This window comes from Athene noctua, chromosome 1 (genome assembly GCF_965140245.1).
Source record: "Athene noctua chromosome 1, bAthNoc1.hap1.1, whole genome shotgun sequence".
Classification (NCBI taxonomy): domain Eukaryota; kingdom Metazoa; phylum Chordata; class Aves; order Strigiformes; family Strigidae; genus Athene; species Athene noctua.
This window is the reverse complement of record NC_134037.1, coordinates 220345190-220633547: the sequence shown is the minus strand read 5'-3', so window position 1 is coordinate 220633547 and position 288358 is coordinate 220345190. Positions and strand designations below refer to the sequence as shown.

The 288358-nt window shown below is 37.5% G+C and overlaps 5 protein-coding genes across 8 annotated transcripts; 3 read left to right on the top strand and 2 right to left on the bottom strand.

Annotated features, from left to right (window-relative positions):
- Positions 1 to 57267: 57267 nt before the first annotated feature.
- MZT1 (mitotic spindle organizing protein 1) lies at positions 57268 to 63001 on the bottom strand. Its single transcript, XM_074931113.1, has 3 exons — positions 62904 to 63001; positions 59281 to 59426; positions 57268 to 57811 (listed from the first exon to the last, which is right to left on the bottom strand). The coding sequence occupies exons 1-3, from the start codon at positions 62950 to 62952 to the stop codon at positions 57788 to 57790; spliced, it is 219 nt and encodes a 72-aa protein (XP_074787214.1). The 5' UTR covers positions 62953 to 63001; the 3' UTR covers positions 57268 to 57787.
- A 691-nt stretch (positions 63002 to 63692) lies between these two features.
- BORA (BORA aurora kinase A activator) lies at positions 63693 to 80884 on the top strand. Its single transcript, XM_074901174.1, has 11 exons — positions 63693 to 64407; positions 65515 to 65621; positions 69163 to 69208; positions 70727 to 70808; positions 72036 to 72101; positions 72852 to 72908; positions 75071 to 75288; positions 76535 to 76688; positions 78081 to 78682; positions 79086 to 79217; positions 80699 to 80884. Exons 1-11 carry the CDS (start codon positions 64252 to 64254, stop codon positions 80882 to 80884), a joined length of 1806 nt encoding a protein of 601 aa, XP_074757275.1. The 5' UTR covers positions 63693 to 64251.
- A 4398-nt stretch (positions 80885 to 85282) lies between these two features.
- On the bottom strand, positions 85283 to 107380 carry DIS3 (DIS3 homolog, exosome endoribonuclease and 3'-5' exoribonuclease). The gene is made up of 21 exons (XM_074912101.1): positions 107123 to 107380; positions 105275 to 105432; positions 104327 to 104520; positions 104146 to 104219; positions 102816 to 102983; positions 101744 to 101908; positions 100707 to 100820; positions 100477 to 100614; positions 99246 to 99392; positions 97911 to 98027; positions 96980 to 97081; positions 96261 to 96325; positions 96084 to 96168; positions 95347 to 95474; positions 94801 to 94887; positions 93697 to 93853; positions 91616 to 91830; positions 90360 to 90528; positions 89780 to 89938; positions 89262 to 89384; positions 85283 to 85597 (listed from the first exon to the last, which is right to left on the bottom strand). The coding sequence occupies exons 1-21, from the start codon at positions 107354 to 107356 to the stop codon at positions 85514 to 85516; spliced, it is 2883 nt and encodes a 960-aa protein (XP_074768202.1). The 5' UTR covers positions 107357 to 107380; the 3' UTR covers positions 85283 to 85513.
- A 105-nt stretch (positions 107381 to 107485) lies between these two features.
- Positions 107486 to 221090, top strand: PIBF1 (progesterone immunomodulatory binding factor 1). Of its 3 annotated transcripts, none has more exons than XM_074912113.1 (18): positions 107486 to 107601; positions 108457 to 108772; positions 109619 to 109719; positions 111505 to 111703; positions 116921 to 117040; positions 126173 to 126306; positions 128323 to 128431; positions 132786 to 132967; positions 135800 to 135925; positions 139868 to 139966; positions 174800 to 174965; positions 178295 to 178445; positions 182459 to 182549; positions 188450 to 188552; positions 192009 to 192139; positions 201676 to 201760; positions 217832 to 218011; positions 220259 to 221090. In XM_074912113.1, the coding sequence occupies exons 2-18, from the start codon at positions 108521 to 108523 to the stop codon at positions 220313 to 220315; spliced, it is 2286 nt and encodes a 761-aa protein (XP_074768214.1). In that variant the 5' UTR covers positions 107486 to 107601; positions 108457 to 108520; the 3' UTR covers positions 220316 to 221090. The 3 variants fall into 3 exon arrangements, with proteins under 3 accessions (XP_074768214.1, XP_074768229.1, XP_074768218.1); XM_074912117.1 differs by lacking the exon at positions 107486 to 107601 and adding an exon at positions 107915 to 107981; XM_074912128.1 differs by lacking the exons at positions 126173 to 126306; positions 128323 to 128431.
- A 19323-nt stretch (positions 221091 to 240413) lies between these two features.
- On the top strand, positions 240414 to 259336 carry KLF5 (KLF transcription factor 5). 2 transcript variants are annotated; one of them, XM_074912079.1, is made up of 4 exons: positions 240414 to 240853; positions 242807 to 243677; positions 244796 to 244855; positions 257382 to 259336. In XM_074912079.1, exons 1-4 carry the CDS (start codon positions 240614 to 240616, stop codon positions 257558 to 257560), a joined length of 1350 nt encoding a protein of 449 aa, XP_074768180.1. In that variant the 5' UTR covers positions 240414 to 240613; the 3' UTR covers positions 257561 to 259336. The 2 variants fall into 2 exon arrangements, with proteins under 2 accessions (XP_074768180.1, XP_074768189.1); XM_074912088.1 differs by lacking the exon at positions 240414 to 240853 and adding an exon at positions 241008 to 241103.
- Positions 259337 to 288358: the final 29022 nt, after the last annotated feature.

The following is a 288358-nucleotide window of genomic DNA, read 5'->3' as shown; positions in this document are numbered from 1 at the left end:
AAAAGCAGTCTTCTGACTTAAATATAAAATCAGTGGCTTACACAGTGAATCATTATAAATCTCTTGCAAGCTTTTAAATCAATCAGTCAAGCTTAGAAAGCAGTGATTTGGAGAATCATAGCTCTGAGGCTTTGGGGCCTTTTTGTGCAGGGGTAATAAAAGCAAACAATTTTGTAGCTTTTAGGAATAGTGGTTAGTCTGCTTTTTACCTCCCAAGGAGTACCCAGGTTTGACTAAGCAGGTTTACCACAATATTTGAAAAAAATACATTACTTAATATTATTTCAAACTCTAAAAGAGAGAATAACATACAATAAAAGCACATTTAATCTGCATGACCATAAAGCTCGGTCTAAAATGATCCTTTACTCAGAAAATAAATTATTTTCTGGCTAATAGTGAAGATTGAAAATTGTGAATGCTTTTCAGTGCAAGGGTAGTTAGAGAATTGCTGCACTGGTGGCAAAAGTAGTGCCACCTAGAATTAAAGATGCTTAGCATTTTCCATAAATACAATACTGTTTTCAGCTGCTCATAACTTTGGCACAGCTGAATCATGAAGCTGTAATTTTCTGTGCCTCTTCCTGTAGTTTGTTTTCTGGAGAAGAAGCAGCAATTCAGCAAAGGACTTTGGAAGTTTGTCAGAACAAGATTAGAGAGAAATTTTTATGCCTGAAAACTGTACTTAACTCCATACATCTTCCACAAATTTTCCCATTTGTGTAGGGACTGGTGTTTTTTAGTTACCTACATAACCCCTAGTGCTAGATGAAAAATGCATCTTCATGAGAAGCGGTATAGTGTTTTATTCACTTTGTCTCCCCATACTTTTGTGTTTTTATATGTACATAAGTATGTGCATACATTATTTACATATGTGTGTATAAGTATATGTGCATACATATACAAAGAATATATTCTTTTTTTTTTTTTTTTCTTTTTTTTTAGGCACAAAAGGTGTGCCTACAGCAGAAAGGAAAGCTGATTTTTTCTGGCATCTCCACTCTGGCAGAGGTGACACTTCTAGAGAGGTCTGCACCTTTCCTGAGAATGAGATTTCTTTCCTGGGGAAGTTTTTGAAGAAAATGAAGATGGAAAGACATAGGTACACATAGTGTCATTATGTGGGCTGGGAGGAAGGTGCAGCCAAGCCTTACGGGTGACAGAAAGCAAGAGATTTTTCCAGTGACTAGAGGGGTTGCATGGAGTTTGTTTAGCTTTATGAGGAAATGAATTTTGCCACTCTGGAAAGCCAGGATAGGGAAAAACAAGAATCAGCCCATAAAGACACAATATGGAGAGAGGTATTTATTTTCAGATCTTTTGCTTTAAGCAGTGCCACTGAATATACTCTCTAAGGACAGAGTTACTTTTTTCAGGTGATTATTATCTATTTTATCCAAACCGAGAGTTACCGACTGGAAGCCCTGAGGTGGATCTTTGCACGCTCACTACACTGCAGCCCCATCGCAAGGATCCAGCTGAACCCAGGTCCTGCTGCCCTCCACATGGAAGGGTGGTTGAGTCCTTACTCTGGTCTGGGATCTGCATCTGTCCCTCAGCTGCTGACAGAGCTACCGGCTCTGCTGCAGTCTCCTTAATCTAGGTGCCCAGCTGGCTCACTGTAATACAAAAGAAGGAAGAGAGAGAATTTAGGGACCCGTGAGTCATTTTCCTCCTCTCAGCAACACAAAGCGCCTCTGGCTATGGACCTGGAGGACTATGCTTTGTGCCACAATCCTAACTCACTGTGGTGTTTCGAAAGGGAAAGAGGCACCAAGAACAAAAATTGACAAATAATTGCTTGACATTTGTAGTTAATTTTCCTGATACAGTGTTTGTGACCGTGTGAGGAAGCCAGGGAGCAGCCCATCATTACAGTGCATGAGAAGCCACATGCAATCAGCACTATATTCCATCTGTTTGAGTCATCTGCCTTTGATAGCATCTACTGCTGGTTAAATCAAGACATAAACTCACTAACGGACAGTTACAAAATTTCCTCTGGAAAGCAAGTTTTTCTGCCACCTCTGATGACTTGTACTTTAAACTATAAAATGTATAGGGACAGACACTCTAAAATTATTTTATCAAACACCACAGTGCACACAGTCATTTCATGCAACTACGCTTTTAAGTTATATTCTTGCATGAATACCAGGCCCTTGGCCCCTGTCATCTCTTACGATAATGAGTTTCACATATTAATTACACAGTGTGTAAAAGAACACTTCCTTTGATCCATTTTAAATGCTGCTCTCTGACTGCATGGAGAGTTCCTCTGTCCTTGTGCAGTGCGAGGCAGGGGTAGCAGCCAGACCCTCTGCACTTCTATTGCCTTCAGTGAGACTGGGAAGTGCCTAGCCCCCCTGAGAAAAAAGGCTAATTGTGTGACTTCTTGTGGATTTAGGAGCCCAAACGTACATATTCTATGTTAAAACAACTTTGCAATTAAGCATAACCAATGATTTTTTTCTTGCAATGACTGTGCCCCTCCTGCTTTCACATTAGAGTCAGAGGCTATTCTTAATCTTATTTCTATATTGCTTAAATTATGCATGAAATTTTACATGTAAGCAATGCAAAACCTAATTTTTATGCAGCAGGCCTGAGATAAACCCTATGTAGCTGATGGAAAGAATGTCTCTATGTTTGGTCATCTTCAGATCAGACCTAAGGTTCATTTTTTTCCTAACATACACTTTGCTCCAGCAAATTTTGCTTGTAATTACCTGAGTTTTGTGCCTTTCTGTCTATGGCACTGCATTAACATACTTTTATTGAAATATATTTCTCATTCATGTTAAACTGAAAAAAATTAAGAGCTTGCAGCAAACTAAATTCAGGTAGATATAACATCATAGGAGTAGTGTTTGAATAGAAACATGAATCAGGTAATAAATAGCTCTCTTTGATCATTGTTTTTAAAATCTCTTGAACCATACTTTGATTAGTTCTATTTAATATTTAACATCTGGTTAGTCAATTTCAATCTGCAACGAGCACTGCTGGAAAAATTCTATGCTGACTAAATACATTTATAATACTACAAAGCTGACATGTAATTGATTTTAGTTCCCATAAAAGGATTACTTTAACTTTTCTTAATCCATATATTAGAGGTTTGTGAAGTCCAGTGAATTCACACCAGGGATACTAAGTGTTTCTTCCTTATCAATATTTTATGCAAAACCGATAGGATTATATATTAGTCTAAGTATTGCTTGCTAGTTTTTCCACTGGAAAACAGCTAAAAAGCAGAAAATATCACAGTGCTTCTGTAGCATTGGGACAGTGAAGAACTAATTGGTGTTTTCTGGTTTTATATTAGCCAAATAAAATCATACTGCACTGAAATTTGGTATGGCTGTAAACTACAAAAGTTGTTTCTCCTTCTGCTAAAAGGGTATGACTGATGTACATTTTTAAATTTTTGTAACTGAACAAAAAGTATCAGACTATAACCTAGTTACAGGCTTGGTTTAGCAAACATAGTATTTCAGACCAATGTGAGTTTAGGAAGTCATGAAAATTGCCAGTAGCCACTGAAACTGGCAGTTCCCAGTTGCCCAAGGTTAACCCAGGCAATATGGTAATCCTGTTTATCTCCAGCCTAACAGAATAAGTACCATATTAATTGTATGTATAAAGCCCTTATGTGTCTTAAACAAATGCAGAATTAATAAAAGACAAAACTGAAGGTCTTTGACTATCTGCGAAGAGTTTATTTTATGAAAATTTCCCTGCTTAATTGATCAAGGCCACATGCAGAGCTGTACACAAGGACTAGATCTCCCCTTTTGCCACAGTAAACCCATTCCTTATCTATAATAGTAAATCAAAAAGGGTTTGACGCAAACATTAGCCCTAAAGTGAGGAATGAAATAGTATCTATCCCTACATAATACTACATAATACTGGGTCAGGAACCAATGCTTTGCACCAACCCTGAGTGCCATGGACCACTTAGACTACACCCCTTCACAAGAAATTATCTTAGAGAGAGGTAGTTGATGGGGTCTAACCTAGAGCAAGGGACAGTAGTATGTTTACAACAGTCACATGGATATCATTTTCAGGACTGATGCTAATTTATTATTCTGTTACATGAAATTCACATTATTCTTGTTTCCATTGTAATACTAAATGAATCATAGCATCTTTAAATTACCTGATCAAAATCATAAACACTGCTGCCATTTCCAGGAACAAGTGGAACTACAGTGTTTTTTCTCCTTACACCAGGTGTACTGCAGTGAACTTGGATTTCCATTGTTCATAAAGTATCCCCTTATATTTTCCTTCAGATTAAGATTAGCTCAAAGAAGTGGTTTAGATCATTAGGGATTTGGTGAAGACAAACCTGGAAATATTAACTATGAACCCCTCAGTTATGAACCAGGATTTCCATTCAGGCAAGGTGGTAGTACCTTTGGGTCTTATGAAGCAACGATGCCTAGATTACTTTATCAGCATGTGCTTGGTTTTACATGGACTGTAAAGCACTAGATAGTGATCTTGTGCCTCCTTTTCTTGGATTTAGATACCTGCTTTCCACTAGAGCCCTTCAAAAGGCAATTGATGTGTTTTTTTCATCTTGCCCTATATATTCCTCAGAACCAGGCCTCTACTTGCAATCAAGAAATGAATTTCCGAGGTAGAAAATTACTAAGTAATAAGGACAATCCAAAAATTAGTGTCTCCAACAATCATATATCCTATTTTATGTTTCCATAAATTATTTTGTTCTGCTCTTTTATCTTCACTAGAATGCAGATTTACAGCATAATAGTAATATTTACATGAACTAGTAGGCAGCTGCACTTTAAACCACTTGTTGATGTAAATCCTCCCTCTCCCTCAAACTACTCACACTAATAAAAAAAGAAAGTCTTTCACTGTGGTTTGTCCAGAGCATCCAGAAGACCCCTCTGCTTAACACATAAGCAATAATTTACACACTTGGGCCACAGACAAATAAGTGTTTTGCAGGGAAAAGACCAAAATGTCAATTGCATTGTGCAACTGTGATACACAAAATCTACATTATTCGCAGTATTAGAAACACTTGAGAAACATTGAGGCATTTGTTTTGGAACCAGGAGCCTGCAGCCCTGGAAACAGTGTATAATAACAGAAAGAGTTTATTCGTTAGCAGCAATGCTACATTGCTTGTTCTGAACATTTATTTTTCAACATTAGCATGTGGCATATAAATGATACATGGCTCTGGGATAGATTTCCACGAAAAACCTATTCCATCTTCTGTTCTATGAAAGATCATTCTGTTATATTTAGACAATTGAAATACAAGTATATGATTACATGTCCCTGAGCATTGTTCACCTACTAATATTATCCTCCTCGTAAGTCTGTAGGACAAATTTCTGTCGGTTTTACAGAATTCCTCCAAATAGTCCAATGTTGTTGCTGTGTAAGGTCAGAAACGGTAGCCAAGCTCACAGCGTTAAGTCCTCACCAGCTAGTGAGGTAAAACGGACCCTGAACTGACAGAAAACCCTTAGGTGGGATATTTAAATCTTAAGTAAGTGGTCAGTTAAGTGCCTGGAGAAGCAAAAGGACAGATAGCATATTTGGTATGCTAATAGAAACCTATTTACTAGAGGAAGTGACAAAAACATCAATCAAATCAGAAAGGGCTATTAAGAACTGTTAACTCCCTTTCAGATGAGCAATGATTTCCATTGGGAAGTAAATAAATATTCATGACAGAGAGCAGTGACAGAAATTTCACCAAAATTACACTCTGGCAAGGCTTCTGCACCAGACAAATCTTTAAGAAGGGCAATTGGCCTGTGTTTTGGAAAGGGATAGAATATTTAAAGAGCTCTACACAAGTCCCAGAAAAATCTATTTCTGTATTTTTTTTTCATTCCTCGGAAATCTGCTGTAGACCTTGTATTTCAATATTTTCCAGCAAGTAATCAAAACCGGAGATTTTTAAGGATTTAAAGATCACCTTGATATTAGAAACCCCTAATTCCTCACATTTGTTTTAGTATCTTGTCAAAAATATATCTCTTTTTTTCTCAATATAAAAATTCTTGCAAAAATTAGTAGTGGATCCTGATATTCCACATCATTTGAAAATGATAGTTTGAGCTTTTTCGTGCAGATAATTGTACCTACAGAGTTCTAAATTTATCAATACTACAAAGTTAAAAGGGTCATTATACATTTACAATGTCCTAGAATCAGATTTGAAAACAAATACTTGCTGGCTTTTCCTTTATTTCTGTATGAAATAAATAAATCTTTACTTCTTATTCCCTCCTTTAGGCTGACGCACAAGGAAGGCAAATTCTAGCTTCATCTATCCCTTTTCCACCTGTTCAGGAAAATGATATTTTTGTCCTTTTTAAGAAAAAGAAAATCAATACAGATTAATAAATATAACAGCTCACAATGCATTAGAGTATTAGTAATGTAACCTAAAATTAAATAACCTACTTACAAATATGGCAGCCTTCCATGCCAAGTTACAGCCTGGAGCAAATTTTAATGGTTAAGTTATGAACCTCTAAAATAATGACATGTCCTTAATACACTATCTTAAATGTCTCCATCTTTACCATTTGCTTTTTTTTTTTTTTTTTTTTATACCAATTAAGGGATATTTTTCAGGTAGCTTTGCAGATTGGTTACTTGTGTGGAGTTAGTTGGTAAGAATAAATGCTTATGCCTTATCTCAGTGCATGGAAGAGGAGATTTTTGCATAGAGAAGCAGAATATTTTTCCTGAGATCTTCAGTGGAAAGAGAAAAAGGATACCCTGGCTCATTTCCTTAAAAGCTTTCTCCTTTATCAAGATTGTATGTCAAAATCACAGGAGGAAGAAATTCCTCCAATTCTCTCTGTTGAGCAGATTAGCAATTTGAGGAAAGAGGAATTTTTTTTTTTTTTCTGTGAAGATTCACTGATCTTGTAAAGGATTTAGGGGATAATTTATTTTTAATTTTCCCTTCCTAGATGAATCATAGTGGTCCAGATGTAGATCACTAAGACTAGGACCTAAAAAGAGAAAATATCTGTAAAATTTATCTGTAAAATTCCATTTCATTTTGTTGCTGGTATATAGCGAGGGTAAGAGACTCAAAAAGGATAAATGTAAGATTAAGAAAAAAGCTGGTGATTTTTATACACTGAAGGAAAAAGGAGATTCAACACCAAGAGTTCAACATCATTCAGTCACTCAGGTTAGGCACCAAGAGTCACCTGAGATGCCCTGAGGTATTTAAGAAAGTTTAGAGGGCTGACAGGTATGACACACAGTGTATGGGAAGCCCAGGCTGGACTGGCAGCTGCAGACTAAGCAGTAAACCCAGGTTGCCTCAAATGACAGCACTCTTACGCTCGGGCAGCTAAATTTTGCTCGTAGAGTGGGATTCAGTTTGAGATCAGATCTTCTATATGTCAGTGTCTATGTGTAGGTACCTCTCCCTAAGCTAGGAAGTTAATTCAGCTCAGTCTAAATATGAATGTCTGGTGCCATTTGAACTGACTCCGGACTGGAAGAACCAGCTGCTGTTCCAGAGGTGCTCAGGTCTCCCATGGGTCCTATGTCACTTCTGCCAGCCCTGTGCACACACCAAGGGTGTCTCAAATGACACGGGGGATCTCTTTTCAGACAATTGGCTCCTGTTCTAGGTGTCTGAGATCTCTTTACAGTCAGTACAGGTATAGTCTATAGAAATTAAAGAGCTATTTGTCTTACTCTAAGTTAGACATGGTAGGTGAAATTCAGTTGCCTAAAGAAAGGCACCTGTGGCCATTTCAGATGTCCTCATGAATCTGAGACATCCCACAGGGTTGGTAGATATGACAAATAACTTTTGGGAGACCTCTGCCCTTCTGGGGCAGCAACTTGAATTAGATTAAATCCCTCACCATATCTAAAATGGTAGTATAAACCTATTTTTAGGCATGAATCTCACCACAAACCTTCTTTGAGTACAGTGGTAGAGTAGACGCCAGGACCTGTTGACACCATAGGCATGGCTCAGCTGATCACTCATAGGCATCTAGTACATTTTGAGGCGTCCTAGATATATTGAAAATCAACATCGGGCTGACAGAAATGACACAGGACCTATGAGACCCAGATCCTTCTGGCACAGCTGCTAGAGTCCAAATGCTGGGATATCTCTAGTAAATGCACACCTGTGTGGGGGCAGATGAGCCTGGTCTTAAATATCTGCAGACTGTCTAGCTTTTCTGTCTTTTTTTTCTTTTTCTTTGTTATTTTTTTTTAATGCCTGCAAGAATAAAGGGAAGGTAACAGTAAGCAAGTGAATCTCAGAGACAAGAATCACCCTGAATACTGATTATATGGTAGGGAGGCTAGGTAATGGAAGTTCAAGAAAATCTGTGCCTCTCAGATGTGGAGGTGAAGAGGTATTAACTGCAGTGCTTTCAGTGAAGTTGAAAATTACTGGTAAGTGCATCTACCCATTTTAAAACTTCAACCTCAAGTGTGTGTTTTATTTTTTGTGTGCATCCTAGCCAGCAACTGGTATGTGTATGGGGATACATGTGTATGGTGATATATGTTCAAGCTCAGCTGTGGCAACTGCACAAAACACTGCAAATCTAATTTGGATGACAACCTAACCCAAATTTTGCTCTTAGTTCAAAGTATCATCACACCTCAGTGAAAAGCTACAGCATCTATGCAAGTCCTTAAAGGTACGACCCAAAGAGCATGTATTTGCATACAGTGGTATGATCAGCTCTGCCCCTAAAACTGTCATTCTTTTCATATTGACCCACAATTTGCCAGTTATTAGCAACATTTCAGCCTCAGTATGGTTACCAAATATATAATGTATCTGTATGAAATTACATCACTGCAGTACATCTTATCATAATGAACAAACAGGCAGATTCATGTAGTACCATCTGATCTCCTTTGCATCCATTTCTGTTTTGTTAAAGTATGTTGTATCAAACAGTGTGTAACTGCTAAATCACTGCTTGGAGGAAGGCACCTAGTCTCACGTCTGTTTACTGTCCTTATTAACATTCACTTTCAGGCAAGAGGTAGAGTTATTTGATGTAGCCGAACATCAATACCACGTCACAAAACAGTGTTTCTAATTGCAGTGCTGCATTAGACTAGTATAAAAAGTTCCATGCATTTCTTTGAATAATATATCATGAAAGCTCTCAAAAATAAAGTGGTATTTTATGAGATCACCAGCCATCTACAATTTCTTCATTCTAAAACCAGTAATGTGTGGGCTTCAGGGAATGAGATCCAATGTTGCCTCATGGCTCTGAAGGTTACGTCTAATGATTGTGGTTGCTAAGTATCTCTGTTCTTTCCACATTGACAGTCTACATCAAGACAAGAGCTGACTCACTGGTCAAAGTCAGTCACATTTGCCCTTTGACCACTCTACAGTTCATCAGCCTTTTTTTGTTATGGAAGCTGTGAGATGTGATTAGAGCAGTTGCTTCTCATAACATAAATAAAAAATGTACAGCTATCAAAACCCTTCATCTTCATTCAAAGGTCTGAATAATATTATAGTTAGTGTCAGGTTTTAATGACATAGATTCCCAGACCCTTTCTTTGTAAATATCTACCTTTGAAAATAGAACTATTGAAAAAATAAAGAAATGTAGACCAGCCTATTAAGGTTGAAGTTTATCTCGGTTTTTACAGACATCACAATAGATTTATGAATTGTAGGTGCTTTTAAAGATGAGTATTTTCAGGACCATTGTAAATAAAAGAAAGTGCTTGGAATAAAACTGTGACAAGCAGCTGTCAGAGCTAGATACAAAATTAAGTCTACAATCTTGTAACAAGATCAAAAGGGACCAACCTGGTCAGCAAATATAACAACAAAGATTCAGTAATACTTACGTATCTGATAATATTCAAATATAGCTACAAATCAGTGTGGAGAAATTTACTTGCATAGGTGAGTCAATAACTATTTCTTGCATCCCTGAGTGTTACCTGACAATACTATTCATGTAAAGACCACTCAGGTACCCACCAGGTGTGAATACATGACCAGATTACATGTCTGGAATCTGTTTGGTTTTACAACCAGAGGTATTATTCCCTGTCTGGATTTAGTCCAATCAGGACAACTCTACTCTTTTTAATGGTTTGATTATCAGAAATTATACTCCAAATGTAACTTCAAATGCCACTTCAAAATCTTTCTTGATGTTGGTTTAGAAGAATTTTCTATGCAAGGGTCCGCTCACCAATTTTAATAACTGAAAAATTATTTATGTATTAGTCAAAACACAAGGTGAATATCATTTCTGTAAATTCATTGTACCTATCTGTCCAGACTGTAGTGACTATAGCACTTTTATGAGCTTCTTTAGGAAACTAGTTGTACGTTCTGGTGGCTTGGATCAATGGGTGCACTTGTAATTATTCTTGTCCCCTCTGAGCTGCAGACCCAAGCCTCAGCCACATGTTTCTGAGCAGGAATGTGTGGATGCCACTGGGGTTCAGCTTTCCCACCTGTCTCAACATCTCTGCCCCTGCCACAAGATAAATCCAGGCTGGAGAAGAGCAGAAATATCCTACAGAAGGGACTGGGTGACCTTCAGTGCTGGAATACAAGAAAAGGGCTGAAATGGATTACTGTAAAAAATGGAAGGTCACACAATCAAGGACTAGTAACAAGAATTTGGATTATGAGCTGGGAGCTTATAAATTGGAAATGACAGAAGAGAAAGAACAGGCTGTGTCAGTCAATCACAGAATACTTATGTGTGTTTTAGCTGAAAAAAACTCCAATGCCTAGAGCATATCGGGGAAGATATACCCATCAGAGACAGGAAAATACTAATGTCATCATGTGCAATTCACATTTCATCTGGAATACTGCGTGCAGTTCTGTTTATTTAGGAAGGATGAATCATATGGGAAAAGGTCTAGAGAAAGGCTAATAAAATAGTCAGGGGAATGAGGAGGAGAGAGGAGAAAGGAGACTAAAGCTGTGGTTGCACATTCACACATCACTTCTGACAGCAGCAGCCCAGCCATGTGCTGCTCCTGACTATGTATCACTGCTCACTGCTGTCAGGGAACATGGACCCCCAGACCTGCCAGCTTCACTCACTGGGAATTCACCCAGGGGAAAGAACAGGGTTGGGAAAACTAATGTGGATGTAAACGCTATATGGTCCTAAATCAGGGGGGGGAAGTTGAATGATCTCTCCTATCCTTCTGAGTGCTGAGCTTTTGGAGTTGCCTTCTTATAGAAGGAGTGAGGGCAAAATGTTTTACTAGTTTCCAAGGGGAGCATGATAGGTTCACAGCTAACATTACACAGCACGGTACCCTTAAAAGCAAAGGGATGGACAGAGGACTGCCAGTATGCTGTCTGGTTGCATGTTCTTTTACCAGTCCAGTACTTATTTCTATGTCTATGAAAGACTTCAGAAATTTATGTCATTTTTTATCTTTACTGCATTAAAAAAATATGTAATAGCACAGATCTGGAAGAGAAATATTCCTCCAAAGGAAGAAGAATGGATTCATAAAGCTTGGCAAATTACAGTCATTGACAAATTAACTCTCTCTCTGAGAGATCAATATCAAGATTGTGCTGCAACTTGGGCTCTGTTCCATGTGTCCCACAAAAGGGTAAAAACCCTGCTAAACCATTCCTTTTTATTGTCATTTTAAATAAATGAATGACAATTTTATCATTCAGAGGACCTAGGAGTGGCTAATTGTGGTGGGTTGACCCTGGCTGGACTCCAGGTGCCCATCAAAGCCACGCTATACTCAGCTGGACAGGGGATAGAGAATATAACAAAAGGCTAGTGAGTCAAGATAAGGACAGGGAGAGATCACTCAGCAATTACACAGGCAAAACGGACTCAACTTGAGGAAATATGTTTCACTTATTACCAATCAGAATAGGGTAATGAGAAATAAAACCAAATCTCTAAAACGCCTTCCCCTTACCCCTCCATTCTTCCTAGGCTTAGCTTCACTCCCAACTTTCTACCTCCTCCCTTCCAGCAGCGCAGGCAGATGGGGAATGGGGGTTGTGGTCAGTTCATTACACAGTGTTTCTGCTGCTCCTTCCTCCTCAGGGGGAGAACTCCTCACACTCTTCTCCTGCTCCAGCGTGGGGTCCCTCCCACAGGAAAGTCCTCCACAAACTTCTCCAACACCAGTCCTTCCCACAGGCTGCAGCTCTTCACGAACTGCTCCAGCGTGTGTCCCTCCACGAGGTGCAGCCCTTCAGGAACAGGCTGCTCCAGCACGGGTCCCCCGTGGGGTCACAAGTCCTGCCGCCAAACCTGCTCCAGCGTGGGCTCCTCTCTCCACAGGTCCTGCCAGGAGCCTGCTCCAGTGTGGGCTTCCCAGAGGGTCACAGCCTCCTTCAGGCATCCACCTGCTCTGGTGTGGGCTCCTCCCCGGGCTGCAGGTGGAGATCTGCTCCCCCGTTACCCTCCATGGCTGCAGGGGCACAGCTGCCTCACCATGGGCTGCACCGCGGGCTGCAGGGGAATCTCTGCTCCCGTGCCTGGAGCACCTCCTGCCCCTCCTTCTTCACTGACCTTGGTGTCCACAGGGTTGTTGCTCTCACATATTCTCACTCCTCTCCTCCAGCTGCTGTTGCACAGTAACGTTTTCCCCTTCCTAAATATGTTATCCCAGAGGCGCTACCACCATTGCTGATGGGTTCGGCCTTGGCCAACAGTGGGTCTATCATGGAGCCGGCTGGCATTGGCTCTGTCGGACATGGGGGAAGCTTCTAAGAGTTTCTCACAGAAGCCGCCCATGTACCAAACCTTGCCATGCAAACCCAATACACTAATTGACATTTAGGGCTCTCCTTTTGTATCTCAAACTGAACATGTAAATGTGTGCACACACATGTGTTTGTGTGTGTGAATATACATCTATAGAGTTGAATTACTATTATTTTAATGAGAATAATCCCCACAGTGAACAACTGCTGTTCCACTGAAATGGCAACTGCTCTACACTAGTTTATTTAAGAAATCTCAGCAACCATATTTATGAAGGCAATGTAGAAAAAAAACATTTCAAGGAAAAATTAGAAAGAGATTAAATAATAATTGTGCATTTAACTTAGCAGAGTTTGTACCGGTGGGCCTCCACTGCTTTTTCAGGCCAATCCCAGGTTGGCAAAAGATGTCGCATACTTGTCTGTATCAGAGTTTCAGTCTAGTTAACCTTTAGATGCTACCTAGCATATACACAGGGGAGTCATTTTTGCATCAATGTCATTCCTGTGTTTCAATTTGCCAGAATATTCTACCACTATTGTAATAATGTCCATCCTTAAACAAGCAAAATTCCCCACAGATCCCACTCCTCCAAAGAAAAAAAGTCAGTAGCCATCATTTTAGCAAATGGATAGAAAAAGAAGAGCCATATTTGATAACAGACTTCAGATGCTTTGCATGGCTGGGATTATAAACCAGTCATAAACTCAGCCTCACTGGCCTGTTAAAGAGGGATATGGCTGCTTTGCAACACCAAAGCAGTGCAAAATGGATAGAGCACATCAGTAAAAATGGTCCCAGATGTCTTAAATAATAAAATAATATACTAAATGCTTTGCAGTGCTAATGTGCCTTGTGCACACAGATCTCAAGACACCTCACAGACATTAATGAATTAAGCCCTGTAAAGTGGGTAAGTATTATCCATATTATGCCCAAGGGGAAACTGAGAAACAAAGATGTAAGATGATGGTCCAGGAAGTCTGTGACAGACGTGGGAATAGAACCCAGGTCTCCTGGTCCCCACTCCAGGGCTGGAGCAACAAAACGCTCTCTAAATTCATCTGTCAAATATTTTTTTAAGTAAATTTAGTCCTTATGAAATTGACAGCCCCAAAGACTGAATTGCTCTAATAAACCACAGTACAGGTACGTCACCAGCACTGGCTGCACAGATTTTTCCCACACTGTCTCAATAATAAGCTTCAAATGCACTTGTTTGGAGACTGTGGGCTGCTCTTTTTGCCTCCTGCCCATTTAGCTCTGAAATGTCTCAGTAGAGATTATTGAACTATGTACCAAGATTGTTCTAATGTGAGCAGGTAATAATAACCAGTGACATATTCGAACTAAGTGATCCTTTGTCATGTCCAACCCACATTTACCAGGGTAGTTTTTTTCTCAGAACTACAAAAATCATGTAAAAAGTCTCAGAACTCACCAACATTGTTAAGAAACTGGACTGTGGGTTTTTTTTCTATCTTCAAAGCTTTGAATTCTATCATAACAGACAATTCAAGTAATGCCAGTTTTACTGGCACTATCACAGAACCATTCAGGCATGAAAGGACCTCGGGAGGTCTCTGGTCCAACCTCCTGCTCAGAGCAGAACCAGCTCTGAGGTCAGCCCAGGTTGCTCAGGGCTTTATCCAGTCAAGTCTCAAAAAGCTCCGAGGCTGGAGACTACATGGCTTCTCAAGGCAACCTGCTCAAATTCTTGAGTCTCCTCAGAGTGAAATTTCTTTCTACACACGTAGCTGGAACTTCCTCTGCTGCAATTTATATCCTTTTCCCACCATACCACTCTTTGAAGGGTCTGGCTCCGTTCCCTCCAAAACCTCCCCATAGGCATTTGGTGAGTTGTCAGGTGCCCCTGCAGCTGTCTCTTATTCGGGCTGAACAAGACCTGGTCCATCAGGCTCTCCTCACAAGGTTACAGCTCCAGCAGTCTTGATGGCCCTCCACTGAACTTGCCTCAGCTCATCAGTGTCTTTCCTGCACTGGGAGGCCCAAACCTAGCTTCAGCACTCCAGATACAGGTTAACAGTTGCTGAAAAATCATAGAATAATAATTTCCCTTGATCAGCTGTCTATGCTCCTGCTGCTAAAACCCACGATACTGTTAGCCTCCATCACTTCCAGGGCACAATACTGACTCAAGTCTATCCCCCTTGTTCACTAGGAACCTCAGCAGCAGGGTAGGTGATGACAGAAGCTCTACTTGTTGCTGTCAAAGTCTTTTGCCAGTTTGAAATCCACGATGTTTCTGTACAACATTTCTGTGTTCTTATTTGCACCCTATCCTCACTAACATCACCTGTTTTACTGGCTTTTGCAACTGGAATTCAGTCACGAGTTCCAGGTTCAGCCAAGCCAGTCTCCTGATGTGTTCACCAATTTACCTGAGCATCTGGGTGGACCATTCTTGAGCTTGAAGGTGGTTGCCCTTAAAGACCTACCATCTTTCCTAAGCTCCTTTGCCCTTTAAAGATGCCTCCCACAAGATCTCACCTATCACTTTCCTGTGTAAGCCAAAGTCTGTTCACCTTAACCTCGGGGTCTGTATTCTGCTACTTGCTTTCCTCATGCCCTTTAGGATGTTGAAATGCATTGCTTAATGGTAGCTACATGCAAGACTACCACTGACTGTCACATCTCCAACCAGTTCTTCCACCAGGGCATCACCTTACCCAGCATCTGTGTTGTCTCCAACACTCTCCAGCAATATCATGGATTGCTTGTTTCCTACTTGTAAGTTTCTACAGGTTAAGTGATTAGGGTTCCCGATACAGGGTTTTTCACTAGGCATTTTATAGACACATTGGAGATGAGACAACCAGTGTCCCAACCTAACAGCATAGACCAAAGACAGGAGGTGAGTTTGTGACTTGGGACTTGAACTTATAACCCTCCTTCTCACAACCAATTCTAATTAGAAATACAGTATTTTTAAAAATTAGATTAATTAACTAATGGCACCATTCCTTCAGAGATGTTGTTGACACGCTATCACTTGAAAGCTTTACATTTAAATTAGATACTCTCTGAAAAAATCATTAACTGTCCAAAAGGTTTGACGTAGAAGCAACTTGAAAAATTTTTAAAGCATCTATTATGCAAGACAAGCATGCTTCAGATTAGAAGTTTATATGTTTATAAGTATGTCTCACTATCTGGAAAACCCACTCAACTTACACATAAGCCACAAGGCATTCATAAGAAAAATTAGTCTTTGCTGAGCTGGGTTGGATTAAAATCAGTGACCTATAGGTAGAAAGCTTTGTACATCATTAGTGATTCCCTAGGGCAGCCTGGTAAGCACTAATGTTATGCCTTCTAGAATGGAGCTTGTTTTCTAGAAAGATAAGCTTATTAATTCAGTTTTTGACCTTTATTGAGCACTCAGGCAAGGTTGTCCACCCCCCTGGACATAAAGGTAATATCTCCTGCATACATTGCTCTCAATCCCAGACACATTCTACAATTAAATATTTCAACCTCTTCCTAAAGGATCTACTCCCATTAAGTAGTAAACAAGCACTGCAAAAAATATGAGCCTAGATTGCTTCCTAAGTGTGTATTGCAAGTTAAAAGTTCAGACAATTTTGCAAGGACTTTGTATTAACTTCTGGGGGTTTTTGCACACAGGCACACAAAAACATTTTTGTAGTCATGGAAGATTTTATGGTTTCAGTCTTGAGAGGCACTGTAACTGCATGGAGAGCTAGGAGGGAGAGCAGAAGTCCGCTGTGCTTTCTCAGTAGCCATCACTGCCTAGAAATATTCCCAGGCTCTGGATCTTCGTTCTTCACGTTGCTGAACCATCAGAAAAGATTTTGCTGTAGTTTTGACCCAGACCAAAAAACTTCTTCCAGCCATTCCCAGGCATAATTTAGGATATAGCAAGTGCCAAGGACCATGATTAAGTGGTAGCAATTTACATGTGGCTCCCCTGTTTTGGAAGGTAAGGATTTTACCAGCATAGATACCGGCCATTCTATGTCAACTAGCCTTGGTGCCAGAGAGCAGTCCTAAAAATATTTAAAATTTACCATTTTAGATCTGGCCTTGGAAAGACACAACACAGACTTCTATTTTAAGATTGCAAGAGTATTTAAAAGGAAGCAGAATGAGTATGGGACATTTGGGGGTTTTTTGAAAGCAAATTGAGGACTAAGGATTGCAGCCATCGTAGTAAAGCTTGACCTTCTTCAAGGATAAAACCTGAAGTTTTGGATTTAAAATTTTAAGCGTTCATGGTGCTTTTTTGCTAGGCATCATGATCCACTGTGTTAACAAAAACCTATGCAAACAATATGTGCTACAGAATCACATCATTTGGTTTATTCCTTTTGATTTTAATTGCAGTACAGTAAATGTCATTCGGGTCTGCTATACTATAAGAAACATTCTGCTTAGAGATGTAATTCAGTGACATTGTCAAGCTCTTATTTTTCTTGTTTGGCAAATGGGAGATCTATAGTTACCTAGAGAGATATTTAATAATAAGGATTATGAGGACATAGAATTGAGTAAAAAATCTCTTAGCTTGGAGCTCAGTGCAAGTCTTAACCTTGGGTGCAAGTTAAGGGATGAGAAAGAGGCATTTTCATCCAGAATCAATTATCACAAATGCTCCCACAGTCATGGCCAAAATCACATTACTTGTAATAAATTAACAGTACCTGGCAATTCTTTTTAAGTGCCTATGGTTTAAGATTTAGAAAAAAAAAAAAAAAAAGGAAGAATTAAAGTTCAATGCAAGGAAGGAAGATTCTATCTTACTACCTCCTCTGCTATGCCTACTCTCTCTTGGTCAGAGGCTCAGTCTCCTGTGCCCACGATCCATGTCCCATATCACCTTCCATGCCTATTTTGGTGCCTCTGCTCCTTACTCGTTTCTTTCCTTCACTCTTCAGCACTCTTGTGTTCCCTTGCCATTCCTCTACATGGTAACTTTTTCATTATCCCTCCTCATCCTTACATCCAAGATTCAAGAACAGATCTTCACCATCTTTCTTCTTTTACCTTGAAACAACATATGTTGATTTATACCAGCTAAGATACTAGCCTCAGAAAGTGAAAATTATTCCTGTAATTTTTTTTTTTCTCTGAAATCATGCATAACACAAGGCATGCGAAATTCCAATGAGGCCAGAAGGTACTGGTCAAGATGAGGTGTAGGCCGTGAAACTGGTCTTGGACAGGAGGATAATTTCTGATGTAGTTACTCCTATTGATTGCAGTTGCATAATACATAGCTGGCTCCAGAAGCAAACATTAGAAAAATTATTCTGTGACCATTTGAAAAATTATATATAGCATGATTTTACTTCATATAGACACATACTTCTTATATGTTCATGGTAAGTGAGCATGAGTTAACAAGACTAATTCAGATTTGCCTGTGCTAATGGTTGAGGAAGAAGTTTAAGCTAATATTAAGGATGCAAACATCTAAAGCACACAGAACATTCTCTACAGTTATTATGTGTCAGGAGCCATAGACTGGCAAATGCAGAATTAGTAAACTGTTAAATGGAATACATTGATTGCTTTTACATAACATAATACAACTTAAAACAAATGCTCAGTGTCCCCATAAATCTTTACTAGTGCTTTTCCACAATGATAATTAAATAATATAACAGCACCCTTCACTGCTATAAGCATGCATTCACAAGCAACGACTTTGTGATGAAAGAACATCACATTTTCATTCTTCAGACAGACACTAATTTTTAGTGGTCTACTTTCTTGTAAGAATGACACTTTGAGCAAGATAGTAGCAAGACCAAAAATGGAAAGTTTTCTGAAGTTTTTAATCTTGTATACTTGATGACAGATTCAAAATCCTAACGTTTTTTTCAAGCCATCCTTCTGTTTCTAGGACACAGCAGCCAACAGAGGGAAATAATGCCATATGAACTACTTGGCCAGTCTGTGCAATAAAACACAATTTGGTTTTTAGGTATAAACTCACCAAAAACCTTTCCCAATTGATTCACTGAGACCTTTCAAATCACCAAGAATATTAAGCAAGTTGAAGAAAGTATTTTTGGAGAAACTGCAATGCAAATACCCCATAAGGAGAAAATGATGCAATGTTCACAAATAAAATAAGTTGCTGAAAATAATTTGCTTAATTCTAGTTAAGACTGTTTCTGTTAGTTCATATACAACTGGGTATGTTGTATAGGAATGATATTGATGCAGACAGCATTCCTGCTTTCAGTAAGAAAGTATTCCTCTACATCTTGCTTAGCTAAAAATAAAAGAGACTTCCTTTATTCAGATTTTGTTATTTCTCTATCACAAGTACACTGGAATAACGAAAGTTGCTTTTAGCATAGCACTGAGGCAGACAGAACAGGAAAATGTAAAGCAACTGTTCTCTGATCTTCATGTACATCAATTACATGCAATAAATTCCCTGCTGTTTGAGCACAGACAGAATCTCAAATGCACATATACTTTGGCTATTAGAAAGTATAAACCAAATAGTGATAAACAGTGACTATTTGTTGTTTAGATTTATTTTCTGAGTAATATAACTGCGTGGAAAAAAACCCAACCTAGTATTGAAGGATGTATCATTTTTAATCTCAGTGCTTTGGCTACTGCCAACATCAGATAGAGTGTCATATTGCAATAATTCAAAGATCTCTCTATTAGTTTCTCTAAGCCTTTAAAGTAAATGAAGCTGTTACAACAGGAAATGTTAGGCACATTCTCTAATTCTCTTCAGGTCTGCAACCTAAATTTATTTTCAGAAGAAATTCAAGCTAAGCTGTATTTTACTTAAATGCATTCATCTTTTTAACCATTATTGTCTGATACACTCTCCAGGTATCTTTTTCTTTTCAATGCCTGCAATAAAAATTGCTGTTGCTCCCTTTTGCAGCTCAGACGTATTAGCAGCAGCATAGTAAGGCTGCAAGCAACTACCCAATGTTACCAACTTTGGGAAGTGATATTCTCTAATTGCTCACATCCAGCACTTAAATATACACCGTAGTCAGAAAGGGTTAACCATCTGAATCCGCTGGAACAGTGCTTCCTACAGAACAATAGAAAAATCATTAGTGTGTTAACTGAAACAATACCATACTTTTCTCTCTATTGTTTAACCTTTTGTCCACATTACAAATATCTCAGTGTAGTTCTTATCTTTGACCTTGAGGGACTGTAGATTATCAGTGCTTCCGTTTAGATCACAGATGACCTTCAGCTGATATCATTGAGCCCTGACCTGCCTCAGTGATCTGCTCGCACAGAATACATATGCTGAACAGTGCTGGTGTGTGCAGTAGGGGTAAGTGAATTATTTACAAAAATTTGAGTTGACACCTTTTATCAAATGTGGAAAGATGAAGACAAAACAGCTGCTATTGCTGTCGTAAGCAATCTGCTGGTGATTGAATAAAAGTGTCAAGAAAATGGCTGCTTGATGGCCTTTTGTTCTCTCTCATCCAGCTTGATGTTAGTTTGAGCTGTCAGTTAGGAATCACGGCACAGTGATTTATCAATAGGCTGAGTGACCTTCTCGTTCAGCCGGTGCTAGCGTGAGAAGACAGCACCCTCTACTGAGGGCTGGCCGCCGGCACAGCCACGACTCCCAGCAGCCAGTTACACTTTCCAGCACGAACAGGAATCTAAAATAATATTCGCCTTTTTTTTTTTCTTTTTTTTTTTTTTTTTTTCTGCCTTTGTTTTATTTTTATCAAGTCTTGAATGCTTAGCTGGGAACGCTCGGAATAAAAAAAAAGAAAAAAAAGGCTACAAACTGCAATACAGATACACAGGTTTTCTAACAAAAGATAAAATAGTAAGTGAATCAATCACTTGAACTCGGTCAAAACAAACTTGCTGTAATTAGACAATGGGACGTGGAAACACAGCGGCTGCAAGACAAGGCCAGTTTGTGACGCGGGTTTGAAACGTGGTGGTTATCTCGCACCCAGACAATGCCAGCATTATTCACATTTATTCTATAGCTCTCATTTTTACGGCTGTATTTTCTCTCGGATATTCTCACGGAATAAAGTACTGACTCCCACGAAGTCATACTGTTTTGCTGAACTTCTGGGACTAAACAAGTGCTCGGGGTGTTTCAGGCAATGCACTTGTCCTCTGCAAGAAGCTGGTCCTCTTCCCACCCAGCGCACCAGCTAGGAGCACCGCTCCCCTCTCCGCGCTCACCGACTTCCCAGTGCCAGCTGAGGTTTTGAACTTTCAGCATGTCGGTCTGTGCTGGGTCTTTCCCCATGTGGGATCTTTCTGCCGCCCCCTTCGCAGGGCTGCCCTGCACCCCACAAAGCAGAGGGCAGCCTCAGCGGCGCTGCAGATCCAGGCAAGGGCAGCCCATGAGCAGCCGGACCCAACTCCGTCTCTTCCCTGTCGCTTCTGCAGTGTCCCCCGCTTTTGTTAACAGACCCCCAAGATACCTACAGCTGGAGTATGCTTCACACCTCCTTATTAGCAGCTTTCAAAGACATTCTCATCAAAAACCGCTTTCTGGACCAATTCTCTCCAGCTTCCTTTCACAGGCTTCTGTTAAATCTAAATTTTACTCAGTTTTTCTTTCCTCTCTAATAACAATTTCTCACAGTTTGTGAGACCAATATTCTTGTACTGTACAGGACAGAGCAAGTCCCTTCTTTCATTTCTGGAAAAGAGATCTTTACTGCAATTATCAGCTGTAACAGTCATTGTTGATACTTTTAACACTTTTTTGTACTAAGGCTAAAGTAATGAGTGATTTTTTTTCTTCAGGGCTCCACTTTTCATATGCGCATGCATGCGCACACAACACCCAAATTGCCTTTGTTTTTTCCTAGTAGTGGAGAAAAAAAGGAACTGGTGACTCAGAAGGGCTAGTATTATTTCCTCTGTACATGCAGAGTTTAAAAGTAATTCTGTGAAAGAAGTTTTCCTTAAAAACTGCTGTGATAAAACAATGATTAAAAATCTCAGCAGCTGCCCCTGCTGAGACACAACTTTTTAATTTTTCTCTTTTTTGTTAATTTTGCACAGCAGGGCCCTTTTTGTGTATTTATTTAATCATTTCCTTTTAGGACCCACGAGTTAAACCTGTTCATAACCAAGGAGTATGGTTCGGCACTTAGCTGAAGTTTAGCAAAGTTTTGTGCACAGATGGCCAGATCCTGTGGTTAGATCCATGCAGCAAGAAACTTTCACTACCACAAAGACCCAGATTCCAGGGCCAGCACCGAAGTGTCATTCAGTCGAGGAGACAGATCCTCTCGTGGCACACAGATAAACAGCAGGTTGATTGAGGAGAATCCAGGTCAAATGATATCCTTGGAAATCCATGTAGTATCTCAAGGTGATGGAGTACTAGAATTAACAAGAAGTATTCTCGTTACTTACAAAGGGACACAAATTTCTAGGTCTCTGTCCTAGGCAAGTGTAGTCAGTGGCTGAATAAGGGGTTCAAGTTCACGTCATTTCATCAATCCTTTTCTCAAAAAATATATTTCTCTTTCTATTTATTTTCCCTGCCTTAGTTTCATGGGCATGATTTTTTCTTTTTTCTTTTTTTTTTTAACATTCCTATCCAGTCAGAGCCAATGTTCTGAAATAGTACAGTTACCCTGGTGCTAATCTGACAGAAGTGAAATCAGAGTAATGGCCAGCATTTTCTAGGGAGACAAAGTGTCTTGGCTGACCCTTCTTTGTGCTCACAACATGGCTACCAGCTCAGTGAGGAGAAACACCTTCCTGGCTCAGATGAAGGTTACCGAATTGCAAGTTGTATGTAGGTCTTAAAAGCAAAGTTCTTTAGATCATGAGAGTCTGTAATAGGATATAAATGGACATTTCATCTATAAAATGCCTGCTCAGTACACTGTCCTCACACCACAGCTAATGCATCAAAACCTGAAATGGGTTCTGTGTGACAATTTATTCCCCTGGTTACAGAAAATAATGTCTTGTATCATTGGTAGATTTTCTATAGTACTTATATGTTCTACTAAGATATCTTGCAAACTTGTACTGTGAAATTCATTATCAGTTTATATTATTTCAATAAAAACTGTTATAATATTTTATATTTTCTTGTGTTTAAATGGTAATTCATTTAATTTCCTTGTTGTTTAGGTGGTCACTATTTCTCTCAAACTTAAAAAAACTATAATAGCTGGGAAAAAAAAAGTGTATTGAATGCTCTTGTTGCAGAGATCAGCAAAAGTATAGAGGGCACATATCTTTGCTGTTTGGGATAATTTTCATAGGGTTATTGTTCATATTTTTAAACAAATATATTGATCATTTACATAAAACATACTTAGCATCTTTAAGGATATGAAATAATTTTTAAAGTATTGATTATGAGCACAACTTCTTGAGGAGATGATGATTGTGAGGTGGCATGGTGGTGCTGTTAAGAAGGCTACCCAGAACTTCTCCATTCATGACACTGTTTTGCTTGTAAGAACAAAAGTAATATTTTAGGATGAAATGTTTTGTGCTAAGCCTTTACTTCTGGCCCTTGCTGTGCTTTATCCCTCTCAGTTCATATCCTCCACATGCAAAAGCACAACTCGGGGGGGGGGGGGGGGGCTGTGAGGAAACTCACTGTCTTCATCATGAGACAAATGTTCTTAAAGAACATCAGAAATCCATGCCTGTACTGGACAGGAGGAGTATGTGGGACTTAGATGTCACCAGGGCCCTTCTCATTGCCTGGCAGAGGCTGGGGAAGTTGTTGGAGACTGTAAGACACAGCCGGCTGGAACATGGCATGTCAATTTTGCAGTGGAGTGGAGGGAGGACTGTTTCTAGCCCAAATCCAAACAGACATTTCAGGGGACATTTACAGATGCAGGGGCATTTAATTAAAATTAAACTCCAGTTTATTGCTGGAGCAGGACTTTCACCCCTAGTAAGCCTACATCAAATTTGAGTAAATTACAAATTTCTGAAACTATGCCAAAAATGCTTGTAAAACAGTAAGATTTGTCAAATTAATTTCTGAGAGATTCTATCCATGCCAGACATGCTCCATCACAACTGAAAAGGGCTTTCCTTGCCACTGAAATTAGAATTCAGGTTATCTAGATAGAGGTGCTTACACTTCAGCTCTACCTGTGTTAAGTCTTTTGGAAGGAAACAAGGAGAGAAATGGGATAACTACTATATGAAAAGATATTGGGAGGGGGAGTGAGTGGAGCTGGAGATAGGTGTGCAGGCAGTTTGGGGCAAGTGTTCAGACAAGAAACTGGGAGGTGGGAAAATGGGATTCACTCAACTTGCTGAAAAGTTTTGGGGGAAGAGACTGAGCATGATTTGGTGAGAAAATGGGGAGCTGGATGTGGAGGAGGTGTTAAAATTACATAGAAAAGTGCATCTTGGAGGAAGAGGGTAAAGTAAATCCAGACTAGGGGTAAAGACATGCAGAGTTTGTGCCCAGAAGTACAGTCCTCCTAGAGAGTGGAAGGAAACCCAATACTCCTAGGTCTGCTGAGAGCCAATATATATGAAATTCACTACACTGCACCCACAAGACATCTGCATTGTGAAACTATCTTTATTTGTACGCCCCACATAACTCTTGATGTATTCAGTGAACAGAATGAACCTGCTGAGCTACAAGACAAACACACTAGTCTAGTATTTCTACCCATTAACTCAAGTGGCTAATGTTTTTGTGATTGACGTTCACCATCCAGAAAGCTGCTCATCTGACAGAAACTTACATTTCTGTGTAGGATTTTTTTTCAGTTTATTGTCTTAGAAGTAAAGCAAAATGGGTAAAAGAACTTTACACAAGTCTGCCACTCAAAGACTGTGAAACATCAAAATTAAGGTTACCTCCGAGAACTCTAATTTGCCCCTGTGCCTATATTTTAAGAAGTCTTTAAATTGGTATCATCACAGTCTATTTTTTTTGCTTGCTTCATTCAATTCAAATTAAGGCTGATGCTCAGTTAACAAACAGATATTCAATATTGTTGCCTCCTCACTGTACACTGTATGGCCAAAGAATTTACTGCATACCATACAAATCCTGCTCTGAATACAGAATTATTAATTTCCCCAAGGGCTTCTTTGTAAAACTTTCTGAAATATTTCATAGACAGTAGTGAGTTCACTGTCACAACACCTCTGGGAGATAAGTGTCATTATTCCCATTTTACAGTTGGGAATAATAGTACAAAGAATGTACCGTTATTCCCATTTTACAGTTGGGAATAATGGCACAAAGAATGTGAGGCCCAAAGTATTCACTAGTTTGGGATGTTCAGTTTAAGAACAGGACAAAGTATTTATGAGCATGTAACATTCTACAATAAAATTACAATTTACTTCAATTTCAGTTGTGAGTGCTTATTGCTTCTGTAAATCAGACTCCAGACACCCATAACACAAGAAACACACAATTATTGACCACCTGTTCAGTGACTTGCTGAGCATCCCACAGGAATTCCCTGACAGATGCACAGATAGAGTAAAATTCCCTATGGTTGCATTCAGCTCCCTTAACCATGACACCTTTTCTTTTCTTTCAGTCTCTTTTCTCAGCCACTGTGCATGGGATTATTTCATCAAACTTGAACCACCTAGAAGTTAGCCCTGAGCTGTTCATCATGCCTCTTTGTTGAAAATAAGGAGATTGGCTGAATCACTAAACCTCTGTAAGGATAAATGGGATGGGAGAGCAGGTGCCCATCTTTTCCCACTGACTACAGAGACATCCCAGACTAGCTTAGTTACACTCAGCATTTAGAAGGCTAAATCACAGTAAAATAAATCCTTCCCAGTATAACTTCCTTTTCTGTAAGAAAATAAATAGAAAGCAGCATCCTTCACAAAAATCTGATAAACACCTAGTGTCCAGGTTCACTTTCTTAACTAAATACATCAAGAGTTAAATATATGGAGCATATAAATATAAATAGTCTCATAATATTTATGTCCAGTGGAGGTAAATTAAACCATAATCCCAGCTTTTTATCAGTCTGCATAGGTTGTGAAAGTAGTTTAGTCACATTCTTTCAACATTGGTTTTTCAAGTAAAACCCTGCTTAACTCAGGCAGGGCATGTCCTTGTCTCAGCTGTCCTTGTCATCTCTTATGCACATTATTGCCTGTATTGTCACATTCTGTGATAACAATAAAGGAACCCATTTTCCATATTGTAACAGAGGGTGGAGTTTTCCGTCCACAGAGGATCAGTCCAAATTCAAAGCCCAGGTCCAGCTCTTTACTAAAGGCTATATGATCAGTGACCTTTAGATAGGACAGATCACATCATGGCTAGATCACCAAACTTGATTCTAAATTTTGGAGGGTCTAGTAAAACAGTCCTTTCATAAGTGCCTATGTTTTCTGTCTAACTAATAGAGAGAAGGAGATGGTTTTAAAGAGCTCCAGAAGGCAACTCTGTCTACCTAAGCATCTGGATCTTACTCTACACTTGGAATCCGACCCTTAGAATAACCAAAAGCAAAGGGCTTGAGCCATCCTTCTCCAAGTGAAAATCATGTTGAACATATGATATTGACACAACACTGAAATATGTCAGTAAATTCTGGTGCTTTGGAAAAGGCTGCCTCAAATGCATACAAATATGCATTTATGCAAATATGCTGCCTTAAATGCCAACAAAGTCACAAAAATCAGTAGGAAAACCAACACAGCCTTGAGAAGAGATTACACCTAAATGTTTGGAATGAAAGAGCTATCCAACTTCTAACAAAAATAAATGTGTACATCTTATTTGTCATTACCACTCCTCTACATGGATTTTGCAGCTTGGACAGTTTACAGTTGCTGTATCAAGTGTCTTAGCCAACTCCATATGTTGCCTTTGTGCTTTTACAGGTCTAAAAAGAGGGTGCTCTCCAACAGCAAGATCTTGGAGCACTGGCACAGATGTACCATAAAAGCAAGCTCAGTTAAGCTGATCTGAACACCTGGTACATCTCCAGATATCCGCAACTGAGTGCACAACAGCTAGGTGCACAATGTCAGCTACACACCTGAGGTGGATCAGCTATAGACAGTGGTACACTGCAGCTGCTTCTATCTCCCGTGGCAAAGAATGTGTGTTCATACCACCAAAATCAGAATAATAGAGCAGAGCACAAAAGGTAGGAATGCTGGTATAGTGTTCAGAGTGGGTTCCAGCTGAGTATGTGCAAACACAATGCACCGAAAAACTCATCAATTTCTCACTGATGAAATCCCCCAGGCTGACTCTTCATATATCAGATCAGTGGAAAACTTCATCAAACGCAGGAACAGAGACAGGTAGGTCTTGTCAGGATTTACAAAAGACACAGGAATACAGCTCATATCCAATACAGCATTGCCTCTGTGTGCTCCATTTATTTTTCCTAAGACTTTGTAGAGAAAGGTGCAGCCAGAGCAATCCATTTCATGGGTTAAAAAAGTGAATCTTTTCCAATCTACAATATGTTTTATTTCACATTGTCTTCAATCTCTATGCCGTCAATGTGCAGGGATAGTTGTCTGCCTTAAATCTCATGTATGTATGCATCATGACTTCTTCATAAAAGGACTGTAGAATGTTGAATAATATGTAAATTTTATGTTGTAATGAATTGGGTCCTAAGATCTTTAAAGGTCAGACACCTGATATAATACATCATGTTCTTTAATATCAACTACAAAATAACCGTAATAAATTTTGCCACTACCATATCCTCACACGCTGTTACCCACAAAGAAGCACCAAAGGGAATGTGTCATTTGTCAAAACATGTAGGGAAGCTGACGTGTGTACAAGTAATTTTGAAAGTATTGCTAAGGTTAGGCATAGTTATACAAGTTACAAGGTTGGCTTTTGAGGGAAGTAGCACATTGACAATGAGCCTGTTGCTTAAATTCCCTAGAAGATTCATAAAGCCACAAGGCCATTTCTTTTAAAGTCAACTCACATCTAATGAAATGCCCATGAATTAAAACTAGCTAGCAGAAGCTAAACACATGGCAAATTTAAATTATTGCTATTGATGTGGAGTAAACAAAACAAGAAGCTGTAACTAGCAAAACAGTTCATTTAAGCACAAATTCAGTAAAGCTTTTAAGAGCATTCTTTAGGCCCACAAGTTAAACATGTGTTAAATACCTAACTCAACAGGAAAAGCATAGACATATGTTTCAATTTAAGCACATGCTTCAATGTTTAATATAAGAGGTACTGAGTGATTAAGTTCAATAGGCATTTCCTTAGCAGAAATAACTCCTAGCAATATTAATGCGAACGGGAGGAGAGGTGGATAAAAATGTGAAATATACACCAGACTTCACATGCTGTGATGACTGAAGCCAAGACTCCTTGGGCACACTGCAATATCAAAAAAGATAGGACTAACACAAAAAAAGTGTGTGGCTCCCTGGTGGAGTTTGCCAAAGATAATATGTGAGCTAATTTACTGCTTCTTCACAGCCTGCACAGGTAGACAGCAAAGCCAAGGACAAGCAGTACATATACTCACTGCTTTCTTCTCTCAACCAATTTGTGCTTACCATTCCTGTCTTCGAAATGTGAAGGCAGTCAACCATCTACAAGCTATGTGAGTGGCAAAATCACTAAACTGTACTTTATAGAAATAATAAAAAATAGGAAGGGCCCCCGACCTTCTCAAAGATAGCAAAAGGAAACTCAGGAATTGGGCAGATCATGTCAGCACAAGAAAAGATGTGTCCAACCACAGGTGACACCACCACCAAGGTTTTGACAGTTAACTAAAGGGAACTTCTTAAGTAAATAAAAGGCTTGTTGTTATGCCTATGATCACCGTCATGCAATCCTAACAATATGGCACATGTTCCTGGTTTTCTAGTATGGTCCTCTTTTTATGGCTGATCTTTACCCCACTGACACAGGGTAGGATCGAGTAATATTTTGCTTCAAATTCACTCACTCAAATTTAGCCACTTCAAATGCAGGTATTTACTTGAGAGCAAGGTGTCCAAGTTCCAATTACAGACAACAGAAAGATCCAGGGCACAATTCAATTGCATATGTGGCAGTTTCTGGTGCTGCCTGAGTCACTCTGGAGCATCCTAGCGAACGTCACTCTGCTACTTCAGAAGGTCTCACCTGAAACGCAACTGGGCATGTATGCATGGGACATGAATGGGTCAGCTGACTATACTGTGAGCTTAAACACCTGGCTCAGGTATGGATGTCTGCAGTATAGACATATACACTTAGATCACAGAGTCTCATGGTGACTCCCACACTTCCTATTTCTTTGGTAAGACCTAGTTAACCAAGACCAAACTGTCCATCACTTATAAATAACGGCCTACAAATAGACTGTCTGCTACTGGGAATATCCAGAACTCCCCACCCCAGGCAGGAATGGTGAATGAACAGCTCAATTGCAGCCCTAATGAACAACTGCTTCCTCATTAACCATGAATGAAGTCCCGAAGACTAGTTGTTGAACAGCCAAAGCTAGGAGGAATGAATGTGATGCTCAATTTTATGCACTTATTTACTGTCACACATTATGTATTGATATAGTTTGTATTACCGGTCTGGTTCTATGGTGTTATAGTCATGGTCAATGCAGAAAAAAAGTCCCACAAGACAAAGCATAGAAGAGAGGTCCCCTCTGGTCCAGTTGCAGCAGGAACAGATAGGCCTGAAGAGAAACAGCATGAGAAACACAGAAAATCAATGAGATACCACAGTCTGTATATTGGGCAGATTATACTTATATACCTTGCAAAGGTCTTTGGAAAATTACTGTTTAAGTCTGTGCAGCATTTTACAGGGGGTGAAATGTGCAAATTGTTACTTTTACATATTTCCTATGATACCTTCTTCCTTTGATACCATCAAGTATATAACCATCATGTATTAAAGAAGAGATTCCCCATTACTGTAAAACAGATGTATAATATAGGATTAGCACCTGAAGAATATAATTTTAATTTTGCCATTTCATAAAGAAGCCTTAATTCATAAATGTTAATGACACTGGGGAGTAACAGACTTCTCCCTGGAGAAAGATTAGACCTTACAGCACACTGTATATTCTTGGACACAGTTTCAATCTGGTTTTTATTATCATGTACATTTGATGATTTTTTTAAAATTGAATCCATTCTACTTATGGAAAACATTTGCATTCACATGAAAAACTGTGATTTTAATATACATGACAAATATACTTTTTAAACTACTAATATTTCTGTTATTTTAAGTCATTGCAGTTCCCCATCAAAGAGTGTGTGTATACAATTTTTTTTTACTCACTAGTGTTGTTTACCACGATGTGTGACGCACAGTCTTCTAACACAGTTTCCAACATTTTAAATTAATTCTAATATAGGTTTATCAGTTCCTTGTTATGGTGCAGAACTTATATTAAATTCCGTGATCCATAAAACCTTTTTTTGAATGACACATAGTTTAGTTTTTCATTTAGAGGCTATAAAAGTGTTCACAAAAGTTATGTTGGAAAAAAAATGATTGAAAGTGCTAAAACACTGTACAGAATATAAAATCCTTTCATAGACTTTTTATGACACATGAAACATGAGTCTTAAAGGTTTAATGTTACTGACTTTTATACAAGGCTTTTTCATTCTTGATTCCAGTTATGGTTCTGCAAATGAACTGTGACATTAAAAAGAATCAGGCTGGAACTGCCTTAGCTCTCTCTCTAGATGAGTTTCTCCTGGCCATGAAGGGTTCACATAATCTGCCCCACCCTGCCCACGTCTGGTTAGCACTAACTTGCTTTAGCAGCAGCCAAGTGTAAATCCTGCACTGCATTAAATCTGCCTAACACAACGCATCCTACTCAAATTCGTCATTAAGGTTAGGTGGACTTATAAATTATTAAGAAGGGTGAAGTGTTACTTAATTTCCCTTTCTCTTACTATTTAATAGTGTGCTACAACAATTGGGCACGTTATTTAATTGACTGATTACAGAATCAGCACTGATACCTACTCCAAATAAAAAGAGACAAAAACAGTTATTCCATTATTTACATAGAGCAAAGTAGCTCATGCTGTTTGGACCAGTGGAGAAACAGGTTCTTACAGCTAAAGCCAAGTATTCATGCATGGATCACTCTCCCAGCTCAGCAGATTTTCCTCACTCTCCAAAGGCATAGTGTCACACATTTTCTGGGCCCTTCTGTGGGTGGATCCGTCACTAGATCACAGTATGTTCCGAGACAAATGCAGTGGGTTTCCCAGTACACCAAGTGACCTGTCGTACATATACCACATTAGGCACTACTGACGGGGGAAGGAACTGCAGTCTTAGCCTCCTTGAATCCATCTCTTCACAGATGCTTTGGATAATCACATTTTGCTTGAAAAGCTGTTCAGCTCCATGGGCCCGAGGACTTAGGGCACCATGAGGTGCCTGAACCTAGGTTTCAACTGACATGGACATTTGTGGCTGCCTGCTTCAACAGCTGTATCTGAGCAAGTTGTCTACACAATCAACAGAGAGAAAAAGGGTATGACTAACCCCATCCTAAATAAGCATCTTACACCATTAGAAATGCCTGTTTTTCTCCACTGAATACAAAAGCAGCTAGGGCAACTAGGGCAGGTGTAGATGTATATATTTGTACATAAGAGGGATCTTGGCCTTTGAGTCACTTCAATGTGACAGCAGCCAGTCAAGAGATCAGTGCAGTAGCAGACTGTGCCCATGCAAGAGCTGCATCTTTCAATTACTCCCCTTCTGCTATCAGTAGTCAAGATAAACACCTGTGATTGCACCCATAAAAGTAAATAACATAGGATAGGACCAATTATATTATTAATGGCCCTGTAGGCAAGAGGCGTGCTGTTGTTTGCATCTATACAGCTAAAACCCCTTTGCCTCTAAACAAAATAGCCTTGTCTACTTCTTATGGAGAAGAGCCCTTGGCTCATGCAGAACTCTTCCCAGCAGTCATTAGAGATAGAGATAGAGAGCTAGTTGGTATGGTTTCTTGTTTGCATAAGTGGACAAGATGGGTGATTCTGGAACATGCTTAAGCTCAGGCCCCAAACCTGTTTAGTTTACTTGTGCAGATACAGTCAAAGGTTGTAGGTGAAGAGAGAGATAAGAATATTCTAGGTTCTACCTTCATTAATGTGTACATAATTCTCAATACCATTCCACACAGAAGATTGCTTAAGACTGAATTTTTAAGGACAGGGAGACCTATTTTATTAAGTAATGCTGCATACCCAGAAAACAGGCCATCACTGAATTGTAATGATTTCTATTACTACAATACATAGAAATTCTGTTCATAGTGCAGGTTCATGTAGTCTATGTACTAGGCTATTTACAAAAAAAGAATAAAAAAGGGTGACTTTGATTCAGATAAAGCACTGTTACACAATACCTTTTACAAGATTACATTCAAAATCCTGTTGTTTGGTTACTAAGACTTAGAAAATACAAAAATAATACAAACTTTTCATTTTTTCATATGTTTGTCAGAGAAATAAACCTTGACTGCTGTTATTCAGTAGGAAACCTGGATTAAATTACAGGTGCTTGTGGTATTTTAACCTAATACTGCAACCACTACTCTGTATTGCCTTTCCCACATTTTACAAACCTAGTCAAAAAAACAAGAGTAGGAAAATGCACAAATATTTCACTGAAATGTTTCCTTTTTTTGTCTAAAATTCCTTTTTATGTGTTCACCTATTTCTGCTATCCATGATTGTACAGTAAAATCTATTTCAATGTCTTCTGCAAAAATCAGTTGGCAAACAGATTTTTACAATAATGTTATTGATTTCTATTAAATATATATATATCATGTTAATTATCTCTCAACAGAACAAAGTGTATACACATCCAAAAATTACCAACATCCTGCTGGTCCTTTCCCATGTATTGTGCCTTTAGCTTGCTAGTTGGTGCAATGTAGATGGCATGATTGGCTGGTACTCAGTACCAGTTTACTTTGGGGCATGATGGATTCAAAATAACTGTTGTAGAGTCTTATGCTTGCTTTATACCTCATTACAAAACTGTTATAGCTGTAGTTATGCATACAACCAATTTCAGTGTATGCCATACTATAAGTTAGTGGAAGGGAATCTCACTATTCTCTACAGGGTTCAAAAACCTCAATAAAGGTTTTCTGTCTTTCTTTTTAATCCAATTACCAAGTGGCAAAAACACATTTACAGCAAAAGTTAATAGTGCATGATTGTGAAGCAGCAATCTAGTTCATGAGCACTATGTCCAGCAAATGCTATAAGCAATGTGATTCAACTGCTGATGAAGAAAAATCCACTGCTGTTACAACAACATTGATCTATTCTGAACTAATTTCATAATTCCAAGGTTTGCATTGGTTGCTCCCAAAGATTTGGCAAGCCCGTTACAGGCTGATAGAAAAAATTTGTACATTGTATATCAACATTAGCAACCAAACTTTATTTTCATTTTGCTTTTTAAGGTTTTTAATTTAGCTTTTGTCTAAAGAACAAGCTTGAGTTTTGTTTGTAGGAAGAAATATTATTTTTACAGTGTGAAGGATAAGAAAAGAAAAATAAAGCTGTAAAGTGCCATGAAAACCTGTCTGCTACAAGGGCAATATTTCTCTTCTGACAGAAAAGCTCCATGTACTTTTTCCAAAACCCCTCACTAAACTCAGAAACATTGATCCAGACATTTCTATTGCTTCCTTGCTCCACAGGTTGATTACATACTTCATGAAAACTCAGAGCTGTTGTAAATTTTCAAACAAGAGAAAGCATACTGCTTATCCACACTGCAGCAGAATGGCATTTCAACTTGCCTTATAGCTTTATCACCCAGCATTTCCATTCACAGTCTAAGGACATATCTAAATATTGAGTAACGTCAAGCTGTAATGTAATGTAAATGCAAATTAAAAGTATTGCCTTGCTCTCAAATGTGTGTAAAACCAACCTATTATTTTAGTAATTAGAAGAGACTTTTTTCCACGAAATGCCACAAAAAGTTACAAAAATATGCTGAAAGAACAAAGCAAAAATCCGGATTTTCTGTTGATGTTGCTTGAATATCAGTTCCCTTTAAAAAGTGTCAGACTAAGTTTAGTCCCTGGTGTAACTCTTGAACTTCATCACTTTCAGCTGCTCAGCCTGTGCCCAGTTTCAAGTGCAAGTATACTGGGGAGGGGGGTATCTTCTTACAGCAGGTCATCTCACTATCTCAGGTCTCTCCTTGCTCTTTCTCCAGGACTTCCCCACTTCAACACAGCCTTTTGGAGCTTCTTTTTATAAACTGTTCATTTAGGCACAACGAGCCCCAACTGAAAGCTGGGTTTGTTTTTTTGTTTGTTTTTTTTTTTTTTAAGTGCTGTTTTGCGAGATAACTGCACAGGTGAAAAAATTATATTTTCTCAAGTATTTTGAGGAACGGACGGTTAGGAAAAAAAGTAGCATTCAGAGAGCGTAATCTTCTGGGCAATGTGTTTTATAAAAGAGGCAAGGGATTTTTGATCCAAAAATTCAAACCACCAGAATCAAAGTAGTTGTTAACTACACTAAGAACCTGGAAAGCAATTGCGACCAACAGAATTGCCTGAGACACTGAAGTGGGATAAAAGAAGAGGACATTTTTTTAAGTTATTGAATTAAGGTAGTGACAAAGGATAGGACGAAGAATTAAAAGATGCAGAACTACAACATAGCAAATAAATTAGGTTGGATTGAAAGAAAAAAAATTAGGTTGGATTGAAAGAAAAAAGTTAACTCCTTGACAAAATTCAGTAGAGGTGCATAACCTGAATGAGTGTTAAAAATACGCAACACAGAAGGAGTGCCAAGAAATAAAGGAGAGAAACAGCATTAGACAAAAGTGGGAATAACAGTAAGGAAAACAGAACTAGAAGGAATGACATGAGTCATAAAGTCCAGCTTTCTGCTATCCCAGGTGTTGCTACTGGGATATGGCTCCTATGCTTTTAGAATTCACTTTAATTCTGCGCTTCTTTCCTTGAAATTTTCTTTCACCTCTCACTTACATTTTCTGCTTGCTCCTAAAATTATTTTCAAGAGATCTAATCTTTCCTGTCAGATGGGGATATTTTCCTACGCCTCTCCATGTTCTTTCTGTAGAAACTCCCATTTCTGTATTTTTAACTAAAGGAAAGTCCAAGTCTCCTGTAGATTTGACTGTCTGAATCCACATGTAGCTGGTTTTATTATCTTACTTGAAATTATTAATCTTTTTTTAAATTAAGATACACAGCTACAGATAAAATTCAGCTTTTCCTTCCATTGAACTCACTTTGAATCAAATTGTGATTGCTTGATCTGAGGCCAGCTCTTCTATGATGTTTTTATTTTTCACTGAAAGAAAGTCTAAACTAGCACCATCTCTTTAATTTGGGAACAGTTGGTTAAAAAAATGTTAGTATAGCAGTAAGTATTCAGTATTACAGATATGAAAACATTATCTCATGCTCAGATAAATATATGTTAGAATAGCACTGTTGTGGTCATGATCTGGTTCTGTACACAGAGATAATAAAATTATTCGTCTAACTAGTACAGCTGGAAAAAATGGATAAGCTTCCGGACTCATGAGTAGTAGAATGGAACAAATAAAATTGAAATATTGCTAAGACACTGAGGGATGCATATCCGAAATAGTACATGTAGTTCTGGAACACAGTGTCAAAAAGCATACAGTAGCACTAAAAAACAGAGAAGAATGACAAAGAGAAGGTATAGAAAAGTTCCCATGCAAAGAACAGCTAAATAAACTAGGATCCTTCAGCACTAGAAAAGATATGCAACAGGGTCTATAAATCCTGAGTGACATGGAGAAATAAAGCAGGCCCACACTGTTCTTCTTAATAAAAGACAGAAAGAGCCTTACATGAAATTAGCAGATCACGCTGTCAAGCAAAGGACATTTTTTTCTCATAACTCATAGTTAAACTGCAGAACGCTTAACCACAAGGATTTGGTGGATGTTTAATTGTTACATGGGTTCAGAAAGCAAATGGACAAATTAATTAAGAAAAAGTCAAAGTCTAGTAAGTACAAAAATATGACTGTTACGTCCAGAAGTCCCCGAGCTTCAAATCAGTGAAAGGTGTACTAGGCACATATCACCGCATGTACTTCTCTAGGTACTTGCTGCTGGCTGTGTTGGAACTGAGCTAATGGGATTTCTACTGCAGCATAATACAGCCATTCTTTTATTGCTATTAGCACCACTCAATTTTAGTACAACTTGGCTTCAGTGTATATTGCGGAACAGAAGTAACTCATAATGACTGAACTTCTGATAGTTTCTTTCTCTCTTGCTGCAATAGAGGACTGCACACAATTCAGAATGGAAGAAACATGTTTATAGATTACTCCTAGCCCTACACCAGAACTTCCCTTATCTTTCTTATTTATGATTCCGGATCAGACTCTCTATTTCCCTGGAAGCCCTCTCTCTCGGGATCTGTGAAGACATAAGCTTCATGTGGGAGGCTGAACCAGAAGGATCGCAGCTGTAGAAGCCATCTAATAGAGGCAAAGAATTTCCTTCCCTTAACTGCACATTTACTACATATTCCTCCTCAATATTAATCTTTTTCTGTATGGTATTTTAACTTACATGTATTATTATAAATGCTGAAAAAAATCCCACAAAAATATTATTAAATATGGCATCTATGAAAAGATGCTATTGACTGGTAGGATTTGAATCTTGTCCATGGTGTTGATATAGTCTGCCTGCAAAAGGAATTAAATTAATGTCAAAGTCTCCTGGCCAATACATATCTACATCCACAAAATGGAAAGCACCTTGATTCTTGCAATAGTAGCACTGAGCTGACTAAAATAATATCCTTTTCACTGCCATTATACTAACACAATATAATTGGGGAATTGCTAGAGTCCCTATATTTAATTTTAGTGCCTCAGCAAATGATCCTAATAGCCTAATGGCTAGATGCTGCTGTTGCTAATGCTGTTCAATTGACTAGGTTTCAAAGTGTATCAATGAGTCTTTTAAGTATCCACTAGAGCTGTAAGGTTTCAGATTACAGCTCTTAAACTATATGTGATCTCTAATGAAAAAAGGGGGAAAAAAAGGAATTGATAAAGCAAGCTAAGGCAGCAAAGTCAGCAAAAATTGTGCAGACAATCTAACTTCACTCTATAACCGGGTGAGCACATAAATTACATTTGGTCAGTAAATAATACACCTGGGAAAGTAAGCAACAGTGCAAATAATAATCCATTTTTTAATAATTAAATCTTAGCTAGGCCCTCATTTGGTCACAATGATAATTTTTTTATAGAACTATAGGTATAATCATGGGGTTTGTAAAAAAAAAATTGCCTTGTAGCTTTTTATTAAAATTAACGCATATCCAGTATTGATCCTGATTTGTGCATGTTAAAACAAATCTCCTTGGGTAAAATATTCTTAAAGTCAATAATGTGCTGTAATCTCATGTGACACTAATAAAATAACACAAATGACAATTCATTTTTGTTTACTTGTCTCCTCTTTAATGGATTGATAAATTTTGTTAAAAAAAAGGAAAACTAGATCTTGGTGCATAGTAGGCATATTTCTAAAACAGTTCTGATTGATTTTTGGAGTCATTTTTGAAGAAACAATCAATCTCTAGAATTCTTTCCTGAAACATATTTTAATGGCTGTTGATATATGTTGTGCATATTGCATATTGCAAACACCCAAAACGCAGCGCTGAAGGTCTTAAGCCAGCAAACACTTTACACTTGCTTCCCCCAAGCATTTGTCTCCTCCAAATGTACAAGTAGCTCCAGCAAGGCACAGCTGATTTCACAGATTTTAAGTTAAGCATATGTGTTTGCAGATTCTAGCCTAAAAGAAGCTGAGATATTAGAGAAAACAATTGTGTCATAATCAGAGTTTATATGTCTGCAAGCCAGTTGTATTTATTTCAAAATGCCCCAAATTAAGACCGCAGCTCCTCAAGTACCTGTATTTTGCAACCTCTTGGAAAGAGAATAGGAAATGGTGAAAGTGCTGTCACAATAGTTTTAAGAACTACATGTATTTACTAAGACAAACAGAACAACCCTGAAACTATTCTTCTGTCAAAGGCAGTATTGCATCTCCTCAGTTATGTGAGAGGGAGAGAGAAAAATAAGTTAATTTTCTCCACCTATACAAACTGCTAAGAGGAAGCAGGGATTCAAGGTGTTGAAATGCTTTTGAATTTTGTTGGTTAGGTCAGGTATTTTCACAAGAGCAATCTCAGTGGTCTCAGTTGATATTTTGGTGTTCACAATAGCAGAGCTAAGAGCTCAAGTCAGTGATAGAAAAAACAAAGTCTGAACGGAGAAACAGGACCAATCTTTTCTGAGCAGAGGTGGATTTGGAACAACATTCAGCAGCTGTGAAAGAGTTCTGCAAGCAGCAGAACCAAAGTTCTGTATTTGGGCTAAAAGGTAAAGCTCTGTGGCAGCAGTCTGATTTCTAATAGGGAAAAATCCACACTGAAACTGAAGAGTTCAGCTTTCGTTATCTGGATTTAAATGTTTCTTGAACAGGGGACAAACAGTCTCCAAACATAATTATAATGATGCAATTCTGATTTTTTTAGAGAAAAACAACTAAAAAGGCATTTAGTGGACAAGACTGTAGATTGCTGTTGAGTTCAGTAGAAGTGTTTGCAGACCCAATGTATAGATAAACTTGTGACCCTTTTGCACTGATTACTGTCCAGACACCCAGTTTCCTATGACCTTGTATCTGGGCTGTCTTTATCCCATAGTTCCTGAGATGTGGAAGTGACCAAGAAGTACTACAGAGAAAACAAGCAAAACAAAGCAAAGCTATTTCCTCTTCTAAACAGAACCTCCTATTTTTCTTTTTTTTTTTTTTCTTTAAATATTTAATTTGTAAGAAAAATCCCTGCCTTCATAGGTTTTCTACAGCAGAAGGAATATCATTAATGCCTGGCATTTTTTTAAATAAAAAGTAGTGATTGCTGCAAATAAACAAATTCATAACAAACTCATAGTTATGCCATTTTTTTTAGTTTACTGCTTCTGAAATAATCTAAGAAATTAATTTTAATTAACAAAAGCGAAGAAAAATGTTTTATATGTAAACCATATCAATTTAACAAATTTCACACCCTCAGAATTCCAGTTTAAACCAGTTAAATTCCCTGGCTAAATAAATTTTCAATTTTGCTTTTCTGTTGTGAAAAGATCTATTCCAGAGACAGATTAACCCATATGCTTTCTGATATCCGTAGGTATGCGTTGGCTGAGATACCTTCCTACCTCTTCCCGATTCAATTTAAGGAAACAGATTAGTTGAATTAACATTAGCTATTAAGTCCTTTGCTTTGTTTTTGCCTTAAACAGCCCCGCTTCCAATCTTAAGCTCCTAGAAATTCCATCCAGCCCTCCACCGTTCATTACAACAAACACTGCCTATTTTATTATTTGCAGTCCTGCCATCTATCCACTGAAACAAAAGGGTAGATTGTCTGCTGCAGGAGACACCTGGAAGGTGCACAAAGTACAAAGGCCAGAATTCAAAGGAGTTCCCAGTGTATTCAACAAGCAATTACTTCTGCTTATGATGGGAGACTGTCAGCTTCAAACACAAGGCATTCTTTGGAAAGATTAGTCCAAATTACATTTTATTACATTGGCCTGCTTGGATGGCCTAAACTTCATCTCGTTCTTATTCTAATGGAATTCAATCAAAGGTATTAATATATTGTTTATGACATGTTTGGAGTTCTTGTGTTATCAGCATACATTCATGAGAGGAGCTTCAAACAGTATCAGATAACAGTGAGCTGGATGTTGGATGTTGTACAGCACAGGGGATTTTATCATCTTGTTGAACCAGTGGCAGTGATTAAATTAAACTGTCTGAACAAAGCTTTTGCATGTCAGGCTGTTGAATGGCAAAATGAAAGAGTGACACACTTCAAAGATCAAGGAGAGAGAGAGCTGGAAAACCATACTTATGTAACTTCTTATTTAATATATCGAATAACTGAACCATTGGCTGCCTGGGCTTTTACTAGCAAATAATCAGAACAAAACATTTTACGCACTCTAGCATTAATTCACTACATGTGAGTTAATACATACAAAGCATACAAAGTTCCCATATCGTCGTTACTTCTTTTATCTCAGTGAGCACCACACTGAATCTTACTAGTTTTTCCCTGCCGTACTTTTGAAAAACTTCCAGAAAATCTGATTTATACCAATTTCCCTTACAGCTTAGTTTTAATATTTGCGAGGTCCAAAGGCACAATTCTTACGTATTTTCTAAAATGAGCAATACCAAATTCATAATTTCATAGACACCAGGAGGCCTGTTTGTGGGAATAAAAAGTGTTCAATAAACGTAAGGGCTAAAATATCCACACTCCAAACTCTTGAAATGCAAGGTGGTTAATAACTTATATTACCTTATAATATCAAATTTTTAAAAAAAAATTAAAAAGTGCTAATATGGAAAGACCGGTTGAAAGAAAATAAAACACAAATTGATGACCTACATGCTATCTTCACAGAGCATCTGTTTTCTGAAAATAACTACTTTAGACGAATTTCATTTGGATACGTGATAGCTTTTAATATGTACAGCATGATTTACAGTATAACATACAGCTTGCTGATATTTTTCATATGAACTCAGATATCTTCCTTCTACCAAATCTTATGTAAACAAATGCAGCTACCATTTCATCTGTTACACTGCAATCTCAATAAAAAATAGCTTTCTTCTAAAATCCCAAATAAGAGAGTTCTAGATTTAAAATAAATAGGCTCAACCAAAAAGCAATTTCTGTTACAAGGTTTAGCTGAATCTTCACTGAGGATGGATTATTGGCTAGGTATTAAATTTTTTATATTCATTACTAGTATAAGTCAAATTTTAAGAAACACCAGAATGATTTTCTTTCATTCTATGCAGACCCCAGAATAGGTCTTGACCTTGTTCAGGGTGTTAACATAACATGAATTATCATTTCTTATCAATAATAATTTCATCCTATTATTTTACTTTGCATACTTAAACAAGCTTTAGTATCCTTTCTGCATAAATAATAAATAAATTTCCTTTATTTATACAGGAAGATTAATTTTTTTATGTGAAAAAAATTAAAGCATCCTTACTTTTATTAGTTGTGACTTAAAAAACATCTTCTTCAAAACTTGTAGTGTTTTTATTTGATAGTAATATTCTTTCTTCTTGTAGAGCCATAGTGCAGTGACATCCATTAACATTCAAAACCAGAGAACGCTTTCAAATTCAAATCCACTTGAGATGGTACAGTAGCAGAAATGGAGCCTGAGGGAAAGAATTTTGAGAATAAACAGAGGACCAACCCATTAGAATATTCCACTGTGTATATCAGTTTTTATAATTGGTGGTACATATGTGTGCATACATGTTTGTATTTCATTGCAGCTGTATGAATAAATCAAGATTTAATATTTATGGCATACAGGCTAAATATTAAATGTTTCAGTGCACTACTTTCTTTATGCACTAGTACAAAGACATCTCAATATCTGGTGTATATTTAAGCATATATACCTGTGTATGCTTATTTAAGGAAAAATACACAATAACTTTTCAGGGATACTTGTTTATGCTAGACATTTGAGGAATTTCAACCTATGGTTTACTATATATATAATTCTTACTTTTTTCATCATCCTCTGTTTTAATCATTAAATATCACTGTATATAAGAAATGTACATGAAACGTACTTGCTTAGAAAACACAATTGCTTAATTTTCTTTGTAAAAAGTAAATGTTACATATTCACTACTTATGAGGCATGGACAGTCTAACCAAAATAATGTAACTATTTTACTAAATAACAAGCCTATTTTACTATTTTTCCAAGCTATATTTCGATTTAATTTTTCAAATATACCTAAAGTAAGTATAAAAATGCAGACTTTAGTATCATGCAAGCTTCTAAAGTTTGCTGAGATAAACAGCATTATAGTGGAAGAAATATAAGAAGCTCTTGTCTTTAATTTCAGTTCTGCTACTAGAGAAAGCAAAAAAATAGGTCTCATTATTCATGCACATATTCATGTACAACAAGGAGAATATGACCCAGGTTGTATACCAAGTTACCACTTCCCTGTGTTGCAGTTTTTTCAATCTATAGACTAGAATAAAAAATGCATAACACTATGTACATAGCCAACATGTATTTTTTATTGTGTGTAAGCATAAGCCCCACTGTGCTTTGGGGCTTTGTGTTTTTGCTTGCCTAATATAGGTGTAATTCACTAGTAAGCACAGTGAAAGCATTGAATAGCCATCAGATTATAGTAATAGCTGAGAATTTCCTCTGGTGTCTTTTAGTTACTATGTGATTTACTGTCACTTTCCAAATTGGATAACTTTCAGATATTTGCAGAATAAGGTCCTCAGCCTGTGAACATTTATATGTACGACCAGTTCCACTGCACTCAGCAAAAATACCACATGAATAACAGTAGTTGTGTGTCTCAGACTGAAATTCATCTGATCAATAATAAAAGGCTATGTCTAATTTAATCTAGATAATTAGAAGATTAATATAATTTGATTTATCCATAACAGTAGTCTAAAACAGGTCAGACTGTGCCCCAAAATTGCATCTCTCCACAAACAAACATGCCTAAGGCACCTAACTCAATAGTAGACCTCATTATGGGAACTGTGAAGCTATACAAGATGAATCTCCAAGCTAAATATCTGCAAAGTCAGGTTCTAGCATAAGGGAAACAGGTCTCCACCCTGAACTATTCAACTGCACGGGAATTATTCTGTAACTCATAGGGGGAAAATACATATATTCAAGACAGGATTTCAACCCAAAGCAGGAACAAGATTAATGTTTTCATGGGCTATATAGATATGAAAAAATCCACTAACACTCTTTGAGCCATTCGTTCCTTGTCATCAACCTTTCTTAAAAAGGTTCACTTCAAATAATAGTGGTTTATTAATTATATTCTCATCAGTGAAATTCATATTGTTTTCTGGTAGATATAAAATAGAAACAGTGTTGTGCTTCAGTCGTATTATTCACCATGGAAATGTTTCAGTTTCAGGGAAAATGACATTTGGACTTCATTCCCTATATTGCTAAAGACTTCCAAACCCTGCATAGAGTCTGGGGAAAGCTGCTTGTGAATTCCTTTCCTTACCATGCAATTCCATAGAAAGTCATGCAGACACAGGCTTAAATACTTCCATATTCCACATTGAAAGTGGAAACAACAAACAGCAGCATCTTGTTTGTCTGCTAAATGCCTCATTTAGAAGAGCACTTTACAACATGATTTTCTGCAGCTAGAGGACACATTACTTCAACTAGAATGCCTGAGGAGCCTGTTCCCATTCCTAATATCTAGGTATGTATTAATTATTCTTAAACATGGCTATTAGAAGTGTTAGCACATCAATATAAAGCAAAGAAAAAGGCAATTTAAAGTGTGTAAAAGGAGCAAGGCAATATTTTATTGTCTAAACTGTAATGCTTGTGTTAATACTTGTGGTCGGAATCCATCATCATGCATCAATGCATGCCAGGTCGTATAGGAAGGAAGCACTACTCTAACTGGCAACCATAGCATGGATCAAAAGACCAGAGTGATATGCTAATTTGGTTTAAGATGAATAAGCATGTCAGCCGCAGCATTTTATGTAAAACAGAACTTGTGAAGTTTTACAATCAGGTAGACACCAGAAAGGAATTACAATAATCCACCTTGGAGGTGACAGAAGTACTACATGGATTAGCATTTCAGCTGTGTCCTGAGAAAATATTATCCTCAACCCAGCAACAGCAAGCACATAAATGAGTAAAAAGTGTAGTGAGGATGGCATGTAAACGACCACTAAAGAACACAAAGAGTAAGATGACTATGATTATCTCTGGCAAGGGATACAGGGCAAAATGCAGCTACAGACAAACAACACGAGGAATCCACTGAAGTACTTACATGTGCCTTTTATCTTCATAGTATCTGAAACACCTTTGTACCTTTATCTGAAGGCTCTTATTCATCAATGCATTTAAACTGGCAATTTGAGATACTTCCAGGAGAGACAGAAAACTCTAGTCAGTGTCTAGTATGAGAGAGGGTGAGTTCTACTACTTGCAGCACAGGGCTGCAAGAGATACTGGCTCCCAAAAAGCTCCTGAATGCCCAGGTAGTTGCTGTGGCCCCAAAAGGAGTTATTCCCCCTACCTTTGCTCCTTACATGAACAATGAGGGATTTTTATTTTACATATATAGTTCAACACTGTGTTCTAATAACAGTTCATTCTTCTTTGCATAAAGATTACCATCTACAAAAGGAGATGTAGCGAAATAACTGGTATATAACATGGCTGCCTACTTAAAAATGGAAAGTCAGACTGAGAGCATAGTAAGCCAGTGAACTTGGATTTGAAGTGGCTATGAATAAGCTTACAGAAGCAATTAAAATATTTGTTTAACATTCCATCTTAAACATTTGCACTCTAGGAAACACTTGTACAAGTCTGGCAGCATTGGTTAGGCCTCCGTCTTCTAGTGAGAGAAATGGTACTCAGCTGCTTACAGGGCAATTATTCTGGACATGACTTTAAAACCTGAAGCTTATGTTAAATGTATATACTAACGTTCCTGTGCCTCATTTTGTATGAACAAGGATTTGCTGAGTGCCAATGTACCAAATAATATTTCCTCAGGGAATTATACTAGACATGATGTGCGTCTAATTTAAAACCTTATAGGAATATAACTTATAAAATACAAAGATCATGCATTTTGATAAATATGGATATAATTTCTATTTGCTTCACTGGGATAGGTTACACCTGGACAGGTGTTTTATGGGGACATTCCCCATGAAACTGATTATCCTTATTCTATTGAGTTCGAACAGGCATTTTAATTGAGAAAATTTTATCACACATTCAGTGTCAAGTAGTTTAATGATGTTTAACCAGGTGCTAAATAAGTGTCAAATACTAAGCTCCACACTTCTAGTATGTATGTTGCAAAATAAAGATTAAGCACATGTATTTCACATGTACATAACCAGGCATAATTCTTGTACTGAGTGGTGAATAGATAGATAAATAAATAAGTGTACAGGACCTAAACAAGTGGAGCTAAATTCACAGTTTTACCAACACATGAAAATAATTTTAAAGGAAATATGCAGCGCAACCCCCACCAAAGTAGCATGTATAGTTGCAATGGTATTCCATATATTCCTACAAATTTTATGCTTTATATTAATTTACAACAATGAACAGTTTGATAAGTAAGCCAGAGCTCTATGAGCTTCATTACACAGCCACATACTTTTACTGTCACTGTCTTTGTCAGTATTCTTGCTACTCTGCTCTGTGTCAGATTTCAAATCAGCTTGTGAACTTTTTCAGAACTTCATCAGAAGCTGCATTACATTAAAACAACTTTATCCCTGCCACTTCTGCTTGATTTAGATAAGAAAACATGATAGATGTCCCTACCTTCTTGTCTGACCCAGAGCCGCAAATAACATGTTTTCCCTATTATTTTTGGAGTTCAGGATGCTTTAAATGTTGCTAGGCTGTGTAGGAACTGCTTAAACTTCTCACCCTCCAGAGGATGACTCTTACTTTCCAAAAACATTTTGGACAATTGAAGAACGTCATAGTCTTGGCCACCACTTAGGCTGCCTGGTTCTTGTGAGGTTTGTAGTCTGAGCATATGTTTAGCTTGTTCATAAGCAAAACCTTTGGACTGCTACAATGCCTGTGAAAAAATATTTAGCTTGCGATAGATTTGGGCTATGCTACCGTAAGGGAGAAAAAAAACCAAAACAAAACAAAAAAAAACCAAAAGCAAATAACAACTAAGTATATCTTTCAAGGCCTATTTTTATATAGCCTTCTCAAGACAAAAGAATCAACAAGACACTTACAACACTGCCATCTGGTGACTCCCAAACAGTCAGCCCTAGTAACAGGATTCATTTTCAACAGTTGTGAGTTTGTCGCCCAAAAGATACCCATCATAATTAGGAATGTCTTAATTTTAACCAGTAAAAGACAAATGAGTTTTCATACTTGGATAACGTATGGGGTTAGGAAAGTGCTCTGATTACTTTCCATATTTATAAACAGCAGCCAAAAAGATAAGAAATACAAAATTAAAATATTACATCATATGTTAATATACACATACTTGGGACTACAAAGAAGCCAGTTATGTATAGTTAAAGAAAACAGTGGGATGAAGGAAAACTTAAGTAAAAGATCTTGAGTCTAGTGCTATATATTTAAAAATCTGAAGAAATAAAATAAATCCTGAATTAGCACTAATGTTATACCAGTGTTTTGAAAGGGCAAGTATGATGACTCAGGTAACTTAAGGCCTGTAAGTGTCAAAAAAACCCAGGGAAAATTAATGGAAAAGCTAATAAGCTGATTCAGTTAATACAAAATTAAAGGAATGAATGTAATTCATGATGGTCATATGGTTTTGTAAAAAATAGGTCTCGTTAAATGAAATTTACTTCATTATTTGATGGGATTATTAATTTGGTTTATAATCAAGTCACCACTCTATCTGTAACTGCATACTTCTGGACTTTTGTAAAGAGCGTTCTGTCTTTTGAAAGCTTGACAGATTTTTATTTTTTAACGGCCTAAACAACCTCAGTAAAAACTCCTTTCACAGGATTCAGAAATGTCTAAATCTTCCAAATTTCGTTTTCCAAAAGTGAAGACATTGTTGAGACTTGATTTAAATAAGGACAGGACTTATACATAAGAACACACTATGGCCATATTATATAATACAAGTGCACACAGAAGCAGGACCACCCATCCTGATTTTAGCAGGGTGCTGCAAGTTTCAGTAGCTGAGCTGATACTTTGAAATTGATAACCTGGGACTAAATGAAAAAAATGTTACTGATACAGTTGTAGACTGCATAAAAGCTGGCAGTGGTAAATGTAAAAAGAAGACAGACAGAGGGATTTTGAACTGTTCAGTAGGGTGGACTAATTCAAAATTAAATCCATTTTAATGCAGGCACATCAAAAGCTAAACAATTAGGAACAAGTTGGGCCAGACTTGAAAAGTGGAGTTCTGTGTTCTGGAAAACAGTAATTCCAGAAAGGACTTAAGTGATCTCTAAGAAAGCATAATTCAAAGGGAACCGTGAGTCTGATACTGGAGCAAAACAGTGAATAAGGTAGACTGATCTTATCTCCACACACAGCACAGGTGAGATTGCTATCAGAAAGAAAGGCAGGCAAAAAAACCACAGGCTGCAGAGAAGACCAGAATGAGCACTGGAGAGAAGAAAAATGCTTTACAGAAGGGAAAATCCTTTCAGTTTATCAAAAAGAAGATAGAGTGGTGACTTGATTATAATAGCTCCCTCAGGAGAAAATCCCACAGACTAAAGGGTTCTTCAGTTAAGAAGGAAAAACCATAACAAGCAGCTGTGTACTGAGCTCAAGCCAGACAAATTTTAAAAAGAAATAAAGCACACAAAGTTTAATAGTGGAGATGATTAACTATGGAACAAACCAACAAAGGAAGCAGTGGATACACTATCTCTGTTAATGTCTTCAACTCAAGAATAAATGTCTTTTTGGATATGCTTTATCTAAACACAAGTTATTGAACTCAATAGAGAGGCTGTTGGGTGAAATTCAAAGGCTTGTGAAATACAGGAAATCAGAGTAGATGATCTAATGGGAATATTTGCAAAGACTAATCTTAGCCTCAGGATACTAGTCTCCTTGGGTTACCTCCTCAATAGCAAGTTTTCTTTAGAGAGCAATTCAGGACGAAGAATAACTTTAGTGCTCCCATTTGCCCCTCTCCACCGAGAGCTTGCCTCTCTCCACTGACCACAAAGAAAAACAGAGGTTTAAGGATAGTTGATTTAATCAGGCTCTTTCACTAAAATACCACCGTCTCAAAGTATAACATTACAATATTATTAAATATTTGGGGAAGGGCTTAGTGGGTGAACTGTGAGGAGGATTGGGACAGGGAAGGGGACAGCTCTCTTTTCACTAATTAACCCTTGATAACCTAATCTGATTAAACTGGGAGCTACAGTTTGTCCCTGAGAGATTATAATTCACGGCAAGAGGTTGAAGATTAACATGGCACTTCTTTCCTACCCCCTTAAATATCCTGCTTTAGGAAATCTCCATCCTTCCTCCATTCACCTCTCATTTTGAAGACCACAGACAAGAAACAGAATCATATTTGGTGGACAGAAATGAGCTTCTGGCCAGTGGCCTGATGGGAGAATTCATCTTGCCTCTACTTTCTCTTTTCACTACTGGAAATGGTAGGAGATGTCTTAGTTCTTACCTAATCGACCATATGTAACAACTGTGGCTATTTATTTGCTATTTATCTTAAACTGTGATGCTATTATGGTATTGGTACATCCGTTGGTATATCCTCACCAGGGAGGCATATCTTCCTACACTACAGTAAGTGTATGTGCCACCCTTATCTCAATTGTGCTTTCTTGTCTTGAACGTTGTAGATTGCTGACTAACTGCTAGAAAGTACATAAACACTGAAAGGGAAAAGCTAAAGTGACTATGAACTACAGAGGGTTACAGAACTTCCTTCTGACAGTTTCTGACACAGTTTGTGTACCTTTTATTACCCTGAATGAAAGGAAAAAGATGCCACTACAGATTTGCTATACTGAGAACTCTCTGTTGTGGCTATTTTACTACTGGTGTATCCTGTTTGAGTAAAAGTTAAATGCATAAAATATAAAATGTGAAGTGCTAAACCTCAGTTCTGTCTTTTGTGAGGCAAAGTCAGGCAATCAATAACATGCTTTTTTATTCTTCCTTCTAGTTTTAAAATGTTTTTAGCAATAAATCAAAAGGTTAAATTGCACCAATCCATCATTAAACTGGAAATTGATCCTAAAATAGTATTTATTAGAATCCATGCAAAACTAAGAGGGGTATTTTACAAAGCAATGACAGTGGTTGCAAATGTTTGTCTGCCATCTAGTGGAATATACAACAGTTTTCAGTAATATTTATACTCCTGCTTTGTACTTTTAAATATTTGAAGTTCTTTAAAAAAAAAAAATTCAGAAGTAAGCATGAAGAGCATGAAGGATAATGGTACCCTCCTCATAAAATTCTTAAACAACAAAATTTAATTGCTTTAAAGACAAAACAGTCACCTTTGTAGATGCAAAGGTTGGTAACACAAATCAAGTTGTCAGCTGATTATCACAGAAGCTGGAATAGAAAAGGAGAAATATGTTGAAAACAGGGAAAAATCTCTGGTTTTTATTCAGCCTGAGATTGTTTTCCTAGCAGTTTTTTTTGTCAAACCTATAAAGAGATACCAAATGTGACTCGGATACCTAGTATTTGACATAGCACAGGACAACAATACTAAAAAGCAAATAAAACTTGCAGTCTAAAATGAGGGATCTTTTAGAATGAAGGATATCCCTGATGTTTATGTGATATCTCTACACACAAGGTTGACATACATATGCCAATGCACTGGATACCTACACTGCACACTGTAACACTCTAAAGGTATTTTGAGGATTCATAAATAGAGAAGTTTGTGCACCAGAACACAGAGCAGATTTGGCCATGAAGAATATTGTGCAGCTCCAGTCTCTGATGATTGTGCACACATTAGGACAAAACAAAAGAATTCTATTAAAACTGTTTCCAGAAAAAGGAGATGCCAAGAAAACTCTTCATTGAATAGTGCCTGGTTATCTTGAGGAAATTTTTTAGAAATGACTGCTGAAAAATGGGAAGACATTGAAGCTTGACCCCCTCTAATAAGAGAATTAAATTTGAGAGGAGGGGAGATGGGAAAATGGTGAATTGTGGCAGATGTTGGCAGAAAACCCAGCTCACAGAAGAGAAATGGGAGCATAAGAAATAGAACAACAAATTATGATAATGCTGTACTGAACGAAAATCTCTGGAGCTTTAGTAAAATTTTTTTTTTCCTTATTATTTTGATGAAGGCAAACAACCTTTTAACTACAGTGACCTCCCACGGGGAAACTAAAGGATCTGCCCAAACAAAATCATGTCTTTATGTCCTCCATTTGGTCACAGTTAAGATGAACAATACCCATATCCACAGTTGGTTTATGTCTTGCATTGCTATTTCACTAACCTCAATAAAACTTCACGGGTTACAAGTCAATGGTGAATTTGGCCCAACACATCTAAAAATGGAACAGCTGCTGCAAAGCCATCTAACCAGAACATGCAGACAACGACTGATTGACTGGCAGCTTTATTACTGATGTCATTCTTAACAGTGAAATGATAACCCAAGATACCATGCTAAAAATATAGGCCAGATTATCAGTGTGTGTATGTGCCATAGATATTTTTCTGCCTTCAATGCGAGTGCAGTCGTCACAACACATAGGAATAAATAGATGTGCATGTACCTTGCTGAATTGTTCCTATGCCTGAGATGATTGATTTCACCTAAACAGTGAGGCTAAACAAAACATTCATTTTTGAATTAGAAAAGCACTTGATCTGAAAAGAGCCTGAGTTTTACTTCAGTCTGTATCCCTGTATATACAATATCCTACACAATTCAGACTGTATCTTGAATTTTCCCTAAGAGAATAGTGAGGCTTCTTTTTGTATGTCCTAGGAAATGTTTGTTCAGATATTTTTGTTTGTATCTTCACTTCAAAAATGTGTAAAACCAGTGTATGATTTTTTTAAATTCCTCATTAAATCTTATGTATGCCAGAGTACCGTATTTGCAGGTGATTAATAATTTTTCCTTTAATGTTGCTCTTGCAGCCTTTATATCTCAAAAAGTCTTGACCTCTACATGTAAGGTACGCATTATTGAAACATCTTGGGTTTTTCACAGCTGTAAATCACAAACAGTAAATAACCACCTGCTGCTCATGATAGGCTTTGAATCAAATAGAAGTTCATTGATCACAGGAATGAGACTACTTCTCCATCTTTGATTCGCTCTCCCCTCCCAGAATTGTAATTCATCCTGTTCACAATCCTCTGCTCCTATAAACTGCCTTGGGAACAAAACCAGAGAGTGTACCAAGTAGCTTTCTGAGAAGGCAAGAAGAAATGTCACAAGGAGCTTTTCTGTGAGCCTAGGGAAGTGAGATGGAGCAATAGCTGACAACTCGGCTCCTTCAAGTAGTGTCCTCACAAGCTGTGCCAAGAGGCAGTGACAGCAGAGGGGATCGACTGTCTCACTGTCTTACTATTGCCAGGTTCAAGGCCAAAAAAACACTGGAACAGTCCAAAATGTTTTAGCATGGCCACCCCAGGCTTGCCTCTGACTCCAGTTGCCCTCACTGGGCCTGGCCACATCTCTCTGGCTGGGGTGGTGCGTTGGGCTGAGGCTGCCAGGCCCTGCCCTGATGGAGCGCGGGGGGCCCCACCACCCTCAAGTAGCCCCCAGGCTGTGCAGTACTCTGGCACAGCATCAGCATTGCTGAAAGCATTTCATAAACAATCCTACCTGATTCAGAAAAGTCTGTTGTTAAAGGAACTGAACCTGTGAGTGGAGAGCAAGGCAATATTACACCTATTAACCTTAGTCTCTCTTTCCTGTATCTCCTGCCCATTAAATAAGCAGATAACGCTTACCTGTTGGTATCTTCAAACACAGCAATCTTGGATCTAGTGTAAAAAGCAAATAATCAACTAAAATCAAAATGGGATGTCCCTCAGCCTCCTCACCCTCCCGTGGCCTTCTTCCCCGCTCAGGGGTCGTCCCAGCTCCTCCCTTGGGGAACCTCAGCATACCCAAGTGCTGCTCCCTCCACTACCCCATTTTCCATCTCTCTCACTGAAAGTTACATTTGAGCATTAAACATCCTCCCGCTCACATGATGAGGCTGTGGATGTTATTTACCTTGACTTCAGTAAGGGCTTTGACACCATTTCCTAAAGCATTCCCCTGGCAAAACTGACTGCTCACGGCTTGGATGGGCACACACTTTGCTGGGTAAAAAACTGTCTGGATGGCCGGGCCCAGAGAGTTGTGGTGAACGGAGTTAAATCCAGCTGGCGGTTGGTCACGAGTGGTGTCCCCCAGGGCTCGGTTTTGGGGCCACTCCTGTTTACCATCTTTATTGATGATCTAGATGAGGGGATCGAGTGCACCCTCAGTCAGTTTGCAGGTGACCCCAAGTTGGGTGGGAGTGTTGATGTGCTCGAGGGTAGGGAGGCTCTGCAGAGAGACCTGGACAGGCTGGAGCCATGGGCTGAGGCCAACTGGAGGAGTTTCCATAAGGCCAAATGCCGGGGGCTGCCCTTGGGCCACAACCCCCAGCAGCGCTACAGGCTTGGGGAGGAGTGGCTGGAGAGCTGCCAGTCAGAGAGGGACCTGGGGGTGTTGACTGACAGCCGGCTGAACAGGAGCCAGCAGTGTGCTCAGGGGGCCAAGAAGGCCAATGGCATCCTGGCTTGTGTCAGCAATCGCGTGGCCAGCAGGGACAGGGAAGGGATCTTACCCCTGTCCTCGGCACTGGTGAGGCCGCCCCTCGATTCCTGTGTTCAGTTTTGGGCCCCTCACTACAAAAAGGACATTGAATGACTCAAGCGTGTCCAGAGAAGGGCAACGAAGCTGGTGCAGGGTCTGGAGCACAGGTCGTACGAGGAGCGGCTGAGGGAACTGGGGGTGTTTAGTCTGGAGGAGACCTCATCACCCTCTACAGCTACCTGAAAAGAGGGTGCAGAGAGATGGGCATAAGTCTCTTTAACCAAGTAATAAGTGATAGAACAAGGGGGAAGGGCCTCTAGTTGCACCAGGGAAGGTTTAGACTAGATATTAGGAAGCATTTCTTTACAGAACGGGTTGTTAGGTGTTGGAATGGGCTGCCCAGGGAGGTGGTGGATTCCCCATCCCTGGAGGTGTTTAAGAGTTGTGTTGACATAGCCCTGAGGTATATGGTGTAGTTGGGAACTGTCAGTGTTAGGTTAATGGTTGGACTGGATGATCTTCAAGGTCTTTTCCAACCTAGACGATTCTGTGATGACACCACTGAGCTCTTTGATATCCATTTTCATGAGCTAGTCTCTCCTTACATGTAAGAATCAGAGGTGAGAAAACAGGAATATTTATAAAGTGATAATAAAAGTGCCTAGACTCAATATATTCCAGATAGCCAGTTCTGATAATTAGCAGTTGTGTTGTTTGGCTTTTTTTATCAGGTAACATTTAAATGATTCAGAAACCAGGCTTCCATTTATCTTACTGACAGAAACATCACTGATATTCATCCTAAATATTCCTAATAATTCCTCTGCAGTCAGAAGGAACTGCTACAGCAGCATGTCTGACACCCTGCAGAGAGGTAGTACAGACTTTTCACCAGAAACTGGTGAAAACCATGAAAACCATGTCTTTCAGAAGTATTCTTAATTTCATTTTAACAACATCAAGCAGTAGCTAGTTTGCCATTTCCTTAGTATGCAATGTCGAAGTTTACTTCCTTTACTCCTGGCAAATTGCACCTTATGCTTAAGGTATGATTTGTCTAATATCATCTACTAGATCTGGTACATTTTCTCCATCAGGTTAAAAAGATGTAGCCACAAGACTTCCTTCTATGTTCAAAGGCATAGCTGTGGTCATTATGTTTCTTCTCAACTTCTCTTTGAAAACCTGCACGCTCCCAAGTTGTTTCAGACCTCATGAGGCCTGTCGACCAGTCCCAAAACAGTTTTATGGCTTTCATTTAAATTATCTTTGTGTCTCTACCACTATCTTGAAGTATAAACAGTGGGTCTGGAAGCAGTAATCAGACAGCACTATGGATTTACTTCACTAGTTCTACCTCATAAATCTATTATCTGCATCTAAAGGAACTCTTCCTACAACTTCACAAAACCCTCACAGTAAGGTTTGTGATGCTTCAAAAATACTTCTCAATTTACCATTTTTTAAGAACTGAGATTCTGTTTTTTATATTTTTAAAGTTGGTTTTGGTTTGTTTCTTTTTTTTTCAAATCTCACTGCCAAGGTAGCAAGACAGCAAACCAGGTAACAACACAGTACATTTGTGTTTTTATTGAATGATGCCAATGGTGTGTTTTAAGTTAAGATTGTCCTGCATAAATTGAGGTATACTACATCAACATCTCACATCTTATCCCATAATAAAAAAATTAGCCCACTGACCACCAAAACAATGTTCAAGTGGAACTCGGTACTTTTTTTTTTTCCTTCACTTTTTGCTGATAAAATCCCAAGTTCACTGTTTGATAATCCTGATGCTAGGTGACTGGTCTTCAATTCTGTTACCACCCTCTCTCTTGGAAAAGGAAACAAAAATTCACTAATGTTAAAATGGATGGAGACTTCATGATCTTACATTTGTCTTTTCTAATACTCTACAATCTCCTGTAAAGTTATTTTCTTACTTAAGTTTATATTTCTAAAATGTAATTATAGAATTACAAATGTCAGGAATGCTGATCGTTATCTAGAATGCTGTGCTCTCTGCAGGACTGGATTCATGATTGTGCTTAGCTCTCACAGGTGTGCTGAGTGTGACACTGAAGATACTCAGTATAAGAATGAGAAACTAAATGGTAGGCAGGACTGCTTTTTATTCACAATCACTGAGAAGGAATGGGAATAAACAGTCAGTTGCTGCCATAGGTCACCTGTGGTACTCTGCAGTCTTTGCTAGGTCATATGCTGCTTGACCTATTCAAGATTTAACTCAAGAAAGGGACAAAGCAACAAAATTTGCCAATGATAAAGGTAGCGAGGGTAGTAAGACTTCCAGCAAACTCTGAAGAACTGCAGAAAGACATGTAAGACTAATTAGAAAATAAGATGGCAAATGCAATTCAGCATAGATAAAAAATTATACACCTGGAGATAAACAACCATAGTTTCACATGAAACAATAGCCTATGAGCTTATCATTACAACTCAAGTGAGATCCGTGGTTATAATAATGCCATGAAAACAGCTCAGCGTTCAGTTGAAATTAAAAATTCAAGTATTAGGAATTACTAGGAAAGGAATAAAGAACAAGGTAAACAAACAGGCTGGTACATAACTGTATGTCTAATGCTGCATGCAGTTTTGGTTATCTTCTCAGAAAATAATTAAACCCAGAAAAGTTTCACAGGACAATAAATACAAAAGCTATTCCATGTCTTTGGTCAGCCAAGGAAAATGGTAATGTATTTCAGTTCAGAAAAGGATATATAAAGGTAAATGTTATGTATCTGGAGAACCACTACTGGCACAAACATGGTAGGTAAAAGTTTACCGTGCAGGGAACATTAAGTTAATAAAAACCAGGTTCAAAATACACAAGAAGTGGCAATTCTTTATGCAACAGATATCAATTGATAAAAACTGCTGTTATTCAGGAAGCATATATAGTCCAAGGGAAACTGGACAAGTACTGGAAAAAGAAGTATTAGTGATTACTAAATAGACAAAGCATATGATGTTCAGGAAAGCCTAGAATAGAAGACACTTGGAAGCTAGAACACAGAAGGAAAAGAAACAAATGTGCTTACATTGTTCTTATCCTTCCTCAGACATCTGCTTTTGACTACAAAAGATGCTATTATGTTAGAAAAACCTTTGGTCAGGACCTGTACAGCTATTCCTATGTTTATCTTTTCATGAGTTCCAAGAACATGCAAGTAAGGAGCCCAGTGGAACAGCACATGCTGTTTGCTTGGCTTCTTAGTTAAATGGAGTTAGTGGTGGTTTGTGTTACAAATGCAGCCAAGGCTTCTCAGCCATCAGTGTTAAGCCTGAGCATTCACGTTCACATAGTGGAGATGCTAATAAAGTGATAGACTTATTTTACAGCACAAATGTTTTCAGTATGAAACTTCTTGCTAGAGGGATTTTTTTTCTTTTTCTTATCAGGAGGAAGAAAAAATATTTCTTGTATTTGTTCTGGATGGTACCCCAAATCAATTGGAGCTGTTATACCAATTCCTAAGCACATTTGTTCCATGCAGTACTTTGAAAGAAACATTGCCAAGTACACTGACAAAAAGTATGGAGACTTTCTAGGTAACCACATATCTGCCAGTTTTAAGAAACATGTCCTCTCTGCTTTCACCCCAAATGTTAAATATTCAACCTTAAGGTTTGCATTTCATTTTGTAAATATGAACTAGTAAGTATAATCAATGCTACCATTTAGTTCCCTATAATAATGAAAGTGATGCATTTGCAGTTTTATATACATGAAATCAGGGTTTTGAATGTCAAAAACATGCCCTGCTTCTATAATTCTGCATAACAAATGGTCTACCAGCAAAAGCCTATGCATAAAACCGGTAAGCTTATTGATGGTAAAATGGTAGGTGCAACTTACTGAACAGATCAAGAATTACATATAAATTGTTCTTATATTGAGTTTGCCAGCTGGTTTTAAGCATTTAAGAGCTAATTGCTAATTTGTGTGGATCTGACCTGGTATTTTCATGATATTTCACTGACTTTTTAGATTTCCTACAACAAATTTCATTAAGGTATCCCTAGTATGAAAGGATATCAGCAATATTTTCAAAAAACCATGACATCCAGTATTGAAAAGTTATAAATCTGAAGTTACAACACCAATTTACAAAGGATTTTAAGTGTTCCTGAGTGAGCAAAATGATACCACTTAAAAGTCTTCCAGTTTGGTTATCCAGAAGTTTTCACAGCATCCTCCTGGAATGATTTTTCTTCTGGCCAGGCTAACTAAAAATAACAGTCTGATGTAATATAAATATTTTTCTATTTTCTCTGCCAGAAATATAATGTATTTAGTCTCCTTGATCGCTTTTTGTAGAGCTATGACCTAGAATACATATGGTATAAACTCTTAAAAGTAGAAAAAACCTTTTTTCTCTGCACAAATATAATGTTTGGCTTAACTAGGATTCCAGGTTCATTTCCAGATGTGCTCCACCCTATTAACCTTGAAGGTTACTTTAGGTCCCATTAACACTACACCTTGAAACCATGCTAACAAAAAAACAAAAAAACAAAAAAAAAAATCAAGAAAGCTTAACAGCAGCAGCTGAAGAACACACAAGAAAACATTTTTTTATGAAGTAGAATTCTTGGATGCAAGCATATTTACACTAACATAAGCAGTTTACTGTATATACTACAAACACTTGTTTTGGCATCAGTGAAGATTCCTAGTGCTGAATGAGAAGACATTCCTATACCAAATGACTGTTCGAGACTCACTGATTCCCATCAACCACATCTGATGCTTCTCCTGTATGCTTTCACTAGGCAGTAACAATACAGCCTTAATATTTTTAGGTCTAGCAGTCAGAACAAATGTAACAAACGTAGCATCTGAATTCTGTAAAATATTCCATGTAAACTAGAATTTACATTTATATACATTTCTGCATGAATAACTGAAGTTCCTTTGTTATCCAAGTTAAAAAAAAACACTTTTTCCAGTAATTTGAATCAAACACACAATTCATTACCTACATTATCAAAAATGCTTTATTCCTTACTTTCAGATTAAGACTTAAATCACTACCCTTAATCTAATTAAAATCAGGATGGGCTTCATTCCTATCTGGTCCATAAAGCAAAACTAAAATTGTACATGTAGTTTTTTTTCATCAAAGCAAGAGATAAAAACCAGGATATATTAGCACTTCAAAAGGATGTATTAACAAGTGATACTCATTATAACAATATTCATTGCCACACACTAGTAAGTTCAGCAAGTGTGCAGTACCTGATGTGGTTTAAAAAATACTGGAAGCCGAAGAAGAGCAATTGCACTGTATTCACAAATAGTGCACAAAAATACCAAGTAATGAGATTATTGGTGCATTCATCTTATTAAAAAACTTTTCAAAACTATCCTATACATCATCCTTTACAAAAGCTTACAGAAATACTCTGAAAGCTTTGCACACACACTTTTTTTCTGAATAGTGGCAATCTTCCGTTCACTTTAACTGGCATTCTTCTCACACAGACATCTTCTCCCTTATCAGCCTGTCATATTTTCAGCAGCCTAGAAACAGAAAAAACATGTATTCAAGTCACCAAAAAGTAGACACCATGAAGATTAAATTTAATCTTCTTGTATTTTAATTTACCTAGAGAACTTAAGTCTAAAAATAAGCTACTTATGAAAATTATAAGATGTGTAATGTTCTTCTTTAATGAATACTTCTAATTTTTAAAAAAAGAATGCTTTCAACTGCCATTAGCCTTTATTAACAAAGCCATTACTGTTTGCTTATGTTAAACTGTATATCCTGTGTCTTGAGCAGCTTGTATCCTATACATTTTACCCTAATGTTTTCAAGAAATGCTCAAATGTATTATTTTTTTTTCCTTTGGAGTTTAGTTCTTTATACAATTTATAGTAATTATTGCTTCCACTCATACAGATAAATTATTTACACTAGTCATATCTGCATAAATCACACTGCTAATTATTCAATTAAGGTCATCAGCAACTATTTTTATTACTGAGTAACTCAGCCAACAAGGTACAGTTGTTGGAGACCTACCTTGGTAGATTTTAAACAAATTATGGGACAGTCAAAGGATAGCAATAGGTATAAGCCAGTAAAAGCAAAGGAAGTAGTAAAATAGCCCTCGGTTACTTTACATCCACATAAACATATACGTATGTACACATTTAAGCATGTATACAAATATAAAATATGCATGAGCATAGAAAATAGTTTAAATGAAGTTTGAAAACCAGTGAAAAGCAGCCCTACCTAGCACCCATCTAGTCAAAAGTCTATATGTTGAGGTTTTTTTAAGAATCAGAGCGCAGTCTTCCAAAACAGAGATAGGCAGGCTAGATACAGGTTTCCCTTCTACCTCCCCAGAAATAAACAAGTAAGATACAACAAAAAGAAATCATGATATTTAGACAGACAGTAATGAATGAAAATCTTTTAAAAGTAAGGATTTTTTTAAAACCATAGTTGCCCTCTACTAGCTAAACCAGTAAATGCTAAATTATGAAAAAGCGTATATACATAAAGACACCATTAAATCCCCTCTTGTCTTTGGAGAGATTCAAAGCAGAGGCTAATGTCTTGAAAGCAATATGTGAAGATTATATTAGCAAGCTTCATGTACCTGTTTACTGCTGCATTCTATTAGGCTTGAAGTTGTAGAAATGAAGTGATATGGATTAAAGGAAAAAGTAACAATCTATTTGTGATACAATGCAGATAAGGGGCAAATAGTGACTACAAATGCCCAGAACAAAAATCTGTGGGTTTGGTTGTTGGTTTTTTTCCTTCAAAAGAGTTAATCTAATTATTTCTGAAAAGCATTTCTTGCTTCATGTTCCATTCAGCTGTATTTGTTGCCTTTTATATGGAACAATTCATTTCCTTGATTTAAAAGTGAGTCATATCTTAAAAGTACAATTTACAAATCGAAGTATAGCAAGTTGAACATATATTTGATTCTTAAAAACAAATTTGTAAGCTCTTAAAGCAAAAGCATTACCTTTAGAGCTTCTGTAGCCTTACGCAGTTCTTTAATAACAGATGATAATGCTTCTGGATTTATCCCCTGTTCACAAAGCCGCACACAAATAGACAATGTCTCCATATCCAAGCCAGTGTTTAATATTCTTGAAATCTCAAACAGAACTGCGAGAGAAAAAAATAACGTACTTTAGTCCCTACAGGCTATGAAATTTCAATGATCAAAAATGTTATTCAACAACATTTGATTTCTACAGCAGAGTCTGTGAACACGGCAGTTGCGGAAAGCTCTTGCAGTCTGCCCCTCAACACCAGCATTCATGTTCAGCTTTCCAGCATAAGCTAGAAGTTGCAGCTTCTAACACAAATACCACGCTTTTCTGTTTCAGTAGACTTAATACTGGATAATGGGTTTTGAAAAATAAAATAAGTGAAGAACGCAATAATTAATGTTTGCCAATTATGTAAAAGGTAGCCTATAAGAATAATCCATGCTTCTGAACTGCAGATACTGACAAAGTCCTACTAAAATGGACTGGAAGAACACTCTTAAAAGCTTTTACAGAGAATGTCAGGAGTTTTCTAGCCACCTCATTCCACAACTAAACCTGACTTTAGGTGTAATATTAACACTGGTTTAAGCATAAGCAATACCATTTGGTTTTACATGACCCTAATCAAGAGCAGTGCCAGATGTCAGCATGAAAGATTCCTGTCATCTTTGTATAGAAACAAAGACCAATCTTTCTTCCCTTCCAAACCTTCCCTGGAAGGCCCCTCTTTGATTCTCATGAACAGTTTCTTTATCTATAACAGAACAACTCACTGAGATTTTATTTCTGGTCGCTACAGTAATCTCCAGCCTGAAGATGAACCTTTAACACAGAGAATGATTTTGAACAGATGTTCACACTGTTTCTGTAATCAAACCTCACTCAAACTAAGAGAAAGTGTAAAAGAAGGTCTTTCTTACCATGTAAAACCATCATGGCAAGTGACTACAGTCCACTTGGCACACCAAAGTAGAATATTTTTATAGCTGCCAAAGAAAAACTGCAGTACACCCTCAAATTCACACTTACACAGGCCAAGACATTAAAAAGACCAAATGTATCCAGTCAATTCCACTGAAGTCACAGGCAAATATCAGATTCCATGAAAAAAACCTCTAGATGTGATAATACTCTCAGTCCACACAAGTAGATTGGATTAAGAGTATGCACAAGTTTAAGACATAAAAGCAATTCATCAGACCAAAGCTCTAGCTACAAGCCGCAAGGGGAACTGTCTTCTTCACAACAAGGTTTTCTGTTCCCACTGGCTTGAATGCAAACTGTTCCAAAAGCATTACACATGCACACCCTGGCTACACAAAAGCATCTTCAACAGACAAAGCAACAACAAATAGATGCATTTGCCATAAAATGCCACTAAGAGCTACAAAACTAAGAAAGACCGACAACTTCCCAGAAATAAACAATTTTTACTTTCTTTAACCATTTAAGGTTATCACAAAATTTAGTAGGCATGTGACATATTTGAAGGCAGAGCAGTAAATCTAACTTCCAATTCTCCATGTCAGTAAGAGTTGCAGTCACTAGTTTCTAATATAAAATACCTTTAAAAGGTGTTGAGGCAGCATTTTTGGCAGAGATAGGTAGCAGTTTCTCCACAAAAAAACCCTGAGTGCTTAACAACAACTCTACAGAGAACAGCTGCTAATTATTTATATCTGACATTCTAGATTAAGCATTTTACTTTTCTAAACTACTAAAGATAGAAAAGAACAATTTTTTTAATACCAATCCATTTACTTCCATTAGGTGTCTATTTCTTAGTTAAAAGGCAACACTGACTTCATATTCTATTTTAAAATAAGTCTGAAAAAATATTCTACAAATATTTTTTCTACTCATTATGACAGGCCCGCATGAAGAAAAATCTTATTACATGGACACAGCTATCAGCGCTTTACCTTTTCAATCACTTCACCAAAGCACTTTAAATAAATATTCTTATAATGAAAATTTCAAAAGATTAATGTTATTCTGAACAGTAAAAAAACCCAAACTTTTTATTTATTAAGGGCAGTAAAAGTTCAAACATGAGATTATTTCTCAGATTCTGTTTAAATAAATCTTTAAAGATCAAGTGTATGTTAATGGAAATTTTTTTTATTTTAAAAACACCTGACCTCAGGAAGAGATTAAATTATAAATGTCTATCCTAAATAAATATACACATTATTGCACAGGAAGCCTGGGCTCCTAAATCTGAAAGCTAGTACACTTTCCATAGCAGTTCCCAAAAGCCTTGTCTTTAAATCCACATACTGTCCCTCCCATCTAAAACCTTCCTACAGAAGTGGAGAGAAGGTAGGTGTCAAGTACAGTTACAAGAACTTAGACTCACTGTCCTTCCCAAACAAATCTCTCATCTGCACAGAATGGTTTTACTCTTGAAACATCAGAGCGGCCATAATAATCCTGCTAGTCCTGCCTCACCTCCAGCAGCAAGTCAGAGTGTGGAGATCAGCAGCTAAACCACTAATTTTTACACTAGTTCAACTCATGAAGAGCTTTGCTAAGGGATCCTTGTGTAACAGTAGCCATAACTATAATGCAAAGGAAGACCATGAGAAAATAACAAACACAACGCAATACGACCCCAAACACTCTCCCTAGCCTCTAGGCCTTCCACAGGGCATTTCCAGAGAAGGTCTTCATATTTCCCAACCCTCTACGGATTTCCAGGCAGCTTTCCACTCTGCCTGAAATCCATATAAACTTTCAGCATAAGCATTCCACAGAATTCCCAAATTTCACACTACACAGCGCGAAGAAACACCTCCTGAATTTGAAAGGTTTCATTCCTCATAGTCGGTCTGGAAGAGATCCTTACTTCCTCTGCTCACCTTTCTCATGACTTAATAAACCTCCAAAATATTTCCCACTACTCCCAGCACTGCTTCTCTCACATTCCCCATCCCACAACAGCACCAGATTATTTTTTTTTGTATCAGAAACTATTCTAATTCTCTAACACTGGCTGCCCTTCTCAAAACTTTTTCACTATGTTTTTGATTTTGAGGGGGTTTTTTTTAGTAATTTACTTTGGTTTTCTGACATGAACCACTCACAGGAACAAAACATGCGGGTTCAGATCAGTTCAGGTGCTGCCACTTGCAGCACCACAGGGTTGGTCCTTCGCCCTCAGTTTAAACCCACCATGCACTGAGCCAGTTCTTGCATTAACCCTTCTAAATAATGAAAACCAGCAAACACATGTATTTATAAACATTTAAAAATAACGTTCTAGTTTTATTACTTCACAGCTAATTAAAAACACAAGAAAAGTCACACGAGGTCCAAAGATCCTACCACTACATGAATACCTGAAGTGTTTCAGACGTTTCGTGTAAGATGAAATAAAAAGAATCTGCTATGCACTAAATCCTGAGGCACCTGCAAGGCCTAACCCTCTTTAAAGGAGAAGCGTGTGGTAATTTAAGAGCCGGCTCAAGGCCCCGCGTCCTGCGGAGAGGAGCGAGGGCAGGAACGCTGAGACGGCTCCTGCTGGGAGAGTCAAGAGGCCGACCCGCGGGTGCCGGCGGTCTCCCCCGCCCCCGCCGCTGCCACCCACCGTCCATCGTCTCCCGCACCGCGTTGAGGCTGGCGGCGTTGCTCGCCATGGCGACCCCGCGCCGCCCCTCGCCTCCCACCCGGAAGCAGAGCGGGACTCTCCCCTTCCCCCCCAGTCGCCGCCGTCATTCAAACACCCGCCCCGCCCCAAGCGGAAGCCGCTCCCCTAACAGCAGGAAGGGAAGGGGCGGGCTTTCTTTCGAATTTGTGCTGCGGCTCTCCTGGCGATTGGTCCGTTCGAGATCCTGGGAAGCTCTGCTATTGGCCTGGAAGCGGAGGCTGCGTGTCGTGACTGGGTAGATCCCGGGAGGGGGCGGGGCTAGTTAAAGAGCCTCCCGGCGCGGCGGAGGCGGGAGCTGTGATCCGGCGCTAGCATGAGCGGGTGCAGCGGCGTCCCCGTAACGGCGGCAGGTACCTGCTGCTGGGGGCTGCGGAGAGCGGCGAGGCCTGGGGGCGCTGTGCCGGCGGCGCTGCCCGGAGCGGGCTGAGTGGGGGCATCTCCCCGGGCCTCCCGTCCCCTTTGCCGCCGTAGGCGAGGGAGCGGCTGGGGCACGGCCCGGGGGGGATGCGTAGGGGCTGCAGACCCGCCGGCACTTCTTCCCTTCCGTGCGGGAGGTGCTGCTGGGGGGCTGAGGCCGGCCTCGGCCCGGGAGCGGTTTTAGCGCCCGAGCGAAGCGGGACCTTCCTGAGGGTGGTGTTGGCCGGCACGGCTGCTTCCCGCCGCCCAGGGTTAGCTGCCTGCAGCCAGAAGTTTCTGGGGCAGTCCGGTGTGGACGGCGGCAGCCTTGCCAGCAGCCCCCGCTCGCCGCTGTGGCGGTGGCTCTCTCTTTCTGTGCTTGCTCCTCAGCTGGTGGGTAACGCAGGGCTGGCTGGCACTGAGGGTCCCGGGGAGGTCGGCCATGTGCTGCCCACATTCTAGTAATGCCGCTTTATTCCTGAGGCTCTGGAGTGCCGGCGTTTGGTATGTGAGCTGTCCTCCAGGAATATAGTGGCTGCATCGCTGATTTGTTCTGGTGGTGGTGTTTGTTGTTTTTTTTTTCTCTTTTGGGTGTTTGTTGTTTGTGAATTTTGTTTTTAAATTGCCTTGTCCGTTTCCTTTCTTGTCTCGTTTTCACAGTTTTTATTTATTTTTAGTTGTTTGTATCCGACTTATTTATCAGCTGTTCACATACCAGTAGGTCTAAGCCAAAACTACCTGACTTTGTTAGTCTTTTAAATGTTTATGGCTTCTTAAAAATAATTGGTCATCTCTTCCCAAAACCTTCAGTATAACTCTAAAAGTCAAAATTATAATGTTCGTGGTTTTTTTTTTTTCTTCTTCCTCTCTTTTCCAGGTATAGCTTAGTATTATGGGTGATACAAAAGAGTCTAAAATGCAGATAACACCAGAAACTCCAGGACGAGTCACGGTCCTGAATCCTTTTGAAAGTCCTAGTGATTATTATACTCTTCAGGAGCAGATTGTCTCCAGTCCTTCAGTCTTTAAATCAACAACTTCCTCATCTGTAAGATCTAGTCTTCAGTTGTGTAACTATATAGATGTAGTGCTAATATTCTGAAATGCATTAAGTGTATATAGTGTACTTCAAGCTGAAGAATTTTGGTGGCATTTGGTAGTTCTGATTACTGGAGTATGCTGCTTTTAACACTATCACTTAGTCTTCCTACTCTCCTGATGATTTTTTTTTCTTTAGATATTAGGTGTATCAGTAGATGAGCATATACCTGGTAAGTGCCAAAACCGGCTGAAAGTATATAAAGGACAGTTGTTGGATGTGGTGTTCTTGACCCACTTAAAAGTGGAAAAATCCCAGTTCCTGCTTACATGCTAAGCAGGCTGGATGCAAGTAGAACTTAATTGCACTTACATTATGAGCTGTTTACATATTCACAGAATCAAGCTAATGATTTTGCGTATATACAACATTTTTTAGTTGCAAATTGCATTCTGGATTGCAGTTGGAATTATCTGATTAACAGAGATGATGCTTTGGTAATGAAACTAAAAAGACTCATTTGGTAGATAATTTTTCAAACAGATGTTTGAACAGTAGTTTATAATTAATTGTTAAATAAAGGGGGTGAAGCTGATTTACATCTGAATTGGGTTTTGTTGTGAACTATGGGTAGTGTTATGGAAGGACTACGTGGGATGTGTAGGGTTGCAGCTCTTCTTGGAAATGTGAGGTCAAAGGAAGGCTGCTCCATTATTTGGATAACTTGGGTTAGATACGGATGTTGGGTTTTCGCAGAAGCACAATTTTTATTATGGCAATCTAGAAGCAACTAAATTTTATCCCAAGTTCTGTATCTTTAGTAGATCTGTCCTCAAATTTAGAAGAAATTGATACCTGAATTTGTAAATATTAGCTGTAACCTTCCATTTTATATTACCTTGTAAATTGTTGTAATATCACTGCCAGGATAAAGAAGCCTGATTGACTTGCTCATTTTTTAAAGTAGGTTATTTAAATAGAATCTCTTTTGATTGTCTTTGGCAGAAACTATATGGAAGCTATGATTGCACTGCTCCACTGAGATTTGTCCTGTGATTTTATTTTTATCTTTTTAGACTAGTAAGCATTAAGATGTCCATTTCTTTTTTTTTTTAGACACCAGGAAAATTTAGATGGTCTATTGATCAACTTGCTCTAATAAATCCTGTGGAAATTGACTCAGAAGATGTTCGACGCCAAGCAATGTATTTGAGTCATGCTAGGTAACTTACCATCTGTTTTTATGCACTTAACTTGGCTTGAATGTTAGAACACTGTTCTTTTGCTTTATTGATGTTTCAACATGGCATTAAAGACTTATTATTCAAATCTTTTAATGTAGAATTTTATGTGTCCCTGATGTGGATATAATATTTAGATGAGGCTGCCTCTGTGTTGCTTTTTTAATGTTAAGAACTGCTGATCCACTCTGACTGCAGTTTGGAAGACAGCCAGGTAAAAGCATTCAACAGAAACAAGAAAATGTCTTGCTAGTGATTGTTACCAAACTACTTCTCCTAGTCCTTGTCACAGCACAATTTATCTTCTCAGTGTTCCATAATGAGATCTGTGAAGTGTAGGCTTCTTTGGTCTTTGGGACTCCTGCAGAAGGGTAGAGCTGGGAAAGCTAGCAAGGTAAGCCAGTACCCTTTGTGGAAGGTATAGATTTGACCTAATGTGAAGGAGGGAAGACCAGTAAGCTTTCTGTCTTGGAGGAGGAGGAGATTGATAGTTACTTCAAATAATTTGGGTATCTTGATTTCAACGTTTTCCTTTCTCTGAAAGTAACCCATGGGGAAAATAAGTAAAACAGGCTTGGTATTCACAGCTCATCTTGAGGGGTACTTACTCACTAGTAGTACAGAGCAGTGTCTCAAGAGAAGGTCACAGTGGTGGATCCTGTAGACGCTCCCATACGTTTCTCAGGTGTGAACTTGCACAAAGAATTGCACCTCATGACATGAAGCACCACGGTAATAAAAAACCAATCTTCCATCCTGTTTATGCTTATAGGACTTTGAAGTCCTGTTAGTGAAATGAAGCACAGACAGAGGGGCTGTTAGGGCAAGGGTGTTCTGAATATTCATAGAATTATAGAATAGTTTGGGTTGGAAGGGGTGTTTAAAGGTCATCTTGTCCAACCCCCCTGCAAAGAGCAGGGATAGCTTCAAGTAGATCGAGTTGCTCAGAGCCTCATCCAACCTGACCTTGGAATGTTTTCAGAAACGGGCCCTTTCTGGGCAACCTGTTCGAGTGTTTCACCACCCTCATCCTAAAAAATACCATGAATTAGACCTATTCTTAGTGTCTGACTGAACTGGAGATCTTTCTTTTTTAAGAGGAAGAGGTGAATGAAGGAATAAAAATTTCTTGCTAGAGATGTAGAAAGAATATAATTGTCCTTAGCTGTATCTGTGAATCACCATGTCTTAATATTGATACCATTTTTCTTAATCTCTGTTTCCTGGCCTTTAGCAGCCAGTGGGTTGCAGACTGATGTGTTTTATGTGTTATAAAGCCTTGAGCCTTACGTTTTTAGAAAGTTGATTACATTGGTTCTGAAAGCCTGCTAGGACACACACCAACTAGCTTTAATTTAGATGGCTTGGGTGAAAATTCCAATTAGTGATTAGTCGCATGGCCTGTAGATACAAACATGCATTGTCTCAGTGGATCCTTCAGCCTGTCCCACTTTTTCATACCCAGTGTGATTTATTTTTTTTAATCATCAGATATGACTAGAAAAAGGCTAGTTTGTCTATGTGTAGATTTTCTGTGATCATGCTTGCATGTTTCAGTTGTAGTAAAGATTGAGGAGGTTGTTTCTGGTGGCTGCAAACTGTACATGGTAAAATGCATATATGCCTATATGTGTGTGTATGTAAGATTTTTGTATGCCAACTGATTTTAATTTACAATTCATAAATACTGCTTTGTGACACCTAACATGTCATAAATACAGCTCTTGACATTAAAAGTTCCTGATAAAAGAATTGAGTTTTCTAAACACATTCATAATGTTACACAAAGTGTATACTCCATTTTAATAACTCTTGTTAACAAGTCATGTTTCTTAGGTAGTTGCAAAGAACCACAAGCATAAGAAATTTGGTGTATAATATTTCAAATACTGTGAAAACGATTTAGGTAGCAGCACAGTGTAAAAGCTCATGAACACTTTTCAAAGTTTTAAGTGTGTAGCGCATGTAGACTTAATGTTGTGCAATATTACTGTTTCCATAAACCAGGCGTCATCTTATGTGTGTGTTTATTGCACTGCTTATGAAATTATTAGGAGAACTTTTCTGGCAGACTGTGTTAGTGAAAAATAGTAATTGAGCAGACAGTGACAGTCTTGTCCACAAACTTTCCTCTTTCTCTTATTTGTACCGGCAGAAACTGACTGTTTCTAAATTGGATGCTATCCTATTATATGTTAAGTATTAAAGAAATCTGTACTGTACCTTGCATGCTGTGTGTCACAGCTGCAAGTGCTCAACTTGAAGTTGCATACAAGACTGGCTTCTTTTTATTCTTGTTAAATACATAGGACATCTTCACTTTGTTATTTTCCTGAAGTCGTGCACTGAAGAAAAAACATCCTCTTCTGCGCTAACCAGCACTTTTAGTGGGAGCTGTTTTCCCAGTTCCCCTGTTTCCCCTTCAGAATCTGTCTTCTAAAGATGCTTATTACTCGTGATCCATTATGCATACTCAGTGATTGTATGCTTATTTTTTGGTACAGCACAATTTTGTGCAAGTGTCTTCATGTCACTTTAGCATCATCTAGGCAGATATAACTGAAGATGGCATGTCCAAATATTGCAGATCTGTTCAAACTCTGATTAGCATGAAAGCAAAGAGATCTGTGAGGGAAAGCTTATGTATGTATTAGGCACATTGACATGTGTTTATATAGAGAGTTATATCCATTATCTGACATTTTAAAAATTATTCAAGGGTAATTAAGGTATACTAACTGTATGAAAGTGTTGTGTGAATCAGCTAAGACAATGAATATTCATTGTAAAATTTTTTGAAGCATATAAATTACACAGTAGTAACTGAAAGTGAGACTTGGCGGTCACTGTTAAAGGAAGTATAATTGAATAATCTCACATATCACTTGAAGATGACTGAAGTAACTACAATGTGGGTTGTTTGTTTTTTTAAAAAGTCAAAAGCTGCATAAGGGAATGTATTAATTGATTCAAACTGAAATATAGTATTGTATCCTGAACTGAAGAAAATACATCAGACTAGCTATTTGAAAAGTGGGCTCTGTCAGGAATTCAATTATGTAGACATTCTTATGAGTATCTTCTGTTGTCCTTTCATTCCTTACAGCTCAGTTTTTTTTACTCTGCTTGATTTTGTATTGACATTCTTTATAAGCCTAATAATGTCATGCAACTTGAATAGTAAAACCTATTCATATGACAAGTTCAACATAACTAAAGGGATTATTTTGGAGGATCAGTTATGATTGAGTTTTTGTATTGATAAAAAAGACTTATTGATACAAAGAGCAAATAGGAGATTTACAAATATCTAGCTATAAATGGTACTGATCTTTTTCAAATGAACTGAACTGAGAAGTGCATTTATATTTCTAAATTTATAGTATGAAGCTACTGCACATAACAGTAAAAACAAGATTTAGGGTTTAGTATAATTTCATTTATGATGTTTTTCTTAAGCATATGTAAAAGATTACAATTGTGATGGTTTTGGTAATTGAGTTGTTTTTCATTTGTTACTTAGAATTGATAAAGAGACAGAAGACAGAAGGCAAAAAGCCATTGAGGAGGTAGGTAATAACTGTCTGTGCTATCAAGTATTGATTTGTTTTTAGCTATATATATATATATGTACAAAAAAGATCCATGTCTATTATAGGATTTGAAAACCCAGAAGCCTATTTACTGGTTATTAAGAAAATAATTTTGTGTCCTCATCCCTTGCAGTTGTAGTTGGAATCCACATGGTCTTTTTCTTCCCATCTTCTTTCACATACCTAGATGTCAAAATAGCAGACTGTTTCTTTTGTGTTGCTGAGCCAGTGGGAATGTAGCTGTACAATAACTATTAAATAGTTAATTTAAGGCTAAAAATAATTAGGGTTTTACAGGAACTGTTAGGTAGCTTAGGTTCTTATATCGTGTTTTTAAGAATATAGCAGAACCTTGGTTATTTTTTATTTCAAAGTTTGCTTAGTTGGAGGCAAGACCTTTTGGTAGCTTGTAATTCTGTTAATATTTCATTTTTTACTATCTGTTTGTCTAGGAGAGAAAGAAAAGTGAAATCTTCACTATAGAAATCTTTAATGTTATTTCAATTAAAAAAATAAACTAAGGCTCTGTTAGAAAAGTTTTCCTTAGTGTTACTGATCTTTTTATATTGTATCACGCTGTTATCAGTTTCTGTCTCTATAAACAAAAACCCAGGTTTTATGATTCCATAAAGGTGCTCTGTAGTAGACCTGCAGCTAAGATACTCTGTTGTTCTAAATCTGCATTAAAAGGATATTTCTTCTTTGTGAGGCACAAGATAATGGATTATGCAACTCACCAGTTTGAAACCGTGTCTCTGACAAAGATTATGCCTTTAATGGTTGGATGTTTCAATCCGAGTTCTCTTTCATTTGCTCTGAGTCTTGCTTTTATTGTGAGAACAGGATTTACCATGTATTTCTTGAAGCTATATAATAGTGTTCATGTCCTTAGCATCAGGGTGTTCTAGAGTGCAACTGTGACAGCCAGACAGTTTCTGGTTCAGAGAAAAAGACTGAAATGCCATGTTTTGCTGCTAACCAGTTTAGCCAAATACATCAATATTGCCAAAAAGCCTTGGTTGTCCACTTCTTATTCTGTTACTGCAGTGTTTCTTTAGTGCTTCAAACCAAATACAATTGTCAAAATACAACAAACAACATTTGAAAAGACTTATGTTAAACTACTCTGCAATAACTATGGTTGAGACAGTTCAAATTTTTACATGAGTAATTAGGGTTACATAAAAACTTTGTACAATTTTTCACTCTTCATACTTGAAAGATCTGATGTGGTATGTGTCATGAACATGGGAGTCTTTTTCAAATCATCGTTTTTTCTTTAACATCTCTGGGCCTGAAATAATGTATTTTGGGTGTAAGGGATAACTGTAGGTTTTGGGGAAGGAAATTTTAGTAAAGTTACAATTCTTAAAATATAGAACTGAATAGCAAAAGTTATGACTTAATTTTTTCTTGTTCCAGGGTACTAATCTAAATTTTGAGAGTCTCCAGTTTTTAAAAGTGCTAAGATGGTTTGTTTCTATTCTGCTCTAGTTTTTCACAAAAAGACTCATAGTTCCTTCTCCATGGACTGAACATGAAGGCAAGCAAGTTTCTCAGTTTAATTCAACTAAATGTAAGTTGCTTTTGTGTGTCCACCCAAAATTATCTAGCTTTTGGAGAAACCATCAAGCATAAGGTTTTTTTCTACCTTAAATCTTAAGAACCAATGATAAAAGGTGGCACAACTGATAAATTTGTAGCTGTTGTCTCAAGGTGCTCTCTTTGTTTAAAAAAACCCTTACTAATCCAGAATTCTATTTAATATTTCCTTTTTGTTATTTTTGGTTCCTTTTCTTAAATCTTTTTCCTTTCATAACCTGTCTTCAACCAGTTTAATTTACACATACAACTTTGCTGTGTGAATACTGGTAATAGCCAGATCTTCTACTTCTCTCTTTTTCTTCTGATACCTGCATGTCTGACTCTGACTGCTCTCCTGCCAATATAAGTATAGGGGAAACTGAGTTTCCTATGTTTCTGCCTGTTACTTGCTACATAAATTGCTGTTGTCCATTAAGTGTCCTGCTAGCTCACTGTCACTGTAGGGTTGTGGAGTATATTTTGTTTACACTATTATTAGATTTTATTATTAATGCTGTTATTAAAGTTTATATATAACCAACTGAATACATAGTAAATGGATTACAAGATGGACAAATATCAGCCATAAAGTATTGTTTGCATTCAGTATCATTTCTTAGGAAATTCTTAAATAAGCGTTTGAAGATTTTTTTGCAAGATTTGGAAGAGGCTAAACTGTTAAATTTTTTTTATCGGGGAGATGCAGATTGTGGATAGTGTATTTTTAATTGTCAGTTGTAAGATCATCACTTCTAGGGCAGAGAACATAAGCCACAATCCTAGACTTGGGAAAGTGAATGGTGAAAGAAAATGGTCTGGTGTGTTGCTTAGCTGTGTAAAAAAGGTGCAGTAGCAGATTCTTCATTGTTGTCTTTAAGTCCAGACTGCATGATTTTCTGCAAATGTGTTTTACTTGAACGAAGACTGTTTGACTAAGAATGAACTGAGTTTGGTTTAAATCTCTGTAATGTAGAGGAGGCTGTAGGAGGCAAAGATTTGTGCAAAGTTGATGCTACTTCACGATGCATTTTTTTAATAGAAAGGTGCTGAAATTACCAGCTATAATAGTAACCTTTCTTCAATACACTGTTCTAATCTCTTACATACTTCAATGCAAAAATTTTGTTTAGAAGCAGTAAATATTCTAACTTACTGCTGCTAGGTTTCAAAACTCTATATGTAATGCATGCTTAAATTTAAGTTCTTACCTGTTTTACAGCCATAGATCTAAATAACATTTCTCCGATTGGAAGACAGCTAACTTTGCAGCCTGGGAAAAGCAATGGTGGGTAAAAGGCAATGTCTGAAAATACAGGCGCTCTCCAAAGCAAAATAACCTCTTTCTTAATGGCTATTTAGTTTCAAAAAGGAGTGATTTTTTGTTAATATTCCTGTTGAATTAATTTTTCTTGAACTGTATGGTACTATTAATTTTAATATCCATTTCTCCTAGTAATTTAATTGTTATACTCTTTCAAATTTTTTCTGAAGTAAAAACAGAAGTCCTCTGTAGACAGTGGAGTGCATTTTTTCCAACTCAATGTATGCACTTTTTCTGAATTAAAAAGTGAATATAAGCTTGAGGTTTACAGGTAAACTACAGTTTCAAGAAACCTTTAATGTGTTGGATTGTTTGGGTTAGAGAATCTTGATTCTCTGCCAAATAAACAGTAGAAATCTTAAGGCATCTTTTAAACTGTTTTGTTTTAGATAAATAGGTAGTGTTTTTCCCCAGTGTATTTTGATGATCTTTTTCCCATTTCCTTTTGAATCCTTTCTTCAGAGACCTCTCTCCTCAGTTAAGAATGCCTCTCTAAAGGCTTTTATGTTACAATCCTTGTTTTTTTAATCTCTAAGCCTGTGTGTGCTCCATACAGTGTTGTCAGATCAGAATCCTAGCTTTAATTAACAATTTCCCTTATTGCAACTGTAACTTAAATAGCTCAATTGCAATGCAATTTCAAAGTCAATTTTTGTTTCTACAGTTTTAGCAAAAGGTCACTGTAAGCTAATTTTGTTGTTTCATTCATTGCAGCTGCTTGTCAGACAGTATTGTCTTTGCCCGTGGATTTTAATTTAGAGAAAATACTAGGTATGTTGTGTAATATCTAAATTTTAGTTATGAGTGTCTAAATAGAACAATTGTTTTTCTATTGCTGAGGTTCTTTTGTCTTACGAAATAATGAAAACCTGATGTATGAATGAAAGTTAATTACGTGTTCTAAATAGTGTGTTGCATGGGACATCTGACTTAAATGATATGATTTGTGTGTAAACATAAAGGGGAAAGAGGAGGGGTATGGAGGACAACTGGAAATTGATTGGCAATTTTGAATGCATAAAAGATAGTGTCATGACCTGGACTGGGAGCCCAGAGTATTGTAATAGTTCTGTGATCCCCATCCCTCAGGCTATATTAAGGTGAAATGACACCAAATGACTGGTTAAAATATTTTACTTGTGGTAGAAACAGCTTAAACTTGGAAAAGGGTAATAAATAATGTGGTCTCTTTGAAATCTGTAAGAAAAAGAAAGGAAAGGAAAGAAAAGAAAAAGAAGGAAGAGTCAAAGAAATCCTGATCACCACCCAACGATCTAGCATTGTTTCAGGTCTGGTGATCTTGGGTGGTGAGTGCACACACAGCAAAGTTTTCTGTAGCCTTTAAAAGTTCATTTTACCGGCTCATCACCATACTAGATAGAGAGGCAGGTATTCCATGAACTTATTTTCATGAGAGGGGCAGAAGGAAGAGCATGGGTTCTGTGGGTGCACTGGGGGGATGGGGTACATTAACCCTTTTGTCCAGTTGAGTGAGTGATCATGATCTCCCCCTACCACCTTTACGTTTTCCTCAGCTTTTGTTTCTTGGGCAATTATCCAGTCATTAGCTCCATCTGGTGTCAGTTGTTCATCTCTTATCAATCTTTTAGTTGTTCTTCGAGGCTATTGTCATAAATCAAAGTGTAGGCCTTAACATGTGGTTTTACTCAGTCTATGTCTCCTCCCCTCAAGGCTTATCTAAGGAGTTTGGTTATACAACTGCAAGGGAGCAGAGCCATGCACCCTTCAATACACCCTGTCCTTCCCTAGGCAGATAATTAACTCCTTAGACTAATCACAAAGGCCACAATTTGTCCTTGAGTTTTTCTGTGTCAATGTTTGAGGCTTTACTTCCTTCAGTTTCTTACAGGTAGTAAGCAGAAGACACTCCCTGCCTCTCCCAAACAGAGCAGTTCTTTAACTTAGCAGAGCTGTTTGACTTCTTTTGCTGGCCATGAGGCTCATCGCCCAACCTTACATTGAGCAGAGCTATGCTATAATTCTGTGTCTTTAATTTAAATGAAGTCATGATGATGACTAGAAGTTGTGTGGTGGCAAAAAAGTCATGATGGCTGAGTGGGGAGACAAATTAATTGTCTGATTATAACTGCTATATCAAGCAATTGCTGCCATCTTCTCAGGCAAGGGGGCTGGAAAGGCCTGTTCTTACAGCTCATATGTGGGAATAGTGGGTATAGCCAGCTCAGAGGTTTTGGACTGCATGCTCCTATCCCAGTATTGAAGTTCATGACCATGACTGTGGGCCCTCAGAATTAAAACAGAAAAACAACCATATCTATTGCTTTCATGTTTTGTCTTAACAAATGTTTCCATCAATACATAATTTGTGAATTAATGAAAAATGTCTTCTGCAAGGAGTATCCAGTTAGAATAGAGCAAGAGCAAAAAACTAAAATAATCTGTTAAGTCAGCATATTTTAATAGGTCTTTGTTAACATCTCTACGCTCTTCTACTGTAAGCTGCTAACTGCTTTGACTCTCTTCAAGTTGAATCTGTGTTCTCTTTGGATGTATCACAATGACCATTGGTGCATATGGGAGACCTGAAAAAGGGTCTACATTTGCTTGGGTATTATTATAACCCCTTTTTCACAACTCAGATATGAAGAATAATGGAATTTTGGGAAAATCCCAGCAAGTAGATGCTAGCCAATATTTATATCTTTTTTTAAGATGCAGACTTTAATGTTAAAGGATGATAGGCAAAAGTAGAACCATAGTGGACAAAGTGGACTTACTGTAATGGTAACAAGTGATCATTTGGGATAGGTACCTAATTAGATTATTTACTTGCTGTGTTGGTAAATTGGATTAAATGTTTTAATTTAGTTACGTATGTCTCTGTAGTGGAAGATTTTTTTTTTTTCTTGCATTCTTATTGGGAATGACTTCTCCGCCCCCCCCATTTCTAGGTGAATATTTTAAAACAGATGAATTTGCAGATCAGTCTCAGGAAAATCTGAGCTCTTCATCACTCAGAAGAAAGCTGTTTTTAGAAGAAAACGGAAGTGTATCTGGGTGTTTGTCCCCTTCTCTGCATAGTCCATGTGGTAGTCAGCCACTTGGAGTGCTTTGTTCAATAGACATATCTCCAGTCCGGTGCAGAAGCCCTCTGGAAACATCTAGTTCAGTAAGTAGCCTGTTCTTGGGGCTGAGTGAGGTGTGACTTACCTGGCACAAGAGTAGTTCTTAAGAGCACGCTGTACAAATTCTGTGTTCTAACAGACTTCACCAGATGAACAACCATATTTTTAATAAGCTCCAACTGCTTTATGACAGAGTAGGTGTTAGACCAAAGGGTCAAATTGAAAAAAATACATCATGAAAACATGACAAAAAAAGTCTTGAAAGAATATATTACTGACTTTTTAGTATATCAAATTATTATCTTGTGCTGCTATTCTTTTGTATAGAAGGAATTATGCGTCAATTTTATGTTATGAAAAGGAAGTAGGAGTTGCTCATACACAAGACTTGCTGAAAGCATGTTGAAACCATTTTTTTTGTAAAACGTGTATACAAAAAAAGGTGTGCTTAAATCCATGAACAGCTGTCTAAAATACTAGTTATAGCTCAGACTCATTTATGGTGGAAGAAATGACTTGTGGATCTTTGAATGCAAGGCTAAACATGCTTTTTTCCATTTCAGATGAATAGACATGCATTAGAACACAAAACATAATGTCTGTATTTTAAATTAAACAAGATGAATTTTATTCCCAGGTGGATATAGCAAAGCTAAACTGGTTTAGGTGGTATGGCTTCATCTGTTTGGCGGCTGAAGTGCATGGAAAAAAAACTACCCCAGCAAGAGTGTGGCTTAAAAAAAAAAGTCTTGATTATGGTAACCTAGTAAAGAATTCCTGCAACATAATTAATACTGCTAGAAGTGACCTTGCTTTTTGCACCATACTCTTAGGCAAGATCACAACCACTATTCTCTTTCCTTAAGGAAGAGTATTTTGTCTACTGCTGAGTTAAGTAATTCAGGTAATACAGATTCCATTAAAATACAGATAGTGGCTGGCTTTCATCTGCATTGCTATGAGTAAGAAACTGAGATTAAATACTTGATTATATACACAGATAGCATTAATTCTCTGTTTAGGCTTTTCATAGTTCTTAGATCTAACAGATACTCTAGTCTCAGTTGGTGTTATGTGACAGTCTGGGTTCTATATGGAGGCATAAAGTCCAAGATGTGAAGACCTGCAACTAGAATATTTAAGCTAAACTAGTGATAGAGATTGTCATTGTGCACAGTTTTTCTCAGTGCTGCCGTAGTTAGAACACTTTTTAATGTACGTATTAGTACATTATTAGTCAAAGTTTACATTATGAAAATAAGCATGTGTTCTTTTTTTTTTTATCTGAAGGGTCAGTTTTCGTCAAGCCCTATTCAGGGAGGAGCAAGGGCTTATAGTCTGGGAAGTATAACCAGTCCCACATTTCCAGAGGGATCTCCTGCGCATAATGGTTCTCCTACTTTTTCACCAATTGCTTTTCACATAAGACAGACACCACTATCAGGTATAATTTATTTGTATATGTATTCTTTCTTGATTTTATGTATTTGTTATAAAAACTCCTGCATTCTCACTGAAACTCATTTCTGTTCAGAGTCAAGTTACCGTGCTTGGCAGACCAGCAATGTCTGGTCAATGTGACCTATATAACACATTTACTGTTTAGCAGTGAAATATCTTTATGATGTGAAACAGAGAAATGTACCTGCATGAAAAAAAAACAACTAGGGAAAATATTTTAGAAGAAGAAATTGAGATGTAGCAGGAATGAAAAAAATTATTAAAGAATTAATCTAGTGTGAGAAGGGGGTTATAAAGCAATATGCCTAAACTAAGTTGGATCACAAATCTGATTTGGCCCAACCTGAAGCATATTAATTGGACAAAAATGTTTAGTGTAAGCTGTCAAATCATGTGAAAGCCAAGATTATTTGAAATGAAGCTGACTAGTGAAGAAATCACAAACATTTTGTGTACTTGCTGCTCTAGAAAATGTCAGTGTTTCATGTTTCATCCATTACCTGGTAAGAATGCAGTTTTTACATGATTTTGCTCTCATAAGCCTTGTGGTATTTCAACACCACTCCATGTGCAGATGGCATAGGTGTTTTCTCATGTTTGATTTTCTTGAAGACTTTTTTGCTGCTCCAAATTTGTTAAATGCCTATAGAATATGTGTATTGATATTTGTTTGGAAAAAAGCCACAGAACCAGCCTTCACATATTTTCCTTTAAACACTACCTGAAAGGAGGTTGCAGAGAGCTGGGGATGAGCCTCGTTAACCAAGTAATAAGCGATAGGACAAGAGGGAATGGCCTCAAGTTGTGCCAGGGAAGGTTTAGACTGGATATTAGGAAGTATTTCTTTACAGAACGGGTTGTTGGGTGTTGGAATGGGCTGCCCAGGGAGGTGCTGGAGTCCCCATCCCTGGAGGTGTTTAAGAGTTGGGTCGACATAGTGCTGAGGGATCTGGTGTAGTTGGGAACTGTCAGTGTGAGGTTAATGGTTGGACTGGATGATCTTCAAGGTCTTTTCCAACCTAGACGATTCTGTGACTGTAGTATTGACACTTGGAAATGCAAGGCCTCCAATACAGCAAACCATGTCATAAGAAACAAATTTGGTGGTGCAAATGGGATAAAAAGTTGCCTTTATGATGGTAGTTCAAATGTGTCAGTGTTTTTTGGTTGGTTGGTTTTGTTTTGGGGGTTTTTTGGGGGGGTGGGTGGGGTGAGTGGAAGGGTGGGTTTTTGTTTTTTTTAGGAGGGCCATGATGCTGAGAGACTCTGGTCAGTGAAATACTATGCAGTTGGCTATAATTCTTGAAAGGACTGTAGGGCTTTGAGTATGATAACTTTACCTGATATCTGATAGAATACTTGTGGTTTTTTACAGACCAAAGAAAATTTACATTTCATTCTCCAGATATTCCTCCTTCCTCAAATAGAATGACACCCCCAAGGACAAGAAGTCCTTACATAGATGGTTGTTCTCCAGTTAAAAACTGTTCTCCTTTGAGGCTTGGAGCATGTAGAGGAACTGCCCAGTATCAGACTTCTGTCATTAGAATACCTATTGCAGTTGAGAATCATGTTGAGGATGAGGAAGACAAGGAAGATGCTTCTCCAACAGAAACTCGTTTCCCAGAAATGGATAATGGAATAAACTTACGTCAGCAAGATGGCGATACTTTTGCACATGGTACACATCTTGTGGTAGCAACTGTGTCTATTGCACCAGCTCACTCAGAAGCTTGTCACCAAAGGTTGTCATCATTTCAGGATGTAGAAGGCTCAAAGGAGAATAATACCGTAGATATGGTTGATGCAGCTGAAGTGTTGGAAGAAAACACTTGGATAAAAGAAACAGTTGGCAGTAGCAATGCACCAATGACCAGTTTTATGACAGGGATAACTTTCAGTATTGAAAACTCTCGCATGTGCATGTCACCTCTTGCAGAAAGCAGTGCAATTCCTTGTGACAACAGTAGTATTCAGGTAAAAATGAAAGTATTTTTACTTCTCTGTAAAGCTGAGCTCAACATACTAACTTTTAATAGGTGTACCATTCTGGAACTAATTGTCTATTTTCTCTTACTGGATGTGGCATGCAGGTAGTATAGTGACTTACTAGTTTCCCACATCCCCTTTCTCCTCTCTCAGTGGAGTTAGCATAGCAATAAATCATTTTTATGTTACTGTGTACAGTAATACATTTAACTTAATCTAAACTAATTCTGAGAGACCTATTTCCAATTTGCTTTTGTTATTAATTGATGGTAGTTGGTTTGTTGGATTAAGTTCTGTTAATCATATGTAAGTCATATTAGGTATGAGAATCTGAAGGGTTCATTCGTGTTAAATTGCAGTACATTTTTAAAGCCCCACTTCTTGATTTCAGGTGGACAGTGGTTATAATACACAGACTTGTGGAAACAGTATTATGGATACTGTGGGGGCTGAAAACAGTTGCAGAGAAAATGATGTGAATACGAACGTGCTTCAGAATAAATCTCAGCTGCTTAGAACAAAGGTAGGAGTTAAATTGTGATACAAAAGTGATAGATTTCCCATCTAAAGCATCCATTCCCTATTTTATTCAGTTTCAGGGAGCCCAAGGGGAGAGACTGACAGATGGTAACAGAGCATGTCAATGTAGTATCACTTCAAATATCATGTTGAAGACAAGAAATATAGAGGACAAATATTATAAGCTGACAATAAAATTGTTGTGTTCTGTGACAAAAGGCAGAGGTAGTTTCAGAGGAAACAGATATATGCATGAAGGACAGTTGTGAGGCTGCTCATGGTTTCTGATGTAGCCTGTCTCTTATTTCTGTTCTTGCTGCTTTTTTTTTTTTGCTAAGTTTTTAAATGTGTGCCTGTAGAGAAGTACATTTTTTGGGGAAAAATTTTTTGCTACTACTTTTCATAAACTAGCCTTAGGTTTGTTAGACCATACCTGGCATGCTGACTTGGTGGGGAACTTTTTGCTTGGGTACAATCTTTTGATTACAAAGCCTTTGACCTATCTTAAAAGTGAAACAAATGACAGAAGACAATACATATCTAGCAAGACTCCCAAGCTCTTAATCTTGTGACTGATGGGAAGGAGTTCTGCTCCTTCCAGAGAATGGGAAGCAAGGTTAATTAGTTTCTTTGGAGAAGAGAGCCAAGATCATCTCCTCTCACTAATTATGGTTTTATAAATTTGTAGTTCATGGTCTAATATTACTGTTTACAATCCTTGAAGGGGAGACAGTAATGACCAGTAGTACCAGATTATTAAAAAAAGCCCATTCAGCCCTGACTTCACTTCTGCATCTGATATGCTAATGGCCACCTCTGGTCCAAGGTAAAATACCAGATTGATGCTGTCTTATAGACCATTGACATCAAATTTTGAACTCTTCTCATTTTAGATTAGGATAATTGTGCCCTCACAGGAAGAATAGATGGATGTTTTATCTTCTGAAACCACCCATCTCCTCTGATGTCTTGCCTCAGTCACCCTGTTGGGCATGGATTATACATGTGAATGTACTCATCAGGATCAAATGTTTAATATCCAGCCTGTTCTAGAGGCTCACCAGTATCATGCAGCTGTCTTCTCCCACTGCTAGTCTTACAGTTGCTAGATCCTGACTAAGCCCAATTTTGTATTTTGGATTAGGATTTAAGTGTGGAGGCATTCAATACTTCATTCAACTCTCACAACGGAGAATCCATTCAACTTTCTGAAAAGAAAAAAGCACGGATATTGTTGGCTGAAAGAATACAGTCTGGCTCATTCCGAGCATGTCTGCTCTGAAAGGAGGTTCTCACTGACAGCATGGCACAAAGATTTGTGCAGAGAAAACATCACCTTTCATTTTTTTAATTTCAGAAGGGGAGAGATGGGAGGCTAAGGTACTAATTGTAACTTGAAGTTTTCAGACAGTAGGTTTCGATCTTGTTTCTTTGGGGAATTTTTGTGAAAATGGTTTTAAAATTAACTTTTCCTTATTAACCTAGGAGTGTTCCCTTTTAAACCATAAGGACAATCAGTTGCTGAGAGCAAAATCTCCAGAGAAGCAATCCTGTTCCCAAAAAGCAAAACCACATACTGCAGTATTTGGTCAAAATGCAACTTGCAACGTTTCTGCCTGGAAACATAAAAATGAAAATCAAGTTCAGGGATTTCACAAAAATGGTATGTAGTTTTCTTACAGAGAACTTAAATTTTGTTGTCTAATAAATTTTTATATATATGACCTCAATTACCTGGATTATACATACTATTTTGCCTTTTTAATGCAAATGTAATAAATTGGTATATATTAGGGGAGATTTTTAATAATGTGGGGTTTTTCAGGTCTTACTCAGAAATTCATTGTTATCTTAAGTGATCCTTTTAAAAATTAAGGCAGCTAGACTTGGTACAAAGAAACCATACTGTTTTTTCAGAACTGTGTTCCTTCTGTGATTAGGGTAGATTCTGTGAGAAGCCTTGTTTTGAAAGTTTGGACATAACTTCAGCTTCAAGAGAAGTGTTTCAGTTAGACTGAGCAAACCTAGGGTAACTTGCATAGGAGCCAATGTAACTCCAAAAACACCTACATTTTAAGACACAACTCCTAAAGCCACAAGGGAAACTTTTCTTTGGGGGACAGAAAAAGGAAAGTAGTATTAGTTTTGATTAGGATGACTTTTCCCTGATCAGATTTATTGTGTGACTTCAGGAATACTGGCACCAAGAAAGAGACTGGACAGAAATGCATTGCTGGGGGTCTGATCAGAGCAGGGCTGGAGTAACAGGAGAGGGGTGAGTGTCAGTATCAGACTAAAGTAACAGTGGTAAAACTCAGCTGTGACTTTCATGAGGAAAGGATAAAACTAGTGTTCCAGAAATGTGTCCCTGGAATACGTGTATGTTTTATAGTGGACCGCAAACTGTTAAAAATGGCTACTTTGATTTTTAGTACCAGGCTAGTCCTTTTCACAAGGGAAACTCAATTAACAGCTGCCTGAAAACTCCACTCTAGTTACAGAAATTACATACTTTTCCACAATTTCAAAAAAGTCTCATTGTCATAATAAAACAAGCTTTATGTCAAAATAAGCCTTTTAGCTATTTTTTGGTAAAGTTTTTTCCTTGATTTGACTGAAAACTGCATATCCATCAGTTAGTTTTACCATGTACTTAAGTAAAATGTACTATTGGTTACTTTAAAATTAAATTCCAGTGTTGTTTACTTCAGTAGTTTTATTAGTACTTATCTTGATCACCTGACAGTGACACTGTCAGGTGTCAGACACTGACCTGACAGTGTCTCCTGAGAACATTTGTGTCCAAATTGATGCTCCAGTACACTTTCAAAGGAACATAAGAAGGTGCAATAAGGTTAATTGGTCTCAGTACATCATTACGAGAATGGTGCAGCCTTTCTTCTACTACAGTAAACCATTACATTTTATTTTGCTCTTATCTTAATTCCCAGTACTATGTGGCTTACAGAAATTACCAAAATACTTAGATAAACATTTAGAAATTAACTTTTGCATGCCACTTACTGCAAAAGGTATTAATATAAACAAAAACCTCTGTTTTCAAGAAAACCATCAATGAACAAAAGTAATGGAACAGGGCAGGTCTGTAAGCCTAGAATTCCCTTTGCCTAATCAAATCAGATGTGGTTAAATTTGAACCTCATGGAATTTATAAATGTGAACGGGGAAAAAAAAATCCAGTAATTTTCTAGCCCCAGTGACCAAGAGGGAAGAAGAGATTAGGGAAATTCTCACATTTCAGGGCTCTGTGTTTGTAGAGCTCTGAAGTAAGATTTGTTGGATTCATCAAAAAGAAAAATCCATATCCGTATAGGATATCCAGTGGTAGGATATGGGATGCAAGTTCTGCTTCCTTCCTATTCTATTCTACAGCCCATAGAAAAGCTCATACCAAAGTGATAAACTGTGGCTGATGAGTAGCTATTGTTACACTAAGCCTGAAATGGTTGGTCAGACCTAAATTTGAAGGCAATGGACAATATTTTTTAAAAAATCTCAAAAGGGTTTGGTATGAACAGAATGGCATGGCATTAAAAAGCAATGTGCTAGACCTGAGACTTGTGTGCAAGCCTTGTATGGATAGAAACAGTCCTTGAAATATTTTCATTAGTAATTCACCCGTGAAGGCTTTCTGAAAAATATACTTAAAAAGGGAAACTTCTATACCATCAATAAAGCATAATTTGGTTTTAGTTTTCACATTGCAGAAATAATTTTTAAAAATTACTTCAGATTTCTAACCAGAAAGGTGACAACATGCATGATTTTTACTTCCATAACAATTTAATCAGTATTTCTGTAACACTTTGGATGGACAGTAATTGAATCTAACGTCCTCAATTATGTACTTCATGATCTTGAAACAGTGCTGTATTAAAAGCTGGAAATACACTGAATTGGTAACTTTGGGGATGAATTTTGCTAAAGTAGAGAATGAACAGATTTCTGGAAAATGAGTTTATGGAATATGGCATTCAAAATGTTCTTATCTTTAGCTTGTTAAGGTTTGCAGCTCAAAAGCAAGACAATTTGTCTGAGATTTAAAAGTTACAACCTTGCATCGTTCTGTTTCTCATGATAATTCTCTTTAACAATAATCAATTGAAAGTGTGAATTTCAGATTTCTGGTTTATACAAAGGATTTATTTTTGCAAGTGTGATTACTAAAATAGTAGTAATGTTAATGTAAAGGTGAATATGAGAAGCAGGGTGGTCCAAATTAGGATCTGTTTCTGAACTGTTTGACATGATATGTATAATTAAGATTGGGGGGGGTGGGGTGGTGTTAATAAAATTTTTTATTATTCATGATAGGTTCAGTGACCAGAGACTTTCATAGTATTTTCAAATAAAAAACAATCACTAATATTTAATTGCACCCTGTATAGGTATTTCCTTAAATGTAAGGGAAAAGTAACAGCAGAATGAGTGAATGTGAGAATTAATGATCACCCCAGATGGATTGCCTGTATTTTCTGTCCTGTCTTATAGTCTTCAATTTAGATGGAAATTATTTATTTTATGATAAAATGCCTATTTTTATTATGTTTGTGAAATTGTTTTGTAGAAGAAACATACTGTGCAAATTATTGTGGAAATCATTTGACCATTCGGCTTCTCTGGCTGTACTTGCATTGGTTGGCACACATTGCACAAAATGGTCATTGTTTACATTAATTTAGGTAGCTTTAATGAGAGTCTTTTTAACATGTGTTGCTGTAAACTGAGTAGTGAAACAGAATAAAAAATTTTTTATACCTAAAATGTTTGAAATTTTTTTTGCTAGTTCATAGCATCTCTCATGGGAGTGCTGCCAGAGGCACGTGTATGTCTATTGTTTAGGTGGGGGGCTGTGGGGAACAGGGAAGGAGAGCAGGCAAGGAGCTTGGCAGGCTTTTGTGCTCTCAGATATAGTGAAAAAAATGGGTTCAGTTACTATAATATAGTGCTGAATTAGAAGTGCTAGAATTTTCTATTAGAGAATAGTTCCAGTGCTCTGAACACTTTTACTGAAACAAAATTGTATTGTTAAAAGTTTCCAAAGCCTTTTAGAGTAGTGATGACAGGATTCAAATGTCTGAGGTGGAGTTTTCTATTACAGTTGGTTAAACATGTCTCCCTTTGATGCTTTTTATTTTAAGTATGTACTTTATAAATCTGATCAAATCCTTTACATTAACAGCAGACAGGGACCTGAGTCAATATGACTTAAGTGACAACCATGTGTTGATCAACTGTGTCCTACTCATTACCTAAGGAAACCACTGATAAGTGACTAGTGTGGAACTTTGTGAGCTGTAACTCTTCAAAGAAGGATCTGAGACACACCTCTAGTATGTGGGATTGCAGTTTCTTGGCTTCAAGAGCTAGAAATTGGCACCAATGGAACTGGTCTCTAGAAACTACTCTAAGCCCCAGCACTTGAGAAGATAGTTTTACTGAAGTGAACTTGACAGAATTGAGTAGCAACCACCTCCAAGTCCCTGTGGTGGGAGTTCAGCACTGAGTCTAGGAGCACACTTAAAATTACTTCAGTCCTCACAGCACTTAAACCATGTTTTATGGCAACAGAGGCAGGTGATGGAGCTTGACTGTAACAATGCAGTTCAATGCACAAAACACTTGAGGCTTTTTTAAGAATTCCAACTCAGCAGCATCCTGGCACTACAAGCTGGAATGATCACTGCAAAACTTCTTGCTACTTGTGAATTTTTATATGTGTAATTAATACAAATAAAACTGATGGTTTCCATTAATTTTTAAGGCAGTTGATCAGAGGTTAAGCAATGATTTTAAATTGCCTAAACAGCCAAGACAAATGCACTTCTGTGGTATGGTTTCTCTCTCCACCTCTAATAATGTGTGCATATATACACAGCTAATCTGGTCTGAAAGAGAATTTTCCCAGAAGAAAGTTTGGGTCTGTGGAATTTAGGTTTCAAGAGTAAATTGTTAGCACTTAAGACCACTAACTAGCACAACTACTTCTTTCAGTTCTGCAGTACTGAAGGGACTGACTTTATGCAAGAGCTGGGCAAGACTTAAAGCTGTTCAAAAAAACCCCAAACTATTTATTTTCACCCACAAGATGAAACTGTAGACATACTTTATTTTAAAACTTTTCTTCTGCATACATATATTTTTTTAAAAAAGCCAGTTTTACAAATTATTAAAATGTGTATTAAAGTAAAAAAAAAAACACTGTAGCATTTTGCCCCTAGGGAAAAAAATACCTAAACACAAATAATTCATGTGTGACTTCCTATTATTCAGCTATTTTTATAGCTTCTTTTTCTTCTTCTGTGGTTCGTTCTTGCTGCTTATCTCTGTAGACAGGTTTGCAGGCACATCATTTTCCAGTATCTACAGTAAGAAAAGAATTAGGAGTCAATGCTTAATTTTAGCTTATACTATCCTGATAAAACTTCTGTTTACTTGTATGGACCTTTTACAAACACTATGTCAACATTAGAAAATTGTTAGTCATCTAACAGTGTCTACCATCATGTAACAATCACAATTGAATGCTCAAGTAAAAGCTGGAAAAAGCTAAGGGTAATCCAAGCAAAAGCCCTTCAAACTTGCCAGCAGGTTTTTTGCAACAGTCAATGCTGGCTTTTCAGCTGTCTGCCATGCTGAAGCAAATGGGAAGGCACGGAGTATGAATGAGAGGTGAAAAGAGGTCTTAACCTAATGATTTTCAGTTTGGCTTTGGAACAATCACCACTGCAGTGTTTGCTGAAGTGCTGCTCCTGTCAAGCAGAGGCCCTGTCAGGGGGGGACATAGCATAGCAAAATGCATTGAGCTTTGTTAGAAACTGGAAAAACTTTGAAATAAGTGGAAAACAGACTTCTAAAGCAAGGAACAAGAAGAATGGAGAAAAGCCTGTATGCTTACAGAGAATGACTTGTCCCAAAGGAAAGGTCATCAAGAAGTATGCTCCACTTTCTTTGGGAATATGGAAATGAGTGGCATTCAAGCAGAGAAGAGTGAAGCAGGCTACAATGAAATACAGCTCATTTAAGTAGGGTTCATAGGACAACTGGACCAAGATCAGACCCATGAATACTCCTCTACAGTTGAAATCTATGTGCAAATGGTTATGGCTCATTATGGAAAGTAACAGGCACTGTGGAAGCTTGATGGCAAGGAAGCTGATCACAAGGCCTTTCAGACCAGGTTACGAATTATGTGAAAGCAACAACAGCATACACCAGTAGAAGAGTCATTTAGTTGTATTAGAGTAACACAGGCAGGTATGCTGTAATTAAACCCACTGCTGTTAAGTGGAAGGCTGTGTTTTTGGTCAGCTAATTAGGATGGCAATGATGATGACATACTAAAGGAGTAGTGGAGAGGCTGTGAGAACAGGTAACACATTAACAATAAATTATCTTCAATGAGTAAATGTCACAAGAAGGCTCAAGACAGAGAGGTTTCTAGGTGTCAGTTTCTTGGAGCAAGTAGGCATGGGGTTCTCTAACCAAAAAGGGAGAAGCAACTCTTGCCCAAGAACCCTGCTCAAGAGGTTACCCACAGAACCATCCCTGTAATAATGATTTTAGCATACTCACTCAAAATGTAGCACCATGGCAGAATTAAAAACACCAAACCTTAAAATGCATTACATCGCCAATAAGGAATTTAACAAAGATTTTATTAAAGGGCATTGCAAAAAGGTAAAATGCTTTCAGGAGCAAGATAGGAGTTTAAAAAGACTTAGGAGTAAGAGTATGCCATTTATCAATAGAATTTCAAGAGAACAGTTAAAGTCAGTATTACAAGTCAACAGACATCCTTTAAGTGAAAACCTTGTCCAAATGAAGAAATAAGTGCAAAATTAAGATAAACAGACAAGCCCAAAAGACTGAAGAACAATAATAAAAATTCTCAAAGTGAGAGGCAGGGAATTCTTCCTTACCTCTCCATCAATGGATGGCTTGACAATAGTAAAAGCCTAAAGCAGGCATGAAAAACAGGTAATCAGAGTATATTTGAAGCACTCAAGAAAATTAAGACCAACATCAAGAAAACTGCTATGAATGATAATAATGAAAAAAAAGTTTAGAACAAACTGGTAAGAACACTGTTCTGTTCTAAAAGCAACTGTAAAACCGTCAGCTAGCAACTGTTGGTGTGTATAAACTCACTGCTTAAAACCAGTCTTGATACTAGAAGGAAAGAAAGATGATGCGAATTGTTTCCACAGAACACAACACAGAAAATCTGGTATGGATCTTTATGTGTGTGATCCTGTATGGATCTATGGCACACTCACAGTCATGCATGTGCTTCTGTTCCAGCTCAAAGAAATCATACAACAGCTACAAAAACATGAACGTGATGAGGAAGATCAAAGATATGAAATAGTTTCCAGAAAAGCAAGAACCAACATAGTGGATAACAGAAGTATATGGAGTTGAGTGGCAGGGGAATGGTGAACAGGAATAAAAGACTATTTTTCACAGTGTAGGAAATATAGTATGTCATTAAGTGGTAGTACTAGGCATCATGCTTCAAACAAGTGGAAGGTTAAGTACTTTTTTTATACATGGTGAACAGTGGAGCTCACTGGTAGAAGATACTATGGGAGTCAAAAGTGTAAGCTGGGAAAAGAAGTGATTAAACAAATTCACAGAACAAAACTCTATCTACTGAACACAAAGATATGTACCTCTGGGTGAGACAGTATTTTAAGCTGTAAATTGCTGGAAGCTTGGAATGGACACAAAGGGAATGATCACTGTATGTAAATCTTACTCCTATATACTAATTCCTTACCAGGATGGAGGACTAACTAGTAACATGTTTAGGATGACAAAGTATTTCTGATTAACCAGTATGGCTGTTCCTGTACCAAGGGATAAGCTAAAATTATAGTATTGGCTTCACTGCAGAACAAGGACCTTCACAGAAATTTAAGTACAAGAAGGGAAGGGGAAGGGAAAAGAAGAAAAAAAAAAAATCAGCTTGTATTAGCCTTACTTTGTGACTATTTTCAATGAACAAAGCATGTCTGTTGGGGACTGGTGTCACTGCAACAGGAGTGTCCCTGAGTTATGCCCACGACAGCAGCTCTGACAAACACTAGCTGGTGAGTGCAAGCAGTGGGCAGCTCAGCATGTGAATGCACAGCAGGATGCAAGGTTACTTTCTACGACAAATTTTATTATCCCATTTTTTAAAATCATGAGGATTGCCTTCAACTCAAGCTTGCAGGTTCTGCTCAAAGATCAGAATGGTTACATGTGTTTGGAAACAGATGGTTTCTCAGAAAAAAGAAATAAGTGTTTGACTGTATAAACAAGGAACTCTTGCTTATTTTGGGTTTTCTTTTTCCTCAATAATTATGGATACTGAATTACTGCAATCATCTGTTTACCACAAAAGTCAAACGTAACTTAATGAAAGTACACAACCTTGTAACAGCATGCAAAATACTCAGCAGGCCTGATGTGCAAGACCATGTGAAAATCCCAGCGTCCCAGATGCACTAAGCAGGTAGAATTGAAGTCTTAAGACCAGAGAAACAGTTATTAGGACATTACAGTTCTTACAACATTATCCAGAGAGAATTTTTATATTGTGGAAGTTGTAAGAAAGGACTGCCATTAACAGCCAGCAATTATACAGAGTTTCCTTCTGAGCTACCCATCACAGTTACACTGTAATTTACTGGAGCAAAAAGAAGATCCTACTGAGTTTTGGCAGATTTTCAAAAGGGAGATTTGATTACAGAACCGTGAAATTCAAAAGATATTACTTCAGCAAATCATCACCTTTCCCATCAGTGGAAATATCCCTGATGGGCCCAGAAGGAAAATTTAATTTAGAACTCTCTTGTTCTTTTCAACAGCCAGTGAAAGCAGACCTGTGTTTTATTGAGAGCAGATATGGAGCAATCACTACCATCTGCTGCTAAATATTTTTTTTCTTCTGCCTTAAATTTCCATTTTACCATATGCTGATTTTTTAGGATTACTGAAGGATAATATGATTCTGTGAGTCACAAACCTTGTAGCTTACCTTTGGTTCTACCAATACCATCCGAATTTTCTGATGTTGGATGTTGGAAGCATCTAACATAATGTTCACTTTAACTTTATCAAATACATGTAATGTTGTGTCTTCCACAGTAAGTGATGGTACCTGAAAGTTCAAATTTTGTATAAATACTCACTGTATTTTGTATAAAAACTCACTGCTTACAATGGTTTTATAAAAATATTTTTGTAGGAAATTATTAATGTGTCAGTAAAAATGAACACAAATTACTGTCCCTAGTGTTCAGAATGTGGTATATACATTTTTGTGGTATTTACTCTGATAATTAGATAGTAGTAGTATCTATTACAGAAACCAATTTCTGTCAGAACCTGTTTATTTGGACTTAAAAAACCCACAGTATACTACAGATTAATAAACTTGCATTTAGAAAAGCCTCTCCTACCCTTCTAAATCCAACTACAATAGATTACAGTCATTCTGCTCATTTACCAAATAAAAAAATAAAGGCATTTAAGAACAAACCTTATAAAACATACCTCATTGTTGTAATCCAGTCTTGGTGTTGGTTTACCTTTTTCTTCGAAGAAGACTGTTCCTTCTAACCCATACTTGGGAATTAGAACCACAACTGCATTTTTTCTTACAAATAATATATATGCATCTTCATTCACTACTCCTTTGTTTTTGAAGAACAGCTGTAACAAAAGTAAAATACATGGATAAGAAAAAAAAAAGGCACAAGAATGTTCTCTTTTGGATTGCAAGTATACTGGCTTAAAAAAATAAAAACATTTAAATACAAATCTATGCTTAGTGACAATTACACACCATGTAACAAAAGAAGATTAAAAAAAATCCCATGAATGGTTTATAACATACTATACTATTAAGCATTCATCGCATTTATAAAAAAGTAGTAAAAAGAATCCTCAAAATGCCATTATTCTAATGTTTTCAGAACCAGCTATGCAATGCTGACACCTTTCCTCACAGGAGCAGCCTTTATTCTTAATCATTCCTGCAGACTTGCTTGGTTTTGCCCTAAATGTTCCCTCCCTTCCTTCAAAATCAACATGAATTGTCCATAGTTAATCCTCATATTTCAAAACTACTTACCTGTGTATGGAATGCAACAGATGCTCTTTGTGCGTACTGAGCCATTTTATGTCGGTAATTGAGATTTTTACACATATCCGCTAGTTTATGTTTATCTGTAAGTTCTGGGTAAGTACTGTCTGCTCCGATGGCCACTGCCAAAAGTCGATGTACTATAATGTCAGCATACCTGAAAAGATAAGATTTTATGACATACCAAAACATACTTTTTTTTTTTAATTCTAAATATAATTTTGTTTTTATGAATCTTATAGATCAAAAAGATTTTGTAATAATGATGGTAACTCACTGTATGAATTCAGAATCGCTTTCTTTGCTGATCAAAAATTCATTCTGGCTCTGCAGAATGTATTATGCTATTTTCTATTATAAATTCTTTACTAAATTCTACCAAGAGAGCCTGTATTGTTGAATGTTTACAAAGAAGAAACTAAATTTTATTTTTCTATTGAAGAATGATATTTTGCCATGGCAGCTTAAGCCACTCCTCTTCTCCTTCTGATGAACTAGACAAATTTAGCATAGAATGGTATTTCAGTGCCATTGATCTGCAAAGCATCATCGCACTTGAACTTATTGTTACATAACTTTTATTAGAATTTCAGCCAGGAACTTTGTCACACATCTGTTAGCAAACTAAAATTTACTGTTGGGACTCCTAGAAGCTCCACAAGTTATCCACACAAATGCAGAGGAATTTTAATACACCTGTAAGACATTTCACTTAAAAAGTTTCTAAGGAACAAAATATGATGAATTATTTTCCTCAAAATTTATATCTTGGTTAAAAGAAAAACACCCCCTCATTTTCCAAGAGTTACAATTTCATTACAGTGCAAGAGCTACAGTAGCAAGTTTCAAATTTAGCAATGTTTTTATATGCTCAAAACTTTTTAACACAGCTTCCACCTGAAAAATGACTGGCCAAACTACCTCAGTCTCTGGTTGACTTCTATAATGCTAACTGATCCCAAAGTACATTTCTATGCCAGAGATACGCATTAGGGATGCATTTCTCTTAATTTTATCAGTCATTTTAAAACATTTTATTAGACCTTAGAAGTCATAGAGAATTAACCTGGGAGCTTACATGAAGACAGATCACCATCTAAAGCCACTGCTGTTTCAATTGAAATCTAAAGCTGAACAGAAACAGTATTTTGTTTTAAATGGACAACACCACAATTAAAAATGGAATTTCTTCACAAATAAATCACATATTGTTGTTATCTGAAACTTTCATAAAATAAAAATACCTTCTAATAGGTGAGGTAAAGTGGGTATAAATAGGTGAGGCTAAACCATAGTGATGAAAATCATTATCCATTCCAGAGCAGAAATAAACAGCTTGCATCATGCAGCGAGTGGCCAAAATTCGCAACAGTGTATTTAGATAGGGAAACGTAGAACAGCCGGCTTTGTCTAATGAGTCAGCTAAAGCCTTTGCTGAATCTGTCTTAATTTCCAAATTCTGACAGGAGGGAAGAAAGAAATAAAAAAAGTCAGGTATTACTAGCAAATATTAACAGAGTATAAGAAATTTAACAGCTAATCTTAGCAACTGGAACAGATGTCACACCTAATAACCTAACGGAATGCAACTGTTACAAAACAAAAAATCCATCCATGCACAGGTCCCTCATTATTACTAGTGCTCTATTCAAAAAATGAAAAGCCAAGTCAGTAGCCTAGGAATTCAAAAAAGACATCCACTCAGAACTAAGAAACATTTTATGCTAACAAGTTGTTTATTTCCTTTTATGCAAACGAAGGATGGAAAAATCAATCAGAAGAGGTATGAAAAAAAATAAAAGTATTTATGCCACACGAAGATTCTCATCCAAGCACAACATAAGCAGTACCTGACCTTGTACTTCCTCTACAAAATTATTAAAACTTATACTTGGCAAAGTGATTTGTAAAACTAGTACTGTATGACGTTCCCTGATAAAAATTCAGATAGTGTGAAAATACATCATGCATTTTTAACTTCCAGTCACACAAAGTAAGTTTCATCACATGATCAGTTGAATGGTATTTCCTTCATGTACACCACTGACAACAAAATATGATCTAGAGATGTATTATGGTAAAATAATTGTGTATTTTAAAAAGTGTTACAAAAATATAGCATATTAATACCCAATTGTGATGGCTGTGTCAGAGTAGTGAAAAGCCACTTCGGTTGACTAAATGAATGTTTGTCTGTTGTGATGGTTTTAAGCCCTGCCGGGACCAGAGACCACGCTGCCATTGTCCCTCCCCCACCCTCGGACACAAATAGGGCACAAACCCCGGGTTAAAATAAGAAGAAATTTAATACAACAGTGTAATAAGCAATCTGAACAACAACAGCAGCAATGATAATAATAATAAACAGCAATAACAGTAAACAGGACAAAAGATATACAGAGAAATACCGCAATGGTTACAGACAGCTTGCTCACGATGCTCCCCACACCAAAGCCACAAAGGAAAAAGTTCCCGTGCTGCCGTGCTGGACCTGATGTCAGCATGGTATGAATAACCCTGAATAACCTGGCTGGAGATCCCTTCCCTCTTCCTCCTGGGGAAACTTAACCCTATCCTAGCTGAACCTGGACACTATGCACAGGAATTTAGGTTTCCAAATAAAATGGTAGTTTAAAAATAATTTTCAAAATACAAATGAAATCATTATCATTATTCCAATTTTACAGAAGTGGAAAACAAAATGGGCTGGGTTTGGGCTAGTCTATTAATCTTACACTGGTAGAATTTGGGAGTTTCTCTCTTGCCCCTAGGGAAAAAAAAGGGGGGGTAGGGCAGAAAGACTTGAAGGGAAAGGAAATATGAATGCACATCACAATGACTAGAAAATTCAGATTTATTAATTAAATCACGCTAAATTAACATCTAGCTGCTCTAAGGAGAGGATGGAAACTATAAACACATATGAACACATTTTTTCACTTCCTGACTTTAAGAGAGATGTCATTTGATGTGACTGACCAATTTTTAACTACATCAATAACTTACATGATCTGAATCCAAAAACTGGCTCAAAACTCACTCCTGGCTTGGAGACGAGAAACAGTCACATCACACAAGAGTTAACAATACTAAACTCTTAAAGACTGACTTGCTTTCTTTACCTAAGAAAGTGTTTTAAAAGCTCAAGATTCTTCCTTTCATCTAGAGGTACAGTTATCTTGCTAGAAGTACCAGCAGTTTCAAAGTGTAGCTGATACACTTTCAAAATACTGCTTTCCAACCCTTTTTCTTGGGTAAATGGCCCAAGAGAAAACATTTTTTTTTTTTACAGTTAATTAACTTAATTAGCATGGTAAAAACTTGCCTTAGACTTTGCAGCCTTCACTAGGATGTCATAATTTGATGGGGGAGGAGCAGGGTGTTTCCGGAGCAAGGCAAACTCTGGGAACTCTTCGTAAATTTTTTGTGCTACAGAGACATTGGCAAGCAACATGAACTCTTCAACCATGGAATTTGTTTCTCTATCAACATAAAATATTTTATATTGTTAGAAAAGCATTAAACTATATATTTACTTTGAGTGTCTAATGAAGAAACATTCCACCATTGTAACAATATTATACAACATTATCTACTAGTTTTGAACACTTAGACAATTAGGCCAACCTTTTTAAGACTAAACCCATAATATTTAAAATACTGAGTCAGAAGAAAAAAACCTGAAATATTCTAGAATAACAAATTAAGAAAAATGCTCCAAAAGACCAACAGATAAGCCTCTTGATTCTTCCTAAGAGTACCTTTCAAATATTGTGCATATTGTTTGAAAGCAACATGTTGCGCGCCATAACATGGTGTCATGACAGTATACATACTGAAGTTTCTGTGCTAAAATCTACGCTTAGTAGTATGAAAGTATTTTATCTTCAAAAACTGAATCAGTAGCTGCATTTCTAGAACTCAGTAAGATTATATGTATTACTTTGCACATGTTAAGGTTTCAGTAATCTGTAGCTCTAAGCTCTACTTTCTCTCCTTTGTTAATACCAGTAGAAGAGTATCAGAGAAGCCAGTGGGATGTAGAGTTTGGACCTTAGTGATCCTTCGAAATGGTAGTAAGGACTGAAATTAACATATGAAGCATAAGTTCAAAACCTGCTTCATAAATAGTGCAGTAGAATACAGGGGAGTTCTCTTTTCTAGGATCAGCTTGCCCAGAGAAGTGGTGGATGCCCCATCACTGGAAGTGTCCAAGGCCAGGCTGGACGAGGCTTTGAGCAACCTGATCTAGTGAAAGGTGTTCCTGCCCATGGAAGGAGCTTTGGACTAGATGATCTTTGGAAGTCCCTTCCAACTCAGATTGTTCTCTAATTCTGTGATTGGCCTGCACTATTATGTTGCTACTTAAACATGTCTTTAATGCTATCCCTGCCCCGAATTAACTATTTGAGGAAAATAAAGCACATACTTGAGCTCCTTAGTCTGCAGATCAATAGGATCATGAGTTTCACTGTCCATGTGGAAACGAACTTCTGGTGAGGAAAGCGTTAAGGCTCTGGAAGACAGAAAGAGATGTTAAATTACGGTAAAGCAGACACAGCAGCTGAGTTCCAAGCCTGTACACAACATCTGGGTTTATCATGAAACTGTAATTTAGAATTAACAGAAATTAAAAAAAATAGCAGAAATTAAAAATAAAATTGTGGAATTAATGTTCAAATTAGCAGAAATTATGATGCTGACACATCAACAGTAGCTCCTAAGTTTTCAAATGCTATTCTTCTGGTTGTGTATTTATAATAAGAGATCCATATAGATTGATCTTGTGAAGGAAAAGTTAACATCCTCAGTTTATATTTTCAAGAAAATGAAGATAGGCATTTTATGCAAATGAAAATATCAAAATACTTCTCTTCCAAAAGATTTCCACTGGGAAAAATGGACAGAGAGGAGCATTATACAGTTTGACAGCAAAAAATAGCCAGGAAAAAAACAGGGACACCACACGGTTTACCCATTATCAATTCTTCTCTTCCTCAGAATTTTTGCTAATTTATTTAGTCCACGTAGGCTGGTAGTGATATCATCATTCATAGTTGCTGAATCAATTCTCATCTGTGCTTCAGCATATGTAAGAGAAGCCTTGAAGAGGTTAAAAAAAAGACATGGTGATAATTGAATACTGAAAAGAAAAACATAGTTTTATCTTGCAGAAACTGCAGTTTGCTGTCAAAGTTGGCTCACAGTAATGGAAAGCTTTACATTCAACACCTAAATTCTCATTCTGTCATTCTCAAAGAATAATGGACAAACCAGGACAGATGTATGCAAAATGTTAAGAAATATAAGGCACTTAAAAGTGGGTTTTTCATGCTGATCATAGTTGTATTTTATACATTAGAGGTCTAATAAAATATATTGAACACCTACAGAGTCCACTGAATTTAACTGAAAATTATGATTATTTGGTATATACCAACCATATGCAATATCTCAATACATTTATACTTTTTAAATTAAATAGCACAAAGTAACCGGACAAAAACCATTGCATCCTCAGAGGTTTAAAATAACAGAGCAGAATCAAACATGCCTTCATTTTTAGGATTTAAGCATTATTTTCTAATTCTAAGAAAATACAAAACAATAAACAGAAAGAAGAAAACTTCATTATCAAGTCTGTTGATCATTGGTTTTATAAAGAGGTCTCCAGCTTTTTTCCAGAAGAGTAATAGTATGTATGTGACTAACCTTGGAATTAATAATACTCTTTGTAAATCTGGTTTTCAGAATTTCAGCCTTATGATTCATCTCCCATATACACGAAAATGCAAGTCTAAGAGAGACAAGGGGGGGAAATCTGTTAAAATCCACATATAACATCCGGAGTTCCTTGTCAGGATCAAAGTATGTATCATATACATATACCTGTCCACATTGGATCTCAGGGAGCATAAATTGGAACTAAGTAACTCTGGAACCATATCAATCCTCTGCAAAATATAGAATAAAAATAATGACTAGCTATAAATATGTATTTTAATTTCCTGATTTTTAGTATACTAAAAGCTTGGAAATAGTATCTATTTTTTTGCTAAGAAAGCTCAGGTTTCTGAAAGAAAAGCAAGCTACTACAGTGTAACTTCATTCCAAGATCCAATTTAATTATCAGATTTTTATTAACAGTTATTTCTGAAAAGAAACTGTGGTCTGTAAGAAATGTTAAAATAAACAGGACTAACTGTACAGTTGTAATGAATACAAATCACAGAAAACAAGAGATTTAGCTATCACAAGAAAAAGCAATGGAGAAGACAGAAACAGGCCACTTCTGCAGTTTCAGATCAGTATTAAAACAGCACTCCAGTTTTGTAACTATTTTAATGCTTCAAACAGGAGTTGAAAGGTATATTCTGCAGATAATGGATTTAAAAAAGAAAAAATAATAATTCTCCCTCTTGCTGGGCTGAATGACAGAAAACACCTTCATTTTGACAGTCTTAGGCGAATTAAGTGCAGCCTGAAGGAATCTTCCACCGCCCCCCCCCCTTTGTTTAGAGACAATGTCTCTACTCTAAAGAATTGAAAGAGGAAAGCAATGAAAATCCAACTGCTTAATTGTACAAAAAGCTATAGAAAACAATTACTTTTTCACACAGATATACTGTTGTTCCTCTTCTTACTGACTCTTCATCCAAAGCATTTCCTGGACGAATAAAATGACTGACATCTGCAATATGTACACCAACCTAAAAAAAAGCATCACATTTTGCACTTACGAAACATAGTTCTCAACATGAAAGAAACTTTCTCAAGCTTTTATTTATAACCCAATTTACCCATTCCCAGTTCCCTTCAGCAGCTCCTATGTTTAGTAATAGGAACAATTAAAACCTATCATACCAATATTAAAAAAATGAATAGTTGCAGCAATTATACAAAATAAGGGCATGTGCACATTTAGTGGAAAATTATATTAATTACCAATGAAATGGTAATGCCTGGGGACTCAAATAACCCCTTTTGTTTTCTTCGAGGCTTGCTGCAAATCTGTTTGCTAGACCTTACATTTTGGTGCACCCTGCTATTACAATTACAAATTAATTTATAAAGAAGAAAATCTGTCTAAATCAGATATAAGTGGGTAGAGATCTGGTGTTAAGTCTGTAGCTTTTTGATGCCCTTTTTTTAAAAAAAATTAAATAATAATTCCTTAGGCATTGAAGCAATAGCTTCACTTTTTCTACTGACAGTTCCTTACCCTAGCTGTAGATATCCATGTTTATACTTGGCTAAAGCAATAAATAAATTCTATGTTAATTTCCCATGCCAAAAGAGCAGAAAGCAGAGTGAATTTAGAAGACATTAAATTCCCACTTCTGACACTGATGTAATGCAAATCAACTCTTTCTTTATTACCATCTTGCAGTTTGTGCAAACACCATTAATTTCTTTTACAACAGATCTGGAACTTTGCTTATGTCATTATCATTACTGCACTGTTTATAAAATAAAGGAAGAAGTAAATAACTGCCCTGATTAAAAAAAAAAAAAAAAAAAGAAAAAAAAGGACAATACCTCTATATTTCCATTTTCTACTTCTCTACAATGTAACGCATCATCAATATCTGTACAACCAGGAGGATCAACACTACAAACATACAGATGCCTTAAGTCCTCCCTGTATTTCATATCCTGAAATTTAAAAACAAACAAAAAAGTTGTTTTCAAGAAGACCTTCCATATCAACGTAAAAAATGACCATTTGAGAAAGGCACTTCGCATAAGATTTTCCAAAGCAACCAAGTATTTTCAGAGTGGGGTTTTTTTTTAGGACAAGGTTTGCAGAAATATTTACAAGATCAAAACGGATATGCAGAAGCTACAGTGATAGAAAAAATAAAGACAGATGACTGAAATTGTTTTTGTTTTACATCAGACAGGAAGAGAAACAGAATACAAGCACAATCTTCTCATGCTCTTAGAATGAGCAGGACCAGGAATCAAGATTTTTTTTAAGTGAAATTCTGATTAATGTCCTGATGGACATGTTGTTTAGGATAACCGTAGTTTTGTAAGGCTTAGGTATCTGGACGGTTGAAAGGAACTGCACACTTTCTAAGTATCTACCTTTGTACAATGGCTACAAAAGTATCTTAAGATAGGTATCTTAGACTACACAACTGACTTAGAGAGCTAATTTACACAAAGGTCTCTCCTTCAGTTTCCACACTCGAAAGAGAAGGTAATAAATTAAAGAAGCCCACCTTAAAGAAACTAAAATACACAAAACACACAAAAAACACCCACTCAGCCCAGCCCAAAACCACATCATGTTCATATTGTTCCCTAATGACATTTTCCCACACATTCTAAAGCAACCATTTCCTATATTTAAGCTACTGAGGAGAACCTGGAATTGACTAACAGCATTTAAATGGAGCAATTCTGAAAACACTGATTTCTCTTTCTCTGATTACTTTATTGGATTATAGCAGAAATATATTAAAAGGCTCCTCTCCTCAGATTATTTTATTGATGACACAGGCTACCACATTTGGTTACAAAGGTATTTAGTAAGAGGAAAAACTCTTAGGGATGATGTCACAATTATTTGCAGTCTCTCTCGTTGGCAAAAAAAAAAAGAAAAAAAATTTTATTTTTTAAATGAAACCTGCAATATGTTTTTTATCATAAAATGTCTACCCTTAACAAACATAGTTTTAGCCAAACCCCAAAAACTTGCAGAGGCCTTGTTTCCACAGGAAATCCAGCTGAAAGCTCACCCTAAACCAAAATGGTTTTGGACAACATTTCTCCTCTATTTTTGGTGCACTGGGATATCCAAGAATGTCACAGTTTGATTTGAAGGAGAAGACACAGTAATTATTACAATAATTTAAAAATGATTACCTGTTCTGTAATGCTCCATGGCATTTCTGGTAGGAAACTAAGGACAACCTGGGAAAAAGGCTGATGAGGGACATCATGTTCAAGCAGAAGAACTTCTGTCTCAGTCTCTTTATCTCCAGCACTTCCCAAGTTCTTTACAAAGTGACCCTGAGGGAGAAACAATATACATACAAATATATACCCACATGCACATCAAGCAATATCGTTTCATCAAAATAAGTATTTGAGACAATTATCCCATAGGTTTTTAATATATCTTGAACTACACAGTACTGACTAATCTTTGGTTTTTCAGTTAACTTTCTCATCTTTAAGAGAGAAATTTAATTTCAAACATTTAATTGATTCAGTAAGTCTGAAGTGCATACACCCCCCTCTTTTCCTAGAACACCACTAAATTCTCCACAGTTTAACACTGCAAAAATTGTAAAGTGGCAATTCAGTTTTGTAAGAAAGAAGAAAACATTGCTGCATAAGCAGCAAACGTAGTAAGGTCTAATTTCTCTGGGGTTCATGTTATGCCACACATCCCACTCCCTAATACCGCATCAACTCTACTTCCTCCCTCATGTCTTTCATCTTCTGTAGTAATGCTGTCTTTGTCTTAACACTCCTTCCATATATTCCAAAGTTCCTTCATTTCTCTAAACCTGCATGAGACACCTGTGTTCTTGTTCAGCACAAACTATGCATTCCTACACAATGGCCAACAGAAGCCTCTTCAAAACCTAGTTCAGTGTTCAACAGAAAGCTACTGTCCTCAATTTCTCTTAAAGCCTGATGTTTATTTACAAGGAATAAAGAACTTAATTGACTAATTCAGCCCCACCAGCAATTTGACTGAATTTGGCCAATGTGTTTAAAACTACTTGCCAGGACAGTGATCAGTGTGTGGATGAGAAAATTCACAGTGAATTCCCATTTCTAGGAACACATGACCAAAACAAGGTAATCCCTGGTTAGTCTAAATAAAGAAAGCACTTTAGTTAGCACATGTATGTTCACTGCAGAACCTGAGGAGTAGGCTTTTTAAGTATGATAACACATACCTGGTTTTGGGGGTAAGAGTAAACTAAATCATTTAAGGAATTCCTTAATTTGCATCATCAAATGGCACTCAACTTAAAATTCATATCAACACTTTTAGAAGTTACTCAGCATTGCAGATAACAAATGTGTCTTAATACATAAAACTCAGATAGACAGGTCAGAAGAAAATGCTTAAACTTACATTAGGATACCTGGAATTCCTGGGCCAGCCATCAATAGCAACAATTATTCTTTGTCCTTCCAATGTATCTGCTTGTCTTGTTTCTATTCGAATGCGAGGAATTCTGCGATCAGCTGGTGTAAACAAATGGCGCCTTGCCTTTTAACAGTCAAAAAAAATGGAACAAATAATTTCTAATTAAAAAAAAAAAAAAAGCATCTGCATTTACAGTATCTGGATTATTTCCTTACCTCTTTGATCTGTGATTTGGAAAGCATGCCACAAAACGGTCGCCAATTTCGTTTTATAATGCCCACTACTTTTCCGGTAGGTCTCAGCATGTCCTTGTTAACAGAAGTCTTCAGCTAGTAGAACACACAGGGGTTAAAAATACAAAACTGTGAACTCACGTTAACATGTTTGATGACAGCATGTATCTTCAACCTTGGTGGTAACATCTTATGCATTACTCTAATACCGTAAATTCTGTATGACTTCATAAACAGAACGATGCCTCCCTGTGCTTTGCATCACTTTTAATAGTTCTAGTATGTGACATGACACCTTCGTTGTGGGTATTTTTTTAATGGGTATCGTTTCAGAAAAACAAAGAACAGCAGAAAAAGACCATGAAGAAATACTGTCTTGTCCCACCATCTCTGTTTACTCCACAACCATCTCCATTTTCTTTTACTTAATTTCTAGTCCTTTCACGTTGCTTTAAAATTATCCAGTAATTCTGAACATAATAATTAAAAGGAAATAATTGCCAAGAAATTCAGTGGGAAGATCATGTTTTTAAAGAAATACAAGTATTTGTTGGACAGGGTATACATGTGTGTACACTGCACACACATTAAGCAGAATTACTGCAAGAAGCTAAAGAATATTTTACAAATGGTTCCACAAGTATGCACTGCCTATAAAAGCTGACTGTCATTGCAATACACCGCCTGCTCCTATTCTAGCAAACCCTTATCTGCACACTGGTATGTAGCTTTACATTATTACCTGACTACCACTCAATAACTTTCAAGTTTATTAACTTTAACAATGTAATGTGGGAATTTCTGATTGGAATTAATTATGAAGTATCAATTTTATACATAATCATATATTTAATGCAACTGTAGGACTAAAATTAAGCTTTATAATTTCCATATTCACAACAGTATAAAAAGAACGTATAAATCTGAAGGCTAACACTATCAGGGTACTGCAGATTTCTTTAAGGTGAGGTTAAGGTTTAAGGTTTAAGAGGTGAAGTAAAAAATTATTTATTTCATACAAGGTTTTCTTTCTCCTCTTCAATTTCAATGTCATCTTCATTTTGGCCATCATCTTGCAAGACCACTGAAGACAGTGCCACCCATTCATCTTTTGGCAACAATTCCACAGCTACAATATCTTCATGAACTGCTCGGTTTAAATGTTTCAGTCCCTGTATAATTATCTGTATTTTTTAAAAAACAAAATGAAAATGCAAATATTCATGATGATAGCAACAGAAGACCCAAATCAAAGCAGTGTAACGGAAGAATATACATGTTTAACAGGCTCTGAACTCTAAAGAACATTTTAAGGCATGGTTTGGTTTTTTTTTTTCCTCTGCCTAGGTTTCTTTCAGTACTGAATCCTGAAATTACTTCATTTCCTGAAATTATTTTAGGATTCCAATTGACTCCATAAAAATAAATAGGTTTCCCCACACTTATTTTATTAAATCAGACAATTCTTCTATTTCTGCAGGCAAGTGGATTCCACATACAACTGGGAAATAGGAATAAAAGAAATGGCCAGGGAAGCACCTCCAGCTGTCACCACAAATAGAGAGGTAGGAGGCAACTGCCACAGTGTCTGTACAACTGTACCAACAGAGAAACCAGCAGGCAGACAGATGGGTTAACTGGAGGGAAACACACCATCTACCCATTACCAGGCATGAAAACAGCACAGGAGCCCCATAGGGGCTCACCAGTTCTTCCAAAAAACAGCCTACAAACTTGTTTCTCTTTCACCATATATTTCAAACTAATTTAAAGAAGTTGTATATTGGAATTAATTGAAAAACTATTAACAACTAAGATTCAGCTTTATTTTACCAAATACTTTATCAAAGCACAAAGTGTAGTTTTAAAAACATTACTCTCTTTTCAATAGCCTATTTCAATAGAAATTATTCGCATTTCAATAGTCTATATACATACAAATAAAACAAAAAAATAATCAGAAAAAAAACAGAAGAGGAAAAATTACTATAATGATCCATATTAACAGATGTCACCATGAAAGAATTACATTTTAAGTCATTACTGAGGCAAGTTAAAGTTCACAGCATGAAGGCAAAATTAAAAACTCACCTCTTTGTTTTCTTCAGCATCCCCATGAACCCAAACAGTAGCTTCAAGATAATTATCTCTGCTTGCCCTGTAAGTTCCTTGGAGGTAAAGACCAGATTTTATTCCTTGTTGCAATTTGCTAAGAGGAATATGTTCTGGGAAAATTATTTTTCCACTTTCTATTTCTTTCTTTAAAAAAAACAAAAAAACAAAAAGGAAACTTTCAGGGTTTTTTTATCCATGAACATTCCAACACCAAGCTCGGGAACATGACACACGAGTTCACAAACTCTAAAATTGTAACTATGTGTAGGTATGAATATGCACAATAATGAACAACTACTGTTAAGCAGTTATTTTTTAAATGAAGCATAAAAAGCCTTAAGAACATAGAAACATGGCAATTCTAGGAATACTTCCTTTTCTTTTCCTGTTTGCCTGCTGTTACTTAAAAAGATAATACACAAATGACATACTATTTTATGCTGATTTAGATATACTGACTAAATGTATACCTAGTGAAGAAAATACTAGCACAGTACTACACAGTAAAGAGTATGACAGTGTAATATATACCATAAGCTATATAAAACCTTAAGAAAATACATTACTGGGACTAAACTTTGGAACAGTCAGACAATTACTTAAAGCTGAATGAACTACAGCTAACAGCTGAGAAGATCAGCTGTCCTCCACTTTCTTCCCACTCTTGCAGTCCACTCTGTTCAGTTAGAAATCTGATGAAATTAACCTTGCCATTTTTTTGGTTCTTAGTTTTCAGCTATGTCAGTCTTATGTGAAAATGTAAGTCTTGATTTAGATAAACACAAAGCACAAGGAAATAAAACAGGATGTAGCTCATCTCTGAACTGCAGCCTGAACTTATATCAACTTAAATCAACTTATATCGACTGACCACAAAAATCAGGGCTTTTGACAGAAAATTCTTTTGATCGGTAAGTTAATATAAACTTTTGAATAACAGACACAAAGATCTAAATGGCTTGCAATACACACTTTTGTAATTTTCATTTTGTTTCCATTATTTCTAATAATGGAATTTCCATACACTTTCTTTAACTCTTATTATTCTCATCTTCACATCAGTTATCTAAAGCAACTGGCTTTTCACAAATAACTAGATACCTACTAAAAGGCATATGCGCAGCAGTAAGAACAGCTGCAATATTTCCTTTCCTCATTTATCAAAAAGTTATATTGCCAAAATGGTGATAAAGTCCAGAGTCCTCATATTCTAAACTGATGCTAGTAGCCTGACATGCAGTGTCCAATAATATACTGCAAACCATTTGTGATTAATTTCTTTTATAAGAAGAAAATAAAAACATACCCCTTCATCAGATACACAAGCAAGACGATCTACGAGATCAGGATTAGCTGTCAAGCTTTTTATATACTCCTCACCTACAAAAAGCACACACATAAATGAGACGCGAGGGATTTAGATAGGAAGAGACTGCTGAGATTGTTTATCTGAGCAATAAATTAAACATACATGCTACTTCACTTACACGTATAAGCAGTTATTCCCTCCTCTAGAGCTTTCTCTTTATTAGTTCTGTCATTTGTTAAAAAGATAACTTGAATTTTCTCCTCAGCCTCTGTTTTCTTCAAGTGTTCATTGTACCATTTAACTGCTACCCGAATGGCTCTGTCATTGCGGTCATTAGAAGATTCTCCTCTCCCTTGCTCTATGTATGTTTCTCTAAATAAATAGAAAAGGCGGAGGTGGGAGAAACAAAACAAGACAAATTTCAACATCCATCCATACTTACAAAAATTTTTCAGACAAACAAGAACAAGGTTGTGAGGTCAAAGGAATCATTGCTGTACCAATTTTTATAGTATCTTATATCTTTATAATACCTTTTTATAACACTATAGGCCATTGAAGGGTCAGAAGACAGAATGGTAAAGAAAAATAGTAAGTGCTAATTTCTAATACAACCTTCTCACTGACAGTCGAAGAGGACTGCATTCAAGTTGCTAGAACTATGGATTCAAGATTCCTAAAACTATGATATTGCAGTATTGAAAACTACCTGTGAGCACAAATAAAGGCAAACCAATTGCATCTCCATTTCTTAGATCTTTCTGTCACTAACTGACTAACAGATTTTTGCATTCAGCTACAGGGTGAGCTGGCAATATTAATAAACCACTGGAATATGTTTAAAGGGGACACTAAAATGGAAAAGCATTATTACATTGCTCGAGTTAACAGGCTTGTCTATAAACTTTATTATAATCACCTTTTCATAATATATATGCTTATACTAATCATAAACCAGAAAAGCTCTTGGAACATACAACTATTTCCCAACAGGATTCTACAGAAGTATACAGTTGTATGTACCCCAGTCTAATTTTTTTACCTAGCTCACATGTTCCAGTTCTGTTTCCCAGTTTCTTTTACTGGACATAAGTACAACTTTGTAATACCCTATTCCACACCTTACCTATGGTGTTCATTGGTGAAAGAATAGAAATGTTTTTCAGGGTTTTGAATCATGTCCCTGATTCGCTTGTACACTGGTGCACTCCGATTCCTGACTTCTTGTAAGACTGTCTGTAGCACGATGACATTCTTAATAACAGGATCTTCAAGTATATCAATCTGAGGAACAAAATGGAAATGAATCAAAATTGTTGTTTAATTCTAACCAATAACAGGACCTGAAATATTTGTTTGGCCAACATGTGAAACGCTAACATGAATAATGAATTGCACTGGTTCTGCGTTCTCTACCCTTGGGAAACTGAACAATACATTAAGTTGCTTCCTCCTGCTTGTGGGCAAAAAGTTCAAACAGGATTTCACAGCCTCTTCATGACCCGAATTTTGCTGGAGTCAAGATAAGGACTTATTCTGACTTCCAACAAATTCAGCCAGAACGTACGCAGGACCCCAATCAAATTTAAGGCCAGGTGTACACTATAAGTTTTGTTTACATAAAATGGGTTATTGTAAATTATAATCTTCGTAAACAAGATACACCTATGCACAATCTAACAATAATCCAACAATTTAAAGGCTGTCTGGCATAGGTCTTCGTGAGCAACACAAACCATAAAATAGTATCTGACCACTGTTACACAGCTAACACGGACAGGCCTGTGCATGTGTAGGTTTAAGTTCTCCAAAAACAATCCCACTGTTCCACTGCAATTTTAATTTCCAGAGATTCAAATCAACCAGACTTCTGTTAGCTGCTTTGCACCTTTTCAAAGACCTTTTCTTTTTCTTTAGGAAATTTGTTAAAAGTTTTTCAGCACTTTTCTTTGTTAATTCCTGACAGCTATGCTGTGGCAAGAGAGACAAATGTACACCAAAAATCCATGCTCCTGTCAGGAGAAAAAGGTGAATTTAATTTCTTAAGCTTGGGGCAAGGAACTGTGCAGACACATCTCCGAAAAGAGACAACAGTAAGGCTCTAGAGGGCATGGCTTAAAGAATTAAAAACAATGCCAAGCTTCTCTGCACCTGATGTTTAGATGACCTAAAAGACTGAGAACCATGTTCATAGGGCAAAAATCCAGTATTATTCTATGCACAAGCTGAACTACCAGGCGAAGTCTTACTACTGCAATCCTGTTCCATTTGCTAGATAAAACCTTTTCTTACTGTTACCAAGATTTACTAATCCCCACTGCTCCAGTTCATGGCAGCATAACCTGGCACAATCTCAGAGGGCTGTACAGCATGCATATACAAATTCTACCAACAAACACCAAGAAGTCCATGGTTAACAGACTGAAAACATGCCTTAACATTCCTTAAGTATGGAAAAAAATCCATACTTACAACTTCTGGGATGAGTAACTGCTAAAACATGCAAGTGTTGTGCTGCTCTCCCAAGTAATCCATATTCATTCTCCTTGCGTGACTTTTCAACCCGTACCAGACTACAACAAACAAAAACCCTCGCTGTTCTTTATTACTACTGTTCAGGCAGCAAAACATAAAACCGGAGTTTAGTCTAAAACGCGACTAGACTCGGTGATGCTGAAGGCCTCCTCAGCAGTTGGCAGAGAAAGAAAAGACTACGCGTTCAGGGACCAAGCGGACACAACTGACAACGGGAAGACAGACCCCAGCCCGACAAGGCACTGCTAGGCGCGCCTCTCGAGGAACGATGCCTGAACCCCAGGCTTAAGTGGCGCGGGGTAACTCACACCCCCACCGGTTTAATCAAAGCTGAAGCAGAACTAAAGGCTCCGCAGGGAGCACGGCCGGGCTCAGAGGGAGGCGGCGGGCCCTGCCCGGCGCCCAGGCCTGCGTCTCCACCGAGGCGGCAGCCGCTTACCTGGTGGAGGAGGAGGTTGGTGTCGGGCAGGAGGTAGTGCGGCCCGGGGCAGAGGCCGCTGGCGGCGCCGCTGGGCTGCGCCTGCAGGCCGGGGCCGGGCTCGGCGGGGCGGGGGGGGCAGAGGCGGCAGGCGGCGGCGCCGCAGGAGATGTCCTCGCGCAGGTAGTGCTCGCGCACCACCTTCACCACGGCGCCCGCCCGCGTGCGCTTCAGGAACGTCCGCGAGGTCAGCATGGCGCGCGCACGGCCCCGGCCCGCCTCCCGGCACGCACCGCGGCCCGGGCGGAAGGGAAGGGGGAACACGGAACGGGAAGGGGGAGGCCCCGCCTCCCGTCGTGCCGCGCGGCAGAGCGCGGGAAGCGGCGCGCGGCGGCCCCGCTGGTCGCCGTGGTGATGGCGTCGCGCAGCCCCGCCCCAGCCGCCCTGAGGGAACGCGGAAGGGCGCGCGCGCGCCAGCCGGCCCGGCGCCGTCGGTGGCGGTAAGCGCGCGGCGGGGCGCGGGGGCTGCGGCGGCGGCATGCGGGGCTCTTCTCTTCCTTCCCGGTGAGCCCGGGTCAGCTTCCCCACGCCCCGTCGGTGCCGTTTTCGGCCGGACAGTTGCCTTCTGCAGAGTCGGCCGTTTCGTCGGATAGAACAGCATCTCTTCCGCCGAGCTGCCTCTGCCGTGGGGAACGGCGTGGTGGCGCTGCCCTGTGGAGGTTGTGGCGGCCCGGGAGAGCTCGTCCTGGGCGGGCCCCGCGCCCCTCGCTGCAGGGCAGCCCCGCTGGTGCTGGCCCGGGCTACGAGCATAGCATCTCCCCCCTCAGTAGGGCTTGAAACAGCCTGCGTTGGCCCCTGCGTCACTTAAGTAAACGCTGTGGTATGTACCGAGAGGTTGTAAAAATATGTGGGACTCTTAATTAGCCCAGTAAGAGCAGTGGAGTTGCTTCTTCAGAGAAGAGGAAGGTGGCCATCAAAGTATTTTCTCCAGCAAGTCTCATTATGCCCCTTATTGGGTGTTCTCTGGCACTATATGCCTCATGGGCCCCGGGAGTTTTCGGTGCATGCTCATCTGACACTATAAATGGCAGGTGTGCATCTTGATTTACCTATAACATCTTAATAGTAAGCTTGATTCACACCGGTATTTAGTTTACTGCGGTCAAACCCCATGCTAATAACTATTTAAGAAGATAGTCCTCGGGCAACTGCCCTCTTCAGAGCTTCTTAAAATGTTTTTCCTGGGTGAGCAAAAAAATACGTTCAATGTGATGCTGAGTATTGCTTAGTAGTCTTTAACTGGTTAATTTTTCATGACGTTAATACCTTTCACTTAATTGTGTTGATTCTTGCAGTTGATTCTTCAGGGGGCTCATCACAAAGTATAGCTTCAAATAGCTTTGCCAATAGTGGAAGAAAATGTCACATAAAAGCTCGAAGGAAATCAGGAAAGTAAACGTTTCTAGCTCCTTGGAGTCTGAAGATATTAGCTTAGAAACCACAGTACCAACTGATGATGTCTCTTCCTCTGAAGAGAGAGAAGGTACTGTTAAAATCACAAAGCAGTTGATTGAACGGAAAGAGTTGCTCCATAATCTTCAGCTGCTTAAAATAGAATTATCTCAAAAAAACTTGATGATTGACAACTTGAAAGTAGAGTATTTGACCAAGGTAAGAAGCGTTTCTTTCATTGTGAAATCTTATCTTGTTTCTGGTGTTTTCAGAGTATCATAGAAACTTCTATTTTGAAAAGAATTTCTGTGAATTGCATGCTGGAAGCCTACTTAGTTGCTTTTTCTGTTTTTTTTTTGGGGGGGGGGTTGTTGGTTTGTTTTGATTTTGTTTTTGTTTTTTTAAATGAGAAAAGGAGGAAACAAAGATGGAGAACTTAGCTGAGTTGTCCAAGTCATTATATGTTGGGTCAAATCAGTTTTTCCTTTTCTAAAAGGAAAAAGACCTTTTTGCTTTTAGAAATGAAGAATGATTTTGTCACTGTTGTAAGGGGTTTAATAGGGCTTTTAACCTGAACTTGTGGAATACTAGAAAAAGTAATCTGGCTGCTATTCAGTGATCTGTTAATAAAGATGTGGCTAGAGTATACCAACATGCTAATAATAGGAGATTTTATGATGTTTTCACTAAGATACACGAAACTAAGAAAGATGTAAAAGCTTTGCCACATTTGCGTGCAGTCCACATTTACAACGTACTTTATATTGTTTTTCCTGGCTTGCTGCTTTTGAGTTTAAACCGAGTCTGAAATTAGTTGAACAAACAGCTATTTTGCTGAGAACAATCAGTTTTAGAACTAAGTCTTTTCTTATTTTTACTTCATTAGGGCAAAATCCGTACCACAATTTATGAAGTCTTGGCATATTTAGAGGTATTGTTAGATAATCATTATTACACTTACCAGTGCATTGGGCTCTTCACTATTTTCTTCTTTTTTCTTTTTGTAAAGTGTGCTTTAAACACTACCAAGGTAACTTATTTTCTTCATTTTAAACTTATATTTAGATTGAAGAGCTAGAAGAGAAGCTTAATGACGCAATCCATCAAAAGCAGCTGTTGTCTTTACGACTGGATAGTCAGCTGGCATTACAGCAAGAAGATGCTAGGTATGATGGAAGTAAAACTAAGAACTTCATTTTTCATAACTTATTAATTCATGGAAATTTAATGGAAACTGATGAATATGAATTGCAGGAATAGGATTTATTTTGCAGATTATGTTGTTATTTTCATTCTGAACATTGAACTTACACATTTAATTTGCATATAAGCAAATTTGAATTCAAACCTCCCTGACTGCAGTTTGTGGTTTTGGTTTTATTGTTACCTGGATTCAAAATTTGGTAAGAACTGGGAGTAAGAACATTCTTAAAACCAGTAAAGAGCAAAAGCAGTAGGTAGAGGGGGCAGACTTTGCATCAATTTAAACTGAATTTTTTAATAACTCTGTGGCCTAGATGATTTGGGAAAGGTAATGTTTAGCACTTCCAGTTAGGATTGCTTATTGGTCAGAAATGCTTTCAGTTGATGATGGAGAAATTTTTAATTTTGCTTTTTTGAAATGTTTTGATTTAACCTACAGCTGAAAATAGTCTGGCTAGCAGGCTTCTCCCAATTACTTTGTCAATTAAATGTTTTAACACCTGTGAAGGAAGAGCATTACTTAATATTTGCATGTTACAGTAGAGGATGCACCAGCTCACAGGATGTGACCAACTCTAAGTCATATTCTGTAGTAAGTCTAGAACAGATTTAGGGATATGAAGCCATACCTGAGATTAGTTAGAGCAAAGTCTTTCAACTAAGAGCAGCTAACTGTCAGAAAAATGTCTGTCATTCTGTTATTTGCACCAGAGTGGAATATTTTTAGGTTGCCTATACTTGAGTTATCTGAGGAGTGCTCACTAAAAAAGTACTGATGTAGAAATTGTTATTAATAAGCAAAAAAAGTAGAGCTACTTTCCCCAGTCTTTTCATTAGTTTTCCTGTTCGTCTTTACCTCACTTCTTGTCCCTGTTTAACAGAACCATACACAATGTGCAGAATATGTCCTTGTGTGACTGCTTTGCTGACCTGGGATTCTATTTTTTCTTTTTGAAACCAGTGGGGCTGACATCGCCTTGTAGTACTAGCTAGTATTTGCTATATTTTTATATAATGTAGGAATTCTTGTGGTTTGAAGAATGATTTTATTTAAATATATCTTCAAGAGTTACAGCTAAAACCTGCAAAAATGTGGTCAGTCACCTTTGATTTAAATAAAATAAACACTTTGAAACATCTGAGTGATGTGCACTTTCTCTCCCCTTATAATACCTTGTTGCTGGTGATAATTATAATGATGGTGTTTTAAGGCTAGAAATAGAGTTGCTTGTTTAAGTGTAGTGGTGTTTGTGGATTTTGTTTTTTAAAAGGACCCCAACTTTGTATGTTACACTGGGTAGAAAATGAAGGATTGTGTGTGGAATAAGCCATAAGCATGTATGTGCTGGAACTTGGTAAGACACAAATTGAAGTTACTGTTGCTTTACTTAGTGCTTTACTAGTTCCTTGGGTTTTGTGTGGAAATATGCTCTTTCATGTCTTTAACGTTTTACTTGGTAAATTAAGACTAATTTATAAATTCAGGTCAACATATGTCAGATTAATTATCACTTCTCAGATCCAGCTTTGCATTGTCAATGACAATGAAGTTCCTGGCTTTTTATATCTGCTGTGTCTGATATAATTGTGTAACCATGGTGGTGTATGCTCATGTGCGAGTTAGCTAAATTCTAAATTTTCCCCCCTACAAAATGAGTATAAGTCGTGCCCTTGCCAGGGTATTGTGAAGGTTTGTTACTTGTATTACTCACTACTTAATGTCATCTGTTTTCAAATCAATCTTGAAGAAAACATCAGGCTCTGATGAAACAAGAAATGGAAACTATTTTATTGAGGCAGAAGCAACTGGAGGAAACGAATCATCAGTTAAGGGAGAGGGCTGGAGATATCCGTCGTAGTTTGCGAGACTTGGAATTAACAGATGATGGCTATCAGAAGCTAAAGTCTCTTCCTGAAGGTCAGCTTTCTATCCCTGAATATGTTTCTGTGAGTATTGTGTTTTTTATTTGTTTAAAATATAGCTGTATCCTGGTTCTGGCTGAGATGGAGTTAACTTTCTTCATAGCAGCCTGAATCTTGCTGTGCTTTGGATTTGTGGAGAAAACAGAGCTGGTAACACACCAGTGTGTTCGCTGCTGCTGGACAGTGCTTGCACATCTAATCAAGGCTTACTTTTTTCTCCATTCTGCCTCCCACTGTCCGCAGTGAGCTAGGGGTGGTCATGAGATTGAGAGGGTACAGAGCTGGACAGTTGACCCGAATTGCCCAAAGGAGTATTCCATACCACCTAACGTCATGCTCAGCCATATAAACTGGAGGTGGAGGAGGAAAGAGGACGTGGGGAGTGGCTTCCAGGGTGGTTATAGCTCAGAGACTGGCTGGGCATAGGTCTGCTTGTGGGAGGTGGTGAGTGGTTGTCTTTGTGTGACCTTTTTTTTTTAAAAAAAAAAAAATCACCTCTCTCTTCTGATAATTAAAATGTTGAGCAAACTTGACACTTGAGTTTTGCTTTCGCTCTTCCTGCTCTCTCCTCTGTCCTGCTCCCACTGGAGGCAGCAAGTGAGTGAGCAGCCTTATGGGTGCTTGGCTGCTGGCCGGGGTCAACCCACCACAAGCTGTAAATTGCTTTTGTTTAGAATTAAAGGAATGTGCATATAGTAGAAGCTAGTCTATATTCTTAGAATTCTTATTCTTCCCTTGCTATAAATGAAGGAACTTCAGAGGCAGATGTGCTTCAGGATCAGTCTGTTATGACTGGATTCCAGTAAAGAGGGGAGCCTTTTAACCCCAGACTCTGTTTTAAAAAGATTAACTGTTGATGTTCAGCAGATGAGGTCTTGCAAATAAATGGTGGGCACACTTTGATATGAAATACAGCAGACTGAAAATAGGAGTTTGAAACTCATCTTGCCAGAACCACAAGTTGAGATGGCTCTTGCAAACATTACTTTCCCCTCATGCTTTCCATCTGGCCCTTTGCTATCTGACTAAATGCAGGAGATAGTGTACCTCAAAGTATACTTTAAGACTTATTTTCTTGATTTAAGAACTTTGTTAATTTTGGCTTATGGGTAGAAGGAGGGGCAGAGGGGTACTCTGCTTGCAATAAAAAGACAGTACCTTCACAGACTGTGGGGCATGTTCAGAGCATCCGGGCTCACTTCTGAGAATGAAGAGGATTTAGATGTGTAAACCTTAATTCACTGAAGTATTAGCATTGTACTTATCTGTAGAGCTAGTTATTAAGGAAGCTGTATTAATATAATGTTAAAATGCTGAGTGCATGTCTTGAGGAGAAAATGCTGTGTGAATGAGTTCTCTTGCTGGATGAAAGTCATGGTATACTGTGCTCTAGATATGCATGGGGAAGTAAAATTTGGCATTCTTATCTAAAGGATGTTCTTGGGAGCCTTTTTTCAAAAGTTCCAAAACTTGGTCTTTTGAAAGTACTAGGAAGAGCTTAAGGCTCTGAGTGATAAACAAGAACACTTAGCTTGGGACCTATTAGGTTATTACCTCCTAGCTGTCTACTGTACCCACTGCCCCCTATAGAAGTATTTGAGGGGTTTTTGTTGATTCCTGTACCACCATGGTCAATAAAGCAGATTTTTAACACAGACTGAAATCCATGTCAGCTTGCTTGAAATTGGTGGGCAGGAAGCTCCAGCACTTCAGGAGTTGATCGACAGTCAGTATGAAAGTGTGTGTAGCCAGGCAGGATGGATACCAGGAGTTCTTCAGCAGCAACCTTCCCAGCTGATTTAAGTGAAGCTGTCACAGTGCAGTTAGAGTGCGTAGATTGTATTTGTGAATATAAAGAAACTCTAAAAAAGATGTGAAGCAGCAGAGGTGGGTAACAGCCACCTTCTACCCCTATCTACCTTTCTTTTGCTCTTATGTTCAACCAGTAAATGCTACTTTTGTCTGTAATTCAAAATCTACTGGTTATGTATTCTGTGAAGCCACTTTCCTCTTTACACGTCACTTTTTCATCTAAAGATGTCCTTTCTTGGCCAATTTTTTTTTTTTTTTTCTGGAGAAGACATTACTAAAGATATATTGTTTTCTGCTTCTCCACTTTTTTTGGCAACAGAATCAGCGTGAACCTGAGAGTATTAGTTAAGCTCAGTGATTGTTCATGATTAATTAGTTGGCTGATAAAGATTCTGGGAGGCTACAGAACTGTTTTGCATATTCTCTATACATCCATTTGGCTTCTGAAGATTAGGAAATTCATGGTGAAGGGGAAAAGTAATTTTTCTGATGCTGTTTCCTGTTTTGCTTACGTAAGGAGGAATTATGTGTTTCACAGGTAAAAACTGGCTCCAGATCTGTATATGGACTAGTAGTATAGTGTATTGATACTAGGGTAAAATTCTCCTTGTCGAGGAAGTGTTCAGCTTGGAGAAAACCTGAGCAAGAAATTTTCGTGCTCTGTTTTCTATTTATCAGTTGTAAAATCCTGCCTTACAATTCCCCAGGATAGAAGTAAATGCATGTAATAGTGTAATGCTTACACTTTATTTGAAACCTGCTAAACTGGACAAACAGCAGAAAGTGCTTAAACACAGATTTTGCGGATAGAGATATTGCAAGTTTAAAATACTAGAATTTAAACAAATGCAAGATGTTTTTCACTGTTCTTCCACAAAGGGGTGCAAGTGATATGTAAGAGCAAAAGACTGGGCAATGTTTAATGTTAGTGATGATGACAAATGAAAAATTATGTTTTACACATCTTTCTTTTAAAATCACACTTTTCTGTTTTGAACTTATACGTAAAAATTTATATTTTGTTTTGACCATTTATAAGAATTAATTTTGAAACAGCATATGCAAAATTTTAAATCACTTCAAGTTGTTGAACTGGTGCTTTTCAGCTTAATCGCTTAGTTTGTTCAATAAAGTGAGCCTCTTGTGTGCTCTCCTGTAAAACTTCTTCACGAAGTTGTTTAAAAATGGTATCTGTGAATTGCGTTTGATCCAGTTTTCATCTCCATCTCTTTCAGTTGCATCATTTTGCTAATTACAGCTCAGTTACTCTTTAACTGCCTTTAAGAAGGCAGTTAACTGATGCAACTACTTTCATGTAACTTTACTTAACAGAAGCCACCTTTCTCATCCTCTGCACCAACCCAGTTTTAGCTTAACTCTAGTATTCCATAAAAAGTGGTGGGCACATGCTAAGAGTTTTTTAAAAATTTCCTGGTAAGTGGTAACTTTGACCTCACAGCACATCTCTATAAATTTGTAATATTTAAGATACGCAGTTGTTTATGAAGTCCCATTACACTAATTTTTTTCTGCTATATTGACTTGCCAAGAGGCATTGTGTGCTTTGACTGCTGAGTTACATGAATATTTATTGGCCATCAAGCAAGCTAAATAATAATCACAGTTGAACTTCTGCTACAACTTTCCCCTAATCTGCTGCATTCATTAGCACTTGTTTATTACTATGGATTGATCTCTTCTTGGAAAGGCTGTGCAGATGTGGTTGTCCTTGACACCTGTATCCCATGTCATTTAGACTGGGTAATCTAGTTTAGGTTTGTTGTAGTTTGGGAAGTAAATGTGGCATAATGGCATAAGTCAGGTTTCCTAGGGAAATCACAGTAAAAATACAAGAATTTAAGGGAAAAACTGGGTGTGGTTTAAAAGAAAACCTACAATGTTTTGAATGGTTACCAATTAGTGACAATCAAGGTTATTTTTAAGAAAAAAAGAAAAAGTTGTAATCACTTTTTTTGGGGGGAGAAAGGATTTGACTGGAACAACTCGAAAATGAAAAACAAAACAAAACCCCCCCAGCACTTTTTCGAAAATTTCACTTTTCTGCCTTACTAATAATCTTCTACTCATGTTGGACACTTGCTTTATTATATAAAGCAAACTGCACCTATGTTTACATTGTAAATTTCCATGGCTTCTGTGTTTTTTTAGAGTTGTATGCTTTCAATTATATGGAATATACCTGGAACTGTTCTTTGTCTTCTGCTCTTTACAGGTAGCAAAACAAAGACCTCTGAATGGAAGTGTAGTACAACTTGCTCTTGAATGCTTACTTTATCTGTGCTTTCTTGCTTGTATTTCTTCTTTAATCATATATCAAAGCTTTAATGATCGGGGTATGGAGTAGATTTTGCATGAAAATACTGCTTAATTAACTATTTTTTCCTTTTCATCCCCCAAAACAAACTTTTTAATGTATCAAGTTAATCTGGGAGTAATAACCTCTGTGTACATGTGTGTGGGTGTATTTCAAAAAAGCTCTTTCTTTGTTTTGTGTCTTTTTGTCTTTTACTACTGACTTTGTGGTTTTACTACTGTGTTCTCTAGTATTTTTTTCTTGTTCAGTAGAAATGTTCTGGAAGAGTTTTATGGATCTGAGACTTACTTGTTTGAAACTATGCCTGCGACTGGAGTGGGGGAAGAGAGGAGTGTGTGTTAGATTTATTAAAAAAAAAAAAAATCCTCTTATAAGGCTTTTTTCAGTGTTAATTCAGCAGCCTTTCAGAGGCTTAGTTGCACGGTGCAGATGAACCCATATAGCAGTGTTACTGTTGAAAGTGTGTATGTGGAGTGTGTCACAGTTCTTCCTGGTTATGTGCTGTTCCTGCTTCCTTACATTGCTCCCGTGCTTGCTCTTGCATTTTTCTTGGTGCAGATTCAGCACACTGAACTGGCAGAAAACAAAATTAGTTTCTCCATTTCTACACACCCCATAAAAATTTATATTGGCTTGGGGGAAGTTAGCAAGCCAAGTAGGTTTATTGCTAAATAGGCTTGGTTTTTTTTTTTTTCCCACTGTTAATCAAATAGGCTCTAGAGTTGGCACAAGTAAGAGGGGGGACCATGTAGTCCATTAGTACCTGTATTTCTTAATCGGGCAGCCTGACTGGGAGCTGCCTTAGTTGAATAGAAATGTACATCTTTACCTTTATTCTGCTTTTTTAAAATTATTATTCAGTGCCAAACACAAACTGATTCTTTCTTAGCTGCTGCTGTCAAAGGCTGAAGAAAGACATTGTCTTTGCTTTGACATTTCCTCACCGCCCGCCATCAACCAGGGTTCTGAGATGCACTAGAAATCATTTGGTGAATTATTGTCATAAAATGTTGAGCTGATTTGTTCTGGGGGTTGTAGTTTTGCAATTGCAATTTTGCTAGACTCTGTTCTGAATATATATCTTGTTCTCCTAGATCCGATTCTATGAAGTAGTCCATTCTTTAAGAAAAGAGCTAAGTGATCTACAGGTGAAAAAGGAGAGCCTAACAGAAGAACTAAGTGGGTACAAATCCCAGCTGAAGAATCTGACAGAGGTCTGTGCACCTTAATTATCTTAATTAAGATACTGTAAATATATATAGATAGAGTAAAAAACTCATTCTCCAAATCGTTATGTGTGTGTTACATATAAAAGTTTTGATGTATAAAAACTACTGGTGGGAGAAGGGGGTGGAGAGGGAAGGAAGACGGAAATGTGCCATATACGTTCTTGCATAGCAGCTAATTTTACGTTATTACTATGCTGCAAATTTGTTCATGAGACTGTTCGGGATAGACTCTTACCAGTTACGTTGTGAGGACAAGGTTCAAGGTGGGGAAGCTGAGACAGACAATCTTTACAGCAGAGGTTGAAGACGTAAGGATGGTTCAGTGTTTAATTTTTGAGACGCTGATGTCTTGGTAGTAATTTGCTTCACCTTTTTGTTTTAATGTTATAAAAATGCATTTTTTAAAGAATCCTTTGGGGTTGCATCTTCTCTTGCTATGTTTTTAAACTTCATATATTTTAAGTTTCTTATTCTATACAAAAGGAAAAGTTAATTTGATTTCATGTAAGGTATAAATGTCAGAAGTAGAGAAACAGATTGCATAAATATATTTAATTGTGATTCTTCAAAGAGTAAAGGAGATGAAACAGTATTAAAAGAATTGTTTTTAAGGTTTTTATAAACATTTATAAAATGTTTAATTGTATTCTTAGTATATATACAGCTAGGATGATTTGTATTTTAGTTTAATTCCGCATGTCTGGAGTTGTGATAAGACAGTTTCAGGTACCCAGAGTATATTTATCCAAGTTGTGGCTATCAGGAACTTAAACACCACTGTCACTTTACTACTTCTGAAATTATTCTTAGGTTACTGCCTTTTTTCCCTCAAAACTTACTTGTGGAATAATCAGGTGTAAAGAGAAAATAATTATACAGGATTATCTTGTGAAATTCATATTATTTTCATTTCTCTGAGTTAAAAAAAGTGGTCAATAAAATTTGTGCATTTGTGTGCTTCAGCATTTTGTGTCATCATCTCTACTCAATATTAAGTTAATCCTGTTAACTTTGATTTACATGAGCATTTTGCTTCATTGTGCATTTAATCTACTCTGATTTAATGAAATTCTGCAGGAGGGTTTTGGCCTTTTGAGATTTGACTGACATCTGTGCTAACTTTTGCTGCAGCAATTTAACAGGATAATAGATAACAATAATTAAAGTTGTGCTAGAAACACTTTTCTTGGTACATGAACCTTTATTTAATATAAAAACTTCTTATTTTCTTCTTTTTATACCGCATGGTGGCAGTATCCACCTTTGCCACTGGTTTATTTTTCAAAGTTAGAAGTTTACTGTGCTTTTCTTTTGAGAAAGCACTAGAATGTCACTTGTGTTGAACTGAGGTGGTTCTTTGAATGCTTATACCCCGTTTGCATAATCAAGCCTAAAATGAGACAATTAGTGAGAATGAATACCTCGTTTTAAAAAAAAGTCAGGGAAGAGATTAAGATGTTGAAATTTCACAAGGAAAAAAGCTTACAGTTGTTAATAAAATTATTCCTTAGGATTCTCAGGTTTCAGATAAGATTGCTTACTACAGGTCTTCCATATGCACAAAAAAGCCCCAAACCCAAGTCTTTACTGCATCAGTTATGCATAAAGATGATGTGTTTTGGATATTTAATGAAATGTGACCTGATAGGAGGTATTTTATGTATGGAGAGACTTAAGAGTCTCTATATTTTGTTTCTGGCAAATTCAGATTTGACCTAATGACTTGATGAGTCTAACAAGGTACCTCAGGCTGTTTCAGATAGTAAGGTAAGAGCATCATCAATACATGAGGGTACTTTAGAATCTCTAATGTACTTAGTATACTAAAGCTAACATACCTATGCATCTTTTGCAGTTTATCAAGAAATGGTTTCAGGGTGTAATGTTGGGGTAATTATTTGACCTCCTTCGATAAGGTCAAGCTTTATTGCAAGGAAATTTATCAGCAGGAAATAAAGCACAGTTTCATTCAAAGTCTTACTTAAGCTCTTACAGTTCTTTACTGGTTTTGTGGTATTCCAATCATTCTTTATTTCCAGCTGCATGAAATAGTTACTGAAGTTTCTTGCCTGTTATTTAGTTACTTACACTCTTCAAATCCTTTCTCTGGTTTCCCATCCAATATTCCTTAAATTTCAAGTTTTCTCCAACAGTTGCAATATGTCTGTTCTCTACATAGTTTATCAACAAAGTGTCTGTTCTGTGTTTAAAAATTCTTTAGGAAACTACCAATACAGACATTTGAAATAGTTGTTACTGAAATAAAGACGATCTTTTTTTTTTTCTTCTCTGTGAGACTATACCACTTCCTACAATAAGCATTCCTTTTTTTTCTGCTCTTGCAGATATTGCTCTTCCTAATGAGTTTCAACATGTTTTTCCTCTTTGTGGAACATGGGAAGGAACTAAAATACATGCTTAGCCCACATCTTTATTAGCTACTGATGGCTTGGGGAGGAGGATTTTGCTGGCTTCCTCTGGTTGTTCATGGCTGAAAGACTAGGTTTGAGTAAGTTTTATACATGTAGATTCACCCAGAAATCAAGTCGTGAGAGAATTAGGTATAGATTCGTAGGAAAATCTATCTAGCCAACAAAGAATTGAAGAAGTTTAAAAGAAAATCCCAACTTGTGTAATATGTTAAGCCAGCTCCAGGAAAATTTAAATGTGAAATCAATTCATCAAATAAGACAACCATTGTGTAACCTCAGCTGTGTTATTTTGTGACAGAATGGTTGTAGTACTTTAGTTTGGTCAAAGGAAATAAGCTCTATTTTTGTGTTTTGAAGTGTGAATATAAAGCACTTAGGTAGTTTTCTCTGCTTGTGAACATTTCTATACTGTTTTGTGAAAAAACAAACCAGTGTTGTTCTCTGAATGCTATTACAATGAGCTGATATGGCAGTGTATTAGTTATATAGAATAAGGTCTTCAAACTCACTAAATCTTTTTTTGCTACGTGCTACCATATTATTTTGGTTGTGTGAGTGTGGGGGGAAGCGCCACCAAAAAAAAAAAAAAACCCTAACAAAACTTGTTGACACAACAGACCTAGCCTGGCACAAAAGTGGGTGCAGTGACCTGGTATTGTGGCCTCTCAGCCAACTGAATTTATAAGCATTCAACTGTACCAGCTAGGAAGCTTGGTAAAAGTTGAATTGTCATTGTAGCCTTGTAGAAACTAATTTTCTAAGACTTGAGAAATCCACATGTTCTTTATCTCTAGGCAATTCATTAATTCATTTGTATTAGAAAAAAGCTTTTATTTCTGACTTAAGGGCATAAAGGACGTCTTTCAAATGTTTATCACCTGTATTTGTCCTCTAGGTATATGAAAATATATTTTGTTTGCTCAGAAGGAGCGTAAGGTTCTAAGTATGTTATCAGCTCTGCTAGCCCTCATTTAATTATTAGTATGCTGAGACCACTAAAACTCTACAACTTTGTAACAAAATTCTCTTTTCTTTGTTTTGAGCCTGCTGACTATAACAGGGACCCAGTAGTGGGGAGCTGCTTCTGACAACTGGTAGCAGAGAACAGTGCATAAAGATGGATTTCTAGCACTAGAACATAATCTGATAAATACAGCTAGTGTCAAAAGATCTGTGTCACTTCTTTCCATTCTTAAAGTGGTCAGTGTAAGTGGTTCTGCAGTACTACCACTAAGTTAATGGCTCTCTGTACACCTTGTTTGCATTTGTGATTTAGACCAGTGCTGTTCCTCAGATTCTAGGTGCAGCAGCAACAGACCGGGGGAAATGGTGGAACTAGTAAAAGCAATGTTCTTGTATTGCACTGCTGACTGATCTGTTACCAAATGTATAGTACAGACTCGTTTCAGCCCTCCTTTTACAGTGCTCAGTACTTCAAGAACAAATAACGTTGGCATCACCACCTTTGGAGCTACAGATAGAGAAGAAAGTGCAGCTATAGTGCTGTATTACCAGGAGCATCCTATTATAGAAACAAAACCAGCTTCTGTTGTGCATGTTTCCATGCTGAACATCAGTGTACTGTTTTCAGAGTTGTTTGCTTCCAAAGTGGTTAGAACCTCCTGCAAACAGATGTAATTTACTACTCACGTGTTTCTCTCAAGGCTGGGAGAGAATCTGAGAAGGAAATTCTGCTTTTCTTTGTAGCTCTAGAAGATTAAGTATTGCTTTCTTCTTCTGGCTATTAGTTTCTTGGCAATATTTTCCTGGAATTTGGTCTTGATACAGTTTTATTAGAGCTTCCTTTCTTTAGTTGTTTTTGTTTTGGTTTGGTTTGTTTTTTTTCTGTGAAGTTGCCTTCAGGACTTGCAACAAAATTTATAGTATGGCAGTTATCTAAAAGCTATGGTTACCCTACAGACAAAGCTGGATGTATGTAAGACAAAGATCTCAGGATTCTGAGACCTCATCTCTGAAAGAGGATTAGTAGCTGTCAGGTTTTGCTAGACATACCTAACAATTTGTGGTACTGTTTCACAGCTGGAGGAAAAACGTTTCTACAGTCTTGAAAGAATGAACTAAGCTGTTCCACTCAAAGGATCAGTTGGTGCTAGATGTATCAGAATGTTGTAAAATTGACGCTACTGTTGGAACACCAGGACGGCTGTGTTCCCTAAGATTTCTTCTGCAGTTTGCACATCTTTAAAGACTGCACTCTAGAACCCTTCCCCAGCTTCCTGACACCAATTCTTTCAAGCAGTGCTTTGATTACTTGGTCTTAACATCTCTCTCTAGAAAGGACAGACGAAGCCTCAGTCTTATGTGAGATATGTGCCTTCTTTCCTTCATATTTATGTTGTTCAGGAAAAAAGCTACAAAGAAAAATGTTCTACTGATAACTATTAGCTTGGGGCAGCAGTTTAGCATTTCCAAGACTCAAGAAAACTTACATATCTATGAAAGTTCCCTTTGCTATCCAGTGTCTTTCTACCTCTTTTGATATATAACTATGACTTGAATAGACTGGTAATTGTACCAAATTACTTCTAGTCTCTAATGCACAGATCTCAAGGATCCTTTTCACCAGTCAGCTCAGATCTGAAGAAAAAGAGCTTTTTATTCCCACTTTCTTTTGCAATAGAGGAATTTAAGCCTAAGCTTTTCTTTCTTACCTTACTTGTAAAGCTTCCCTATTTCATTATTTTTAATGGCAGACAGTGCCCCATCTACAGTCCTTGGCAGATTATCAATTTCATATTAACATACTAGAAGAGGTGTTTTATTCGTCTAGTTATGTATAACTTCTTCCTGACATTTAGGCAATTGTAGTCAAATAAATAATGTATTGAACAGTAATTTTTGAATGCATACTATGTAAACAGATGGAAGCAAAATGTCATCTTTACTAAGTAGCAGCACCTAGTCCAGATAACTTCAGGGAATTGGTTTTCACATCACGATTGTATAGTAGCTTTTCATTTTCCTAGGACCTCTAGGTACCTTAGGATATGACAAAAAGCACTGGCTTGTGTAACTGTGCCTTCAAAGATGAAGTTCTTTTAAATAAACTTTTTAAAAGCAGGATCACTTTGTTCCACAGACTTATCTGTAGGCAGTATGATGAAGTCATGCTCCTTCTGCTTGATTGGCTCATTAATTTTCCCTGCATTTCTGTTTATGTTCTTATCCCCAAAGGGTTTTTGAAACATCAACTAATCCCTACCAAGTATTATGTGTTACTAACTTTGTTCAGAAAGTATGTCAACCAGCTTTTGTACTTGAAGTTTAGATAGGTGTTCATTTCAGTGACTGCTATAAGCTGCTGTTCATTCCAGATGGAAGATAACAGTGAAGTTTAGTATCATAAAACTGAGGTCTGTCATTAGATCTTTAGTTTCTCTACTAGTTTGGGTTTTAAATTATGCAGGTCAGGCAAGTTCAGAATCTTTTTGCTTGAAACATCCATCTGTTGACTGTTTATAAACCAAATAAAAGTGCTTGGTAGGTACTGCTTCATATGCTCTGTAGAAACCACTTATACTTGTTAATACTGGGTCTCTTGGACCGCTCTGTTAACAATTCATTTAGGCAATGTTTTCCTACCCATCTCACATAGGACAGGTTGGTTTGTTTTAACCACCTCATCTGTCTGAGTTGCTGCTCTCTGCAGTAGCAAAAATTAGTAAGAAGCTGAAGAAAAGCCATGCATTGTTGGCAGGATCACTGCAATCATGTTTCATGTGAGGATGTACTGTTTGTCCTTTAATTTTTTTAAGGTTTATGGGCTTACTTAGTTATTTTTATTTATTGGTTTTATTTCTAGGGCCTCTTTCATGTCCTTGAAAGTGCTCTGTATCTTGATCCTTCTAAAAGCCCCCTTTTTGATTCAGCAGGACAAAGCTGTTCATCAAGACTTCCAAGCTGTCTCTTGAAGATAAATTGAAAGATAAAGGTGTTTCATTGCAGAGATCTTACAATTCAGGGTGTATGGACTTTGTTATAAACTAAATTAACTTCATCACATGCAAAGCAAGGCTCATTCTTCCTAAGCACGGCAGCTTGATTGTATGTCTTTAAGATTTATTACTATAGAAGTCCAGAAGCTCATGTATCTGCTACCTGGAGATATGCATATCGCATGGGGGTTTTGTGTGTTAGCCTATGGACTGTTTAGTAGTTTGCTTTGTCTCACTTCTTCCTGTGATTAAAATACAACTTTGCCACCTAAAAGATTAGATGCTTGGAACACAGTGACCTATGTAGTAGAATTAGTATTTCTTCAAGAATTATAGGAAATCTTAAAAAAAACCCAAAACAACACAAAACCCCAAACAAAACAAACACCCTTTCTTTAATTATTTGTTTAACAGTTTGATACTTTAGGTATGTCTTAGTATCACTTTTTAAAAGTAGAATTTAACTTCCCTCCCCTTCCCTGGAGTTACTGTGTTGTTACATGACATTAACAACTGATTTGTTAAATATAATTCAAAACTAGTTTAGGTCTTGGGTATTAGAAGGATCTAATTTTGTAGACATTTACGTGTTCTTTTAGTTGTTGTTTGAGCTATTTATGACAAATTTGTCCAGAGATATATCAATTTAATTTTATATTTTTGGTAGTTGTCTTCTAGCTGCTAAATATGTAATACTGTAGGAGCTTCAATAGCCTGCTCTCTGAAGGGTGTATGAATTCCAGCATAGTATTAGCAGAATGGTACTGGATATCCACAGAGGAATTGTATCCAAACTTAATCTTTCAAGTTGCTCTTAAAAGTTAAGTGCCCTTACCACTATTTCCTGTTGCAAGATGAGTCATGTTTGCACTGTATAACAGGGTACTTGCACCTGTATGTTACATATTTGAAACTCTAAGTAACTTGTAGGCAACACCTTTAAAAACATCTGACAGAGGCTTTACTGTTATGATAATGCCATCTTTATAAATGATGGCATGTTAATTGGCTTAAGAAGACAGTGTTCTGTAGTGTTAATTTGCTTAATGTATATCCATTAATTAGGGTAAACATAAAAATAAGCCACATATACCAGTATGTTAGGGTGAATAACAATCGTATCTTTAGATGATGTGTCCTTAATGATGTGCCATCCAAAATCCTCATGAAAACTTTCTCAGTGTTGTGATTTTGTGATTGATTTAATGGGATTTTAGTGAAGGTGAAAATTAGTATGTTTGTGAAATACAAACCAAAAATATCTTATTTATCAACAGAATAGTTACAGTATGTTTAGTAGCTCAGGGAGCTTTTCTGTAGTGTCTTACAAGTATTTAGGTTTGTGTTTTCAGGAAGGCATTCTGTCATTCTTTCAGTTTATGGTACTTGTGAATTTGATCAGTGTTCTTTGTGCCCCTCCATCCCTATCCTAGAGTATTATCCTTGTGTTCATTCCTTCTAGGAAGCTGTATTTAGGAGTCATCCACTCCATAATTGCAGTTGTCCTAAACTTTTCTCATCTGTTAAAAACTCGCTAGACAATTACTGTCTTCTCTTATAACTGTGTATAGCATATCTTTCAGATTATTTTGAAAAATTATGTGCTCATACAATGTCCCTTGCTGCAAAATAAGTTTAATTTGCAGTGGCTAAATGGTTAGTTCAGTGATCACATCTTCAGGTAGTCATTTAGTTTCATGTTCACCTTCAGTGAATAGTATTACTGTGTTCATACAATATAACCAGATGGAGTCACTGTTTATCAGGCATCCATTGTAGAGCTTAATATGTATCAACCATAGCAGAATATGGGAAAAAGTCTAGATGCTCAGGGTATACTCAAATTTTGAACAAGCAACTCTTTTTGCTGTCTGTCAGTTTTCTCTAATTATTTTTGGTTGTTTTTTGTGAAGAAATTGCTGAGTAGTACTGAGTACCATTTAAGACAAGCAAGTAAGGTAAGTTTGTGAAAATAACTACCTACTTTTTAGAAAAAACTGAGAAATGGAATCTAGGTTGGGGATTAAGATACAAAAGTCTGCTATTCCCGTGGGGGGTGGGAGGCAAGAATATGATGATCAGGAAATTTCCTTATCTGCAAAAGGAATAACCGGTTTTTTAAGACAGTGCTTTCTGTGTGTTCTTTTGCTTTGGTCCCTTTTTTCTAGTTCCTAATGTAGTCTTTCAAAATGCATGAGGAAAAAGATGGGAAAATTGAAATTAATGCTGATAGACTGTTAAATAAGCACCTTTTTTCTTTTTTTTACTTCCTCCACCAAATCTTTGGATGATATATGCTTCAGCAAACATAAGTTACCAAATAGAATTTTGGAGTAACTGGCTGAAATTTTTCCTATAATGACAGAAGTTTCCAGACTTTCTGAATGACCAATCCTCTTACTAGTCCATGTGAGAAAAGAATCTTCACAAGGAAACTTGTTTGAAAATGTTGCAGAGGTGGTGTGACTTTTGTGCTGCTCTTGGAAGTTGTGCCAATGGACAAATGTCTTAGAAAAAATAGGTACATTAATCCACTATTTAGAATAAGATAAAAGGAAGTTGAGTATCGGTATAGCTGGGTGCTTTGTGATAGGTGCTAGATTTCCAAATACTGAGACAAATGAAAATACTAGCACTTGAATATCCATAAGAGGCTTTCACAAAACTTAGTTGGTGATTAAGTAAATATCAGTGTAGCTGTGACCATTTCAAAATGTCTTGCCTTCTAGACCTATGAAGATGAGAGGAGGAATCGGTCAGAACTTGAGGTCAGATGCCAGCGTTTAACATTGGAACTGGCTGATACCAAGCAGATGATTCAGCAAGGTGATTACAGACAAGAGAACTATGATAAAGTAAAACGGTAGGTATTTCTACAGTGCAAGTGTTCTACTAACGTACACATGTTAATAGATAAACTTCAACCTTGACTGACTAGAGTTTTTAATTTGATTTTTCTTGCTTATGCGCACCACAGATTTTTCCTTACCCCAATCCACTAATGGTTCAGTCATAAGATGAACAACATTTTGAAATTTGATGCATCAAATTATCTTCCTAAAATTTTATATTTAGGGATTTACTGTGCTTTCACAAAGAGTTTACCAGTGTCGTTGCAACTGAAGAAGTGGGAGTTGTTGATGCCAAGCATCTTAGAACAAGTACTCTTTTTTTTTCTAGTTTAAAGGCAATGATCTAACAAAAGGCCCTATGTCGTGCTGTGCGGTGCTTACACAGTGAATTAAGAGGGTAGGACCTCGGGAATTAATATTTACAACTTAAGATAACCTTGTAACCATAAATTTGAAAAGGCTGTTATTAGAACTCTTTGTCAAAGAATCTTAGGATTACCTTACTGAATTGTTTAACTGCAGGAAGTTACAGTGTCTCTTTTCATTTTTAAAATACAGATTTTACAGTTCTAGCTTATGCTCTAAATGCCCATCTTGTAAAGAACAATTGCAAAATAGTGAAAATGGACTTCTTATGAGTATACTCATAGACTTATATTTCACAGTCCAGGTCCCAGATGGCTTTTTCATTGTGCTTGCAAGTACAAGAAATCAGGCCTTTGCAACATTTCTTGGGGAATGAATTAAAAAATGGGGTTTATGAATAGAAAACACCCTGTCAGATCCTTAGTTATTCATACTGTATGAATTCAGGCACAGTTACTGACACAAATGACTTTGCCACTAAGTCATTTGAAGGAGAGTCTGTCTTTTGGATAAGTGTTCACAGATATATGTACTAAAACAACCTTGGAATCTACCTGGAAGCTTGTTGCAAATAGGATGGATTGATGCTATGGTTTGCTTCCCGTGTGCAACTGCATCTTAATAAGTGGATTGTAATAACGTTCATGTGAATGGTCCCAGTGTTTAACGGTGTACATTTAAAATAGTCTTGAGTTTAAAAAGGAATGAATGAACGTGCCAAAACTATATTTGAGAGAGTAGGTTGTATTCATCTGGCTAGGCACAGATGAAGGGGAGGGGAGAGTACTGTTGGCATGACTGAATGAGGATATTTGGGAGCATTGCAGGAGTTAATCACTTCCAGGCTCATTTCTGCCTTTAAAAATGCGATGTCAAATCTTCTAGTTCTGGTGTACTACAAGTTATCTCAGTTTTAAGGCATGCTATGCTTAATAAAAAACTGGTTAGTTTTTTTTCCAAGCAACAAGCTCGTACTGACTCATTCATCTCACTGTTCTGACAGGATCAGATAGAGTGGAGACGTAGAGCTGCCTATTTGTGCACACAGAAAGCACTCTTATTCAGGACACCAACATAATTTAATTTTTGCAGTTGTGTCATGTATATTTTAAACATGAGAAGAGTAGTACAACCCCCTCTGGTATCAAGGGACTGTATACAAGGGAGAGTAGCACCTGAGAACAAGTATATGTTGCTTTCTGTTTGATTAGGAAGATGGGAATTAAGTTGCTTTACTTTTCATCAGACTTCAACATCTGCAAAAGATTCAAGAGAATGTCATGGGAAATAGCATCAGCAGCTTGATAAAGCTAAAACGATGGACAAGGGTACTTGCAGTTCATTGCTAATTAGAGAAATGTATAGCCCAAAGTTGCACTAAAGAATGATCAGAAGAGAATGAAATAGTTTAGGATGGGTATTCAGGATTATTGTATTATAATTTAGGATTTTTTAAAAAATACTTAGAAACAAAATTCTTTTGTATAATAAGATACTGTTGCAGGTGTTAACTAAAAAAAGTAAGATGACTAATTGCCTTATGAGTGACTGCTTGGAAGAAGTCAGTATCATTAAATGAAATAAGGCTGAGAAATTACAAATGCACAGGAATCTTGTTCATTACACTTTATGCATCTAATAGTTTCACTTTATTTTAACAGTGAACGTGATGTATTTGAACATGAATTTTCAGAACTCAGAAGAAAATATGAAATATTAGAGGTGTCACACAAAGCACAAGCTAAAGAAAGAAATGACTTATCAAAAGAGGTAAACATAAAGTTCTTATTTCAGTAATTATCTATTTCTTCACCTCAGGAATTTGATTTGAATCAAGTCTGTCATGATCACCTGTAGGATCATGGAATAATTTAGATTAGAATGGTCCTTGGGTGAGCAGCTGGTCCAACCCTCCCATGCAGTGCAGAGCCAGCTTAAGTCAGGTTGCTTAGGGCTTTGCTGATTTAGAATATTTCCAAGATGGAGATTGCACAGCCTTTCTGGACAATGTGTGCCAGTGTTTGTCCACCCTCGTTGTGAAAAAACTTTTGTAAAATCTAATCAGAGTTGTTGCAGCTTTTTTCTATTGCCTGTTGTCCTGTCACTATGCACTTCCAAGAGTCTGAATCTTCCTGTATGTTCCAGTTGGATAGGTCAATATGACAATAACACTTTCTACGACCAGATTTCTCTTCTGAAGGCTGAAAAAAACCCCTATTTCTCTCAGCCCCTTGTACATCATGTACTGCAGTCCATGACCATCTTGGTAAAGCTCTTCTGGTCTTGTTCCAGTATGTTAATATATGTCTTTATGAGGAGCTTGGAGTGGGACATGGCACACCAAATACAGTCTCACAAGTACTGAACACAGGATGCTAATAACTTTCTTCAATCTATTGTCTGCATTGTTGCTAATACAGCCTAGTAGGCACTCGGCCTTCTTTGTCAGGGCACACTTCTGGCTCATGTTTAATTTATTCAACTGATATTTCCCTATCCAATCTGTATTTTGACAATTTTCCCAAGGAGATGGCTGAAAGGCATGCAAAAAGTCCAAGTAAATGACATGGACAGTTGTCCTCCTACCCATAGAACCAACTTCCTTGTTAGATTTTCTAGGCACAGTTTGGCCTTGATAAAGTGCTAGTTGTTTCCAGTCACCTTTTCCTCTGTATGCACAGATATGACTTCCAGGAGGATTTGCTTCATAATCTTTGCAGGGACTGAGGTTAGATTTACTAACTCACAGTTCCCTGGGTCTTGCTCCTTGAAAGTGGATTCTGGTCATCAGAAGCCTTGCTCACTTGCTATGATCTTTCAGACGGCTGGCCAGCCTCACAGCAACGTTGTCTATCTCCCTTAACATTGGTCAAGTGACTTCTGTTTTCCCTAGGCATTATGTACAATGCCATTTTCCCAGGTCTCTAGCTTAATCTTCCTTTGCTTCAGCCTTCCAGACTCTGCCAATAAGCTCAGGAACCTGGGGGGCCCAAGGGCAAAGTTTACCAGTGAAGGCTGTGAGTATGCTCTGTCCCTGAAAAGGTACAGAACTAGTTATAACTTGATTCAGCTCTTTCTGACTGCGATCCATTAGTGACAGTAGGGTAGAGCTACTGTATGGCTTATGTTTTGTTGTGTATGTTTTTTCTAGACATAATAGACTATATAGGTTTTCTACTCTGTGACCCTCCAGTACAGTGGTTCAGTTTCCTGAAGTTTCCTTCAGTTCACCTTTACAGAAGTTAGTTCTGTGTCAGGAACAGAAAGACTGCTATTCCGGACCTTGTCTTTCTATGATACTGCATCTTGATGAGGAATTCCAGTGCTGCTTCCCTTTTGGACAGGACTATCTGTGAGGGTGATGGACTGCTTTTTTCTAATGTGTCTTCATTAGTCTTTGAAAGTCTTTCTCCTGGGAAAAAAAATAAATGTTTCTTCAGGCACAGAGGGGTTCTCATCTTTGTTAGGATCTGGTGAGTTCTGATCCAGTTAGGTCACTCACTTCACCCAGATCTTAGGCGCTGCCATTCTGGTAGCACTAGCATTGCACAAGGGAACGTGTTTCTGCTGCCTCAAAGACATTCCAAGAGCCTGAGGCCTGTCAGGTCCAGAGAAATGTTCCTGGCTGCTTCTCTGTTCAGTAATTCATTCATCAAGGAGTCACGAATTGTGTTCAGTGATGGCTCCCTTAGTGGGCATGTATGAGGACTTTTGGGTCAAGGCGCTCAAAGAGAATCATAATATAGAGAATGTTTCTAAGTCCACTGCCTTGATCTATAGGACTTTGTGTGGTTTATACCAATACAAGCTCTCATTACTCGGTATTCCATTTTAACTATTTCTGCATCTAAATTGTTGATAGGAAGGATTGCTTTGCTGAACGTCCAGGTTTAATTATTCACCTTAAGTAAGCTAGTTAGGATAAAATCATCCAAAACTATCAGAACCAATAAAGGATTTTTCCTTTCATCTGATGTAGGTGTAACTTAGCAACAGCTTTTCAGGAGGGAGAAGAGACATTTACTGAACCTCAAGAAAGAAACTTTTTTTACTTTATATAATCGTTGACTAATTATCAGATGGTTTGTAGCTCAGTACAACTTTGATGCAAAAATAAGACTATTTTTTAAGCTGTGTTTCTGTATAGAAATCTTCCCAGGAAAAACCAAAAGCAATAGAGAAATAATTGATTGGCTGTTCTAAATTAATTTGTGAATTATTTTCTTAACGTGATGTGAAAGGGACACTTCCTGAGAAGGTTGTTCTTGACTTCTGTATTGGTGTGGGCAAGAACCAAATGGAGGATCTTTGTGTGTTAACACTTTGGCAGCTGAGTAAAAGAGATCAGTTATGCCTGAGAGAATTTAGGGGAGATTGTGTTCCTTAGTATCTCAGTTTAACAGTGTTACAGGTAAAATAGTGGCTATAACTACCACTTTAAAGATAGTATTCTTCTGCCTAATTTTACAGCTAGCCATAGAGATTCTCTGACACACTAGAAGAAAATGAGTTTTCATTAGAAAATATATTTTGTATTCTCCTCTTCTATATCAGTCTGAAGGCTTAGTTAGGCTGCTTATTCATCAGTGTTCTAGCATTGTAAGAGAACGTTAAAATGCAGGTTTGTTCTCAGTGTCTAACAATGGACCAAAAAAGTATTGTCGTGTACATGTTGGTATGTACACTTTAAGGACTGCAGTGTAGCAGCAACACTGGCTTTTTTTCATTAACTTCATACTAAATTAATCTGAGAAGCAATAAAAGTAGCACTGCTTTAAACTAAAATACCAGTTCAAACTGCGTGATTACTTATATCTCTTGGAAGGTCTGTGGTGGTTTTTGTGCACTGATACAGTATCACAAATTCTGTATTGGAAGAGCATACATTTGTAAGCATTTACACAGTATTTACTCCAGGGAAGGAGGAATTGGAGGGATAGTAACTCCTTGATGTATTTCTTCATGTAGTAATCCATGATGTCTGTGTTCATTGTGGATATACATATAACCTGTTACTTAGAAAGAGAGAGGACAGTTGAGTTTTTTTTTTTCTTAAATAAAGTATAGAACATGCATTTATACCTCATCCCCTGTGGTGCTCAGCAAGTGGGCAGATGGAAAGAAGCATGCCTCTAAGCATTATTGTGTACGAATTTTCAGCTGTTTAACTAGTTGCTCCACGTCTTTGACTTGAGTATCTCTTAAGTAACCTTTGGTCCTTTTATGACTCAGGAAGGGTGAAGTCTATCTAGAACTTGAACGTGATGTCTTTATAGCTTTGGGGGACATATTTCTGATAAGTTATTAATTTATCATTCTTTGAACTTGGCATGTGACATCCTCAGGAGCTTAAACAGCAAAATTAAAGCTGATAAAACTGAGTTTTGCTGTGATAAGTAAGGAGTGGGCTACTTGCACCAGTGCCATTATGCTCTCTGTCTGTTTTCTGACAATGTTCACCTCAAACAGATGGAGAGTATTCTCTTCCACACCAATTTCTTCTTGGAATAGTAAATCTAACTGATCTGATGATTTGGAATGCTGTTACAGAGACAAGATATTCACGTTTCTACTTGGCATCAGTTCAGCCTTCTGTAACAACACCATGCTAAATGAAAGTCAAAACAAGACATACGTACTCTCTTTGCCCTTGGTGCTGGCCTGGAACGTTACCTTGTTCACAACAATCATGGTATACTTCAGCCCCAGAATTAGCAGTTTTACCATTTCTCAGTGGAGCAGTCATCACTCTGGTACCCTTAAACTTTTCACTTCTGTTCCTGAGAATGTTGTAGCCAGTATGATGTCAGATTGGTACTAAGACACAATATCAGTATTTCTGACATAGTACTATTCAGTACTTCAGTACAATTTAGATACTGAAGTAGATTAAGGGATGCTATCTCTTTTTCAGGTGCCAACTACCAGAAATAAATAATGAAAACTCCTAAAATTACAATTTTAAAGTCAGCATAAAGCTTCGCCAACTTAGGTTAAACATAGAGTTTTTTGGCTCAGATGATTTCACAGAAGATAGTTAAAATGAAATTGCAAATGTGTGTACATAGGTTAAATACTTATCTTGAAGTTCATGTTAAAGTGTTCTTTTTAATGCCTTTTATAGCTGGTAACCATACAACAATCCCTCAATTTGTTGCAAAAAGATAAAGATTATCTTAATCGCCAGAACATGGAGCTTAGTGTTCGCTGTGCACATGAAGAAGATCGTCTTGAAAGACTTCAGATTCAGCTAGAGGATGCCAAAAAAGCTAGGGAAGAAGTGTATGAAAAATATGTTGCATCCAGGTAAGCTGTGTGTTCACTTCTATCAGTGGACAGGTTATTTAACTGTTTTCCCTTGGTTCTTGCACAAAACCTGTTTAATTGCAATTAATTTTAACTTTCAGAAAGCTAGTCCATCTTTGTGTAACTAGAAACAAAACACTTTTGTTGGGTCTTAAGATGTATCAGGAAATATTTTTTTTTAACCATTGGTATAAGACTATAGTAGTGAAGATGTCAACATTGAAAGTTCATGGCAACTGTTTTCTTAGGTGTATACAGAAGTTTACAGAAATAGCTGCAATTAATTGCAAAAGAGAAAAAAAAAAACTCTTTAGAGTGCATATGTTACAGACCTTACCAGCACTCCACCCCAAATGACCTTTATTAAAAACACAAGAATTTGCAAGACAATCTAAATAATTATTGCAGAATAAAATATATTTAATTTTCACAAATATTTAATATATGGCATAGTATGTTTCATCTCGGCTATTAGAGCTATCAGTCTTTCATATCTCAGGTTGTATGTAAAAAATGTGAATGTAAGATTTCTTTTGTAAAATGCAGTAGTACTTCTGTAAAGTGCTTTAAAACCTGCATGTGATCTGCAATGCTGCTGGTCCTTCTTTACATTTTCCCATGCGCATGTATACACTTTGTGTGCACCTTCTGAGACTGCATCCCATAGTGGCAATTCCTATCTATTTGGCAATTTAAACCATCCATCTCTTGGGTCAAGTATCTATGATACTAGGTTTCTTATAGAGAGCTCTACAGAATCCTATTTATTTGTTAGAGATGTACAAAAGTAGAGCAGGAGAAAACTGTACAAACTAATGGACGTTCTATGGTCCTTAATGTTACCTGGAGGTGCAATGAATTTGGGTAATAAGTTTATTTGCAACCTTCTGAATAATTTGAGGCTTTTCAATTATTGCTTCATATCTGGATCTCTTTTCGTTGCTGTAGTTCAGGAATGAAGATGATGAAAATAAACCCAAGTATCTATTTTTAGGAATAAAGAATAATTCACCTTCTGGTCACTGTCAGAACTGCTGGTATTGGGGTACTACAGTTAGAAAACTGCAGACACTAGGAAACTGAGGGATTAACCTGTCAAATTTTTTAAGACACACTTCAAAATAGGTCGAGATTGTGGCAAGATGGATGACAGCAGCTCATAGCTACAGTTCTTGGGAATCTATGTGTAGGCACAGACCAGAACAAGATTTCCCTTTATATGTTTAATCTTAAAACACAATCCATAGTTGCACTGAGATGCTTAGATCACATTTAGTTTATTTGCAATATAAAGCCTTATTCATAATAGGCCTGGAAATAAGTTCAATAAAGCCTGCAGCCTGAAGACAAAACAACTTGATAAAGCAAAATCATTTTGAATTGCTGCTGAAGCAAAAGACTCTTACAGCGGGTCAGCAAATTGTCTAAGTGCCAAGAAAATGGTAATACTTGTTGTTTCTGCTCATAAGAGCTGTATCCTGAGGTCCTGATCTTCAGCTTTTTTTTTTTCTACATACTGAACCACATAACACATAAAGAACACAAGAAGTTTCTGATGGGGACCTTATGTTCCAGTACAGTGTGTTTTTTGGTTGGATTGTTTTTCAGTGGTTTATATCAAAGATCTTCATAATGTATTTTTCTGTAGTGTGGTGCAGTTGAGGAAGGAGAGGAGATATATTTACCTTGAAGGGTCAGCAGAAATTCAGTGTCTCAATGAAAATAAAACAGGAAAATCTGGACAACAAGCATTCTGACACTTAAATATTTTGGGGCTTTTAGTTAATGTGAATTGAGTTTTTGGCCAGCTCAAGTAATGATTTCTAAAAATTATGGGCTATCACACATTTGGAATTGAGAAAGAATCTAAACCCTTTTTTCAGTTGTAAATGCACATTTCTTCATAAATATGCTTTTATTTCCAAATCTATACTTTCTACAAGATGCTTCATTGTTGATTGATTATTCTTGAACATTAACTAGATGCTATCAAATCTGAACGTTCCTTAGCTGTTAATTATTTATGACATAAGCCTTTTTCTGTAGTTCTGTAGGAAAAATTCTTTATGGGATTCCCTACAATTTATCATGGGTTTCCAAAGTTACGAAAATATATCAGTATTACTCTGAAATTAAGTTCTCTTATTCTGAGAACTTTTGATATCTGCTGCTTAAAAACTGAAGTATGTATTTTACTTAATTTATATGTCACATTGACACGATAAAATCCAAATCTTGTAGGTTTTTTTGACTTCATGAATCACCACAGTATGTAATCTTCAATATTTCTTGTGATGTTTTTTTCCCCATGTGATGTGCAAATAGTACACAACAAAGTTTTGTTGTAGCATGGCAGTATTGTAAGTTAGCAAGTTAATCAACTCTTACCCAGTGAGAAAGAAGTTAGAAAACTTTAGAAAGTGAGGAATTAGTTTTTTGTTGCTGTGTTGGGATTTTTGTTGTTTTTTGAAGTGGTTAATTAATATAAACACTCATATAGAGGACGACAAAGAATTTCTGGAATAATGTTAAGCATAATGTTGCGTGACTAATCCATGTCAATTTACTTTGAAAAAATTTAAACAGTGTGCAAAAAGCTTTTATTCATTCCCAATTAATTTTTTTTTCCCTGAATGATTTTCACTTGAATGGCATAACAACATAGGCTAAAATGTATTTCAAGTAATTTGGGAGGGAAATGAATAAGAATTAAAATAAAATGTAAAACCAATAAGTTCTCTACTGCACTTGTACAGCTGTACCTGAAGTTTTAATATTTTGGCCAGTGCAATTAATTTTTAATTCCCATATTGTGTGTTTGCTTATTAACAGAGACCATTATAAGACAGAATATGAAAAGAAACTGCACGAAGAGTTGGAACAAATAAGGTTGAAAACAAATCAAGAAATCGAGCAACTAAGAAGCACTTCAAAAGAGATGTATGAACGTGAAAACAGGTAGATAAGATACAGGCAATACCCTAATTAGGGCAAAAATGACCAAGTACTCTTTTGTGCTTAGGCATAATCCTAGCTGACTGGATCTTTGTGAGGTAATCAAAATGTGGGAATTTTAAGTACAATTGGAAAACTGATGAGAATGTTGTAAAAACTAAAATGAAATTATACATGTATGATAAATATATGGTGTTATATTTATTATTAAATGATGGACATCCAACATTGTCACTGAAAAGTATTATTAAAAATCATGTACTATATAAACTTTAGCGGTTTGAAGTTTGTTCAGATGTATAGTGTTAGTTAATTAATACAAAATGTGTTGGTTTACCTGTCATGCTATATGAGCAATCTTGAAACTGTGCCAGGAAACTGGAAGAGAGGGTATTGATGCAGAAAGTAAAGCAGAAGAAATGAGGGAAACCAATAACACTTACGCCTTTCTAAAATAAATCTGTTAGAGATTGAACCAGAATGCTGTAAACAACAAAAGCATTGATTTCCCCTAAGTTGTTATAAAATCCCCTTTTGAAGAAGATCCTAGTCCTGCAAAGACCTGGATAATGAATTTTGTATGTGTGTCATCTTGTTGAGTTCCATGGAATTACATGCAGGGTTAGGCAGTACATTAGGCCTTTAGGGACCTAAGGATTTGGACTTTTGGCACTGGATTTATTTTTGAGCTTGTGTTTTTTCCCCTTTTATCCCTTTAAAATGGGAGGAGTGCTTAATTATTCATTATAACTCCATTGTAGATGTCCTGAAAGCGTCTTGTGTGGAGAAGGAGATGACTGTATTAAAAAGATATTTATGGCATCAGCATCTGTTCCTCTAATAGGTAGTTTTGTTACTGCTCGGAAGAGTGAAAAAAGAACATGACTCCTGCTGTCTGTCTTGCAGTCAGTCAACTGGAAGGTTCTAATTTAAAAAAAAAAAACATCATTGTGTAGTTTTGCAAGTGTAAGTAAAATATATGCACACACTTACATGCATCCACGCCACGTCCTGTATGCAAATCTACGTTGAATTACAAAGTATAATTTAAATCTCAACTGTTCATGGAGATTTGACAAGGCTCTGTATATCTTTGAGAAAGCTACTGAAAGATACTTCATATGTATCTGGAACCAATTTACAGAGGTTTTGTCTCATTTGGAAATAATTACTTCTGAAATGTAAATCCCTTAGAATTGACTTCATATTTTGCAAAAAAGGATTTTTAGTGTATGGTCCTTCTGTAAAACAGAAAAATTCTGCTGTAAGACAGTGCTTCCCAGTCTGAGGTGCCCCACAATTGGAACCCCAAATTGAGAGCAAAGCAGTTTGCAGTGAATTTGTGATATGATGTGATGCTGATTGTGACTGAACATAAAGCTAAGATACTGATTTAATCTTCAGGTTCAAAGCATAGAATGGTAGTACAGCTAAGTTAACCTAATATTCAGTTGTTCTTAATTCTTACCACTTTGCCAAGCCTGATGTTTCCTTTGAAATTATTGGCATTTATTTTACACTTGGATGAGTCAGTTCAAGAAGCTAAAATGACAGGGGGGAAACCAATAAAAAGGTGATGTTTTCATTCTTAATTTATTTGGGATCAGTTTCACTTGTTTGATTATAGTAAGCATTGGCTAAGTTTGCATTAGCAAGCATGAGTAAATTCACAAGGCACATGAAAGTATGCCTGAGGTTTAACTTTGGATTAACTATAGTCTGTTCCCATGGATCAAACAAAATTTAGTGGGTTTGAGCATGTTAGATGCTCTCCCTGAGCACATCTTCTGACTTGGTTCAATCTGACTGGAATCCAATTTGTGCACTCTAGTTTAGGGATGTGAACTGAAGTGCAACTGGAGGCACTTGGTAAGAGGTTTATTTTAAAAGCTAATATAGATGTCCTTGTGCTGCTTCTTCCCCTCTCCTGCCCTCATCCTGTCTTGTTTTTCCATACCTGCTCATAGATCTGTAGGTAGTATTTCTGTCCCGTTTTAGAAGGGCACTTTCACTTAAATGATAGGCTTGCTAGGGACCTGATGGTCCATATGGCCTGTGTGCAGAGCCATCAGATAGGTGCTTTACCTCTTTTAAAATCATGATCACACAGTCTGAAAACTGGCAGTGTTGTTAGTGTATTTCCTAGCTCTGAAAATATTTCAACAGAAGTTACATCACATCTGTGATTGTCGTCTTGTTGGTTGAGTAGTACCTCACTTGTGTCCTTTTTCCTTCTATTGCATTTTCAACTGAGTAGCTGTTCAGTTAAGCAAAGTCATTCATTCTCTAAATGAGTTGCTGTGTATCTCCTACTATTTAATTTTTATTTCACTTCTGTTACTCTGATCTTAAGGATTGCACTCCTACTCTGAGACATAATATGCTTGATCTTAATGTTGTTAACAAAATTAATTACAATGTTCTTATATATTTTGGTATGAGTCAGTTTTAAAGATTTTACTCTCAAGATCAGTTCCTGAATTTCATCGGTAAAATCTGTAGCCTAGTAACTCAATTTTTAAAGAAAATTTTATCTGCTTAATTCTGATGTTGGTTCTTCATAAGTAACTATTTCCTATTCATATGAATTACTTTGAGTTCAGAAAATACCATTGACATTTCCTTAGTCTTTCATCCAAAAATTATATACCTTCAGTGTGGCTAAAATCACTTAGGACATTTACGTGGGCCTAATTTCCCTCTATTATCTTGACTTTTCTCTTCAAAATTTGCTTAAGATTATAGTTTCACTGCTTTAAGTCAAAAAGTTCCTGTGGGAGAGGGGGGAAGAAACAACTTAAGTCGTAAGAGCTTGGTTGAATCTACATTAACAGCTTAGTTCAGATGAAGTATGGTTTTGAATTGAAGCTCCCTAGTCATTGCTGCTTGCCATGTTTTTGCTTGCCTCACAGTTTGTGCTTAGATTTGCAGTATTGTGCTCACATTTGTAGCAAATGAACAGGATTCTTTTCAGATGAAACAAGAGAAAGGAGTCTCTAAGATCATCTAATACATTCCAAATGCCAGTGACTGAGTCACAGGAGCAAACCAGGAGTAAAGTAAAATCCTTGAAAATGGTCATAACATAGGTGTCTGTTCCTCAACAACCACTCTTTGCTTTGCAAACTGGTTGTTACTGTGTTGCACTGAATAGTGGAGCTACGGTTTATAAGCACTATCTAAGCAGTACTCATACTTACTACAGTTTATTGCAGTGATATGCTACAGGCAGACTACTGATTAACAGACTGAATACCAATACAGTTTTTTAACACAAATACTATATTATTCTTCATATCATGCTGTTCTCATTTGTGTTACTGAAATAATGAGATAGTTTGCAAGTCTTGACTGATTCTCGGTTAAAAAAATCTTAAAAGTATAGATTGATTGTAGTAAAATCTTTGTGTTATTTTATGGTTCTGCACAGACCAAACATGATGCCAGGAATAGAAGTCAGAAGGAAACACCAATGATATGCAGTAACCTGTATATCGGACCAGCTAACCAACTAGTTGTATGTCAAAATAGGTTTTCTATACCTAGCTAATCCTTTCCTGCTGTATCATGAAAATTGTGAATCATCTCAGCTAGGAGGACAGCATTCACCTAGTTACTAATGATGTACCAAGCAAAATCATTGGAATTTATTGAATTCCTACACAAAATAAGTAATTTATAGTTCTACTGTTCTAGAATTATTCATATATTTCTACATATAAATACATGGTTTGATCATTGTTTTTGGAATTTCAGAACTGGAAACTTTGCTGGAACTTAAAAAAATAATCTGAAGTAAAGTCTCCATAATGAATAGGCATAGAAGTATCATTCTATGAGAACTGAAGAAGGTAGTACTGAAGTTGAGATCAGTCAGTAGTAATTCATGAAGCAAAGTGGTCTTTTTTCTAGCAGTCTTGACAGAATAACTTTTGTTCCCTTCAGAAATTTGAGAGAAGCAAGAGATAATGCTGTTGCTGAAAAAGAAAGAGCAGTTGTTGCTGAAAAGGATGCTTTAAGAAAATATGATCAACTCTTAGAACAGTAAGTATCTTTTAAAATACATGTATAACTATATTTAAGGATTTTTAAGTAGGAGGAATGATTGCTTTGGCTTTTTGCTTATAAATAATAAATTGCATTACAAACATTTTGTTTAAATGAAGTTACATATTTTAATTCTAGTAGCAATTTTTTTTCCGTTATCAGTGCAGTAACAATATGAAAATTTGATTCTTCTCCTATAAAGACAAACAAGCATAATTATGCATCTTATGGCAAGAATGTGGATTTCATACTGTAGTAGTGGTCAAATTCTGAACCTGTTCTGTTGGTTTCTTTCTTTAGTTACAAGTAGAAAATTATCTTGTATGATGACTTCAATTAATAGTTTTTGTAAAGTGTGGATAGAAAACAGTAGTCATGAACAGTTACACTTGCTACATGCTTCTTTTCTTACTGCTGTCTCTTGTCAGTCTTTCATATTTCATGTATAAAATACAGTGTCATTACAAATGTACAATTCTGTTCATATGGAGAAGGAAACTATGGTTGATTTTCTGTTTGTTTACAAGCAGCCTTACTAACTTGTTCTGCAGCGCTTTGTCTTCACTTTTTGTAAATTTAGTATATTAGCTATGGTAAATTGAGGCAGTTTAAAACTATGGACAGAAATCAGTTGTTCAGGGTAAGTTTGTCATATGTCCTTAGTTTTGGGCTTGATTCATTGTTTCATGCAAGTCTTTTTTTCTAAAATGAAAAGGTCCGTTCATTAAGCAACTGTGCTACCTAGTCATCTACTCAAAGTATTACAAGTGAACTTTTTTTGCTTTGAATAGTTTTTAATTACAAGTAGTAATCCATTAAAATGTTGTTAACCTAAGCCTATGCATAAATTAATTAAAGCTTCTAAATTTTTTTTATAGTTCCTAAATTGCAGTGGTGCTATTGCTAAAGAAATAGCATTGCTGAAGGACTGACAAAATGTCATTGCTAACTAGTGTGAAACAACAGATGTAGTTCTAGAGTAAACAAGATGAGACAGAAGACTTGATATCCATGCTGAGTTTCATGTGTTTGACTTCAGCCCCCAAGGGTGCTGAATGTCTTTTAGTGATTAGAGTGCATTATAGGTGTTCTTGGATTCTCACTTAGCAGACTCTGAGGTTTGGTGCCACAACGCAAATCAAAATGTGGAAGTCAGAGATGGTTAAGTGGGTATAACCAGGAAACTTGGTTCAAAACTGATTTTCTGAGTCAAAACAAAATGCTAATGTGAATCAACCATGTGTTCCTTTCTGATGAGACTCCTACTGATAAGGCTTACTGTGACATGTGGGAAGTTCATATATAGCTGGAAGCTCTTCTGGAAAACAGGTCTAGCATACAATAATTTGAGTATGCACTTTCTTGTTTTTAATGAAAATATCAACTTTATAATTTTTACTATATTTTTTAAACTTAAAATCCATGGAACTAGTACTTTTCTGTTCTGCTCTATTCCCACTTGTATAATGTATCTTTTTTTTTTCATATTGTTGCTTTTTTGAGGAGGGAAGTTCCCCTGCAATCAGAAACATAAGAATAAGACTTTAAATGCAAGCTGTGGAGGGGAAAAAAAGTTAGTAATATGCTGTTTGTTGTCATCTACTTTGATACACTCATACTTCTTCCTCCTGTAACTTTTTGTAGTGATAAGCTCTCCAATTCAGTAAAACTCTCCTTTTCTTGATTTAAATAAGTTAATAAGTTGATTAATACTGGGGTTTGTAGTTCAAAGTAGTAATCTTCTGAGGAATATGCCTTTCAGAGAAAAAATTTCTACTTGGGAAAATGGAAACCCCATACTTCTCAGATTTAAGATGTAGGTGTCTCTCTTCATAACTACCTCACTTGTAATCACAGTACAGGTGTCAAGACCATGACTTTTTCCACATCATCTACGTAAATGAACTGAAAGTAACAAACTGGCATTATAATAAATGCCTTAAGTTAAAAGACACCAAATTCTGAATTTACTGTGAACAAAGACATTTATTAATATCACCAGAAACTCCTAAGATAAAAAAGGAATACATGCTTTCTCCAGTTCTATATTTAAGTGAGTATAACAGCTAGTTGTACTTTAGTGAAAACAAGGTGAGTCATCGTAGTTACCACTGGTATCATAATCTATATAAACAAACATGTTTGAAAGCTTCAGAAGTATGTGGAATGTTGACTGGCCTGAATGGTGGATAAATAAAGCCCCTGGCAAATCTTGTGATCAGAAGTGTAACTAATACCTAATTTTCTAGTTAAGTGCAGTTATTTTCATTTTTCTTACTGATGTTTGTGATAGTTTTTGGTAAACAGCTGTTTATAAATGCCAAGAAAATACCAAAGTGGTAATATTCGTTAAAGACTTACAGCAAGAAAGAATCTACTATTTCAACCTCAAAGTAAATAACTATGATGTCAGAATGTAAGTTTTGTTGCTCTCTTTGCTATTATACAGCTGTAAATTCTGTGTGAGAATCCATGTTTCAGTTACTTCTGCAATGAAAAAAGCTGAACTGATTTGATGTTGTGGATTAAACTGTGGTCAGTGTCACATACATTCTAAAAAAAATTATGACCAAATGGAAGCATTTTCACTTTGTTTTTAACTGCTGATAATGTGACTAAGACTTTTTAAAATAATTTTAAAGCTATATTACCTCAATTGAAGGGGTTAAATGAGGAGAGCAGTTCTATAATACCTCCATCATCTACTACACAGTAAAGTGTAGATAATAAATATGTTCTAACCTTTCTTTCTCTTGAATATTCCTGGAGTGTTATTTTCAAACTATTGACTGTTAATCTGTTACTCACTTCTTTCCAAAAAACCCCAAGTGAACAAAAACCCAAGAAAAAAACATCAGAAGAACAAATCCATGTTGCTTTCCTATTGTTTTTTTCCTATTGGTTAAATTTTCTAGTTTCATATAAAGTGCAACACCAAACTGAAATGGTTCCTTTGTTCAAAGTGGACTCTTAAGGTCTAATATGGGGTGCACTCATACAAGAGCGCTTCACCTCAGAGGATACCTACAAGAGCCATCTCTTGCCTTTGATTGTTCACTTCCTTTAAACTTTGAGGAGTATGATACCTTTTTCAAGTACTGTACAGATAAGGTCTATCAGTCAAAACTGGTTTAAAAATTCCAGAATTACTGGGAACACAAGGGAAATCCATAGATGGTGTGATTTTTTACAAAATCTTATTTTTCTTAGTGACAAAAAAAATATGTTGCAGTTTATTACTGCTCACATGATGTGGTCATGGTGATTTTTCTTTTCTTATCTCTGTAATTATAAAATAAGAAGTGTATTAAAGTGAAGAGAAACAAAATAGGTATGCAGTAAACCAAAAAAGAATAGTCAAGAAAATTGTATTATGACAACACTATTCCTTCAGCTTTGCAGTGGGCACTACTTATAAAAAACTTAGTTTTTTTAAATTCCTCCTGCTGTCTATGAGGATATAGGATATTTTAAAGTATGTACTTTTTTTTTCTTATTTTAATATGCACAGGTGATGAAAGGGCATTTTTAAACAATGTTTTTAGTTGGGTTGAGTAAATTCAGGATGATGGCTACAAAAAATAGTTTAGAGCCTTAAATATGTTCTTCAAAGATTTCAAAGGATTTGGGATTATTATTTAAACATTTCTGGATGGATATATATAGCTCAACTATTTAAAACTATTAGATTTGTAGTGGACTATCTGCTACAGTTAAAAATACCTTTAGGAGTATTTTCAGTGTTTTTGTTTAGACACACCTTTCTCAAATAAAAAGCAAAATAAAATAAAAGTCATTGGCATTTCTTGATAACAATTGTCTGTGCTTAAAAAAAAGTATGCGAAAAGTTCTGTTTGTGTTTAACTATTTAATGCTTTTCTTTAGTCAGCTGCAAGCTGTGTGTACCTTTTGGAGGCTTCTTTTAGTCTATCCATTAATCTTTATAATTTTAATCTTTTTTTATTCCTGTTTTCTTTGTTCTTCATAATTGGTACTTTTTTAGTATTCATTTGGAAGTAAGATTAGTGCTATCTGATTTTTAATCATCTGTCTTAAACCTTATAGGTGATGGGGAGAGGTGATCAATCCTGTTCATAAAATGGGTGTTTAAATTAGATGAAATTAATATCCCTATATCTTCTTATTAATTGCAGACAAGCCTAGAGGACTATCTTAAATGAGAAGATAATTGGATAAATTTACTGAATAAATAAATGTTCTACTTTGCATTTAGAATCTCTGCTGAGTATGCAGGAATCTCATTATTAGATTAGCATTTATTACATTATACATTCATCGTTAATAGAAACATTAAAATTAATTATTTTCCCCTTCTATTAACATGTTTTTATCATCCGGATGTTGCTGACTGCAATGACAGGATTCTAATCTTAAAATGATTAAGTCAATGTATTTGTGTGCTGGACTTAGGCCCTTATTTAAATATCAGCATTATTTTCTCTTCAAGAATATTTGTATAAAATGAGGATTTAAACAATGAATAAAAATAAAAACCCACGCTGAAAACTTCTGGTCAAAATATTTCTTTGCCAAAGTTCCCATAACCCTATATTAAAAGCTACTGTCATAGCCTTTTACTCCCTAGACATGGATGCTACTTTTGTATATGAAGTGCTTTTGTTCCCTTGAAGAACTATTTAGGTCTTGAAAACCACTACCACTTTAAATCTTCAGCTTCAATTAATTTCAGTAATGTTTTCTAAAATACTTTTTTGGTAATAATCATTTGCTGCTACTGCTGTATTCAGTTATGACTTCTATAGTATGATGTGTATATGTGATTTTTGATAACATTTAAGATTTTGATCAGAATAAAGCTGAGAGCTGAGCCCTTTGCTGTCATTGTTAAACCTTCTCTAGATTTCAGTCCTAGCCAAAGTAACTACTACATATTTCCCATAAAAACTAACTTCATCTTGTTCTCCTGATGAGAAAGTTAAGTACAAGGTGTAGCTAAAAGGGTAAAATTTCATGGAAACTGCTGAAAGATACCCTCTTGGAAGTTCAGAATCAATGCAAAGAAGGCAGTGAAAGGACTGGGAGTGATAGTATGATGGAGGAGCAAAGAAAAAAGTCAATTTCCCAGGTGACTAGGTCTAATTTCTTTCCAGGCTGTAGGAGAGGCACTGAAATCCATAGCAAAAGCAATTCTGTGCATCCTATATTTCTACTGAAATGACAAGGGAGGCTCTATTATTCTGTTTTCGTCTGAGGATATGTTTATTTGGAGTTTGCATCTTAATGGATGATTATAAGCTGCATTTTAACAAACAGAAGGACAAAACCGAATTAACTGATTTGATCAAAAGGTGAGCGGTAGTGTTAGGAAGACTGCACACTTGCTAGGGCATGTCTAGTTGTCGTTGCTTGTTCCTTAATGAGGATCTCAAAATTTTGCATTCTTAGCTAAGATAGTGTTCTTCAGAATGAATGCTTTAAGCCCTGGAATCAGTCATCTCATAACTGTAACTGTCCCGATATTGTAGAATTATCAATGTCAAGACTCGAAGGAATGATAAGTTGGTCTGATGGCTGACCTTTCTGAGCTTCATTACATCTGGAGTGCAGGCTTTGAAGTTTATTCTACTGTGCAAAGAATCTTCAGTGATTATATTTATAGCTCTAGAAAGCTTTTTATTTCAGTTCCTATTGCCCCAGCTCCTAAGAAATAATTTCCACAAAATATTATTAGCCTCTGAAGAATGCTTTGGGAAGGTTGTAATATGAACATATCTTCATATCATAAAGATATTCTTTAAGCCTTGACATTCTCATTTTACCTGTTCATTTCCTGATAGAAAAATGCCCTGATTTTAAAACATTAAGATTAGTAAATGCAAAATTAAAATTCTGTGATGGCTGTTATGCTGAGTACCTAATAACCTATTTATTCTTAAGTCCTTAGTTTTTTTTATGAGCCTGAAAAGTTTGAAAATCTGTCAGTGAGAACAACTTTGAAAGCAGTTACAAATTCCTTCAAAGAAGCATTATATGATATAAGGGTGCTGCTGCTTAGACTTGATATGTTTCTTGAATTATAGGGTTGAAACTTTCACTGCAGTCCATGATTTTGCTATGATTGTTAGTATCTCTCATGTATACACATGTTTTTGTGGTTCGCTGTGCACAGTTTCTCATTAATGATGAGTACTGACAGGAGAAGCAAATAGGGATCCTTTGGAACTCATTACCAAATGATGTTTCCGGTGCTGAAAGCTTACATGGGTTCAGAAGGAAACGGAAAAAGTTCAGAGACAAATTTAAGAATTACTTAACAAGTAGAAACCACATTTAATTCAGGAAATCCTTGAGCTAGAAATAGGTGGACACTAGTGGCAGCAAATTAGGGAGAAATACAATCTATGCAAAAGTCTTGCTCTTCTCAAAACGTACACTTTTGGCTACAGTTGGAGACAAAGTTATCAGTCTACATGGTCCTTTCATCTGATATGCTACAGCTATTCTATGTAGAACAAAACAAAAGCTATGAAACGCTGGGAAGCTTCTCAACCTGTTTACTGGGGGGGGCTTTGTGCTCCTTTTAAAAGTTTAGGCCAGATGGAATGACAAGGTCTAAAAGAAAGCATTTATCTGAAGATGAAGTTAACGTGATTTTATTTTTTTAAGTTTGTCACATATATCGGGTTATCTGTGTAAATAATATTTATTTCTGGAAAGTTTCTAACCGTCTGAGTTTAAAGGACTAAATTTGTGTGCGAAGCCTCTAGCAGCATTATGTAGTCCAAAACATTAACACTTCAATGGCAGATGAGAAAAGAACCTGTTTATAGGAAACTTTAAGTACATGCTTTTAGAATAAGGAAGAAAAACAAGTCACAGATAACATGACTGTAAATACATGTGATTGTTAGTTGTATATGTCTACCGAAACTGTGTATTATAATACCTATTTAAAATCTAAATTCTCAAAACAGGGACATGATATTTTCTGTATGGTGTTACAAAAATTTTGATATTCAGGTGATGGCTATTTATGTGATACTATATTTCAGCCTAATAAAACCATAAAAGGGGTTTTTTTAAATAGTATTTATCTCCTGGAATTATATTCTGTGGGTACATTCTGAAAAGATTGTGATGCTGTACTCATATCTGGATTGAAGAACAGTCTGTCCAAACAGGTTTTTATGTGGTTTGAGAAGGAAATTACAGCTTTGTAATCTTACGCACCTCAGAGTAAACTCATGGAAAACTCTGAACTGTTAGTCATGAAGAGTAAAGTTTGAGAGCGCGCTTTGTGCTGAGTTTTGGCCAGAGCTTGTCTTCTGCAGAGTCACATTCAGAGTGTGGGAAATGTTAGGTATAACCGGAAGCATAACTCTACTACTCTCAGCCTGGTCCTTGTTTGCATGGTGGTGATACCTCTTTCATGTAAGTAACTCTCATGAATCAAGAAAATGGTAGCATACTGTTCTGAAATTAAGGGTAGCTAGTCCATTTGTAAATGAATAAATGAAGGACTGTCACACTGTTCATGAACACACTACTAAAGCAGAGGACATCGGTGAGCCAAGGTACTTCAAGGCCATAAGCCACAGGGAGCTGCTTGCCTTGGGCATTAGTCCATCCAGCACTGGATATGCCTAATTAATCATATTGAGAGCTTCCCAAAAGAGACGGATGTATGCTGTTTACGTGTACCGCTCACAACTGATGAAACCACCATTCACGTTTGGTGGAACAACCATGCGAGATCTCAGCAGCCTGTTTGCTGCTCTCTCTGTTCATGAGATTGACTTGTCCAGTGACCAGTACCTCAATGAGAAGAGAATGGGAAGACCAGGCTTGGAGGGCTGACTTCCTTTTGTATGGTCTTGTTTCTAGATAAGATTTCCTCAAGCATGTATCCCAGACTTTGACAAAGTTGACTCAGAGTTGCTTACATTCAGGGAGATGAGTAAATTTTTATTTTTTGAAACTGTGTGCCTTCAGCACTGAATTATTGCATCACATATTGGATAGTGGGAAGGCTATGTTCTTTAGTTTACTCGGTGCAAAGCTATTTAGATAATTTTTACAGCTGTTTGTGTTTCTAGCTAAATGATCTAAAGGCACAATTGTGTCTACTTATGACTATCATCTGGGTAAATTTGTAACAATATTCTGTGAAACCAGCAAAATGAACATGCAATTAATGTCCAATGCATAGTTAACCAGAGTTCAAGAGCTTGCTAGGGACCTTGATCCTGGACAGCTGTAGGGTGGTAATGTGACTTAGTGGCACTTAGATGTAACATGGCATTTGAATCGTGGGGACACAAAAAGGGTGGTACTATGAGTTATTTACGATATCAGTGAGTATATAGGTGTGCACTTGTTGTTGGTTGTTTGGGGTGTTTTTTTGAAAAAAAGGTTACTTACAAACATAACTTTTAGGAATTTGTTTTGGATGGATGGGCCTTTGTGGGGAACACTGCATGAAAGTAGATACGCTGGACTGCTGCTGCTGATAGCTGGTGATGATTAGTGAGAACATTTGTAAATCTATAGTAGGAGGAGTGTGGTAAGAGGCAGTAAGCACAGACAGCCTGGTAACTGAAGAAACCCAACAGGGATGGAATGGAAGAGTGCATATGAAAGTAAATCAAGGGGCTTTATTACCATCAATAAATGGCTTCTGTATTTCTTACCACTAGGTAGAATTTATAATGGTGTTGCTCATATGCACATATACTGCCCAAGCCTTTATTTATAAACCCTGTTTATTAGCAGGTTTTTGTACTTGAAAGGAAACTAATGTTGATAGCTGAAGACGATGTTGCACAGACCACTTCACAATCTCCTTTCTCCTTTCAGAAGAAGGTAGGGATTGTGTGTGTCCCCTTATAGGTACTCCAGAAGCAAAAAAATTGCTGTAGCTTATGCCAATTTCATATCCACAGAATAAATATTCATATAGGCAACATAACTTCAGAAACTTTCTTGTAAAGGGAAGTAAACTTTTTCCATCAAGTGGTAATGTAGTTGTAGAAATAAATGTACTAGAAAGATAATTTAGGTTCCTTTGAGATGAAGCTTGGGTGTTATGTAAAATGCTTATTACCAGTCAGTCTTTTCATAAAATGTTAGATTTTGTAATATACACATAAAATGTAAATGTACATACTTGCACTTACAAGACTATTTGTATATCTCGTCTAAAATTTACATACTGGATATATTGTCAAAATGCTGCGACTCTTGGCTGATTTTTTTTTTTAACAGATACTACTGCATGTGTATGTATATAACTTTAAAGCTTTGATGTGGAACTTCTCATCTGGAATTGTTTTCATGGATATTCAAATTGTTTCATGGAAAGTGTTTGTTGCCGTGGGTAAACAGATATAGAAGTGCACTGATTCATCTGATTCATCCCTTCTGAAATTTTGCTTAATGTTTGCTCTGATTTCTGAGATCTTAACCTTTTCCTTTCCAGAAATGTAATCTAGATCATAAGTTTTGAGAAGCTTCAAAAAGAGAGGGGAAGAATTTGCCCAATTCAAAACCCTATGGGAAGGGGACAAAGTTTTGTTTGTGCAAAATGGCACAATAAGTAGATGAAATTAATTAGACACCCTAGTCCTCCTCTTGTCTTCATACACCCCTCACTTCAGGCAGTTAACTGATTCTTGAATCTGGGTACTCAATATAGACTCTTTCTCTAAACAGTAGAGGACAAACACAGTGCATCTGATGTAAATCCCGTGGCTTTGTGAAATGCCCAGAATTAGGTGGAATGAAGCCTTGATTGATACCTTAATTCTAAGGTTTTTAGACATAAAATCATAGGAGGAAATACTGCATCTTTTTTGTCTGTTGCACATTAATCTAGGACATTTTTGTTTTTGCAGGCAGTGTACTCTTTAGAAGCTAGTGGGGCTGGGTTTTTTGGGTTTAGATCTGTCCCTTATGACACTGTGTTCCCAGTCACAAGTTGTGAAATCTGGGTCTAATTTGTCTTGTGTCAAAGTTTTGGACTTTTTTCAAAGTATTCTATACGCATAGATAAATGGGGTACATTTCATGCTTCTTTACTTGGTGCCAGATGAATGCCTCCTTTTCGAAGAAATAACTTTTCAAAGTAGTGCATTTGCTGCAAGATACTTGCATTATTAAAGTGTGCAGATGAACAGAAAATAGTTGATGTGCTGCAAGTTAGAGAAGAGCTACCTTATGGTAATCCGATTGACTGCCAGGGCTCTTTCCCCCTGCCCTCTGCATTTTCTTAATTTGTAAAATAACCAAATCTTCCTTTTCTCCTTTGTCTCAAATGGTTATCTGTTTATATAGAACAACTGTATTAAATAGTTTTAGTTTATCCATTAGAGTAAGCAAAAATAATTGCAACCTTTTTTTATTGCTAAATTGATATCTTTTGGCAGAATTGTGTTTGAATTATTTTTCAAGATAGTTTTTACATTTATCTTTAAGTCTCTTTTGTTATGCCAACTGTCTAAATCTTTTCATAAACTTCAGTTAAAAGAAACATATTTTCCATTATTTTTTTAAAATATAATGTTTACTGGAAGGGAAGTCTAGTGAATTCCCACAGATGAAGTGTGAGTGTATTTCTCCCACTTGTAAATGAGTTCTTATTTCCTACAGTACATATTCTGGTACCACAATGAGTCATTTTCAACATGTTTTAGTTTAGCTTCTAAAACATTTTGAAAACTTGGCAGATACATGTAAATGAATGTTAGATCCAGTTTTAGAAACTGCTTCCAAATAATATTTTACTAACATAATGATTCTGAATAGACCTTTCAGAATGCAGAAGTGTCCTTTGTGATAAACCTAAAAGCATTAAGCATTTGCAGAGGTCTTATTTTAGTGTTTTTTTTATATACCTTTAGCATGATTTGGTTTAACCATCCTGTAAAACAGGGAGAATACTTTTGTGAAAAAGCCTCAAGGTTTACAGGCAAAGTGTTGTAAATGGAGTATTTTAGCCAGGCAAGCAATAGCTTTCTTTAGGTATATGAACCGAATTTTGCAAGATTTCATGCTACTTTATTTTACAATTTTTCAACTGTTTCAAAATAAATATAGTGCCATCTCTGGTTTAATATGATATTGTTTAGGGTTATGCCTTTTGCTTTAAGGATATGCCATTCCATGTTTCAGTCTGTTTCCTAATATGTTACCTTGACAGTTAAAATATTAGAAAAGAACTCAAGGCTAAATAGTTTTTATGATTAGAAGGGACTTATGAGTAATGGAGGTGAAGGGGAAGGAAACGGGGGAGGCAGACCAGGTGTCCTTAGGTTTTATTAAAAAAACCCAAATGAAAACAACAACAACAAAAAAACCAAACAAGAAATAATTCAGTCACCAGTGTTCTATTTGTGAGAAAGTTTCTGTTCATTTATCCATTGATTAAAGAATATTTTCTGTTTTAACTTTCTTGTCCGGACTTCCTGGTATCTGGAACATTTATTATAATAGGACCTTAGATACTTTGCTCACATGTTGATACCTATGCTTAGACACACTCACATTTCTGCAGTCTGGATTTGAATACCACTCTAAATTTTTTCCAATTGTTGGCAGCATTTGTCTTGTCAGTTTAATATGCATGCTAGGGATACCTTTGCAAATCGGTGATTATTTTCTGTTCCAACTTTAACCATCTGTATGTTGTCCACAATGCAAAACCATGTTATCAGTAAGTTCTTACTCTAATTACTACCTCTAAAAATTTCTTTAGCTTTTTATTAGACTCAGAAGATGAGGAAAACATTTAAAACTTGTATTATAAAGTCTTTAATTTAAAGATTTCCTGGAATTCCTTTTCCCTTAGTTGTGTGGTATAACATACAAAGGAAACATATTTCAAAACCCTTCTCCTCCCTGCCTCTCCCAAATCGGTCTTAGATATATTAACTTTTCATCAAGGAAAAATAAAAAAAAAAAAAGGGGGGGGGGAAGAAGTTAGTTTAGGGAATTGAGAGTCTTTAATTATTTTGTCAGACAAATAGAAATACATACAAATCCTTCCATTATGTCTGAGTTGTTGTGAAACTTGCAGAAAATGGATGATAGGCAAAAGAGGGAAGGTATTAAAGATGAGGGATAGCAAAGGCATAATGTTAGTAAGAAAGAGAAAGCAGCTGTGAAACTTCACTGAGTGGGATTCATCTGATTGTAGAACACATAGTGCTGTTTTCCCATCTTTCTCTTTGGAAGAGTGGTCTAAGCCCAGCAAAGACAAAACATTTGCATGAAGGAATTGGAAGGCCAATGTGTTGGGGATGGTGGCAGAGTCCACGTCTTCCATTTTGCCCATCCAGTTACTTCTGTATACTTATTTGCAGAGGTAGAAATTGTAAATCTTATTGATGGTAACTTATACGCTTTTTGTTTGGTACAAGGTGAACATCTTCTAGTTCTAACAGTGAAGACCCTTGGACACCCATTTTCAGAGATCTCAGCTTCATTTATATCATTGTTTCAGAATTTTTCTGTCTTTGAAGCATTTTTTAATGTTTTTTTCTTTTTTTTTTTTTTTTTACTGTTAGATTTTGGATGAGTTCAAATATTAATGTCAGAGAAAAATAAGTAAATGAAACATGGATTTCAGTACATCTTTTACTGTGGCTGGCATCGTTAAATGCCTGTGCCAGGATGAAATAACGTGTATAAGGTTCTTGTTTCTTTCCATTGACTTATAAAGGGAGTCTACACGACAGGCTGATGTAGATAGCCACATTGTAAACATCTGAAGCTAGGTGAGGCAAGTTCCACCTGTCTTTTCTGAGTTAAGAGTTCAGCATAGACTCTTTTCACAGATTCCTGGTTTTGGAGCTTTTATTCTTTACCGTCATTGTACTGAGTCCTCTTCCAATGCAGTTTCTTTAAGCCTTTAAGCATTTGTCAATTGCTGGTCATTAAATTGATGTTTTCATTATGAAGTATCATATACTTTATATTCAGCTTTTATTTTGCCTTTTTTTTTTTTTTTTTTTTTTTAAATGGACTCTACTGTCTTCCCTGATTGGAAAGATTTTGACTGACAGAAGTTCATTGAGATTGTGTAGGTCTAGAGTTGTGATTATATATAAAGGATTAGATCTGGTCAATGAAACTACTGAAGGTAGGAGGACACCATGCTCCTTAAAAATTTTCAACCTTAGCTATCTTACAATAACTCTTAGAAGAGTTACCACACCCAAATGAAGAGGAAGATTGCATTTGTCTTTTTGGAGAGAAGGTGAGAAAGGACAGACAAAAATTGGATAATACACCAGATTGTTTCTGTAATACAAAATGCATGTAAATCTCTTGGGGTCTTAATGTGATGGCACCATTAAACAAAATATGCAATAACTGTACTTAAAGTGTAATATATGGTTGACAAGTACAGGTTTTGCACATGCTAATTGCTTTCCAACAGGTTGTCATAGTGATATCTGGAGGCAGATTTTCCTTGACTAGATTCCACTGAAGTCTTACTAATACCTCCTGTCCTTAAGCACCACCTAACCTCAGAGGTACTTAAAATCATTCTGCATTCCAAGTTGGAGCAAATCTAGGTAGAGGTCCCTGTGCATGCTCGGAAGTCTCCTGGTTTGGAAAGTTTAGTGCTTATTTTGATATGGGTAGGGAGGTGCTTGAACTCTGTTCAAGTCCCTGAAGGGCCTGTTTTTATTAGATCATGGCTAGCTCATTCAAAAGCATTGAGTTCACTCCAAAGAACTGTTAGAAGAGGAGGTAATGGCTAAGCTTGCCTTTTTTGTAATGTGCTTTGAGCACTCGCCCAGGAAGTTCAAGACCTTAGTTCTTTCCCTCTGTCTCCCTAATTATTTAAACAGGTTTTGGTGTTAACCTGGAAGTTATGTCAATTTGCCCAGAATTATGGGCAACAAATGTTGTTATACCTAATGTATGAGTTAAGCAAAATGCTACAAAAGAGGAAAAATAACCAAATTTGGGGCTATTTTTTGTGAAAGCTGATCATACAAACCATGAAAAATTTATAGCAAAGTTTTAGACTTTCTTTTAGCTGTGTTAAGTGCCTTTTTGCATTTCTTTTTCATTATTAAAAAAAACCTTACAAATGCAGATATTGGCAATAAAGTAGTTACCTGTAAGATTTATAAACATAATTTTGAGGGTCAGCCTTTTGGATCATTGATTCTTTTCTCACTGCATGTAACCATCTTTTTTATAAATTAAACTCTGATCTCTACTATTTCTAGTGGAAGCTATTCTAGTTGTCATGTTCAGATGGAGTTTTAATTTCTGTTCTAAGATTATTTTTACATGTTTTGTAACAAGGAGTTCTGATGCTAACATTAGTCCTTAAATATCTGTTGTTTTGCCCTCTTAAAATCTTAGTCAGACTTTATTTTCCTAGATTGTAGCTTATTTGACTTCTCATGGGATAGATTCCTTGTTCTCTTGAACATATGAGAACCATTTCTTTTAATCTTGACCTTCCTTGGACAGAGATAACTGGAATTCTGAACAGTGTTTCAGATAATTTCCTGCTCTATCTCATGCGGTACCATTATTTCCAATAGATGTACCTCAGTGATCCCTAGAATTATGTCTTTTGCATAGCTGGATTACATTAGCATTTTAGTTATCCTGATATCATGTAATATCATGTAATGAATCTAGATCCTTTTCCTCAATCTCTTCTATCTTCTAAGTGTCTGGATGAAAAGAGCCACCACCTTAAGTTTTCTAATTTGGTTTTGTGATTACTCTACTAATGTAAGAATCACACTCTCCAGCATATCAGAGAGGTGTATCACCCTGCAAGATGTGCAGTCTTTTTTTTTCTCCCAAGTACTCAACATGAGATACAACTCACCTAATGTAAGTCAGTGTGGGTACTACAAAGGAGTTGCAAACTCTAAGATGTCATTATAGTAAGCAGAAACTTAGTAAGCACAATCAGTGGGATTTGGATAGCTGTTCAGCAGACCAAATACAGGCTACTGCTTCAGGGCTGCAAAGGGATCTCTTGCAGTGACTAGATTTCTACCAGTCATACTGAGAACTAACTTACAGGTAGCTGCCTGGACCTTTCTAAACTTAGATTTAAAAAGCCACTGTATGACTGAAGTTGGAAGGGACCTCTGGAGGTCATCTTGTCCAGTCGCCCCACTCAAGCAGGGCTGCCTAGACCAGTTGCCAAGGATCATGTCCCGATGGGTTTTCAGTATTTCCAAGGATGAAGACTCCACAGCCTCTCTGGGCAACCTGTTCCAGTGCTCACTTACCCTCACAGTAAAAAAAGTTCCTAATGTTCAGATGCAACCTCCTGTGTTTCGCCTCACTGAACACCACTGAAAAAAAGCCTGGTTCTGTCTGTTCTCTTTGCATCTTAGTGGTCTTAAATGTACACAGCTGATGCAATAATGAATTATATCATCTAAGCTAACAATGGAGACTTTAATGTAGAAGATACAAGTAGTAATATGATGATACAATAAAAGATAATGTCACATGAATGTCAAGGAATTTCTACAAACTTAACTCCTACAGTGCTTTCATAAAGGCAGCATTTGAAGCATTTTAGAATTAGATTTAGCAAAATTCAGTTGATGTGGAATAGAAACCAATCTTAAGTTAATGAGATAAGAGTAGATTGACTGTGAGTAGGTTTTATTTCTACTTTCCTATCCCATCTTCCTTTTCTACAGTGTTCTCTAGACTGGTATGTGATATGAATGCCTAAGCAACAATTCCTGAACATGTTTTTAATCTACTTTTTAATTCTTTTTTTCAAATCTTCAGCCATTCAGTAATGTGTCAATAGAATCCAAAACTTGAATTGCTAAAAAAATTACCTAGATTTCAAAAATTACAATTTTAGCTGGGGTGTGTGATACTAATCAATGTCAACTTGCATTACTGAATTTTGGGGGAAAAAGTAATGTTTTTGAAAAGTACAAATACTTGTAAGTTGTTTCCTTGTATTTTATCATTTAAGAGTTCATACAAACTTGTCAAGGCATTTTTTTCTGTTAGCTGGTTATGAAAAATCATAAATTACACCAGTTTCTCTGACATTTTTCTACCTGATAAATTTTAACTCTTCAGTAACATACTATTTAGCAGCTACCAGATTTAATTGTTATGAAAATGTTGAGTAATGTTACTTTTTTGTCTTTTAGAAATATATAGGTTTTCATCACATTAGCTTTGCTAATAACTAGTCAGATGGACTATCCTCCTCTGTCCTATTAAACAGAAAATGTGTGATTTGTAGAAATGCCTTTTTAATGCACTCTGGGTTTTAGGAAGACAATACTATAAATTATGTTACAGTTCAAACAATAGGCTTACCTTTCACTTGCCTCCTCCACGTCAATATTTTACCTGTGCATTATAGATCATCTGTGAAATGATTAGACATGTTTAAGCATCACTTCTTGAATTCTTAAGTTCTCTCGTATGATACGAGTACTTACTGTTTTTCCATAGTGTTTGAAGTTGCAGCAGTTTTTGTACTTAGTTGCCTTGGCCTTCCTACTCCACTTACCACCCTACAAAATAAATCTTTGTGTAATCAAATTGATGCCAAGATGCCAGAACTACAAATTATAATGTATGATTCATATTACAGACTGTTAGAGCATTTATTGGTGTGCTAGTAGATTCATATGAAATGACAGAGATAAATTTATATATGTAAATGTACAATCACTAAAAAAGATTGTCCCTGTTGATCTTACATGTGTGCACATTTCACGTGAATTCAGTGATCTTTAAATATGGTTAGAAAAGAGTAATTTTCTGTAACTGCCACATTAATGCCAAAATAGTAAACGAACTATTTAAAAATAATCTTCTGAAATACTAAACTAAGTTTGTTTGAAAACTAGAACCATTATGTAGTTTCCAAAATAAAAATTGTCTCTGTGTGTGTGTAGGGATATAATGAAGGAGAATATCCTAAAATAAGAAAAAAAAGTAACTGAAATGTGATTGTACCAAATGAAGGGAGACCAGTTTTGCCAATATGATAGTGATGCATATAAATGGTTTTCTAGATCTTTACAAAAAGCTGAATTCTAGCCCTGCCAACTGAATTGTGCTCAAGACCTCTTCCTTTTGCTGTTTTTTCTTTTTTTTTACATTACAATTTGAGAAATTTCATCTTTATTACTTGCTAATAATGATAATACTTTGAGAACTAATAATATTTATAGAAGTAATAATACTTTGAGAAGGCCCTGAGAACAAGATTTTTTTTTTTAATGTGATCCAACAAACACACAAATAATTTTATTATTGAAACTCAGTGACAAAAAATTGCAGCATGGTGTCTCAATCACAGAGAGTGAAGAAAACATGTATTAAGTATTACAGTAGAAAGGTTTTTCTCTTGCGTCACTTCAATGTCAAATTTTTTTTTTGTTTTGTTTTTGAGCTCTATTTTGCTAGTTGGTACTCTTTTTAACAGTCTCAACCTCTGCATTTCATTTATTTGAAACTGCATAAACTAATTTGAAGTCAGTGAGAAATGTAGCATGGAAACTGTACAGGCCATTAGAGCTGTGGAAACTGTAGTTCATAGAAGAATAGTACCAGAGCACTGAGTATTATTACTTTTGTTGTTTTAATTTAAAGTATCAAATCTGACAAAAATATTTGCAATAGCAATAGACTTTTCTTTATTAAATCCATAAAAATAAACGAATATGTAAGTTATAAATCTGCTTCTAGTGTATATTTCAGTTACTTTCCTCTCGGCAAACTTTATGAACCTATTTTCTGTCTTAATATGAGTACTGAATACTGCAGTATGCTGTTTATGTTATTAATCATATTGCATGCCGTATTTGATCATGATCTGGGAGATGCACTGAATTACTTTAAACACATGCTTTAGATTCCTATAGATCCATAGTACAGTTGTTGAACATACCCTGCATTTCTAAAGAAGCAAAAAAAGATTGCTCACATTCATACAAGAGCTTGCTTCCAAGCCAAGAATGACAGATGCTGTTACAGCTGAGAAATGTAGTGTTTTAGGAAAACACTCAAACAGTAGTTAACTTAGGTCAAAGTAGAAATAATGAATTTAAGATGCCTTAATCTAGACTGGTGTTAAAGGTACTTGAGGTGTAGACGTTAGTTGTACAGACTATCAAGGATTATGTTCCAATTAGTAAATCTGCAATTTCTGAATGAGATAAATAGTTCTGGCTTTTATTAATTACAACTGTGCCTAATTTCTTGTATTCCTCATTTCAAGTAAATATACTTGCAAGAATTTTTTTATTGTTTGTTTTTTCATATTGTAGAGTATGTGTAAATGATAGCATATCAAGGAGTTGTGAAGAGGGGAGTTGTCTGTACATGATCCAGACTTTTGTGGCCTGGATTTGACTTTACTGTGCCGAAGCAACATATTTGGCCTATTTTAATGTTGACATGATCAGCTAGAGTCTTTACATTCATTCCGTGTGCTATAGAGAAGAATTCATATGAGAGTGGCTGTCATTTTTAGGAAGAATATAATAGATTACATGGAAACTTGGAAAGTAAAGGAAAAGTATTAATAAGACAGAAATACTGAAGTACATAGCATCATGTGTGTCTATATAATACGCACTGTTGCAGAAACACAAGAGTGATAATGGCACAGACTTAACAGTGTAGCACTTAATGTACCAAAAATCCTGGCACACACTGTTGCGCTTAAGTGATGATAATTTTGGTTCCTACTGTACTCAAAAAGTGTATGGCTCTACCTAAACAAGAAAAATAGTTGTTTGGATTTTTTTTTTTTAAAGACCATAAAGATGGCATAGAAGTAATAACTTCTTCTCAAATCTGTCAAAGTCATGAACTTTGCAAACCTACAAGTAATTCTTTACAGTCCAGCAAGGAAACTTGGGAAAGGTATTTCTTGTCACTGACCAAAAAAAAAAAATCAAAACACCCCATGTAATGGGTGAAAAAGATACGATTCTGCGGTTTTAGCAAGTTTGATTAATTTCTAATATTGTATGTGCTGTTAGGTGACAAATTACCAATGTTTCATTTGGCTTTAAAATGAGGTAATATTTTATATAAACAAGCAAGTTCTGTTGAATTGTGACACATTCTGTGGCTAGGGAACAGAGATTCATAGAGAACAATTCTATTTTAGGAAGCAATATTAAGATGGGATAAAATGCAAAATATTATCTATCTTCCCAGTGTTGGTGTTACAGGCAGAGTTTAATTAGCTTGATATTTTTTATTACTCGGCAGGGGAGAATTTCTCTTGAAAGTTCAAAGAAAATTGTTCAAACAGTTTAAGCCATGGGCCACTTCAAAATAATCCCTGTTTAGAATTTGACACATATCTAAAATACTGTTTCTCTTAAAGTAGATGTTCTTTGCTCTTACTGGCATATTTTAATTCCAACAAAAATTAATTCAGGGAAGTCCTGTGTTTTATGTGAGTCAAACAAGCTGATATCTGTGGTTACTTTTGGCTATATCTAAAACTATGTATACATAGTTCATTGTGGCTTTGAATGTATCTGATCTATCTTTATACTAGTCTGCTCATATACTGTTAATGAGTTTCAGCACAAAGCTAAGTAAAGACTAATTTATTGTTCTGCTTAGGTTGTATATTGACTGGAGTCTTGGAAAATGCTCTTCATTACTGAAAACCCAGACCTCTTTTTGAAAACCCACTGTGGCCAAAAGAATTGCAATTCATTCAGAAGTAACAACATTTTAATGAAATACTGATTCCCTTAGGTATTTGTTGTCATATATGTGCGTTTGTACACCGAAGTCTAAGAACAGTTTCATTTGTTCATCAGTATGCATTCATGTCACCTATAATCATCAGTCCTGCGTTCTCTTTCAACACGAAGCTGAGGATACAGAGCATGGGGTCCAGAACTATACTGTGATTTCTGCTTTTTCTTCACTTTTTCAGGGGTGTCACCATCACTGGTAGCTTTCTCATTGAAAGTAACTTTCTCACATTTGACACTGATGGTTTCTGTTTGCTCCGCTTTAAAGAGGGAAAATGGACATTTTGTGCAAGGTCCAAAACACTGACCAAAAAAAAAAAAAAAGCTGATGTTAAAAATTCCAGAAAGAATCTCTTCCAAAAGACTCTGTGAGTTCCTTGACAAAAACAGGAAACCTGGATGGAGGTCCTGTTTTGAGTAAAAGTGGTTTTGATCTTTACTTCCTAAGACCTTCACTCCCATGACAGAGACCTTTTACCTCATCTAAGGACTTGGTTCCAGTAATCTGCTGATGTAAGGCTTAAGCTTCACCCTGAAAGACAGTTTATACTTCTATATCCCTGGAACTTACGAATGGGTAAAAATATTCATGAAGTCCTCTGTAAGTTCAGTGTTATTATATGAATAATGATGGGGTGACACTGTTTTCATATAACTTATTAACAAAAGTCAAAATCAGATCTTCTTACTTAGGAATAACTGATCAAATAGAATTGGTTCATCAACTGACAGGAGTGTTGAACACAGTAAATAGGATTGCATGTTCCCAGTTAAAACATAATTAAAGTGAGGAGTGATGATTTAAGAGCTATTTTCAAAGAACTTGGAGGTAACACAGGATTGATCATCTTATCTTAGCAACAAGAAGTGTAAACCTTTCTCTTCAAATTTGGACAAATCAGGAATGAATTTGAGAAGGTTGGTTTTATTTCCTAGCTGGGAAAGCTGCTGGTTTTCTTATGTTGCTTTTGCTGATCAGAATCATTTGTACATTAAATCCCCAATAGCCTGTAACAGCAGGGATTCTGCTAATGAAGATATAACTAATAAAATTCTTATAAGGCAACTTTCTGCAGACTGCTAGTATTCTTGAAAATTTTGCTTTAAAGTTGGTTCAGCTTTGTCATGTGAGCTTCAGATCCCTTCCCTATCAGGAGTACTTCTAGATTGTCAGAAGCAGAGTTCTCCTACTCATCACAGGCATTGGATAGCCTGATGTGAGGAAGTATTTGTTAATGTGTGTGTGGCTGATTCCGTCAGATTCTTGATTTAGGAATTCTGAGATTGGGAAGAAGTGAAAATGTGGGCCAAACTCCACCCCGTTTACATAACAGCAGTCAAAGTATTAGACTGTGTGCCTCATTAGTATATTGCTAAGACAACCGTGCTTCAGTGTTGTGTACCTGTAAACAGTCCATCTTCAAGAACAGCTCACAGGAAGCCGATTTTCTTGTTTTCTGAACGGGTGACTCCATTTTGAATTAAGACAAGTTGAACTATTAGCCTGTTAAGTGGTTTTAGAATAAGTTTAGAGTCTGGTTCAGACATTAACAGTGGAAGAATGGAATGCTGAGAATGGAGCTCAGAGTGGAATAGAGTTTAAAATACTGTAGAAAAATATTAAACACCTCCATCTACTTAAACCTTCTTGTAATAAAGAAGGCAAAAGGATTGCACATCACACAGAATAAGGTTAACTGAAGTACAGTAGTAACTAGACTCTTTTTCACTCATGACCTTAGTATTCACACAAAGCTGGTAACTAGCATGGTCAGACTGAAGTGCAGTGGTTCATTCTTCACATTTTAAAGGGGAAATTAACTTTTTCTATATCTAGGTCCCCATTCAATGCAAGCCTTTCTTGTAAACTGTAAGAATACAAAGTGTGAAAGCCACGTTTTAACATACTGTTCAGTGAATTGGTTCCTTTTATCGAAGGAGTTAATGTTAACAATATGGCTATGTGAGACCTTTCCAGCTGCTGTTCAGCAAGATCTGCATCTTCAGTTGCTTCGTTACTGTCATGATAGATGTAGACATATTCTAGGGATCCTAGCAGAAAGAGTGGGTGATGACAGGGATGAAATGACACAAGCGCTGAACACACAGAGTAGTAGGAGCTTTCTCATTCTATTCCACATAAAAAGCTGTCTACTTTGATATGCTACAATTTAAAAGATTAAAGGAAAAGGTTATAGTCTCCAGGTATTCAGTTGGGACAGGGAATGTTTGGAGATCAGGAGTGTCTTGTCTGCAAGTCCCGTTAGGGGAAAAGACACAAAAGAACAAACATTTGTTTTCAAGTCTCCTGCAAGAAGGAGGAAAATTGTATTTCTCAGATGTGGTTATTGCAGGGATTGTGATAGTTCAGCTGAAGAAACAATTGTTTAAATGGTGAGAGAGAATGGAAAAAATGAGAGGAAAATATGAAGATTAATACAAAGATAGGAAGGAAGGGAGGGAGAAGAGAGATAGACATAATTAGAGGAAGCAGAGAAATAGAAAACTTGCTTAGTCCAAGAGTTATATGCAGTAAAATAAATAAATTTCAGTGCTTTTTGCTGTGGTCTCTCAGGAGACTGGTGATGGTTATATCGCAACTAAGACTCTTCTTAAAAGGTATGCTTGAAACTTTCATTGCAAAGCCTGTTAGTATCCCCATAATTAATGAACTCTGACTTCATTTTCTTTTCAAACCTGGATTTTTTTTCTCTTTATCTGCTTCCCACAATACTACTCTTCTCAAATTAATAGCTTTAGTAGTGGAAAAAGTGAAAAAGCTGTTTAAAGGCAAAATTGTGTCGATCTAAGTTTTGTTAAACTTGTCAGATGAAAAAATATAGAAGAGTGTATTATGAAAGCAAATATGTTCAAGAGTGGAGACAGCTTGAAGTTAACTGATTATTTTTTTAAATTGTTACGACATTTTTGAAGTATTTTAATTTTTCATGTGCTTCAGCAGGTAACATAGGATACTTTAACTGAAGAATTTATTGGGATAGGCTGCTTTATAGAAAATTTTGATTCACTGGGCTTTTGCCTGCTGAGAAATTAAGAGAAATGTGATGGTTTCATTAGTGTCATAAACAGCTTGGTGATGTATCTGTCTGGGATTCATTTATATTACTCTGCTTGAAGCTTTTAAGAGCATGCAGAATGTGACTAGCTCCTTCCTTTTGTTTTGGGCTGTAAAAGTATCTTCCATATTCTTTTATGTTATTGATGCTGTTGTCTAAGTGTGCTTATTGTTCTTACAATATCTTCAAAAGATTCTCTGATCGATTTGAAGGACTTGTACAGTTCAGGAAAATATTTTTTAGAAGAAATATATGTTTCACTTCTGGATAATGACACACACAGATATCTACACCTTAAGACTTGTAACAAACCAGCTAGTATACAATATTTTATTATTTGATAGTTGTCTCTAAAATTGAAATGCAGTTGATGAGCTTGTTTTTTAAGTCATATGAATGAAGAGAGGTCTTCACACAGTCTCCTTTGTTTTCCCATTAATGGTAGCGTTAATGTGGTTCCAGTTACTATCACTGCATGGAAAAGGATATTCCACATATCTCAGACTTAAAAGAAGATAGATCTAGTAATGCTCCCCTACCTGTTACTTGTCTGTCAGTCATTTTAGTATCCTTTGATTATGCAAGACCCATCTCTGCTAGCTGTTACTGTTACCATGTCTTTCCATCCTTTGCTCTTCTTACAAAAATTTCCCTGAGCTGCCCAGTTGCAGTGAAGCATACCCGATGGCCTGCGGGCAGCTTAATGGAAGTTCCTTTGACTTCTGAAAGACAGATGGAAATCCATGTATTTTTCCTGTGTTGTACTTAGTTTAAAACAACTGCTGGAAGTACAGTTACAGCGGTCTTTTGTACATTATTTTTAATATTTTAATAGCTTTTATGTAGCATTGAAATGCTAATAAGGAAATGCAGATTATTTTGTGTGTGACTACACATCATCCTTCTTGTCTCTGAAGGGAACAAATTTTTTTTGTAAATAGCAAGCTCAATATTAGTCAGCAGTGTACCCTGACAGCATCCTGGGCTGTATTAGCAGAATAGTGAAGTCATCAAGGGATATCCAGTTTGGAGATATCCAATACAAATAACATAATGGTAAACTGGAGTGAATCCAGTGGAGAACCACCAGAGTGCTCCAGAATGCCCTGTGAGGGGATGCTGAGGCGAGGGTTTGTTCAGTCTGGCTGCTTGGGTCCCTAGTAGCAGTGCCCCCAGTGCCTACAAGGAGGTCACCAGGAAGTTGGACCCAGGCCCTCCACAGCAGGGTGTGGTAGTAGGATGAGAAGACATCAGTTGAAACAGGAGATTCTGACTCGGTATAAGGAAAAACTCTTTCACTATAGCCAAGTATTACTGTGGGCAGTCTCCATCCTTGGGAGTTTTCAAGACCCAAGCTTTGAGCAACCGGATTGATTTCATAGCTGACCTTACTCTGAGCAGGATGTTGGACTAGACACCCCCTAAAATTGCTTCCAACCTGAATTATTCAATAATTCTGTTTCGCATTTGCATTGTTGAGATCTTCTTTTTAAGAGGTAATTTTACTGGGGAATAAATGGAAAACTATGCAGCAATATGCTGGCCTCTTGTATTTAGATTTTGCTTATTTCTTAAGCCATGGCAAACACCAGGGACTTCCATTACATTAATTCTTAGGGGAAAAGTTGCTTTGCTGTCCATCGCTGCTAACTACACTTTTAGGAACATATCCTTGACAGGTAACAAGGTATGCCTGTACTTTGAACTCTGCTTATCAGGAAATCAAACATGTTATGTATGATATAAAGGACATACCAGTCATTTGCTAAATTATGGCAGTTTGAACCCTAACCTTCTGACCTATGCTGCCAGATGTTCAGTGGGGAAAATGGAGGCTGGGGGAGCAGTTTCTCTGCTGATGCAGTAGTTATATATATCTCTTCTGTTTTACATGCCAGAGGAGCTTTGTCTGATGGTCTCACAGTTAGCCATATCTCAAAAGATGTGTCCCTACTTTCCCATTTCTTTCCTGGTCCTTTTCTAAGAAGCTTCAGTGATGACATTTCCTTTTCTTATTTTTTCCTTGCTGATCATCCAAGAAGCTCCTTTTTTTTCATCACTGTATACAATAGAATTTGTTTCGATATTATTAATTACATATAAGTTACATTTGTGGAATTAAGAACATAAATATTTGCGTGTTCATTTCTGACTAATTTAAGGAAGTATATGGCATTCCAAACATTTTTCTTCTATTCATAGCTGTCTGGTTTTAGTGCTTTTTAGATTTTATTTGTTAAAAGGAGACATTTAAGTATTGCTGTTGTCACTTATATAACTGCTGCTCTGTCAGTCACTTCATATTGACATTTTTCCTTTTTGTATCAATGGAATTATCATACAGTAATTAACTTTTATTAAATAAATATTTACATCTAAAACTATCAGTTTTCTTTTAAATCAGAGGAACATCAGCATGTACAACAACAGACAGTAAATGCTCTCGTGGAAGGTAGAGGATAAGATTGCCAATACATATTTAAGTTTTTCTTAAGCAGTGTGGATTTTTTTTCTCCGTTTCTAATGTGTAGAATGGGACTTGAATTTCATAATTCTGACTTATCTTTGTTACTCTTTCAGTCTGAGTTGACTGCAGAAGTTTTATCGAAGCTGTATGAGATGGTTAATTGCCTTTTGCTCAGTATTATTTTGTGTACAGGACTGCAACATATCTGTATACCCACTGCATGACCCATAATATTCTTTCAAAATATCTTTGCAATCCAATTTTAATTTTCTGGGGTTTAATTTTAATAAACTGCTTATGAAACCTGGTTTGTAGAAAGAGTAGCAAAGGGAAAGGATTGGAGAGAAAAGTATTTGCAATTTAGAGATTCACAATGTAAATGAATATAAAAGGTAACAAACTTTGTCAACATGAACATCCAGAGAGTTTAGTTCCTTCAATCACCTTCTTGTTCATTTACGGTTTATATTTGACCAGTATGTGGATATCAAAAGTTTTCAGCAGCTTCTTTTCAGTATCTGCAAAGGTTTAAAGTTTGTGAGTTAATGTCTTAAGAACAGTCAAAACATCTGCTAGCTTTAGCAAGAAAGGTTTTAAGATTTCTTTCACAGTTTGGGTTTTGTGTGTATACTTAGGCATGCATGTGCATATTTGGATGCAGTATTCTTTTTTTCACAGCGACAGCACTAGTGTGGGTTGATTAATGAAAGAAAAAGAAAAAAGTCTGTTCCCTGGAGAGGACCTACAGCATATTGGGAGTATTGGCTGTTTACCTCAAAATTTTCACACAAATTTGGTAGTTTACTTTTAGTTGTGTTGAAGTTTCTTTAATTACCAATTTGTTTCAGCTACTGACTTGAAAAACTGCGGCTCTAGAACACTGAATGAAGGGAATCTATGCAAATATGCTAAGGGCCAGTTGTGAGCTGAGAGGGTAGGTAATGCTACATCAACATGTATTTGAGCCATGTAAAGTAAAACTACGTGCACATACTGGCACTCTGAGGGCTCCCTGAAAACTGAATTAGCCTAGCAAGTAATAATCACTCTAGCCAAAATCACAAGACAGACCTGAAAATATTTATATTGATTTAACTGAATGTCTGATGAAGAATAACCTCTGTGACTACTGGAGGTGGAGAGTTTTAGAAAATACACTTTTGTATGTTTTACCCAAGAAGAAAAAACAACTCAAGCAACAGTTTCAGAGTTGATTCATATTTCTTTGTTCTTTATTGTTCAAGCAAAACTATGTTTGCAATAATAAAAATGTAATGAACAATTTCTGTAGCTTCTTATTCCCCCAAATCGGTTCAGGTATGCGTCATCTGCTACAATAGCCGTTTATTTCAATTCCAGTCCAGAAACACAAATACTACTATTATTAAATAATATTTTCATGAAGTTATAATATTTCTGGAAAATCTAAAACATGGTTTAAGGAGGGAAGTTGTTAAATCGTTATTGAAATTGTATGACAGCTTAAAAAAATAATTATGAACAGCAGGAAGAAAATTATAAAGCCAGGCAATTCTAAGTGTATGTTACAAATTTGAAATTTAGTATAGAGTAATATTAAAAGTTGATGCTATTCTTTAGTGTTTTATAGCAAGGAAGTTGCTGGCATTTTCTTCATTCAGGTCTGTTATATATTTCTCATATCAAAACCTCTCACAAATATAATTAGAATTAATTATTTTCTATACCAATCAGTTACATTATTGGGGGATAAGTCTCTCTACTATTCCTTACCTTTTTGTTGGTTTACTACAAAATTCAGCTTTGTTAACATGGCAGTTTTTTCAAGGACTGAAGTAAACCATTAAATAAAAATACCGGTTTACTAAAATTAATGGCTTGGGATGCCATGGGAAATCAAATTAGAGAATAGTGTGCACAGAAAATGTGACTAAATACATAATGAGGTTTTAATAAATATACTTCAGGTTTTTTACTTTCGGATTAAAATGTACAATAGACAAAACCGTATCGCAGAGCAGGGATCCTTTTGAACCTGTCCCTTCAAAATGAATTTTTAAAAAAATTGACGTATTTATCTGTTTGAGCAAAACTGTCATTTAGGCAATGAGAAATCTAATCATGCTTATTCTGCTGCTTGTCCAGATGTGTGTTCCACCTCAGTTCAGCATGTTTCTCATACTTTCAAGATTGGAGACTTTTGCCATTTTATGTGCTAGTGCACACAGATGCAAAAGATAGCTTTGTGCCGTGTATCGGGTCTGTGCCAGAAACAATAGAACTGTTCAGCTGCTTCTGACTGCTTTTGGCTTGAGGTAGAGCTGCTGGTGTCTGTATCCTTTAGCTTGGCTATGTTTCCCTTCTAGATTGTGGTCCTGTACTTAGGAGAATTCTAGGAAGCTATTTCCTTTTGTATCTTTTCACTAAGCTTCAGAGAACTCATTTAATAGCCTTCCTGTTAGACAAAGAAGAATCTTTTATCTTTCTTTGGGGTTATTTTGAGTTTTATTCCAGGGATCTTGTGAGGTGATAATTTCCGGTTTTGGATTCACAGACTAGATATCTCTGTGCCTACCTCTCCTGAAATAATCTGATCTGATAGGTATTCTCTGACCAACTGTGTATACTGATGATTTCTATATTTCATGTTTGTACAATTTTTCAAAAATTTAGTAGTTGTCATCCCCAGACACATAAATGAGAATGAACACAAGGATATACATTTTGACTAAGGTGTATAGGCAAAAAGAAAAGCAGCTATCATTAGACTTAGAAAAATTATGATTGACTTTATTCCTCTATCTAAAAAATGGTTTTTGAGGAGGAAACGGTAGAATTCTATCCCATTCCTTATTATTATACGTTTATTGGTTTCTTCAGATCCTATTTTTTTTGTGAAGGACACTGTTATTAATATCTCTATACCAATAAAGTTCAGTTAAGTTATTTGAATACATTTTCTGTTTGTTTCATTGAATCAAATAACAAGAGTTGACTCAGTCAAGATGCTGATTACTTAAACAAAGTAATGACAGTCTAGGCAAGTGACTCTGAGCAAACTAAGCATGTATCAGCAGCATTGTATTAACACAGACTAGCAACCACATCCTGTTTCATTTTTAAAAACAGCATGACAGGAGTTACTCATCTCTTTTACAGTAGCCTAAAAGAAAGTACACACTTTCAGGAAGTGGAAGATTGATTCAGTGTCTATCAGAGCTCCAGGATTGAGAGAAAACTCCCTAGTGAAGGCTTATGAAATTCTTATGGCTAAAATATAACTCTCAAGCACAGGCTAGGCTAGGCTGAAGCACTCTCTACCATTACTGCTGAAACTGTGCCTCAGTACAGCAGTGAATCTTAAGTTTCACAGAGTCAGATTCAAATAAAAGGAAGCACAATTGCATAGTCCAGAGACAAGGAAACAGACAGATTTCAGTCCCTGCCAGTCAGCATGATTTAACAGATACATATAAAGCAGACTCATCTTTCATAACGTTCTTTCTTCCAATTCTTAGAAGAATTGGAACACTCATTGTGGTAATTAGGTCACTGTAGCTGTCTTAGTGGAATAAACACCAAGATAAGCAGCAACATTTATAGTAATTTGTCAGGGTATGCCTTTTATATGTATATTCTGTAACCCCACCTTTAACTTTGCTCTTTATTGGTTGTGTTACAGGTTAGTGAGATATATGCAACAGCTAACCTGTTTCTTCCTCTGGCATGAGGCAGAAAAATACATGGGAAGTACACATGTTCTCAACAGACACTGCAGAGAAAAGCGTGCAATCTAGTGTACACTGGGCATTAGTCTAGTTAAGGTTGAAAAAATACATGGGTTGTACATACTGAAGAACTCCACTAATTGCATAGGTAATTTGGGGTTTAGGTATCCTTAAACTATAGGTAGTGTAAAACAGCTGTTTATCTTGCTGAATCTGGATGTTTGGAACTAACACTTCCTATGAACTGCAAAATAGTATGTGGAAGTGTTGCCTCCAAGGAAGTTGTTTCGACAGAATAAGGATCAGAGGCCAATACATAACAAATGCTTAGAATGCTGCAAAACACAAAAATCTCCTTTGAAGCAAGCAGCTTTAAACAAAGCTTCTAAGCTTTCTCTCTCAAACAGATTTTACTAAACCACATACAAAAATACTGGATATTTAATTACTTGATACGAAGCAAATGTAACATCTGGCAAGAACTTGCATGTTAAGTCATGTTTACCCTTTAGCATTTAAGCTATATGTTTCTGGATTTATTTTTTTTTTAATAACAATCTAAAACAGGAATAGTGTGCCAAAAAAATTCTCAGCATGTTATTTTGGGAAAACACATTTTAAGTGAGAACTATTTCAGCAATTAAATCTGTCACTTTAAACAATTTGTAGATGGAATGCATCTTCTGTTTAATCATTATACTCAGAGCTGCTTTTTTCTTTTGTTGGAGGTATTTAAATTTGTTGTTACTAAGCACATTGTTATTTTAATCCAGGCTAGAAATAATTTAACGTATTTGATAGACACTAATGAAGCAATAAATGGTACGAAAGACTGAAAATACCTATAAATTTAGTGTGACAATCTCCATAAAATATAAATATTTAAATGAAGAATGAGAGCTTTCTTGCCCATTTTGTAGTAAATATTAAAACAGTCTTTCAGTTTATGAAACCAGCCAGATACATGTTGCATCAGACATGTTCAGTGCTTCAGAAGCTGAACAGTGAAAGCATCTGAAACTAAGGATCGGAGTTCCTACGTTTTCAGTTACTTAGTGGGTAGTATGTGAACTTAATTCATGGGAAATTTTTGACTGCTCAGAAACAAGTTTTTAGTACCAAAGATCAAAAAGATCCTTTGAGTGCCTGTGTCTGAGCTGGAGTCTTACAGTTTGCTACATGTATGGACAGCGTGTGCGCAGTCTGTAACATGACTGATTTTAATTTAGGCCTATCTAGACTGCTGTTACTCCTTCTGTGACTCCCAAATGGCACAGTGAAGAGTAAGGAAAATTATGTTCCATATTTTTCTACTTAGCTTTTGATGCTTTGGAGTGAGGTAGCCTTAACATCCAGACTTGGTTGTGAAAGGTGAGAAAGTTAAACTGGGATTTGAACCTTATATTGAAAGAAGTATGGGTAGGATTTTATGAAGGATGCCTAACTATGAGGGTGATATAGGAATAGAGAGAAAGAAAACCAGCAGATGCAGAGTAGGCCTATAAGATCGGAATGGAAGCTGAATAGGCTAGGAAAACAAGTGAGAAGAAAAACAGATGCCCCGAGTAGAAAGAATGAAAATAGAATTGAAAATCGGGAGAAATCTGGGCTGGCACTGGGACAGCGAGGGAGGAGAGCAGGAACATTAGAGGACATGTTGGGGCTGGAAGTGGGACGTTTGCAAGAGGACAGGTTAAGGTGGAAATGCCTGTGGCATTTAGGTTTCTCTGAAAATTTGGCACTGAACCAAAGCACAGATATTTGTATAAATAGAAGAGTATATTTTAATTACTCTAAAGATCTTGGATCTGGAACTGACCCATCTGTGGAGTCAAGATGATTTCACAACTTAGAGGTTTTTTTCCATTTTTAAAGTTGAAAATAGTGTCTAAAATGTATCCTAAAGAGTTTTAGGCTGGTATAATCAAATTTGCAAAATTAGAAAGGGTTAGTGTTTTGTATAATTTTGGTAGGACTTCCTTTGGAAGATGTGTTATTTGTATTTACTTGCTTAGCATTCTTTCCTATTAACAAGCTTAATACTAGGATTTGCTGCTTCTTGAATGCTTAATTTTACAATTTTATTGTCTTCATTGTTCAATTTCACTTTTGAGAATTACTGCTCTACATCTCAGTTTTTGTCAATGGGATAGACAATGATAAAAAAAGAGACTCTGTTAGGTAAAACAGATTAGAGTTGCTATCTCAGTTCTTATAGTATGCTTATAAGAAGTTGGAAATGTTAAGTTTATCTCACTTTACACATATGATAGAAATCTGTGAATATCAATATTAGATTAGGCTGTGCTGGATGTGTTTTGTAGTTCTGCCACTCAAAAATCAGTTGGCTGGCATACTTGCTTTCAGTTATACAGACTACATTTTACCATGAAATCTTTCAGTTTACTCTCATTGTATGCAGATTTTGAGAAGATGTTATATCATTATTCACCATTTGCAAAAACAGACTCCTCTGAAAAATCTGAAAGCCATCCTTACAAACCAGAGTTTAAGTCCCTCTCTGAATGTTCTCTCTTCTACTTTACTCTAGAAATAACCTTTTTGATAAGCGTTGTGTCACTCTGCTTTAGCAAACTTCAGGCTTTATTGACCAGTCATCTCAGTGGTCCAGAGACATAATGAAGTTGAGACCTCATTCCAGATTATTCTTAAATGTGGGGTTTTCTCCATTTGTTTCATTAGCTCAATCTGTAATTTCCCTTTAATTCTCAACCCTCATTCTTCTGTGAGGCAAAAAACATTACTCTCTTACTATATCAAGTTTTCTAAAATTTCTTGATGGAGAAAAATCCTGCATACCCACATTTCACTATTTTTTCTTCCGTAATAGTTGTATTAAAACATAAGGTGGGTTTTGGTTTCTTCTCTTTCCCCTTAGAGACCATCTAGGCAGATTAAGGAATGTATTTTGACATTGTCTTACATGACTCTGTACCCACATGCACACACACACACTTGTGCTGAAATAGTAGCCAAGAAGCCAGAGATACTATCTGGCCAAATAAAAGCAGATACAGCAAAGAAACTTTGGTGCTACAGTGGAGGAGTTAGTAGTGAGCTCAACAGTGTAGTTAGGTCAAAAGGAAGCTGACCCTTCATAACCTTACCGGTGCAAAACAAATCATGCATGTGGAAGCTAGTTCAAATTTCCAAAACAAATTTTTTTTCTGAAGTTACTGCGTATGATTGGGTTGATAAGCATGCTCTGGAAGCACCCAGCTGGTTGAGTAGACTTACAAAATCGTTGGAGAACTACGGTCTTCTCTGGAAAGTATAGAAAGCAGGTACAGAGAAATATGTGTAACCTGTGTTTATGCACGTTTCCATGTGTAAGCTCTGCACGTTGAACCTCAGACTAAGATCTGAAGCTGTGTACAGCAGTGCATTGCCGTTTATTTTGTGTAAAGGCAGAAGATAGGAATTTGTTATCAAAAGTCAATAAATATGACTTGTAGATAATTTCAATTGTCTGTTGCATTGCACATCAGTTGGCTGGATGACATGTATCTTTGTGAAGACTTAAGCATTTTGGAACAAACAGTCTTCTCAGGATTGTAAACAGTGTGCATAGCAGACAGATTTAGTGTCATGTCTGCAGCCAATCATGTACAGTGTGGCAAATATAAGAGTGCTGAAACTATTTTTGTGTGGTGAAATGAAAATAGAAACATATAGTCAGGGAGCAGTGATGAAATACTTAAAGTATCAGCACTTGAAAAGCATCCTCAAGCAAAATTGACAGCAGATAGATAACCAGATAGATAATTGACATTTAGCAGTTTGAGTGCAGTAACTCTGCGAACTGTCATACTATTGAAAAAGAAAATAGTTTTTAAAAGAATGACCTTTTCATGAGCTCAGTAGGCAGAACTTCCAACCTCTGCTCACGCAGCCTGTGTGGGAACAATCTCATTCATGCATTGGACTGTTTACTCATACACGGATGTCTACGGAGTGATTGTAAAAGGCATCATAATGACACCTGTTTGTTCAAGTTAATTCCAGTGAAAATTGCTTCCTCTTTGTGCCTTAGAAACATTCCTACATCTGAAATCCTCAGGGAAAATATTTGAAGTAATCCCCTTGTTTTTGTTAAACACCCTCAATCCCACCTAAAGATCAGGTGCTAAATAACGATGGAATTGTGTTGCAACTGCTATTTGACAAATGACAGCTAACAGAACAGCCATGCTGGGTTAGAGTAAAGGTTTATCTGGCATTCTAACAATTTGTTGTTACATGGCTTCTATGTCAGAAATACCATCTTGCATTTAATAGTTGTCAAAAGATTTCTCTGTTGTTTGATACTGAGTTTTTTTGATACTCTTGAGTCAGTGTTAATTTTTAGCATCCATAGCATCTTGTGGTAAGGAATTTCACAACTTTCATGTGTGAAGAATGACTTCAATTTGTTTTCATTCTGTGTCTGCTGGCTTTACAGATGCCTTCTCATGTATCTGTTGGAAAATACAGTTGATTCCTTTGCTCATTCTCCATGCCTTTCATGATATTAAAGGCCTCTCTTATTTCTTCTGCCTTCGTCTCTTTTCCAAGTTGTAGAGTCCTAGCTTGCTTAAGTGATTTCTTCTATACAGTGCAACTGTATAAATGCTTGATGTTGCTGGTTGTCAAAGGTAATCTTTATTACCCTTCTCTGATTCTTAACCGGTTCTATTATATTCCTTGTAAGGTGAGGTACTAGAATGGTAGTCAGCATTCAGTGTGCAGGCAACAGCATGAACTTAAGTGACGTGGTGATTTCTGTATTTTCTCTATTGCTTTCACAGTAATTCCCAAAATGTTGGTTTTGACCATTATTTAAAACTGAACCAAAGTTTTCATGGATTTATCTAGTATAACCTCAAGATCTCACTCGTGAAAGAAAACATAGGAGGAGTTCATCATTTTATATATGTGGTTAGGATAATTTTTACAACCTGTGATTTACTTCGCATATATCCTTTGAATTTCATATGTTATTTAATGCTAAGATTCATAAACTTTTCTACTGTTCTTCACATGACACTCATTTTCTACAGTCCAGTAACTTAGAATTCTATCAGCAAACTTTTTTACCCCTCTTTTTTTGAGACTGCTTAAGTAAAATGAGTAGAATGAAAGAAGTCCACTTCTTCGTATCCACTAATATATCCACTTCATATCCAATAATATCCACTTCAGATATTGTCACCTATAATTACCTTATAGTGGTATTCTCAAAAATATACTTAATTTTTGCTTTTTGAGAAGGTCCCATGGTTCTGAATGACTGTGGAAATTAATACACTATTGTGGTCTGATGTTTCTTCATATCTTTGGGTATGAGAAAAAACAGTGTAGCTGATATGCATGATATCCCAAAGGGATATCCCAGGGATGCACCACTGATATCACTGATGTCTAACACCACTTCTCCCTGTCCTGTGTAACGTGGTGGTGAAGACAGGAGAAAACACCTCCTTAGTATCTCTCCCAAGAAGACTTCAGTGCATACATTTGTGTACCGAGAAAGAGATTCAAACTGATCATTTTTAATAATTAAAGTATACTGTGAGGTTATTGTCATTTGGTTGAGCATTAACTACATATTCAGAGAAGTCATGGACTGAGTTTTCTATGTACTGTGTTTTGTTGTCATTACAGTATTGAATTTTCCTGATGATGTTTCAAATACAGGTTACAATAGTTACATAGATAACTAATACTTAATAAAATCTTAGAAATACTGTATTAATTTCTGAAATTGATACCTGTACTGAACAGAACAAGAATGTAGTCTATTTTTGAATCATCAAAACTTTTTTTTTCAGGTATAGACAAATGCAGCTTGGCACAGAAAGCAAAGTAGCTGAACTTCTTCACCAAAGTAAGTTAAAGTCCTTTGAAAGTGAACATGTTCAACTGATGCAACAAGAAACAGCAAAGAATCTTTCACAGTGCCAAATGGAATGTGAGAAATATCAGAGAAAGCTGGAGGTATGTTATGTAAAGAGATACTTTAGGGGGCATTATATAGTTGGTTTTAATTAGAATGTAAAGTGGAAAAGCTTAGGGAAAGAGTAGCAAAGAACATACATGGCTGAATTAGTATCTCCATCAAATTTTGCTGAAGCAGAATCATTCACGTGAGGTAGGTATGTGCTTGTATCACAAAGCTGCTTATGTCAGTCTATGTGATTATTGTAGGCAAAAAAGACAGTTATACCAGAACAGTTATGGTGAATTCAGTATCATTATTAAAAACTAGGATTTGTAATAGCATTGTTATAATAAAAATACTTTTTTGGATACTCAATTTTGGAACACATTTTACAGCTAAAAAAGTCAAGGAGAGCATGATGTGTACAGCATTGAAAAGACCTAACATTGCTGATCCTATCATGGTTGGTTGACCTTGGCCAGCTGCCAGACATCCACCTAGCCCTTCTCTCACTCCCCCTCCTCAAGAGGACAGGGGCGTGGGGGATAAATAAGCTGAGAAAGCTCATGGGTTATATATATGTATGTATACATAATATACATAATATACATGCCTACAGATAGGCAGATCACTTACCAATTGCCATCATGGGCAAAACAGACTTATTTCCTATTACTTATTCCAATTTGTAATAAGTGAAATAGATATGGATGGTGAGAAAGAAAGAAAAAAAACCCCACATCTTTCCCCACATCTTTTTCTTCTGGGTTTAACATCCCCCCTTTGCTTCTGACTCCTCTACCTCCCTCTTCCTGAGCAGTGCAGGGGAGGGATGGGGAATGGGGGTTGTGGTCAGTTCGTAACAGCTCCTCTCTGCTGCTCCTTCCTCCTCACACTTCTACTCTGCTCCAAGGAGAATCCTCCGTGGGCTGCAGTTTCCTTCAGGAGAAAATCTGCTCCTACTTTGGCTCTCCACAGGTTGCAGTTCCTTCAGGGCCTATCCAACTGCTCCAGCATGGGGTCCTCTCTGGGCTGCAGTGTGGATATCTGCTCTGGTGTGGTCTTTCATGTTCTGCAGCAGGACAACCTGCTTCACCATGGTCTTCTCCACGGGCTGCAAGGGAGTCTCTGCTCTGGCACATGAGGCACCTCCTCCCCTCCCTCTCTCACCTTGCTGCACTAAGGCTGTTTATCAAACTTTTTTCCCTCACTCCTCACTGCCATGCAGCATTTTTTGCCGTTTCTTAAATGTATTTCCCTGAAGCACCACCATGACTGAGGGGCCGAGCCGTGCCCTGCGGTGGGTGGGTTGGAGCCGGCTGGAACCGGCTGTGTCCGGCACGGGGCAGCCCCGGCCTCTCCGCACAGAGGCCGCCCTGCAGCCCCGCTGCCAGCGCCTGGGTGCCTGCACCCAGTGCTTCTATTTACATAGAGTTGAATGACTTGGACCTGTTTATCTTTACAAGCTTAGAATTTATTATCTCTCAAACATGTACTTTCAAAAATGTATCATATCCTGTTTACCTGTTTTAGTATTGGAAATGTGTCCAGTATTCAGTAGAGCAAACTTACTTTATAACAAAATTTCTTCACCTGTACAAAGTTAGTCCCAAAATCGTATCACTGAGTCCAGTTTGTGAGATTTAAATGCGATTGTCAGTGTATGTCTAAAACAAATGTCAGGATACAAGCTGGACGGGACAGAATAAAAAACGTTTTTCAAATGCCAGCTATGACAGCTATTCATTTTTGGAGAAGGATGCTGTTCTTCAAGTCACTGCATTTCTAGTGCTGAACCTGCCTAGGGCGTTTATGAAAAGGGACTGTAAAGTGGAACCAGAATTAAAGAGTTTTAGATAAAACATAATTTCTTGTTTGTCTGCATTGAGACGTTCAGATCCTAGCTGATGAGGTTAGTTGTGGTCACAAGCACTGGGAGTACCAGTTTCACTAGACTTTGAGGTTACTAAACAGATTTTAGTTGCAACGACATGTCTAAACTTTGAGAAGATAGTTAAATTTGTGTTATATTTCCATTTTCTTTGTGGATATTTATTTGATCTGATAACATCTTGAATATTTGCCATTCAATTCTGCTAACACTTCTGCCACTTCCTTTTCTCTTCAGAGAGACACTTTGAAACTAGTATGCTTTCATTAAGAAATGTTCTTGCAGAAATTAAATATTTGATGTCTGAAGCTTTTACTACTGTTCCTTTTGACTGAATTCTTCATTTTTAAATTTCCTTTCCTATATATAGTATCAATGTACTAAGGGTTTTTTCTTACCCTTCTTACAGGATATTGATATTATTGAATAGTGTAGTCACTAGTATCTTGCAGCTCAGCTACAACTGCTTTGTGAACCAACTGTTGTTTTTATTTGAGTTTCAACATAGTTTCTCTTATGCATGCTAAAACTAGAAAACAGATGGTTTATATGTTGCTAAAGTTTAACCTATATGTTTATTCTCTGACAGTAGACCAGTCATTTTATGTTTGAGTGGCTTGTTTCTCTAAGCATTGTGCAGTCTTTCATGGTTTTGACAGTGAATCTGGTATTAGTGCTGTATGTACTATTCATATATTTCTGTATCTTAAGATCTATAATCAATTATTATTTTGAATGTTTGGGATTTTTATTTGGGAAGTTGAGTATTAACTTAGCTGCAGTACTACTTGGTTATTACTTTACCTGTTTTAGTTGGATTTTTTTGTGCGAAGCTTGTAAATTACTACTTTACTTACCAAGGATTTTCTTATTCCAGTTGATTTTATAATATTGATGTTGTTTTCGGCTTTGAAGCACTGTATCAAGATTTAGTGCTTATATGGACCTTCATAACTTTTACTTTTGAATATGTGCTTTTTCGTTTAAGCTTAGTGGTTTATGGCATTGGCATATTACCATTCAGTAATAAGTAAATAATAAGAAACTGGTATATTTTAAATACCAAACTTTGATATTTGCCACTCTGTAAAGGAACCTTCTTTTTTTAAATTGATAACTGAAATCTGAATCTACTTAAAGCAACAAAAATAAATGCATTTACACTGTTTTGACTGCTGTGTATTAAATTTTTAGCTGTCACTTTGCTTTTCCTAACTCTTCTTTAAAATTCTTGTAGCTTTTTCTAAGAGAGATTCTTAGAATTATTAAGGCCTTAGGAGATAGGCAAGTGATATGACCTGAGAGCGTAATCTGTGCAAGGTAATATAGTTGAAAAAATAACTGCTTTTTAAAGTATTTTAATCTTTTCTGTGCAAAAGTTACATCAAATATTTAGCATCATACTGCTAAGCATTTTACATGTATTATATTTTGTCTCTTTCATAAATAGCTGTAGTGCTGAATCCCTGATCTTTCCATTATTCATTCTCACAGGTGCTTACTAAGGAATTTTATAGTCTTCAGTCTTCTAGTGAAACACGCATTATTGAACTTCAAACACAGAATTCTGAGTTTCAAGCAAGGCTAGATACTTACGAAAAACTTGAAAAAGAGCTTGATGAGATAATATTGCAGACAGCAGAAAGTAAGTTCTGTCATTAATTATATTGTATCTGTAGGTGTTTCTGGCATTATGACAAGATATCTTGTTGCTTGTGGCACTTGGAAAGTATTACGGTGTCTGTCATTCTCCATCCTTTTGTCTGACAATTAAAATGCAGTAATATGAAAATATTAATGACAGATTTTTAAATGTATTTGTAAATATGTATCAAATAAACATGAACTTGGACATATGAATGTTAAAAATCATATGAGTGTTTCTTTTTATCTCATTTCTCTTCTCCTTATTCTAATTATCCATTATAATTAGATGTGGTTTTTAGGATTCTCCTATTTTTAAAGTATATTTTGAATACCAGGGAACCCTCTTTGTTGACAAACAATTATAGCTTTCATAATACAGTACAGTGATTAATGTGATTTTTTTTATTAATTGGGGGGGGAGATCTTCCCCGTATTGAATTAATAACAAGTAGTCATTATCTAGTTGCTTGTGCCAGATCAGTCTGTTCCAAGTACTAAACCCTGGACTAAATTCAGGCCTTATTACTCTTGAAAATTTTTGTCTCTGGTTGGCAAAAATAGTGATATGTTCTCAAACACAGCGAAATTTCCGTGAAATCTATATGAATTTGGTTCTCAGCCTAAATGAATCCACAAGGCAAGTAATTTCTAATTTGAAAGTACGATTCTAATCTTGAAGTCTTTTAGCCTGTGTGTAAACAGAGTAGGACACTTTAAGATTTCAAATTAATTCATCTGTCTTCTTGTCCTTTTCTCTTTCTTTGCTACTCAAAAAAATAATCACAATTTATAAATAATGTTTTCGAGCTAGAAGATCACTGCATAAGCTTTATGTATAAACAATAGTGTAGAAAAAAGTATGTCTTACTGGGATGCAGTGATGTCTGGGTATCTTTATTAATTAGACTGTATACTTTATCAATTTTATACACTGCAGCTTGTACTTGTTAGAATGGCATGACTACCCAAAGGTTCAAGTCTGACCATGACTGTGTTTGCTATATACATGCTTATGTTTTAGTCAGTAACATGTTTTTTTGAAGTGTGTATATATAAACTTGCCTAAGGAGTATTTGTGTTAATATAGAATTTTTTGGACCTTACCCTCATTTTTTCCAAGGAGAACATAGAGTTCAGAATGCTGTTCTTTGTTCACACTGATTTACATTTTCTTTATGCATCTTAGGATGGCGCTAAAGGTTTTTACAGAGCTAAATCATTCTTAAGTTCTTACATGTGTATTTTAATTATAATTTATGTTCTGTGATACAGAATATGACTTAGAGTTTCCAACTGGACTGTTAAAATATAATTATTTTCTGATTTTGTTGGAGAACAAAGGGAGTTATAGTTCAATATTATTTCAGTATACTTTCTATTTAATAACTAACGTTTTTTCTTACTATTATAGTGTATTTGATACTGAAAGTTAGGATTAATGCTAATTAAGACTGAATTCCAGCACTAAGGTGAACTTCTGAGGAAAATCAGAAGAAATAAATGTATTTCTGTTTTTAAAATACTATGAAGGAGAACACAGACATACTTCTTCCGGTGTCCTTTGGAAATGTCCTTTGGTAGAAAAATAGGTAGAAAATTAGTTGAAAGAAAGGGAATATCATGATTTTTCAAATTCAGTGTGTTCTGGAAATACTCCAGTCTATCTTTCAGAGAATATGATTTAGGCAGAAGTATTGTGTGGAAGACAATTAGAATTTTCTATAGACTTCGGCGAGAATAAGATTTTACTCTTCAGTTCTGTGCTCACTTCTTTATATTTCAATACCATGCAAATTTTTTTTTCTTCTTGAGTTATGAAGCTTCTGCTATTTTACAATATTTAGGGGTGCTTGTGGGGGTGGGGTTCTCTGAACTTAGAAATTGTGTATTTGCACATGTGAGGTGGCTTTTGTCATATACTCATATAAACTTTTTATCTTTTCCTTTGGAGAACGTGCATGTGGAACAGATCACTGAATTGTGACTGTTATTCCCTCATTATGCCTTGCTTTATTGTGTTGAAATAACATGAAACAGTCTATTCAGGAAACTATCAAGAATTTATGTAGCCACTCCTTACAACATCTGAGTGGCTTCCACATGAATAACAACAGTAAACTTTCTTGGCATTTGTCTTTTCTTCCTTTTCAAAATAAAGCCTTCACTTTGGGGTATTTCTGTTGTAGACTAGTTCTTTGATTTTTCTTTTTTTTTTTTTTTCTTTTTTCTTTTTTTTTTTGCTTCCATTGGTTGATATCTTTTTAAGAAAAAGATTGGACCCATATATATCCTCACAATGGCACTTCTTTTTGCCAAGTGGTGTAAAAAACTGTCATTAATAAGTGTCCCCTAACATAAAATGTATATTTTACACCACAAAGTCAGGTGAAGAGCCTGGAAGGACATAAAATTAGATAAGAGAAGCACACACTGATAGAGAATATTATTTCAGCTTCATATCTGCAACATTTCCAAATTTTTTTTGTGTTTGATTTCACGATCTGACACTTACATGGACGCTACTGACAGGTAGGAATTTATACGTCAGGATCCTACTGACACTTCCCTAAGACATACAACACTGAATTTGTAACCAAAAAGAACTATGACAAATTATTTTTTATGTTTTTCTGAACCAGATATATTTAAGGCACTGGAGAATTCCCCATCATAACTAAGTCTTGAAAATCTGAAGTTTTTGTGCCTTTGTACTGCCACATCAATAAACTTTTTCTGTCATACTTACTGGAATTTCTGTATTGTTTTTCATGTAACTAGGTATGTGATTTACCACAAGTGCTCTACAAGAGGCCTTTCTTTTTCTAAATGTGTTTGAAGAGTACTTGTTTAAAATAGAATTAAAAGGGTATTAGACAAGTGAGGAAAGCAGCTATAGTGTTGTGCAAGTTGTTGAGGGGAGAAGGTATTTCTGATTTTTAGGCACTTGAGGATTAGGAAACATGAGTCAGATAGGACTGTCACGTATTTTCCTAAAATTGTTTCTCCTGTTCCCAACTAGTTGGTTCATCAAAACTGTTGTGTGGTACCTGGGCTGGTGTTCAGTTGTGCTCCCTCCTTCTCTCACAACCCTGATGCTCCCCCTTTCTATTTGCCCCTCCTCTCCCCCTCTCTCTGCCCCTGCCTACCTCCCACACACATGCTGCTTCTTTTCCTTTTTTTTTTTTTTTTTTCTGGTCCACTTTATCTTACAGGGGAGAGGAAACCTGAATTACACAAGCTAAAATATAAAAATCTGTAGATGTTTTAATCTTACTGCTATTGTGATTGCTTTTCAAAGCAATTCCAATGTGTTTTAAATCCTTAGAAGCACGTTTTCAGAAATCAGTCATCAATGGAGGCAGAGATTATTTTGAATATTTTTACTTTGCATAAACATAAGAATCTCCTTCTTGTCCTGTTCTGAAGATGGGTATCGCATTTGTTTTCCTCAGGTTATCAGAAATTTCTAATTACCACAGTCTTTCAGAAATTATAATGAACAGCCTCACATTGACATCAGCTCCCTCAGCAACCTCAGATGTGTCCTTCTGGTCTCATGGATTTGTTTCTGTCCAGTCAGCTTAAGCACTCCCTAATTTTATCATCTTCTACTTCCTCATGTGTGCACAGAAAATTAATTCTTTAGAAAAAAAAAACAAACAAACAACCTAACCCTCTACTGCTGAATTATACTATTAGTGTGTGTATTGTAACTATAGTGACACTACTCTTTTCCTTTACTTTCCTATTGCGTGTCTCATGTTAATCAAAAAACAGAAAAATAAAAAGTAAAAAGCCTACCAGTGTTGTGAGAAATTAGTGTATGGCACTATATTATTCTAATTGTGAACAAAATTGTTCTACTTAAGTCCGGAAGGCTATACCAAGTGAAAATCTAGGTTCTAGAAGTTTGTGTGTGTGTATAGTTATAAACAGGATTGCTTATAAGTTTGTAAGTTCTTGCAGTGTAATTACGTTCTTCAACAGTACCTTTCTGCAATTTTTTTTCAGTGGAAAACGAAGTTGAAGCTGAAAGGGTTCTCTTCTCATATGGGTATGGTGCTAATGTTCCTACAACAGCCAAAAGACGACTAAAGCAAAGGTAAAAAAGTGCCTCCTGAATTTACTTCTCCAAGACAAAGTAAATGAAGATATATGTGCATTAAGTTTTGTCTTAGAATCCAGCCAGTTTGATTAACATAAAGAGGTTTTTTTAATTACTTAAGTATACATGAACAGAATGAAGACTGGGACCTGTTAATGTGGTTGCATATAAATGAGCATATACATATTTTTCTAGGTCATTTTAAGATCTTTTTTCATTGTCTTTCAGAAAGATTAATTTTAATTGTATAAAGCTAAGCAGCTGTAAAAACAGACTAGTTACATGGTTTACATTTATATAATAGGAAATAAGTTTTTAATACCCTAAAAATGATTGTATATAATTGTAACAAAAAAAAAAACTGTCGGGAAATTAAAAAGGCCAAGGTTTCAGAGAGCATCACTATTTCAGCTTTATAAATACAGGAGCTGATTCCAGGTATATTTCTTCAGTTTGCTATGATACCATTTGATCAATAGATAAAAATTATGTGTAGGCTGATTAACATATCTTCTGATCACAGTCATTTTTAAATAATAAATTTATATTATGCACTATCTTTAAGAAATAATACTGACATTCGAATGGCTCATTGTGAGCATAAAGTCTACAAGCTACAAGTATAGAGAATGTAGATTTATTTATAATATTTTCAAACTGTGACCACAGAAAAGTTTTGCTGTTGTTGAAAATATGTGTAGATAGTATAAAAAGAAAATATTACATTCAATTAGAATCATGGTACAGTGGGATGATTTAGGTTGGAAGGAACATCTGGAGGTCAGAAGGGTTCAACACCATGCTCAGAGCAAATCCGGTTGTTCAAGAGCTGGTCCAATAAGTTTTGATTTTTCCCTATGGATAGAGATTGCTCATCCTTCACAATATTAGGTCAGAGTAATGTGATTATTTTTGTCCAGAATCCTGTCTCCAGCCTGACAGAGTTACCACAGTTAGGATAGTGGTTCTCCCAGGATTATACACATTTTTTGAACTTTGAGTATGCCTACCATTTGCTCAAATGCAGGAAAGTTGACTGCATAGTTTGTGTTAGTGGTAGGCTTTGACCATGCTATCTTCTACTAAAATGAGACACTCCACCATCATGGTAGACACACGAAGAAGGGTATAAAGACAGGATGAATGTGTACCATAGCTTCGCAGTGTACGTTTCTAGCATTCAAGAACTGTAAGTGCAGTTTTTGTCATGTATAGCCGATTTTTACTCTAAGTATTAGTTTCTTTAGTTGTTTTTGTCCTCTTAACCTCCACCTTCTCCATGACAAAGAATATTTAACATCTAAAGTTACTGATGATAATCAAGGGCAAATGATGGTCTGTTCATGTCTGCAACAAAGATTTATGGGCCATGCTGTTTCTTCTGTCCTTCATGTTTGTTTTTCAAGTAAGTGTTGTGGATATGATTGTCAGTCAGATTAGACCCGTTGTGCATTGACATATCACTGACAAAAATCATAAAGATTTTATGTAGTACTTAACTTTGGAATGGCTTAATTTCCTCTTTGATGTTTTTAAGCCTCTTATAATTCTTTCCTTGTAAGATTTCTTTTTATATTGCATAAAATTCAAGAAGAAAAAAAAAAGGGAGGGTAAAAAAGCTCCATAACTCTGTTGAATGTCTGGTTTAGGAGACGACTGAGTGTTCCATAGCATCTTTTCCTAAAACTTCAGTCTTTTCCTCCTCTGCCAATAGTTTGGGAACTTTTCTGAGTTTCAGTTTAGATCCTTCTTTTTCCCCACCTTATGAGATTCAGTTTAGATTATTTATGTATAAAAGTAGTATGCTAAATCACCTTTGAATGATGAATCTGATGATTGGTAAGCCAGGATTTTGGATGTGCTTGGAAGGCACTTTCTGAGTTTAAAAGTGGCTCTATGAGAATGCCTCATATATTCTTCTTCTGTTCCAAAAGGCATTAGAAGATAAAGCTGATTTAATCCTTCATAGTGCTGTTGCAGACTTAATAGACTATCTTTTAAAATTAAGAAGATCAAAAAACTATAAAAGTTTGTATGGTTTACGTGCTGCTGTTCTGATTCACGGAAAACTGCCATGCAGAAAATATGTATGATGCCTATGGCTCCTTAAGCTTTAAAGCACAGTCTCTGTAAGACCAACGTCTGTGTTTAGAGCCATTAAAGAAACACAGATAAGTTTCAAGGATTGCAAAAGGAAAGAGAATTTATTGCAAATGTGAATCTTTATGGAGTCCACTACCTGTTCTTTAATTCCATACATACAGGATCCTAAATTAAGAGTTCTTACAAGTTCACAGCATGCACTTCAGTCTCTGAAATTTTGTACAAAATCACCTGTTCAAGCATAGTGCCTTGTGGGGTCTATACCTCTTTGCCTACTTGCCAGAAACAACTATTTCATTACTTTGGATGTAGGCACCATGCACCCATAGGAGTACATCAAACATGCTTGTGAACATTCTGAAGTATCAAGACCAGATGTCATGTAGTAGCCCACTTCCATAAGTCTAAACTCTCACTGTGAACTACCTATTGGCAATGATTGCTTGTCCACACTAACTCTTCAGCTATGCCTGGGAACTGTTTGGGAGAGTGTTAATGAATAAATGCCAGAATATTACCAGGAACACTTCAGTGGCTTGCTAACAAAAAGTTATCACATTCTTGAGCATGGCATAGTTTTCTAGTATAGTTGGAATCAAAGTTTTCCAGAATGTCTTTGCAGGTCAGTACCTTTGTCCCTTTCCTTTAAATGTAAACTAGTCAAAAAACATATCAAAACTTTTTTCATACTTGAAAAATGTACTTGTGTTTCTCCTTAAATACTTGCAAATTCAGGTCAAGTTCACTGAGTAGTTGTAGCTGGCTATAATTGGCTATACTCCCAAAGTTGCCATGGAAAGGTATCCACGTTTCCCATTGCACTCTACTAGCTAATGTATAAGATCCCCAACTAGTCAGAGCAGTGGTTTATTTCTCTTCAGTACTAGATGGGATCTTAACACATATCTTCTGTCTCCTAAATAAAAAACCCCAAATAATTAGTTTGGAGAATTATTTTCTCTTTTCTCAGTTATTGTTTACACAGTCTAATGCTCCTTGTAGGAGGAACTGAGAGAACCAACCTATTAGTGAATGCTATTGAGGATTTCAGGTAATTCCTCTCATAACACAGCTGAAGAATATTAAGACTTCTGCCAAATCTGAAAGTGTATTCCCTTTTACTGAGGAGAAGGTGGATGTTATGACTGGTCAAATTTTCAGAGAACATTTATACACCATTCTAGCTTTACACTCTCTAAACCTCAGTTTAAGGGTAGATATAATCTCCTTGTTGTCTACTTTAGATAATTTACTCTCTTACAGATTCAGTATCATGGTCAAGAACTGGATAACACTTTGCTATCCATTATTTGGAGACTAACAGTCTTCCGTATTCAGTTTATGGATGATATGCATTGAGAGTCTTAAGATCTGAACTGGACTGACTTCTCCCTTTCTTCAAGATACAAGTTTCTGAAAAATTACACACATTTGAATGGAAGGATAGCTTGTTGTGGAGAGAGATTACTTCAGTTGTTAAGGCACACTAAAAAGTGGTATTAACCCTGTATATTTTCCTCATCTCTAGAGCTCTGAATTTCCCATGTCATGTTGTGAAATAGATTGGTGAATAGAGTACCTAAACACAGAGGGGTACAGTGATAAATTCTCTAGATACAATTTTGATAATAAGCCACCAAGCTGCTGAATCCTACAAAGATGGTAGGATTCATTGCAAGATATGTAGATTTAGTTATGTAATCACAGGTTTAACACCAAGACTTGGCATTTAACCTCCCATTATAACCAATTTAGTTCTAATCATAGAATGATAGAATCATATAACGGTCTGGATTGGAAGGGACCTTAAAGATCATCTAGTTCCAACCCCCCTGCCACAGGCAGGGACACCTTCCACTAGATCAAGATGCTCAAAGCCCCATCCAACCTGGCCTCGAACACTTCCAGGGAGGGGGCATCCACAGCTGCTCTGGGCAACCTGTTCCAGTGTCTCACCACCCTCACAGTAAAGAATTTCTTCCTTACATCTGATCTAAATCTATACTCTTTCAGTTTAGAACCATTACCCCTTGTCCTATCGCTACACTCCCTGATAAAGAGTTCCTCTCCGTCTTTCCTGTAGGCCCCCTTTAAGTACTGGAAGGCTGCTGTAAGGTCTCTCTGGAGCCTTCCCTTCTCTAGAGTGAACAACCCCAACTCTCTCAGTCTGTCCTCGTAAGGGAGGTGCTCCAACCCCTGATCATCTTTGTGGCCCTTTTCTAGACTCGTTCCAACAGATCCATATCCTGCTTATGGTGGGCACCCCAGAGCTGCACACAGAATTCCAGGTGGGGACTCAGCAGAGCAGAGTAGAGGGGTAGAATCACCTCCCTTGACCTGCTGGCCACATTTCTCTTGATACATCCCAGGACACTATTGGCTTTCTGGGCCTCGTGCATGTTGCTGGTTCATATTCAGTTTTCCATCCACTACTATTCCCATATCCTTCTCCTCAGGGCTGCTCTCAATCCACTCATCACCCAGCCTGTATTTGTATATGGGACTGCCTTGACCCATGTTCAGGATCTTGCACTTGGCCTTGTTGAAATTCATGAGGTTTGGACAGGCCCACCTCTTAAGCTTATCAAGGTCCCTCTGGATGGCAAATCCTTTCCCTCCAGTGTGTCAACCTCACCACACAGCTTGGTGTCATCAGCAAACTTGATGAAGGTGCACTCAGTCCCACTGTCTATGTCACCAGCAAAGATGTTAAACAGCACTGGTCCCAGTACCAACCCCCGAGGAACACCACTCGTCACTGGTCTCCACTTGGACATTGAACCATTGACCACAACTTTTTGAGTACGACCATCCAACCAATTCCTTATCCACTGAGCGGGCCGTTCTTCAAATTCAAGTCTCTCCAGTTTAAAGACAAGCGTGTCATATGGGCCAGTATCAAATGTTTTGCACAAGTCCAGGTAGATGATGTCAATTCCTCATTACAGTCACTGGAGTTTGGAGTACATTTCAATTCATCATCCAAGAGTCCATTTTAGTGGAATATAGTCAGGCTCTACAGACTGCATTGAATAGGACTAAGTGATTAATAACAGCTTGAAAGACTAGGTTAGATGTCTGGAAGTAGGCTCTACAATTGCATACCGAATCTTCCTATTGCTGCCTGTGGAACTATGCTGATGAATTGATGATAAACTCTTCTGACTTTGGACATGAAACAAGAGGTTGAGGATCTAATTTTTTAAGTAGAGTGTTTAAGTCAGTCAATAATCCTTTTTCTTCAAAGTTAATTTGTGGATCTGTGTAAGAGGTGGGGGGTTTTTTTTAAAAAAAAAAAGTGGCAATAACATTTTTTAGCATATTAATTGTCAGACAAAACAATTTTGTCTCTGTTTTAAAAATGATAAAATACTATATTTTTCAGTGTTCTACTACAAAATGTATAATAATGTGCATTTTTAAAAAAATTATTTAAGGAGAAGCCAGTTACAGTGATTCCCTAAAGTTGCTAAAAAGTAAATACTTAGTGGAAACATTTTGACATGATTACTGCAATTGTGTGGTATTGCACAAATTATATAGGTAATTACTTTGTGAAAAATATTACAATGGCATAACTGTGGGAATACTATCTCAGTGCTGTTAAATTTTGTAATCTTTTCATTGTTTTTTTAACTTTGACCATTCTGCATGTTTCAATATGTAGTTTATATGTATTAGTATTTAAGCATTGGTGAAAAAGTAAGGCAATCAAGTTCTGAAATATAAATGTGAAAATTTCTTTTGCGTATTTTGGAAAAAATTCAACTTGAGCTTGCTTTTTATTGGCACAGTGTTCACTTGGCAAGGAGGTTACTGCAGCTAGAAAAGCAAAACTCGTTGCTTGTAAAAGATCTGGAACATCAGAAAGAACAAGTAATACAGATTTCACAAGAGGTAAATTACTGCTACAAAAAAATCAAATCTGTAGAGACTATAAACATTGCAGAACAGCTGTTCATAAAATGGAATATTTTCTAAACAGTGTTTATTATCTATTTGATGTCAAAAAATGGCCTCATAATTAATCAAAACTCTGTGTTAAACATTTTCAAAGTTTATATTGTATTTTGAAGCGAAGATCGAAAGAGGGATTACTTTACAGGCTGAACAAGAATGTAAGCCAGACAGACAATGTTCTGATTTCTAAGCAGAAGACCAGCTAGCTAAACTAGTTTGTTCTGTTTGGTAGTTAATTGTTCAATGAATACCTTGTTACTTTTTACACAACTACTTCTCTTAAATCACTTTTGAAGATATTTCTGTTAATCCTTTTCTACATTGTGCAATTCTTGAGTCTTTTGAACGTACAACTCTAGGGAATGTTTAATATAAGCTGCTTGTTAAAAAAGCTAAAAATTTTTTTTTACTTTGTTACAATGAGTTGAATTTATTGATATTTTAAAATTCTGTATCTAATAGCTGAAATAACATATTACATTGACGTGGAGAACAAACACTAAACAAAACTCAGCTTGACATCTCCCAGAATTAGGGCAAACTAACTTTCTGAAATATTTTTAAGATTGTCTTCTAAGTTTCTCTTAGGAACCAAAGAACTTCTAGATTTGTTATTATGTATTTTCACCATATGGAATTTCTAAGCTGATTGCTTTAGTAATGTGGTTAGCAGTTTGATTTTTTAAATCCATGGTAATTAGAAATTAGGATAACTATTCTCAAGTACTTCACAGTGCAAATACTTAACTTTTTACATGTTTTATTTCAATGAAAGATACATGAACAGTGAAGTATGGATTTTTTTTTAACAGTTTATTATAGATTCTTCTTAGGTATATTATAGTAATTTGTATTTGACTAAAATATATCCTTAAAATCTTCTTGACTTGGAAACATCAAGAGATCTGTGAATCCAGTGTTATCCTTAGTATTTTTCTATATCACTATTCTTTCACCGTCATTAATAAAATTGATGCTTTATTTCCCACTTAAATCTGTCTGGTTTCCACTTCAATACATTTCTTCTTACCCAGAGTGGTTTTATATTTGCTTCTAGGTCAGTGATGAAAGACCCAGTACCAGTGACCTTAGTTCAAATTCCTTCAAAATTCCACTAGAACATCTTCACCTCATTTTTATTCTCCCATGAGATGCCATGTAGCCCTTTCTTGATCATATAACTATATCGTTTAAATCAGAATATCATCCAGTATGAAGCTAAATGTCTTCCAGATAGCTAATGCACAGCTACTAAGCCTATAAACATCAAACTTAAAAGGTTAAATAAAATCTTTTAAGACCTGATTTCTATTAAACTCATGTCTGGCACTCAGGTCCGAATGCTTCATCAGATTGCCTTCTCCATAATTTCATTCATTTGTTGCAAGTCTGATATCATGTCTCTTCCTGAAAGTTGGAGCGCTGTGGAAAAGCTCAGCTGCTGAAAAAAACTTGTCCTCAGTTAGTCCCATTATAGTTTGTCAGGCTTTATTTAACTGCAGGATCCTATCTATTTTCAGGTCATGATACAACATTAGAAAATAATTTTCCCCTGAAGTTCTCTCTCTGTTTCTTTGTATAGCAGTGACTTGCAATGTTAAAGTAGGTATTGAGACATTTCATAGTACAGAAGATTTGTTGATCATGTCTAGGACAAGCAGAATAAAGGACTTCTCATGTCCTGATCCAAAGAAGATCCTCAGCTAGTGATAATCAGTTTATTTCCTCTGCCACTCACTTCATGTTAGTCTCAGTTTAAGTAAGTGGAAGCCTGTATATCAGCTTCTGCAAAGTAGTGATCTGCAATTACTACATTTAGTGTTCAATCTAAATTTTGGAATGAATTCACTTTGCAGAGGTTTTGAACAACAGTGTCATAACTGGATAGACAGCTTCTTGTGTCTAGAAGGCTAATATGATCATTGTGTGACTTAAGAAGCGAGTACTGAGTCAGTATAAAGTAAAAATTATATCCTAAATAACGAAATATACTAAGCCAATACATTCAGCTGCTGCTGAATGACTTTTTCGAGGCCTCATCATGACATTGTATTTGTGTTTTCTGCATGCCTCAATTGAAACTTTTTTTACTAAAAGCAGGTTTACACCTCACTCTGAAAAAGAGAGTATAGATCAAGCTGAACAATGATGAAATCCTTCAGCTTGATGGAGATGTCCATTCAGGGATAAATTATAAATGTCCAGTTGCAAGGTATTAGATTTATTGCTTAAAAGAACAACACAGAAATACTGAAGTATACATTGTACATTAAGGCAAAAAGAAATTGAAGTTGCTTACAAAAAATAATGCTTTTGCCCAAGAATAATGCTTAATTTATATACATGTGTGTATACTAGTAAAATCGATCCATTAATTGCATTTAATGATTAATTGATTACAGCTTAATGACAACCTCTTTTAAGTTTATAGAATCAAACAGGCAGCAAAGCACTACCATGGAGAAGGGAGGGATAGCCTTTTCTCTAAATGGCAGCATGCTTTTTAGCTGGTTAAGTTAGCAAATTAACAGATGACTTAGCAGCATCAAACCAAGCTTACAACACCTCATTTGTCCTTTTCTGTTGAAGTACTTTAATTCTTATCAGTGAGAATAATGAGGAACTTTACACTATGATGACATTCCATTAAAACTGTTGGTATCTAAACTTTAAAATATTTTAATTTATTTTTTAGATAATGAGGTTGGTATTCTTGACTTAATGTATTCTAGCTGCTGAAACTGTTAAATCTTGATGTGTGATCTTAATTCTGCACGTATTTTAATGAATGATCTTGCTATATTGCTCAAGATGTAAGCCATATCATGCAAGCTTTTTAAATTTAGTGATCCTAATTTGTTCAGGGAACAGGGCTAGAAAGGCTTATTTTCTACTTATGGGTATGACTTATTTTATACTACTCTTAAAAACATCCTTTTGAATTTCACTGTTCATATACAGTAATTGATTAGAGGAAAGGGGACTTTTCTTCCATGTTTTTGTTTAGATTCAATTTCTGAGCTGAAAATTCAATTGTAATAGTATGCTGTTTTAAAAAAGTCACTTGTGAACAAGCAGAGGCCTTGTCTATACTAACTTCATCTGTGGAAACTATTGCATTAAAATTATTGAAAATGCAGATTAAGGAATTGTAGAAAGCAATAGCATTATCACAGTGAAAATATATAATTCGGGTAGAAAATTGAGAGGACAATGTGCTAGATAGTAATTTGAGTGTAGTTTGTTTCTTTTTTTTTTGTGAAGTAACATGTTTGAGTGTTATATTATTATGCCATTGGTAATAATAATATCCAGTAATAATTCAATAATAGTCAAGTAATTGTGTTTTATAAATGATAAAATTTATAGTAATAATACATCTTTTTTTGGCAGCTTGACAGAGCAAATTCTTTGCTGAATCAAGTACAACAGCCATACAAATACCTCATTGAAACTGTGCAACAGAGAGATTCTCAAATAAGTCTACAGAAAGAACATATTACACAACTTGAAAAAGATGTCAGGTAATCACTGTTTCTTTATTTTAAACTGCAAATGAAATAATTTATGTGTTTGTCATTAGAAAACAATTATGTTACTGGCAATGAAGTAGGAGATGTTGACATTCCATCATTGACAAAATTCAGTCTTTATACTGGAACTGGCATCAGTGATTTCTCTCATACCGTTAGGAAAAGAGGCTTTAGGTTAAGAAAAGCAGCAACAACAGATATAGAGTTTGGAGTTCAGAAGAGCTCTCATAAAGTAAAGGAAAAGTTTAGAAGAGTAAAATGAAAGAATGACACACCAAATGTATAAAAGCAAAAGTAAAGGAATAAGGTCAGAGAAAAATAAGACTAGTCCACCAGCAAAGGGTATTTCAGGCATAAATTCAAGCAGACCTCCTCTGGTGGAGACTCTGATTTGGTGTTATATCCAGCTGTCAGAGCTCTCTGACCACTGATCAGCTTCTCACCATCATACAGCTTTATAAACTATGTTTATCATTTGGTTCCCAAGTAAGCTGTTATGAAATATCCCTTCATTTTCAAGGAAGTTGATAGCTGTGTCCTACTGCACTACAGGATTAGCATTTTAACTATTAGGTGTTTATGTGTATCTTGGTTTAGGATATACATACAGTAGCAATTATGAAGCATTATTGTGATTGTATTACAAAGCAATTACATGAAAAACACAGGGTTTTTAAAAAAAAAAATCTGCTGAAGCAATGAAAATAGAAAAAGTAGGACTCACCATAGCTAAATACTTTATCCTACATACTGTTTTCCATATGTATCTATTCAGAGTGTTTTGATGGCTTGCCATGGTATTTGTTATGCCTTAAGGAATACCTAAAAATGCTTATTATCCAAGTAAATCTATACTTAAATCAATACATTTATAAATAAATTGAACTATGCATTCATACTTCCTGACAAGATACCTTTCACTGAGCTTAACTTTGATTCAGTAAGAATAGATCTTTTTTTATTCCAGAATCAAGCATTTTTAATATTTTCCTAGACTTTGTATATTGTAAGAAAAGCTTCAGGGTAAGTTATATTCTTCCAGGACATGAAAAATCACAATGTTCCTATATATGCAGGATTCTTACTTTCCAATTGTGAAAAAAAATCTTCAAATAATTGGTTACTAGCAAATTACACTTTTAGATTACAGTAACCTGAAAACATCTTTAATTATTCACACAGTAGTCCAAAAGTGTCTCAAAAGGTAGGGGAAAAAAAGGGAGTAAATAGGTGAGACAATTTCTGAAAGTATGTTTCATGCCTTCAAAATATACAAGAACTTAAATGCATTATTAGCATTGATTCTGTTGAGTTTTTATGTTTTATTACAAATAATCTGTATGCCCAGATATTCTTCCTAAACTTAGCCTACAAGTTAAGGCACCTAAATTAGTAATTTACTTAGGTCATCTTTCCTTAGTAGTTCATGGAGGAAGTGGCATCTCCAAAAAGCAATCCAGATTTTGGATGGCATGAGTCATTTGCTAGAGATGCCTGTTACTCTCCATTAACTATAAAGGGAATTTTTGGCATCTTCAAGTGCCTGAGGTTAAGGAAGAAAATGGATCTCCACCACAATGCAAGTATTTGTGGTAAACATACCAACAGTACTCTACTGTGATGAGGTGGGGTGTGCTCACCACTAGTCCATATTTCTGTAAATGAAAATGTGGTCTGACAAAAATTATTTTTATCCTTAATATTTTTGAAGTAAAAGAGTGTAACACTTTGCACATCAAATGTTTTGGTAAGAATTTTTTCCTGTAGTTTCCAATATCTCTTGTGATAAGGGAATAATAGTTAGTTTTAGTTTACAAGTTTGCCTCAACTTTGCCATAGTTTCATAGGCCAGTGAAATTCTTGGAAAGAGCCTAATGTCTTAGGGCTTTTGGATACGTATCAGTAGGTCCCTAATTTTACTATTCATAATGCAGTATTTAAAACAAACATCCTAAATTGTTATCTGATATTCCCTAGAGCACAGGAGAAATCATAATCTGATATAAAATTAATAACGTTGCTCCTTTGCTTTCCTGTGAGTGAGAGGAAGGTTAGAGGAAGGGATTTCTAACCAGAGAACCATTACATACTAGAAATGTACATTCCAGTTTAAATTAAAATATCCCTTAGGTGATTTCAGATTACTTTGTGGACCAGTCTAGCTGCAAGCTATTCCAGAATTGAATCAGAATTGGATTTAAGTAAATTAATGATAAACCCTACCAAATATGCCAAATGAAGCTCTGCTGGATCAAAAGATTTAGACCACTATTCCTATCTGTCTTAGTTTAATAAACAGCATTTTGTTGGTTTGTGTGTGGAATACTTTTGAGAGGATGAGTGCAGAGAATTAGTGCTCCTCAAGGAGGGCCCTAAATTCTGCAGTTAATGTTGGTGCTAGTAGAAAAGTAATAGTGAAAAGACTAAACGTGGCTTATGAAGCCTGCTTTCTCTGTATCTCATGGCTAAGGGAAAAAGTTAATATTTGTAAAGCCATTTCAAATTGATTTTTTTTTTTTTTCAACCATTACATATAATTAATAGTTAATACTGCAGTCCTGCAGTAGCCTTTTTAAGTTGAGGTTTAATTTATGCTACAGTTACACAAAGTACATTATTATTTTTTAAAATCTTACATACAGTACATGCATTAACTTTATTTCTAAAAAGCAGTTTCATAAATACCAGCTAATGGAAAAATAGTGTTGAAATTTTTTTTTTTTCAGACAGACCTTTAAAAATACTAGTAGTTTGTTTAATATTTTTTTTAAATCTTGTATTTGAGTACCAGACTGTAGGCAAATTAACATAATATTGATATGCCTGCACCCTGACAACCAAGACTGAATATGTAGTTTCACCCTCACAGCTGCCCTATGCTCGATTATGTTTCTCCTCCCTTAATGTTTAGTGCGCATAATATATGGTGTTCTTTTCATGTTGTGTTTTTATCTCATCCGCTCATCAAGGGGGATGGTTCTGCACTATTAAATCATGGATTCCCTAGGCAGAGCAGTCGTATGTGTGTTATCAGTGCCAGTGTTCTCTGTCACCTCTCAACTTCAGTGTGGAGGGAACAGCAAGGACTAATTTGCAAGTCAATTCACTTTTTTAGACTTAATCCATAATTGGCTTCTGTGCACAATGATGACAGCCAATAATCTTTTTAGAATGTACTCCTAGGGTGCTTAAGCTCCGACAGTTTTCCCAGGATAATGAGTCAGTACTTTTTTGCAACCTTATAAATGTTTTGCAGCAACCTATGCTCAGGATTCTCCACATTGCATCATTCTATGAAAATGTCATTTCTGACAGCAGTTATTTCCAGAAGAGTAGTGGGATAGATTCAGGCAGATCATTTTGATATAATACTCTTGAAGTCCTGCAGATCCTAAGTTTCCTTCCAACATGGTCTTCAAATTCACTTTAACCAGAGCAGCTTACATGCCTTCATCCTTAAGGGCTAAGGCTGTCTTTCAGACCCTCCATATCAAAATGTCTTCCTCACTTGGGAGGACTATTCAAATAGTACTCAAGGTTGCTTGTGTCAGTAGCTCTTAAACTGAATCATAGAATGGTTTGGGTCAGAAGGGACTTTCAAAGAACATCTAGTTCTGACCCTTCCTGCCATGGGTAAGGGCATCTTCCACTAGATAAGGTTGCTTAAAGCCCCATCCAACCTCTCCTTGAAAGGAGAGGAATAGTCAACATAGATACCAGACTGAGTCAAGGCCTTAAAGCAGTATATTCCACCAGAACTGGAGATACTTCGGCTTGCTGAAAAGTGTGTCTGTTCTGGATATCTCACACAGCTTTGTGGATCTTTAGCCATTTCTTCACTAAGAACTGCAAGAGCTATTGCAGTTGGGGTAAATACTTAACTGAGCAGCTGCCACTGTTGTTAGTTATTTGCATGAACAACTAGGGACCCATCTCCAGGTTATTACATGTGTGTGACATTACTGTTTAGATTCAAGTGTGAAGGCACAAGTGTATTGCTACTCAAAGATAAAAGGAGAGATGGTTTAGGGGTAATAGAAGCTCTGTCAGATGTTTCCCACACATATGTTCACTTACACTCTCCCTCCCAACCCCTTAGATTTCTTCCCAGCAGGCCATGGGCTGTGCTGGCACTTGGCCATGGAGACAACCGAGGTGGCCCTGGGAACAGAACACTTCGTGTGCTTGTGCACTGAGCCATGCACCTGCAGATAGGCTTCAGATACAAAACTTCTATTCTTGAATGAAGGGCAGATGCAGGGTGAATTTATAGGTGGTCTGCATATCTCAAAATATTCTGTTAGGTAACCTCTCATTTATGTCAGTCCACATAGCACTCTCGTTAATAAAAGTAAATATCAATGGTTAATAAGAGCAGTGGTATGTATGAGGATGACTCCTTCCTACTATAAAGAAAACTCTCTAGCATACAGTTCTTTAACTAGAAATGAAAACATCACATTTAGCACTCCTTTTGAAAAGAAATACCTTTAACTATGTCATGCTGTGGGAAAACAAATCTTTGAATTTCATTCTTATGTGTGTAGTGAAGTAATTGTAGTTTTAGTTTTAATTTTCTGCTAAAAACATCTAGTTTTATAAATAACTGGAGATGTTAAACAGGACTTCATTCATAAAGAGAGGGTATTTATTTTAAATGCAGTTACTCAAATTTCTCTGTTTTAAAAAGTGGTTCACTTACCCAAAAGCACTCCTCAAAAGCCTAACTGTGTGGCAAATCTCGAAGCAGTACAAGGATTTCGCTCACTAAGAAGCTATGTACTGAAATGCTCCTTGCCTAAACATTTTGGGTTCTTTAATTGCCATCCAAACATAAAGCTCAGCATACAGTGTTAGCTGGGTTTTTCCCATCACAGAATGGGCAATGAGCTTTTTAGGAGATCATTACCATTCTGTGAATTCCAACACTACTGCAATTTACTTGAGAAGTTCTCCAAACAAAATTTGTAGAAACTTTTTTTTTTTTCTGCAAATGAATGTTTTCTGACCTGTATTACAACTTTTAACAAGTTGTTTGGGTTTGGGGTTTGTTTTTTTTTTATTTTTACAATTTGAAAAAGTAATTTCAATTTGGACACTACGCAGATGAGTTTTTAAGCCACCTGAAGCACTCCAATTAAAATCATTAAGCAATACTCTCCCAAAGGCCTTTAAAAATCTGATCTATGGTTATTTAGCTGCACAGTGAGAGATCACAAATTTTTAATGTATTCTTTCTTCTAAAACACTTTTATTTGCAGAATTTTTTATACTCCTCTCTAACTATGTGACTTGAAAAGAAAACTTGACTTAGACCTTAAATATCAGCTGTCTGCTCTGAGCTATTCATCTGTAATGTACCAAGATGGGATAGCTGCACTATATGCCCATATTATATATTCAGTTTTATGTACAAAATCTTCACATATACTATTTCTGTGTTTCATTTTTTGATGGTAATATTTATATATAAACATAAAATGCAAAAAAAAAAATAAGATTGGACATTGGTTTTCAACTTCATCATGCTGTAATGTGAAAATAACAGAAAGAGACAGACCTCATTTCTTCTAGCATTTAGAGTACACAATTCACTGATGTCGTGGTTTAAACCCAGTCAGCAGCCAACCACACAGCCACTTGCTCACCCTCCCTTACCCAGGGGATGCAGGTAGAAATTGAAAGGGTGAAGGGAGACTTGTAGGCTGAGATAAAAACAGTTTAGTATTTGAAATAATAACAATAATAGAAAGTACAAACAGGTAATGCACAATGCAATTGCTCACCACCCAGCCAGCCAGCGATCCTGAAATACCAAGATCCCACAATTGCAATCCTGGAAGTGAGAGAGAACCCCCTCCTTCCCAGCCACCCCTCCTTTATATACTGAGCATGACGTTACATGATATGGAATATTTCACTGGCTAATTTGCTCCCTCCCAGCTTCTTGTACACCTGTGCACAGGCAGGACATGGGGAGTTGGAGAGTCCTTGATCTCTTAGCAACAGCTCAAAACATCAGTGTATTATTAGCATTCTCATACTAAATCCCATAGTGAATCCAAAACACAGCGCTATTCTATCTACAAAGAAAAAAAATTAACTCTATACCAGCTGAAACTAGGACAATTGAAAAAGAAACCTACTTCTTTTCAAACTGAAGAGAAGTAATAATAAAAACCAGTAATATATAAAACCATGTTTATTTAATGTGTCCAGCATAAGCATATTATCTGGAAAATCTAACAATAGAAGCTTATAAATAGGATAGTAGTTAGGTTTTTTAGACCAGAGATTTAAAAGATGGCTTAATTGCCTAAATTCAAAAGGCTTTAAAGGTCTGAGACTGGGAAATATTAGTCTCCATTGTCCAGAAAAATCAAGTCACCTAAAAATGTCTTACTTATCTGAGCTACCTTGGCTTTAGATCCTGGGTAAAGCAAAACAAAACAAGCTATGGTTGCTATGAGCAATGTGTATGACAAGTGTATTCCATGGCAAGTCCTGCATTCCTGGTACCTGGATTCATACCTGGCTAGGTTTTGAAAGCATGATGGAATGAAACTGAATCTCCTCCCAGACATTTTGGTTTCTTCTGGAAACCCAGACACACTAAAAAAAGCAGGAACTGCACTGCTTTTCAGTTAATTCTCCAACCTGGACTTTTGGGGCCATGATGTATTACAAAGGGCACCTTCTCTGCACTCAGGATGGAATAATCAGTGACCAGGACTGTGGAGCATAGCATGGTCTACACTTGTCCTGCAGTGTGAAAACAACCATTTGTGCTGTTAAGTAACTCCAGGGATATTAGATCATTTTTGACATGGTCCATTTCTCCCAAGTGTTCACATGTTTTCACCCCAGAACAAGTCACTTAAAGATTTTGGTTAATGTTTAGTATTCTAGTACTTAAATACATCTCTGTATCATGAAAACTTAAAACTATGGTTAGTTAAAGATGGTCAAGAAGATCCTGTCTCTTCAGATGAAAGTTATAACACTTGAGCTCAGGTATGAGAAGCTAGTTTGTTTAGACTCATAGATCGTGCTGTCAGAATCATAGTAAGACAGTTAAGGCACTCTGTCACCAAATGGAACAGTCTCATCCTTACCTTCAGCTGTGAGTTTCCACTGTACATGGTCAATCAAGTTGCTTTGGTGATCCACGTGAAAAAAAACCTTTAAAAAGACTCCAGCTTCCATGCAGATCAGTAAGTGGCCTATTTTCTAGTACCAACACAAGGAGAGGGTTACCAGTATGTGGTTAGGGAAGAATGATCTTTCAGCAAGTTTTCACTTAGGTCAGCTGAAACAAACTGTAAAGCTGCTCTCTGATTTGTTACACTGCCAATTAAAACTGGATTAGGTTAAATTGATGGAAGTGTAGGGTAATTTAAAGCTAGAATCTTGACTGCTGATATCCAAGATGCCTATTCTGAATGTTTTCATAACAGGGACTGAAATGGTCAGTCTTCTTCCCAGAACTGAACTTTAAGGCGTTTCTTCTCTACTTAGTCGTTACAGATGTGCATTTATTATCTCTGTGTCTGGTAACTGCTTTCTTGCTCTTTTAAATGTGTATATAACTCTTTTGCAATATTCTTTCAGAAGTATATGAACTATTTCCTTCTGTCTGCAATGATACGAAAAAGCGTAACTATTGTAAAACTACTAAATCTGAAGTCTGCATGTGCTTTGGTAATTCTGTATTCATATGTATGACAGAAAACATATCACATGCTACTGAATGATGTAGCAGTCTTAATTCCTATATTTGACCATAAACAAAGAAAATTAGAACTGCTCCACATGGACCAGTCGTGTCATATTGTTTCAGAAGGTATAACTAGAATAGGTTCTGTTCTGTAGTGGAAATTGAATCCTGAACATGAACTTATAGTTTAGTCATGAGCACTGATGTTTATGCTTATTCAGTACACTATTTAAGGCATAAAGGAACTTTTATTATTGCTTCTCTAATAAGTTTATGAGTCATTCTGTAAAAGGATTGGTTTATGCTGTTAGAAAGTACAGAAATCTAAGAAAAACTGACATATCAGTAAGTTATAACACATGAACCCAGGAAAAAAATATTACAACAATTTTATCATGATTAAAAATGCTACAGAAAATACAACTTGAAAGTATTAAAATATCTTTATAGTTTTTCATAAATGTTACAACTTTCCTTTTAAATGACTCAGACAACTAAGCAATTTGGCCAAAGCATACAATTTTTCTGAGAATTAATGAATGCCTAGAAGGAATTGACAGTTGTAATTTACAGTGCAGAGCTTGCAAGGAACTGCCAGAAAATCTCTGGGGCAAAGGATGATGTTGCTTATTTGAAACAAGCGGATGATACACAGCCAATTAAAGAAAAGGTTGATTTATTTTGTTGATTATTTCTGGATTAAATACTAGGAATATTAAATAATTTGTGTTTATAACATATGTAATTGCTCCATTCCATTTATAAAATTTTAATATATTTGCTTTTGAACTCCTGACCTGTATTTAGTATCACATATTTGCACTCCATATGCAGAATTGCATTTTGCATATTTGTTGATTTATGTTATAGTTTATATTGTACAACCTATTTAGTTAAGTCATGATAATGGCATATATAACATTAGTCTTCCAAGAATATCTCTGTGGCTGGTTTAACAAACTGGAGTATATACTGGCATAATGTATACATTAGTCTGAAGTTTATTGCTGGAAACTGATGTTGGGGCTAAATATGAAAATACACTTAATTAGCTTAGAATTGCTGCCTAGAATCAGAATGTGTATGCTAAACATTTCAAATGTTCATGTTTTATAACTATGAAAACAAAGAACAATTAAAGTTAAACTTGACATTGTGCTATAAAAACATGCTTACTTGTTAAAACTATTTTCATACTTGGTTCACAGGATAAACTTGGTCTTACGCGTTATCATGAAATATAAAATACAAAATGGCAAAAATGCATTTAACATTTCTGCAGAAACTATACAGCTAAAAGGGAGAGCTGGATGTTCTTCCTTGTGTGTGTTATTTTTGAAACTCTAAATACAATAGTATAAAAAGAGGTGGTACTGAGAGAACAATGTGTGCTTCTATTAGTGATGCATACAACACAGAAATCCACATTTTGACGTAGAAGTGTAGATATAAGGAGCCTTACTTTCCTTATAAAATGAGCTCATTTTGCCTATAAGAAACCAAGAGATAATAATAGAAGATACTGATAATTTAAATTATCCTTCAGATAATCAAAAAAGTCCCCCATATTTTATGAAGATTTTGAATAGTATTTTTGAGTAAAATAAGATTTTGTATATATCAGTATATTCAGGTCCATTTATAAAAATTTTGATGCTTGAACATAGAGAAGATCATTTGATACAATTACTTGAGCGGATTTTCATTGTTGCTAGTATTTAACTTTAGAAAATGCGTGTTTCAGCCAGAATACAAGATTAAAAGAGGTTATCTGTTGTTATTACTGCATTTCCTGTCCTCTTTCTCCTAGTCTTTTAAATAAAGAAAAGACAGTTTTGCTACGTGTCAAGAATCAAATGGCAGCGGATTTGGAGAGACTTCTAAATCACCGCGAGGTAATCTTTCTGTTTTAGCATTGCTACCGTAAGTGCGGGGTTTTTTTTCTCTCCTCAGCCTTAAACCATGGGAGAAAATTGGTTTACTTCGGTTTGATTTGTTGGGTTTTTTTTCTGTGTGATTTTCAGAAACACAGGTGATCTTTTCTGTTAGGCACTTGGGAAGCCTTAGTTGTACTCTCAGTTGCTAAATACTCTCTGATAACTTACTCTCAGTGTTCTTTCTTTTCTTATGAATATGCAGACATGCCTTGCAAAGTGTTTAGCATTTGCAAGCATTTAACAAGTATTTAGATAAAGGTCATTAAATTGATACACATGTCATCTGCAAGGCCTGCCTGCTTATGCCACAGTATGCCCCAGAATCTTGCCCTGCTCCCTGGTCATTAAAACCAAAAACCTGGACAAAGCATCACACAATTCATTTCCAGCACACACATCTGAGTTTCTTTTCAAGTTCAAAACAGGATTTGAGAGAGGAAACAGGACAGTACTCACTCAGGTTTTATCCAGACAAGTCAAGGTAGTACTTTATTTACTTACCTGAGCTTCATCCAAGCAAGGACTCAGGGTGAATTAAGGGTTTGTGTTCTGTACATGCTGTCGTGTAATATGATTACTATCAGTCTTGTTTCATCATTGCACATACTAAGCTGTCATGTCTTGTTAGGAATTACTTTGTTGTCTTCATGTTTGCAAGTAAAAACATTAGAATTCTTGAATAGATAAACCCAAGATACTCGTATTTAACATAAAATGAAATGTAGGCATGTTAAAAGTACAAGCAAAATGCCAAAACAATGTTAATGCAGTCTTACAGCAACATATTTCAATAAGATATAGTTTTGACTTAAGGTATTCCAGCCTGTGTGGTCTCAGACTGTATTAACTCTTTTTAATGAAATGTTAGAGTTTGAGGGGTTGGGTTTTTTTATTTTTATCTCCTTAAGATATCAGTTGGATTCATAATGCTTGCTTTGGAGGTAATTAGAGCATTTTATGCACTTTTTAAATAAAAAACTTACATTCATGCTTAATCTTACTTCCTTTTCATGTATTTTACATTTAGAAGAAAAATGTTAAACTCTGAATCTTGAAAGAATTTATATAGAGCTCTTATGTGAGCTCTTTTCTGACAGGAAAAGAAATGACACTAGATATTAATATAATAAAAACTTCATTACTTCAAATTATGTAGACAGTTATTTTGATGACAATTACTGTATTTTGCTGCAGGAAATTAAAGTGAAAATTGGTCATTTGACTATGCACGTTCTTAAGCGGTTTGGTCCACCCATGAAAGAGGAAAAATGGAAGCTTTTTTTTACATTTAGGCTATATCATTGTCCCAAATTCTTAATTGTTTCTTGGCCTTCTATTTCCTTTTTATTTAATTAATTAGTAAATTAATGTGGAAAACTTTTAAATCTAGCTTCTCATTTAGATCATTGACAATAAGCTGATATGATAAAATTTCTTATCTTCTTCATAAGTGCAAACTTCACTATTTGAGAGGAAGTTCAATGGCATTATTGTGAATTATCAGTATCCAGCATCATGCTGAGACTGTGTTCTTAGAGCTTCATAATAAAGCCTTCACAGTGCAGCTGCCGTCTTTGAGCTATCAGAAGGAACTGGGGTACACAGTATTGTGATGCCATTTGTAAACCCCTCAATGCATGACAGCAAGGACAGTTAGTACAGCCAAATTCTTCAGCTGATTTCACACTACAAAATTTTATGTTTTGTCAAGATAACCAGTAGGGGTTTTAATGATTTTTCCAGATCCATCAGCATAGCATAAAACATTGTTTGGAGGAACAATGGGGTCTCCCATTAATAACCTTCTAGTAAACAGTGTTCGTTTTTTTTAAAAAAGGATATTTCATATCCAGATTTTTATGGTATTATTATTATTTGTAGTCTGTGCTCTCTTTTTAATCAGCTGAACTTTACACTTTTGACCCTCTAACTGTGGGTAAGCAAACCATGCCAGAAAAACACCCCACAACAACAACAACAAAAATATAAAACCTTACAGTCTTGATTCTTCCCACTCCAGCATTTACTCCCAAATTTGGACCCTTGTTTACCCTAGTGTCTTTGTATAGTCAGGGAAGCATGACTAAGAAGAATGTTCCTTCAAAGCATAAATTGAGATGCAATTATACATTATGATGGAGTTGACCCAATAGCTATAACACTGCCTTACCTCTTTGCTCCTGATTCTCCTCCTCTCTCCTCCTCTTGCTTGCACCAGCTCTGGCACATCTCTAAAGCTGTACTGGGACCATTCAGATCATTAAACGGAAACCTAACGTGACCAAAAAAAAAGAAAACAACAAAAGTGAATTGTTGTTTGTTAGGTTAGCAGTTTGAATCACCTTTGGAAAGGGTCCAGCAAGGAAAAGAGCAAGTAAAAATACTTCCGTGTCAATATTACTTACCTGTGAGAAAGAGGGCATTTTGTGTCCAAAACCGTAGAGTATAACACACCAAGCTTCTGTGCCATCTTTTATCTGCATCCAAACTTTATCCTTTTGTGCATATAATGGGAATCTATAACTTAAAGGCACAAAGTGCGGTTCTGTGTTAAGTGCTAAAGTTAAGTGGGATGAACCCACTAAATCTTTTTAGCTGAAGTTCTTGATCCATGATTCCTTTTATCTGTTGGGGTTTTTTTCCTTCTCTTCCAACAGTCAGCCTTTGACTACAAGAAATATTTACCGTGAGCTCTGTGATCTTGGCACTTCCATTGCTTCTTTCATGCTTGATGCAGTTGTTAGTATTTTGGAACATCAGAAGTGCAATTTTAGACTTTATCCATTGGCTTGCAAACTTCAGATGAAAACTTGGAAGGGCAGTCTGTCAGCACTCAGATGTTTGGCAAGAAGTTTTAGTAATCATTTTCTGAGGTTACATTTAAGAGGTTATAAATTTGCTATGCTTTGATGTATGGCATTGTACTATTTCTTCAGATATTTAAGATGCAGACGTATCATAGTAAAGAAAACCAATAATGTGCGCCATTAAATCAGTTTATTTTAGCTTTTTCAACTCAGTGCAGAGTGTAGAAACTGACTTCTGAAATCTTGAAAATGAAAAAAACTGTTTGTATTTTTAATGTGGAGTTCATAATCCATTGTATTTGGGGGAAACAAAAAACCAGAGCAAGTATAAAAAATTGAGGGGTTTTATATTTTAAATAGACATATTCTAGGATGCATGAAAAGAAAGAAAAATGAGACAGCTGTGTAAGAGACACCAGTAGAAGGCTTTAAATAGGTGTTCTCTAAGTGCTAAGATCAGTTTCAGTTTATATGAATATGAGAGTTAATTTATGCTAACTTATTTTTTTATAAACTGCTTGAAATCACCTGTGTGCAGTGCAGTCTGGCAATACAGTAGTTTTTAATCTATAAAAGTTTAACCGATATTATGAAACTATTGTAGTAAGAAATAAAAGGGTAAAATTTATTACATAAATAGTGCAAATGAAGGCTGTTTATACTCATTAATTTCCTGTAACACAATTGTTTATGCAGACATGATTAGTTATCAGCACATGAATATTATATACTGGTTTAAAAGATATGAAAACCTGCTGATATTTTATCTCCTTTACACATCTGTGCACTTGTGGTACATTAGCAGCTGTGCATACAAGTGGTAGAATGTAAACTTGCTGAACTAGTCACCTGCCTTACTGACACATTCATGTGTCACTGTGCCAAAGCTCTTCAAGTGAATTTAGCAACCAGAAACCAAGCTGGCTATCTGCTGTAGCATAAAGTAGAAAACATGTAGTAGTAGTTTAAATAACCCTATTTGATATCAGTCAGTTAAATAGATACAGATATATGGGGTTTAGATTGCTAGTTGTTTACTTAAATCCAGTTAGTAAATTGTTGTTTCACTCTAGCTGAACTGAGTGCTAAATCTGTCTAAATATGAATACCTGAATTGGTACGAACCTTCAACTAGACTGAGTTAAAATTTATTTGGTTAGCCATTGAAATCTTCTATTATTTTTAAAGCATATTAAAGTACAAAAAAACTCTTACTGAGTGGTTCTTGGTGAGAATAGTATACCAGGTTAATATTAAAATGCTAATTGCCTAAGTGACTGTTATGTTGAACTTATTTTCCAACTGGCAGGTCAGAAACTTTCCAAACCTGATGTGTAACTCACCATTTATGAATAAACCTAAAGTTTTCCTTTTACTACCATGTATCTCTTCCCCCTTTTCAGGTTTTCAGTTTCTTAACAATACGTCAGAATAATCCTATTTAGTAACTGAATATTTCTCTGGCCTTCACCACAGTAACCAAACACCTCACAAATATTATCCTCACAACTTAAAGCAGAAAAGTATCACTATCCCTGTTTTGCAGAAGCAACAACCAGAATGAAAGAAATGGTGGTTTGCCCAAAAGTCCCCAGAGTTTGGTAGAGGTTAAGAGTTCATGCATCCTAATGCAGTATCTTAATCACAACCATTCTTTCCTTACACATTTCAGTTCAAAAGCCCTTAGTGTTTATTTCTCTTAACTAGACACAAATTAACTCTTTTCTCTAAGTCATCTTCTAATATATGAACTGATTGTAATTTGGAAGTAGTTTCACAAACAAATTACATTTTTACTTTATATCATTCTGAGAATTTGCATTTACATTCATTTTTTAATCCACATCTGAAAAAAGCCACTTTCCAAAGTTCTGTGAGTCTCTTAAAAATGGAATCTAATCATTTTTTTTTATTTGAACTGCAGAATGGATTTTTTATATTTTTATATATTTTCTGGAAGAAAAAAAAAAAGAAGAAGAAATTTCACAGCAGGTTGGAGCTCTAGTGTGAATGAGATTAGAAGTGTAGCTTATTTTGTCCAAGCAAACAGAGGATCTGATGGGGTGCAAGAAAAGGAGATATACATAAGGTAGTATTGTGTAGCTAATAAGTAAGAACAGAGAAAAAGAACAAATGAGAGAGAAAGGTGATTTAAGAACAGAAAATATTTTTTTCATTATCTTTAAAATGTAGAAGATCAGGCTTCTTTGGGTTTTTTAATAAATGGTTGCCAAATGTGTTTTCCAAGTGTGTGTAAGATTAGAGTCTACGTGATCAAGCAGGAGGAACAGCTACTAATTAGTCCTATTAGGATATGCATAGTTTGTTAATGGCTCTAAGAGTTTTTCAGAGAGCTTCTGCAAAATGATCAGGCTAAGGTTCCTGAGGATTTATATAAATCTTGATGAATGTTAGACTTTAAACATGGCCACGTGAATTATCAGAAGCATGTGCAATTCTGTGACATTGTTGCAGAATTTTAATGCTTGCAGTGTCTGAGAATTTAGTCTCTGTGCTGGTACATGTTCATCTCATGTCAGTATCCTGCACAAAACCCTGTTACTTCTGAATAGTTATCCTGTCATCTGGCCCACTTTGCTGAGTTTGTGTATGTGGTAGGGGTTTATATTATATTTGCTGAAAGAAAAGACAGGTGCTTTTATCTTTCCTTCCCTCTTCTGAGGAGAAGCAAGGTCTCCTGAAGAATCTGTGTTTTACCTTGCTTTGATGAGCTACTCCTATATTCTCATGCTTATTTTTCTTACTTTTGTATTTCCCTTGGGAAATGCCCCTCACTGCTAAATTCTCTACACCCACAATTTCATTCCATCTCAGCAATGACCCTAAGGATTCCAGATGAGTTTTCAGCATTTCATTATTAGTCATACTTTAAAGTATGGCTAATACTGTCCTTAGCTGTAATTAAGTTATGCTGAAGAAGATTGACTAGAAGTAACCTAGGACAGAAAGCCAATGTGTTGAATTTAGGAACCTGGAGAGTAGCAACAGCTGCCATCTGCAAAAAAACAGAGGTAGAGAGAAGTTCAGAGGCTCATAAAAAGCTTTGGAGTCATAAGGGGGAGGGCAGTACGTGTTTAATCAGGGATGGAATCTTAGTGGATAAAAGAAGAAAACTGCTTTGTTGGGGGAAAGGGGAAGGAAGGGGTATCTGCAGGGGTTGGGAAGACACGACTGAAAAGAAGTGATTGGTAACAGGTGCCTTCAAACAATCTCTAGCTCTGCCTCTTTTCCTTCTTTTCTCTGTAAAAGATTGTACATGATAATGTCAAAATTATTTGTGTTTCTAAAGTGAATGACTTCCCGCTCATCTATGTGCTGTAACTTGTTTTATATATAAAAAAAATGCTGATGTACAATGCTTAGCTCTCGTTTTAAATGTTAAGCCACAGAGTAATTATCATTTTTCTTATGCTACGTTTATGTTCCAAGATTCTAGTTTCTATTAATGTTCTGCATGTTTTCTAAGTAGATTACAGGGACATTTCTGCATCACAAGTAAGCCCTGGAGCTATTCTCAGCTTAAAGCTTGGAGAAACAAAGTGACATTTACATTGCTAAATGAGTGCAGAGAAGTTTCTGGCTCGTTTTTTACAAGAAAAAATATGCTCCTAAGCAGTATCTTTCGGTTCTGTTATCTATTTTGTTGCTGTCAAGCTTTAATAAAACTTGAATTCCAAATAGTACTGAATTTAGGAGGAGGAAGGACTTAACAGCTGGGTACATTCATTCTTTTCTTGGAGCTGTATTATTCAGAATATCTTAGTAGTTTTCATTTATATTCTTTAAAGAATTATCTTTTCATTCACAGTGGTATACACTAAACAATTATGTACTAAATGGTGATTTTTACTAAGCAATTTTTTTTTAGACTCTTAGAGACCATAATAACACAGGGTTTAGTAATGTCAGTTAATATAAGTCAAATATAAATACTTTTTTTTTTGTCTCAAAAACAGGAAGCTTCATAGGCAAAATGCAACTTCTTCATGGATTATGGCATGGACTTGGGATGCGTATTTTGAATTAGATGTTTTTGAGAGAGACAAAATCAGATAAGGTGATAAACATTTAAACAAGAAATTGTTGGCTTTTGAACAATCAGAAAATGTTCAGATTTTCAGAATATTTAACTGATTTTCTGTTATATTCAGTTTTCCTGTGTTGGCTATGAATATTTCCATCACATTCTGCTGCTTATCCAGCTATGTAAAAATGTTACTTCTGTTCACTTTATGGTACCAATTGAATACTACCAAGTGGAAAGTGAATTTAAATACTCTGTAAGAAATACGCAAGACAGGGAGAATCAATCTAAAATGTTACCCTCTCAGAAAATACAGGAACTTCTAAATAATAATTTATGTGAATAAGGCTGTTTTCACATATTAACATTTTTAGCATCTGCTTCCTGAAAGTAGAACTTACTCAAAGCATTCTTCTTATTAAACTTGAATTTGAGTAAATGAATGTCACAATGGAAAATATTTGATTATTTAGTCCCAGTTATAATTGCAAATATATTTCTGATTGTCAAAACAAAAAGTGGAAAAAAAAAAACCAACAGAATTTGACATGCAAGTTCTGAATTATGAGACAAATTATTCCCCTTTTCTCATAAGGAGTTAGCAGGATTTCACTCTCAAGAACAAATTTAAGATACAGCTGAAATAGGCAGAGATTTTTACGTATCTAAAAAGACAGAAGCCATTCACTGCAATGACTGGGACACCTTATTGTTGCCACCGTTGTAATGCATTCACTTTATAAAACTGGAATTAGTTTGTACATCCATATAGTCACAGATCTGTCAGTTCATTTTAAGTTTTTGTATGCACTGGGATATAGAGAACTGAATTAAGTGTAGTTCAGAGAAGCTATCAACGTCCTGCGTATGGTCTGGCATCTTTCCACCACTCAGTTATCAGGTTCATTTGTTTGATCAGGACATTTCATACTGTCTTCCAGTTTCCAGCTTTACAATGTGTATCCATGTGCCTAAGATGACCATATGTGCAAATCTTACACCAGAATTCTTGCTGACTTCTCATATTTTTAATACAGCTGCAATTGAGGATGCAACTCTGTCAGATACACTCTGCCTTACACGAGGGATTAAACCATGACTTGTGATATTTTCTTAATTGCATAGGTGGTTGTTAGACTCCTCTTTGAGCTCTGTTATGCATGTAGGTTCTACTCTTGATAGGCACAAGCCCAGAGTGTTCCACTGTTGAAGCTGAATTTGCACCATTTGTGCCACTGCGTCCTATCCATCTGCAGTCATAAATAGTGGAATGGACTGACTGATCATTTGCTTTGTTTTGCTTTCACATCAAAATGGAGCTTCTGTAGTGTCTTTCTACTATTTCACACTTTATCATCATTAATATTAATGTCCAGTGTTGTTAATTCTGTGCTAATAGTGTTGGTCTTTTTTCCACTTTCAGCCAAAAAAGGGAGACAAATAATTCATTCCAAGTTATAGGCTATAGCCCTTCTGCAGTTCGGCAGAAATCAAACCTGTGAAGAACAGTTCTAAAATAATTCTTTATGTGAATTGTCAGTAATTCTAAAGAGGATACATTCTAGGTACTGGTTTTGTTCACAAGTCTCTTTCCTTGCTAATGACATATATACATTTCCTTTCTCAAAGTGCACTCCTAAGTTAGAGCACCATACTCAAACTTCTTCAAAGTGCTGTATGCAAGTCATTGCATATGTTGAAAGGTGGAACCAGGTTCTATTTCAGTCCTCTGGTCTGTTCTCCAGAAATATGTCAGTAACTTGATGTTCTATGCCAACAATCTGTACAGAAGGCTCTGTTTGTTTGCCTCCATTTTAACCAGTGAACTCCAGCATTATTAAAGAGTACTAACAGTGTAAAGATGATCTGAGAAGTTGTTTGTCAAGTCAAGTGACAAAGTAGCAGAGATTAATCTTGCCTGATTTTAAAAATGTGTAGTGTAGATGTCTACGTCTGAAAATCTTCTAAGGATTTGTAGTCAGAAAAGAAAAACAGATGTTATTATGGTGTGATTTACCATATCCTCATCTAAAATCAGCAAAATTAATTTGTAACCTATGAATTTCTCACCAACAGGTATGTAGAAGAATCAGACAAGCTAGTTTACCTAGTTTTAAGTATTATTACCGAAGATACCTAAAGGTCAATGTGAGGAAGTCCTACCAAGTTTCCAGTCCGATGTTCCAAAGCTGAACTCCAACCAGAGTTCTCACAAAGATCCCTCTCCATCTTAGTATCAGCTGTTAAATGATAACAACTTTACTTTTGACACACCTTTACTTTCACATAAAATCACAGTAGGGCTCTAAGAGGGATTCAAGTAAGAAAATGCACAGATTTCATACAGGACAATATCCTTAGTATTTTCTCTACCATCACTTTATAGGCCCATCAAGCTTGACCCTACAGTACACCCTGAGACAGAAAACTCTGAAGACAGTTCCTTCTGAACCACCCTGCCCTACACTTTCTCTCAAGAAGGAGTTATAGGAAGTATAAAATATTTTTTTTCTTTGAATCGTCCCAAGATCATTTCCATATTGAACATGAACTTTTAGTTCTTGAGAGACTGAGAAATCATTTCTGAAATGTGCTCTTTACAAAGCACTACCAAATTGATACAGCATTCTTAAATACTGGTTTAGGTTTTTTAATTCTGTATTCTTTAACATACCCATAACCTCATTTTCTGAACTCTCTTTTCCCTGTGCTGACTTGTTGTTTGAAGACTACACTAGCTGCCTAAATGGGAGATATGTGCATGTGAAGACAGATTGCATTGACCTAGCATGAACATGTTTTTCATCCCAGTACGGCTGTCTTCCCGAACTTGCATATATAACAATTACAGCTAGTGGTTTTATTGTTGTTGTTATTTTAGAAGTTAATATAGCCAGAATAGTCACCAGACTGCTAAACTCACACCTACTATTTGGCTCGCACGTTGAGAAGAGTCCAGGCTCTAGACTCGAGGTATAGTGCACTAAGTCTCTTGTGAAGCAGTTTTTTCGTCCAGTCCCCTCTATGCAACAGGAGCTGTACAGTCAACTGTTCTTGGACCCAAAGACATTGTTGTAATCTCTCAAGTTTCTCCAGCCTGGATACATATTTTTATTTTGAGTTATAATTTAATCACATGGGGACCATATGGCAGTTAAACTGAGGATTACAAGCTTTCCAAAGGAGGTCCTGAACATACATACTTTACTCTAACAATACTGAAGATTTAGAGATTGGGGGTAGGGACACACATCTAAAATCATCATCTTAGTGCTTGACTCACAAATTCTGAGACACCTTAAGTTTTGATCAGCATCTTTGAGGGACACAAACCTCTGTTTTTATACCTCCTTCAGCTGATTTTTCTGATTTTGTCAGTGAAATTGATTTTCTTGTTTAAAGATCATAGTATTTAGTGCCTTTTCTGTGTTTACATCCTTTTACTGGGAATTTATGCTATTTTCTTCTCTGGGAACACTTGTCAGTCATCAAAATTCACTGATTCTGCCAGAACCTGATACATTTTCTAGGAGATAAATTTCTTGTTCAGCTTCCATAATACAAGTTCTCTGCTTCAAAATGGAATTCTAATCCAAGGTGAAGTTTTCAATCATTAATTCTATATGTAAAGCTAAAATTAGAATACCATTTGTCATGGTAAAGGTTTAGGTGACTGTGCATGCTGTTGTTAGGGTCACTTTTGCTTTAGACAGTATTTGTCTGGGTACAGTAACCATGGGCTTTGCTGGATGAGGAAGCAGCCAGATGGACCTGACACACATTGGCTTCTTCTGTGATTATTTTAGTGATATGAAAAAACATTAAATTTACCATCAGAATTAATTATCTTCAGGCTGGAAAGGTAGATACCTCTTCCTACTGATCACTTCCAGCTGTTCTGTTTGATCTATGTAAAGTTTCTTTTTAAGATTGTTGTAGGAAGATTGTTTGAAGGTGCAAGACATCCCTGCCATAAGAACAGAAGAATTGACATTTATGTAACCGATTCCTGTAAGCCAGTTGCTTTTTCTTGAGACTGTTATTTTGCATCTGCTTCCAGAGCATGATATATAAATATATATAGTTTTAACTGCGTATGTAATTTACATATTTATTATAATTATAGACACACATATGTATCGTGAAGTGCCTTTGTAAGCTTTTGAGTGCACAGGGAGGATTCTTTCTTGCTTTGGTTATAGTTACATGACAGAGATAGTAAAAAGAAAAATCTTTATACTTGTTGACAATCCACTGAAAAGAAATGGAATTACTATCTTGGTAAATACCAATTGTGCTTAATATAGGCAATTTTTTCATATACTTCATCAATTATTTACTTGATAAAACACCATTCCTTTTTATGCCTCAATCATTTTTCATATCAAGCAATTCCTTTTCTTTTATTATGTAAGCTATGATTTTGTTATAATATTTAATATTACACTAATTTTGAATTTGTAGTACTGAATTAGGAAAACCTAAGATGCTTTTCTGGTACATGTATTTTTGAGCATGTATCAATGACAACAAAAACAATGTTAGAGATCCCTTTGTAGTGTCTGTAACTCAAAATACATTTATATTTTATATTGCTGCATGCCTTATTTTTGCATTTGCTTGTCTCTGTCTTCTAGTTGCATTGCTAAGTTGAAGGAATGAAATTTGATCCTTCATATTCCCAAACTTATCTTTAGTCTGCATTTTTCTAGGTACTATTTTAATTATCCATAATAAACAGGTAAAAACAGTTTTAGATAAAATATAATTTATTTTTACTTTCTTCAAGATCAAACATCATCATAAGAATCTCAGATTCTTCTAAAATATGAGCAGATAGCATCCAATTATTTTGCCTTTTTTCACTTTACCGTTTAAATATTACTGACACTTCTTTGGTTTGGTTCCTTTAACACTGTTTCAAAGCTTGATGATTTAAATATGATGTACCAGAATCAGAGTTCCATAGCAACAGCACTGATAGCTTTCAGCCTAATAAATTAACAAGGTAGAATTAGGGAAAATCCCCAAACAAAAAACATATTCATTAATTAACATAATGGAAAAGATTGGTGCCTATCTTTTGTACCTAAATATTGCCTTCCCTGTGTATTGGCACACAAAATTGCTTTTGCTATTTTTAACTAAGGTTGTTGGACATCACAGTACCAAATTAAATGGAAATAAGCAAGGAAGTTGTTCTGATACTATTTACACTTCATTACATGTTACCTTACTTCACCTCCTGCTACATAGCTCCCATTGTTCTCAGTCCATTCATTCTAATAATTTATTTTGAATTCCAACTACCTTCTGGTTATGTATGCAGAATTTTAAGTGATTGTTTTATAGTTCAAGTAATCTTCATTAAATGTGAATTAATGTGCGTAAGTAAGTGGAATACAGGATGTTAGATTGTTCTAAAGTATGATCCCAGGTATGTTTAAGAAGAGTGGGCTATCTGTGGTGTAAATGCCCGTTCTAAAAATGCAATTCTTTTTAACACAGCAATTTCATACTACAGATATGTGTACAAGGGCATGATTGCACATTGGCTATTCGGGATGAAAGCTGGTTTAGGTGAAGTAGAAGGCTGAGAAAAGTAAATGATAAGGAGAGTGAGGTGAGAAATGGATTCAGCTTATGACAGCTACATTTAGGTATCTAATGGAGGTGTCTGCAGTGAGGTAAGCATCTTACTTTGCTTTATAGTCAATAGCAGCCTGGTCAATATGGCTAGTGTTGTTACAACACAATTCAGTAGACAATAGGCATCCACTTCTGAATGAGTACTGTCTGTAATGGAAAATTAGATTCCCAGCTCATGTGTAGATACTTAAGTTTAGATACATAAATTTAGGTGTTATAAGCTTAAGTTAAATCCCACTTAATGTGTCACACAGTTCATTACTTTGTTTTTTGGTATTTGTGCTGGTAGACAGAGCAGGTTAGCATCCTTAACAAAAATTCATCAGGTTTCTGTGGACAGACTTTCAAAATATTTAATAATAGAGTATAATCCTGATACTTGCTTGTTGGGTGACCCTCATTGAACATAAACAGTGGTTTTATGCCACCTGCATACTTTAATTTTTTTCCCTGTTCCATCTTAACCCACCTTTTCTTGCTAACTGCATTGTTTTCCATGTATCTGCACTGCCACATCCTCACAGTGTAAGCAGGGAATGTGGTGCTTGTGTTCCCAAAGTTTGGGACGGTGAGAGCAAAGCTGTAAAGCCAGCACAGAGAGGAGCTGGGTGAATCCACTCAGAGGTGTTTAGTACTTATAGTCCTCCTAAGCAGGATTGTTCTCTGGCCCGCCAGAGCCCTCGGACCTAAAAGCCTCAACTCAGCGACACACAGCTTGTATAGCACACCTTGCTTATACATCCAGGAGCCAGTGTGGCGAGGACCAGATACCTCCACAGAGAAACTGGGACACGTAGAGCTTTAGCAACACTGTTTCTACAGTGCACTGAGTAACTGGAGTGAATACTGTAAGTAAATAATTTGCACAGCAATGCCTGGACATAGACCATGGACTTGACAGAGTAGAAAGATATAAAAATTTTAACCATCTGTTTCTCTTCACATCTTCTTTTACTTAGCTTATCCTGAAACTAATACATGTCCTTCTACACAAAAGATTCTTTCCATCCATTTTGAAATCTACCTCCTTTCCCCTTTTTTCTCATGGTCCTGTTCACACTGGAACCAGTTCACATGTTTCTGATAAGCACAATCTCCAAAGCTTCTTTTTCCTTGCTAGCTTTCTAGACCAACTTGACAGGTTTTAAAACTGGAAAATATTATTGAATCATGGTAGCATGCTAACAGCAGCAGGTAGTGCTGATGACTATTCAGAATTTAAAAGTGAAGCTAAGAATTAAAATTGTGCTCCTGAAGGAGCAGAGAAATCTAAAGAGATGGGTAAAATTATTGCAGTACAAGGTAGAACTTTGTTTTCAGTATTTTCTTGGTTGAAAACAGCCAATCTCTTGCAAATGTGTTGGGACAATTTTCTTTTCTTGTTTAGCAGTACACATACCAATGATTCTATTGGATTCAGTGTTTTCTGTGCTATTTTGCCAAGTTTAAGGTCTTTCTCACTAAATGTGGAAGCATTTTAGAGCAAACATTAAGGCAACTTTAGCTAAATTCTCATGATAAATTTGACTGCAATGCCAAAATATCTTATTTGTTGTGGGCTAATTTGTCATCCCCACTCCCTGTCATTCCTTCCCTAGCTTCACAGTAGGGAATTCTCCTGTCACAGGCAAAGCTCGTGTGCGAACTGACTCTCTGAGCCTATTCCAAGTCTGAAAACAGACTGACAAGTACAGGACAGATTCTGTGAGGTAGAGCAGACCTTAGACTGCCGAGTGGATCTTGACACAAGAGAATTTGACCCTACACATACAGGTTTCAACTCTGTTTCTGAAATAAATCTGTGTGATAGTTTTTGGGTTTTGTCTTGTTTAAACATGCAACTATTTGGTCCACAGAATAATGTAGTTTAAGTATAGGAACAGCACTTGATAATGTCAAAACATTGTTTATGTACAATTTGATCTCCTGTGATGGTGTATTTATTTGCTGTATACTTGCTTGAGTTATTTTCATCAAGAAATTCTGTCTATGTGTTGCTTTGGCAACATCTTTGCAGAGTTTACAACTTTGAAAAACATGTTGGCATCAACTATGCAGTCCTTTTAAACAGCTGCTCTGCAGTCATGCTGTTTCAACATGCCACCACACATGGCTGAATTATGCAAATAGTTAATATTAAATGACTGAGATACAAGAACAATTTGTACACTCGGTAAAGCTGGTCTGTGGAGTGTAACACCCATTCATATAACTGAGTTCATGTGGGACAATTTAAAGGCAACAGCATAATTCTTTTGACTTTGTATCTTTTATTAAAGGCAGCAGTGGACAAAGAAGGTATATGGCAGGAATGTTTTAAAAGGCTGAGGGGTTTTTTTAACTTGTTACTAATAATGCAATGAAAATAGAGTGTGCATCAATGTAATTTTATGGCAAGTATTAAGAAATAGGTATAATAACAAATGTTTGTCATTCAGCTATAAATACAAGTTACCCTGTTCTGGCTGAAAGATAAGATAGAATGTTAATTATATAGAATGTTGCTGTATTAACGGTATTGCTTATTGAAGACAACAGCATTTGTAAAAAGCAAGCAAACAAAAACATTTATAGTTTAAAGAAACGTAAATTGGTGTTTAAGTTTACTTTGAAAGGCTTTTCTACTGACCTTGCTGTTACAGTTGTGCAATAATAAATGTTCTAAACAATAATAATAAATAATGCTTTAAATTCTGTAACTTACTTTATAGTAATTACACCTATTACATGTAGGGGGAGAGAATGTTGGGCAGTAGATGATGCAAGATGACAAAAGAAGTCCAGTTAAAGTCACAAAATACTATGTTTTTCCTTTTCTTGCTCTACTCTACATTTTGAATAATCTGGTTTGTTCAGCTAAGTAGTAAGAAAATGTTACTTTTTAATTAATCCAAATTGTTTACAAAGCAAATTATTAGAACATCAAAAAAGTCTGCATTTCTATATGCTCTTGTTTTTCATTTCCCATGTTGGAATTTTCATTTCTCACAAAATTTCTTTTCTGCTCTGATCCCATTTTTACTGTAGGTCCTCTTAAGGTTTTTTTACTGAGTTTTCTTTTATGATCTAGATATAACGACACATATTTCTAGTAATGTATTTATAAGACATCTGTGCAAGATGTAGCACTTGAAAGTACAATTTGTCACAGTTATTCAAATTAGATTTGTGAACACCTTCAACCTGACAAAACAAATTCAGAAAAATTCTTTTAAATTAAATGGAAGCTTAAGTTAAAAGAGATAGTGGGTTCCTTATTACACAGTAAATGTTCTTTTTTACAGCCTTTAAGCAATACAAAATTTGAGTTATATAAATCCTGTGTCTTTTTTATTTTCTTACTTTTACTAGTGACCAATTAGTAATCTTATTAATTATGTCAACTATATGTTCATGCTTGTTAGATTTACTTATCCACTTACACATTTAGTTTGGTGAATAAAAATTTATTATTAACAAATAAATATTTAATAGGTTCAAATGTAATTTTACTTAATAACTTAGCATTGTTCTTTTGTGGTTTTATAGGAACTAGCCACAATGAAACAGATTCTAATTAGTCTACATGGTAAACGCTATGAACAAACTTTACCTCAGTCTCACACTGATGTAAAAAGTGCAACTGCAAAAAGCAAATCAAGCCCCTCAGTAAAACAGCTGCCAGAACATGAAGAAGAAAATGTATTTACACCTAAGCCAACGTTATTTGTAAGTACTATAATAAGAGTAAGTGCCATAAGCTTTTTGATAATTCTCCTCACTTTTTTAAAAAGAAAAATGTGGGTTTATTCTTCAAGGAGATATATAATTAATTCAGCTGAATATTTGCAGGTCTTCATGGAAGTGTCAATGTTGAGGAGATAAATTAAAGTTTATGATGTTATTTACCTATTTGGTAATTTCTACATTTTAAGGTCACAGCAGACTAGTTAGGGGTTTTTTTAATGCCATTATAATATTGAGTGGTTAGCAAAATTTTAATAGCCAAAGACCATATATACAATTTTAAATCTACCCTGATCATGTATGAGTTGAATGTGTGTGTGTTTATATATACTGAAGAGCAGAAGTGAGGAAATAGGTGTAGTTATGTATAGTTACATTCATGTATATATGTATATTAATATGTTTATATATCTAAATGTAAAAAAACCCCATGCCTAGTATTGATATCACTTCTGTTACTAAGGATACCTGATATTATAAAACCCTGTTTGATTCCTTTAGAAACTAAATGCTTGGATTTAAATACTTCAAGTGGTGTGCTTCATATTTAGTGCCTCTAGTATTTGAAAGCTTCATGAAAACGGTTTAGAACTGTCTGACTATGACTGTGCCTGAACTGATAAATTTAAGAGAGCCAAGTTGCAATGCTGAATCACAAAACAAATCATGACTCTTAGTTGCACTTCAGGCTACCTTTCTCTAGGGTAGACTGATTGTATCTACACTGCATAGCTTATGTACTATTTCAGTCCAAATATATATCTATATAATTTTTTTTCAGTTATTTTTTTTCCTGGTGGAGACTTTAATTTTCAGTGTCTTAAACAATATGAGGTTTGTATTGCAGCACATCAGATACTGTTTTTATAGTACAAAATGTAGGAAATGGTTGCATCTCTTAGATGTAATATGAGGGCATTTGGGGATTTTAGGGGTTTAAAATTTGCTTGGATAGTGTTATGAGACTAAACACAGTCATACCCAGTGTTGCCTCATCCACAGTCCTTTCAGTAGTGCTAAATCATACTGCCCAAACTTTGACTTTGATGGAGCTATTCAGTGATCCAAAACAGAGACAAAATGTGAGCTAATCTTTATGTTGTGTGGGTGATCCAGGGTTTCATTATTTAATCTGTCTTGGTTTACTTAGGGATACAGAAATGGTATAGGAATCTAGAAATAATCTTTTACATTTATAAATTGTGACCAATTTCTCTTGGAAAAATTCTACTCTTTTCAGACTTTGGAGAAGGGAACTGAAAATGGGCATATGGCAGGGCTTCTTCATAGATGAGTAAAGAAAGTAGTCCAGTGAAAGTCCTGCCAGTTTGGGTCAATTTCTAGAATGTTAAAAGCTTGCATAAATAGAGCAGATGTATTTTTGAGGATTTCAGTTACAAAGCGAAAGAAAGATGGAGATTAAGATGTGATGAGAACTTCCACCACAAGGACAGCTGAATAAAGTCAATTTTAAAATTGAATGGTTATTAAGTCTTGGAGGAAAGAATGAATAAAGAGCAGACAACGGGACAAATTTAGGGACAACAGATGAAAGAGACAGTACTCAATAACACAAGAGATTATACCCAGCCCTGAAAGCCGAATAGTCCTCACCTTGTTCCACCCCTACTCCTTTAGTTTTATTTCTGTATACAACCACTGAATTTGCCACAAGAATGTTAAGCAATTCTGACTGTGTAGCAGTAGCCCATAGGATTCTGAGGGCAAGGAAAAGTTGCTCACAGATAATTCTCTGCTTTAAAATACTTTCTACGCTGTCAGAAAACTGCTGAATTCTTTTATTTTTAATCATATTTTTATAAGAACTATATTTCTGCATAAAAGGTTGGTCAATTATAGCACACCTAAGATCTCTTTTCTAAGTTCCATCCCCTTTTCAGCTGGGAAAGTCAGATGATGCTATTACAAATTAAACCTATTTATGGCACAGTTGAGGCATGTTTTCATTGTAATAGACATTTTGAAACAATCATTTACTTCTTACTGTATAATCTGCTTTTTATAACCTAGAAATAAGGAGGTTTTAATACAAATATGTAGTAATAATAACCTTAAATGCATAGTCTTGTTTTTAATTTATTTACATTGAATCAAATAACTCACTTATCACTGTGAACTACATAGGAAGGAAAGAGACTTCAGTGTAGATTGCATGTTTTTGTTCTGACTTACAATTAAACTCACAATTAAATGTTCTTTATTTTACAGACAAATAAAGAGGCACCAGTATGGTACAAGAAACTGCAGAAGAAAACATCACCGTAGCGTTTTTCTAGAATTATTCAAAATAATCCTTAGGGGAGCCTTTCTTTGAAGAAAGTTGTTTTCACCATAATAATGCCCTTTTTACCATAAACACAAACAACTGTTTTGTTTCTAACTGTTTTTTTTATACCTGTCAAATGATCTTATGCTTCATAAAATAATTTTTAGATCTGTCATGTGAATAAAATGTGTGGAAGTAATGCATGCAATGATTTTACTAACATATATTTGAATTTTAGAAGGTAAATAAACACTATCATATTGTACGCATTTATAATCTGGGCAGTTAAAGAACGTGTTATTCAGAATGTTCAAATTAATGCATGTTTCAGCTTTTTTATATTGTTTTTCTTGGACCATGTGTTTCATGCCACATTCCTTGCAACTATTCTGGCTCATAGAAATTTTAAAAATATACATGAGTTAGCATCAGACTATGTCCTACTTTCTGTGAAGGAAATTCATGTCAGGTGGAAAAAAGTTTAGTTTCTTATCAGCCTTGATCTCTGTAGTTTGTCATTTGATGTCATTTGTTCTACCAAACAGGTATTAAAAATATTCTAAAACAGCAATAAATACATCTTAATTAACAGCACTGATATTTAATGGGCTAGATACCCTTGCTCTAGTATAGTTACATTGGTGTAATAATAAAAATAGAACCATCATGTGTGAGTACCGTAGCATGTAATGGTGAAACAGATGACTTGCCATATTTAATTGTATGAAAATAAGCCCCATCTTCCAAGAACACAGTCTAATTATATATTCCACTCCACCATCTATTTAGACTATAGGAAAGGTCTCAATATTTTAAAGTACTTTTTCTGCATATGGTACATTTCTATAGATATAACATAAATACAGATGTTACTTTTTAAGTGACTGTATATTGACAATATTGCTCAGATTTCATTTAAGAGGAAGCTCCTCTTTCTTACCTCCTTTTTTATTGACAGTATCTCTTCAACTGATTCACTGTTCCTACCTGGACATGAACAATAATTATTTACTAAGTAATACTGAGCTAGATCCAGCTTTTGATTCCTAGATACACTTTTCTTCATTTTCCAAACAGCAGTCTGAAGCATAGCAATACTTCCTCTGCTCCAGGTAAGCTTCAGTTTTCTGTTGTTTTTTTTTTTTTTCCTAATTCCGAGAGAGTGAGGTAAAAATGATAGCAATTGCATATGACAGGACTAAAATTATCATTCTATGTGTGAGGGAGGCCAAGTGTGTGGACAGAGGTAATATCTTTTATTAGACCAACTGGTGTTCACTGGGGAAAAAAATACACAAACCTTTGGGCTTACAAACCTATCTGTAGAGACATTACTGAATACTCTGGTTTTCTGAAGTCTAGGGTTTTATCTAACTTGTATTTGTATGTGAATAGAATCATTAACTTATTTCATGTTAAACAGCTCCCATATGCAGATAGTAATTTTTAGTTTGTAACAGGTATTTTATATGATTCATAGTCCCTAGTTTAACTTCCCACACTATCCTGTCTGTTATCACCCATTAATTAATAAATTTTATTATCTAGAAGCACTGTAGCTATTTTAGGCAAGATACTAGTTGGAATCTTAAGTATTCACAATTTGCTCTCCTGTAGTAACCTTATAGACAAATCAGTGAGATAGGGACTTTAAGGTGGGTGGAAAATTATCGAACTCACCAAGTGCAAGGAAATGTGATCAGCAGTGCAAAGTGCAACTGGCAACTGGCGAACAGTAGCATCCCTTGGCAAGTTCATAGTTAATACCAAATATGGGAGAACAGTCTATATGCTGGAGGGCAGGGTCTCAGAGGGACCTCAAAAGGCTGGAAGTTGGGGCCTTATGAAGTTCAAATTAATTCTTCAATTATGAAGAACCTTATGAAGTTCAACAAAAGCAATTGCAGTCCCACATCTAGGATGGAATAACCCTATATGCCAGTACTGGCTGGAAAGCAGCTTGACAGAAACAGATCTCAAGGTCTTAGCAGACACAAATTGAACATGAGTAAGCAATGTGCCTGCCAGCCGCATCCTGGGTGGTATTAACAACAGGATAGGCAGCAAATGGAAGGAAGTGATCCTTCCCTTCTCTGTTTGGCACATGGCAGACCACATCTGGAGTGCTGCATCCAGTTCTAGGCTTGTTCAAGAAAGACATTGACATATGAAGTGAGTCCAGCAGAGATTCACCAAGGTGATCAGGGGCTGGAGCACCTGATGTGGAAGGGGAGGTCAAAAGAACTGGACTTGTTCAGCCTTAAGAACACAGGGCTTGGGGAGGAACTTGCTGCAGTGTCCAACTACCTAATGGGATGGTACGGAGACAACAGAGCCAGACTACTCTCAGAGCTGTACAGCAGAGGCAATGGACACAAGATGGAGCACTAGAAAACTATTATGAAAAATGTTTTCACTATGAGGGTGGTCAAATACTGGAACAGGTTGCCCTTCATCCTTGGAGATATTCAGAACTCAATTGGACAAAGTCCTAAGCAAGCTGGTATAAATGGACCTGACTTTGAGATTAACTATATGACTGGTTTTCAGAATTCTCATCCAACATAAATTACTCTATGGTGATATTTCTAAATATACTAATATAAGATAATTACATTAATTTACTTCTTACCATCCAAAAGTCACAAAGTGTTTAATTCCATGGAAATACAATATACAAAACCATTTTGATGCTTCCAGAATGAATTGTGCATTGTAAATTTGTGTCCTACAGGCAGCCTGATTTTCTAGGAAGGCTGACAGAAAATTAGGCTGATTTGTTGTGAAATTTTATTGACATTTAAACAGTTCTTCAGATGACAAAGTGGCATATTCTGGCAAAGTGGCTTTTTTAGAAAATTACTAACAAGGTCCATCTTTAAATTTGCAAAAATAAATGTAATTTATTAGCATATACTGATAACACATAATGCTGTTGGTAAATTCTTGTAATCCACGTAGTCCCTGTGTAAATCTCCTCAGTATGTAATGGTTTTTTTCCAGTTGAAGACATTGTATTTTGCCTGTGTGTCCTCACTAGACTCCAAGGCTATAATTTATTATCTAGGAGGAGACCTTCTAAGCTTTTCAAGTGAAAGCTAGAATGTCACTTAAAGATAACTATTCAAATGTGAAATGCCCTACAGCAAAAATTAATGAATGTTTTTGCTCTTTAAGTAATGAAAAGGTTCAGTTGCATTACCTGTACAGCATTTTTACCGATGTTCTTTCCCACAAACAGAGTTGTCTAATTAATTATTCCAAAATTCTTCTTCATGGTCTTTGCAGTCTCCCATTGTACTAGGTCTTGTGTCAATGATGTGTGAGTCAAAAATAATGAAATTTATAAGGGTAGTCATGCATGTAAGCAACTTGTGACTGAAGTGCCCAACCCACATAACCATCCTCAGTTCCTCTTTTTCAGACCAAATGGAGCAAAGAGAGCAAAATCTCTATCCACTATTACATTTCTTGGTACATTAAATTGGTGTTACTTAAGTGAGAAGTTTCATAAGCATATGGGTTGAATAGGAAAGAAGGAAGGACAGTTGGTTTACAGCAGGTTAGGGTGTTTTTCTTTTTTTTTAACGGTGTAATTGCTTTCTCACCTTTCTGTCCCTTGCTAGAAGCAAAGAAGCTCTAATGCATCAAGGAAATCTTGTTTGAGGAAAAAATTGAAGACATGAAATTGCTTTTTTTTAATAAGGACCTAAACTTTTAAGACTTGTTGCTGAATCCTGTGGTTATTCTTTGCTAGCATTGTCATTTCTACATATTTTCTATACAAAGAAATTATATGTCATTGGGATTTGTAGTCTTTCTCCCCTTCAAGATTTTCTGTACAAAACAGTGATGAAACCTTATAAAAGAGGAACAACTGTAAATTCAAATATTAGTTGTCTATTTGTCAGTGTCTCTGGGATACAATTTGCTACCTCTTACACTTGCAGTTATTTTCTGTTTCAGTTATCCTTTTGTATGATATCTAGTTCCAGAAAAAAAAGGAGCTCTAACTCTACTAAACCTCTGACATCTACAGGATGGTCAAGTAGAATTCTTTTGCTCCTGGTAAGGCATTCATCAACTACCATGTCTTTGGAATATATGACTCAGTATGACTTTCTAGAAACAAATCACTACCTCTTGAAGAAATATTTATGTTATTATGTATATGTGTCTCAATCAATTGCCAGTTGGTTGCACATTTACATCAAAACAGATTTATACACAACAGTTTCAGTCTGTAACAGTCTGTCATCTTTCAGGATTGCTCTCATTAGGGAGCTCTACTGAGGAAAGAATTTATATCCCTGTTAACATTACATTTAATAGAACACACGACAGACTTTTTACTGAGTCAAAGAAATGTATCCCTGGTATTTTCTTATACTAAAGAATATTGAGAATCTGTACTCATTCTCGACCTTTGAAAATGAAATAAGTATCTCTAGAATATCAAGTTTTGCTTAGTGTCTTTGGGCAATATTATCCCCTTCTTAAATTCCTAGGATTGACTGGGAACCTTTGACCTTTAAAATGCATACTTCCATAGCTTAATTAAGGCAGTTACACTTAGGGTATTTCAGACTGAAGCTGGGCAGCAATCAGCAGCAGTACAAGGTGCTAACTCTTGGGGGATGGCATAACTAGCATAAATGGACAGTAGCTGGGAATTATGGAAGAGGGAGTGGTGTGTATTCCAGAAGCTTTTAGCAGTAGGAGAAGTAGGTACAGCTCTTTGCAGACGTTAGACCCTCTGCAGCTCTTTAAGCCCTCTGCTGACAGCACAAGAACCACCTTGTTCCACAGAGTTCATTTTGCAGAATGGGTTTCTTTCCTCACTGATAAGTTTTCCATAACAGTAAATACTCTTTTTTTTTTCTTTTTTGAGAGAGAGCAACTCCTTTTTCTCTGGACATTGGAACTGCGTTCAAAAAAAATGGTGAATTTTAATCAACTTACCCTTTAAAGGATGAAGGGAACAAAAAACCCCAGCAAATTTCATCTTCATGAAAGCAGGAAATGCAAAAAGTTAGGATTGATCATGGAAATAGCTTTTACTCAGAAACTTACATGTTTTCATAGACTGTGTGCCCTTTTTGAAGATACTACAGAAATAACCACTGTAAAAGAGAATGCCGCTTTGATTGAAGCAATAGAATCAACTTTGTTTGACCATGAATAATTGAAGTCTTTGTGTTAATGCTTCTTTTAAGGAGTAGTGGATCAGTAAATGTAACTTAATTGCAGGAAAAGTCTTATGGATGGAATTTATGACTATTTCAATGAAAGTCTTTTCATTTTTCCTTTTGGTTAAATAGAAGAAGGATTACTTAGATTATTCAGTGTTGCAGCTGAAATTGTTAGCAATACCCAGTGCTTCTTTTTACTGTGATTTTAGAAATACGTATTGCAGCATGCAAGACTCTCTCTTTTGTTTTCTTATTCAGTTCTTTAGAAGAATTTGTTTCTTTGTTCATTATTATTAAGTAGAGCCTGGCAATGAGGTGCTTGACTTCTGTGAGTGAGTTGTCATCTAGAATGTATATGTGGATTTTAAACAGGATTGTTACCTAAGTGCAGTGGTCCTTTCTAAAAGAAACTGTTGGAAATATTCCTACCAAGTTCTCTCTCAGACCTTGAGAGAGGGTCGTTTCTGTGCCCAAGCCTTCTCATGCTCCCCATCACTGGTATAGTGCCACACATACAGAAGACTTGTCACTCTACGTTTCACAGGCCTATGGTTTCCAGGCACACAGCTCCCAGTGCCAGTGGAGCTGTGTAAACAGAGATTCACAAGTTGTCATCAGAACTAAGTGTAAGATATTCACACAAAAATTAATATCACTCATCTCCTCTGTGATACTGTGAGAAGTGTAAGCAAGGAAGAAATACAATATTTTGGTGCCATCTATTCACTGGTCACATTTTCCTTCCTGGGGATAAATTATTTTAGCACATAGATAAAATTCTAGTGAGTCTTTGTTCTTCGACACTGAAAAGGAAACATGCTGCAAGTCCTGCAAGGATGGCGAAGTCCTTTTTTTTCTGATACTTCATCAGAGATCTTCTGTGTTCAGGTCTCAGGGACTGACCAGACCTGAAGATCATTAGGCACCACTTCTTACACATTAATCTTTATTTTACTAACTTATTACTTAAATACTAAGTCCCCAAAATCCACTCAATATTTATGAGCAAAAGAGTACGTGCCTGAAAGTAACAACAAGCAGTAAAGGGACTAATATGTCAATGACTTCAGTCTTACTGAATTAGCACATTCCTTCTCATTTTGTGTCATTTCTTTCATTATTGCAGTAATTAACTTTGCAGAATTGCGTTTGTTCCATTCAGTAGGGAATGGAGAACAATAACAGTGTTTACCAACAGCAGGAGGGAGCTTACTTTTCTTTCTCAACCCCGTAAAATCTCTGAAGGCTAATCTCAATGCACAGCTAGGATGCCTTCCTACACAATGGAGACTGACTGAAACCTCCCTCAGGGAAACCTAAGTGAGCTGATTAGATCTGTTGTCAATGAAAACCAAATACCCAATCCTATGAAATATACCAGTTTTTCATTCTGACATGCCATTCCAAATCTGTAGAGGCTGAAATCTTTGACAAATAGTTTTACACCATGATAGTAATTCTGAGTAGCTGAATGACTTAAAACAAGTAAGGAGTATTTTCAAACTGCTAAACTCCATGAAATTACAAAGAAACAAACTATGTAAAGTTCTTATGTTTCCAGCTGCAGTAACATCAAGTATCATTGATTATTATTATTTTGTAGTTGTTGTTATTTTTATTTTATAGTTATAAACTGAAATATATAAATATACATGCATTTTTAACATAAATGTAAGTTAAATAAAATTATTTATTAATAATACAAAGCAAAATATTTTCCTGTGAACATCCAGGTTAAGTGCTCTCGGTGATGAATGAAATGCCATTAAAGTATCTTGAAATTAATTTTATTTTAAAATATAAAGGTTACTATACTGCATCACCATCATGGGCTTGTCTCACCTACTGTCCTATCCAAGAACTGTCAGGTTCGTGCAGAAAGGTGCAAACTCCCCTTGGGCCAACAGTGGACAGCAGCATATTTACTGATTTGAATGGCAGCTCTAGGTTTCATCAAAATATACAGTATCTTTCTTTAATATACAAGCTTTCACATTCACTGGCTGTTTCTGGAGCAATACCTGATCTACCTTCTCTGCTGTGTTTTTTGTTATTCTTCCATGTAAGAGATTTTCTGTGTTCTTTATTCTTATCACTTCTATCTAATTTCTGAAAACGTAAAGATGTTTACTGCAAGGTTCTTAAAACTCTGCTTTGGTGCCACTTGGCCACAGAGGTACCAAAAGTACAGCTACGCCAACATTCTCTGTGACCTCCTAGACTTGTCCTAGTTGTGACAACGCCAAGTTCTACTTCTACATAGAGAGGTGACAGTACTAACAGGGTTTTACTCTGTATGAAATGCCAATTGTTGGATTTGGTAATAAGCACAAGTGTGATCCTGAACATACATTTATTGGACCAGAAACTGGAACCCAGTCTGAACAGAACTGGCAAAGCTATTGGCTTCACAGTGCTCTACAGTCATTATCCTGCTTCCACAGGAAACTGAGTATGTTACTGTTTTCCCCAGGTGGTGGATAGGATTGAATCTGATCGTCCCTGTTGAGTGTTCACAGAAGTTAACACTGCGCAGTTAATGATGGGAGCATTTCTGAAGAAAGGAGTGACCTTCAGCTTTGGAAAGAAATGGCCAGATCAAAAGTCAGAGCTTCCAGTCTGTTAGCACCTTCTACAAGCTATGTAAAGCTCCTAAGGACTGATAGGGGACTGAATTTAATATAAGCCTCTTCCTTCTTCATTTTCTGTTGTCTAGCTTAAAAATACCAGTTTTCTATTTTTTTTTTATCCCTTTCTTAAGCACCTAACTTCATGAAATAATAATGAAACTTGGCCAAATCTTAGAGAGTATGGATACCATGGCTACTTCAACACTCAACTTTGCAAAGGTTAGCACTTACTTTTCAGTTTTAGGTTGCCAGTAAGAGTAGATTTAATTCAATAAAGCAGATTAAGGGCCACAGCATTAGATGGAGTGTGGATATTTAAAAATACAATGCATTAGTGTTTTACAAAGTATTTGTATTGTAGAGGGAATTCCTTAAGTTGCATAATTCAGTGTGAACAAGCAACTTCTTTGGCTGTTTGTCTATTACTTAGCTTTCCGTGAGCAGTTTTCAGTCCTGCATTCAGAGTAGAGTGAGCAGGCATTGTATCACACTGTCTCTCAGTGTGGCATTTTTGAAAGAAACCCTAACATGAAACTAGTTAAATGGTACCATAATGTCCTTGGGATAAAGAACATAGAGTTTTTTTGTTGTTCTTAAATTAGATACTGGGAAAGCTTATTGCCACTGCTTGATACTATAAATAACATCACCTGGATTGGAAGTGCTGCAAGGGATCATTGCAAAATGCTTCTGCTGATAGAACACAGTGGACCAAGCTGCTCTAACCTACTGTGATTAATAATTTCATTATATCCCTATAATTGTTTTAATGTAAGACTTAAAATAATAGGGAGGGATGTAGATGTGGTAGTACTGATGAAAGACAGTTTGTGCAGTTGCAGCCTGCTCTATTCACATGATCTGGCAAGACTAGCATGAAGCAAAAGGAACATCCTCCTTGTCCCTTCCACTTTTACTTCTTTCACTTTTCAGTGAAGTCATATCTGAATACGAAACCTAAAATTTGAAAAACTGTAGTTCTGCATGGTAAAACACTTTAGAACATGTAGAACAAGATGTCATTTTTATCCTGGTCCTGCTAAAATATATGTTTTAATATTAGTTTGCTTCTCCAGCACAATAAAATACAGAGGTGGTTTGTGGTTTTTTTTCCCCACAGGTTACATGCAGTGATGTAGTATCTTATGGCCATTGGTATCAAATACTGTGTGCCAGATTTATGAATCATTAGGCCTTATTCTTGAGTTGCACAGAAGCAGGATTTTCTAATCACTAAAAAAAAAGCTGTGTATTTTGTTACTCTACAAAGTTATCAATATGCAATCTAGAGAGAAAGAAGCCTTGTTTTGTTAAAAGATTGAATCAACTTTTCCTCTCCTTTATCTTATTTATATCTTTCAAGCAGCACAGGGATTAAGACATGTTGTTAAAGTCTTGCCTCATCCAACTTGCCACATTAGTTACGAGTTCATGCGTAAGCAGCCTTCATAGCTTAACTAAGCATGTTATGAACCAGTCAGGTAAACACATTTGAAGTGGGCTATACATTCATGAACTGTAGTTTGCCATACTGTAACACAATAGATGTAAACTAAGCTTTCATTAAGTCACCCAGCAGCAAGAATACATATGGGTCAAATGTGAACATCCAAATACATAAATATTTTTATCTAGAGCTGCTCTAGTAAAAAAAAAAAAAAAAAAATCATTAAAAAGGAGTGTATTTGTATTGGTCTTTTGTTCAGAAAGTAAATGTTTATTTTTACTTATTTTCTTTTGTAATATTTCAAAAAGCATTTTCAAAAAATATGGAAAAATGAACTTTTAAAAAATGGTTAGTGTATTACAAGTGGAAACTAGCTAAGCTGGTTGTAACAGATTATTGCAATTTAAATCTTTTTGGAAAACAGTATCCTTAATTACCTGAATAAATGAATATCCTTAAAATAAGTGTAGACTAAATCTGGGCTGAATATTTTACTGAATGTTTTTCCAGCATGTTTTGTAGACAATAATGTGAGTAACACTTGAAGCTACAAGTGCCAATATGTTGACAAAGTGTTTCATGATTTTCACACTGAAAAATTATTTACTTCTGTTAATCAGGCTCTAAATATTTTCAGAAAGAAGAAAATTATGAGGGGGGGAAAAGAAACATTATTTTAATTAACTTTAACTATGTTGTTTATTATTTAACATAATCTACTAAATGCCTGTCTGAGAACTGAAAAACATTCTAAAAGACTTTGAAATTGAATGCATCTGCAGCTCATGGGAATAATGTAGTTAGCTAAACTAAGGTGAGATCTGTAATGCTGTCCTATGTCGTCAGACATTTCACGTTCTATAACATTTAATTTGACTTCTTTTTTTATGGACATTTTACTCATGTTACTTATTTGAGAAGAGGGACATTTCTGTGTGCATGCATTTTGATGTATGTCAGTTCTGAAGTCTTATTGTGTGAATAGACATTTGAGTCATCACTGATAACCACTGTCATTTTTCACCTATCACCGTATTTCTAGATTGTTGTAGTGTTGGCAAATTGGTCATTTTCTGACTATGCCTTACCTAAGTAAATGCAACTAGACTAACTGTGGAGGCAGTTGCTTCCTTGATGGGAGGAGTTCATCATGAGGCAAATAGAAACTATGAAGGTGGATGCAGCTGTGCCTTTTCATTACATTACACAATTAGAAATACAGAAATTTGCCCGTCCAGCAAGATTAATATTGCCACCAACTCCGTAAGCCCTCAAGTGAACAGGAGATAGGACTCGTGTGTAGCCACATTTTATCAAGGCTGATCAGCTTTCTTATAATGGAGGACTGGAGTCTCTGAGGTTGTGGCGTTTGGTTCATTCATCTTTCTTATTGGTCAGCTTGTGATGGCCACTAATGCAGCAGATGTTCTGATGAGTTTTTAGTTTCACTGGTGAGTCCAAATGCATTCTCTGACTTCTGGAGTTTTGACTCAGGTCAGGATTTTAAACATTCTCATCACAAAATGACATTCTTACTCTATGGTGTGATGGGATGAAAGTCAAGTACATCTTCAGAAGTTTTCATGGGAAGCACCTTTCAAACTCCTTACTCGCCCTTCTACTGCAGCCTGAGGTAGGTTTTTGTAATCTCTGCTATGCTGTTATCAATCCTGACAAGTGAAATCCAGTTATTCAGCTGACTTACTGAAAGATGTTTAATGTGTCTTCAGTGGAAGTCAAACCTCACTTAGTCTTGAGGCAGATGCATGGAAAATCAGTACTTGCTACTGACATTTTTTGAAATTACTTGCTCATTCCTAAACTTCCTCTTTTTTTCAAAAAATGTCAATCAAGCTAACAGGATATGTTGAAAAATGTAATGGTCATCCGAGTTATTACCCTTATTAAGCAAGAGAGAACCCTGTCTTATTTTTAATATTCTCTGACTGAAAATCCTTCTTTTGCTGCTGCTGCTGCAGCTGTTTCTGATAGCAGGAGGGCTGGTTCCTTTCTATTGGGTTTTTTTCTCCCCAGGGACATAATGTTCAGATAGACAGGAGATACTACCTAATTCTTTGTGCTCCTTTGAGTTGGGGTGGCTCCTCTGAACAGATCACGGAACTGGGGTGTGCAACAGCAAAAATGAAGCAACAAAGACACATTACCAGTTTACTTAAATCAGGAATTCCTGAGCTATGGTGCACATGCCATTAGTGCTCTATAAGCTGGTTCAGAGTGATTCTCAAATACTAACAACAAATATCCATCAGAACATAAACAACGATACTCAAGCAACCTCACTTAGGAGACTGATCAAGATTGAAATTGTCTAGATTTAACTCCAGCCACTCAACATCCAACCTTGGTATATTGCACATAAGTTTTAAGTGTGTACTGAAAAGGTCCTTCTAAATAGCTGTCAGTCTGCGAGCTTGTGCTTATGAACTAGTAGGACTCCTCAAGAAGTAACTGAGAAAAGCAAACCTGTTGGTAATAATTTTAAATTCATTATACAAGCTTTTTTATTTTTGATGAAAAAAAAAGAGGGAGGCATAAGTAGAAAAGACTGAAAACAGCATTTTTAAAATGTTAAAATGATCACGTGGTCAATACAGAATTAAGGCCTTCAGAGGGAAGCAGTGTGTGCCTCCACCCGGAGGCCTAGCCCTGTCCATTGGTTCACTATGTCAGTAGACACTACAAGTGGGTGCAGGCTCAACAGCTAAGTGATTTCAACCCCTCTTGAACTGTGGATGCTGAAAAAGATTGAGCCTTTCAGTAAAACACTCTCCCCAGTGCCAGTTATATTCTAACAGCTCTACATGAGGTTCACCTGTTTAGGCGTCTAAGATTTATATCCTTCTTGGCCACCTGAGGAATCATTTTGAGCTAACTAGCCATTAAGAAGCCAATAACCTTTTGATATGTATCTATACTGGAAGATGTACAGTTTAGAAGCATCCAGCGTACCAAAGAATCTAGGAATTTGTTGTTTCAGTAGACAGATTTCCCACCTTCATTATTTATTTCTCCCCCACGCTTAATCTCCTCAATAAAATTGGTTAATTATTATGTTTTCTTTAAAAAAGTTAAATAGCTTGTTAAAAACCAATCCCTGTAAGACCTTACACACCAACCCAGCAATATTCCATTTGAAAAAAGTTGAGACTTGTCAATGAGGAATTTTAGTCAAAAATGTGGACCTGCATCAAGGGGTGTACTCTACAAAAATGTGTTTTGCATAAACTCTGTTATCTTTCATGACCGGCATTATTCAAAGGTAGTGCAACAAAGTCTTGTTTTTCATACGCATCTACTGAGTGGCATAAATTGTATTATCTTTCTATTTTAATAAATCCCCACATTGACTATTCACATTAAGCTGCTCAAATTAATGTCACAATGCAAATCTATAATTACCTGCATCATTTAATTTACATTTTCTTTTACGTATTGGTTCTAACTCTAGCTTTCTTAACAGTCTTCTGGAACATGTCTAATATTCTAACAATTACTGAATATTAATCCTGAAAGCTCACTGACCAGCTCTTTTAAAATTCTTGGTGTGAAGTTATCCAGACATACTCAACTAAGACCATTAATAGTAGCTGGTTTAATATGTTCTTGAATTACTGTTGAAATGGAAAATATTTTGTCATTATATGACACAAATACATTTCCTATTCTTTTCCCAAATACAGCACAGGAATATTTAGAATGTTTTTTCTCCTTACTTGTCAACAGTTCTACATCTTTTATCTAAAAACAAACAATTGTTAGAGTTCTTAATAAATTTCATGGACTTTTTTTAGATGTTCTTTTCAATGCAGGTCACTGACTTCTTAGGCATCTTTTTTCCTCCATATTATTTTTCCATAATCCCTGCCATCAAAGTTATATTTGCTGTTACTGTTTCCCAGCTGTTGAGTATCTATAATTATAACTGCTTTACGAAATGCCCTCTAAAGAGGCAGAAAGAAAGATGTCGTTCTTTTGAGGAAGGAAGGGGTACTTTGTTTTGACTAGCTTTTGTGGGATTGTAGACTTAGACGACTCTACTCACCTCAGTTAGACTGCCTAATTATTCATTGGTCACTACTTAAGCCTACTATTTATTTCAGCTTTGTCAAATTAGCCTTTTTAAGTCACCAAGTCGATACCTTTTTGCTTCAGTCCTTTCTACTTATTGCAGACAGTATGATTAAATAACCATTTTGGGATGTTCACCACAAGTTTCCCTTTTTTTGACCAGTTATCTGATCTGATGATTATAAACTTGTCTAGTGCAGTATTCTCCTATGCCAGATGCAAGATTGTTTGAGTAAAGAGACTACCACTTAATTTTAGAAATTGTGAAGACATTAGCTCCAAGAGCATGAGCTCTCCTGCTTCACCACTAAGGGTGTAGCTTACCATCACACCCTGAAATTTAAGTTCCTACCCTTGCTGTGAATAAGGCAGTTCAGGTACCACTGGAAACATAGCCACACAGGGTCATTAGCTTCTCTGGATAGCCAGAGTGGTCTGTCAGGGTCTCTGCAGTGCTCCCAGTATCGCAGTAAGCAGCACGCTGTACCCTGCAGAAAGTCCCCAGGATCTTTCTGCACATTACAGGCAGTCGATTAAGGAGCTTATCCTTTCTGCCCCTGCTTGAAAGAACAGAGCGTAAGAGGTGAAGGATTTTTTTTCTGACCACATCCCTTAATTATTTTTGCTCTCAACGTCAGGATTTAGTTCCAAATGAGCATTCGCTACCCTACTTCATTATGCTCCTAGGGACTGTTAAACAAATAGCATGTCATTGCTTTAATGCCCTCCTTAGCTTGTCTAGCCAGACTATCCTCTGTGCCACATCTGAGCCTGTAAAGGCTCCATCTCCCAGCTGGTAGACCAGTATATCACAAAACCCAAACCACTCTACGTTATTTCTCTAATCAGGAGATTTCAGCCAAAACATGCAAGTATGGCAGTTTTACAGTTAGCAAAATTTGTTAACAAATTTTCAGCATAAACACTCTGGAGCCAAAAATACTTTCTTTAGTAGTAAAGAATGTGGGTTTGTCTCATATATTCAAGCAGTTAAACATCAGCATAGGACCACCCATTGCTAACAAATGTTGCCAACAGCATTTGCTTTTATAAAGCGGGCAGCCTCTGCATTGCTGGCGGAAGGCGGTAGAAAACAGTGGTGGTGGCTCCCACCAAACTTCCAAGGGACAGGCAAACCACCATTCCAAAAATCGTGAATGTTATTTTCTAAGTACGCATTTTAATTAATCCTGTGTAATTATCCCCGTGTACAGATTTCTATCTGCGCTAGTAGTACATAAATAATTAAATGACATGCTTAAGGAGCATGCTGTTGTACTTTCTGGCTCTATCGTGCAACAAGTCAGAGCTGAGCAGCTGTATGACAATGGATGAAAATACAGGAAACACTCATCTCCTAAAGCTGAGTCAGTGATCTGTTGTTCTCAGTAAGGCCTGTTGTAATAAACAGCCTCTGGTTCAGAATATACATTAAACCTATAGAGGACAAAAAATGGGACAGGAAACAAAAAATATTTTTCTGTACTTCCTCTTCTCAGATGGGCTGAAAATATTTGAAATGTACCTGAAACTGAGAAATACAAGGCTGTTACCTGAAGTTATTAAGACTCCTTAAAATCTGAGTAAAGATTGAGTTCAGCTACTGAGTAAGATGTCTTGTTTTCTCCAGACAGGTTGATGATTCTTAATCCAAGAATTCAAGTAATGAGCAGTTGAAGTTTCCATCTTGAAGCATCTGTTCCGCCAAGTCAGCACTGGCCTTGATAAATAGCAAATCAGACTGATGCATGCAAGTGTATACACACATGCTCAAGTTAAACTTGAGGGAAAATACTTGAACAGATCTCTGCATAGACAGATTTATATAATTAATCTGTAATTAGGCTTCATACAATGCAGACTGAGTCAGTCAGGTCAAAACACAGAAAATGCAGACATGGTAGGATCTTTACCTGTTGCTGCAAAAATAATTTTCAAAGGTTATTTGTGGGTAAGCTTACATACCTTCATTTACTTGTCACAAACCTTCATTGCTATTCTAACTTACTCATCTTACATTGGAAGAAAAATATGTTTAGCTAAAGGATAAAAACAAACCACAAGTACAAGTGCATCTGGGTGTTTTCAGTAGTCTTAGCAAACTTCAAACATAACTTTAACAGTTTTGCCTCGTTTTTAACTGTGCAGAAGAGAAGCTTGCGTACACCTCTCTTTTTATAAAGTCTGTACCAAGGTTTGCAACGGTGACTCTCCCTTGACCTGGAGAATAGAGGAATCAATTGTTTTCCAGTTTTTAGATCTTTATATTCTAAAAAACAGTCAAATCCAGTTCTCCGATTCTGGAGTCACTCTACTGAGGAGGTTTCTACTTGCCATGATGTGCCAGTTCGATTCCCGTAACAAGAAATGTCAAGCTGGTTCAGGAAGGTACACTACTCACTCCTGGTGGCACAGCAAAGAAATCCTGAGGGACTCCACTGGGAATGGGAAGGATTTACACAACTGTCCTAGGGTATACAGGGGAGTTGGCAAAATGAAAACTCATTTTCTGTATATGCTTCACAACAAAGCCTTGTCCAAGGGGAATGAGAGGTTATTTTCCTGATTGTAAGCCTTTGCACAGCAGAGAAGAAAGGCAAAACTGGGTGACTACTGAAATGTTAAGAGAGGAAAGAAGTCAAGGAGTGTATTTTTACCCAAAATGCCAGGCTGATCTAATTAGGGAGTGCCATTCTGTTATTTCAGGAAGAATATCCTTCTCTCCGTAGGGTCTATCACAGTATTTCTGGTAATGTGAAATAAAAAATGGAAACTGGGCTTGCCTTTGCATAAGCAAAGTCAAGCTAATCCTGAAAATGGCAACAGATAAAGGTACACAGCAATAGACTATCGTTTCATGATTTTCCACATTCGCTTTAACAGAAAGTCACCCTGCCACATTCCTCGTTGTGGTGGTGCTGTATTATATAGCGTGAGTGGCATTCACGAAGCCTGTTATGAGTTAAGACAGTACCTCGTGGCTAGTGCAATCCTGTTTTCAGTGGAAAGTTAGAATGAGGAAAAATAATGACTGTCTTGAGGTAAAAGGATCGTACTGTCTCTCTTTTGAAAGTCAAAAGTATGAAGAGATACCATTTCTTCCCTTGGGGAGATGGAGTCTCATGGGTGGCCAAAAGTACAGACAGCTACTGATTTTGCAAGAAGAAAGTTTATTTCCACTTCTCTAGTAAGTTTACATGAAAAAATGAGGTGCATATTTGTTGGCTTGGGACAGGCCTCTGAACGTGCTAAAAGCTCTTGGAATTATTATCAGACATCTTTCTATGCCTTCAAGTCTGGCTCAGTCCAGCTGAGGTCCTCAGGTTTCCCTCACCTCATCATTATAAAACAACTTGTCCACATCTTTCCACTCCTTCCCTACCCCTCCAAACAAATCACATGCAGGTAGGTCCCCATCAACTTTGTCCTTCTCCTCCCCACCATGATGGTGGAACTCAAGTACGTTCCCTAAGAGGTATGTCTGGCGGAGCTGATGAGTTAGGAAACCAGTGAGCCTGTCTCCATCCTGTCCCCCCTCCCACCCATTCTGAACTGCTTGGCTCCCAACCCCTCTCCCACAAGGCAGTGCTGTGCTCCACCACTGCCAAGCTCCCGACCGCCTGGGACTTGACATTTGTTCTTGTTTTCTCCTGTCTCCCCTAATGGGTATAGCACTACTAAGCGAAGAGGAATGCACAGAACAAGAGAGTTCAAAGTAATTGAGTCTACATTCATTCAGAAAGCCTGGATCCTTGCCCGCTCAGAACCTGCAGCATTTACATAGTTTCAGAAAGTTTAACCCTTTTTCATTGCACCTGGTAATGCTCTTTCGAGTGCAGAGCACTGTGCTTCTCTTACCAGTGGCCAAAGATGCTGAAAGGTGCCTTTCACATATCCAGCTCTAGGAGGTCACCACTCAACATTTTATTTCTCCTTTTTTGCTCTGCAGGACAGTAACCAAAGACCTTGAGTTGTCATTTTTATAAGATGCTAGGGAACTGTGTTGCAGAGGAATGATCACTTACCGTAACTCCTGAAGGCATCTGCCAAAAGTCTTATTTACTTACGCAAACAGAACTGTGCTGGGTTTAAAAGAGCTTACTTGGTTTTCTGCTGCAAATCTGTCTGTTAGGGTGTAAACTCACTTCTAACTCCGTCTGCAGAATCAGTGAAGAAACAGAAACGTTCCAAAGTGATTACAACTGTAAACTCTTTGTGGTTTGTTTTTTTCTGATGATTAATTCTGAACAAACTCTCATTTCATTTAGGAGATTATCTTAGTTGGCAGCTTATTACTGACTTTAAATTTGTAAATAAAAATGATTTGTTCAAAGAAGTATAAAATCTAATAACAACAGAAATTCTTAAAATAGGCTATCAATTTTTCTGTCTGGATCTAAACATGCAACACAAGACTATGTAAGCTAAATAGTGCAGCACTGTGTAGGTCAGATGAGCAGCGAACCTCAGCAGGAACAGGAGTCGATCTGACTTGCCTGTTTAATTGTTAGTAGAAATGCCAAAATACAAAAATCACCCTTTAAAAATTATATCGTCTTTAGTAATCTTCCATTGACTGTTGCTTGACAAAAGACTGTAGGACGAGGCCCATTATTAGCACAAAAACATGGCGATTGGATTGGCTTTATTTACCTCTAGTTCAGATGTAATTATATCCTTTTCTAAAAATTCAAACACATTCAGAGTTGCTTCTGAAAATGTTTTAAGTATACACAGAGCTTCTCTCAGCGATACCGTTCTAATTAACCTGCCAAAGCGTTTGCCAGAGCAGACTCTTTATAAATGTACATATACAAAACAAAGCAAAACAAAAAAACAATTTTGAAATTATCTGTTTATCATTCATTTAATCAGATGGAGGTAAAACATATAATTACAAGTGTGCGAGTCTCAGAAACATTTCAGTTACTACAGCCATACAATTTACATAAATGTCTGAAAGTTACTAGTATATGCGCCACATCAGATGCTGCCTAGCCCTATATTGTGCCTGATCTAGAAGAATTACAGCTGAATGAATTTCCAGACAGCATAGTACAGCATTATTAATGTGGCATTTTTAAGGCTGTTACAGAGCAGTTTATACTAAACTTGCCATTTCAGAGGGTCAAAAATGTAGTTCAAAGCCTCACTGGGTTGAAACAGGGTACATGAAGGGCATTCAGAAAACACAGTTTGAATCATAACCCTAAACTAGGGTTATGTGGAGGGTGTTCACACAAAAACAAAACATGATTTTAAAATCTTTTGGTTAAAACAACTATTTCTAGGCTAGCATGGGGAAAGAAATGCCAGCAATGAATCTTCAGAGAAGGGCACTGAAGTTGCACATTGTATAAATGTGAATACATGTTAGTGTTGGATGGAAATTAGCCTGCATGACTTTAAACGCTATGCCGACAGGAGTAGCCGGATCTATGTTAGTAATAACAAGCATCAAACGGCCACATATTGCTAAACAGACAGTTTGTGTAAAGAAATGTTATGCTGAACTCTTTCCTGGTTCTGTAATTAGCTTTCTGCATGCAGGCTCTGAAACATCCTACTTGTTGTAGACTGGGAAGCAAAGGGAGGAGTGCCGGGTTGACCAGAAAAATGCTTTTTTATGTTTACAAAAAAGAGTCTATCTGTAAATGATAGCGGACAAACGCGGGGAGGGGGAGGTTGCCAACATTTCTGTGGATTCACAGACTCCCTGCAAACTGAGAGCACAGGGCTGGCAGGGCCAGGAGAAAGGTGGAAAGTTTGGGTTTTTTCCAAGGCTCCACTACGTGCTGTACTTTTCCCATATGATGTGAGCCCTTTGGTGTTGCACACCCTTCGGTGTCCCTCCTTTTTCCCCTACTTCAGTGAAACATGCAGGAGCTTAGCTCACCGTCCTGTGTCTATGGGGAAATACGCTTTGCATCGAAAGCACACCTCAAAACAATAGAAACCTGTCTCATCCGAGGGGGAAAAAAGAGAAGAGACAAGTCACTCCCTCTTTCCTCTCCCCTTCTTCCTTCTCCTCTGAGCTATTTCTGTAGCAGCGTATAGAGGAGATGTGTATTGCAGCGCTGAAATTTATTAGCAGCAGGTTTTGAGTACGAGTTGCCTTCGGGACAAAAAATAGTAAATTTGAATGACTGCCTTTAAAACCCTTTTGAAGATGAAAGGTAGGGGAGACGGTTGTTTCAAAATGCCTACATTAGCAGCGCTTCTTTAAAAGACTATAAATAATGCTAAAGCACGAGAGGGGCCTCGGCAGATCGCCGCACTTGTTGAAAACCCTCTTCCACTCCGCTGCCAGCGCCGCGCCCGGGCGGCCCTGCCCGCGCCCCGCCGCTGCCTGCAGCGACCGGACCCTGCGCCGGGCACCTCTCCCCGGCGCGCTGGGCCGGCAGCACAACGCCGGGGCAGCCCCGCTGCTGGCCGCGCCTTGCCGCCCCGCCGGGGCCGGGACCCCGCCACACCGCGCCGCCGCGCTCGCCGGGGCCGGGGCCGGGGCCGGGGCCGGGGCCGGGGCCGGGGCCGGGGCCGGGGCCGGGGCCGGGGCCGGGGCCGGGGCGGCCGCGGCGGGGCAGGGCAGGGCCGGGCCGGGCCGCTCCGTCGCGCCGCGGGGAGGAGCCGTCCGCGCTCCCCGTAGGCAGGGCGGCCCGCAGGACCGGCCCCCTTCGCCGGGCTGGGTGGGGTGTAGGGGGGGCCGGGGGTGGAGTAGGGTGAAATAGAGGCGGGCGTGTGTCACCGGGTAGATACCCGCGGCCAGGTACAGGCGGAGGCACTGACGACAGCGGCGTGGATGCGCTCTCGGGCTGGGGTTCCTGGGGAGCGAGCGCACGAGTAACCGCCGCCGCCCGCCCGGAGCCGCCCGCGGGCCAGTCCCCCTGCGCCGGGGCGGGCAGCCTGTCCGCGCCGCACCCGCCGCCGCCAGCCCGCCTCATGGCCACCAGGGTGCTGAGCATGAGCGCCCGCCTGGGCCCCGTGCAGCAGCCCGAGGAGCCGGTGTTCGCGCAGCTCAAGCCCGTGCTGGGGGCCAGGGAGGCAGCGATCTTCCCCGGGGAGGACCTGAAGCAGCAGCAGCAGCCGCCGCCGCCGCAGCAGCAGCAGCAGCAGCAGCAGCACCCGGGGGGCGGCGGCGGGGGCGGCGGCGCGACCCTGCCGGCGGAGGGGATGGTACAGGTAAGGCGGCGGCCACCCCCCTCGCAGCCCGCCGGGCATCGCCCCGCTCCCGCGGCCGGGCGGGGAGCGGCCGCTGAGGAGCGGGCGGGACTGGGTGGGGCCGGGCTGCGGGGCGAGGGCAAGGGCAGCGGGCCCCGGGCTGCGGGGCTGGGGCGGCGGCGGCGGCGGGGGGTGAGGGGCGGCGGGCGCCGCCGCCCAGCCCGCCTGTGCGGAGCGGGGAGGGCTCCCGTCTTCCCGCCGGCGGAGCGCGGTGAGGCGGCCCGGGGCGCGGCTGAGGCGGCCGGGGCTGAGGCGGGGCGCGGGCTCCGGCGGCGGCTGACGGGGCCGTCCTGGGGCGGGGGGGCGGGGGGGATCAGGGCTGCCCCCGCGGGTGTGTTGAAAGCTACAGCTGCTGCCTGTGCACTTGCCCGGCGGCAGAATTAGAGCGGCCGCCTGTCCTCCGCGCCCACGCAGGGAGTCATGTTCGGGGTGGGGGGGGACGGGGGGACGGGACACGGCGCACGGGAGCAGCGGGGACTTCCCGGGACTTTCTGCCTGTCCCAGGAGGCTGTTTGGGAGCGGGCCCGCAGGCAAACAGCTGGAGCAGCTAAAAGCGGGAAGGCGCCGGGCTTCAGCCCGCCGCCGGTGCTGACTCGAGAGGCGGGTCCCAGCGCCCGGTGGGCCGCGGCGGGAGCCCTTGTGAGGCAGCGGCCTCCCCCTGCGCGGGGGCTGCGCGGGGGCTGCGCGGGGACGGGGGGCGCCCGTGGGGGTCCCGGGGAGCCCCCGGGGCCGGGCAGCGGTCTGCCGGGCGCTGCGCTTCGGCGGCGGCTTTCCCCAACGAATAAATAACTCCCGTCTTCAAAGCGAGCTGCCCTCGGCTCGTAAACAAGAGCTGGAAAAAGTAGCCTGGCATGTCGGGGCAGATCCAGATCAAAGGGACGGGAAGGCGGCTCTGTTTGTTTGTGGTGTTTACCGGGGGTCTTTGAAGAAAGGTCCTAAAATCCACTTTCGGGCAGAGTTGCTGTTTGTCAGCTGCTTTCTCTTGCGGGGTGCTAAACGGGTCTGGTATGAGCGCTCTCTTGACAGGGCAGGGGGGAATGTAGCATTTGCCCACTGGAGAGTGCGTGATAAATGTTTTGCCGATGACTGTACCAGTAATGTATCGGGCTCCAGCCACCCACGGATTCCCTCGCACCACTACGCTAAGGGAATGATTTCCCAGTAATTACAGAGCTCTCCTAGGACCGAGGCATGGACAGGGACATGTTTATCACGCTATTAGCCAATTATACACTCCACAGACTGGGGTGTTTTTTAAAGTGTAGTCCCGGAGACGCTTTACAGAAAGGGTAGTCTGATGCAGTCATCCCGTCTTCTTTTTATTCAATATTATTTATAACTTTACTCTTCGGTGTCTTATTTCTAATCAAATACTTTTAAGGATGAAAAATCCTGGAAGTACAGAGAAAAATGTATATATATAAACATTTTTTGAAGTATTGGCATTCAAATAGCCAGCTGAGGATGTGGCTTTTAGAGTTAGCATTTCAAAGAGAAGCTAGAGAAGCGGGTGAAACAGATAGGCAGTCACCCTGCTCGAGCAGTGAATTCCAGAGCAGGAGATCTGCAGATTAGGCACAGCTCCTGTCATTTCTGCTGCCTCACACTGTGTTGTAGGCATAAAAGATGAAAACTTTTTCGTACGCCGAAACATCGGTTTGATCTTGATGCTCGCTCTGCGTGAACGACTTGTGCCATGACTTTATCTCCTTGTCCTTGATGATGTTGATTAGCGCGTCGATTATAAAAGACAGGTTTTCATTAGCGTGGATGTTTATAACTTCCTCTTTAGGTAGCTTGTGGCTGGCTGAACAGTATTGCCTTTTATTTGCTCAGCCTCATGCGACTTGCATGCCATCATCTTTCTTACTTGGTAACAAATCATGTGGGTTATGGTCTGTTTTGTTTTTGTAGACAAGATGTGAAATGGAGAAATACCTGGCACCTCAGCTCCCACCCGTTCCCGTCATCCCCGAACATAAGAAATACAGAAGAGACAGTGCCTCGGTTGTTGACCAGTTCTTCACTGACAGCGAAGGGTTGCCTTACAGCATCAACATGAACGTCTTCCTCCCCGACATCAGCCACCTGAGAACTGGCCTGTACAAATCTCAGCGATCCTGTGTAACCCACATCAAGACAGAGCCAGTCACCATCTTCAGTCACCAGAGCGAAACTACTGCCCCTGCCCCTGCCCCCACTCAGGCCCTCCCTGAATTTACCAGCATCTTCAGCTCCCACCAGACTCCCGACGTGAACAACATTTTCATCAAGCAGGAGCTTCCTAATCCAGATGTTCATCTTTCCGTCACGTCCCAGCAAGGCCAGTTGTATCAGCTCTTGAGCTCCCCGGATTTAGATATGCCCAACTCTACTACTCAGGCAGCCGTGATGGACTCCCTTAACAATGTCTCCATGCCGTCAGCCATGGCGGGCCTTAACACGCTCTCCTCGGCTGTTCCACAGACTGCGATGAAACAGTTCCAGGGCATCCCCCCCTGCACCTACACCATGCCAAACCAGTTTCTGCAACAGCAGGCTACTTACTTCCCTCCTTCTCCCCCAAGCTCAGAGCCTGGAAGTCCAGACAGACAAGCAGAGATGCTACAGAATTTAACCCCTCCTCCATCATACGCTGCAACTATAGCTTCCAAGCTGGCAATTCACAATCCGAATTTACCAGCGACTCTGCCCATAACCCCCCAGAGCATCCAACCAGTCAGATACAACAGGAGAAGTAACCCGGATTTGGAGAAAAGGCGTATCCACTACTGTGACTATCCCGGTAAGCAATCTGTGCCAGAAGATCCCAGCTCTTGTAATAAAAAAAGTGTGAATAATCAAGGATGGTGTATAAGTGGTTTTCTTTAGCTGTAATCTACACCTAGGGAGAACCAAATAATTTTATGTCAAAGTAGAATTTCTCATCTTTATTGTTTTATTTTGTGTGGCACACTTTCACATTCTTTAAATAATGTAAACCCTTTTCTTCATGTCATTTGTGATTCTTTTAACACCTGAGCTCATTTTACCATGCTGCAAAACTTGTACTCCATACAAAAAAAAATAGGTTAAAGAACTGTGGCCTTTTCTGATGTAAGTCAGTGTGACTGTGCAGCTCTGGCTCTCACTTTTCCAATACCTGTGGTGGAGCAGAGTCTCGGCTTGTCCGACACCGTACAGCTCAGTTTGAATCTGTTGGCTCTGAAAGAGTCATTTCAGCTCCCGGTAGCTGAGGCCACGGCTATGGCTGTTACAAACAGGGGATTCAGCTGCCTGCATAAATCTATTAAAGCTACCTCTGAAAATCATCCACAATGGATTTCCTTCCAGCCTCTCCTTCTATGCTGAAGGAGGAGAGCAACCTGACTAAAACTGTGCCTCCACGCAGTACATGATCCCAGATACAGACGCTCACACCCATCTGAGCACAGAAAGAAATTGCTGCTCATGGTTGATCTCCCCCTTTACCCACGTAACTCTGGGCAGTGTATCACCTGTTTGGTGTGCCTTGTGATGAATGTTTGGTGGAAGAGTTATGCCAGGCCCTGGGTAACGATGACACTGAGTCTGGCTTGATCAAATCCTCTAGGAAATTTTTAAAAAATAAAGCCCCCCTCTGAGTTGTTAACTTACCTAGCAGGTGTTAGTCTATACTGCATTACAAGGTAGTAAGTCTGTCAGAAATGTACACATTTTTCTCTTCTCTGTGTAAAGCAACATATCCCTAGGAGCTTTGTATATCAAATTTTACTTCTAAATTGTGTAGGTGCCAGAAGGTAGTAAACCTAATGTTTCCAGATAGTACTCCAGCACTGAGTAAGGAAGTTTAAATGTAACGTGGAGTCTTCCTCTTCTCCTTACTGAAATGCCTCTCTACGTTTTTGCTTTGTTTTGTTTTAGGCTGCACGAAAGTTTATACAAAGTCTTCTCACTTAAAAGCGCACCTGAGAACTCACACGGGTATGTACTCACTCTCTCACTGTCTCTTGTTCGTTTGTGGCTTACACATTTTCTGAGAAAGCAAGCCCGTTTGATCTGCTGTCTTCTCCCTGTTTCATGTAGAGTGGTGTGGGTTCAGGCTGACCATTCAGTTAAGAAAAATTTAAGGTTTCGTCAATGAGAAGAAAAATTGCTTTTATTTTTAATGCAGTTTTGTGAAACCTTTTATAATACGGGACTCAAAACAAGAATAAAACAAATGAAGACTTCTCAATCTGAAATTCCATAAAGTATTAAAAAAAACCCCCAACTTTTCCCCCTTGAATAATTAATTAAGCATTGTAAATGTTATAGTTTTCACGATTTATCTAAAGAGATAGAATTTTCTGGTTTGGCTTTCTCTTTGACCTGTTAGAATTACTTGATCTTAGAGTTCTTCAGAAACATCATGAAAACTCCCAAGATATCTCCATTTGCTTCGTCCTTACCATTAAGTGTGCTTTTTTTTTTTTAAGACAAGTGGTTGTATATCTTTATTTCTTTAAAGACATAATTTCTATTTTTTTGTCGGTGAAAGGCATTAAAATGGAGGGAGTGAAAAGTGCCAGTGCGTCACACTTGTTTTCTGTACCTCGATCAAATTCTGCCTGCAGCTGCAGAGGCAGTCCCGTTGAGAGGCCCGCGTGGAGCGGAGCTGGGGACAGCACTGCTTATGCGTGGGCGCAGGAGCCATGTGTGCAGAGGACAGCGGTTGGGAGGTGGAACCGCCCTAGGTGCTCTTCCTAAGCCTTCACCTGCTGAGGCAGGGGGAAAAGAGGAGAGAGCGAGACGGAGAGAAAAATGTAGCTCACCAACAGCACTCCTAAAACTATTTCGGACAGTTCCTTGCTGCGATCTTAGTACGGGAGTGGTCATGCTAAATCAGTGAAAAGCACATGACTGATTTCATAAAGAAATCAAATGAGAGGGCTGCGACTCCTGCTTTTAAAATTGAGTATGAACCCCAGCTCTTTTATGTGTGGACGTCGATTCAGAGCAAAACACAGTTCAAGCAACTCGCTTACTGAAGCAGGCTGTCGGCGCTACGGCTGTGCCGTTCACGTAGTGGGGTTTCACCTAAGTTTAAAGCAAAAGTCAAAACAAAACTTAGCATGAGCTATGATCTAACAAAATGTTTCACTATCTCTATGGAAACAAGGCCTTCTATTCAGCAGCTATTTTGAATGGATCGTTGGATTATTGTAAAGAAATTGAGTATCTTCAGGCTAAATGTTACTATGGAAATTTTGTTTTGATATATGAAAGAGTTATCTGTGTTGCAGTCACAGTAAAAAATTAAAAGCAACTGTACAAAGATTATTGCTTTGCATTAGTAGTAGACTAAAGAACACTGTTAAAAATATTTTTGATATATATGATCACTCATTAGCAGAAAGCTTAGTAAGAAAGGAATATGTTCATGAGGCCATAAACCTGAGTAATGTCAGAGAGTATAATCCTGTTGCTCTTTAATAAACAATCTGTAAATTTAAGAGTGTGTGATTTCCACTTACGCACTTTAGCCAGCAACTAAATACCAGTTTTAAATATCTCGCTTGCTATTATAAAACAACTAGGAAGAGAGATAAAAGCAAAGCTTTTTGAATGTTGCACAGTCAGCATTTGAAACATACAGTTTACCTTTTTTAAATCAGTTTATATTTTTTTTGTACCTTGATTAGTAATGACTGGGGTTTATAAAAGTAATGCTTGTGTGCATAGAAATGCATACCACATCGCTCATATATATTGCTTAGGGTCACTAATGTTTATTGTTACCTTCACTTTTTTTACCTATAGATATTTAACCTTAGAAATGTGGATAAATGTGCAAAGGTCAGAGGAGCTGATGTATTCATGGAAACAAGAATGTTGTGTTAGATAAAAATCTAGTCAACTTAAGCAGGTCTGTGATACAAAGGGTCTTCTGGGGAGGTGAATGAAGGGATAAACTGTCTAAAGCATACATTACATGCAAGAATGTGAGTCTGTATCCTGTTACCTGCATTATTTCAGAGTTTGCATTAGTTTAACTCTCTTGAATATTCACTTAATACTTGAAGATTTCCAGCACCGATTCTGATCTCTGCCTTAACATATGATTGAAATGTGTATCACAAGCAAGATCTCTGACTTACCCCTTACCGTAAATCCATTAAATGAATGTTAAAGTAAATGGGCACAAACTCAGGAAAGCCTGTGAAGTTGCACAAGCTCCCCAGGAGAGCAGGGGAATCTCACCATTGATCGCCAAAAAAAAGGGCTTGATGCCGAGGGCTAAATTTGGGTGTGGGCCTCTGTGCATCCCATCCCCCAGAACTGTGAATTCATACAGCAGTATTAAGCTTTGATTTTTTTTGTGTGTGGTTGTTTTTTTTTTTTTTTTTAAAAGAAGGACTTCTGTAAAGCTTTTCCCTTCAAAGTCTAAAGCAAGTGTCACGTAATCCATTTTAATAAAGTTGTGTTTGATATTCTTTCAAATCCCTTCAGGGATAGCAGACCTGTTTATCTGGCTAAACCCGTTCTTTAGTAATCATGGACCACTGAAGTTGTTTTCTCCTTATTCTTAGTTTCTTAACAATACCTTTTAAAATTGGCTGCAATTTCTCTCTCATCCCAACCAGTCCCCGCCCTTCTCAGCAATCTGTCATCTTAAAATAAAAGAGCCTGCAGCAAAGTTTGTCTGCCATTAAAAGTCAAGACAGACCTTATGGTTTTCCTTTTGTATTGGAAAATCTCAGCCTTTTCACAGTATTTATTTAGCAGCCTTTCTCTTCTGAAAGGCTTTCACTGGGTTTAGTAGACATTCTTTGAGAGCAAACCTGAGGGAAATGTTACTTTTGATAGGTGGAATGTAGGCTGTAGTCTTGTTTCCAATTCAGATATGAACACACTGACTTTATAAATTACATTCAAATAAAACTATAGGAAATGGGCAAGAGGAAAATCCCTTACATTTTTCTCCTCAGGTGTTTACCTTACACCATCAGGTGGTATAAGCTGGTATAGTTAATCTGATTTAATGTAATTACACTGAACTCCTGCTGTTGATTAGGAATCCAGTATGCATGTAAACAGCTAAGCAAGGTTAATTTATTTATACCAGTCACTGAAGCAGACACACATTTTCTTTTTCTAGGTAATGCTTCAGCGTTTGTAAATTATGAAGTAAATTTTAGTTGTTGATAAACTGTTAACCCAAAAATCGAACATGAACAAAGATTCAAATGCTGCAGAGGTATAGGACATTTTGTATCCTTCTCCGTGCAGTTCTGGAGCAGATGTCTGGTACAGTTTAATACCTTAAAACACTTCAGTATGGCTAATATTAGTTGTTCCTGAAACAGGTAAAATGGTATTCGGTATGCTAAAGTACCTGTTGGAACATCTCTCAAAAGAGATGGGATTTTTTTACCTTTTGAAGCAGGGATTTTTCTTTTACAATAATTTTACCTGTTAGTCATGGAACAAGTTTTGTTTCATAACCGGCATTGTGCAACTACGGTATACAGTGGGGGAAGGGGTTATGCATTTATTGCGGGTTCTCCAGCAGTAAAAGCACCTTGACACTCTGGCATAACATCTATATGTCCAACTTGAAAAACGTTCCAAATGTCAGTGTAAAGCACTTACTCGTGTGTGGTAGATAAACCTCATTTGATTCCTTTTCTGGCACCTGAGTATATAGAATTGTATTTACTAATGCTTTAGAAACAGTGGTCCTCTAACTTATCCTGTTAGATTTGGACTGTGTCACTTCAGCCTTTGATGTGTAGGCACCTGGAGTACCCTACCTGTAATGCTGCAGAAGAGCCGCTGGCTCCATGGTGGCTTTTTTAATTATTATTTTGGTGAACAGCTGCACACTTCAGAATTGTGTATGGTTTTAGGAGGAAAATCTGTCATTGTTTTGAACACATCGAGGCACGCACATTGAGGACATTTTCCAGCTGCATGTTGGTTTTCCGTATACAGAGTCTTTGTACAGGCATGTTCTCTGGTCACATGGTGGACTTGCCATTAATAGTTTCTAGCATTAACTGCAGAACTATTTCGTCTCTATCTATAGATCTAGTTTGCATTTGGTGATGGGAAGTGGAAGCCGGGATAACTCAAGAGAAATGGCATTTCTCTAAATGAGATGCACTCAAAATACTTCCCGAGTTATTTCAAATGTTTATGTAGACATGGAACAGCTGCTGACTTCTGTGGTTCCTCAAGGTGTTAAACGTTTTATTTTATTTTTGATTTCTGCTTCAATAAATCCAGAATTAGGCTCTGATGTTACATCAGAGTTAGAATCAGTTTTGTGCAATAGACTTCAGCAGTCCTTAGGACTTGGCACTCTGAGTTTACCATAGCTGTAAATGGGAGCTTGTTAAAGGTGGCACCATATAGAATTACTCAGGAATTGAGGATACCTGTTGTTCAGAAGGGAAGACAAGTGGTAGTTGGACTCCTGCTGAAAAAAAAAGCACCTTGAGAAAATGTGTATTAACTCAAATTGTCCTGAGACTTAGGTGAGGGGGATTTCACTCACAGTGTACAAATGGGGGATGGAGGCCCCAAATGACTGCGTTGCTCATGATTGCAGCCTTCTGTGTACATTGCAAACCTTATCCTGGAAAAATCTTTGCATCATGAAAATAGCTATTAAGTAATGTTTCTGTGCAGATTCTGCTGCTTTAACCTGTTAGATGACTCAGTTGCACTGATTATACTTTAAGGAGGTGTCAGTAAATGCCATCATTGATAGAGGCAATAAGGAAAAATGAAAGAGAGTTAAATAAAACTGTTGGCAAAGTGCATTAAAGTGCAGTGTTTCTAGACACTGCCGGAGAACATGTTGGTATCTTTTATTTATGAATTCTGCTAAATCCATTAGTTGCCCGTGTGAGAAATGGAAGTACATTATTTTCCTGCGCAAGCCACAGTTTAAGGCAAAATAATGCATTTTTTTTTCAAACACTTTGTGAATGATCGCAGACCTTGGGATTAATTGATCCGGTTCATCTGTAGTCATAACCTAAATGAGACATGTTTGAATGTATTGCTCAAAAGAGGGTGAAATCTTAGCAAGATAAACCTGAATTTTAATTAAAGATTACTGGTCGTTCACATCAGTGTCCAGCACGTGATTTTTATGAAGCAGGAATTAAATTGCAAGGTGTCAGGTGAGGGGTACTCCTGTTAGATTTTAGATACTGAAAAGAAAAGCCTAATATTTTCTTTTTGATTAAAAGCCTAGAAAGTCCCTCTAAGCACGAAAGCTTAAAAAAATCGTTTCTCTCAATTGCTCCCTGAGAGGATTAAACTTCAGTTCCAGGATATTTGATTCCTGATAAGGAAACTGTTGACCTAGGAGACCAGCTTTAAATATAGTTCATTTTGAGACCGCCCTACATAGGCTAATATAGTCCCAAGATTCACAGCAATTGCCGGTGATTAAAACTTTCCATTATTTGATTAGACATTCCTTATTGTAATTAATTTCTGAGCTTGACTGGGACGATGGACTCCTGGTTCCAGGGTAGTATGTTGTTTGTTGTTTGTTAGATGACCTGCACCTCCCATTGGTGAAAGATTAGAAACATTTAAGTAATGTCCTAGTTTAGTCTGAGTATCTTGGTAGCAGCATTCCTGTCCTGTCAGGCTGCATTATTTATATTCAGTGATCTCTAACAACTCTGATTAAGGACATATTAAAACCTTTGATTTTGGCAAGCGTACAGTGCTTCGCTTTGAGTTAAAATAGCTTTAATGTATTGCTTTCAATTATTTTTTTTTTTTTTTTTTTTTTGTGTGTGCATACAGTAGATGGAAATCTGGAAGTCTACAGTACATGTTTAATAAATTCCATTTTAAGAGCACCTCTTATCTGACTGTACAAGAGCCAGTGTTATTGGTGTGAGAGCTAAAGAGCTGTTCCTGCACCACAGGCGTAGATGAGGAAATGTGTTCTTCAGCACAGGGCGTGTAGACACAGCCATGCACCCCAGATGGCATGGATTTCTTATAAACCTACTTTAAAACAAATTCCTTTCCTCTTTGTTTGCATACCTCCTTGAAGAGAGACCACCTCTATTAAGACAGAACGTTATACCAGAAAGAAAATAAACCATTGCACAGGCCAGTCAAGATTCCCCAGTAATCCTTGAACTGCGTAAGACAACACTTAGCAAAATAAGAGTGCTTCAAGCACTGGTGGGAGCTCTGAGAAGATAATGCCTTCTGTGCCTCTGCAGTCAGAAGGCGAATGATGCACAACTCTTTTGACCATCCTTGTTGCTTATCAGTCAGTTATCTTTTTCTCCTGCTCATGCTTTTGTTAGAGAGATCAAATACTGCTTGATTATCAGCGTTCGGACTTACAAGGCGCAATGAGTCTGTATTACAGGACTCCTTAAAATGCTGTTTCATTGTGAAGTACTACTTAATGGTCACCCTCTAGCCATTACTATACTAGGCAGAGGCTTTATCACATTTTAAAATGTGCAGCATATGTTACGCATTCATATCACTGTTGGTCTGGTTGTTTCAAGAACTAAATTTATTTTGTCACTTGTAAAATAATCTGGACATACCTTGCGGGCTGTCAGCCCTCTCATTCATCTTCTTCTTGGACAACTGAGAATTTCAGTGCAGTAAAGAGCTTTTAAACACCCAAGAGATTTTTTCATTTTGAAATATCAGCTTTCTGCTCTTCCTCTTTAAAAAAAAAAAACCAAACAAAACCCAAAACTGTCTTAAAAAAGGGCAAAACCCCAACCAACAAGTTGCTTTTAGTGATGACTACAGTGCTTAGTCAATGACAGAAGGAAGGTCTAATTTTAGGTAAACATTGGGAGCTAAAAACTTACTTTGAATGAGTGCAGACATACACCTAAGCAATTACTTGCAGTTCCAGTCAGCCTGGAAGAGACCAGAGTTTAAAACTGTGATGCTATGAACTAGAGGAAAGTTTTTTCAGGCAAACTGAAACAGAAAAAACATTTGTTATTTTTGAAAAATTTGAGGCTATAGCATGTCAGGGAACTAAGACAACATGTTGTTAAGATGTGACAAATTTGAAAACAAATGCACCAGAAAACTTTGAGACAACATATATCTTCATAATAATCTGCTTTAAAACTGGATATAGTAGAGGTTATGTACATAAGTGGTGCAGTTATGGTGCAGAAATTTCTGCTTTGCCTACCATCTTTTTATCACACCTTGTTGACTATTTTTTAAGGCCAAACACTTGCTACTAGAAATAATTCCATAATAAATACAAGTAATATTAATATGATTGAAAGAATGGCAAGGGGGGTCTTTATACTTTTATGCTCTTACGAGCTGTAATCGAGTGTTGTCTTTTTGGAGTGTTTGAAAAGTGTGCTGCTTTTTCTTCCTCAAGGAAGCTTCACATTCACTGCTTTGACAAAATTTTCTGATAGGAAATAAGAGAAGTTGCAGGCGTTGGCTGGTGCAATACCTGTATTTGGATTTCTGCATACCAATAGAGTTACCTAACTTTAGGTTTGAAAATCCAGCCCTTGCTGTTTGCAGCTTTAAAGAAAGCCATCCTAGGGGTGAATTGCAGAAATAAAGTCACACCACTCTTTGGTGAAATAAGAAAGCTTATTTTCTTGTTAATGGAGAAATTAATCACTAATGGAGGTTTTCAGTGACTCTTTTTTTCCAAACAGATTTTTAAACAGAAACCTTTTCTTGAACAGAGGCTGCGTGTTGAAGGCAGAGGGTGTCTTCGAAATGACCATCACCAACCCCTCTAGTGGCACTGTACCTTACCCAAATGAACATGGCCATGACAGTCACCACCAGTGGGAAGAATTAGTGTTAGGAAAGCAACTGGTGCATTTTGGAACCACTAAATCACAGAAAATAAATTAAAGGGAGAAGAGCCGACATGGTGTGCCTCACTGGTCCAGACCATTCCCTTCAGTTACCGACAAGGATCTTGAACCTTGGGGTCTACCATGGGATAGTTTATCTGTTGAAGTGGCTGGTTAGGTTAGCATGTTATGTGTGGATATTCAGACATTTTGTTGACATACTTGCAATCTCACAGCATTATAATTATTTTTTTTTTTTTTTTTTTTAAACAGACAGACACTTTGCAAGCAAAATAGTCTCCTTTCAGGTTAAAGTGCCTTATCTCTTGCTAGGTGCTTTCTGTAAAAGAGCTTCCAAAGTAAACATTAGGGCTTAAAATTTCTGTGCTCAAGTACAAGTCTGTTTCTCATGCTCCATAAATGTATTTTTTTTTAACTGGAGAATGGATACATATTAACAGCTCAAGAACTTAAAAATATATTTTGTGATGTATAAGCCTAGCAAAATATTTTAAATCAGTGATACTGGAAGAAGGTTATGCAGAAATCCAATTAAACTTATGAAATCCCTATCCTGTTGAAGTATAATTTAAAGGAAAGCAGTTCTGTTTCCCAGAAGTGCTGTGTATAATATTTCTGGCTTGGGAAGAAAGGGTTGGAGTGTGCTATTTGGCTGGAAATCGGTACCAGCTTCCTCCATGGTGTTTTAGTTGAACAGTGTTGACATTCTAACAAATCCCATGGAAGCTCCCCTGAAGTGGAGGAGTTAGCTGTTTTCTTGCTTTTACAGTGAAATATCTGTTTGATACTGCGATCGTGTTCCAGTAACCGAGCCGTACTGCCTTCGTATTTGATGACCAGTGGCATTCTTGGTTTAACACCCTATAGAAGCCCTAAATTGCTGGAGGAAAACCAAATATTTCTGAAACTTTACTGCTACTGTATTTCACACAATCATTAAAGTAAACAAATCTTACATTACTATGTAGCCAATGAAAACAGTGGATAAAGGGTTCAGTGTCCCTTGTTGTGTATACCTGCTTTTTTTAAAAATAAATCTTCAACCCCAGATTTCTCAGTGCTTTAAAGTCAGCATAGCAAAGAAGTAGGATCACTTCAGAAAATAAGTAACGTGAGGCTCTTTCTCCCTCACTGCAAGAACTTAAACCAAATTCTTATTTCTGCTAAATGACAAAAAGCATGTGTATAGGTTGAGAGAAAATACTACCAGATAGTTGTTCTGCTTTCTTTAAAGGAGTGAAAATAATCTCCACCTTCTTTTTCTTGCCCCCCTTCCTCCTTGCCCAAAAGGAAAACATTTGAAATTGATTCAGTTCTTAAATAGAACTTTCCAACGGAAACTAGGATTACAAACATAGATATTCAGTATTTTACCCCTAGGATTTATTCAAAATAATCCAGGCCTCTACATTGGCGCTAAAAATACATTTTCCAGTTCTCACTGTTGGCCAAAGCAGGGGTTAAAAGCAGCGTTCTGGCTTTAATTTCCAGGACATAAAAGTAATACTGTTAAAACAATCTGCATAAGGCACCAGCTCATTCCCCTCCGTGCATCCCCAAGCCCTGCTTGGTTTAGCTCAGGTCTGCAGAAGCCAGCCGGCGAGGAGGAGTGGTGCTGTTCTGCAGGGCACTGCCTCGCTTTTCCCATGAGCAGTGTTCTTGCCCGGGAGGATTTGTGGCTGTTTCAGGTGGTGAAGTGACCATGACAGTAGGGTATGTTTCTAGATAGTGTCTCTGGAAAGTTGGATCCCCTGGAATTTGATGGGGGTCTGGCCATTGGATTCAACATTGATTTGGAAGCTGTGGCATCCATCAGGGTGCAGGGTTCACCGCTGACCCAGCTGCTGGCAGTTCGTATGCCAGGGGCCTTCATATCACCTGCTGATACTGCTCGCAGGATAGAAGAAGTTTAACAGAGGACAGCAGTTTTGTTTGGACTCAGACAGGGTCAGGTACCACCTACGCAGGGACAACTTTGAGACTGCTTTTTCAGTTCAGTCCGACACTCGAAGTTGCGTGTACTTCAAACCTCCTCGATGCCAGGCTTAGAAGTGGTGATTTTAATCTCCTGGTCCCCATTTTGCTCTGGTCTGGATATTCCTAGACTTTTGTACAACTAGTGCTGTTTTCCTGCCCTCCACCATTTCTCTCATTCCTTGCAAAGTGGATAAGCGAGCGTTTGGAATATATAGAAGGCTGACTATGTATATGGGCTTTCTGGGCAGTTAGGGTAGGGAGATCACCATACTGGGAGTTTAGCACTGAGTATAATGGCAGCTTTAAGTGAAAGCTTTTAAAGAAGAGTTTGAAGCCAATATAGGAGAAAAGGAGAAAGAAAGGAGGAAAAGAAAAAAAACACACTGGCTTTAAGTTGAGGTGGTTCAAATGCAGGAGTAATGCTTTGGTGCAACCTCTGTGTGTGCATGTGTGTTTTAACACAATGTGTTCATGGAAGATCTCCCTGGTGCTACGCCTATAGATCAGCAACACGGTCTTTTACAGACCACATTAATAACCCAGTTTGAATACATTAAGGATGATTTGTGTAGTGCAAAAGGTCTCTCACTGAATAGAGACCTTCCCTGTCATTCTGCCGTGAAGACCAAATGTGTTATCTCAACTGGCTTCTCTGACATTAGAAAAGCTTTACACACCGAGTTTAAATGAAATCTATATTTTAACCAACATTATATGTTGCACGGACTGAAAAAAGCATCCAATATGATAGATCATTTTGGTCTTCAGTCAGCATCAGACAGATTAAATTCAGCCATGACAGAAATTTGTAATGATTTGTGTTCTGATTTTCCATACACCAAATAATTTTGAACTCTGTGAGATGTGATGCCAGACTCGTAAGTTTTTTTTTTTTCTGAAGGGATGATACATTTCCAGTATGATTTCAATAAGTCACAGTCACTGTTTATGCAAAGAGGTGGTTGTTTGGGTGGTTATTTTTTCTTGTAGAGGTCTGGTTCTGATTGTGACCCTGCTGCAAACATGAAGTCACATCAGCGTTGTGAGCAAAGGGCTGGTTCTGCTCTTAGCAACAGACGCAAGGTAACTAGTCAGTTGATCAGAAGAATCATTAGAAGCATTAGAAACTCCCAGACAGTTTCATAATTTCATCTGTATGATAAATTAGTGTCTCTGAAGTAATGTTTTGGAGTTTCTCTAATGGTGTTCTCTGCATAACTGGTGCAGAAAAAAGAGTCTGATTGCAGGATACTGGCTTCTGTCTTTCTTCCGCATGCTTGTTTGGTGGTAAAGCAGGGAAAAGTAGGAGTCACTCCACAGTGCTGTAGGATTGCGATTGCGAGGGTGAAGATCTGAGACCAATGGAGAGGGTGAAAGTCCGTAAGGTGTGTTGGAAAGGACTTTTTGGAAAGCTCAGCCTTGGTCTGATTCTGCTCCAGATGAAGCTACTGCCGAGTGCTTTGATAGACTCAGTTTTCTTTCTCTTCTTGCCAAATGGGTCAAGTTAATATAGAGGATATAGATAGCAATCCATTCTCCCAACTGAAAGGTGTTTTTGTCAACCAGCATCAAGCAATAGCCTATAAATAGGTAATCTTGCCTCTTTATTTATATGAAGCTTGCTTGTATGGTGACATCATGTCTATACCAGCTCCCGAGCAGGTGTATGTACACGCGTAAAGTTCTGGTTTCACACAGAAGTCACCTTGGCTTTGTGGCTTCATATTTCTCCCCATTTCAACAAACACCTGTAAGTTATAGGCATGCTCAAAATACCCCATTTATAGCTCTGAAATGGATGAAATAGAAATATTTTAGGTGCTTGGGCTGGTGCATTCAAGACTAGCTGGACACTTTGAAGCTGTACTCAGCACTGCAACACAGGAAGTTTTCAGAGATGCCATGCTCCCACTACATCAGTATAGGCTGATGGAAACAGCAAGCATTTGCCACCTCTAAAATATGGCTATTTAAGCACCTGACTGTAGACATTTAATTCTGAAAATGGGTGCTTTGGTCTTTTAGGTGCTTTCTCCTATATATAGCTAGCCCAAACCAGGATACCGCAAGTTTTTATTGCCCCTGACATTTTAGAAAATACTATCCCTGTTGTGTTTGTAACACACTGTGCCCTTTCTTCACACATCAGAAGCTCTTGAATAGATCTGCACCTACAAATAATCGTTATAGAAATCTTCCTTCTCATTTCAGACCTCTTAAAAAAAGCTCTGTATAACTTAATTCATCCATTTTTGAAAGGTGCAAGGGTAAATTAAAAACTAGGCTGGATTGTCATGTGAGACTGCTTTTTTGTTCCTACTCCCTCTCATGCTGAGATGAATGTAAGGGAGCGTATTTCAGTCTCATGCAGTTTTTTTACCTCTGTGCATTTCTGTACCATAGCTGTCTCCAATTTGTATGTTTGAAGGTTTCTTACGTTTTACTGAGGTATTAAATCACATATTCAGAAGCAGAATTTTCCTGGAAAAACAAAGGGGCGGTCGGTTTGGTGCCTATTGAGTTGAGCTAATAATAATTAGGAAACATCAGCTCCTGTTTTGTCACTGATTTCTTCTTTAATTTGAAGAGCAATGCCATTCAATGTGATCATGCATCAGTTTTCTCCCATAGAGTGACAGCTGACAGTCTCATTTCTCTGTGCTCTGTTTCAGGTGAGAAGCCATACAAGTGCACATGGGAAGGCTGCGACTGGAGATTCGCTCGCTCGGATGAATTAACGCGCCACTACAGGAAGCACACAGGGGCAAAGCCCTTCCAGTGCGCTGTCTGCAATCGCAGCTTCTCTCGCTCGGATCACCTGGCTCTCCACATGAAGAGGCATCAGAACTAAAGGCTGGACTTGTCGTTGAGGCTGTTTTGTATCTATGCAATTTCCTATTGACTCTCGACATACAACTGAAATGAGTTTAATTTTGGAGTATGGGTTATCCGTTTAAAAGAAATCTCAAAAGAAACTGGAAATGTATATTTTGTATATTTATGCAGAAAAGGGGAAGACACTGTATCACAATACCAGAGTGTTCGGTCGTTTGTTTGCTCTCATGATGTATATGGCTTTAGTCAGCAGGTTTCATCTCTTTACAAGTATTATGTCTTGACACATTGCAGCTTTATACTTTTTTTTTTTCTCTTGCGGTGTTTTGACCAAAGCACTGTCATTGTGACAATGTTTAGTAAATGAATTAATGAGAGGCTGCAGATGAATGAACTCAGTGGAAAAGCCATGAATTGTAATCTGTCAGGTTTTTACTGGACATATTTAGTACTTGTGGGGGTTTTTTAAATGTTAAGTCGTTCTGTGGAGATAAAGTACATAGAAAACTTCATAAACAGCCATAGAACAAAGTATTTTGTTCTGTATGTTGCATGTTTGCTATGACAAAGATTTTGTAAATATGCAAATCAGCTTTTTAGGTTTAATACAAAAGTTTTCTAAAAATCATCTGAAAAAAGCAGTTGTTTTACATTTGATAACACGGCACATTTACAAAAAAAAGTTATTTAAATACCTCTCAAAACAGTACCAACTTAGCTTCATTTTTCTTAAGAGAAATGAGCTAAGCATTCATATGTTTTGTACCTGTTAACTCAAATGGTGTGCACTGAATATTCAAAGCAGGATTTTGTTTTCCAATTGCTTAAAAGGGCAAAACATGTAGAATGAACTGTAAAGTCAATATTGGAAGCTTAAATAACAGGGATGGTTACAGTGAACACAGAATGTTAAACCTCTTACTATAAGCTAAACTTAGTATCACTTTAAAAAGAAGGATTTAGGATGCAGTTTTCATATACAGACATGTTAAACTGGTTCAGCACTAGTATGATCTAGTTTCATGTGGATATTGCATGTAATTTACTAGAAGGTAAAGGATACAGTAATTTTGTTTAAAATTACAGTGCAGTTTAGTTAATCCACGGTTCAGATTGACACACACAGGGGAAAATTTACTGCTGACAAAAGTAGCTGAAACTCCACTGAAGTCAATGAAGTGGTGCCCTTTTATGCTAACAGTGACTTTGATCCACCATGTTCAGCCTTGAAATAGTAGAGGAAGGGCCAAAGATGAGGTTAGAGCATGTAGGATTTGGCCAGATGACAGGAGGAAACCAAACAAACCTAATAAGTGTCTGGACTTCACAAGCCGTAATATTAAGCTGTCAACCAAAGGCTAGAATAGACAATCAAAATACCAAAAAAGGGTCTTGCAGGAAAACCTAGCTTTGTTAAAACTGTTGTTTGTCTTTATTTATTTGTGGTATATGATAGACTCTTTTTTTTAAGACACTTTTACATATACTTGATAAATTATAGTTTTGTTTGTTATAGTTAGAAATGTTGCTCTTAATGTAAATAGTTGACAAACGATGTAAATAATTTTGTAAGGCTTCAAATGTTTATACGTGGAAACACATGCATAAATTGGTTGCTGTTTTGCTTCTTTTGCCTCCCCCCTACCTTATTTTTGTATTGTGGTATTTCCTATGCAAATGATGGGGCAAACAGCTGTATAGTTGTAGAATGTTTTGAGAGAGAATGAAATGGTTTATATATAAAGACTTTTTTTTTTTTTTTTTTGCAAAATAAAACAAAGTGCCTAATGTGTGTGTGTGTGCGTGCGTGTGCTCTCTGTAGCTCCTGACAGTGAAAGTTCTGTGGTTTTGCACTGGGAGATAGAAATCGTAGCAATATCAAGCTCAGTATGTCTGCTCCTCATAGCAAGGATTGTTTCTTTGGAAAGTACCTGGCACTTCTGCATCCTACCTTGATGAAAATAATAAATGTGAAGGGATAAGGGATGGTGCTTTTCGGCCATCATAACTTTAGAGGAAGTGTACAGTAGCCTGAAAATGGTTGCAGTTGTCCATCCACAGTAGCGTGAATGTAAATTAAAGGTGCATAGAATATCGAAATTCTCTCCCGCTTTCAAAATGGGTAAAACCTATTCACACTCATCTACAGCTTTCCCTAAAAGCATTTTTTCCCAAAAAAGGTCCTTTCATGCCTTAAGAAAGACAGGAAGATCTCGTAGTGGCGCTGTGCGGTGCCTGCCACAGCAGTGTCTCCTTTTCAGTATTTTTCCCTCGGGAGATGGAAGTAAGGTTCAATTTTTGAGTGGAGGTGTGTGTTCAGGTTGGGGGGGTTACCTCTGTCTTCTCATCCTCTGAGCTTAAAGAAGAGAGGCACACTGAGCTTTTTCAAATAAATTTATCTTAAAACCCATAAAAGGGTCAGTTTAAGTATCATTTACTACCAAATTATAGTAACCCAATTAAATCAACTATCAATTTATTCAAAATTCAGTTGTTGTGTTGTAAGCTCTGGCTCCTAAATCCTTCCTCGAATTTCTCTGTTCTTTCCTTACAACCTAACTGATTTTTCTTTAATTGATTTTTCTTCCTTAATTAGCCTCTCCCACATGTCAGCTAATCCTTCCTTTTAAAAAATACCTAGGATACCATTAACAAAGTCAGTGAAGACCTGGTTAATTACCAAGAAAATCTGCCTGCATCTCACCTAACCCTGCACAACCGCAAACATAAAAGCGACGTTTTAGAGAACAAGGAGAGAGAACTCCCAGTAGCACTGCTGTGGCATTGCCCTGTTCTGATCCAGCCATTAGAAAAATGCCCGAGTTTCTTTGAAGCATTTCTGCTCAGAGGGGAAGCTGGCAATGAACTGGGCAACCACTCATGTGCTGTCACTGCAAAAGAGAGCTACCAGAGCTTATTTTGCTGAGTGCAGGGTGAAGTGAGTAACAGCGTGGCGTTCAGAGCCTCAAGCCTCCCTGTTTAGCTCAGCCTGCTGATCTGGGGTTGGACCAGCGGTGGGTTTGGTAGCTCTTTCTAATCTTTCCCCGTGAATCTTCTCTCCTCCTGAGTTTTGTTTCAAGTCTGTAGATGAAGGAAGTGCTCACTTCTGCATTTCCCATGCCTTTTCACAATGAAAGCTCGCTGATTGCATGGTTTCAGCCTCTAGCATTGCTTCAGACTTGTTTTAGATCTTTCTATTGCTCAGCTACCTGGTTGCATAAACCAGCTTAATGGCTTCATATTAATCTTGAATGAAAGGCCATAATTAGGCCCATCTACTTCAGCAGGATTTAACCTAATGCAAACAGAGACAGGCGCAGCAGATCCGTGCACCAGAATACATTACAAAACCAGAGGTAGAGGAGCTTTCTTCACTGGCAAGTGCTACATCCGCAACACATGGCTGATCTCAAAACCCGCAAGAAAAAGTAGTGTCGCCATCGCCCCCACTCAGTTCACTTAAAGCAGTTGGTGCAGAGTCCCCCAAGGTACAGAAGCACCCTCATATTCAACTCTCCAGTTATCCTTCAGCACCTGAATTATCATTCCACACGAAGAGGGAAACTCCAGTTGGCCAACTGGCTTTTCTGGTGGCCACATGAACACCTAGTCATCCTCTTGACTTGGTGCCGAGTTCCTTCCTGTGGTTTTCACTGTGAATTTAGGACCTGATCCTCCACTGAAATGCCTCTATGCCCACCTGGGAACTTTGTGCCCTCCATTACATGCGATCCTTGCACAGATCCTTGTTTTAATGTGGTCGGTACGGTGCCATGAACCTCTGCCATGCTCTACAACTACAGTAGTGGTGTTGCTGTTGACCTTCATGAAAGAGAGTCCAGCTCAACAACTGACTATTAGCTGAAAGAATGTGGTGAATTACTCATGTGCTGAATAATGCATCCTGGCACTTCGAGTGTATTAGGACAGAGGGAATTTATTGGCCACTGTAAGTAGCAGAAGCAGCCTGACGGGTATGCTTTTAATAAAGCAACTCACATACTTTGCTTGTGTTTACTTACTCCTCTTCTCCTCCACTACTAACCATTAGGCTGTTGTTGTCATCTACTGTGTTTCTAGCACCCTCACCAATGCTGCCTCTTTGGAATTTGGGATTTAAGCAGACTCAGGCCACTGGAGAAGGCTATGACAGAGTCCAGTCCATCTACAGCGAGGAAAGGGCCATCTATGGCAAATGAAGAGTGCTGTGGTTCCTGAGATTTCTTTGATGTTGTTATTGTGCTTTTTAAAAATAGTTATTGTTTATATATAAATATGTATGCAAATATATAGGCGCATGTGTGTGCGTGTGCATGTTCATTTGCATATTCAGTTCAGTTTTGAACGCCGGGAAATATTTGCTTTTGACGACATATCACGGCAACAAACTTCACAGGTTATCTGAGGAGCGGTCAGGGAAAGAGAAAACGGGTGCTCCTGTGTTTCCACACCAAATTTCCAAACAATTGGGGAAATGTAAAGGTCTGCTTTCTCTACTATGTGTACTGTACTGAGGAATAAATGCAACAATGAATTTGTGTTTCCTAGGAGTAGGTTATTTCTTTATTTTGAAGTCTCCTAAGTGAGGGAGAGAGAGAAAGAGCTGTGGGGAAGGGCAGTTATACTGCAGGAACAAAGTGAATTCATACTGAAAAAGAGTATCTCTTCAGTTAGGCAAGTCAAAAACATGAGTTATTTCTGCAAGAGAACCTGTGAGGGTGGCAGCAGACAGCATCCTGAGATGAGGTCTCAGGTATAGCTTGTCAAAGGAGACTTTCTTAGCTCTGCTTTTCCTTCCCCTTCTCTGCCCATGAGTCTCAGGCTTAATTTGTATTTCCCATTGCTCCAACAGTTCCATCTGCTGCTGTTTCTTCTTCCCACCCTATGAGCCAAACACTGGTGATGGGCTTGGGCTAGTGCTGCCCCTGCCTCTACTTCTACCTGCATGTGCCCCACTGTTGGGCTGCTCCTGGCTGGGGCACACATCTCACCCAATTCAGGTTTTAATTCGTGGCATAAAGAATAACAGTGTGGCTTGTTTACTTTCTGCCAGTCTCCCTGTGTTGTACTGTATGACTGGGGCAAACTTTCTTTTTTTTTCTCATGTCCAGCCAATATGTAGGACATACTATTACTCTGCATATAACAACTTTTGCCTCCAGCATGATCTTTTTTCTGCACAGGGACTGGGAAGCTGATTAGAGCCTTCTCCCTCCCATGGGACTGAGCAAAGGTGTGTGATGCCAAGGAGCATTCTTGCACTTCTGAGGCAGCAGCTCAGAAATGTTTAGCTGTTCAGCATAACAACTTTTATAACATAACATAACATAACATAACATAACATAACATAACAACTGTTCAGCATAGAGTCATGGGGTTTCCAACCTTGTTTTTTGTGCTAACCTCCCCATTTTCCTGCCTCACTCTTTTTTACTGTAATAGAGTCAGTTCAACAGCTTCGGCTACAGGAAGCTTTAGGAAAATGTGGTTTGCCTCTTTCTCAAGAACTGAGGAGTCACATTGGCTGATTTACCATCTCTTCTGCCTGGGAAATCAAAGTCTGAAGTCTCTTCTAAATAATATCCCCAAAGGCCATTTCTCTTCCCAGCCTCAGTTGTTGTTTCTGTTTGTACTTGTTTTGTTTAGCTGGCTATTGTTATTGTGGTTTGTCATTATTTCCAACCCATTGGGGTGGATCACTAGACCAGAAAAAGGACGTTAGGCACCCTCAGAGGGACCACAGTTGCAGTATCCCAGGTTAGTACTCGCGCTGTGAGGTTGTGGACTCGTGGCTCTCTTTTTCCAGTCCCACAAAACCTACACTCTCGGCTGCTTGCTGACCTGGCCTTAAGGAGGATGAAAGTGAATACAGTGAGCCCTCTGTGCCTCTGAATATTGCCCATGGCCTAGGGGTCTCCTGAGAAGTCAGGGACATTGGCTTATGGCTTTCTCAGGCCCAAGAGGAGCAGGTACCTCATCTCCTAGCCAGTGGAGAATTGTCCCGCTTCATAGGTTAGTCTATCAAAGAGGGATGCCATCACCAAATTCATACAAGCTGATGGTTTTGCAAAGAAAAGCAGCGGCAGCCTGCGAGAAGCTTCATCCTGTGAAGAAAGTGAGCCAGAAAGTGAGCCAGAAGAATGCCTTTGACATTAAGACCCCCAGAGGATTTAGGCAGGGCAATACTTCGTTTCTGGATCCTGACCAGGGATGAGCATGACCTGAGTTCCTAACAGCGTGAAGCCTGAGCCTCTTCTGCATATCTACACAAGCACAACTCTAGGACTCTAAGGAATTTTAGACTCATAAATTTATCAACATACAGAGTTTAGCCTGTAGGGTTAAACATTAGCAGTATGAAGGTGTTCGGGGTTATATGCTTACATTACACCCCACCTTAGGTGCTAAATCTGTTTTAGATGGATCAGGCCTCATGTTTTGCTTCAGTGAGAAGCAGCAATGTGCAGCTTCAGTAACTCACATGACTGGAGAAGGCTTGAAAAAATCTGTTTCTGCAGGCGCCCTTGGCACCAGAGCCAAACTTGATGTCTGAGGCTGTAGAAGCAGCCTTCTCCTTGGTAGCGATGACGCAGATCTGCCATCAGGTGAACACTGTCACCGCCTTGTAGGGGACTCTGGCCACTTCAGGCTGGACTGGGAATCTCTACCACTGATTGAAATGATAATTCAAAAAACTGCTCTATGTAAGTATGACACAAAAGAAGACTTAAAGTCTGAGTGTATTGCTCTTGGGGAGTTTTCATAACAATTTCTGGATTCTAGTCTTTTAATCTGCAGTCTCTCCTGGGGCCAGGTCCAGATTTGATCCTTAAGAAAAAGTTTATTTTCCAGTTTTGTTCAAATACAGTGACCTCCCAAGAGCAAAATTTGTAAGATTTCTGCTGCAGAAGATGGCAGAATTCTTGCCAGATTAACACCATTTCCTACGTTGCCCATTATCAGTAAGAACCTTACATGGTCCAAGCCTTTCCCCTCAGCCCATCTCTGATGAATCCCTTAAACGAACATTCAAATTTGCAAAGTGTTGGTAAGAAAAAGCAATAGCAATGTGTTGAATCTTGAAGCTGAAATTGTTTTGGCTTGTTTTTTTGTTCTCAGTGTTTTCAGCTAAATAATGAAATAGCAGCAGTTTTCTAATACAAATATTTGTATGCTAGTACTAAATTTACCTGTGGCTTCCCTTCCACCCCCAAAATTAATAAAATGCTGTTTTCCTAACACTGCGTTTGGTTTTTCTCCTGTGCTGTTATCAGGCTAGAACTAAGAATCATTCTTCTTTGAAGAAGCTCAGACAAATGGGTAAGCCAGGCTAAATGTCCCCAGGGGAAAACTTACTTCATTTCTGAAACATTAACAACAGCAATCAAATGAAATGTGAGTATTTTCAGAGTACATACTGTGCCTTAGGACATTTAAGCTAATTTCTTGCATAAAGGAACTTTTCAGTAACCTTAAAGAAGCATGCCCCAAAAAGACAGTTCTGAATGCCAGCTATTCCTGACATGTACCATCTGCAGAAAAGTTAGACTCAGTGGACCCGCATGCTCCTCTTTTATCATATTTGTGAGATTATTTTGTGTATTTATGTTATTTAGCTTGCATATAGTGGTTGGTAGATGTTCCTTCATTTGCTTGTGGCTGACATTGCTGTTTTGCGATGGTGTCTTAGAGGCACCTCCCACTGTTTCTTCTCAGTGTTACTCACTTGGTCCCAGCAGTGGGGAACAGGGTGTTAGCTGAGGTCTGGTGGCTGAAAGGAGGATGACCATCTGACCAGTCTTCAGCTTGTTTCCAAGCAAGTATTCTTTTCATGCAAATACTGCCAACCACTACTGCCCTAAGGTGAATGGGTTGGTGCACCTTACCATGCCTGGAGAAACATCTGGGGTCGGAACATTTGCTGATAAAATTGAACAAACTTGAACTGAATGCTCTTTGCACAGCTGTGATTCAGAATGATTTGGCCCATGCCTGGACAGACACCTGATTTGAATCCTTTTCCAGCAGAAAGTTCCCATCATCTGCTCCCTCTCAGACTTTTACTTCTTAATGCCACCAGGGAATTAGCAAAATGGACAAATAGTGGTTTTTTCCCCTGTGTGTCTTGTCCTTGGCATTTAAGCATAAACTTCTGAAAAAAACACCCTTAGCAATTAATGGAAACAAATCAATCTTACAGCCAAGGCAATGCATAAAATCAGTCTACAAAAAAATATATGTGTGTTTATGCTGGGAAGTTGGATAAGCAGCTTTCTCCTTGCAATGGCTGTAGTAGTACAAGAATTAAGTTCGCGCAACCACAGCTGTGTCTGCGTACTAATACTAGTAAATTAAGTGTGGCCGGGACAGTTCCCTGGTGCCAAGGCTGACAGAGATGGGGATGGAAAGGGCCACATCCACGCTGCTGGGCTCCCGTTCCCTCTCCATGCCCTGCACACACACTGCCCATTGAGCACGGCCTTGGCCCATGCCAGCTGCTGGCCCACGCTTGGGAATTGTTTGGGAAAGTTGGCCCTGGCTCTGCTGTGCCAGGCACTGTGTGAACAATTAAACAGCACAGACAATTGCCTTCCAGTGCCTGGGAATGTTCCCCGGCACTGTTTCATTTACCAAGATGGACGTTAGCTTTGGAGTTCAAGATTTGGCAGATTCAGCTCAGCTTCCCCCCCGACTTTAAAAGGAGGGAGACAAACAAACAAAAAAAAATGGCATTCAGGGGAGCAGTTCTGCTACATGTGGTCCTTCTTAGAGCCTGAGAAATATGCAAATACACAGGCTCTATTGATTTGCTTCAAATTACTCCACATTGACAATAGAATAAAGACAAAAAGCAGAAACGACCCAGAAAATGGCCTTTCTATTAAGAAAAGGGAAAAGGCATTTTATTTTATTTTATCTTATTTTATTTTATCTTATTTTATTTTATCTTATTTTATTTTATTTTATTTTATTTTATTTTACTGAGTGACAGAGCTTGAGGAAGAAGTCTAGTTGGGGGTCTCAACTGGGAGGATCCTCAGGGAGCTGTGTAGAAAATGAGAGGAAATGTTCAAAAATGTTCCTTTTGGGGAAAAAAAAAAAAAAAAGAAAGAAAAAGAAAGGGAGAGAAAAGAAGAGGTCTAATCCCTTTGAAGCTTGCAGTTTTATGAGAGCTTTGTCCTTGGGAACTGTGCACTAGATGACTAGAGCCGCTTCGGGCTTTGCAAAATTACTACAAACATAAGGTGAGTGGCTTTATCATAAAATTGGAGTGGCCATTAAAACTTCAAAGGAGACATATGACCTGAATTTTACCTGTCACAGTCTGGAGTATTTATTAGAGGAAGATTTGATTCCTTTCTTTAGTTAACAACCTAGTACTCATGTGAGGTCATGGGCCAGATTATAGTTTTCATTGGTGGTATGACAGATTAGATGTTAATATTTTATTGCTCCTGACCTTGGGAATCCATAAACCATTGGACAGGTGAGAGCTGAAAAAAAACAACCTGAGTCCTTTAGGAGTGAGAGCATATTTCTAATACCTGAGTGTGACCATAGTGGCACCTTTCCACTGACTAGCACTCAACAGGCTGACTTTGACGGGACACATCCCTCAGAGGATGCTGGGGATTGTAGTCCTTTAGGACCCTTGTCAAGCAGTGCTGTTTCCCATTTACTGGCAAACCTTGAATAACCCAAAAGGAGGGGCAGACTCAGTAGTCAAAATGGTAGAGAAAGACACTGTGTTAAAGCCATCTTTTCCCAGCAACATCCATTTGTTTTCCTAACCTCTGTCCTTCCTGCCAGAGCAGTTCAACACCTTGTCATCTCATGGGCACAGGCAACCCCTTTCCTTGGCCTTGGTGGGGCTGCCAAACTGGTCACCCATCTCCTGCCTTGGTTCCTTCACGTTTTCAACCTTCTCCTTTCCCTCCTTTGAAACTCTTCCCAGAAAGACAGGTCTACCTGTGGCTTCCTGCCTTCCCTTCCCATCTTTTCTGCTATTCCTCGAGAAGTGCTTTTAATGGCCCTTTTAAATGAGCAACTGCCACACAGATCTTTGGTATTCCAGGCTGCTTGCATTGCATTTTAGCAGGCATCTGTGTGAATATGCTTGCCTGCAGCTGTACTTGTAAATTATCAGAATCATTTTGCTAATATTTGCATTAGACTGAAATGCCTATTGTTTTAAGAGAACATAGCAACAACATTTTAACAGTACTCAAGTGCGATCCTCTGTAAAACTGTTAATCTGCATGTTCCAAAGTTGGTGAAGTAACTTCTGTAATATCCTAGCTGAAGAAATAAAAGCACTAAGAGCTACCTTGATTGAAGGACATGGTATGGCTGCGGTCCAATTGAGAGCAGAACCTGTGGGTCTGGATTCTGAGGCAAATACTAACCCTTGTAATTAATTGCCTGTAAATAATTTCCTAGATCTAGATTAAGATTTAAAATTGAGATTTCAATGCACTTTAAGTAACTAATCCTGGACAATGGTCAAGACGGCCAGCTTGATAGTACTGCCCTAGTTCTAAAAGTACCTGTACAATCAGCCTAAAACCAGTGGTCCTTTTGCTTATTAGGAATGATGGTGGTAGTCAACTTTTGCATAAAAGACTTGTGGGAGGATTATTTCCCAAGGACTCAGGGGCCCACAAGACCTTTTACATTAGCCCGCTGTTGAGGTTGCCACCAACATGGCGTCCCTAGTAGCCTTGCTGAGATAGACAAGGGAGGGTACAAGATCTCCTTGGAAAGGAAGGCCGTGTGAGAGGAAAACTGGGTGACTGTCAGCTAACTAATTTAGAAGCCAATGACTCTTATGGTGCATAGAAGTAAAGTAGACATCCCAGATCTAGATGTTATGATTTTAAATGCAAAATTAAGTTGTCTACAGACATCTCTGGGACAGGACTGGCTCAAACCTCTTTCAACAGTGTGACTGAACTTGCAGATAAGGTTACAATCTTTGAAATAAATAAAAAAATACAAACTAACACAAACCAAAAATCAGATTAACAATCTAGAGGTGCAAGTCTGTTTCCCTAGATGAAAGATAGACTCTCTCCGAGCCATCCACCCTTCAGAGCTAAAGTGACATTGAAGTGCAGGTTTTCTGGGCCTTCAACCAAGATGTCTTTGTCTAGTCCTGATGGATCTCTCTTCTCCTCTGCAGTAACCTAAAATCCCATCACCTCATCTCTCTTGCTCTGAATCACCCTCTTTTCCTCATCCTCCTCCATTATCTCCCATTCCTAGCACTAGATTATCCTGATCATTCATGGTCTGCCTTTTCTTCCTTCCTTTCTCCTCCCAGTCAGAGCTGTGGTCACAGTAGTCCTAGGCACAGTCCGGCTGGTGACACAGGTGGATGTCCACCCTAACCAAAGTCATCTCACCACCCTGATACCTGGAAGGTAATTTCCTCTTCCAAGACAGCAAGAGACAATCAACCTCTTCTTCCACACTGCATCAGGCCGTTGCCTTCCCTCTGTTCTCTTCTACCGCACCAGTACTGTAGTTCCCTCGTATACAGAAAGACCAGGATTAAATTGTTACACCAGCAGCTAACAAGCTGCAGCAAAACTGGCCTGGCTGGTTGGAGACCAGCCAAGTAGCAATACAGTGGATCATGTGTCATGGGTACTTATAGAAATGAAATGTCACAGCACTCAAATAGAGAATGAAGTCTTGGTCTCTGGCCATGAAGTGTAAAAAAGCTTTATTGGAATCTTTGCTAGTTGAAACTGATCATAAACTACTTATTGCCACTGCTAAAAGGGGCCTGGCAAGCATCTTGCTGGGAAACAATTATATTTTTTTTCAGTTATAAGAATTGCAAACTGGATGCTAGCCTGAGTGAGACTTGTGAAGCAGATAGACTCGGTAGAGCACCTGGGAAAAAATGCAGTGGAATAAAGTCCAGAGTAGGTTATTTGCGTGGCAATTTTATTGAAAAGCCTGTCTGAGACAAAATATGCAGTGTAACTGCTATATATAAGGACGTGATCCCACAAAAAGGAGCCGAGGCTTTCAGCATAATGTTTCTGGGAAAGTCTATTTCCAGTTTCTATTATCAGTGTTAAAAGAAGCTCTTAGGACTAGTAGGATTTTGGTTTAAGTGGTTAGGAGGATGAGCCTTAAAGTGTTGTAATAAAGGTAAGTGTTTTAAAGAATAATGTGAGCAGCAGGAAATCAGTCTAAAAAAGGTGCAAGAGACTGGCTTTAGCCAAACAGAAAAATATGTAAAGACTTGACCAGTTTTTTTGATACGTAACAAAGTGAGAGAATCTGTATTCAGTATTTCAGGTTAGGACTAGAAATAAAACAGGCTCTCTGACCCAAATAATCAAAATTAAGATGTATGCAAAAGCATATATTAATTTAGCAAGAAATTTAATCTTGCAAGTACCACAACCAGGCAGATCATCAGGCATGTCAAGTATCTTTTTACTGGACAGGTTGCATCATAATGTCCGGCTGTGTATCACAAATTGGGCGAGGATTAAACAGGCAGTGGATAACATCAGAAATAGGCATCAGTTGTATCCAGGCTCTCACCTGATGTCTGATTCCCTCCATAGCTGGTCCCCCCTCTCTGCCAGGACTTGCTACGACACAGTTTGGTCACACTGCTCCAGTTTCTTGGCCATGTCAGGCAGTCTGTCCCAATGTCCAGACCATGGTCTTTCCGTGCTGCTAAACCATGTCCACTCCAACCCCGTGCTCCCCCCAGGTCTGCTTCCCATTCCTAAGGTTTTGCTTCAAGAGTCCTCCAGCTCCAACATTTCATTTCACTGTCTTTTCATATCCTGCTCCGTCTTCCCTCATACCCAAGATGCTCATATCCATTAGCAAACCATGGTCATGTAGCTGTTGTCTTCATCTTTCTTAAGCTCCTTATCTACACTTGCTGTCTGTGTTTACATCATTGGACCCAAGAGTGCTTCTCAGTTCCCATGTCTGAATGTGTGCTTAATCATGCCCTGGCTCCACGGTGGTATGGAAACCTGGACATGTGTGCTGTACGGGAGCTGCAGCGTGTATCAACAGACCCAACAATTCAGATGACCAGGAAATGAGGGTCCTAAGATATGCTGCAGAGCAAGTAAGTACAGATGCAGCTTCTGTTTCTCAGCTAGCTGGCTCTCTAGTTACAGATCCCAGTCCAATTATCCATACTCAGTCATCGATCCCCATCTCCACACCCAGACAACCTAGGTTTCTGTTCCCTGCTTTGAGACCATCTCACAAAACATCTCCTTCCAGTGGCTCCCAGTCTGACCCTCTGATCTGATTTTTATCATCCTTCAAACCACATCTCTACTTCCTCTTCTCGCTGCCTTGGTTATTGGTTCCAGCAGCGATGTAGGAGAGACAAGTTTCTTGCTCTTGGTTCTTGTACATTATCCCTTTTCACTCCTAACCATTGCTACCAGCCACTAAGTCACAAGTCTTCTTTCTTTAGCTCAGTTACCTTGTGGGGACACTCGGTGCTTGGGTCTACAGGGGCCATGCTTCCACCTCTGGTCTGATAAGGATCCTATAGCCTTGTCATTATAGTGACTATAGTCTGATGCCAAAGGCCTTGAACATGGTGTTGACCAGACTGTGAACAAAGAACTTGTTTTACATACCCAGCGAGACCAGAGTCCTGCACAGGTGAACTAGAAGCCTACATCTAGGTGATCTAGATACCTGCTTAGACTTGCATGCTGTGCCTGGGACCGTGTTTGTACCGCACGATCACATGTAGGAACCTGTGAGAAAATCAAGCATGTTCAGTGATACTTCAGGATTTTAGCCTGAGCAGGCTAAAACACCTGCTCAGAGGTTTGTCTGAGCAGACGCAGACCTCAAATTTTCAAAGTTTTCTATTTCCTGAATTTGGGTATATTTTCATAGGGGCAGGGAAAGGCACTAGGTTTTAGTACTAGGTTTGCCATCATTGCTGGACTTCTGAGGACTGGCTAGAAAACTTGGGAACCTAAGGCTGTTTAACAGAAAAGCTCAAGAATTGCTTTACATGCCAAAATGCCCCAAAATTGTTTCAGAAATAGCAGGTGAATAGAAAGGAAACTTTGCAGTAGATAGATAGACACCTGTAAAATTTCAGGCCATATTGTTACATTTTGTTAGATTATAAGCAAGCCTACCTCAAGTGAGAAATGCCTACATTTGTGCTCTCAAGGGGAGAAGAAGACAAAAGACAAGGAACAGAGATTTCAAAAGGGCAGCACTTTGTGGTACTTGTACCATTCTGCTCTCTGATCTTTTACTGTTGCAGGGACAGATCCAAAGCACCAGCCGCCTTCAGTCACCAGCCTTACACTGTGTCCTACTGGAAGAATCAGGAGAAGGCAGCCCATCTGCCCTCACCACCAGGTTTATTCCTGACCTGCCTATGGCTGCACCACAGCTGCTATTAATCCAGGAACCACCACTGCCTATGCTATTACTAACCAGGTTCAGGCTGCACTCAGACACAACCGTCTGTTGCTGTGTTTTTTTCATGAACCTAGGTCACAGAGGCTTTGCCTCTTACTGTAGGATCGAGTGCTCATGAGAAGCACTCAGCTTCCCATATCTCTAGGATATATTTAAAAGAGTTTTTTAAACATTGATCTCACCTGGTCATGGCCTTTAAGGCTTGAGGACAGAGCTCTCAGGATCACTAGCTGTGCATTCAGTAAGGTAACTGGGGTCTGATCCTCAGCACTTAACTCTGCCTCCTGGGGGGCAGTTACAGTCCGGACTGTTGCGTCTCACCCTGGGCTCTGCTAGGGTGCCGCTGGGGCTGCCTGAGCAGCTGGGAGCTGGTGTGCACCCGTGCTTTACCTCTTTCTGGAGTCAGGATGTGGCTGGAGTGTGTGCCCAGACCCAGGAGCTCAGAGGGGCTCCACACATACACACCTCTCAGGGACGTGCCAAACAGCACAACAGATGGTTGCTGAGGATCAGCTGCTATCTCATTCCCTTTGTGTAGTGTAATTGTTCCCGGTCCTGTATTTTCCCTTCCCCCATTGCACCTCTCCCCTATCTCCTTGCCTTCAGTCTTCTTATATTTCATATTCTCTTGGTGGTTCCTTGGCTCCTTTGATGTGTGTATGAAAGTTGACGAAGCTCTTGAAGTCTACCAGCTGACCAACACAAAACACCATGAGACAGCACAGGTCACATACCACATCCAAGTTAGCCTAAACCTAACAACCCCCAGTCCTTCATATTCCTTTGGCTAGTACGGCCAAGAAGAACTGGGATTTTCAACTAGATCTGTCATATCAAAGCCAAGCAGTTCACAGCCTCTTTGTTCCACAGCTGTACCAGGTTCTAGTCTGACTTGAATGGGAGAGGTATTCTTAAGACTGCTTTTGTTTATTTATTTTCAGATGTGCATACCACAAAAATTAGATTACGGTTTGGATTTTGTCACGGCTGTCTCCTGTAAAGACTGATTCTGTCTGTAGCAAGTATTTTCTGGAAGGTTTCTTCTATTAATTACATGCTGCCACCCACTTATTTCCTTAAGGCAGATTTTGCATCTGTGATTTCCCTATGAAGCTTCCTTCCTTTAAGGCAGTATGTCTCTAAGGTGGGCATACTGACAGCATAGAAAAGGCTTCTACAATCCAGGGGTCAAATATTTTTCTTCTGCCACACAGAGAGATGGAAAGTGCACAGACTGTGTGACAAAGAGCATTAATTCACCCTATGCTAATGCTGGAAGCAATTGCAAGCTGAGGACAGAGTGGGAGAATTCAGTGTTACCTTGATCCTGCAATCCCACATATGCTTGACTCAACATTTGTAAACAAGGAGAAGCATAAGACAAACACACAACACTAAGGAGATGATAATTTGGGAGTTTGTTAATGTAATCTGTGTTTTACTGGTTAAATGGCAGAATGGTTGAGGCATCTTGTTGAGAGGTGGTAGATGTAAGCGCAAGCCTGGGTGCAGACTGCAGTTAAGAACCACTAACAGTCAGTCACCTGTGCGTGGACACCCACACATTTGGGCTGGAAAGTTGGGGATTGGGGGGCCCCCTCGAAATACCACCATTACACAAGTCTCACAGGCCAGCCACTCACAGAGCCATCTCTAAGTTATTGCACTAAGTAAGTTAGTTTTGTGATGCAACATCTCTCTGACTACTTAGTGAACAGTGCTTCACTCACAGCAAGGGTTCCTATGTATGTCTTCATGGGGAAATCCGTGAACTCTGGCAACTGTGGTTCTGTGATAACTGGCGGTGATCATAACCTCTAATGAGTTTCTCTCACTGCTTTTTTATGACAGATTTGCTGATGCGGACCTTTTGAGGCATTCAACTCCCTCTCCCATGCCCTGCAGCCTTTGCTTGCAGTAGCACCGTGGTTTCTTTTATTTTTGTTTCTCTTTCTCACCCTGGCTTAATGAATATTTATTTATTCTGTTCAACATGGGGCCGTTTCTACTGGAAGGTTCAGACCGGCCATTCACATACCGCAGGTATGGTCAGATGATGGTAAGGATGTCTGAAAGATGTGAGGTGTGTGTCCTCCCTCCACCTCTGTGGGCACATGAAGGAATGGAAGCAGTCTCTGGGATTTTGACATTGCGACGTAGGGTGTACAGAATTTGCTACCGTGTCCTTTCTCAGACAGGATTGGTATTTGTTGTCTTACCTGCTCTGTGTGCCCTGAGCCCAGCAGGTAAAGCAGAGAGGCATGGCCAGTGTGTGTGCATCCTGTGAAGGCTTTGCTGCTGAGCTGCTTCACACAGTCCTAACCAAGTCCCTCATCACCTTGGCTGCAAACATGTTACCTTCAGGTTTTGTCTCTCCTGGTTTTTTTGGTGTTTTGTTTTTTTTTGTTTTTATAGAAAGCATTCTTTTGAGGGTTTGATGGAGAATCTCATAGCTTCAGAGCCACCTGAAAACCATCTTTCCCTTCCCCATTTCACGTACTCTGAATGTAAACTGAAGCAAAAGCTCAGCCCTTTCACCCTTTGTAGGATGTTGATAGGAAAAACAGAAACATTTTTGGCTTTTAGATTGATACCTTTACTTTGGTTCTCCATCCTTGCTCTTATCTGCCCTTTAATTGTGTCAAAGGTTTATTTGGAGTAGTTGTGATTTAAAACTGGAGAAGGAACTATTCTGTTCTGGCAAACCTTGCACGCAGAAAATGTCCTGTAACATGGTTGTCATTTCATGCTTTGTGACTTTATTTACAAATATAGTTTAAGGAGTAAAAACTGAGTAGAGCGCATTTTGACAAATATGTTAAAATAGCTGTCCTTTGTGACAGCTGACTTTGAATTTTCCATCTCCCTTTTCCAAAACCAAGTACTTAGGACCTGAGGTCCTTTTTATTTTCTGATCATTTAAGTTGTGCTTCTTCCCATATACTGATTTCACAAATTGTTTCAAATCACACTGTATGTTATCCAGAGTAACCAGGGTTTAAGAATAAGGGTAGAAATGTATCTGAAACGTGTGACTTATCTGCAGCCTATTAATAGAGGAGACTTCACATTTGGTAAAATCACAGGGAGCTATACCTCCTACAGCTGCCCTTCCGTTTTTTTGTCCTCGGGTTGCACAGCTGTCTTGAGCTGATATAAATGTTATTCTTGAATATCACGAATAAAGCTATAACACCCCGTTGGAGAGTTTTAATGAGTCTGACACTTTAAAATGTTCACCCTTGAAAGTTATTTGTTTCAAATTTTTAATAAAGTATGAATATGCATTTATATAATTCACAGTTCTCCATGCACTAAAGCTACACAGAGGCCTTGATGAAAGTTATCATTGAACAAGGTTTTTAGCTCTCCTGAGCACACTAACATGACAACTGAGTTTGCTAAGAAAGCCCAAATGATCCTTAAATAAAACTGAAAGGAAGCTGTAGCACCTCTGCTCAATGCTAGCAAACAGAAAACAGTGAGAGAGCACTTGATGTTGGAAATTTAATTTTCGTCACCATGTATTTATCTGAGCTTAGCTCCCACTCTTGGCTGATAAGGAATAACTAAGCATGATTTAAGCATTTCTTCAAACCTAGCAACCTGTTGAACAGCTTCTTAATGTGCCTATCAATCACTTGGAGATAAGGATAGTTTGCACTCATAATAGCTAGTTGTAAAAATAAATAGAAGTTACTATAACTAGTTCAATCAACAATGGGATCTTTGAGGTCAGAGTGGAAATAATCAAACAGTAAGCATGAATAGGCTGTAATTTTTCTGATTAACAAATGTTTTGCTTGTCATGTGATCTTGAGAGCTGCTCTTGGCTTCTTAGAGGACTAAAATACATTTCAGAATGTATGTATTTACATTAGGAGGTTAAACAAACATATGCACATACCAGTTACTTTCTAAAGCTATCTGTGCATGTAAAGTGGGGGTTTTTTAATTTTAAAAAATATCTTCATCCTAAAGTTAAATTCTCAACAGGCCACTCTACAAAGCATCCATGATAAAAACGGGAAATCTAATAACATGCAGAAAGTACTGTGGAATGCAAACTACAAATTACTGACATACAAAATAAACATATTACTCACATCTCTCTGATACAGCTGAAAATATAACAGCCAATAGGAGGATATTACATCTTAGCACCAGTTGCTGATCAAAATAAGTGTCCATATATAGCTACTAGTTGTGTGAAAGGAGTAAGAGAACTATATCTATATCCGGATATACATCCAAATCGATGACATCCACAACCTGAAGTCTGAGGATACGTTGACCCTAGCGTTATGAATCCAAAGTAGATGCTCTGTTCATCTTCAGGAGGCGCCTGTCTTTGCCAAGATTATATTAAGACCACGAGCCCCTCACTTTAGGTATTTTAAATTGCACCTGTGCTACACATTTAAAATAGTAAATGTAGATGATGTGAATATAGCTTTCTCCTGTCCTCACATTGCCTGTACAAAAATACAAGGTCTTCCTCTATGTGCTGTGATAATCAGTGCAGTGATTTCAGAAAAAAGTATGTCTGTAGCTCATATGCTGTACCCATATACACATACAACCTGGAAACGTGTTCTTAGATACAGAACTACAGAATCACTCGGGTGGGAAGAGACCCTGGGAAGTCTCTCATCCTACCTCCTGCCCTCAGAGTGAGGCACAAACTCAGATCAGGTTGTTAGGGCTTTATCTGGTTAGGTCTTGAAAACTTGCAAGGGGTGGTTATCTTCACAGTGATTTTTTTTTTTTTTTTTTTTTTTAACCTTATAGCCACTCTGAATCTCCTATTTTTTCAATTTAAGGCCACCACCTCTTGTTTTCCCACTATCCACCACTGTGATGGACCTGGTTCCTCCTTGCTGGCTTCCTTGTAGGTACTGGGGGCTGGTGTTTTGTGCCTCAGCAGATGTCTCTTCTTCAGGCTGAACAAGCCCTGCTCCCTCATCCTCTTCTCACAGTACAAGTGCTCCAAGTGGGACTAAACTGCTGATGGAAATCCCTGTGTTGGCAAGAAACAACAGTATATTTGCTCTATCAGTTGGTTACTTCTTCTAACCTTGTTCATTCGGTCATGAAAGGAGTGACAGACAGCACTTGACAACATTCTGGGGTCTTACATGGTTAATACATTTCAGCCTTTTCTCCCTGAAGACAAGAGTGCCCATTTCATCACAAAGTTTCATCATACAATGTTTGGCCTGATTCTGCAAAGGAATGAGCACTCACAACTTCTGTATGCCTAACACCTTGCAGCAGCCAGCTCTCTGTTAAATACAGCAAGGGTGTTGACTGGTGCAATTCTGCATTCAAAAGGAAAAACCAGTCAGGAAAGAAGGAACTACAAAAGAGCATTCTAGAGGAAAATTTGCTTAAGGACCATGGAAAGGATAAGATTCACTGATGTCTAGGAGGATGCAGGACTTCAAATACTATGGAGTCATCCTGAAAAACAAAAAAAACTTTCTGGAACAGCAGATTGTGTGGAATTCACTTTATTTACCACACAAGATCTGAATCAATTTTGTTTAGGGAAAAGAGATGTTCTAAATGAGATGCTATGACTACTTATCCATCAGTCACTTTGATCTATTTTGACTCATCTCTTTTAATTTGAACACAGCATAGGAATACAGCAACAATAGCTTCCTCAGGAGTAGATTAAAGAAAAGAGAAAATAACACAGAGATGAGCAAATCTCCAGCATTTCAGTCAGTGTAGCTGGGACATGACTTTTCAAAGAGCTATCCTGTTTTTATTTAGGGGTCTCAGGTGAAGAATCCTCTTGATCCTTAGTAGATTGTTCCATTCATTCATTACTCTGATAGCTGAAAAAAATAAAAGGTGTGTCTCTTCTCTGAACACAGTGGTTAGTGCTAATGTATTCATTCAAAGGGATCAAACCAGATTTTTAGATGAATTTTCCAAGTTATTGCTTAGATCTCATTTGTGGGAGTGTGTTTGATTTTAACCAAGTTTGTCACTGTACACTTGTTCTTTGTTTCATAAATTTAATGAGACCTGTAACTAAATCAAGTGGGAAATTATGAATCTACCACTGAGGGCACTCATAAATATAAACCGTTGGCTTTGGAAAACATGCTGAGTAAACTTATCAGTGTTCATATAAAACCACTCAGGTGTCCACTTATGGAATTCTAAAAAATGGCTTCCCCTCAAGTAAATAAACTTCAGGTCCCTGACTACTTGTAAGATTGTGAATGGCATAATGCAAAATATTGTGTTATTCTGACTTAATAAAAATGTTTTTATTTGGTTTTGAGACTGCAGTAAGGGCTTGTTTGCAATGCCAGCAACAGCTGCAAAGTAACAGTTCTTATTTTAGTGTAACACCCAAGCATCCGTGATGTTTGAAATCATATGAGTTGCAAGCTTAAAAGTTTAAAGCTTTCCCATAAATGCTGGTCATAAGGAAACAGATTAAAGAAGCAAAATATAGAACTTGTTGAACTTGTCTCTATTTTAAACTAAAAGGATTATATCTGACAGAGCCTTTTGTTTTAAAGTAGCCATCTCAACAGGAGTGAGAACAGATTGGGTTACTTAAAGGGCCACTGACAACTCAGGGGAAACAAACCCCTGTGACAGGATGCTTCAGTGTCTGAACTGTGTGTTGGATATCATCTGCTGCTTTTCTTCATTCCTCCCTCTCACCCCGTTGCTTTCACCAGGCTGCTATTCAATCTAACAAGGCATGGAGTAAGGAGAGAGAAATCCTCTTCCTACCATTTCCACCCAAGTTGGTGAATTCCCCACTGGAGATCTGTGTGCAGCAGCCTGGGGAGGGATGCCATGGAGCCCAGACCTGTGTCACTGTAGAGGCACATGGCTGGCTCATGGAGACATTCTTCGGTACTACTAGTTGAAAAAGTGGGGTCAACCCCCCTTAGAAAATTTAAGAAATCAAACTACAGTTTGACTAGGTTTTTTTTAAGGATTTTCATGGGAAAAAAAAAAAAAAAAAAAAAAGGTGGTCTTGAAATAATTGTCTGAGCAAGGGACCACGAAGTTGAGAGAATATCAGTTAACAAATGAGACTATGCAAATCTGGCTAGATATTTCCCCTTTCAGACATCTCCTCCAGCTAAGGTGAGGGCCTCATTGATGTAGGCTATGTCTGTGCAAACTAAGGGCTTGAGTCAGGTGCCGGAGCTTAGGTGTCTGGTGACATTTGATGAACACTAAATGTGTGGTGCCATTGGGCTTTTCAGGGCAGCTGGGGCAATTGCACAGGGCTGGATGACAGGGCACAGGAGGGCCAGGGTGTTTTGAAGACCATGTGAGATACCTCACAGCACCTTGGAAATCCATGGAGAAGAACTGAGAAGAAATGTTAATTGAAATAATCCATTGAAATAGTCCAGGCAGCTGAACTGAGCCATTAATGACAATTTGAAGGGGTTGGATTCAGCTCCAGGTTGTAGACACCTACATTTAGGTGTCATTGCAGGCACAACACAGAAGGCAAGTGTCTGAGAAACCAGCATGGTCAGTGGAGTTTTAGCCATCGCAGTTAGTGGTGTCCCAAGAGCTATGTGGTAGGTCTTCCTACGTGGTCATTCTTGTTACAAGCTGAATAGCTTTCTGGACCCCATTGGACTGACTGTATATTCCAGTATTTATAGATGAGTGGTTATACAGAGGTTTGAATGACCTGCCTGGGATTACACTGAATATTGAAAGAAAAAAAAGCCAGGAATTATCTACAATTATCTATGCAGGGAACTGAGCTAAACCTGAGGCAATTTTTGTTTTTTAACAAGCTGAAACTGAAAGATTAATTTAACGTTTTTGTGGAATGTGGACGCCACCTGAAGAATGTCTTTCCATTTATTGGTTTCACTAAAACCTAATTACTCACAGTAGGGATCCATTCAGTTTCAGGGTTTGCCTTCCCCAAAGGCCTGCACAGCAGATTCAGTCTCATTCCCTTGTTTCCCTCCACCTGACTCACCGGTGCATGCAGCTCAAGTTCTCACTCCTGTGCAGTAGCACTGATTACTGAGGAGGGAAAGAAATGTCACAGTCCTCATTTTGTGCTTTCCTGCTACTTGTGCAAGTTCCCTGTGGGACACAAAGCCACATCTTATTACTGGTCCCTTTCCTTATATGAAAGGAAAAAGTTGGGGTTACCAGATAATGAATTGGTCTGACAGCTGGAATCAACTGAAAAAAAAAAAAAAAAAGCCTTTAACTTTTGGCTGCAGAATCTTGGGCCTTACTCATTGAAACTTTTGTTCTTGCCAAAAGTCAGTCTGACTATGGAGGAGCAATGTAGTTAATATAATTTTTATTTTGTTAACAAAAAATGATAAAATTTATCCTTGGGGGAAAAAAAATAAAGCTTCAAACCCATGTTATTACTTTATTTAAGCTTCTTGATTTTCTTCTTACTTTGCTGACACAGTCATGAGAAAAAGGAACCAAATGAAGGCTTTCATCTCATTCATTTCTTGTGGGCTTATCTTTGAATGCTTGGGTTGTGTCTTTGTCACCTGGATTTCTGAATTTCTTCCTGTTCAAGCTTTGCATAGGGTCAGGTTTGCTTGGGTCCTTCTGTCAAATGCTTTTAGGCAGTCATGGAAGAGGTGTCATCACGGTTAGCCATCAGACTACAATTCCCAGTCAAAACTGAAAGAAAAAGCTGATCAGTGAATTTATCAAAAGACAATTTGTAGTTAATTTCACAGAATCACAGAATCATTCAGGTTGGATAAGACCCTTGGGATCATCTAGTCCAACCATCAGCCCTACTTTACAAAGTTCTCCCCTACACTATAACCCCCAACATCTCGTCTAAACGACCCTTAAACACATCCAGGGATGGTGACTCCACCACCTCCCTGGGCAGCCTATTCCACTCTCTGACCACTCTTTCTGTGAAAATTTTTTTCCTAATGTCCAATCTGAACCTCCCTTGTTGCAGTTTAAAGCCATTCCCTCTTGTTCCGTCACTAATTACCTGTGAGAAGAGACCAGCACCAACCTCTCCACAATGTCCTTTCAGGGAGCTGTAGAGGGTGATGAGGTCTCCCCTCAGCCTTCTCCTCCTCAGACTGAACAGTCCCAGCTCCTTCAATCGCTCCTCATAGGATTTGATCTCCAGGCCCTTCACCAGCTTCATTGCCCTCCTCTGCACTCGCTCCAGCACCTCGATATCTCTCTTGTATTGAGGTGCCCAGAACTGGAAACAATACTCCAGGTGTGGCCTCACCAGTGCAGAGTACAGGGGGACTATCACCTCCCTACTTCTGCTGGTCACACTATTTCTGACACAAGCCAGGATGCTGTTGGCTTTCTTGGCCACCTGGGCACACTGCTGGCTCCTGTTCAGCTGCTTGTCAATTAGAACCCCCAGATCCTTCTCTTCCAGACAGCTCTCCAGCCACACCTCCCCAAGCCTGTAGCCATGCAGGGGGTTGTTGTGGCCCAAGTGCAGGACCTGGCACTTGGCCTTGTTGAAGCTCATCCCGTTAACGTTGGCTCACCGATAGATATCCAGATCTCTCTGTAGAGCCTCCCTATCTTGATGCAGATTGACAGTCCTCCTTAACTTGGTGTCGTCTGTGAATTTAGTGATAATGCACTTTGTGTCCTTATAGAGATCATCAGTAAAGATGTTGAACAGAAATGGTCCCAACACCGAGCCCTGAGGAACACCACTTGTGACCGGCCACCAGCTGGATTTAGCTCCGTTGACCGCCATTCTCTGGGATGGTCCATTTATATGACTCTGCTAAACAGTACATCCACAAGGCACAAATTTTGGGGCCCTGTTGAATGCCTAATTTTCCTATGACTTCAAACCTTGGAAAACTGACATGTGTAGTCTTTTATAACTATTATGCTTGATGCAGATGTGTCTGAACCTTTTCCAGAAATAAGTACATGAGATGTGACACCTTGACCTTTCCCATGATTTTACTTCACTTTTAAGCCCTGGATGTACTCTTATACAGCAGTGTAGTACTATGGTGGTGGGCTCCTGAAAATATCGACAAAATATAAATTTGGTTGTCTTGTTACAATAATAAGACATGTCAGTTTGTCTTTTACAAACTATGAAACACAATCCAACATTTTCCCTCTATCTTATCATTTATTCTAAGTTTTGTGGCTACACGTAGTGGAGGGAAAAGGACTTGTGTTTTCATCTAGGTACTAAACGAATTAAACTTTAAAAAAGATAGGACTTATATGTAGATTTGACAAGAATAACAACATATTTTAGAAAAGTTCAGGCATTCTGTGTTGTTGGGAGAGCTACTGATATTTTTAAAATTTTTATCCCACATAAGGAATACAGGAGATGCTCAAGGAGTGCTCAAGAGTTTCTTTATTTTTTTAAAGAGATGCCAGCATCCTCTCATTTAAGATTAAAGTGTGCATCTGTGCATACCTGCACAGACACAAAGTTCTCTCACTAACATGTGTGTTTCCATACTTCCTGGTCATATTGTTCCTGAGGGACAGAGACACCCAGTCTCCCACATCTGTGTGGCCCGGGAAAAACCATGTATAGGCAGCTGGTTGCTCAGAAGCCAGTGACATGGACATATCCACAACTGGGACCAGCAACTACTCAGCTCTAGGAGACTGGTGAGAGTGTGAGAGACGTATCAGTAGTTGAGTCTAATAACAGATTGGCCTTTTCTAGAGTAATGGTTTGAGCCAGGTGATGGCTGCTCTTTCCAGAAATTTTCTAATGACCTGAGAATAACAAAACAGGTTGCTTTATCGTATATAATTGCAGCTTGCATTATTAATAAACATCATGTTTTGACAATATGTCTCATCAGAAATCAATGACTTGAGACCTGTGTATTCATCCACATATTTTTTGTTTGATATGTTCAATTTTGAAAACAATTTGCAATTGCTGGATCATTGAAGAGCTCTCAAACTTTAACAGCAGAGACACCAAAAGTCTTACTGCAACCCACACAGTTCAGTGAAATGATGTTCTAATGATGTCTTCTGTGAATTAGCATGAATTTTGGGGGCAGGAATAAAGGATTTGAAAAGAATAATAAAAGTGTACTTCTATGTGAGATGCCATCCCTGACTAACAAAAGCATAAAACGTTACATTAGTTCCAACCTAACTGTCATCCTGGCTTCCCTTAGTGTTATTTAGATAAGAAGAAATGTCAGAAGTGTTCAAAATATATGAAACAAGAACAAAACCCTGAGTCAAACATCTGTCTTAATGCTAAATCTTCCTACTTCTAAATTTAAACTAATATTTTCAAAATACACTTGTGAATACATTTCTTATTCAAAAGCAAAGAAAAATCCCCTATATGGATAGGCTTCAAAACTCCCTAATTATTCCTGAGTCTGTTACAGTCTGTCAGATAATTGTTTGATCTTTCACTCTTTTAAGTTAATGTCAAAACTCTTACTGAGTTTAATGGGTTCAGAACTCAGGACGAAGCAGGGAATTTTAAAAATACAGACTCTTGGCACCAGGTACCATAACATTTCTGAAGGTGTATAATATTAAAAAGGCTTTTTAGCAAGCAACAGAGTAAATTTCTTTGAAGATATTCAGCCTATTGGGCATATAAATGTACAACAAGCAGACAATATTCTCGCCCATTGAGGACTGTTGTAAAGTTTTAAATGATAAAAATTCCAAGCACTCTAAATTCTGGTTGAAACCCTCATTTACTTTCACAGTTCCAAATATCCAGATTTTTCATGAAAACTAACGCACAATACTCTATTGAGTACAGAGCTACATCTAAGTGATGGGGACAGCTCCATTCTTCATCCCCTCTCTAAGTTTGGACATAATTTTGTTGTTTTGAGAAGTTATTTTTGTAAGTGCAACTAGCTGAAGTGATTTTGAAACATAACTTTCAGCAGGAGTAGTCAAGAACTGACTTTACATTGGGATCTCACTGTAGCACTGGATGAGTCTTTCATTACCATGACATGAAATCAAATTTACAGCCAGAACCTGCAAGGGGCTTGGTGCCTCCTTGGTAACTTCTGATGGTCTGCATAAGTAGGTGCTTGGTGCACCCTGTGGGTCTATCTACTTTAGCTACTTTAGTACTCTGGAGAAGTTATTGTTGAGGTAAAAATTTGCCTTGTGTCTATAATTTGAATCATGCAACACACACGTGAAAGCATCCCACAGACAGTGTGGGTACAAGGTACCTCCAAAAGGGGAAAAGCACATCTTCCCTATGTTCTCCAGCAGTTTGCACTCTGAACAAGCAGATGATTCTGCCAGCAACCTCAAAATAGTCTGTGGCAGCTGTACAGAAATACACTTTGGATTGCCTACTGGGTACTGATGTGTGTTGTCATGTGCCTAGGACAGGCAATTAGTATGAAATTGATTGCCGTTGAGATGCTCCTAGAACCAAGGTGGATCACACCAAATCAAGCATTGTTTCTCCCTTTTCTTCCACCTCTGGTAATATGAATGCCCATAATGTGGCAACTCACTTGAGAAACACGGCAGGTGTCTGGTCTATCTGTCTGCTTGTATTCAATTTATCTCTTTAGCTCTATGGGGAAAAGATCTTATCTTCATTTATGGGTAAAATCCCGTGTGGGTCTTAGTTGAGCAACTTCAGTTCTCATTTAGATCTCATGCAGATTACACATCTTCTGGGACTGAGACCATGACACTTACCACAAGGAGATCCTAAGCCAAAAACATGGGCAGATCCAGAATAATAATTATCAAGACATCGATGTATAAATAGTGCATAAAGTGGATTGCAGAATCATGTACTGTATCTGAATTTATTTCTGGAGTAAATTTTTAGGTGTTATTACAGTCAGGATACTGAAGTGGCTTGTATGTTAACTATAACCCTGTGCAAATTAATAAACAAAACTTAAAATTGCACTGGGCAAATTAAACTTGCAGAGCTGCCAGGAAAAGAGTTTTAATGGAAGGTGTGTCTTTAGAAAAGGAACCTGAACTGGAATCCCTGGGTATGAAGAGGCTAGTGATCAAACCTTAGAGAAACAGTCACTGCAGGCAGGAATGAGAGACATGGTCAAGGCCTGGTGATGAGGCAGTTAGTTTGTGCTAGAAATTGTCTCTAGGAGTCTAAGCTTTGCACTGCTGAAAATCACTAAGAGAACTGACTGGGGTTTTTTTCTGGAAAAAGAAAGCAAGTAAAATCTGTTTGCTAAAATTTTACATGCCAAACTTTAACCTGGGACTGATCGGACTGGTCAGAGGGAAGCCTCCATCTGTGCACTCTGGTAGCTGAAACACCAGACTTCATGACAGAGCTTTCCATGGAGAGGGCATATGGGTCCACAGTAACTGCACAATTGCCATAGCTGCCGCAGAATCGGAAGTGGCGCAATGTTTGGAATAGGAGGATAGTTAGCAGGTCTACATGGCACAAGGCAGTGCTTCGCAAAGCTACCTCTAAATGAGTCGGAAGTAGTCTATCTTCATGCAGCTTTCTCCTCAGGCTAATGAACTCTGCCTCTTGGCAGGGCTAATTAACCCATATGAAGTGCTATGTTAATACAGCTAAACTGTGTGTCGCTACCCACATTACATAGTTTTAAGTCAGGCTGGCTACCTGCATTAAACTGCAGTTGTGGCTGTGCCAAGGACATCAAAATACCCTGCAAATGTGAGTCTCAGAGCTTGACTCTGCCTGTCCTCCTCAGAGAGAGTTCTCATTGAAGGCAGTGGGAACTTAGCCTAAGGAGCCCATGACTGGGCCTTTAAACATTCAAGACCAACATTTTGAATAATTGGCTCTCTAGTTTGCCTCAGGATATTATGACAGTTTTCAAAGGCTGGTTCCAATATAGCAATAAGCCACAACAACGTGTGTGTTAGTATGCAATCGGTGCATGCCTTCAGTGCATTGGCATGGAGCCTTTACCACCCAAGAAGTATTCCCGAAGTGATCCAAAGCCTACTGAAATCTGTGGAAAACTTTCTATTGACTTCAGTTGGCTTTGATTTCCATTGGCTTCAATGGGCTTTGGATCGGCCCCAGAGATTCCCATCCCTCATATGAGGACTGTTTACATGAAGTAATCGTTAGATAAAATATACAAACAACTCTTGGAACAAGGACCAACACCTAGGCCTCTTCTCCTTGGTGACGGATGCAGTCATACTTTTTCTTGCTTTCTCTCTCTCAAAGTCCCTGTGTTTGTTTTTCATACAGCCTGGTAACTTTAACACATCAGTGGCTGGAGCTCTCCCTGGGAAGATGGGTAGCTGAACGTCTCCAGATGGGAAACTACCATATCACCCATCCTTCACAAACACCATAGATGCTAAATTGTTTTATACAAAGCGGTTGTTGGCAGCTCTTCCTTTGGCTATGTTTTACAAAAACTGGTATGAGCCACTCTATTGTATGGAGGCAGATGGATCCAGGCAGTGTGTAGGATGCCTTAGGAAAGACCAATGGACTGAAGTTCCTTGGGCTGTGGATACCACTGAGGCTGAGGCTTGATCAGGGGCCAAGCTTCTCAGCACTTTCATGGGGGAAATATATCTGGGGCATGATTCCAGGTGTTTGTGGAACTTCCTGAGTCAAAAAGGCAAGAATCTGTGAAAGTGAGATGCCTGTGGTGGTACTGGGAAGTTGCAGGAAAGCAATGTAGGTGTTCACTTACTGGTTAAGACCCATGTTGCAAGCTTCTCCCAGTCCTGGCCCTGGTGACTTATCACTGCAGAGAGTTCAGCATGTTCAGCACTGCACCGACAAATACAAGGCCTTCTCCATCCATGGTCTAGCTTGGTCTTTCAAGTTAGTGCCTATAGCAGTAACATCTGGGTACATACTCAGTTTTGCATAACCTCCTGTTGAAGAAAAAGAGAGAGAGAAACCTAAGAGTCCAATCCAAAATAAAAACTCTCTGATTTGGGGTTATCAGGAAGCCTTATTCAGGTATTCACTTTGGCAGTGAAATTATTTTTTTTTATTGTGGAATGGGAGCTTCTTGATGAGTAAACTTTGATAACTGGTGCTGCAAAGTTTGTAGACGTGATGATAAGATCTGAGGTTATAAGAATGTGGTAGCTGTTTGGTGATCATACAAGTAGAGTGGTATTTCCACAGCCAGATTAGTAAAAATATCCCAGTAGGAAAGGAACAAAAACATTCAGAATTCTTTAATCAGTACCCTCAAAGAGTAGTAATTTAATAAATGTATTTCTGATATACAGATGAGGTTTTTTTCAAATCATTTAATCTATAGACATATTGGTTAATGTCTTAATGGAGAGGCAATTAGCTAATAGTGTCTAAGTAATGTGTAGTTAACAATTAATGTTCTGTTAATAATAGTTAATGTATACAGTTTAGTTAAATGCACACTCATTAATCAAAACAGAGCAAGCTACTACAGTGCTAAGTATTACTGTATTAGTGTATTGCCAGCTTGGACAGTGGTGTTAATTATATGCCAGATGTTGATAATCTTGTTCAGATCAAGGAGTTACTTGTCCCATCGACAGCCTCAGGAGATATTTCTACATTCACTCTGAGATGCTCCCTGAGGCTGCTCCCAAGACCACATGCACTGAGTCCGCCTCTCCGCTAGTAAATTAAATGGTGCCAGGGCACTGGGACTTAAGTCATCAGAACAGTCATTGACATGATTTTAGCCTGGGGCATCAAGCACACACCAAAACAATTCCCTGGCACAAATGGGGACTTGACAGATGCCAGGGACTGTTCCCAGGTGGCCATGTGATTGTGGCCACCCTGTTTTGGGGAGTAAGAGAGTTTAATCCTAATGGCATGGTAACACTGTGAGTTGGCAAGTTTTGATGCTGGAGAATGGTCCCATGAAAGTGTCATTCTTTAGTGTAAGTGCAGCTGGACTGCACAAATAGTAAAATCTGCAAGCACAGCCCCAGCTGTGGCTGAAAACCACTTTGCAGGATCCAAGAGACTCCCTTGCAGTTCACATGCATCTATGCATCCCACAGCCCACCAGGCAGATTTCCCAGGCACATCACAGCAAACAGGAACTTTGGGATTGGGGACAACCCTCTTTCCCAGCTGCATGGGCAGTGTTGTGGGTGCTAGCAACTGCTTCTGGAGCGCTACAGGTACAGTTAATAGTATGGAAGTGCTTTTCCCTTTTGTTTGTTGCAGACAATGGGTTGTAGTGGTTCAAGCACTTGAAACAAACCCCATGGAGGCCCTTCAAAATAGGACACAGGTGCATCCATTGTACACTTCTTGTAGCATACATGGATATCGATTGCTAGTCCAGTCTGGGGTGTTCAGTGTGTTCACTCCTCTGTGAAAAGTCAGTTGTGACCATAGTGCCCTGCAGAACTGAGCCTGGGGTAACCA

Coding starts and splice junctions, on each gene's coding strand:
- DIS3 (XM_074912101.1), bottom strand. CDS start 107,356: ATGCTGACCTCGCGGACGTTCCTGAAGCGCACGCGGGCGGGCGCCGTG. Junction 105,433..107,122: donor CCAACCTCCTCCTCCACCAG/GTAAGCGGCTGC, acceptor TTTGTTCCTCAG/ATTGATATACTTGAAGATCC. Junction 95,475..96,083: donor AGAGTATTATTAATTCCAAG/GTTAGTCACATA, acceptor AACCTCTTCAAG/GCTTCTCTTACATATGCTGA.
- MZT1 (XM_074931113.1), bottom strand. CDS start 62,952: ATGGCGAGCAACGCCGCCAGCCTCAACGCGGTGCGGGAGACGATGGAC. Junction 59,427..62,903: donor GGTGCGGGAGACGATGGACG/GTGGGTGGCAGC, acceptor TTTCTCTCGCAG/TTCTGTTTGAGATTTCAAGA. Junction 57,812..59,280: donor AGGCTACAGAAGCTCTAAAG/GTAATGCTTTTG, acceptor TTCTGTTTCTAG/GCTGCTGAAAATATGACAGG.
- BORA (XM_074901174.1), top strand. CDS start 64,252: ATGGGTGATACAAAAGAGTCTAAAATGCAGATAACACCAGAAACTCCA. Junction 65,622..69,162: donor ATGTATTTGAGTCATGCTAG/GTAACTTACCAT, acceptor TTTGTTACTTAG/AATTGATAAAGAGACAGAAG. Junction 72,909..75,070: donor TAATTTAGAGAAAATACTAG/GTATGTTGTGTA, acceptor CCCCATTTCTAG/GTGAATATTTTAAAACAGAT.
- PIBF1 (XM_074912113.1), top strand. CDS start 108,521: ATGTCACATAAAAGCTCGAAGGAAATCAGGAAAGTAAACGTTTCTAGC. Junction 109,720..111,504: donor TTACAGCAAGAAGATGCTAG/GTATGATGGAAG, acceptor TCAATCTTGAAG/AAAACATCAGGCTCTGATGA. Junction 174,966..178,294: donor AATATCAGAGAAAGCTGGAG/GTATGTTATGTA, acceptor TCATTCTCACAG/GTGCTTACTAAGGAATTTTA.
- KLF5 (XM_074912079.1), top strand. CDS start 240,614: ATGGCCACCAGGGTGCTGAGCATGAGCGCCCGCCTGGGCCCCGTGCAG. Junction 240,854..242,806: donor CGGCGGAGGGGATGGTACAG/GTAAGGCGGCGG, acceptor TTGTTTTTGTAG/ACAAGATGTGAAATGGAGAA. Junction 244,856..257,381: donor GCACCTGAGAACTCACACGG/GTATGTACTCAC, acceptor GCTCTGTTTCAG/GTGAGAAGCCATACAAGTGC.